Source organism: Onychomys torridus, chromosome 4 (assembly GCF_903995425.1).
Source record: "Onychomys torridus chromosome 4, mOncTor1.1, whole genome shotgun sequence".
Classification (NCBI taxonomy): domain Eukaryota; kingdom Metazoa; phylum Chordata; class Mammalia; order Rodentia; family Cricetidae; genus Onychomys; species Onychomys torridus.
In genome coordinates this window covers 86498045-86758366 of record NC_050446.1, presented here as the reverse complement: position 1 = coordinate 86758366, position 260322 = coordinate 86498045, and the positions used below count along the sequence as shown (strand labels likewise).

The 260322-nt window shown below is 41.5% G+C and overlaps 7 protein-coding genes, 1 long non-coding RNA gene and 1 pseudogene across 13 annotated transcripts; 3 read left to right on the top strand and 6 right to left on the bottom strand.

Moving 5' to 3' along the window:
• Positions 1-28019: 28019 nt before the first annotated feature.
• Katnbl1 (katanin regulatory subunit B1 like 1) lies at positions 28020-68373 on the bottom strand. Of its 2 annotated transcripts, XM_036186015.1 has the most exons (10): positions 68218-68373; positions 38515-38645; positions 37876-37916; positions 36243-36522; positions 34496-34614; positions 33757-33807; positions 33577-33666; positions 32874-32963; positions 31785-31878; positions 28020-28971 (listed from the first exon to the last, which is right to left on the bottom strand). In XM_036186015.1, the coding sequence occupies exons 2-10, from the start codon at positions 38629-38631 to the stop codon at positions 28939-28941; spliced, it is 915 nt and encodes a 304-aa protein (XP_036041908.1). In that variant the 5' UTR covers positions 38632-38645; positions 68218-68373; the 3' UTR covers positions 28020-28938. The 2 variants fall into 2 exon arrangements, with proteins under 2 accessions (XP_036041908.1, XP_036041909.1); XM_036186016.1 differs by lacking the exons at positions 28020-28971; positions 31785-31878 and adding an exon at positions 32225-32632.
• Positions 68374-78075: 9702 nt separating this feature from the next.
• Positions 78076-78747, bottom strand: LOC118581161 (annotated as a pseudogene).
• A 1600-nt stretch (positions 78748-80347) lies between these two features.
• Emc4 (ER membrane protein complex subunit 4) lies at positions 80348-85858 on the top strand. 3 transcript variants are annotated; one of them, XM_036183126.1, is made up of 5 exons: positions 80348-80567; positions 80857-80971; positions 84555-84708; positions 84965-85125; positions 85491-85858. In XM_036183126.1, exons 1-5 carry the CDS (start codon positions 80482-80484, stop codon positions 85524-85526), a joined length of 552 nt encoding a protein of 183 aa, XP_036039019.1. In that variant the 5' UTR covers positions 80348-80481; the 3' UTR covers positions 85527-85858. The 3 variants fall into 3 exon arrangements, with proteins under 3 accessions (XP_036039019.1, XP_036039021.1, XP_036039020.1); XM_036183128.1 differs by lacking the exon at positions 84965-85125; XM_036183127.1 differs by lacking the exon at positions 80857-80971 and having other exon boundaries at positions 80504-80567.
• On the bottom strand, positions 85723-177687 carry Slc12a6 (solute carrier family 12 member 6). Of its 3 annotated transcripts, none has more exons than XM_036183123.1 (25): positions 176191-177687; positions 130449-130493; positions 118659-118753; positions 117661-117792; positions 116117-116263; positions 114933-114987; positions 114339-114469; positions 113100-113341; positions 110189-110403; positions 107983-108141; positions 107749-107847; positions 107431-107488; positions 102745-102919; positions 102383-102501; positions 100267-100365; positions 98814-98933; positions 97680-97784; positions 97164-97332; positions 94656-94851; positions 93974-94143; positions 92740-92871; positions 91742-91849; positions 91479-91663; positions 90779-90912; positions 85723-88515 (listed from the first exon to the last, which is right to left on the bottom strand). In XM_036183123.1, the coding sequence occupies exons 1-25, from the start codon at positions 176459-176461 to the stop codon at positions 88424-88426; spliced, it is 3453 nt and encodes a 1150-aa protein (XP_036039016.1). In that variant the 5' UTR covers positions 176462-177687; the 3' UTR covers positions 85723-88423. The 3 variants fall into 3 exon arrangements, with proteins under 3 accessions (XP_036039016.1, XP_036039018.1, XP_036039017.1); XM_036183125.1 differs by lacking the exon at positions 176191-177687 and adding an exon at positions 157611-157743; XM_036183124.1 differs by lacking the exon at positions 130449-130493.
• Positions 177688-182606: 4919 nt separating this feature from the next.
• On the bottom strand, positions 182607-183452 carry Nop10 (NOP10 ribonucleoprotein). The gene is made up of 2 exons (XM_036185711.1): positions 183310-183452; positions 182607-183058 (listed from the first exon to the last, which is right to left on the bottom strand). The coding sequence occupies exons 1-2, from the start codon at positions 183361-183363 to the stop codon at positions 182918-182920; spliced, it is 195 nt and encodes a 64-aa protein (XP_036041604.1). The 5' UTR covers positions 183364-183452; the 3' UTR covers positions 182607-182917.
• A 2937-nt stretch (positions 183453-186389) lies between these two features.
• Positions 186390-197016, top strand: Nutm1 (NUT midline carcinoma family member 1). The gene is made up of 7 exons (XM_036185603.1): positions 186390-186405; positions 188807-189518; positions 191465-191593; positions 193331-193467; positions 193870-194144; positions 194615-194731; positions 195067-197016. The coding sequence occupies exons 1-7, from the start codon at positions 186390-186392 to the stop codon at positions 197014-197016; spliced, it is 3336 nt and encodes a 1111-aa protein (XP_036041496.1).
• On the bottom strand, positions 189484-189982 carry LOC118582604. Its single transcript, XR_004944780.1, has 3 exons — positions 189959-189982; positions 189720-189787; positions 189484-189620 (listed from the first exon to the last, which is right to left on the bottom strand). It is a non-coding gene; the product is annotated as an uncharacterized LOC118582604 (long non-coding RNA).
• A 1019-nt stretch (positions 197017-198035) lies between the features above and the next one.
• Lpcat4 (lysophosphatidylcholine acyltransferase 4) lies at positions 198036-206046 on the bottom strand. The gene is made up of 14 exons (XM_036185689.1): positions 205338-206046; positions 203791-203933; positions 203307-203527; positions 202865-202977; positions 202696-202756; positions 202375-202433; positions 202152-202186; positions 201609-201663; positions 201416-201498; positions 201059-201184; positions 200708-200840; positions 199291-199389; positions 198796-198952; positions 198036-198436 (listed from the first exon to the last, which is right to left on the bottom strand). Exons 1-14 carry the CDS (start codon positions 205968-205970, stop codon positions 198261-198263), a joined length of 2094 nt encoding a protein of 697 aa, XP_036041582.1. The 5' UTR covers positions 205971-206046; the 3' UTR covers positions 198036-198260.
• A 46133-nt stretch (positions 206047-252179) lies between these two features.
• On the top strand, positions 252180-253136 carry LOC118581859 (olfactory receptor 4F3/4F16/4F29-like). The gene has a single exon (XM_036184276.1). It carries the CDS (start codon positions 252198-252200, stop codon positions 253134-253136), a length of 939 nt encoding a protein of 312 aa, XP_036040169.1. The 5' UTR covers positions 252180-252197.
• Positions 253137-260322: the final 7186 nt, after the last annotated feature.

Genomic DNA, 260322 nt, shown 5'->3' with positions numbered 1-260322 from the left:
AAAGCTTGGCTGCACCAGTGCATCCAAGTCTTGATGGAAACCGTGTGAAGCGACTACTGTAAACTGAGTCATCTGAAAGTTGATCTCGTACAACTGTTGTCTATGTTGATTTCTTAACACATGTTTTGTACTTGGTACACAAGAAAACCCAGCTCTCATCCTTTGTGTGTATGAGGTCAATGTTAATGTCACTGAATTAATTACAGTGTCCTATAGAAAATGACATTAATAAATTATATGAAGTAAAGCAACCACTAGAATTCCTAAGAGATTTCAGCTATGCTAATCCCCAAGCACTCTGCTCTTTATTTGGGGGTGGTTTTTGCCTTCTTGAGTGTTCAAATCTCATTTACTTCAAATAGTTAAGCTAATCTCTTTCACTCAAATAGACTGTCGTCATTTCTCTTAGTATTTTTTAATGCCTGTTGCCCAGTAGGACTCCAGGGTTAACTCTCAAAAGCTATCTCTAAAGTCCTCCCCAGTGAAACCAGTCATCTGTCTTTCACACAGGGAAGTCAGCACAACTCCATGTCGTGCAGAAATAAATTGGAAAGAAAATGTTTCACTTTATTCATTTGACTTGGAGTTCTTATCTGTTCCATCAAATTCTGTGAAAAATAGAAGCAAAACAAATTGAAGAAGTATGAAGTACAGTAAATCATGTACAAACAAGATGAGGAACCCATCATGTTGGGGAATTATACTATATTCTAAGTCTCCTGGCATGTTCTAGACCAAGTGCTTTAGAATGTAAATACAGGTACTGTGAGTAAGAGTGGCTGAGAGGCCAAGTCTTAGGTGGAGGGGGTTATGGCACACTATCTTGTGCTTTAAGCCCTTACTGTTTTGGTGGGCACAGCTTTTCATTGGCTTGGGCTGCAGTGTAGGAATGTTCATGACACCATAGGATTAGCTCAGAAGAGCAACCACAGAAGGTGCCAAGGACAGCACAGTAGTGGAACTTGAGCTTCACACAGGAAGCTCGAGCCGCTGTTCAGTGCCTGGGTTCTGTCTTTCACATGCAGGCCTTATAAAGCACTGGGCCTCTGTTTATATCTGCATAAGTGTAATTGTTGCATTCCATCATCCTTTTTTTTTAACATTCAAGATATTAATTACACTCATGATATTAATTACATTTGTGGTATTCATTGATTACATTTGCAGTATTTATTCAATAAGTATATGATAGTCATTAATAACATTAATTGTATTGATTTATTACATTCATGATATTATGTCCTGATACTACTGTCCATTTGTGGGCCTTTTCTATCACACAAAACAGAAATTTTGTACTTAGGAAATTGTTGCTCTATTTTCCTTTCTTCTCCATCTTGAGATAACATCTAATCTTTCTGTCTCTATGAATTTGTATATTCTATATATTTCATGTGATACAATTCTATAGTAGTTGTCCTTTTTCCATCATGTCTTAATTTGAGTCTAACCTTCATAAAAAGTGTTGTGAAATACACATCCAATTTACTGTCACAACCATTTGAAGTTCACATTTAGTAGTCTTAAGTGTGTACACTTAAGACTCCATCCAGACCCTTTTATTTTAGAAAACTGTAAGTACATCCATTAAAAAAAACAAAAACAAAACCCACAAAATCTTCATCTTCCTGTCTTGCCTACCCATTGACAGCCACTACCATTCTGTTCCTGTGAATTAGATGGTTCATGAAAGTGGACTCAACAGCAGGTGACTTTTCATGAGTAGCTCATGTCACTTAGCACAACATCCTCAAGTTTCATTCATGTTGGAGGACATGTCAGTTTTCTTTCTTTTAACACTGGGTAATGCTCCATTGAATGTGTATGACACGTTTTATCCATCCCTTCCACTGCCATTAGACATTTTGGTTGCTTCCACTTTTGCCACTGTGGGTAATACTGTTATGAAGAAGGGCATACACACATCTGTGAGTTCTTGTCTCCACTTCCTTTGGGTGGAGGTATTGTGATGTTTTCTGGGAGAACAGCACCATTTAACTTTCTCACCAACAGTGTAGTGTTCCAAGTGTTATGTTAGGCATTGTTATTTTATGTTTTCCTCTTATTTCTTTGGGTTGCTGTGTGTGTGTGTGTGTGTGTGTGTGTGTGTGTGTGTGTGTGTGTGTGTTGATTTGAATAGCAGCCATAGAAGTGGGTGTGAGGAGCTAGCTCCCTGTGGCCTTGATCTGTATTTTCTCTATGCCCATTCATAGATTTTTTTCAGGCTATTTGCTTGTTGTATCTCTTTCGAACTTGTTGGCTATTTTGTGTAGCTTCTTTGAAGAAATGTCTCTTCAACCCCTTTTCTTGCCTTTTTTACCTGCATCTTTCTCTTTTAAAATCTTAACTGAGAAAGATATAAAATTTGTACATATCAATAAGTTACCATGAAATGTTTATATATGTATATATTACATGGTTAAATAAATTTAACCATATTTATCTCCTCAAACATTTGTGATTTCTTTGTAGTGAAGAATTTCCAAAGGCTTTTTCTAGGTGTCCCTGAGCCCCTTGTTCCTGTCTAGGCATAAATTAGTGCCCATTCATAAACTTTCCCCTTCCCTCCTTCTCTTCCACTTCCTTTTTCTTTGTATGTGTGTGACAGAGAGAGAGGCAGGGACAAGAGTCTTGCATTGTAGTGTAGCCCAGGCTAGCCTAATTCTCATTATGTAGCTCAGGCTGACACTGAGCTTCAAGCAATCCTGTTTCAGCCTCTTGAGTATCAGGATAATAAATGTGAGCCACCATAGCTGGTTCTCCTCTCTGCTCTTACCAGCCTTCTCTCGTCACCATCTTTCTACTTTCAACTTCTGTGAGCTCAGCTGTTTCAGATTTCACATGAGTAAGATCCTGTGATTCTCATCTGACTTGTTTCACTTAACATAATGATTTCCAGTTCTGTTCATGGAATTGCAAATGGCATCGTGTCATTCTCTTTATAGCTATACAGTATCACATTGTGTGTGTATACCACACGTTATCCATTCATCAGTTGATGAATACTTCAGTGTTTCTAGTTCTTCGTGTCTTTAAGATACTGATTTAATTTCCTTTGGGCAAATACCCAGTAGTGGTATTTCTATATCATATCATAGTTTTATTTTTAATTTTTTTAAGAACCCCATACTGTTTTCCATACTGGCTTTACTATTTTTCACCATCAGTGGATAGTGGTTCCCTTTTTGCTATATTCTTGATTGACAACACTGTAAGTCTGCCTCAGCCTCCTGAGAGGGAACATGGGCATCCATCATCACTCTGAGGCTGTCTTTGATCTTTTTGGAAAAAATTGCACTTATTTATTTGTGTGTGTGTGTGCACACACATCACACCCACAGTATAAGTATGAAGGTCAGAGTACAACTTGCAGGAGTTGGTTCTCTCCTAACATCTGGGGTCCAGCGATTGAACTCAAGTCATCAAGCTTAGCAGCAAGCTTCTTTACCCACTAAGACATTTTGTCAGGCCCTCTCTGGTCTTCTTGATAATACTGACTAGGATGAGGTGATACTTCATAGGTTTTAATTTGCATTTTCCTAATAACTAGTGATGTTCCATATTTTTCATACATATGTTGGCTATTTGTATGTCTTTTGAAAAATGCCCATGTAGAGCTACTGCCCATTTTTTAAAATGCTAGTATTTTATTTTTAAAATATATTTTAAATTTAAATACAATTACATCACTTCCTTTTCTTTCTTGCAGCCTCTCCTATGTTCCCTTCCTTCAACTATTACCTTGTCTCTCTCCTCATTCTCAAATGTAGCTTCAATTATTATTGTTACATGTGTGCCCACATGCATGTGTGTGCCTGAATACATACACAAATATATGAATACAACTTGCTGAGCCTGTGTTTGTTGTTTGTGTATATATGATTTCAAGGCTATTATGGCAGGAAGCATAGAAGTAGTTAGGCAGGTAAACACTTCTTCCAACAAGGCCACACCTCCTAAACCTTCCCAAAGCAGAACCACCAACTAGGGAATAAGCGTTCAAGTATGTGAGCCTTTGGGAACCATTCCTAGTGAAACCACTACAAAGGCCATTAAAATTTTCTCTCCATGACTTCTACTACCCTAAGATTTAGAGGCTCCTTTTCCTTAACCAAAAAACCCCAAACATTGTAGTTCATGACTGTGTTAGTATAAAGACACACAATACAGGCAGACTCATTATTTTATATTTATTCATTTTATTTACTTACTTGATAAGAAGAATGACATTCTGTGGCCTTTTAAATGTGTCATAAGCCTAGGCATGTACTTATTATGCTTAACAATAAGTTGGCTGTGGTTTATTGAGGTCTAATTCAGAATTCCACAAGTAGACTGGCAGTCATACAATGCCTGGCAGGTTGTTAAGCTCCCACAATTAATGAGCAGAAGCAGATAGTTAGAATTCCTCCAGTGCTCAGACAGGGTGCTGTCTAAACACAGCACCAGCAGTGTTAAGTGAATTGCTCATCATTTTTAATAATTGTTTTCCTGCTTTCAAATTATAAAATACTGTTGGTATATTTAACTGCAGTTACCATGAGATTAAACATAGAAAGCTTAATGATATGATTAGATATATTTCTCCATATTACAATTATCATATTTAAAGACAGATACTACTGAAGTTCAAATGTCAACAATTCAGCCCCTTATTAATAAAGCATATACATTTAAAGCATATATATATACACACACATATATATATATATATGTGTGTGTATATATATATTCCTCCATAGGCTTAAATTTTGGTTGTCAGAGAATGAATATCATAGTTCATTCTTTTATAAAGTAAACACAAATGACTCATATATTTCTTTGCTGCACTTTTTTGAAATCTGAAGAGTTAATTTGAATGTTGAAGATGTCATTACTGCTGGTAGGAGACTAATTAGAACCAGGGGTGAAGGAGGTATGGCAAAATACCTTGATAGACTGTTTATGGGGGGGCGGGGAGATTATGTTGTGCCATTGGAAAAGAATATCCATGGCTAAGAAAAAATTTGGAAGCCTCAGAAGAAATAGAATTGAATGTTCAGCCCTAGGAAAAAGTACGTATCAGAAGGGACTGTTTCCTACATTACATTCAAACTTGACCATAACTTACAATGGATGCCAGTTACCTTTTATGCCAGGATATAGTACTGTTTTTTTTTCCTGTGATTAGTATATTATATATTGCCCTGACTGGTCTACCTGAATGATCACACTAATAACAAATGTTGAAATGTGACGTTTAGGGTTGGGGATTTAGCTCAGTGGTAGAGCGCTTGCCTAGCAAGCTCAAGGCCCTGGGTTCGATCTTCAGCTCCATATACAAAAAAAAAAAAAGAGTGACGTTTAGATAATAAATGCAAATGTATCTATGTCAAGAAAGACTTACCAAGAAAATGTCTCTATCTGATATTAACCCAATCTGTTTGGGTAGTTGTTGCCTTCATGTTAATCTAATTGGATCCAGATCTTTGAAAGTTCACATTGGTAGAAGTTGGTTCAACACTAGCTCCTGATGACTTAGCCATCATCCTGGGCCACCGGTCAAGTTCTAGTCTATGAGACAGATGTTTACAGGGAAGTTCTTAGGTAGCAGGGACACACATATTTAAGTGGAACCTGTCATATGGCATATTTTTCATTTAGAAGAGAACTATTTATTCACCATGCCAGAGGGCTGAGGTTCTGAATAACTCACAGAGAAAGCAAAACAGCTTCTTTAATTTAAATATGGTTACTAAACTCAACATATCAAGATAATGATGTTAATGCCGTTAAGCATTTAACAAAATTAGAGTTCAATAAAATTATGATCACATTCCTTTTTCTGCCATTCTGCCCTACCATATTTAAATGCTCCACAATAAATCTTTGTATAGGATTGCAAAAGCTTATAAATAAAATATAAGAATCCTTAATTTAATGGTACAGAAACTTTATTTCATCTGCCATGGAATAAGCACAAATTGCATCAGATAGTGAGGCATCCTGTCAGCTTGCAGAAACAGCAAAGTGACTGAAGAGTCACTCAAAGGTTGTGGTTGATTTGAGTGAGACGTTTGGATGAGGTTGGGAAAAGGACTAGTACATGGAAGCACCAGAGATTCATTTCACCTTTCTACAAGGATGAACTTTCTTTTTTAAAATTACATGTATTTATTGTGCATGAGTGTGTGTGTGTGTGTGTGCGCGTGCGTGCATACTTGCACCACACTTTATATGGTGCAACTTGCAGGAGCTGCTTCTTTATTTCTGTCATGGTTCTGGGATCCAGAGGGGTTTTCAGGTTTGATGACAAGGGCTATTATTCCGTTAAGCTGTCTCATTGGCCCAAAGAGGAATTTTGTAAGTTAAATAGAAGAAATTGTACCCAAAGAATGAATGGCTATCTAACCGGAAGAGAATATTTAGCCACTTGGTAAAGAGGCTATAAAAAATTCAAGTAGCATGCAGCTGGACATTCTGACTTTAATCTTGGGATTTTGAGATTCTTTATTTGGAATATTAACAGCTGTTGTTTCACCTGCTCCAGATTTATTAATAGTGGTTACTGGAAAAGCAACCATCATTTTTTCACATGCCAAGTGAAAAGGATGAAAAGCAAATGTGAGCTATTGTTAATACACAATATTCCAACAGAAAAATGAAAATAGAATGACAATACATTCCATTACAGTAGTCATGCCACAGATTTGCCAACAGACAGTTGTAGTGCAGGCAGTACGATGATTCAGAATTACGAGTTATAATGAAGTCATTCTCAAGCTTCCTGTGAAGCTCCAAGTAAATAGGCATCCCTGAGAATTATCTTTCCTAAAAGGAAGCCTTCCCATGCAGAGAGAGATGGTAGTGGTTTTCAGACTTGTGTGAGCATCATAGCCACCCTGGGAGGTCATTCAGCATCAGCTGCCTCCTCCACACCCACAGGAGACTCAGTCTGGCTGGACCTGTTGCATTCACTTCCCTATTTATAAGATCCTCCCACCAGTGATTCTGATGGGCTTCAAGTTTGAGAGCTGGTGATCTCTCTCGGAAGAATAGTATTTGCATAAGTAATACATAAGTAATCTAGTAAAAATATTCATAGAAAACTACATATACATGTTGAACTTTAGTTTTATTTTTGGACATTTGTTTTCTGTATGTAGGCGTTTTGCCTGCATCACCTTTGTGTTGAGTACCCACAGAGAACAGAAAAGGGTGTTGTATTCCCTGAAAATATAGTTACAGATGGTTGTGAGCCTCCACGTGAGTGCTGGGAATTGAATGTGGATCCTTGGGAAGAGCAGCCATGGCTCTTAACCACTGAGACAGCTCTCCCAACCCCAAGCTTTATTTTTAGACACAAGTTTCCTTTGTGTTATTGGTCAGTAGCAAAGTTTCAATGGCAGAACTGTAGAAGTAAAAATGGTGTTCATTATGAAGGTAATAACAAATTTCTGTCCAGCTGTGACTCAATTTAAAACAATGTACTGGTTTAGAGCACACATGGGCTTTGGGGTCAAATGGGTGTGATATGAAGTTGCAGCTGGGTTGATTACTAACAATGGAATCTTGGCTAAGGGGCTTCACTTTGCTAACTCCCAGTTTCTTCATTTGGAAAGGGAATTAGATTGCTTACTTATGCCACAGGGGTCACTGTGAGCATTAAATGAGATGATGTAAAGGAGGCAGCAGGCAGAAAATAATGGAAGTACTGTTACCATTGTGGTGACTAGTCATGAGGAATGGTTTCAGTGTGACACAAGATTACAAATAGGATTGATTTAATGAGCTTTAATGTGACCATATATTTACCCCAGGGATAGGTGGAACATCCAAGTTCTCCATTATGCACACTACTGTCAAATTTCTCATCTATTGCATCTAGGAAATAATCTGTTCATTTGTTTATGCCATTCAGAAATGAACTCTCTTCTAATCACAGAGTTCATTTTGCGGAAAAAAATAATTGCAAGGTCATCCTCCTCTATTATACAGTGAGGTCAAGCATCGCTGGGCTACATGAGTTCCTGTCTCAATTTTTTAAAAATTCCTTCAGTGGTTAGACATCTGTTTCATAATTGAGAAGACATAGTAGTCATAAGAGAGCCTAAAGTTTTGTAGACCAACTTTTATACACTAGACCAAATTTCACCCTCAAGACCAGATTGCTAGGGATGGAGAGATTGCCCAGTGGTTAAAAGCATATGCCACACCACCATGAGAACCTAAGCTTGGGTCCCAGGATTCATGTAATAAGCTGGGCGTGGTCTTATGAGGGTCTGTCACCCCAGCACTATTGGGATCAGACAAGAGGATGCCTAGCTCCCCTCCACCCAAAAAGCTGTAGAAATAGGCAAAGAATGAGAGATATAACCCACTTTTGGTCTGTGTGTGTGTACACAGGAGACCCCTCCTCCATACACACATATGTGCACACACACATACACAGGCAGAGAGACAGAGACAGAGATTTTCTAAAATACTGAGGAGCTCCAGAGATGGCTCAACAATAAAAACTGCACAGGCCTGACAACCTGAGTCCAACTGTTGGAATCTACTTAAAAACTGGATGTGGTGGCACCCAGCTGTAATCCCCACACGCCTACTGAGAAATGGGAGGTAGAGACAGGAGGACCAGGCAGAAGCTTACAGCTCAGCTAGCACAGCAACAGAACAAGAGAGATCCTGCCTCAAAACAAAACAGAAGGAGAGAGCCAACTCTCCAAAAGCTGTCCTCTGACCTCCATCCATCCACTGTGATGCACCAAGGTGCGCACACACATACTCTAAATATGCAATTTCATGGTGGTGAAGAGCATGTCTTAATATCAGACAGCAAAAGCAACCGCAGTCATCAGTAACCAGCCTCAGTCAGTTCTTTATAGCTAGAACCCGACACTTTAAGTACAAAGATTTTTTCCTAGGAAATCTTTAGAAATGATTTCCAATAGAGAAATTTAATGTTTCTATCCCAGATTTACTCAACTGTCTCAAAGGTCTCAAAGAACAACTTTTTCTTTCACATTTCATGATTTCTAGTAGATAAGTAAGAGTGGGGTGAGCTAAGGTCAGAAAAGTTCTGAAGAGTATAAAGTCTCTGAAAGAGGTGAACAGTGCAGAGGTTAGAGTTATCCAGATCCCTACTCCTGTCCCTCTGGACTCTGGTCACTCAATTGGTGGGGATCCTGATGAGCTACTGCAGGTTCCCTGGATGCTACTGTAATTATCAACACACATGTATCAAATGATGGACTATAAAAGGTATGCTGTGTACCAATAGTAACCAATTATCTAACATTGATTCTGTAATAAAATATGAAGTTTTATAATTAATGACCTGTGTATAATTAGTGAATCCAAGAAAGAGTAAAGGACTTGCAGATTCCTCATCAATGGTGTGCACAGCCTTGTTAAAGGAGCTCTTCTCTTGGTAGAAAAATGGGTGCTAGTTGGTAGCAGCAGCTAAGAAGTATGTATGGCTGATAAGAACAGGCACCTGGTTCTTTTTTTTTTTTTTAAAGATTTATTTTATTTATTATGTATACAGCATGTATGACCAGAAGAGGGCACCAGACCTTATTAAAGATGGTTGTGAGCCACCATGTGGTTGCTGGGAATTGACCTCAGGACCTCTGAAAGAGCAGTCAGTGCTTTTAACCTCTGAGCCATCTATCTCTGCAGTCCCAAGACACCTGGTTCTTATGTAAACATTTTTAGCAAAAACACCCAGTAGCTCTTTGTCCTGCAGTCCAATTATTCAACAACTTTGTATTAATTTTTTTTTTTTTTTTTTTTTTTGGTTTTTTGAGACAGTGTTTCTCTGTGTAGCTTTGTGCCTTTCCTGGGACTCACTTGGTAGCCCAGGCTGGCCTTGAACTCACAGAGATCCACCTGCTTCTGCTTCCCAAGTGCTGGTATTACAGGCGTGCGCCACCACCGCCAGGCCTTAATTTTTAAAGAGTTATGAGGATACTAGTTAAGTGTTCCACCTCTACATTACACCCTAACTCCTTTTTATTTGTCTTATTTCTATTTCAAGATAGGGTTTCACTGTGTAGTTCAGGTTGTCCTTTAACTTGTAATCAAATTGCCTTAGCCTTGTAAGAAGCTGGGATCACAAGTGTGTGCTACCACATCCAGCTTGAGTATTTCTTCAGTTTGCACAGGCCTAAGAGCTGGAGATAATTAAGTGGCTACTTGTCTTAGTTATTTTCTATTACTGTGAAGACACCATAAGCAGGGCAACTTTAGAGAAGTTTATTTAGGGCTTACAGTTTTAGGTGATGAGTCTATGACCATCACGGTGGGGAGCATGGCAGCTATAAGCAGGAGGCAAAGAAAGCTAACTGGGAAAAGCCCACCCCTACTGACATATCCTGATCCTTTCCAAACAGTTCCAACTGGGGTCCAAGTATTCAAATATATGAGCCTATGGAGCTATTCCTATTCAAAACATGACACTACTCACAATTCAAATCTAGCTGCTTATACTGTACCATGGTCAAGGGAGTACACAGAAGTGTTCTACACAAAAATTGTGAAAGAAAAATGAAGATCTGAAGCTCAAAGAGAGAGTATTTGGGGAGGAGGGAGGGTGAAAGATAAATTGAGGAGGGAACAATGTTCTCAACACAGTGAGTTTGAAAGCTAGGAATGAAGTTGCATGTTGGGTCTTGCGGATTGCCTGAAGCATGCTCTGGCACCTGTGGGGATGGGGGTGGGGAGGTGGTGCACATGTGTGTGCAATGTTGAGGAGTCTGGAGAGAAAACACAAACCATGACAGTAAGGGTAAGTACTTTAAACTTCATCCTGAAGCCTGGGATGATACGAGCGTCACCCACATTGGAAGTATCCTTTCAGCTGGTCACAAAGGATGAGTGAGAAGACAGTAATTCTTTCAAATTCTTGCTCAAAGACAGCTTGTGAAATGGGATCATAAGATTTCATCATCACAATAGTTATTTTCTCAACTTACTAAAGCCTTATTAAAGCACCAAGAAACTCCAGTTATGTCACCAGCACCAGTAAGCAGAGGTCATCAACTCCAAACAGATCCAGGGCCGAATGAAGTGAGTCCAACTCTGGCTTCTACCATAGGGAATGGTGTGGTCATTCCTTTCTCTCTATAGGGTCTAACTACAAATTATGAGGCACACAGTGGTTTTGTTAACATCAATAATATAACAATTCCAATGAGACCACAGGGATGAAGGAATTGGGAAGCTTATAGTTACTTGTCTGGATGAATTTTATATTTAATATGTTAATTGATAGTGCCATGCAGAAACCATGTTTTCACCAATCCTTCAGAATGAAGCAATCAACCGTAGCCTGTTGTACCTACCCAAAAGAAACCTCAGAAACCACAGATACACGGCCACATCTTCCATTCACTTGCTTTTAAGGCATTGAAATAGTAATAAATTCTAATCAAATAAATAGGAAGGATTTGTTAAGTTGGTGTCATTGCAGGGTTGCAAAGTTGGTTCAACATACACAAATCAGAAAGTGTAACTGGGCACAGAAAGACTTAAAGACTGAAGCCACACTATCATCTAAATGTATGTAGAAGTAGTTAAATGTCACCACATAATAAAGCCCTGAGTGGGGGAACTAGGGCTAGAAAGAACACACCTCACGTAATAAAGGCTTTAGACCACAAACCTACAGCAAACATAGTTCTAAATAGGGAAGAAATGAGAGCATTCCCCTAAAATATGGAATGAGTCAAGAGTGCCCACTTTTTTTCATATTCAATTTTGTGCCCAAAGTGTTAGAACAATAAGACAAGCTAAAAGGATATAAACAGGAAAGGAAATCAATTTGTCTCTACTTTCAGAGGACATAATCTTGTACTTAAGAGGCTCCAAAGATTCTACTAGAAAACCTAAAACTAAGAAACACTTTCAGTAAAGTAAGAAGGATACAAAATCAACACAAAATCAGCAATTTTGTGGTACTCCGATAACAATTTTCTGAGGGAGAAAATCCCATTCATGACTGCTCCAAAAAATGTAAATGCTGGCCTGGGGACATGGCTCCGTCAGTAAGGCACTTGATGCAGAGCATGATGGACTGAGTTTAGATGCCACAGATCCACGTTAAAGCTGTACATGTGCCACATGCCTATAATACCAGTGCTGAAGGTAGAGCTAGGTGGATAGCCGAGCTCAGTCAGCAAACTCCATGTTTGGTAGGAGAATGTGTCCCAAAAATTAAGGTGAGGAGCAGTAGAGGAAGACATCCAACATACATCTCTATACACTAAACATGACCATAAGAAATGAATGGCAGCAATGTTTAGTGACAAAATGTTTGACAATGCCATGAGGAAACCTATTATTTTAATATTAAAGAGAATGAAAAGACAAGTCCTGAAATATGCAGAGATATCAAGAGGCTTGAATGGACTTACTTTCACAGACTGGGCTTTTTCTTCTGGACTATGCCACAATCAAAGGAAGCAGCCTCCTATGACTCGAGAAACATGTGCCCAACAAAGACTTCCTAGGAAAATTAGTTTTATGCTCTTTTAAAGATATTATTGAGAAGGGGGTTTGTAGGCCTTCAAATTTAAATAATTATAGTTAGGAAGAAAGCCAGGGTTATCTCTTAACTTTACACTCAAATTAAGAGTCTCATTTTCAATGTGTGATTCTTACTATGAAATGCCATATTTACAAATAAAGGAAGGGGTTTCTGTATTACTTTTCTTACAAACTTCTTGCTTGCTTGAGCTGGGTAGCAGTGGTTTGTGCCTTTAATCCCAGCACTTGGGAGGCAGAGGCAGGAGACCTCTGAGTTCGAGGATAGTTTGATTTACAGAGCAAGTTCTAAGACAGCCAGAGCTACACAGAGAAACCCTGTTTTGAAAACAAAACAATAATAACAACAACAAAAAAGAACCAAACAAGTAAAAAACCCTAATTTTTCTGCTTTTTAAATTGAGTAAGTACCTTCTACATTATCACAGAATTTATAAAATTATGTAGTATGTAATGCTTAACTGAAACTTTAAAATTAATATATTAAATATAGGATTTATACCATGTGATATATTATGTAACACACACACACACACACACACACACACACACACACACACCCCTGCCTAATACTTAAATCCTCTGGAAGAGCAGAAAGTTAACATCTGATCTCTCTCTAGCCCGTGGGTGTTTTCTGAGACAATGTCTTGCTATACGGCCCAGTTTGCCTTGAACTTACTATGCAGACAACACTGGCCTTGAATGCACAGCTTTCTTCCTGCCCCAATCCTCAAGTGCTGGGATTACAAACGTGTGCCACAATGCCTGCTAAACCTTTAGATGAAATAGAAAATCTCTTCTATTAAGGAGAAATCGGAGAGAAAACCCCCAATGCCTTATAAAATTTGTCAAAATAAAATTTAAATAGTACTTCTCTAATTTTCCTACTTTGCCTATAGTTGTAAAGGACAGTACTATGGACATAAATCTATTTGGAGCTGTTGTAGCAAAGATAAATGGCTGAAAGCATGAACACAATAGGTACAGATGTTGAAGATATATTTAGACTGCTATCAGAACACTGGGAATGTCACAAAAGCTGATCAAAATTTTCATGTAACATTTTTTTCAAGACAGGGTCTGTGTAGCTTTGGAGCCTGTCCTGGAACTCGATCTGCAGACCAGGCTGGCCTTGAACTCAAGAGATCCTCCTGCCTCTGCCTCCCGGGTGCTGGAATTGAAGGCCAGGGCCACCACCACCTATTCATGTAAGATTTAATGTTTGTGCAAAAACACACATTAGACATATATCCTGAACAGCAAATTCTTTGAAAAAAAATCACAAAATTTACATACTTAAGGGGAATAGAAATGCCTGTTAAATATGTATCCAAAGGCTATCTTCTTTACTCAGCTGTTGTCACTATTTTGAATAAGCACTGCCATGAAACAGTGACGATCACACTGTGACGTCAGACTGGCTGCCTGTTTCCTACTTCCTAACTATGGAGTGGCAGGGAAATGAGTTCCCTCCCTGTGCCTGCATTTCACAAACAGCCACAGTGCCAACAGCATTGGTGCCAAGAGGAGGAAGAGCTGACACTGAATGGTGAGCTTCTGCAGTCTCCAAGAACCTCTTTTTTCTGCTGGGGCCCTCAATTTCATCTAAGGCTTTCTTTTTTAAAAGAAAACGTGAGGCATCTATGTTCTTCAGTTGTGTCTTTGATATGCAGTGGTGTATGTACATGATCAAGAAGCCATATATATATATGGCATGGAGGACCCTAGGATGACTGTTGCTTATAATAAGATTTGGTTTTACTCAATTACTGAGCAACCTTCAATGAAACATTACACTATTAAGGTAAGAATTTATACTATATCAAGAAAAATAAATTAATCTAACATCATTCCTCTCCACATTCTATTCTTTCCCTTGTATTATATATTTAAATTTTTTATTGGTGGACTCTGCTGGAGTATCCACTACAGATAAGCACTGGAGGGCTCCTGTTGCAAATCACCCTCTGGAGCGATGGAAGGATCTTTCTACTGGCACTTGGAGGGGAACCAATCTGGTGTTGGTATGGGCCCGGGGTTCTGCTTATGTCTTTCCTCAGGACAATAAAATTCTTCATTGGGTTTCTGAGTGCTGAGGGCGCCCTGTGGCTGCAGCTGAAGCCCAACATGGCAGAGACCTATTGGGCCTTTGTGAAAAACTCTCCCCTTCTGATGCCAATAGGGATTGAAAGCCCAATCGGGCCAGCTTTGGCAAGCATTAACGTAAGCCTAGGAACAGCAACTGTGCGGTTGGATTCTCCAGAAGGTAATGTATGGTAATTGCTTTTTCAAGTATGTTTGAGAATATGTCACCCAGACACCTAGGAGATTAAGGATAACACTGAAGATCACTGACCTCCATTTATTAACAGTAGCATGCCAGCTAAGCGTTTTCATTTTCACAATCCTATTCATGCTGGAGCAGTACCTACTTCTCAGGAGTGGCTCTGTGCAACATTTTTTGGCCTCCTGAAATTCATTTAGCCCCCTTTGAAGATACCTTAAAATTTGTGAGTCTGAATGTAGCGATTATGAGACCATTAGTTCTGCTCCTTGTGAGCTGCCTGTTTTTCCTTTATGGTCCTTAGTTGTTCTTTTGCAGAGCTGCCAGCTTAAGTCGTGCTGGGATCAAGAATAATGGGCCTTAGTGGTTCGTGTTCCTGGAGTTGTGTCCATGCCAGTGGAAGCCCACACGTTCCAGAAGAGAATTTGACATCGCTGCTGCCGTTGTTGCTGTTATAACTGTTTCTGGGATTGCCATTTCATAATTGGTTACTACAGCTAGCACATTGGAGACCCTGGCAGCAAAAGTAGCTACCACAGTTAATTTTTTATTCTATTGAGCATGACAAATTTAAATCAATAGTTATATACGTTTTGATTGGCTTTGAAAGTTATCAGTTGGGTTGGGGATTTAGCTCAGTGGTAGAGCGCTTGCCTAGCAAGCACAAGGCCCTGGGTTCAATCCTCAGCTCCAAAAACAAACAAACAAACAAAAAAGAAAGTTATTAATTTACAAACTCAAGTTCCATTTGCTCTTGGGATACCATCTTACAAGGACTCCAATTTGCAGTAAGGCTCCTTAAGGAAGAGAATAGCTCAGTTGCCTTTAGCCTACCGGCTATGGGTGGGTTTAAGACTTCTGTTGGTCTTTTCTGTGTCGAACACACAGATTGCAAGCCCAGCGCCAATTAGAGATCTTTGGCAACAGTTAACTCTGTAGCTCTCACATGATTGAGCCTGTATGATAATGAGTATTCAGAGACAGCTAATTCCTGGGGGGCACTCACCAACCTAAGACAGAACGCCTGTGTGGCCTGGACAGGTGTCTCCATGATGGGTAAGGTGACCTGCTGACGTCCCACACAACATAAGTCAGAAGCTCATTTTTTTAGTAAAAGTGGGGAGCTATAGGTCCCTGGCCCCCGTTTTGGGTAACTGTTGCAATGCTTGCTGACCTTGACCTTGATATCCTCCCTATGCTAATTCCCTGCGAGATTCCACCCTCCTGAATGCTCAAGGGAAGCTCCTTGTCTGTGTATCCAGCATACTGGGCGTTAACAGCTTAGATGCAAGATTGTTAAAACATCAGAAGCGGGGTTGGGTATTTAGCTCAGTGGTAGAGCGATGGCCTAGCAAGTGCAAGGCCCGGGGTTCGATCCTCAGCTCAAAAAAACAAAAAACAAACAAACAAAAACACCAGAAGCGAACTTCTGCCCTCCAGGGTTCTACCTCCTTGAAGGAGGAGGAGGAGGAGGAGGAGGAGGAGGAGGAGGAGGAGGAGGAGGAGAAGAAGAAGCAGAAGCAGAAGCAACAGCAGCAGCAGCAGCAGAAGCAGCAGCAGCAGCTTACCCACTCTGAGGAATGGATGGAGGTAGAGTGGGAGGGAGGTGAGGAGGCAGGAGAAGGGAAGGGAGGGGGAACTGGGGTTGGTATGTAAAATGAAAAAAATTTTAATAAGTAAATATATTTTTAAAAAAAGAACCCAAAGAATTAGAAAACTGTTTATTAATGTAAATATAATCACTGTCAACTGTTGGGAAAAAAATAAAGAGAAAACAGTTACAATAAAAGTCTGACTTAAGCATGTTGCTAGAACGTTGGAAGGGCTCTGTACAAGCACAGCTCTGCTGTGCTTCACACAGACTAGTTCTCCAAGTGCTGAACCAATGATCACAAACAGCAAGTGACTTAGCAAAATCTGCTAGAAGACAATGGCTTTGCTGAATACTAACTAGTCCAAATAAAGGGATTTGATGTTCCTCTGAACACAGAATTTCAATGCAAATAATCTACTAATACTATATATGTATGGCAACCTTCAAGATCTTGAGTATACAAAAAGGTCAAATCAGGCCAAGGGGAAGGCGCTTAAGCCTATTACAGATTAAGGGCTTACTTCAGCTTCTGGTCTTCAGGAATGCAAAACTTTCAGTGTGACATAAAATGTTGACTAAATATGTCAAGGCACATTAGGCAAAGGTTTATCAAGATCACTTTTCCACTGTGGTATTTAAGAAGTTGTTCAGTGTTCTGAGGATTTAGTATTATAGATTAGAGCTGGCAATTATTTGGGGATACTGAAATGAAGTTAGATTCATATCTCATAATCTATGTAAATAAAACCCACTTCACCTGAAAAATTTTGAAGTATTTAAATCTCAGGTCTCCAGGTCCTAGACCAGTGTCTTTTCTAGTCATTATCTGTGACTCTGCTTGCACTATGGAACACCTCCTCCTGAGTCCTTAAAAGGAAAACTCAGCAGTGAGATCAGTATGTGAAACCCCTCAATAAACCACCAGTACATAAAACCAAGCAACCAAGGAAGCAACAAACCCAATCCTCAACTGCCTAACTACATAAGCAACTCTAGAGCTAAAAGTTCCTGAATTTCTTATGAGATAGTTCAGGGAATTTATTTCTTCCCAGCTAACCACACCCCTACAAAGGGAGAGCTTTTGGTATATGGCTCGTGTTAGAAATGCAATCTGCAGTCACTGTGCAACTTCCGTACAGTGACAATTTCATTAATAATATTTTTAGTTTAAAAATCACAGGAGAAGATAAGGAAGGTACATTTGAAGACTGGCTTTATGCAATTAATACAACCCCCTGCCCTCCATAAAAGATGACATCAAAAACACAAAGAAGTTGGCTAGAGAGATGGCTCTGGTTAAAATCATGTACTGTGCTTGCAGAAGACCTGAGTTCAGTTCCCAGCACCCATGTTTGGTAGCTCACTAGCCTGTAACTTCAGCTCCAGGCGCTCTAATACCCTCCTCTGGCCTCCACAGGCATATGTACTCATGTGCACATTTTACACACACTCATACACATAATAAAAAATAAACTTTTAAACAATACCTCTATAGTGTTTTTTGCCATTTATAATGTAAATGTTCCCCCCCACACACACACACAAAGAGCCAAAAACAGCAAATAGGAAAAATGTTACTGCCACAATTTAGGAAAGAAAAAGTGGGCGAAAAATAAATCAATACTTAGAATTTACCAAGTAGTCATTTACTTAGTAGGACTCAAGGTGTGTAGTCCAGCAGGCTTATCACTATGTATATTAAACAGGACAATGATTCTATATATAATGTGGAACAAAATTTAAAAGGAAGAACCACAAAGGAGAAGAAACAACTTTAAATTTTTTTAGCAGTTTCTTTCCTGAGATGGCTAAGTCTTTACTTCAGTATAATCAATAATGGCATGGTACCAAAGAGCATCAGCTCAAACAAGACGATCCAGGAATGATGTGATTAAAAACGTGGATGAAATTCTCACCAGGAAACCCTCCCAGGAACTCCCACTCTACAAATATGCAGGGAACAAGTAAGAAGCATAAAAGTTGTACAGAACCACTGGAAACATGTATTCCCCTAGGAAATCACAGTGGATAATATACTATGTAAATATGGATACATCTAGTTCATTTATATATTTTCTGTGGTACTAGCACTCAAACTCAGAGCTTTGCACATGGTTGGCCACGTGATCTGCCACTGAACTACAACTGCAATCTTCTCATATAACATTACAAAAGCAAACAGGATGACCATTATCAAACTCACCATTAAAACAAGTCATCAGAAGAGTTCTGATTATAAAAGGCTCAAGGTACCTACTGATGCAAGGGCAAACAACTTCCCTCTCCTAGTCTGAAGAAAAAGCTGAGCTGGGTGTACTGAGTAGGGTGTGGCGGCCCATGACTCTAATACCAGCAGCTGGGAAATTTGAGCCTGGGCTACATATGAAACCCTGCCTACAAAACCCCAAACAAAGAAAAACAGAAGATAAGAGGTTTACACATGGACTGCCCTGGGATGGGGAAAGGGTTAAGATCTCCTGGGTAAACTGAGAGGGGGGGATAGAGGGGAGGGGAGGGGAAGGGAGGGGAGAGATGGAGAGGGAAAGCAATGAAAGAGATAGCTTGACAGAGTGTACCATTAAGGGGATGAGGAGAAAGCTGCAGCTAGGGAAAACCCCAGGAACTCACAGGATGGTCCCCAGCGAAGACTCATAGCAATGGTGGAGAGAGTGTGCTTGAACTAGCCTTCCCCTGAACACAGATTGGTATCTACCCTAATTGTCATCATAGAACCTACACCCAGTAAATGATGGAAGCAGATACAGAGATCCACAGCCAAGCACTTGGCCAAGATCCTGGAGTTCAGTTGAAGAGAGGGAGGAAGGGTTGTAAAAGCCAAGGAGGGTCAGAATCATGATGGGAAAAAAAACACAGAAATAGTCGACCCAAACTAATGGGAGCTCATGGGCTCTGGTCTGACAGCTGGGGAGCCTGCATGAGACTGAACTAGTCCCTCTCAATGTGGGCGAAAGTTGTGTTGCTTAATGTGTTTGTGGGTACCCTGGCAATGGGACTAGGACTTACCCAGGTACACGAGCTGGCTTTTTAGAGCCCATTCCCTATGGTTCGATGCCTTACTGAGCCTTGATGCAGGAGGGAGGGGCTAGGTCCATCCCCAACATGGTATGACAGCCTGTGTTGACTACCCAAGGGAGGCCTTACCCTCTATGAGGGAATGGGGGTGGCATGGGAGTAAGAGGGGGGGGGGGGAGTGGGAGAAGAGGAGGCTGGGGAACCAGGGGTTGGCATGTAAAAGAAAAAATTTTTAAATAAAAAATTACATTAAAAAAAAGGCAAAGAAGAAAAACCAAACCAAACCCTGGTTGTAATGCAGCGCACTACTTTCACATCTGAGTATAAAACTTTCGGAACTTCCCAGGAGAATAATTTACCCTTTATGCTGTATGTCAAAACACAGCAAGGAATTTGAAGCTTATGGACAGCCTCACCTTCCTCCGACTGGTACCTGACAACCTGGCAGTTCAATGCTTGTGCTGCATACCCACTGGCAATGGCACACAGAGAATGTTAACATACCCTGGCAACAGGCTAGCTTGAATGGGGGTGCAAAACCATCTTAATTCTCCAATAAAAATCTGGGGAAACCTGAAGTATGCCTTTAGAGAACAGAATCAGAATGAATGAAAAGGAGGTTTGTATTCAACTAGAAAAAAAAAATCCAGGGCCTACTTGGATTCTGAGACTCTATTCTTGTGCTGAACTGTGTGATAAACCAAGCATTTCACTGCTATCGTTGGCACTTTTTGTAACAGTTGCATATGGATATTCATAAGCTTAGTTCTAAAGCTCTCAGATGACGGCTAATAAACAGTACTGCAATGGTCTGAGGAAGTTTTCTCTTACCATGCAATCAGCTGTGCCTTTTATTCTCAGAAGGTGGCACAGGAGATTGTTTTAAGAGATAGTAAGTATCAACTAGAAACTTAAGCCACACATGATATGACAAATGGGAGTGCCAGCTGCTGCAGCTCATGGAAACTGTGTATTTTATAAATACCCTTTAATTAAAGTATTTGATTTCAAAGATATACTGCAGTTTGTCAGATCACACTAGACGACAGCTGCATTCATTAGCTTTTAAAGAAAGGCACCTGGCCGGGCGGTGGTGGTGCACGCCTGTAATCCCAGCACCCGGGAGGCAGAGGCAGGTGGATCTCTGTGAGTTCGAGACCAGCCTAGACTACAGAGCTAGTCCAGGACAGGCTCCAAAGCTACAGAGAAACCCTGCCCCGAAAAACAAAAAACAAAAACAAAAACAAACAAACAAAAAGGCACCATGCTGCAAATCAATCAAACATGAAGTCTGTAACTCCCCTATCAACCATATTTTCAAAGAATTGTTGAGTTCTATCTATTGCCTCCCTGTTGCTGAGATTAGAGGCAAGCACCACCACAGACAGCAGCTTTTACACGGGAGTTGGTGATCAGAAATCGGGTCCTCAAGCTTGCACAGCAGGGAGTTTACTTGAGCCGTTATCCCAGCCTCTTATGTATTATTAGAAGCCTAACAAATTAGTTTGTTTCAATTGCTACATATGCATGTAGTTACTTTTACCAAGCAAACTTTATCTTTAAAAAGCTCTTCCTTCATAAATGACAAAACTGAAAATATAAACTATTTTAAAAGTAGTAAGATACTAATAAATTTCTGCCTGTGTTTTGCTATTTATTGGCTTATGTGTTAAGTCAGAAACCCTGAATCTAGAAGCCAAGAGGTACTTACTGTCTGAAACTGTAAGCCTGCCAACCTGAGTTTGATCTCAAGAGCCCATGGGAAAGTAGGGAAAAAAACAACTCCACAGAGTTCTCTGACTGCCACATATATGCCATGACATTCATGCCTACACACATCACATACACAAAGTGACTTTAAAAAAAAATAAGTCTTTACTAAAAATATAATAAAAAAAAAAAAAACCCACAAATCTATTGGATCTCTCTGTTGCTTACTGAAGCAGGGTCTCTGAAACTCAGGCTGGCTTTGACCTTGAGCTTCTCAAAAGCCAGTATTAAATAGATGCATGCCAATATTGTGCTAAAAACTTGAATCTGTACTAGGTTAAGATGACCAGTGACTTTATGAATAATATACAGGATTATATTGCTAATTCTTTAAAACATTGAAATGCATCTTAAAAATAAAAAAGTTATGGGGCAGTGGTGGCACATGCCTTTAATCCCAGCACTTGGGAGGCTGAGTCAGGTGGATCTTTGTGAGTTTGAGGCCAGCCTGAGCTACAGCTACACAAAGAAACCCTGCCTCAAAAAAAAAAAAATTTTTTAGCCAGGCGGTGGTGGCACACATCTGTAGTCCCAGCACTTGGGCGGCAGAGGCAGGTGGATCTCTGTGAGTTCGAGGCCAGCCTGGTCTACAAAGCAAGTTCCAGGACAGCCTCAAAAGCTACAGAGAAACCCTGTCTCGAAAAAACAAACAACAACAACAAAAAGGTAATATAAAAGGTGATTTCAGAGTTGACAAAGGCTCAAAAATTCTACCTATGTAATAGTAGAAAAACCTTAATAAGCTAATGACAACAGTGGTAAGTCAACAGTACATCTGTCTACTAGAAAATCCCACTCCTTTGCTCCCCGTGGGAATACAATAAACTTGTTGGCTGGTTGTAGTAACTATGTATGCACAAGGTAACATTAAGATTTTTGTTGCTGCTATTCTCAACAGGGTCTCAGTGTTTATCATTTGTGGCCTGAACTTGCTATGAATACAAGGCTGGGCTTAAACTTCTCATTCTCCTGCCTCGGTTTCCTGATTGTGGGGATTTCAGGCATGAGCCACTGTGCCTTGTCTACACACACACACACACACACACACACACACACACACACACACACACACAAATATGTTACCTTAGTTCTCATTAACTGATTATCTTAGTTCTGATTATTAACTTTTATCTATTTCTAGACAAAAGCTGTTTTCCCCCAAGACAGAGTAGAATTACTGTTAAACTAAGACTATAGACTATGTTATTGTTCATTGGTAGAGTATTTGCTAGCATCCAAAGGGCCCTGGATTTGATTCCTAATACCACTAAAAGAACAATATTTAGGCAGGAATGAAAACTGTTCTATTAGAAGCACTTTATTAAACTCTTGGTAGAAAATATTTTGAGTACTGATATCAGGAATTGATCTTTTGGGTCTTCAGAGTCAACTCTTAATTCTACACTGACTGAATAGTCATAGATTGTTTCATACTTAAAGAGAATGGGCTACTGCTTAGAAAACTGTTTCCAGGCTCGAGGAAACTATCAGGGCAGAAACTGAAATTCTGGATGGCTTAAACAAACGTTAACTGGGGGTGATCTCACACCTCTGTGATTGTAGCACTCAGGAAACTGATGCAGGTGAATCTAGAGTTTAAGAGGAGTCTGGACTATACAAGACACTATCTTAAAAATAAAAGAAGTGTGCATCCATGTATGTGCCAAGGTCCACGTATGTGGATCAGAGGACAACTTCTGAGAGTTGGTTTCCTTTTTCCACTATTTGGGTTCCAGGGATGGAGCTCGAGTCAACAGGCTTGGCAGACAAGTGCCTTTAACTACTAAACCATCTCACTAGCCCTGTACTGTTTCTCATTATAAGGTAACTTTCTGACATTAAAAAAAGCTGACAAGCAATGGTCAAAACAACAGAATCATACACTAAGACTGCTTTCAAGGTAATTCTTTAGCTGGACATAGTGACACAAGTTTATAGTCCCTGGATCTAGGAGGCTAAAGCAGGATTATCAAAGCCAGTCTGGGCTACATGGTAAGAGGCTGTCTTAAAACAAATAAGCCAAACCAAACCAAACAGCAAAAACCCAAAACAAACCCTATTTTTTCCTCTTCCAAAGAAGTTAACAGTAATTGCTCAGAATATAAACAGTTCTGATAAACAACCACTATGTTCATCAGCATGATGGCAAGGCATACCTATAATGCCAAGGACTTGGGGGATAGAGGCAGAAGAACTAATTTCCTGCTTGCAAACTACACAGTGAATTCCAGGCTTGCAACACACAGTGGAACCTTTCACCCCAAATCCCTGCAAATAAAGAAAAAAAGCTTTCCAGTTACCTTCAATCTTCTTTAGTAATGAAAGCAGGAAACCACATATCAAATGTCAGTAGGTAGAGTATAAATTAACTTGGATTAAAAATATACATTCAGCTGGACAGGGTGGCATGTAGCTTTAATCCCAGCACTTTCGAGACAAAGGCAGGTAAATTTCCAAGTTCGAGGCCAGCCTTATCTACACTGTAAGTTCTGGGACAGCCAGGGCTACACAGAAAAACTCTGTCTCAAAAAATCAAAACCGGGGTTGGGGATTTAGCTCAGTGGTAGAGTGCTTGCCTACCAAGCACAAGGCCTTGGGTTCGATCCTCAGCTCCACATCCAAAAAAAAAAAAATCAAAACCACGCATGCACACACACACACACACACACACACACACACACACACACACACACACACACGAGACAGAGAGAGAGACAGAGAGACAGAGAGAAAAAGACAGAGACAGAAAGACATGAGTGCATGAATGTACCCATACACACAGGAATGCATATATGTACACACAGAAGAAAATCTGTAAAAACAGGACCAAGTGGTTCACCATGAGGTAGATTAATACATGTTTAATTTTGGGGGAGACTATTTTCAGAAATCAGTATGTATCTTTTGTGACTTTAAAAATGAATTTAAAATCACTCTAATGATTCTCAATTATTTCTAGATAAAAGTGGAAAACCCAGGGAACACTCATCAATCCTGAGAATTTACATATTTCATACATTATATGAAAATACCTATTGTATTTTATAAGCAGTCTTCATTTGTACAGCTTTTATGTGGGATACAGAGACCATACAGCAGAGAAAACAAATGTAACAGCCTTTGTGCTATGTGCTATGTGCTATGTGCTTCCAGCTCTGGTGGTTCAGCATATTCTGGGACTAGTGTCTCTTATCTGGAAAAAAAACATCAACTTTGGTATAAATAAAAAATTTACACAATTCTTGAATGAAAACACAGTATTTTAAAGTTTAAGGATCAGAGCTAGGCAGTAGTGGCACAAGCCTTTAGTCCTAGCACTCAGGATGCAGAGGTAGGCAGATCTCCATGAGTTCGAGGCCAGCCTGGTCTGTCTGGTCTACAGAGCAAGTTCCAGGACAGCCAGAGCTATACAGAATGACCCTGTCAAGAGAGAAAAGAAAAGAAACAACAAGTACTTGAACAAGTCTATTTGGGGGCTGAATCCTTATCTGGACCTTGAAAGTTCGCATCTGAAAATAGTCCAGAGAATAAAAAATTCTGCAATATCAAAGCAATATTTGATGACAGATTTTGAAAAAAAATCTGACAGTGGTTGTGGTGTTGCTTTTACTGGAACTACAGGTAAACAGCAGCTATATCATTTTGTCTTGTGTTAATTACTGTCTTCAAGGGAGAACATGATTTAATGTTCTGTGAGTGGTTGTATATACTTTCTACTAAAGTTTGGTTTTTAGAAGATATTGTTAGCTTAATGCCTTGACTCAGAGAAAATTATGAAGACAGTATTTAAATATACTGACTTTTAAACTATGTCAAATATAGTACTGGAAAATGTACCCAGTATACTGGATACACAATGTACAACATTCTTTTCTATTGCTATAGTGTTGTTAGTGACTACAGATATAAATTAGAAATGCAATATTTAGGGATAATTTTTGTTTGTTTGCTTTCTTTTTGAGACAGAAGTCTCACTCTGTAGCCCTTGCTGGCCTGAACTTGCTATGTAGATCAGGCTGGCTTCAAACCCACAGAAATCGCTCCCAGTGATGGGATTATAGGCCTGTGCCACCATGGCAGGCTTGGGAAAGAACTTTTTACTGTATACTACTGTCACAAAATAAAAGGGGGACGAGGAGACTATTGGAGAGCATTTTTACAATTTTATGGCTAGAAAAATTAAAGAACAACACATATTAGCAAACATCTATCAATACATGGTACTACTTACATCTGAGAGAATCCAGAAAATAACTCTGCGCTAGAAGTCATGCCGTAAGTTCACTACAGATGAGTCAGATTTGTGGTTCTTACTTTTTTTCTTTCTATGGACAAAGGCCAACTGATAGGACCATTTCATTAAGTAGGAAGATAACCAGGAGTACCTAATGAAATATTAGCTTTAATAATACTTTTTCAAACTCCTTCACTAACCTAAGTAACCAGAAACTTAAATATGATTTCTATTATTAGCATTCAATAGCCAAGAATCCTTCCAATTAATTATGGCTAATGTTAATCATGTCAATTTCGGAGAACTACTGACTTAATGGCTAGAAATACAGCAATGGAGGCAGACAACCATGTTGAGGCTTCTGACATGGCATGTATCGAGCATGTTTAGAGTCATTAGCATTTAGCTCCTTAATAGATCTTAGAGTTTAGTTCTAGTATTGTAACTCCTCAGATACTCACATCCAAATTTCCATATTTCAGGATTTATACATAAAACTGATGCCAATTATTTTTTAAATTGCTGCCAAAATTATTTTAAAAAGCTATCTGCTAATACTTGCTTCCCAATTTTAAGCCTTATTCTGACCATGACATACTACAAAAATCAATTTATCTGTAGTGGGTGCTAATTATTTGATATTGATCCTCTATCACCTCAATAATCTAGCTGTCCCTAAACCTGAAAAAATGCCAGAGTGCAGAAAACTTAAGGTAAAAAAGCTCAAAAAATATAGAGACCCAAACAGGGTAGTTCCTGTTTGGTATTCTATTTAGCAGCACAGTAACAAAAAAGCAACTGAATACAGTAACTGTCCTACGTGAACTGGACAACACAGCAAGTGGCCCTACTGTGTTCTTTGGCTCTCTGGTGCAGATAACCCTATCCTAATTAAAATATAGTATGAAAGGACTTTAATATAAAAAAACATTGAAAAATACTTATTTCACACACCTGTTGTCCAAGGATCTTAGGTCACAACTCAGTAGCTAGGTGCAAAGGCCAAGGACAGAACTGAAGTTATGTGCTATGGAATACTATTTGCAAAGTAAGGCTTCTCCTTTTTTCCCCCAGGTTTATTTATTTACTATACAGTGTTCTGCCAGCATACATTCCTGCATGCCAGAAGAGGGCACCAGATTTCATTAGAGATGGTTGTGAGCCACCATATGGTTGCTGGAAATTGAACTCAGGACCTCTGGAAGAGCAGCCAGTGTGCCTAACTGTTGAGCCACATCTCCAGCCCATAAGGCTGCTTCTTACATTGTTCTGAGCATACAAAATAGAGCATGCCATTTTACTCCATGTCAGCAAACACATTTAGGCATAAACATTCTGTTAAAACAATAGCACTGTTTCTTACTCAATTTTTATTGATACTTCATTTAATTGAACTTCGATTTTTTTCAAAGACACTGTTTAGTCAATAATCTGAACCATATTATTTGATACTATGCAACTAAAAATTATAAGGTATATTAGATCTTATTTTGAATATGTTCCCCTCAAAACTGGAAATCTATATTATCATACAAATCAATCATTCTATTTCTCTTTGAAAAATAAACTTTGTACACCACATTCTTTGTGATCATACACTGAATTTATTAGATGGATACTGAAGGGAAAGTGCAATCTGAAGCCATGGAATGACTTCGTGCATGTGAAAAGTTAATGAACTTAAAAGGATCAGAGACTCAAACTCATTAGTATCACACTCCACCCATGTTAACCTGTCCAAACGGTTCAATAAGACTATGAAAACTAAAGAACTAAGAAAGAAAGGCTGTATTCCCCATCTTCAGGTTCCAGAGATGATGCAGGTTTATGAAATTCTCACATCCTGAAAAATTACTTCTTACATACCTCACCTCTTAACTACAAAATTGCAGTCATCTGGAATGACTCTAGTCTGAGGACATAATAATAATTACTACAACCAATGTTCACTTTGTGGAGTACATAGCTATCTGGAATGATAGCTATACAAAAACAGAATTCGGTGAAAAGTAACACTTTAAACACTTTCATAGCAAGAAAAGATGATGGGGAGGCTTATTAGTAGTCACTGTTTGTGTTAAAGACGTACATTGGAATATGAAGAGAAAGCTGATTTATCTTTTCTGGAAGTTTGCAAGCCTTATTCAAGAAAGATGATGGATGGACCAGGAGAATTCAGAATTCAACTGCAATTCTAAGACAGGTACAATTCAGAACTGTTAAGGTATTCCAGAATTGAGTACACTAATGCTAAAAGTGATTATTAAAAACAACAAAACAGGGGTTGGGGATTTAGCTCAGTGGTAGAGCACTTGACTAGCAAGCACAAGGCCCTGGGTTCAATCCTCAGCTCCAAAAAACCAAACCAAACCAAAACAAAACAAAAAATGCTCGCATACAGTTTGGTGGGATTTCATACTAACCATCAGAGGAGGTAGTGATACAATGTGTTGGAACTTAAAGTACAATGTCAGCATTAACTGTAAACAATTCTGAAATGTGTATGCAACCTTTCAGAACACATGTAGTGAAAAGGAATTAGATTTCATATAAAATTAGAATTGAAAAGCAAAAAATAGAAATATTTAGTAAATTTACTCAAATGAAGTTTAAATGTTACAGAAATGAAAAATATTAGAAATCCATATACAATAAAAAGTGAATATAAATTAGCCAACTCCAAGAACATTTTCAGTTAAACATTCATACAAATACATATTCACCTTTTTCTTTATATAAGGATAACACATACATACAAACATAACATGAAGATTCTGGCAAAAAAAAAATCAGAGATGCTAAAAATTTCTCAAGTTTAAAAAATGGTGTAGAATATATTTCAACAACAACATTCTACATGAATGTAAACCCCTGATTTAATTCCATGATTTTATCATGCCAGAAGCATGGTTGCTTTTAATTTTTAAAAAGAGATATTGGTATTATAACACATTGGCTTATCAATAATTAAGGCATTTGCACACAGTATCAGCGTGGACAAAAAAATTTAATATTACTTACTATGATGTTTTAAACTTTCGAAGTCTTTTCAACAGAAGAAAATAGCTGCACACATTTAAGTGTTTCTTCATAAAACACAATAAAATTAGTGATTGGTCTTTATAGTTCCTGGTTAGAAGTCCTGTCTTGCTTTTGCATACTATAAGTGATATTCTTACGCAGGACTGAGTTAAAACCCAGCAGTTCTTAAGCAATGCTACCAAACGGCCATGGAGATCTGTGTGTAGCAAAGGCAAACGTCTTCAGAGTGCACTTTCACCTCACTGAAGTTGAAGCTGCTCCTTCCGGATATTTCCACTTCAATGTGAAGTAGATTGTTAGGATTTCATTAGTGGTTTATTATGTGGCTTTTTAAAAGAAAAGATTGGTTTTATTTCTTCCACAGTTCACAGTTCTCAGGAGAGACCTACTTCTGGAAATCATATAATCCAGCACTGTTTGAATAGCCAAATACTCTTTAGAAGATGAAATCTCTCAATGCAACTGTAATAAATAAGCATCTACGTCCTTAAAGGATAAAACAGAAACATCCCATTAGTTAATAAAGCAAATACAAACATACACAACCTCTTTCTTTTCTGCTTTGTTTCTTTTTTTTTTTTTTTTTGGTTTTTTGAGACAGGGTTTCTCTGTGTAGCTTTGCGCCTTTTTCCTGGAACTCGCTTTGTAGACCAGGCTGGCCTCGAACTCACAGAGATCCGCCTGGCACTGCCTCCCAAGTGCTGGGATTAAAGGCATGTGCCACTGCCACCTGGCTCTGCTTTGTTTCTTAATTTGCCCTAGTTCCCTTTGTAACCTTTAAAAAGAAGGAAGAAGTTTTATTCAAAAATTTTATCTGCATTTGTTTATCGCAAGGCCTGGAACATAGTACATGTTCAATAATGTTGAGTAAATACTAAGTGAGTGTTTTGATTCCTAGGCTCAAACAACTCCACTTTGTAGTTAACATTTGCAGGAATTCTCTAAGTGCTGTGTATAAATCAAAGCCTGAAGCATAGTTTGACAATATCATTTCTCTCATTTTTAAAAATGAATTATTTTTATGCGTATGAGTGTTTGCATGCTTGTATGTATGTGCATCACATGTACACATAGTGCCAGAAGAAGCCAGAAGAGGACACGGAATCCCTTGGCACTGAAGTTACAGAAAGCTTTGAGCTGCAAAGTACATGGGCACTAGAAAGAGAACCCATGTCCTCTGTAAAAACACCACATGCTTCTAAACACTGAGCCAGTCACCTCTCCATATCCACTCCCTACCCTACAGTCATCTGCTCGGATTTTTAACCTGAAAAAAAAAAAAAGACATAGTGGAGCAGTCAAGAACTGCTGTGGGAGAGGAAGCCACTGTCTTCAGTGATGCCTAAGTGGATAGCTCATAAACAAAACCAAAAGCAAGGTAAAAAGATAGAAAAGTGGAATGGGGACTTAGGAGAGTAGGGTGACTGGAGGTTGTGGGAGGATATGATCAGTACCAGAATGTACTATACACATGTATGAAACTGTCAAAGGAAACATTAATTTTTTAAATGACATATTGGGGGCTGATACTGTAATGAAGACTTTATTACAGACCTTATATTGAACTTAATTGACAATTTTCAGTATTATCATAGTATCTTAAGGTCATGTTTATAAGAAAGCTTTTCCTTTTTAATAAAAAGAGAATTTAAGATAGCCAGGCTTGGCAGCACATTCCTCTGGTCCCAGCACATTCCTCTGGTCCCAGCACATAGAGGGTTGCAGCAAGAAGATGGTAATCTCAACACCAGTGTGCGCTTCACAGTGAGTTAAGGATAGTCCTAACTATCCTTGTTTAAAAAAAAAAAAAAAAAAGCAAAATTCTAAGGAAGCATGCTTCTCAGCTCTACTAAGGTCTTCATAGTAATGTGTATGTATACTTTAAAAACATGAAATGGGGCTGGAGAGATGGCTCAGAGGTTAAGAGCACCGACTGCTCTTCCAGAGGTCCTAAGTTCAATTCCCAGCACCCACATGGTGGCTCACAACCATCTGTAATGAGATCTGGCACCCTCTTCTATATACATAATAAATAAATAAATCTTTAAAAAATTTTTTTTAAAAACCCACGAAATAAAAACTGGGCACTGGTGGTGTACGCCTTTAGTCCCAGTATTCAGGAGGCAGAGCCAGGTGGATCTCTGTGAGTTTGAGGCCAGTCTGGTCTACAGAGCAAGATCCAGGACAAGTACCAAAAATACACAGAGAAACCTTGTCTTGAAAAGCCAAAAAACAAAACAAAACACAAAAAAACAACCCATGAAACAATAAACAACTTCAGGGAAACAGAGTTCTGTTTATAAGACTTTCATCATTAAAGATTCTGAAAAATATTAAGAGAAGATGAATTTGAACAAAGCATGACTATACACCAGAGATTAAAGAAAATCATATTAAGTCAATGATCAGAGTAAAAGTAGTGAATTAAAAAGGAATTCTTAGCCAGGTGTGGTGGCACATGCCTTTAATCCCAGAATTTGGGAGGCAGAGGCAGGAGGATCTCTGAGTTCATGGCCATTCTGGTCTACAGAGTGAGTTCCAGGACAGTCATCGCTACACAGAGAAACTCTGTCTCAAAAAACAAACAAGCTGGGTGGTGGTGGCACGCGCCTTTAATCCCAGCACTCAGGAGGCAGAGCCAAGTGGATCTCTATGAGTTTGAGGCCAGCCTGGGCTACAGAGTGAGTTCCAGGACAGCCTCCAAAGCTATAGAGAAACCCTGTCTCATAAAACAAAAGGATTCTTGCCAAGCATGGTAATACACACTTTTAGTCATAGCATTTGGGAGGCGGAGGCAGAGGCAGGCAGACTTATGTGAGTTTGAGGCCATCCTGGTCTACATAGCAAGTTTCAGGCCAGTCAAGGCTACATAGTGAAACCCTGTCTCAACAAAAACAAAGACAGAGAGAAAGGTGAGGCAGACAAGGAGAAAAGGGATTAAGGAATCTTCTGAGAACAATCATATATAGGGACACATTTAATGCCTGACATCATTTGTTCCTTTTTATATAGGTATCCAAGGAACATTTCATGAGCCAATGATATAAAGATTTCCTTAATCCATACAATACTTTTATTTCCTGGTAAATAACTACTCATGACAGCAAATACCAAGCAGTAGGTAGAAATATATTTATTATCACTAATTCTTTCTGCAATTATAACTATCAATGTCTTCTTGGAGTTTAAATATTAAAATCTAAACTAACAATGTACCTTTTTCCTGTAAAGAGACAAGCATATCAATACAGATCACTATTAAATTCATGTCTAACTTTTAAATTACAAATATAGATTACCTTAGCTATATTACCAGTATATCCTGGAACCAAAGTAAGGTGGTTTTCCTGTTCCCATAATCCATTTAACTGCTGCTTTAAAATTTTAATATTTCTAAGAGGAAAAAAAAGAAAACTGAGAAAGCAAATACTAAGATATGGACTTGTTTTTAATTTATATCAGTAAAAAAAAAAAAATACACTAAAGTCAAGCAACTTCTTAAAGTAGTACATGCCAGGCACAGAAATATTTAGTTACACAAGGATATTTCGTTACAAAAGTAGATGAGACAACAAGCAGGTATTTCTAGCATGTGAACATCTTGAGTATGACACAGAAAATTCTGAGTCTACAAAGATTATAGAATTAAGAGGCCATTAGGGAAGAGAAAGTGTGTGTTTTCAAGACTGTCTGGCTTTTTGTTTCTTTGTTTCTCCTCCTATTTTTTTTTTTAATTTTAATTTTAATTTTATTTTGCTATGCAGCCTGGGCTAGCCTCAAACCTGTGGTCTTCCAGCCTTGGCCTTCCCAGTATTAGAATTATAGGTGTGTTCCACCATGCCTGGCTTGTTTAGAGTCCAGCTCATCTGTGTAGAATCCTCCTCTTTTCAAGCTAAGGCAATATTCAAATCATGATGATTGTAATGGTTTTTGTTTTTGTTTTCACAGAGCTCAGGCAGGATACTTCCATTTCCTACTGCACCAAGAGCAGCTCCTTCCTTCTGACTTTTTGGTACAGTGCATATGAAGGTTAAAGCACTTCTTGAGGGAAGGGCTGAGATTGGTATTCTGTCTTTACACTCTGCACTGAGGAAGTCGGGGCTGAAGACTGTTGAGTTTGAAGATAAGTCTTGGCTACACAATGAGACTGTCACAAAATAAAACAAACAACAATATAAAACAAAAGGTAGTATTCTGGCAGAAGAGATACAGGGAGTTAAGGGGCTCTGTGTGGTTTTTCATAAATAAAAAGCACCCCAGTTTAAGATTTCTCTGAAAACGAAGAGAATAAAATTACACAATGATCATAGGATAAACTCACTACTTTGTTTAGTTAAGACACTTTTCCATGAAATTTCAGCATGAATTATCTTTAAAGCTATACATACCCATCACTTGTAATTTCTGATTTAGATGAGAGTTCTGACCACCACCTTTTTATTACTGCTTGAAGCCAGTTTAAGCCAACTATTACATATCTGAAATGAAATATTTTGACAGAACTTATTTTCATATAACAAGCCTTTAGAAAAGTTCATATTCCCTTGCCTAAAAAGCCCATACACACACACACACACACACACACACACACACACACACACACACACACCCCTCTCCCTTAAGAAAAAGGTATTTCACTACTTTCATGATCTTCTTTACAAAACCATAGTTTACACAGCTGTTCTTAGATACTTTTTGTCACTACCCTTTATTGTTTACATTTCTTTCCTAATCATACTATAAACTCCTTGGAAATAGAAATAAGGCTGGAGAGAGGGCTCAATGGAAAAAGGCACCTGACACCAAACCTGACAGTCCAGTTAATCTCTGGAATTCACATGGTGGAAGAGAGAACCAACTTCTACAAGTTGTTCTGACTCCCTCTGTCACAATAAATAAGATGTAGCTCAGATTTATTAAATTAAAAAACAAAGTATCTAAATAAATAAATAAATGAATGAATGAATGAATGAATGAATAAATAACCAAGTATCATATGCATCCCATGGAGCCCAGTCTCCTACCATGTACTCACAAACACAGAATTGAGAATGTTCAAAGAGAAAAAGGGAGATTTAGATTAGTTCTTACTCTTCAAATTTGCTTTGAAGTAGAGATTTTACTAGAGGCAGTAAGTCTACACAGCAGCCAAGTGAGATATATTGCTTTTCTTCCTGCAAACTAAAGGAAATTCTAAGTTACAAAATATGAACTAATTATAATGTTTTTCTTTAAATCTTACTTTTTTTCTGAAAAAATACTGTTTTTTACCTATTGGTTAGAACAGGAAGGCAATCTACCACAACTCCAAGGTCTTCTATCCTGCGAGTACAAGACAGACACCAATGCTTTAGAGAGCCGAGGTCCTTACTTACATCCATACTACAATTTCCATCCTCCTTTGGAGGCATTCAATACTTACTAACAAACAACTTCAGTATATATCTTGAGTCAAGTACTGAGATATAAAGGGGAAAAAAGAGACAGGGTTTGCTTTCCAATGCCTGAGTGGCTGTAGGGATGACAGTTATTCCGAGAGACAAACAAGTAAAACACACAGAGCAGGATGCTAATGGTAAATGCTACAGAGGAAGAGAAAACAGAAAGAGAGATGAAAGGGATGAATGACATCTTTTTAAAGTCAAACTCAATGAGTCATCAATTAGGTATCCGTAAGGAATATTTGAGAGACTTAAATAAAATGAGGTCATGCTTAAAATTCCCAAAGGGTTCCTTTTTTTCAAATGCTAAGTTTCCCAAATTTAGTTTTACAGATAAGAAAAGAATGATAATCAGAAAAAGTAACAGCTTTGTTCTATCTGATAAGACAGTTTTCTGTATCCTCATTATACTTAAATTGGTGATGAATGTAATTTAAACAATACTGACTCTCTGGATGCTAAATACAATAGTTTAAATTTTTAACCAATAAGAGCCTTTTAAAAGAGTCACTTTTCATTTCTCATTAAAAACTATTCATGTTAAATAAAGATCAAAAAGTTAAACTCACCTCACTAAATAAGCTACAAGTTCACTTATACTTCTCTTTCTCCAGAAAGTCAAAGCTACATTCAATCTCAAATTCCTGCTGAACAAAACTTGGGCCATTGTCTCGTGGTCCTGAGAAACCTGAAAGGCAATCATCCAGTGTGTTAAAACCACACTGAAACATGACACAAACTTTTTTCTTTTTCTTTTTTAATGAAAACAGTCTGGTAGACACAGATTTAAATTATACAAAGGCAATGCCTTATACTGGTCCTCAGAAAGGAATATTACAGTTTGTAGTTGAATACAGGGAATGAGCCAGGCGGTGGTGGTGCCACACCTGTAATCCCAGCACTCGGGAGGCAGAGGCAGGTGGATCTCTGTGAGTTCGAGGCCAGCCTGGTCTACAGAGTGAGATCCAGGACAGCCTCCAAAGCTACAGAGTAACCCTGTCTCGGAAAAAAATTTAAAAAAAAAAAAAAATACAGGGAATGAATGATGTGAACTAATTTAGGACTGTTCCTCTCCTCCCCCTTGCTACCAATTTTCAAAACTCCCAGTAATTTATAAAGTAAGTTATTTCTAGCTGACCCAATTTTATGCATGTAAATACAGGGAAAGGGAAGCATATAGGCTAGTAATCATCGATTGAGCAACACGAGGGAAGGGTGAGAACCTGAGTTCTGTCCTATTAGAAATGTTACAAATGCACCATCTAAATGTATTTTAAAATAAGGTAATACATGGTATGAAAACTTTAGCTCAGGATTATTTAAAACAAAAAGTGAATACTCTACTGGCAAAAGTGTCTGACATCATTCTCCAGAAACAGTTACAGCTACTAAATTGGAATGTGTCTTCCAAATCATGCTTTAGACAATGACAAATAGGTACGTCAAAAAGTTAAAAATAACATTTTTAAAAACTTTTTTTTGCCTACACATGAACATATGAATCTATGAACATTTTCAATGCTAAAATACATAGTGACTTCATTTAACAAAAAGCAGTAGCATATTTTTAGTCTTTACATATCACCATTTATTTAGAATAACTCTGATTTTTCTATTTAAACTGTTTCTGTGAATGTCATGATGTGTGTAAATATATGCATTTGTATAATTGCTTTCCTTAAGAGTTACGTTTACAGTTAGAGGATGTAGTAGCAGGTTTGCCGACACAGGTCTCCACTAGACAGTTCTAAGAACCTAGCAAATGGCCGGGTGGTGGTGGCACACGCCTGTAATCCCAGCACTCAGGAGGCAGAGGCAGGTGGATCTCTGTGAGTTCAAGGCCAGCCTGGTCTACAAAGCGAGTTCCAGGAAAGGCACAAAGCTACACAGAGAAACCCTGTCTTGAAAAAAAAAAAAAAAAAAAAAAAGAAAGAAAAAAGAAAAAAAAAATCAAACAAACAAAACCAAAAACAAACCCCAGCAAATGTACTGAATAGCAGGTTTCAGTGATCTGCCTTTTAAGGCAAACTGTCTTTCCCCCTTTCTTTAAGTTTCTCCTTGCCAACTTGTCATTTTGGGTATTTATGGTAGCCTGTCAGGCATTTCATTCTATTTTAGAAGTTAATTTAGAAACAGGGGAGTGGGGGTTAATCTGTACAACTGTCTTAGGGAATTATCATCATCCAAATATGTATTTAATGGCTGACTATCTGCTAAGAGAATAACACAAGGGGGAAAAAAAAAACAAGAAACCACAACCAAACAAAAGCAACCCAGGAGTACAATATGAATAAAGTTAAGCTAAAAATGACTTACCTCAGAAAAGAAACCACTATATTTTGACGATGGGCTTTCTGTCTGTGAAGACCCAGAATCCACGGCATTAACTACAAATGTTCGACTATCATGGCGCAAGTTTTCAGGCAGATGGCCTGCACAAGCCAGTTCATTTTCTTTATTTGCCATGTCACAGCCCCCGCCTTTAGGGGACTGCTTAGTTCTGTAACAAGGATTTGGAAAGGAACGACGAACAAACTTTTTGTGATAGAGCACCTTGCGCAGTTTATCTGGGCTTTTCACAGCTTGTCCAACTGTTCTGTAAAAAGAATTTATTTTCTTAAGTGAAAAAACGAAAAGGCACGAAGAGAAGTTTTTAAATGAAGGTTTAATTGGCTACATTTTGCAACTGTAATCCACTAAAATTAGAAGATAATAATTTAAAAAGTCAACTCTTATTTTGAAGAGGAAAATAAAAGTTACAAATTATCTGGAAGGCAATAAACAGAATGTGGTAAGTTGTATGACATGAAAATAAAAGAGGATAATAGCTGCTGTTTTTACAATAAAATATTAAAGGCCATTATGGGAACAGGAAAATAGGAACACTTTGAGATACCTAAGGTTTTTCTAAATAACTGAAACTTATTTTCTAATAAGTGAAAAAGTATTCACATTTGAATATTTTAAATTTATTTATTTTTAGCTGAAACATACTGAATTTTGTGTATGAAAAGAACACAACAGAGAAAATCTCAGAGTACAACAGTTTCCAGATCCTTTGAGACTGTCATTATTTTGTCTTTTTTGCTTCCTTACCACTGTAAGAGAAGCAGTTTCTCTCACCATGACAGACTGCCTCAACACAGACCCAAAGGCAACAAGTTCAGACAGAAGTTCTGAAGCCAGGAGCCAAAAGAAATAGCTTTCCTCAAACAGGGTCTTTCCTATGTGGCTCAGGCCAAGTGTGCGTTCCTAATGCTGTTGCCCCAGCCTCCCAAGTGCTAGGGATCTAAGCACACAGTTCCACAATGGCCCCCAAATGTTTCTTCCCTATAAAAAGTCACAGTACTGGGAAGCTAGCTAACAAACACACTATCATAGAATATTTTATCAAAAGAAATATGGTTTTCAGAACAAACAGAAAAATTATGAAAATAGCTATTTCAAAATTTTATCAATTTTTTAGTCTCAATTTAACAGAAGACTACTGTATTTTCATTTCTGTCTCTATTTGGTCTCTTGTTATTTAATTTTATGCTATTTCTGAACAACTCATACTGTACACTTGTAAAAGTGTACAAGGTGAACAAGGACTTCTCTGTAAGGGCCTCAGGGAGTCCCGGGTCCTCAGATCACACCTTGGATACACGTAGTTTAGAAAGCTGCCATCTCAGGAACTCTGGGAGTGCAGGCCATTTTTACTACTTTCTGGCTAAATAATCCTGAGCAAATCACTTTTCCCTCTGACTATTAGTATTCTCTTCACTGTTTAGGAATAATGGCATCTACACAAGGAACAGATAATACTGTTGTAGTAGTACAGAGCCTGACACAGAAAACTGTTTGACAACAAGTTAACTACAATTATAATAAAAAGAATACTTATTTGTTTTGTCTTCATCTCTAACCACTTCCAATATTTTCCAAAAAACTTTAAAGAAGCTCTTACCTACTTATGTAAGCAGCCAACTGTTTTGGAGATTTCTTAACCTGAAAAGTCGAAGTAAATAGTGGTATCATGTTCAGTAGAATCTTTAGTAGAATTATGAAAACTTTATGACTGATGTCAACAATGCATCTTAAAATTCAACAGGGTATTTTTTCAGGCCAATGTTTTCTCTGTCCTAATACCATGGCTTCAACCACTAGGTACACTATACTGAACTTAAAGGGTGCTTAATAAATCAGTTCAAGTTTAATGTGGTGTAAAGCAAATTATTTCAGTGCTAATTAACCTTTCAATGAACAGAAGGCATCTCTCAGTTCCCTGTCAACTAAAACATTTATACTACAGCTTACGTTGGGCGGTGGTGGCGCCACGCCTGTAATCCCAGCACTCGGGAGGCAGAGGCAGGTGGATCTCTGTGAGTTCGAGGCCAGCCTGGTCTACAGAGTGAGATCCAAGACAGCCTCCAAAGCTACGGAGAAACCCTGTCTCGAAAACAAAACAAAACAAACAAAAAAAACAAAAATAGCTTACTTGCCCAAAATGTCTTATAACTTTAGGAATATAATAATAGTCATGCTTCATTAATTCTACTTAATCTAAGAGATTAAACAGATCTGTTATTTAAAGTTTCTTACTTACCTCCTTCATGTTCTTACTAGTGAAATTAGAGATCCTCTTTCTAGGAAGATCAATGGGATGATCCTCAATACTATTAGAGAAGTTTCGTTTTTTAACATGGTGGGTGTCAGATGCCATAATCTCTTAAGTGCCTAAGAAAAATAAAAGTAATAAAGAGAAAAAATTTTAAAAATCGAAGAACCTGATCTTTTATAGCGTGTACATACATACATCAACAGCTCTGTGCTGTGCAAATGAGGCTCAACAGTAAAAAAGGACATACTTCGTGTGTGTGTGTGTGTGTGTGTGTGTGTGTGTGTGTGTGTGTGTGTACATCAAATCTACAATATGCAGAGATTGTGGTTTTCCTAAGAAGCAGTCCAGGCTGACCTGAAACTCAATGTTCCAACTTTGCCATTGCCTCCTAAATTCTATGAATACATGTATGAGCCTTGTTTTAAATATTTCTAAAACCTGAAACACAGAAGCACAACATACAGTATCCCAGGAAATTTAAGGGTCTCCACCTTCTCATGGCTTAGTCTGGAGGTTGTTTTGCTGTAGAGTGAGAAACAAGGCAAGACAAAACTACAGAAGCTAGACTATGAAAGGGTCTCTGAATATAAGCCTCATTGGGGGTGGGGAGAGGAGGCAAAGAATGCCTTCAGTTAGAGACAATGGACTAAACATTTCCAACTACTTCTGTCCTTCTGAAACTTCATTAAAATGAGAAGTAGAGAGTTTTTAAAGGCATAATATTACCATTATGGAGAAAAAGAAGAGGTAAGGGCAACAATTTAGAAACTGCAAAGCCAAAGTGGTAACTGACTTAGAACTGACTTTTCAGTCTCTCTCTCTCTCTCTCTCTCTCTCTCTCTCTCTCTCTCTCTCTCACACACACACACACACACACACACACACACACACACACACACACGAGTCTTAATCTAAGAGTGGTGGCTTATGCCTGGAATCATACATTTGAGAGTAGACACAGAGGATCTCCATAGGTATAATAACAAACAGAGGTGTATAAAGTGAAACCCAGTTTCAAAAAACAAAGCAATTAAAATATTGTTAGAAATTTTAAAATAGGATGTATTAAGACCGAAACAAACATGCAAGCAAACAATAAGAAAAAACATCAAATAGATGGGAATGTAGAGATGGCTCAGCAGTTTAGAGCACTAGCTGCTCTTCCAGATGACCTGGATTCAATTTCCAGCACCCACATGATAGCTCACATGGTCTGCAATTCCAGTTACAGGGGATCTGACATTCTCTTCCTGCCTCAGTGGGCACTGAATGCATATGGTACATAGACATACATGCAGGCAAAACACCCATACACATTTTAAAAAATTAAAAAACAAACCAAAAATCTCAACAGAAGCTGAGAGAATTTTCAGGGTATCTTCCAGAACACACAGGCAAATGATAAAAAGAATAAGAAGATAGGCTTAGGGGGAACCAACATCCAAACAAAAAAGTACAACGAAGAATAAAGAGAGACCAATTAGAAATCAATGAGGAAATTTAAGAAAACTATACAAAACTGAAGGTCACAAATTTCTAGATGAAAACAGCTTCACCTGAGTCACCATAATGAATGAAAACAGACCTAGAAGGTACATCTCCAAATCTCAGAGAATTAAAAACAATCAAACAAGCCGGGCGATGGTGGCTCACGCCTTTAATCCCAGCACTCGGGGAGGCAGAGCCAAGTGGATCTCTGTGAGTTCGAGGCCAGCCTGGGCTACCAAGTGAGTTCCAGGAAAAAGGCGCAAAGCTACACAGAGAAACCGTGTCTCAAAAAACAAAACAAAACAAAAACAAACAAACAAACAAAAAACAACTAGAGAAGGAACATGACTCAATGATTTAAGAGAGTGGATTAAGAAAAAGTGGCCCAGCATGGTGGCATACACTTTTAATCCCAAGACCTGGAAAGCAGAGGCAGGGGATTTCTGTGAGTTAAGAGGCCAGCTTGGTCTACACAGCAAGTTCCAGGCCAGTCAGCACTATAGAAAGATCCTATTACAAAACAAAACAAAAAAGTCCCAAATTCAGGCAACTTACAGTTTCCTATTTAGTCAAATATGAGGGTAGCAATCACTCAAAGTTAAAACAAATTCCTTTCCAGTAGCAAGAATGACAAGATAAATGTATTCTAACATGGATCTAACATCTTTTTGTTTGTTTGTTTTTTGTTTTTCGAGACAGGGTTTCTCTGTGTAGCTTTGTACCTTTTCCTGGAACTCACTTGGTAGTCCAGGCTAGCCTCGAACTCACAGAGATCAGCCTGGCTCTGCCTCCAAGTGTTGGGATTAAAGGCGTGCGCCACCACTGCCCGACTGGATCTAACATTCTAACAGTGTAGATTAGAAGAAACGTATCCACAGGTTTAAGATAAAAGCTGGGCCAGGTGTGGTGGCGCACCATAGCACTTTAGTCACAGCACTCGGGAAACAGAGGCAGGTGGATCTCTTAAGTTTGAGACCAGCCTCGTCTACAGAGTGAGTTTAGGACAGCCACGCTACACAGAGAAACACTGCTTGAAAACCATAAATAAATACTGGATACCCATTAAAGGAAAGTGGGGAGGAGAGAGGGGGCACTGTCAAAGAGCCAGAAGGAATGGCTTACTTTAAAGTGCTACAGCAAACAACCCTCCCTGCCAACCTAGACTTCTATAATCAGAAACACTAGTCATCATGAATGAAGGGGGAACACTGATATTCTCATAGGAAAGAAAATTAAGATCATTCATTCCAGCCTATGAGAATGGCAGAGGGGCTGGAGGAGCAGCTCAGTGGTTAAGAGCAAGCACACACTGATCTTGCAGAGGACCTGAGTTTGGTTCCCCGCATCAATGTCAGGTGGCTCAGAGCCACCTCCTATTCCAGGGGATTTGATGTTGACACCCTCAGGTATCTTTACTCATGTGCACAGACACATACATTCACATAATTTTAAAAGATTTTTAAAAAACTAAGTGGACATTTGTTCTTGAGTTTTAAAAATTATTTTTGGTGGCTGAACATTTTATAACACTATATGAACACGGTTCGAAATATACACAAAGGGAGAGTATTTACTATAACTCTAAGTGGTAGAAGGTAAAGGGAAATTAAGAGGTAAGGTTTCTACATAACGTCATTCAAACTGATAAACTGCCAACACTAGTAAATGGCTGCGTGTGTGATTCCAACATCAATAAAAATCTGTATTAAGAATTATACTAAAAAACTGTAGATAAAATAGAGTAACAATACTCAAGTAACTAATAGAAAAGCAAGGTAAAGAAAAGAAAAACCAAAAATGACTGGCCTAAGCCTAATACACAGCAATTTATCTTATACTTATTTAAAATTTATCATCATCATCATTAGCGTGTGTGTGTGTGTGTGTGTGTGTGTGTGTGTGTACGTGTAAGTCACAGTGTGCCTGTGGAAGCCTGAGGACAACTGTTTCTCTCCTTCTACCATGACATGAGTTCTAAGATTAAACTCAGGTTCTGAGGCTTGTGCAGTCAGTACTTGACCTATCAAGCAGTCTGGATGGCTCTTATGTTATTTAAATGGTGTATACACACTAGTTAAAACACGGAAATTGGCAGAGTAGATTAAGAAACATGACCTACCTATATGCTGTCTATTTTATATTGTCTAGTTTTTGTTTTTTTAGAAAGGGTCCCACTACGTAGCCCTGGCTGGTCTCAAACTCAGAGATCCACCTGCCTCGGCCTCCCAAGTACTGGGATTAAAGGTATATACCACCTTGACCAGTTATATATATATATAGGTGCTGAGTATCACACATGTTAGTCAAACACTTTCCCAAATGAGCTACATCCCAACCACTCATGTAGCATTTTTAAAATGAAAGACACTAATCATTAGAAAAACAAAATCAAAACCACATGAAATACTATTTCACACCCACTAGATAGCTATGCAACGAAGACAAAGGTAAGTGCTGAGAAAGGTGTGAAGAACCTAGGACCTTCAGGTATCACTATGTAAAGTGACATGGCACTGTCTCCCTCCTTTTGTCAGTACTGGGGATGAACATCTAGGGTGACGTGTATGCAAGGTAAGTGCTCTCCCCGTGAGCTAGAACTCCAGCCCCTGGATGTTTCTTAATGTTAAACACAAATTTATCCTAAGAATCAGCAATTCCACACTTTCATATTTACTGAAGGGGAAGGAAAACGTGTTTACAAAAAATCTGTATGCAAATAATGAGCATAGCCAGAAGACAAACGTTTAGAATGTTTATCAACTGGTTAGCAAATAAAATGTGGCATATTTATACAGAACACTACTCATCAGCAAAAAAACGAGTTAAGTACTCATAAATCTGTGTATGCAGGAGCAGTACAGTAAGTAAAAGAGGCCATGAAAGGCACATCATATGACAGAATTCCATTTATATGAAATGTTCATAAATGTAAACTGTATGTACAGAAAACAGACTGTTGGCTGCTTCAGCTGGAGTAGAAATGGAAGTAACTGCACAAGGGCACAAAGCTTTTCCCAGTGACAGAAATGCTCTAAAGATCTATTGGGACTGGAGAATGTTCCATTCTGTACTTAACATTTGTGAATCGTACATTTAAAACCAGTGAGTGTCATGGTGTATACTTTGCATCACAATAAAGCTTTATAAAGGGAACTACCAAAATTGTAAGGCAAAGACTTGTAAAGGCTTTGTAAGCTACACATTCTGTTTTACCCATGCCTCATGCATTTAACAGCACCTTTCCTAGACCATAATATAGAATTGTCCTTCTCCCCCAAAGGTACTTAACAATGCTACTGAAACTAATTTCGAGTTCTCTATGTGCTTTTGAAGTTCTATTGAATAAGACACAAAAAGAGAAGAATCTGAAATAGTACAAAGGGTATTTTTGTTTAACAAGCAAAGAACAAAATAAGTAAGGGCCCTAAAAGAACAAAAGCTAAGAGTAAAAGATCGAGAAGGGAACAATATTCTAACATTACTTACAACTTCTAAACATCAGAAGGAGCACACATTTTCTAACAATCAGTAGCTTGTTTGAGAAAAACAACAGCATAATAATAGAGCTCATGGGATGATTTCTCTTTACATAGTAGCTATCTCCTACCAGAAAGATAAAAAGGGATCTATTCATATACTCTACTACAGTTGCTGCCTAATCAAGCGATTAAACAGCTCAAAGTGTTCAGATACTCTCTGTCTCCTCACAACAAGGAAAACTCATTATACAGGAATGAAACATGTCTAGACTGTTCAAGACCAAGTTAGCTTTCTCTTTACATTAATGTACTATACTCTATTGACTATCCTTACTTTATTTAACTTTGTAATTCCACTTGGCAATTTCTCTACAAAAACAAAACATGGCTGCTGAGAAAGACATTCTTCTTACTACAAGAGTTCCTTCTATATGTGGTTATCTTCTAAGAGTCATGAGGATGAAAATGTGGTCCGTAGCCACCATCTCTTTCCTTCTACCTTCCCTCCTTCCTTTCTCCCTCCTGGATGAATTTTAGTTGGAACTTAAAAAAAAATAATCAACACCTTATAATAATAAAATACATAAATAAGAAATAAATTCAGCAGTGCAATGCTTTAACCACTTGGTCACTTGGTCATATAACCCCAGTACTCAGGAAGCAGAAGGGTCCATCCTTTGCTACACAGAGAGACCCTCTCTCTCAAAAAGAAAACCAGACAAAACCAAATCACTTCCAAAGAATGTCCTGAAAAGTGGATGTTTTAAAACTGGCATTTTAAAGCACAGGGTATTGGAGGGTATACATCAGTGGTAGTGTGCTTGCCAAGCATGCGCAGGCCCTGGGTTTGACTCTCTAGACCCACAACACTTAATAATTAAACAAAAAACCCAAGCCTATTAAAACGGGATAGAAAACAATGTACAGTGTACTGTATAATCCTGGTGTGATGGTTAATCTTAGCTGTCAGGTTGACTATATCTATAATCAATTAAAACCCAAGCAGCTGGACATGTTTGTTGAGGGATTTTCTTGATTGCATCAATGAGTGGAGATCCACCCTAAATCTGGGCCGTACTTCAGGTGGCAGCCTATATAAAATGACATAGAGGAAGGAAGGAGGCTTTTGCTTTTGCCTGGTTGCCCTCATTTTAACTGGCAAGTTCCTCCATCCTGTTCCTGAGACATCCCTTTGCTGGTATTCCAAGAGAGACTGAAAACTGGCAGCCTCTAGGACTCCAGCACCAGACTGGGACTGCTGAGAAATCCAGTATCGGGGACTGAACAGCACCCGGATCCCCTGCCTTTCCTTCTGGAGACATCATAGTTGGATTACTCAGCCCGTAAGCCAATCTAATAAATCCTTTATTGTATTCATTCTATTAGTGCTGTTCCTTCAGAGAACCCTGACTAGATACCTGTTTTTTTAAGGTTCTATTAATCCCCCACAAAGGACACAAGGACAGAAAAAGGCAAATAAGACCCCATCAAATTAAAAAGCTTCTGCACAAAAGAAGCATTTATCAGAGAGAAAAACCTAAGAATGGGAGAAAATATTTACAAATTATATAATCTGACAGGAAGCTAATAATCAGAATACAGGAACTCAAAAACTGAAAGAGCAAAAGAAAAGAAAAATCAAGCAGCTCGATTAAAAATGGATAATAAACTTGATTACAGTTTGGATCTGGAATGTCCCTAAAGTCTCCTGATTTGGAGGAGGTAAGTGTGGAGTCTGGGGGAAGTAGGTCACTGGCAGCATACTTCTTATCTTTTAGCCCCTAGTCCCTCCCCTGCCCTCTTTCTTCTGGGCCACAGTGAAATAAGCAGCTTTGCTCTACAAAGCTCTACAGACTGTCATTTCCTGTCTTGCCACAGGCCCATAGCAATGGGGTCAAATGAACAACTCTGAAACTGTGAGCAAAAATAAATCTTTGCTCTTTTCAAGTAGTTTTCTCAGGTATTGTCACATCAGTGGTAAGCTAACATAAACTCAAACAGACATTTCCCAAAGATAGACAAATAGTCAATGGGAGCATAAAAAGTGCTACTAACATCGCTAATCACCAGGGAAATGCAAACCAAATCACACTGAATTACTATCCTATTCTATTAGGAATGCCTCTTATCAGAAGTACAGAAAGCAAGTGCTGGCAAGGACACACAGAAAAGGGAACCTCTTGGGCTGGTGAGACGGCTAAGTTGACCTCTGACCTATACATGCACACCATGGCACACATGCACTGTATCCACATCCCTTCTCAAATCATACAAACACACAATAATTAAAAAGTTTACAAACCAAAAGATCCCTACACTCCAATGATGTGTATTAGTATAGCCATTATAGAAAACAGTACAGAAATTCTTAAAAAAAAAAAAAACTATCAGATGATTCTGCAATTCCACTACTGAATATTTATCCAAAATGAAATAACCCAGTTTGCTGTAGGTAACTGTACTTCTGTGTTTACTATAATACTATTCACAATAGGCAGGAAAAAGAAATAGTCTGTTTACTAGTGAATGAATGGATAAAGAAAATATAGTAAATGTAAACAATAGAATACCACAGAGGATAAAATTCTACAATTTGTGATCCTGTCTGGAGATTATGGTAAGTGAAATAAACCAAGGACAAAAACACAAGTAACTCATAATTTCCTATGTGGAATCTAATACCACTGATCATGCAGAAGTTGAGAACAGAAGGAAGACCCAGGTTGGTCAACAGGCTGCTCTAAATTACAGGTAGATATGAGTAAGCAGCAGTTCTGGGATGTTAGAGCACAGCAGAGTGACTGCAGGTAACAATTATGTACTGTGTATCTCAAAATTCCAGCAGGAGGAATTTAGAATATTTTCACAAGGGAATGGGTAAGTGTTGGAGGAGATAAATACATGTGAGCCCGATTTCAACAACATAAAATGTATACATGCATCAAAATACCACATGTACCCTATGGATTTTTATGTTACAAAACTGTTTATAAGTACACTTAATTGCCGGGCAGTGGTGGCGCACGCCTTTAATCCCAGCACTTGGGAGCCAGAGGCAGGCGGATCTCTGTGAGTTTGAGGCCAGCCTGGTCTCTAAAGAGAGTTCCAGGTGCAAAGCTACACACAGAAATCCTGTCTTTAAAAAAAAAAAAAAAAAAGTACACTTAATTAAAAACCTAAAAAAGAAACTACCAAACTTTAGTTGGGGATGGGACTTAGCTCAGTGGTAGATTGCTTGCCTAGCATGCTTGAGTTCCTAGTTCAATCCCAAGCACTATAAATCAACAAAACAAAACTTCAATTAAAGTTAGTGCTGAAGGGATTGTGGTCATTTTCTCAATCACATCCAGGTTTTTCTGTTTTCTAAAAATATAAATTATTTTTATTTAAAGAGATCAGTCTTTTTAACTTTTCCAAAATTAGGCCAACCTAATCTAATTTTCTTCCTTCTGCCCACTTGCTTCAGCCTTTTCCTTTGATTCTTCCCTTTGAACTGACTCCTCCCTGTCTGCTTTCAAGCATGCTCCAGTTTCCCCTATCAACTCTTATACTCTTTCTGTTTCCTTTCCTGCCAAATTTCTACAATGAGTGCTTTTTAGCTTCCAACTGGTCTTTAACCCTTTACAATTTTACCTAATTCTGTCCACTCATGTGAAAAAGTCTACCAATGTGACTGCTTGTCACTTAAAACTATGTGGGAGCCAGGCATGGTTACAGTCTGTACTGCAACACTCTGGAAGCTAAAGCAAGAGGCTGTAAATTCAAAGCCAGTCTGGACTACAGAATAAGACTTCGGCTCAAAAGGCAAGAAAATTAAAAAGAAACGAAAGAAAGAAAAGGAAAAAGAAAAACAAATAACCTTTCCATACCCCACTCAGGAAAACAAAAACACCTTCCAGGAACCTTTTAGCACTTGATGCTCACGAAGAGCACCAGGCCAATGGTAAACGCTGGTAAAGCTTCCTCATCACTAGACAGCTGTTACTTCATGGTCCTTCTCCGTTCTGACACAACTATCCTGACTTTCCTTGCTCTTTTCCCTTCTCTGGTTACTTTTCCTTTAACAACTCTTTTCTCTTTACATGAACATTGAGGGGATGTTTTCACAGCTCAGTTCCTCCTCTAGATCTGGGCTCTCTTCTAACTTGTTCTGTACTTAGCTTCCATAGCTGCCACAACTAGTTTCTAATCGACATGATTAAAACAAATCTCACTGGGCATGGTGGCGCACGCCTGTAATCCCAGCACTAGGGAGGCAGAGGCAGGTGGATCTCTGTGAGTTCAAGGCCAGCCTGGGCTACAAAGCGAGTTCCAGGACAGGCTCCAAAGCTACAGGGAAACCCTGTCTCAAAAAACCTAAATAAATAAATAAATAAATAAAACAAAAACAAATCTCTTCAATTGTCAGTCCAATAATGGCACTTCCTAACTACCACATTTGAATTAAAAACACCCCAAATTCTCTCAGACTTATTATTATCAGGGGCTAATTTTATTCCTCTTTCCTTCCTTCCAACAGGTCACTAAGTAGACTTGAACCTTCCATCAAAAAAGCCTCATAGCTTCAAACCTAAATTACTGTAAGAATTATTAGGGGTTTTTCGGTTACAGGTCTTCTACTGATCCCTATAAATCATCCTGCATAATAACAACTGCCTATAGTGTTCATGGAACAACACCAATACAGAATTTCCCAAGTTATGTTTAAATTACATAAATCTTGAGGATGCCTTACTCTGTTCAAGTTAGTCTGGCGATAGTGCATGTTAAATTATTTATTGGAAGTCTATACCTAAAAAGGCTCTGAGACTTCAATTATGTTATCTAATTCTGTGAGAGCCCTTTTTGGCTATCATAGTTTTTGGAAGTGATTTATATATGTATACTAAACTACATAAGCATTGACCACCCTTGTTATCAGGTACCTTAATGTTGTGGGGTACTTTGTTGTGAAGGGTGAGAAGCCAGGAACAGTGGTTCATACCTATAATCCTATGATTTAAGAGGCAGAAGCAGGAAGATCAGGAGTTCACTGCCATTTTCAACTATAGAGCAAGTTTAAGATTAGCCTGGAGTACATGAGATTATTCCCCTTCAAAAAAGAGAAATAAAAATGAGTAGTCACAGCTACTTTTTAATGGGGGAAGAGTAGAGTTGGGAATGTCAAATAATAGCAATTGTATAAATAATCTTATAATAAATCTGCAGTATTTCAGGCTCTTATCTTCTCCCTATGCACACACATACATAAAACGTATACATCTGTACTTTTATTATAGATGAGAAATGAATTAGACCTGAAATCAACAACAAAAATGCAAACAGTGAGGGCTGGATTCTAGGCATCCTCTTTCTACTGTCTATAATCTTAACCAATACACTATACTGCCTCCGAGTTAACAGGAACGAATACATACATAGATGATGCATATACTTTGGAATAAACAGATCTTCTAGCTAATGATTTCTGGTGGACTTTCTAGTCTAAATTCATTTTCTCAAATGTAAAATAGAAGTATTGTGAAGATTAGAATGAGATCATAAACATTATTGCTATTAACACTCAGCATTTACATAAAACATAAATATGTATTAGTGCTTTGGAAAGCAAACTGAACAACAATGGAAAGCATATGAAATATAACCACATCTTGTGCCAAGTTTAGATTGACTAAATAATTTACCATCCAAACCAAGACACTATTGAAAGTGAGAAGAGGTATTATGAAAAATTATGCTAGGACACCAGGCATAAACTAAGTCTGTCCCACACAATCAGGAGGTAGGGCCATTTGTCCTCAGTTCTAATGTTTGCTGTCCTACATCTATTTTTTTCAATAATTTCTTTCTATAAAAATTATCAACTACTCATTATAAAAAATGAATAAGGAGTTGGGGATTTAGCTCAGTGGTGCCCTGGGTTCGGTCCTCAGCTCTGGCAAAAAAAAAAAAAAAAAAAAAAAAAAAAAAAAAAAAAGAATAAACTATAGACACATTATAACATGAATAAACTTCAACTATATTATGCTAAGTGAAGGAGGCTAAAATTAAAAGGCTATTTTCATGACATTCTAAATAGCAAAGGTATAAATGTGGAAGGAAGCATCAATAATCCCCAGAGAGTGTAGGCAGGGAAAAGTTTACTCCAAAAAAAATAAGGAAATTTTTGAGGTAGAGAGATGTTATATACTTTAATATAGTAATGATAGTACCATTATATGCAAGTGACAACTCATAAAAATAGTATCTCAATAACCCACCTTTAAGGAAATTGGAGAATAAGATAGGTGTGTAGTTTAGTGGTAGAAAATGTGTAAGAATTTGGATTCAATCCCCAGCACAAGGGGAAAGTAGGGGAGAGAATCTATGTCTTTTCACTAGCATTCTTAGACACCACGCACTTGCTTGACAGAAATGAGGAACTATGGGCTCATAACCATTCTCTTCCCTTTAGGAAACAAGTCTATCCTGGAGTCCTGAAAGTTTCAGAACCATTCCTTAAAATACCTAGATTATACATTTGTACTGAATGGAAATTACCAAAGCCAGACCAACTGGTTCTAATACTCAACTGTGTGGGTTGGATCTGACTCTGCAGACCAAGCTGAAGATACCCTCAGTGCCCTTTTTACGCAATGGTTTGTGGGAGTTTTAAAAGCTGAATCAGCAGAGGCCTCTGGGCTCCTTCCATGCTCTCTCAACTCTCTGGGAACCTTACTGCTTACTGTATAGCAGTATGTGCCACAGCTTACTGAGTAAAAACTAAACTCTCTGCAAATTTAAAGACCAGTGGTGGTGCACACCTTTAATCCCAGCCCTCGGGAGGCTAGCCAGGCGGATCTCTGTGAGTTTCAGGCCAGCCTGGTTGGTCTATAGAGCGAAATCCAGGACCAAAACAACACAGAGAAACCCTGTTTCGAACCCCCCCCCCCCCAAAAAAAAAGATCAGGTACAAAAGAACCAGGTTGAATTTCCCACCTTCCCCCTTGAACTATCCATGTAACTCTGGAAATAGCTGTTTTAGTTTCTTCATTAATAAAAGTAAAGATGTTTATTTATGTAATTTGCCTTGACTTGTTCCAAAAGAGTGAAAAAAACCTACAAATAACAAAATAGGACCTTTACTAGAGGATAAAATTGGAATAAAGAGAAACAAGAATAAATAATCATCAAGCTGCAGAAGCTTAATCTTTTTTTTTTTATCTTTTGAGACAGGGTTTCTCTGCGCAGCTTCGCGCCTTTTTCCTGGAACTCACTTGGTAGCCCAGGCTGGCCTGGAACTCACAGAGATCCACCTGCCTCTGCCTCCCAAGTGCTGGGATTAAAGGCGTGCACCACCACCGCCTGGCTCAGAAGCTTAATCTTAAGAGAAAATTTTTTCCTTTGAGACAGACCTCACTACATAGCTACTGACCTGGAACTTGGTATATAGTTAAGGCTTGGCATATGCGTCCTGAGAACAAAATTCAGGTCACTGGGCTTGGTAGCAAGTGCCTTTACCCACTGACAGAGCTCTTCAGTCCAAAATTTACTTTACAATTATTATTATTATTGTTCTTGGTGGTGGTGTTGGTAATGAATGGTGTTGGTGGTAGTGGTGTTTGTGTACCTGCTAGGAACAGGACTTCTAAAAGGCAAATATGTCTAGAGGACTGTGGGTACAAGGCCACTTTTGCTGACTATAAGAGAAATCTCTGGCACAAAGAGAGAACAAAGCTCTTTTTAAAGAGTTGAAAGTGTTTATGCACCAGAGTGATCTGGGGAAAGTAACTTAGGCCAATGGAAACTGTAGCATGGTTCATGCAGAATTCCAAAGCAACCTTCCTGCAAAGGCCACTGGACACAGAATTTGTATGTGATGGTGTACCCTTCCCAGATTTAAACTAATGAAAAGTAAATAAACAAAATTAGAAAACATAGCATATTCCACATTGAATTCACTACCTACTATATGTCATAATATGGATAAGTAATATATGCCTTATTTCTGAGAAGAATGACAAGAAAGCCAATAGAAATTAATTATAGTAACAAAAAGTCACGGTCAATATTGGTTATTAGAAGCAGTGTATCTCACAGAGCACTGAAGTATTTGGAATATATCCCTGGTCACCTTAGACCTGAGTCCTGATGACAAATGGGAAATTTTTTAAATGAAATCAAAGGGGGCTGGAGAGATGATGGTTCAGTGGTTAAGAGCATGTACTGTTCTTCCAGAGGATCCAAGTTCAATTCCCAACACCCACAACAGGTGGCTCACCATCACCTGTACTCCAACCCCAGCGGCACCCGATACCCCTGCCCTCTGTACTCTGGTACACATATGTACACAAACACTACATATAATTCAAAATATTAAAAATTAAATTTAAAAATGAGATAAAAGAGAGATCTCTAAGACAACTACAGTAAAAGTCTTATGCATTTAAAAATAAGAATCTAGGACTTATTTTCAAGTCTTCTAAAAAAAAAAAAATCTGGGGGTTGGGGATTTAGCTCAGTGGCAGAGCACTTGCCTAGCAAGCTCAAGGCCCTGGGTTCGGTCCTCAGCTCTGCCAAAAACCAAAAACAACAACAACAACAAAACAACAACAAAACAAAACAAAACAAAAATCTGATCAATTTGAGCATAAATAGAAAGCCAAAAGAGAGAAAGTAATAGTGATCATTACTAGAAATAGATTAAGCTGGCAACATCCATCCCAGTGATCAACTACAGCATTACAGAAGAGAAAGTTGGAGATATGCTTCCTGGGATACAACAGGAAATGTTATTTTTTGGTTTTTTTATTTTGTTTTTTTTTCAGAGACAGGTTTTCTCTGTAGCTTTGCAGCCTGTCCTAGAACTCGCTTTGTAGACCAGGCTGGCCTCGAACTCACAGAGATCCACCTGCCTCTGCCTCCCGAGTGCTGGGATTACAGGCGTGCGTCACCACCTCCCGGCCCTAATAGATATTTTTGCAATGCAATCTAATGACCACTTTCTACCAGTGATCAGTTTAAAGAAATAATAATAGTACAGGAGGAATTTTTTATCGCCACCAGGTATTATTCATTACTTTTCTCAGGGTTCTGACAAACAGCAAACTTAAGGAAGGTTTACTAGGGCTCACAGTTCAAAAGTGTAGTTCACCATGTTGTAGAAATCATGGCAGCAACAGCTTAAGAAGCTGGGCACACTGCATCTAAAGGTAGAAAGCAGGAAAGGAGGAAGTCTATTGCTCAGCTCTCCTTCTGATTCAGTACCAGACCCCAGATCAAATAATGGTGCCACCCACATTAAGGGTGAATCTTTCTATCTCAGTTAACATAATCTAGATAATGCCTCAACAGGCATGCCCAGAGACTTGTCTCCTAAGAGATTCTAGATCTTTTCAAGTTGGTAATTAATAACCATTATAAAGAACAACTACAAAAATCTGAAAATGGAAGTATCTGGAGACAGGACTTACTTTCTTGAATAGATACTTTGCAAGGAAAAAAGTTTTACTGCTTTAATTTTCTAACTTTACCTAATTTAATAATGAAATGTTTAAGTCATTCGCTCTCAAATAGACTATGCAACATGTTTGACCTGGTTAAGGTTTCTGTTGCAGTGATAAACACCATGACAAAAAGGAAAGGGCTTACTTCCTCTTCCACTTTACAGTCCATCATTAAGGGAAGCCAAGGCAGGAACTTGAACAGTAACCACAGAATATTGCTTACTGGCTCCCTCCCAAGCTCACACTCAGCAACCTTCCTTATACAGTTCAGGCCTAACTGCCTAAGAAAGCACTGCCTACAGGCCAAACTAAAGGAGACAATTCCTCAACTGAGGCTCCTTCTTCCCAGATGACTAGGTCTGTGTTAACTAAATTAGCCAAATAACATTCCAATAATTTTCATAGAAACAATACATATTTATTCATAATGGGAACTAAACCTAAGGCCTCGCATACACCAGGCAATTAAGTGTTCCATCACTGAGCTTTGGTCTCAGCTTTTTTCAGTTTTTGTTTTTGTTTTTAACTTTCCTTTTGAGACAGTCCTCAAATCTGCACTCCTCTGCCATAGCCTCCAAAGGAGCCTTTGTGCCTTCCTGTTTTGTTTTATAAACAGCAACTCCTATTTTAAACAATTACATTTACTAAATTCATAACAAAATAAACTTGGCAAATATGCAGGGATTGACAGCCGTCCCTACAAAGACTTCTAAAGCAGGCTCCTGTTAGTAAAAGTGGAAACTGACTACTATCTGTATCCTTAATAAGATAAAATGTGTGCGCTAAGGCCCTGCACATCCTAGGCAAGTGCTCTACCACTGAGCTATATCCCTTTAAAACATGATTCTGTATTATTCTTTCAATCTTTAAAAATTGACATATTATGAATATAAAATTTTAGTTTTATCCAAGATTAAGTGAGGGAGCAGGCTCAAAGTGCTTGCTGCCAAAGCTGACTACTTGAGTAGGAAGCTCGAGTGAACTACAGGTGCATCATGGCATGCACACATGGGCACACACACACTAAATGCCAAAACAATTAGTGACGTTATGATTTTCTTGTTATTAAGCTACAAAGAAAAGGCAATATGATGAAAAGGGAAATAAAGATACAGGGCAATTCAGACAAGTGTAATCTCAGCAAAGGGAGGGCTGGGGTAGCAGGAACTTGTCTCAAAAAACAAAACAAGGAAACAAAAAGCCCCAAAGTCATAGTTACAAGTTTGAATTCTATTATAGTTTTTTTTTTTGTTGTTGTTGTTGTTTTGTTTTGTTTTGTTTTTTGCTTTTGTATTTTGAGACAGGGTTTCTCTGTGTAGTCCTGGATGTCTGGGAACTGGATTTGTAGATCAGGCTGCATGCTGGCCTGGAACTCACAAAGAGCCACCTGCCTCTGCATGCCCGCCCTGCCCCCCACAGTGCTGGGATTAAAGACATTCACTACCACACCCAACACTACAGTCATTTATTAGGTGTGTGATCCTCCTTGCTATTTTCACAGGAGGGACTAAAGAAACCATCCATTTGGTCATGGTGTTTCTCATAACAAAAAATAAATCATGTGAAAGAATACAAAGTAATTATAAAGAGCTGGGTGAAGTGACATGCCTTTGATTCCAGCACTTGGGAGGCAGAGGCAAGTGCATCTCTGTGAGTTCAAGGCCAGCCTGGTCTACATAGTGAATTCTAGGACAGCCAGAGCTACATAGTGAGACCCTGTCTCGTGAAAACAAAACCAATTATAAAAAGAAAACTCTGAAGCCATTCTAGGAAGAACTTTTGGCGTTATATATAGTGTCCCCCTACCTCCTCACAGCAACTAGTAGTTTCTTACCTCATTGCTGGTCATAGCTTTAAACTTCCCAACCTTTCTGATTATGAAATTCTATCATCCCAAGGTTTATAGCATGAAGAACAGACAAACAAGCAAGTATAATGCAGTATGTTAAGTGTGATGGCTATTCTTGGTTGTCAACTTGACTATATTTGGAATGAACTACAATCCAGAAATAGAGGGTACACTTGTGATCTGAATCTTGAGGCAGGAAGACAACTAGCCTTTAATCTGGATCTTGAGGCAGAAAGGCACACCTTTCATCTGGCTACATCTTCTGCTGGAAGTCTAGATAAAGACAATAGAAGAAGGAAGAGATTGTGCATTCTTCTTTCACCTGCTTGCCCTCACCTTGTCAACACGTCCATTCCTTCACTGGCGCTGGAGCCTGCTTCTTCCTGATTCTGGCATACAGCATATACAGAAGACAAGCTGAGGTCCCCAGCCTCGTGGGACTGAGCAACTACTAGATTCTTGGACTTTCCATTCATAGCTAGCCATTTTTGGACTACAGACTGTAAGTCATTCCAATAAATTCCCATATATATGAAGAGGGAGAGGGAGAAAGCGAGCGAGGGAGAGAGAGATTGATTCATTATATAAGTTGTATGACCCTAGAGAACCCTACTACAGATTCTGGTACCAGAAGTGGGGTATTGTTGTAACAGACCTGACCATGTTTTGGGGCTAAAAGAGTCATTGAGTGTTAAGAGCACTGAAGGATATTCTGTGGAAGCTTGGAAATTAAGAATGTGGAGAGTAGTAGAGGATGGAGGCCTGGCCTGTGAAGTTTCAGAGGGAAGTTTAAAGACACTATCAGGGCCATTTGTTATTCTGAATTAAGATTCTGTTCCAGTTAGCTGAGGCTGAAGAATCAGCTGTTGTTTACAAGATACCAGAACTACTAAAGCTAAACTTTGCTTTGCTGGAATACTTGATGCTGGTTAGCTTGAGCTAAGAAATTAGTGGTGACTAAGAAGAGACCAGCATCACCGAGGTGAAATCTTCTGGAAAGTATTTCCTGTGAGCACAAAGAAGTTGTCTTTCAGAGGTAGCCAAAGTTGTACCTCGTGCTGGCAGCCAGATTTGGTAATGTGTAAGAGTCACCAGATGGTTCTGGTTTTGAGGGGATGAAGAGCAGCTGAGGCTTGGCACTGTGAGAGCCCATTGGTGAAGGTGAAGCCTCAGTGGCAGTTGAAGGCCAGGACTGACGGGGCATGCAAAGAAGTTGAGGCTTGGCACCATAAAGAAAGCCTATGAAAAACCACTGGTGCAAGTGCAGCCCAGTTGCAGCAAAAGATCCCAGTGTTTTGGAGATGCCAGGACCATGGGATGACCACCAAGAACAGCAGCAGCAGTGGAGTAGAGCCTGCCAGCAGCAGCCTAGAAGACAGGCTAAGTGTGCTGCAGAGGGTGGAGACAGAGAAGTGACCCAAGCCCTTTGGAGGAGTCCAGAAGGTCATGAGTAAATCCCAGAATGTTGGACATTGAGTTATTTATACTGTTGGAGTTTGGTTTTTCTTGGTTCAGATTGTGACGGTGCCCTGACTCTTACCTCTTGAAGAAAGTATTTAATTTAATTTTGATCAGCCAGAGATGAAAGACTTGAACTTGGTGAACGCCTTTAATCCCAGCACTTGGGAGGCAGAGGCAGGTGTATCTCAGTGAGTTTGAGCCCAGCCTGGTCTACAAGGCAAGTTCCAGCCAGGAATGTTACACAGAGAAACCCTGTCTCGAAAAACAAACAAAAAGAGTGAAATTTTAATGTGTTTGAATTTGTAAAGACTGTGGGACTTCTAAAGTTATTAGTGAGATCTTGGGGGTGAATAAGAAATGAAGGGTTGTGGCTTAATAGTGACGTGTTTGTGTATCGAGCTGACAAGGGGTCAGTTGTACTGGCTGGTTCTGTGTGTCAACTTGACACAAGCTAGAGTCACCAAAGAGGAAGGAGCCGCAATTCAGGAAATGCTTCCACAAGATCCAGCTGTTAGTTATTTTGGCGCTCTTACCCCACAAGAACACGTCCCAAACATGACAAATCCACAGAAGAGCTGTTTATTAATATAGGATAGGAAGAGACAGACGTGACAGGCCATGTGGGACAAGAAGAAGAGAGGAGAAGAAAAGAGGAGAAGAGACCTGTGCAAAATGGCACTGGCTTTTTAAAGAGAGGGCAGCGCATGCGTACAGGACCACATGTGGCTACTCCATGCATGCGCGTAGATTACATGGCCTCGCGCGCGTGCTTTACGCAGCCATGCAAAGCCACGGAGTCCCAGTCACGTGAGACGCCCCGACCCGGAAATGGCTATTTTGAACCGGAAACAGCCAGGTGGTCCATCAGGCAAGCACAACCGTGTGGGCATGCTGTGACCTCCCAAACTACCTTAAATAAGGCTTGTCTCAGATAAAAATTAAGCAGAGTACTAAAACATCACAGCCACCTTTTTAACATGTCTCCATCCAGACAGGACAGATCTACCTCAGATAAGTGTCAACTCCAAAAATAAAATAATAATGAGTCTTTTCTCTAAGCTTTTTATGTCACCAGTATCTTGTCAGACAGAAGGTTCTCAGCCACACCATGAAGGACGGACAGCTGCAGGACAAGGCATAACAGAACTTCATCCCGGGACCAGCCGCACCATGAAGGATGGACACAGCTGCAGGACTTTATCCCAGGACTTCAGGAGCCAGCTTCCCCATTTCCCTCCAAGAACCAATCGACGCCCACCATTCAGCCTAAAGCAGTCTTTGAGAGAAACGGCACCCCATACCCACTCATCCACATTTTTTTTTCTTTTATAGAAAAACAAGTCAGGAATGATGGGAGGTCACAACATGCCCACACGGTTGGGCTTGTCCGATGGACCACCTGACTGTTTCCGGTTCAAAATAGCCATTTCCGGGTCGGGGCGTCTCACGTGACTGGGACTCCGTGGCTTTGCATGGCTGTGTAAAGCACGCGCGCGCGCGGCCATGTAATCTACGCGCATGCATGGAGTAGCCACATGTGGTCCTGTACGCATGCACTGCCCTCTCTTTAAAAAGCCAGTGCCATTTTGCACAGGTCTCTTCTCCTCTTCTCTTCTTCTCTCTTCTTCTTGTCCCACATGGCCTGTCACGTCTGTCTCTTCCTATCCTATATTAATAAACAGCTCTTCTGTGGATTTGTCATGTTTGGGACGTGTTCGGGACGTGTTCCTTGTGGGGTAAGAGCGCCAAAATAACTAACACCAGCTGTAAGGCGTTTTCTCAATTAGTGATCAATGGGGGAAGGCCTTGCCCAGGGTGGGTGGAGCCATCCCTGGGCTGGTTGTCCTGGGTTCTATAAGAAAGTGGCTAGACAAGCCAGTAAGCAGCTCCCCTCCATGGCCTCTGCATCAGCTCCTGTCTCCAGGGCCCTGCCTTGTTTGAGTTCCTGTCCTGACTTCCTTCAGTGATGAACAGCAACGCTCAAGTGTAAGCCTAATAAACCTTTTCCTCCTGAACTTGCTTTTTGGTCATGGTGTTTCCTCATAGCAGTAGAAACCCCAACTAAGATATTAAGCTTGGTGATATTACTAAAGATCTATCCAAAAGCTTGACAAGAAAATTGCCTTTTTTGTTTTGTGTTTTGTTTGTGTGTTCTTGGGTTATTTGTTTTTGTGGGGTTTTTTGGGTTTTGTTGGGGCGGGGGGGGGTGTTCCCCTTTGAGATAGTGTATCTGGTTGTTCTGAACTTGCTATGTAGACTAGGCTGGCCTGGAATTCACAGAAATCTGCTTCTGCCCCCTGGGTGCTGAGATGAAAGGTATGAGCCACCACACCCACTGAGACATTAAATTATGCAATAGAAAATTATGCTCAGTGGTTAAGAGTACCAGCTGCATTCTTAGAAGACCTGGGTTCAATTCCTGGCTCCCACATGGCAGCTCACAACCATCTCTAACTCTAGTCCCAGGGGATTCAAAGCCCTCTTCTGTGGCCATCTCTGTGGTCACGAGGCACGCAGGTGGGTGCACAGACAAAATACCCATACACATCAAATAAATATCATTAATTTACTTTTAAAAAAGAAATAGAAAATAGGTTTAAAGTAAAAGTTATTTACAAGCTCATCTTTTAAAAATGTTCTGAATTAAAGCACAATCATACCATTTCCCCCTTCCTTTTCTTTTCCTCCAACCCGTTCCATGTCAGTCCCTCTAAATCCCTGCTTCTTTTTGTGATTGTTTTACACATATGCACGCAGACACCTAGGTTTATAAACACCACCTGCTTAGTCTGATTAGTGCTATATATGTGTATGTATATGATTTCAAGGCTAACAACTTTGTACCAGACAATCAATTAGGAGGCTCATCCCAGGGGAAGACTATACTCTCTAACTCTCAGTATTCCCTAGTTACTTACAGATCATCTTACAGTTAACATAGCATCTATCCAACAGGATTTGCACTGTGATTCTCAGTGAGTATTTTTAATCACTGTGTAAAGTTTACTTTCATAATTATTAAAGTATCAAAACAGAGCAGACACATACATCCCAGTTCAGAGCAGCAAAACTTATCCTAAGAACAAAAAACTCCCTGTGGTTTATTTAATACTAAGTCAGATTCAAAAGAACTGCACTATTCCCTAAATTTGAGATTTAGTCTTGGGATTCAGAAATCTATAAATTCTCTAAATTGAGAATATTTAGTCACAAGTCGGTAGGAGATGGGCTACTCATAAAATGAAAAAGACAGTGATCTGACAGGGAAGAACACTGATAAAATTCAAAGACATTTAGAACTGTCAAGTTATGAGGGTCAATTATGACAAATACTAAACTGTCCCATGTAAAGTCAGTTTTTCTTTCAGATAAATGATAAGTTGGTCTATCATCTTTTGGGGTTTTTTGTTTGTTTGTTTGTTTCTGGGACAGGGTCTCAGGTAGTCCAGAATGGAGGTCACCAAATTGCTATGTAGCCGAAGAGGACCTTGTCCTGTCTCCTCCTCCCAAGAGCAGGGGTTTCAGGTATTACCAAGCCTGGGCTTTGACTTGTCTTGAAGTTAGATATGGTCATGTGGCTCTGATCAATAAAACATTTTTAAAAGACCCCCCCATACACACACACACACACACACACACTTTTTCTAAAGACAGTCTCATACCATACCTCACACGAGCCTGTAACTCACTATGTAGACCTAGGCTAGCCTTGAACTCACTCAACCCTACTTCAGCCTACCAAGTGCTGGGATTACAGAAGTCAATTTACCATACCCTACTTTAAATAAATGACCAGTTCCACCTTTATCATGACAGCCTACCATAGGTCAGAATATCAGAACTCTGCAGATACATTCCTGAGCAAGGCCAACATAGAACAAATGCCTCCAGGCATCTCGAATCAAGGCGAAACAAAGCGCTGTTGTTTAACCTGAGACTTGGAGACTGTTTGCTACTGCAAAATAATTTAGTCCTTCCATACTGATAAGCCATACAAGAAATGTGAGTACAGAATGATTTAGTCCGTCCCATTAAATGAGATGTAAATTGATGCTCCCAAAGAGACATAATTTCTTTCTATTACTTAAGTTTCCAAACAGGTCTGTTGACAAGATTAAAAAATTATTTATATGTAGTATCAGTAAACCAATAACTCACTCAATGAATGTCACTCCATAAAGGTTGAGAAATGGTCTGCCAACCTCTCTTCATCTCAAAACATACCTTTTTTTTTTTTTTTGAGACAGGGTTTCTCTGTGTAGCTTTGTGCCTTTCCTGGAACTCACTTGGTAGCCCAGGCTGACCTTGAACTCACAGAGATCTGCCTGGCTCTGCCTCCCCGAGTGCTGGGATTAAAGGCCTGCACCACCACCGCCCGGCTCAAAACATACTTTCTAGGTGAGAATCACTCCATTTTCCATGTCAGCCATCAGGTAATTATTAGGCCTAGTGTAGGAAATCACATAAAAGATATATACATATTTTTTCCTTTTCCCTTTTTAAAGAGACAGGGTGTCAGACAGGCTGTTCTGAAACTCTCACTACATAGACCAGGTTGGCCTCAAACTCAGAGAGATCCATCTACCTCGGCCTCCTGAGTGCTGGAGTTAAAGGAGAACTATTCTTGAACTACTTCTTACTTGAGAACCAGGATGTCAGAAACAAAAAGGCCAGGGATGTTTTCAGCTACTATCCCGTGAACCCTCCATGGATAAAATGCCAAATTTTGGTCAATACATAAGATTTATTTTTACTACAATAGTATATTCTGTTGATGATGATAGTAAGTAGTGTAGGGAATAGGCAGGGTACAGGTTTTTCTAGTAATGAACAAAATTATATTTCGGGATTAAGAAACACAGACAGGGAAGTACTTTCATAGTTCAGAAAGGCAGACACAGAAGTGTGGATGCTTCACTACCACTGCATAACTTTTCTACATTGTAGGGCTACATTCTGGTTGGTCTGTACTCTGAATTCTTTCCAGGTACTTGGAACATTCTTGCAAGCTTGTTTTCCTCAACAATCACCCATTCTTTCATTTCTTCATTCACTTAAGAGCAAGTATCAAATGCACGTGCTGAATTAATGACCACTGGAGGTCTAGGGAAATACATGTGCTGAGTTAATGACCACTGTAGCCCTAGGGAAAGCCCTAATCCTATGGGGGGGGTGGCACTTTTACAGATAACCTCAGAAAAAATCCTTCTAATCAATTCACACTAAGATGTGAAAAACTTTCTTTCCCTCCTCTCCAAAAGTGCCCCCTTAAAAATTCAGAGATTTTACAGATTCACCACTTCTCAAAACTGGAAAGATCTTGGAGATAATTTCAGTTTACAGATGAGATTAATGACCTAATCCCAGGAACACTGAATTGCTAACAGGGGAGCCTGGTTAGAGCTGTGACTTCAAGTAAGAATGTCTACTAATGAAGCTGCAAACAGAGTCTCAAGAGTAGTGACAGAAGAATCATATGCAGGTCATGGGTATCTGGGAAACTAGCTCAAGGCAAAAGAATTTCAGGTAATGAATAACACATAAAGAAAGGAGGAGTCAAAGGGGAAGGGAGTCACACAAGACCTTTCAGAACAGCCTTTACTCCATCTGTACACTCAAAATGACTCAAAAGCAAGTTCAATAGATTTAACAAAAACACTTCCAGAGAATACACTTAGAACAAGAAACAGTAAGCACAGCATTTGAACCTGCTAAAGAAAAGTCAAATTAGATCCTATCCAATCACCACAGCATGCTCCTAGCTTAAGGTATGCCTTTAAAGTGCTTTCCTGAAGATGTGGGTGAGAGACCCTATCTCAAAAAACAAGGTGGACAGCTTCTTAGGAACTTCCAAGGCTGACCTCTGCCCCTACATACACACCTGGGATGCTGAAGCATAAAGATTACCACAGTTACAAGCCAGTCTATATCACAAAAAAATGAAGCCTTGGTATATAAAGGATGACTCCTTTCCCTGATTGTATCTTGTAATTGAATAAATAGTGAAGTTAATTCTGAAGCATCAGGAATAAATTCTGCAGTCTCAATATGTAATACCACTCTTTCAGCATACTGAGAGTCAGTAACTATATTGAGAGGTTCTGAAAAATCCATTAATACCAACAGAATAGCATACAATTCCGATTTTTGAACTGAATTATAAGGACTTTGAACCACTTTACTTAAATTTTCTGATTTGTAACCTGCCTTTCCTTGTTTGTTGGCATCTGTATTAAATGTCCAAACTCCAGATATGGGTTTTTCACGTACAATTCGAGGCAAGATCCAATCAGCTCTCTTTATAAGATCAATTCTATTGCTTTTAGGATATTTGCTGTTAATTTCTCCCAAAAAATTACTGCAAGCTCTTTGCCAAGGTTCACTTTCTGTCCATAATTTTTCAATGTCCTCTTTAGTTAAAGGTACAACAATTTCTGCTGGGTCTATTCCTGCTTGTGGTGAGTATTGTGTTCCCTGAAATATTGTGTGTTCCCCGAAATAAACATATCTGGGGTCAGAGAACAGACAGCCACTAGAACAGAGCCAGAAATGGTGGCTAGAAAATGGGAAGAGTAAGCCATAACAGAAGTTGGGTGGTGGTGGTACACACCTTTAATCCCAGCACTTGGGAGGCAGAGCTAGCCAGATCTCTGAGTTCAAGGCCACTTTAGAAACAGCTAAGCATGGTGACCCACACCATTAATCCCAGGGAGTGGGGGCAGAAAGAAAAAGGTATATAAGGCGTGAGGAGCAGGAACTAAAGAGGAAAAAAGCATGTAGTGAGTAAAGCATGTAGTTAGGCATAACTGGAGAAGTATTCAGGCTTTGGAGCAGCACAGTTCAGCTGAGAGCCACTGAGATGAGGACTCAGAAGCTTGCAGCCTGAGGAAACAGGATCACCTGAGGAACTAGCAAGGTGAGATAGCTGTGGCTTGTTCTGTGTCTCTGATCTTCCAGCATTCACCCCAATAACTGGCCTCAGGTTTGATTTCATTAACAAGTACTTTTAAGATTCCTACTACACCTGCTAATTGACGAAGTCTCAATTTTCCTTTCAAAATTAAGTCAGAGATTTTTTCCACATAAGTTTTTAATTTTTTATTTGGTTTATTTGGTAAAAATATCCATTCCAATATAATATCTTCTCTCTGCATTAATATTCCTGTAGGAGAATGCTTAGAAGGTAAAATAACTAAAATGTAATCCAGCTTTGGATCAATATGATCTACATGTCCTTCATGTACTTTTTTTTCTACCAAGGCCAATTCTTTCTCAGCTTCAGGTGATAATTCTCTTGGACTATTTAAGTCCTTGTCACCTTCTAAGGTTTTGAACAAATTATTCAGTTCATCATTTTTTACCCCAACAATAGTTCGTAGATGAGAAATGTCCCCAAATAATCTTTGAAAGTCATTAAGAGTCTGTAGGCGATCTCTCCTAATTTGTACCTTTTGAGGTCTAATTTTTTGTAGCTCTATTTTATATTCTAAATAATTAATAGAATCTCCTCTTTGTATCTTTTCGGAGCAATTTGTAATCCCCAGCAAGGCAATATTTTCTTTACTTCTTCAAACATTCTTTCTAAAGTATCTGCATTTGAGTCAGCTAGTAACATATCATCCATATAATGATAAATTATAGATTTAGGAAATTTTTTACGTATCACTTGCAAGGGCTGTTGTACAAAATATTGGCACAGGGTTGGACTATTCAACATTCCCCGTGGGAGGACTCTCCATTGAAATCTTCTAACCGGTTGAGAATTATTGTAAGTAGGCACCGTGAAAGCAAATCTTTCTCTGTCTTTTTCTTGTAGGGGTATTGAAAAGAAACAGTCTTTTAAATCGATAACTATGAGAGGCCATCCTTTAGGTAACAGAGTAGGCAAAGGAATTCCAGATTGTAGAGAGCCCATTGGCTGAATTACTTTGTTAATTGCTCTAAGGTCTGTTACCATTCTCCATTTACCAGATTTCTTTTTAATAACAAATACAGGAGAATTCCATGGGCTAGTAGATTCTTCAATATGCTGAGCATTTAACTGTTCTTCTACCAGCTCTTCTAAAGCCTGGAGTTTCTCTGTTGTTAAAGGCCATTGATGAACCCATACAGGCTTGTCTGTTAACCATTTTAAAGGTAGAGCTGTTGGTGCCTTTGGAAGATCATCAGTTTTTCTGCCCTGTTCTTGTATAATATGGATGGCTGGTGACCACTCATTAGAATAATACCTTCTAATATTTCTCTCAGAAACATGTGCTAGTTTATTATTTATTTCTGAGGTTGGAGGGATGTTAATCTGAGTAACATTGTTGTAACAGGTCTCAACCCCACAGGTTCATGACTATGTTAGCCACATATGGTTTTAATCTGCCTCTCTGTCCTTCTGGGCCTATGTATTCGAGCCATCTTGCACTCTGTTTAACTTGAGATAATGTTCCAATTCCTAACAGTTGAACATTTACCTCCTGAAGAGGCTAAGATGGATGCCAAAATTCTGGTGCAATTATGGTAACATCAGCACCTGTGTCTACCAGACCAGACAACAAAACACCATTTATTTTTATTGTTAATTTTGGTCTTTGTTCATTTATAGAAGTTTGCCAAAAAATTTTCTTTATGGTTTCTCCTGAATTTTCTGTTCTCTCTGTCTCAGTTGTTCCATTACTCTGAGTAGCCTGGTTTATTCCGATAGGCATTTGGTTATTTAACTGCTCTGAGTAGGGCTCTTCTCTACGACTGCAGGAAAGGTCTGAACTGGATTCACTGTAGGGGCCTGCCTGAGGCCCCTCTGGGAGTTTCCCAAAGACTGAGGCAAAGTATTACCTTGTCTGTCCCTTGTTGATCTACATTCATTGGTCCAATGTTTTCCCTTACCACACCTTCTACATACTCCTGAAGGAAGGGGCATTCTGTTGCCATTGTTCCTTGAAGAAACATTGTTTCTAGAAGTGCCCTGTTTACAGTCCCTTTTCAAATGTCCTTGCTTTCCACATCCAAAACATCTAACATTCCTCAAACCTCTTGAAATTGCTTCTCCTAACCACATATTATCATGATCATGAGCCTCAACATTAACTGTGTCTCTAATCCAATCTTCCAAGGGTGCAGATCTCGCCTTTAACAGCCTGCTTATTCTCTTGCATGCTTCATTTGCGTTCTCAAAAGCCAAAGTGTTGTGGATATCGCTCTGTGTAAATAAAGTTCTGATTGGCCAGTGGTCAGGCAGGAAATATAGGCGGGACAAGAGAGAGGAGAATTCTGGGATGTAGAAGGCTGGAGAGAGACACGGCCAGCCGCCGCCATGAAAAGCAACGTGTAAAGACACTGGTAAGCCACAAGCCATGTGGCAAAGTATAGACTAACAGAAATGGGTTAATTTAAGATAGAAGAAGTAGATGACAAGAAGCCTGCCACAGCCATACAGTTTTGAAATAATGTAAGTTTCTGTGTGCTTTCTTGGTTGGGTCTGAGCAACTATGGGACTGGTGGGTAAGAGAGATTTGTCCTGACTGGGCCAGGCAGGAAAACTCTAACTACACCTTGGTAAAAAAAACAGAAACAAGAAAGAAAGCAAGTAGGGTTTTTTGTTTTTTTTTTTTTAATGGTTTTATAGACTGGGAAATCCAAGATTCAAAGGCCACATCTAGTAAGGGCTTTCTTCCTATAATAGCATGGTGGAAGATTGGGGGGGGGGGGGTTGAGTGAGAAAGTGGAAAAAAATAAATAAAAGAGGAGAGAATATAGTTGGAACTGGGACTATAGACTTGTGACACCTCACTTACCCTGTGGGGGCTCTTTTTTAAATGTGGGCTCCAGGATCAAACTCAGATTTATCAGGCTTGCATCCTACACTGACATTTGGGGTAACTGTTTCTTATGCGGATCTGTGTGATTGTAACATGTTTATAATTACTCCAGCCTGTGGTCAGTAGATTGACAGTATCACCCCCTCCTCAAGAGTTTCACATCCCCAAATGTCCTCTAGAAGGGAAAATGCACCCTGTTGAGACCCAAAGACATAAACGTTTACAAACTCCCAAATCCTTGTGTGCCCAAGAGCTCTGTGTGTGTCTACGTATGTGTGTATCAGACCTCTCTGACGTGTCTCATTTATAACATTCCCTAGTTTTGCTTCATTAACCAACATGAACTTTCAAAAGACCAGGCCTACTGTTCCCAATAGAAGTAATTTTTTTTTTTTCTGGATTCCTAGTCTTTGAACAATTTCCTCAATAACATACCCTACCTCTCCTTCTATTAAATGTCTTATAAAAAAGCCTTTCAATTGTTGGCTCTACAGCACTTTTACTCAAATCAGGCTATCATTCAGATATGTACTGCACCAATGAAGGAAGAGTATTACATATGGTTTTTGTTACTAATTTCACACCAAATTAACTTTGTATTTGTTGCCTGGCACATTTCTTGCATATAGCTGACTAGATTCAGTACTGTGCTGGGCAGCGAGGCAATCAAAACCTTGGTAAGCGATGAGTGAGGTTTAAAGGTTTTGGTATTAATAAGCATGAACTGCTGACTACTCATGAAGTGGTTTGCTTTGGGGCTGCATTTCTTTTCACAAAGTTATTAAGTACATTCATTTCAAATACAAAATAGTGTACCATAGTTTTAAAGGAACATATGTTTTCTGCTGTTCTCCAGTCTCTAAAAAGAGACCCTACAAATTTTATGAATTCTATTCATCTTAGAAACACCTAATTTGGGGGAAGGGACCCCGGGCACAAAACTCAAGTGTGGTCAATATGAGCAGAGAATGTCACTGGTGTGTGGGGCTGATTCCTGCTTACACAAAGGTATAGTCACATAAATATCTCCGAAGCTGAAGTAAATAAAAAGAAAACACTTTGTACAGTAGTAAGAGCAAGACGGATGAGGCAGCGGTGTGGCCTCCGTGGGTTCCGAGTGTAGCAATGTAACCTTGCACATGTTACTTGACTTCCCTGAGCCTGTTTCCTTGTCAAAACGACGATAACAACACTACCTATTCCAAAGCAACGCTCTTAAAACAACTCAGCACATAGAAAACAACATAAATACCAACCATCGTCGTGGTTTATTACAAGGCCAGCTACTGGCCAAGTAAGAGCCTCCGTGCACGAACTTCTGACTGAAGAAGCTGACTGAACAGAAGAAAAACTCTGAATGATGTCACTCAAGCTGCAGGTATTAAAGGACTAGTGTCTCAGAATACTTCAAAGTACGAAACAGGCTACAATTACAGAACTAGTTTCTCTTCCAACTACCTTTTCTCCAAATCTGCGAAGAAACTGATACAGATATGTTTTCAAGGAACCGTATAAGCCACTAGAAAACAGCTCAACGCTTTGTTATCTCCATACGTGAGCCCAGTTAAGCGCCTAGGTACAATTACAGAGTAACTTTTCAGAAAGTACAACGAGGTTTTAAACGTTGCAGTCAACAATTCCTAGGCAGCTATGTCAAATTCCCTGTCCTGAGAAACAAAAGCCCATCTGTCTGGGAACCAAAAAAAAAAAATCCCTCCGAAAATAAGGAAATGCCTCGGCCGGGCCTAGGCAGCTCTCGCGAAAACCTGCCTTCCTCGCACAGCAATGCTCTCACGCCCTCCCTTCCCCGTGGGGTGGAGATGTCCACGCCGCCCCAAGAGAAAGAAGTGACAGCAGGTTTGGTCCACGCCTCTCCCGCCAGGACCCCTGAGGCCTGCAGCCCCAACCTCCCCGCCGGGGCCCGCCCGGGGGCTCCGCGGGAGACCGGCGGCCCCACCCGCCTGCGCCCCGCCCCGCCCCCGCCGCCCTCCCCGGGAAAGGCCGCCGCCGCGGGGCCTGCAGGTGGGCCCGGCCAGCCGCTCGAGAAGCCTGCGCACGAGCAGCAGCAGCAGCAGCAGCAGCAGCAGCGGAGGGCCCACCCCGGGCCGGCCGTCACTTACCGGCGCCTCATGGTACCGCAGCGCCTCGGCCCAGCCCCTGTGCTGACGAACCGCGCCGGACGGCTCCGAGCGTCCCCGGGATCCCCAGCCGGGCCCCACTCACAGCCATTCAAACGCCGCCGCGCGCGGCCCGCCGGGATAGCTACCCCGTGGGCGTCCCGCGGGCCCCGCCCAGCGCAGGCTCCGCCCCCTCGGAGGCCTGCGGGAGGCGGGGTGGGGGGGGGGGAACGGGGCGCGTGGCAGCGGCGCCCCCTCGTGGCCACAGGTGCTCGCGGACGCTTTGCTATGGCGGAGCAAATAAGGCTGCTAGAACAGAGGCGTCTAGGAGGGAGAGCCAGACCCCGCCGGCTAGGGATAATCGAGTAAAAAAGGAACCACAGCCCGGGGCAGAGGATCGGCTGGTGAAACACGACTCAAGGGAAGATGAACATTCATTCGCATTGAAACGACCGGGATATAGTGGTTAAAAGCGTAGACTCTGAAACTGTGCGACCTTGGACAAATCACATAAACTCGTGTGTGTGTGTGTGTGTGTGTGTGTGTGTGTGTGTGTGTAAGTGTGTGTGTGAGAGACTTTGATTTCCTCATCTGTAAAATGGGAGTGATAATCGTGTATCTGCCTCTTCATGTTGCTGTGGATAGCAAATGGGTTTATGCATACAACATTATTCGGAGAGCACCTGGCTCCTGGTAGGTAAGCTCTACATAATTCCTGACTGTTGTTTTGTTTCCTGTTATGTGCCAGACTTTGAGAATCTCCTCTTTTAACAATCTTTATAAACGTTATTATTTAAAAAATACCTTGCAACACCCAGACTCCAAAACTCACTGACTTCTGCAAAAAACTTAAGGTAAGAAATGAGCATGATGAAGATCCTTCCTCTCCTCAGAAACCAGGTTCAGTTTCCAACTAGGTGGGAACACTTGACTTTGAGATTAGGATTGGTTTTGTCCCTGACATCGTTTTAATTGCCGAGGACAGTTCTCTTGATCAGAGTCTAGTCAGGGCAAGCCACTGGTCAGGGTTAACAAAACGGACACAGTAAGTCTGTCTTCTGTGGTCGTCTTCCCCTGTGCAGAAACCAAGCAAGTAGGGCATTTAATGGAAGCCTTCCTCACAACCAGATTACATCCCGTGGCTTTTTTTAGACACTCCTTTAAGAACTCTTAGGGATTAAAGCAAGGGTTGCTTAAATTAGGTTCAACAACATATTTAAAGACTTCCTATGTGCCTAGCAGACGTGTCTCCAGGTGCTGGAGACAACAGGAAGTGTCTCTCAATGACTTGGAAAGTCAGAGAGTCATAGTCCCAATACACCACACTGCATGAAGTCAGAAAAGGTATATGCTAAACACTGTGGACATTCAGGGCACTAATTGGAGCTGAGGGGCCATTAGGGGATTATAATGCAATGTCTTTCCTTCTACAGTAACAGGGCCCTTACTTAATCCAAAAAAGTAAGTAACAATGAAAATTTGAAGCAACCAGTTATGGCAATGGGAAAATATTTTTAGAATACTTTGTGTGAGCCATGTCTTTGAGAGTTTCCCAGATGATGCCAAGCACAAGCAGGCACATGCCTCCATGTGTGGCCACACCTGTTAGCTCCAGCTGGCTGAGTGAGCGAAAGAACTGGGGCAAGACAGCCGACTTCCCAAGCATGGCTTCTACTAGGTAGGTGGTGTTATTTTAAAATAAAAACTTAACACACATGAAGTCACTTTCTCTCAAGGTATTTCTTCATCATCATAAACATGAATTTCTTGATGGCCCACTCTGCAATAAAGATCCTTGCTGGACCCTCAGCAGAGAGAATAAAGAGAGTAAGACATGTCGCTTACCTCAAGAGAGGCTGGGGGGTGTGGTAGCAAATAGCAGAGACCCAAGACTGCTTCAGTAACAGGAAATCTCATCAAAAATAAGGAGTCCGGGTGCCTAAAGACCAGAAAAGAACTTCAATGTTCTCATTTGTGGAACTTGATAAAATACAGAGTCTCAAATAGGTTCTTTTTCCAAAATCTAAAATTTACACCAATGATGAGCTGCCCAGGCTTTCCAAGTCTCGTATTTTAGCATAAAGATTAAAGAAAACTGTGTAGGCATTGAAACATTTGAAATATATACAAGTTGTACCACTTTGATATTGGAAGCACCAATACTTTTCCTAATAATAGAGTTGAAATTTTTTCTTGATACTCAATAAAGCCTGTTTTGTTGTTGTTGTTGTTGTTTTAATTGAAGAAGTATGGCATGGGCCTGGGGAAATTGCTCAGTTGGTGTATAGTACTTGCCTTGCAAGCACAGGGTCTGAGTGCAATCCTCAGAATCCATATTTTAAAAGCTAGGTGTAATGGCACATGATTATAATCCCAGTGATGAGGAGGTGGAGACAGGTGGATGGAAGCCTGGGGCTCCCTGGCCAGCTGGTAGACTGCTCAAAAGGTGGGGGGGTGGGGGGGGGTGGGGGGGGGGGGGGGGGGGGGGGGAATGGAAGGAGGCAGGCAGATCTAGTTCCAGGCTTGCCTGGTCTACAGAGTTCCAGGACAGCCAGGGCTACACAGAGAAACCCTGTCTCAAAAAAAAAAAAAAAAAAAAAAAGGCGGGGGGGGGGCAGAAAGATGGCTCAGCGGATAAAGGCACTTGCTGACCTGGGTCTGAGATCCAGAACTAATGGAACCCACATAAAGGTGGTGGAGAGAACCAACTCCTGCAAGTTGTCCTTTGACCTCCCCCAACCCAGTTTTGGCATATGTATCCACATATGAACCACATACATACACACACACACACACACACAGAGAGAGAGAGAGAGAGACATTTGTGCACCATACTAAAAAGAAAGAAAGAAAGAAAGAAAGAAAGAAAGAAAGAAAGAAAGAAAGAAAGAAAGAAAAAGAAAAAGAAAAAACACAAACAAAACAAAACAAAAAACCAAACATTGCCAGGAGCAGAAACAGGAGGATCAGCAGTTTGAGGCTAGCCTGGGCTACACATTTTTCTCTCCCTCTTGGTCACTACACAGAAAACCATCTCCAAACACAAACCAACAAAAACACATACTCTGAGAAATTCATTGTCAACACACCGTCCTCCCCCTGTCCCCTGCAAAATGACTAAGTGTAGTGTCACCCAACTTTAATCCCAGGATTTAGGAGGCAGAGGCAGGCAGACATCTGTAAATCTGAGGCTATCATGGTCTACATAATGAGTTCTAGAGCAGCCAAGGCTCTACTGTGGTGATACTTTATTTGTAAAATGTGATTTTATTTGTATATTAATTAAGTTGCCTTGGGGTCAGAGCAAGCCATAGCAGAAGCTGGGCAGTGGTGGTGCACGCCTTTAATCCCAGCACTTGGGAGGCAGAGCTAGGCAGGATCTCTGTGTGTTCAAGGACACAGACAGCATGGTGACACACGCCTTTAATCTCAATACCAACCTGGAGGTCTGTACAGACAGGCAGTGATGAGGAGGTCATGTGGCTGGGTTTACAACCAATGAGAAGGCAGAACAGAAAGTCTATATAAAAGACAGGAAACAGGAAGTAGCTCTCTTGCGGAGAGGAAAGACAGAGCAGCAGTGAAGGGTAAGGTTTTCAGCTCTCAGCTATTGCTCTGACCTCTTGGCTTTTAACTCTGCAATTGGCTCTGTGTTTCTTATTTAACAAGACGGTTACATCTACACTCCCGCAGCAAGAACCTATTTTAAAACAAAGAAACAGGGCTGGAGAGATGCACTGACTTCTCTTCCAGAGGACCTGAGTTCAATTCCCAGCAACCACATGGTGGCTCACAACCACCTGTATTGATATCTGGTGCCCTCTTCTGGCCTTTCAGGGGCACATACAGACAGAACACTGTATACATAATAAATAAATAGATAGATAGATAGATAGATAGATAGATAAATAGATAGATAGATAGATAAATAGATAGATGGATGGGTAGATAGATAGATAAATAAACAAATAAATAAATAAAACAAAGAAACAAACAAAATCTAGACTATGATGCCTTAGAAATGGCATCTGAGGTTTTCCTCTGATCTCTGTATGCACACACATGCATGCACAGCCACACACACTTGTACCTGCAATCCCATGAACATAAGAATAGCCTTTCTGTATTTTCCATATCCCAACATGAATACCTATGCACAAAAGGTGGCCAATTCCAGACCTTTCCAGTGGTCAGTCTGCAAGGGGTTCTACCCTTCGTCTTTTCCTTGTGAGCTAACAGGCAGCTGAGTTAGTTTTCCTGCCTCATTCCCTGCAATGGCGTAGGACCACTGAGTGGCATTGTGTAGAGAAGCCTATATCCATAGACACCCATAGAGTAAAGAACTCCATGCAAAGGCCAATATATGCCTCTTAGTGGAATTAGAAGTGGGGTGGTGAAGGAGGGTTTGAGCTGGGCCTGACAAGCTGGACAGGATTCTGACAGGTCTGCTGTTCGAGACAGAGAACAGGAAGTGTGCAGTAAGTGTAAGGATCACTGTCTACCCTATTGGAGTAGGGTGAACACAGCTTTGGAGAGTGGCAGGCATGAAGACTGAAACCTACAGAGGAACCCAGAATGTTGTAAGCACCTGGGTTTATCAAGAGACGGTGGTTGGAGACACTTGAGGATTCCACAGAAACTGCTAAGCAGGGCAGTGATAATTACTTCATTCTTCTGGGGTCTGACCCATCACCAGGGTGCAGAATGGCCCAGGAAGGGCAAGGAGGCCTGGTGGCAAGAACCATAGTTATGAAGATGTGGATCGATCGGAGATTTAGGGAACTGGAGCATTGATTGCCTTCAATGTTGTGTTCATCCACTTGCAGTGACGCTAAGAGACAGGGTTTGAAGAGACCTGCCCGCAGCAACAGATCATCTATTTCATAAGCAATATCCACTGCTCTGTTTCAAGCACCTCTGGAAAGTTCCAGCCAGTTGGCAAAGTCAATCCCCATCTTCCTGTGCAGGCCGTGGAAGGAAGTAGCCGCAGTGTCAGATAAGGCAGCTCCTGGTTTACTGGACTCAATTGTCTCAAACACCACACTGCCGACACCCTGCTTTGCGCTAGTAATAACAGTCTTGTTTGTTTCCAGTGGACACAAGAGGGAAGTATTAAAGGGTTCAGAGATTCCATTGTCAGGACAACTTGTTTCTGATGCATCTGCAAACTCTCTTACAGCCGGGAAACGGTACATTTTAGAGAAGACGTTTCAACCTATCGAATTCTAAGTATGTGATTCTCTTACAGAACTGTACTGACAGGTACCCAAGGATGTTCACAGCAACATTTGTGTGTGTGTGTGTGTGTGTGTGTGTGTGTGTGTGTGTGTGTGTGTAATAGTGAAAGATGGGAACGGTCTCAATGTCCATCAGTTGGAGATTAAGTCCAAATGCACCAGTGTCACATAGGCTTTGCATTCTTGGAAAACAATCAGCTAGATCTGCATGACAGACATAGAAGACAGATTAAATAAAAAGAGTAATTTAATTGAGTTTAGTGTAAATCAAATATTCCACCCATGAATGTGTGTGCGTGCATGTGTGTGGCGTGTGTTTATGTTTTTCGAGACAGGGTTTTTCTGTGTAGCTTTGGTGCCTGTCCTAGAACTCGCTGGCATTGAACTCACAGAGATCCACCTGCCTTTGCCTCCCGAGTGCTGGGATTAAAGGCGTGTGTCACCACTGCCCTGCTTAATGTGTGTGTGTGTGTGTGTGTGTGTGTGTGTGTGTGTGTGTGTGTGTTTATATTCATTTATTTAGTTGTGTATGTAGGTCAGTTTTCTTTTTCCATCATGTGGGTCCCAGAGATCAAGCTCAGGTTGTTAGGCTTGGTGGCAAGTGACTTTATCCACTGAGTCATCTCTCCTGCTCCCTGGATATAGGTTTTACAGAATGACTAACTTTTGAAGCATTAAAAATTACTGAATTCTGCTCCCCCTTGTATTAGTTGCTTGGGCTGACCTAGTAAAGCATGAGTGGGTTAGATGTCAGAAACTTACATTCTCACTGTTCTGGAAGCTGGGAAGTCCAAGATCAATGTGTGAGCTAGTTCAGTCCAAAGATTTATCGGTCTCTTCATGGTCTGCAGATGGCTGCTTTCTCACTGAATTCTCACATGGTAGGAGGGGGGAAGAGAGCTATTTTTGGTCTCTTCTCTCTTCTTACAGGGTTACCAATGCTTTCATGAGGGCTCCACCTTTATGACTTCATCCAAACCTAAATGCTTCTCAAAGCCCTATCTCAAAAAAATAATCACACTAGGGATTAAAATTTCAACATAAGAGATCTGTGAGAGACCCAGACATTAATTAGTCCATCACAGTCCTCCAAAAGTCTAAGGTTGTAAATAATGCTTTATATTTGAACTGACTGCTGTTTTAAAAATTTGCACAAAGGAAAATTTTTTTCTAAAGGACCTGGATTGGTCATTCAGATTTTGAGACAGTTTAGCCCACTTTGGAGAGGCTTAAATTACTCACTAGAATGAATGGATGGATCCCGAGTAACCAAACTTGGAGAGACCTGTTAGGCCATCATGTTGTATCATTATGACTCATGCTACGGCTGTCATTCTTATCCTTTAATGGGTTCTGTGGGAATGGAAACCCTCCCAGCTTCCTAAGCAGTGCTGGAGGAAAGCATGCCATAATGGGGACTTGTTAAAACGTGGATTGCACAACACTCTTGAAATGAAGAAAAGGTAATTGCCAAGAAGAATGGTATGACTATATCAACATCACTTCAGAACACCACACTACCAGTTCCTTTCACCCTGGCAGGAGCATCTTAGGACATTGCAGTCAGCAAACAGAAAAGGAAAATCCTGAAAATTAGAATCCATATGGTTATTAGATGGCCACCCAACAATAATTAGTAAGGCATGGCCCCCCTCCCCCCAACATGATTTGAAAACACAGACAAAACGGAGGGTGAAAGTTTCCTTGTAAGACCCTGTTACTAACACAGAAAAACAAAAAGCATGTCATGAAAAGTGGTCTTTGAGAGTTGATGATAGCAGAGCAAAAGGATTTGCAAAGGCAACCCATTTTATTGACACAGCAAAGAGGTTCAGGGCTATTAGAGCATGCTGGGCTAACTGGTTGCACAAGAAAGGAAGTCAAATAGAAGTAATATAGAGACACTGTCAGATGCTGTGACAGAAAGCTCAGGACACGTTTATAAAGATTTCTCTCTCTCTAGGGCTATCCATTCTTGCAAATCTGTCTGAATAAAAAGTTTCCTCATTCAGATTTTAATCCAAATGAGACTAGTTGGAGAATGGCATGCAACAGATTTTCTGACATCTAGGAGGAGGCAAAGAATGAAATACAGAAACAAAAAAAAGAGGCTTGAGGGGTTGAGCTAGGGAGTAGAGCAGCCACCTGGTGTGTTTGATCCCCAACCCTGCAAGATAAATCAAACTGATGTAAATGTGCAGGTGCCGCTTATTATAATAGTCAAAAATAACTCACGACCTACCGAACTGAGGTCTATCTGTTTTCTATAATTAAAATAACGTTTGCTCAAAAATATGAAGTAAAGGAAATTGAATGCTTATCTTACGGTTTCAGTATTCTAAATTTTCTGATGAGTTTTCCAGTTCACTTCTGGTCCAGTCAGAGGTACACAAAGAGCCTCTGGAAGACTGATTATTTTTTCTTGAATTCATTTGTAAAAACTAAAACATTTTTATTTTACGGTGAAAAAATGTTTTTGTTCAGTGATTTTTTTCTTTTTTTAAGCCCTTCTGTACAAGACTATCAAAAGACCCACAAGAAGCACTGATGCCCAGGGCTCACCCAGAGTGAGTGAATCAGAATCTTGGGAAGGCCCAGGCACTGGTAACTTTTTAAGGCCTCAAAGGGACTTTATCGTTTTCTTCAGTGTGTCATACTTTATGAATTCATGTTTCTTTTCCTCAGCATCACTGATGAGTTGGTTTTGAAACAGGTCATGGATTAGGAGAGCAGCTGGCACGGTGACTGCCCTTTAGAACGGCTCTGCCTACAGCGAGCAGGCTCCCCTGTATTCCAATTTGTGTTGCTGTGTATACCCATACAGCGACACAGAAAATGCTTCCAGCTGCTAAAACAACATTGTTGTATTTGTCTTCCTTGTCACTGCTTTTCGAATGCTTTGAACTTGAAAAGTGCGGAGTGTATTTTAGCCAGGGGAAACACTGTGAGGCCCAAGATGGACCTGAGGTGACTGCAGCTGCCGCTTTGGTGCAAGCTCACCTTAGCCACCCTTGGATAGAGCCCCGAAAAACAAAATTAGTATTTTTCAGTGCTCCCCAGATGATTCTCGTGTGCCTCCAGAGCAGACAGCCATTAGACTTCCAGGTTTAGAATTGCTATAGTTAATGCCAAAAGAACTTTCAGCACAATTCAGAGACCCAGGAAATTGTGGGAAACCAACAAAATGATCTGGGATCTTATTTCTTTGAGTGTCTATCAGTTGAGCCCTCTCCCCACTATGAGTGTATACCGATGGAAAGTATAGTAGGCAAAATGGTTTTGTTTTTGATTATTTATTTTATTGGTGTTTTGCTTGCATGTATGTCTGTGTGAGGGTGTCAGATCCCCTGGAACTGGAATTACAGTTGTGAGCTGCCGTGTGGGTGTTGGTAATCAAACCCAGGTCCTCTGGAAGAGCAATCAGTACTCTTAACCAATGAACCATCTCTCCAGCCCAGTTTTTGTTTTTGAAAGTGTCTGTATAGTCCAGGCTTGCCCAGAACTCCTCTGGCCTCTTCCAGAGTCCTGGGATTAAAGCCAGGTTCCACAGCCAGCACAAAATATTATTTGTTGACAGCAAGTATATATAACCCATTCTAGAACTAGAAGACACTCATCTAAGTTTATTTTATAGATGAAGAAATTAAAATGAAGAGGGTCCCTAACTGAACAACAGGTAGTTCATGCCCATTCTAGTTTAGAATCCAGGTTTCCTGGGCTTATGGACAAACATTCTAGAGCAAGGGAGATGTCTCAGAGGTTAAAGAACCCCCCCCCCCCCCACTGCTCTTATAGAGGACCTGGGTTTGATTCCCAGCGCTCATGTCTGGGAGCTAACAACCACTTGTAAGTCCAGCTCCAGGAGATTGGACACATTCTGGCCTTCTCAGACTCCTGTACTTATTTGCACATATACCCACAGAGACATACATGAACATGCGTAATTTTTAAATTCCTAACCAAACCAAACCAAACCCTCACACATTTTCTTTCAAACCACATTCAAAACCTCATTTCCCACGCACACACACAATTTTTAATGATATTCTGATAATCTTTTAAAAAGAATAAGCAGATCTAGCCAGGTGGTGGTGTTGCACATCTTTAATCCCAGCACTTGGGAGGCAGAGCCAGGCGGATCTCTGTGAGTTCCAGGCCAGCCTGCTCTACAGAGCAAGATTCAGGACAGGCAACAAAACTACACAGAGAAACCCTGTCTCGAAACAAAACAAAACAAAAAACAACCCCCCCCAATCCAAACAAACAAACAAAAACAATGACAAGGAAAAGAACAAGTGAAGCTTATGGAGATGCCCTTCATTTTTTTCTTGAAGCATTCTAACATGCATAGAGTAGTCATCCCTACAATATTCTGTGGAATAGATTCTGTTGGTTGCTAAAATGAGTTGAGAGAGAGGAAGAAAGAAAGAAAGAAAAGAAGGAAGGAAGGAAGGAGAGAGAGAGAGAGAAAGAGAGAAAGAAAGAAGACCCTACATCTTGGCGCATGTCTTTAATCTTGGGGGAGAGAGGCAGGCTAATCTCTGTGAATCTGAGACCAGCCAGGAATACATAGTGAGACCCTGTCTCAAAAAAATTTTTGATAAGGAAAGAAAACTAAGAGTAATTCTTTAGTAGCCATTTTTATTTTGACAGTTAAATTTTTACTGGGGGAATGGATCTGTAGATTGGGTGTAGGGCCCTTACGGTAGTTTATTCATTGGCACTGTCTCCAGAATCATGTGGCTTCCTCACCTCTGGAAGCTCTGGTGGGCTGGAGAAGGGCTTGGAAGGCATCATCTGCTGGAAAGACCAGGCACACTGTGGCTGGGGCCGGTGGCTGTGCTGTCTGGCCTAGAGTTATTTCATCATTGAGGAACTGATCATTTTTGAACAGCCGCTGCTCATCTGGTGGCTGCTTGAAGATGCCCTGGATGATGTGTTTCAGCTCGAACACCCGTGCTCAATTCCTTGGCATTCATGAAGACCTTGGTCTTGTGGTGCTGGGTGGTGAGAAACACATCCATTTCTGTGGCGGCTTTGTGGTTCAATGAGCCAGTGCTCTTACCCTTTGCTTTGTAACCATTTTTCAATGGTTTATTGCACTATATTAACAGTACTGAAAATACCATAGATGTGAGCATAATATAATACACATTTATTTCCCAAATCTGATCTTGGAACCCTTCTTCATCTCATTCCAATGGCTTTATCTTTTCTGAGACATGTTTTAGCAAATTACACAATGAAGATTCCTGTGGTGGCCAGGCGTTGGTGGCACACACCTTTAATCCCAGCACTTGGGAGGCAGAGGCAGGCAGAGCTTTGTGAATTCGAGGCCAGCCTGGTCTCCAAAGAGAGTTCCAGGAAAGGCACAAAGCTACACAGAGAAACCCTGTCTCAAAAAAAAAACCAAAAACCAAAAAAAAAAAAAAAAGATTCCTGCGGTAAAGGAATAAATTTCCTGGCTTACTTACTCCTTGTGGAGAGAGTAACTGTGATTTATAGTTTAAACTTCCTGATAGCAAGAAAGGGAATGTATTAAATAGGACTATCTGATTTCATTGACCAACTTAATATTTTTTAAAAATGCTCATTCAAAATTAGCACGAGTACCCTGAAAATTAGGCAACATTACCTGAGAACTATTACTTAACACAATATTAATACTGATGATGGACAGCCTATTTTATATTTTGTTTTACATTAGTATAATTATAGCCTATTTCTACCCTGGCATATTTACTCACTATTTAGTTTAGTCACTGTTCAATGCTGTTGTACTTATTATCAATAGTTTGCTTTTCATGGCTTCAGTTATCTGCAAGATATTACCCTTGTTTCAACTATGTTCCACAAATGTTAAACGGAAAAGTTCTAGATACATGTTTTAAGTTGCACTGTTTTGAATAGCATGATAAAATCTCATGCCCTACTGTCCTACCCTGGATGTGATTCATCACTTTCTCTTCTACAGACACAGAACTGCCAAACTGGACAATAGAGAGGAGGTGGGAATCTTCAATGTGTGGCGATCACCGAACTCTTAGGTAGCCAAGGAGGCTTTTTCAGCCTTATCCTCAACCACACTGTCACTACACTCCCTCGAAACTCCAACCATAACAAATAACTTGGGAATAATATAAGTAAAAGTAAATAAAATAAATAACAAACTACCGTTTTTGAACTTAGAAGTGGGCACTTAGAATAGTTCTTCTAAAATGTACATACTCTTTGATCTAGCAGCTCCACTCCTAGCGATAACTTAGGGATTAGAAGTACCAAATGATTTTCACACTAACACTGAATAATAAAAGGGCGAGAAGGCGGAAACAATTTGCAATAATAGGCCAAATTACAATGCAGAGAAGCAATTGAATATAAACTTCATTTTCCAGGAATAATAATGAATACTTAATGATAAAAAAAAAATTAAGCGTAGGTTACAGGTCCTATTTAATCTCAAAATAGATCTTCAAAGTAGGCGATCATTCCTTTTTTTTTTTTTTTTTTTTGCATGAGGCAGGTGGAACTATGAATTTAACACAGTCGAAGCGACACAATTAGTAAGTAATGAAAAGACTTAAAAGGAGACCAGTTAAATCCTGAGCCCACGTAGCTTTCCGCCCCTAGTGTCTACGCCGATGGCTTAGTTTACGAATTAAGAGGAAAAACAAACAAAAAAACCCTAAATATATAGCTCCTGCAACACGTGGACACGTAGTAGCCAGAGGCTGAGTAACTCGCTCAGGATCACCAGTCCCGAGCAACCCTGGGATTAAAACAGGATTTCAATTTCGTACTCTCCTTGTCTTCAATTCCTGTCATTTCGGACTTCACTCCGGCTCGGTGATGCGCACTCAGGAGACCCGAGCGCGAGTTTCCGGGGGGCGCGTGACGTACATATTATGCACCGGAAGTGCGCTGTGGCGAAAGGGAGCAAGTCGGAGTACCTGCGATCACCACCTCGGGTTTCTTCGAGAGGAACGCAGCGGCGGGCAGGTTAAGGGAGCTTTAGCCAGCCGCTGCTGTCATGACGTCCCAGGGCGGCTTGGTGGCCAACCGAGGCCGGCGGTTCAAGTGGGCCATTGAGCTGAGCGGGCCGGGAGGAGGCAGCAGGTGAGTCGTTTGCGTGAAGCGTGGTGTCCGAGCCTAGCGAACCTGGGCCACAAGTTTCCGACACGGGTGGGTGGCACACACACTTCTCCTGAGGAGGTTTTGTGCTGTGGAAGTTGTTTTTCCCTAGGGATCTTTTAATCTTTCCAATAGGCTGGAACCTGACGAACGCACGAGAGGGTCTAATTTAGGTAGCTACACCCGAGGCTCTTTATTCTTGTGATTTGTAGAACTGGAAACGCGGGCTTGAAAAGTAGCAGTCTTAGTTTCTTGATTTGGTTTGGTTCTTTAGAGGCCGAAGTGACCGGGGCAGTGGACAGGGAGACTCACTCTATCCAGTCGGTTACTTGGACAAGCAAGTGCCTGATACCAGTGTGCAAGAGACAGACCGGATCCTGGTGGAGAAGGTATTAGATGTTACTGTAGCATTTGGGCCAGCCCTGTCTTACCTTACTATCCCGAGTAGTGGTAAAGATAGCCATTGCCTGAGTGTTTGGGAGCTAAACTGCTTTAGATTCGTATTACAGTATCTTACATATAAGAGCCAAAAGTGGTTAATTGAAAAAATAGTTTATGAAATGGGTTGAAAAATGGCATCAGTGGCAATACCTTCCCCTTGAAGCCATATTTTCCTGCTCTAGTTCTCTGACATACATTCAGTCTGTTAGGATATTGTATTACTTGAGAAAAACATAATTTAGCTTTATGTGCATTGGTGTGAAGGTGTCAGATCCCCTGGAACTGGAGTTACAGACAGTTGTGAGCTGCCGTGTGGGTGCTGGGAATTGAAGCCTGGTCCTCTTAGTCGCTGAGCCCTCTCTCCAGCCCTTCGTTACTTTTACCTTTAAAAACAAAATCCCAATCCTGCTATCATTTCTTACTGCCTTCACCTGTTACATCATCCCAGCCCTAGCCACCATCCTGCACCTAGATTTTTGCAGTAGACTAAATCATTTATCATCTGTCCCTCCATTCTTCTACTGATAATAAAACATGGTTTCTCAACCTCAGCACTGTTATCTTACTGGGAACTAAGTACTTTTTTGTTGTGGGGAATTAATTGTACTGGGTACTGTAAGATAATCAGTACTCCTGATCTTTACACATTAGGCACCATTATTTATTTCCACAATTGTGTGAACTAAAGATGTTTCCAGCATTACCAAATGTTTTCCAGAAGGCAAATTGTCCTTGCTTAGGAATCTCTAATCTAAAAGGGTACAATTTGATGAGCTTTAACAGTGCATACTCCCAATGAGACCACCATTTTGAAAGAGAAGCTATATTCGCATCTCACTCTTCTCAAATTCCCAATATCCCTTTCTAATAGAGTTCTAACTGGTCTTGCTCCTTCTACATTGTTTCCCCTGTAGTTTCCAAGCACAGCCATCAAAATGTTCCCTTTAAAACATGCCAGATAGGGCTGGAGAGGTGGCTCAGAGGTTAAGAGCTCACAAGGCACCCTCTTCGGGTTAGTAGGCATACATGCAGCAGAACAATGTATACATACATGCATAATAAGTTAAAAAAAATGTCAGATCATCCCTACTCAAAATCAGCCTGTAATTCCATGTTCATTCAGCACAAAAGCTAAGCCAGAACCTTTTAGTACTATACACAACTCTGCATGCACCAGTGTCACTCCTGGTAGCGTCTTTAGCCTTGCCGCCTACCGTTCTTGCATTTATGCACTCTAGTCATAAAGGCTACCGGACAAGTTCCTGTTCTCTGCTGTTTGTATTTGTTCTCTATTTTTAGAATGCTTTTCCTCTGGATTCCTTTATAAATTGCTTGCTCTTCTCCTTTAGGGTCTCTCTACTGTTACATAGTTAAGTCTTTCCCTGTGGCACTCTGTATCCTTTCTTTGTATTTTTTCTGTGACATTTATGTATGTTATAAATATATCTCATGGTAATTATTTTGTTATTTAGCATCTGTCTTATCATTCTTGTAAAGCTGTATTAGCAGGAATTTTACAGTAGAAGTGTGTCCCAAGTGTTTAGAGTGGTGCTTGATATTTTCTTTCCTTTTTATATTTTTCTCACAGCCTTAGTATTGCTGGACACATGATTTTTATTTCAAGGAATGCATACATTCAGTTTTTACAATATGAAAATGACAGAGCCATTAATTTTTTGATAAGTATTATCTCATTATTACATTATAGTAAGTTATTAAATGACATTTTTAAAAGGCACATCATAATATACTTTTATAATAATTCTGTGTTCTATGTATGTTCTATAGGAAATTATTTACAAATAAGGCTTTTTAAAAAAAAATTTATTATGTACACAGAAGAGGGTGCCAGATCTCATTACAGATGGTTGTGGGTGCTAGGAATTGAACTCAGGACCTCTGGAAGAATAGTTGGTGTTCTTAACTTCTGAGCCATCTCTCCAGGCCCTAAATAAGGCTTTTTTAAATGTGAATAAACAAAATTGTTATTGTTATATTTATATAGATAGACTTACTCTGCTAATACTATTAGGATTAAATTTATTTTTTTTTAGATTTATTTTATGCTTATTGGTGTTTTGCCTGTATATGTATGCCTGGTATAGAGAAGTCAGAAGAATTAGATCCTTTACTGCAGTTATGGATGGTTGTGAGCCACCATGTGGGTGCTAGGAACCAAACATCGGTTCTACTGCAGAAACAAGTACTTTTTTTAAAATGTTTTTTAAGACTGGGTTTCTCTGTGTAGTTTTGGTGTCCTGGATCTCGATCTGTAGATAAGGCTGGCCTTGAACTCAGATCCACCTGTCTCTGCCTCCCTATTGCTGGGACTATAGGTGTGTGCCACTGCTGGCCGAGCAACAAGTACTTTTAAACACTGAACCATCTCTCCAGTGGCTTTGTCAGGATTTTTGCATTTAGATTAGTTCATAAGTAAGATTTATTTATTCTCTCTCTCTCTCTCTCTCTCTCTCTCTCTCACTCTCTCACTCTCTCTCTCTCTCTCACACACACACACACAAACACACTTCTCATAATGGTCTTTTAAGGTTTGGGTATTTATGTGATTTGAGTTTAGAATTTTTAGTTTTGTTTCCTTCCAGAAGAGTTTAAGACTTAGTTTTATTTTAAGCTTTAAATGGTTAGAATTTGTCAAGGGAAGCCATCTCGGCTTAATTATAGGGTCAGCTTTATTAACTGCCATGGAACTATATTTGTTCCTTTTTTAATGCCATTTGTGTAAGTCATGTTTCTAGGAGTTTATCCATTTCCTAAAATTTCAAATAGTGAAAGTAGTTTATAATGTGGCCAGTATAATATGTGCAGGATCTATAGCACTGTCCCCTTTTCCTTCTGGACATGAAAGAGTTGTCTTCTCTCCTTTCTAAGTCATCAGATTTACCAGAATTGAATATATAATCTTTGCAAAAAGACAAGTTTAGCTTTGATGATTTTATTTACTAATGAATTTTTCTTGTTTTCTTAAAATTCTTTAGTTTGTTCTTTGTCTAACTTTCATGAACTAGATGCTGAGTCTTCGCACACATTCTTAATTATGAATTTCTAGTTGGGTGTGGTGGTGCATATCTACAGTCCTATCAGTTGGGAGGATACAAGAAAAATCTCAAGTTGGAGGTCAACCCAGACATAGCAAGATGCGGTCTCTAGGAATGAAAAGATTATATATAAACTTCTCAAAACTTGTTGGCCAGTGGTGGTATACACCTTTAATCCCAGCACTTGAGAGGCAGGCAGATTTCTGAATTCAAGGCTAGCCTGGTCTACAGAGGGAGTTCCAAGACAGCCAGGGCTACACAGAGAAACCATTCTGAAAAACAAAATAAAAAGATCCTCTGGAAAGTTTGTATAAGGGAAAAGCATAGAGAAGTAGAGGGATTTGTAGCACCCTGAATTGGTGGTAAGCTCAGTCAAGCAGAGAATTGAAACTTGTGTTCATCTGACTTAAGCATCAGTTATACATGTGAGACTGGAGGGTAGTGATCCGAGGTTTCAACTGTGTGTTTGTTTTAGCGCTGCTGGGACATCGCCCTGGGTCCCCTCAAACAGATTCCTATGAACCTCTTCATCATGTACATGGCAGGCAATACCATCTCCATCTTCCCTACTATGATGGTGTGTATGATGGCCTGGCGACCCATTCAAGCACTTATGGCCATTTCAGCCAGTAAGTATTCATAAAAATAGCACCTTCCCTGGGTGCTAAAGATTGAAGGCAAACTCTTTTGTATATTTTTGGCTAGAGGGTGTGCAGGGTGGTGGTGGTAATAGTGGTGGCATGAAAAGAAAATGGTGTGTAGTTTTCTATTTATGTGGAGTGATACTATTTACAATCTTCTTTTAGGTTTGTATGTATAAATTCGTGCTTGCTTTCATTCCTATTGGGAGAAAAAATGTTTTGACAATGTCTGTTATCCCAACAGCTTTCAAGATGCTAGAGAGTTCAAGTCAGAAGTTTCTTCAAGGTTTGGTCTATCTCATTGGGAACCTGATGGGTTTGGCATTGGCTGTTTACAAGTGCCAATCCATGGGACTGTTGCCTACACATGCATCAGATTGGCTAGCCTTTATTGAGCCCCCTGAGGTAAGGTTAATGTTAAATTTCAGGCAAATGGGATGTATGGTGAATAGCTCGTTCATTTGATGGGTAGGGAGTTAGAGTTGGGATTGAGAGTTCATTTTTTTTTTTTTAAAGCTTTATTTTTTACATGCCTCTGTCTGTGTTGTGGAGGTTAGAGAACAACTTGCAGGAGTTGTTTTTTTCCTATTTTATGGGTTTTTGGAATTGAATTCAGTTAGTGCCTTTACCCTCTGAGGCCTCTAGCTGGCCCAAGAGTTCATATCTTAAGTAATAAAAAAGCATTAAAAGTTACAATGTCATGTATGGCAGAGCTTGTGATTAGGTAACTGAGTAAGTTATATTCACCTCTATGCTGTTTCTTTCTTTAGAGAATGGAGTTCAGTGGTGGAGGACTACTTTTGTGACCCTGAGAAAGCAGCACCTGGTGTCTGTGTATACAGGCCTTGTTTGCACTCTAAGCTCACAGCTCCTAAGTATGCTCACTTCAAATATCACGCATGTTGAGAAGAACCAGAAGGTCTGCAGTGTTTTTTGTGATGAGAGACAGATTCTACAAGGGCAATGTGCAGCATGTTACAGCAGAAAAGAAACTAGCACAACTTCTGACTGAAAATAATGTAGAAAACTTTATTCATGTTCCCAGCACAGAGCAAAACAAAACCAGACTCTATGTAAACAAAAGAATAGCAGCTGCTGAGTAGCAGCATCTTTCAATAAATTAAACAGTTGAGAACAATGCTTTAAAAGTTTCTCAAGTTCCCCTTAAATCTGTTAATATTTCACTTCTATATCACATAAGCAGAGACAAAAGTTCTATATCAGATTTTTTTTTTTTTGCAAGATGTGAGAAACTAATGCTGGATTCAAATTATACATGATGAAAAGAAAAATAAACCAGAAAAAAGAGCATGTAAATATACTTACAGTGTAACTTATTTTAATATCCACAATAAGTTTTTTTTTTTTTTTAACATTTAGGGGGAATAAGGATTGGTGGGATCCTTGGGGCCATAAGAATGGGAGGCAACAGAAGATGAAGAGCAGTGACTTTTCCTCTGCCATGAGGAAGCTGGCACCTGTCAAACAGGCCTGCAGTTCAAACTCCAGCTTTTAAGACAGCTATGAAAGGCTGAGGGCCAGTTGGGGGAGAGTGAATGTTACAGCCTGCCCTGCTAAACTCATAGGTAAGACACAAAAAGCTGGGTCTTTTAAGAAGGCAGGAGAAGATCTTTCTCTTCCCTCTAGAAATATTTGGCCCCTTCCCCTAAGGTGCATTTTCTCTCAAGTTTTCAGTATTGCTTTATTTGCAGTGATTAAAAGAGATAAAGACACTTTGCAGACAGACAACATAAGCAACACACAGACATGAAATGCTCTAGACAGAGGAGTATAAATCTGGCCTAATAACCATTTTTCCATGTAACAGTGATTTTTATGTTTTAGGGACTGAAGTAATAGCTATATTAATAGCTACTAATTCTCTTACCCTTTAAAAGATTCTTATATAGCTCTAACCACAAACAGCCTTTCTTAAAGTTAACTTTATTCTTTGCCCATATTTGTTTGATATGGGAAAAAGTGGTATTATAGTCAGGGGTAGAAGTGTTAGGCAGTTCCTGGGCAGGCTTGCTTTTACAGATTGGGTGTTTAACACTTTGGAGTCTAGGGGACTAAACTCAACTATGCAATGGAGTGTTGGAAAGGGAACTGTAAACAGTTTCTTCTACCTGATGCAGGGAGGAGCAGGAAAAGATTCTGGGTCCTCTCTGCTACCTTGAGTGGGCCTGGGGGATGAAGAACAAATCCTATGACTCAGCTTCTTAAACCATGTTTGAGGGTTTTCTTCTGTCTCTGGGGTTGAATTCCAGGTGTTCCATGTCCTACAGGGTATGTAGCACAGCATAATTTACCATAAATAAATGGGAATTTAAAAGCAGCCATGTATGTAAGCAAGAAGACAGTTTCTTAACTATCGTGTAAAGAACATGAAGGTTTCACATACTTGGAATTACTGCTCAGCCACAAAGACTTCCTATGCTGGTAAGCTAGGTTTTCATGACCAATAAATTAGAACAAGAAGCTGACCTTACACAGGTATTTCCTTGGCACATTTAGAGCTTTTTGAAAATGACACTTGACAGCAGATCATTGGCTCAGGGGAGCACTTGGCTCAGAGCCAGGATTCTGGAGTCAGAAGAATAACATTGAAGGGGAAAGCTCAGCTCTGGGCATGGAGGCGAGTGCCTCAGTCTTCACTATGGCTTTGGCAAAGAGGCCACAGATTGATTTCTTGTGAAAGAAAAGCTGCTAATGTCAGGCCAATGCAAACCTGTCTGCCACTTTAGACAGATGATTTTGGCACCGTTGTTGTGAAGGGTATGGCTCTCACATGCCCAGTTCCACTACTTAACCCCTCTAAAGCCGGGGCCCTCGGAGGTGGCAGCACACTGTCCTAGTGTCTTTTTTACAGCTTTGTTGTTGCTGTTTAAATCAGTGCCTGCTAAGGATAGAAGAGGAGACCCTCCTGGTGAAGCTGCATAACAACCTGCAGTTCTCAGATAATACCTTGTGTGCTTTGTGCTGCAGAGCTAACCATAGGCTCTGTTTCTGCACATTTCAATAGTCCTCTCTGGAATCCCGTTAGCCCAGCCATTTGAGAACCTGAAAAACATTTTACCTTTCAAAAAACATTTTCCATGGTAACACTGTCTACATTACAACCACAGAATAGGTTTTTAAAGAAAGACCGTTGAAATACAGTGGCATAGTACAGACAATAAAACTTAGTATCTGGGGGATCAGACTTTTGAATAAGTAGAGGCTGCAGCTATGTTTCAGGTTTTGTACATGAGTATACTATCTCCACAGTGGTAACATTTGGCCACTCATTTTTTACTAAGGTGAGGCTGACTGGCTGTTACCTCTCTGGTGTCATCACTGAACTGTGTTTCTGAGACTCATCTTGAATGTTGGATATTAACTTGTTTTTCATTTTTAGTTAAATTTCTAGCACACATTTTACTAACTCACTACCTTCAGCAGTGACAAGGGTTCCCTTTGGCTTAGCTTGTTAATTTTGACTTGCCTTCTCCTGCCATAGAAATAGCTTTTAGGACTTGACCATTCTGATGTTAAGGGAATATTTACTTCTGCTGGGATAGCAGATCATGTTGCAGCCAAGAGCATAGTTGGGGCTCATCTCCACAAGAATCGAGTGGGTGTGGTAGGAAAGAGCTGTCATATCTGTGGACGATGAGTCTTTTAGGGAAGGTAAGACCAAGCAGAATCTTCCACAAGCTGATTATGAGTAAATGGTGATTACTTCACTGCCACCACCCCGGACAAGGAGGACTCGCTCTAATCCCTCGGTGAGTACTTCTAGGAATTCCATGTCTTCATAAGTTGTCAAGGAAACAGGCAGATGAATAATACACTTTATAACCTGGCATCAGTAATCTAAGTTTGATCACAGGACTGCAAACTCAGCACACTTTTCTTAATAATTATATACTCAGAATAGGAAAACCCTGACCTTTAGATTCAATATCCATCTATACATCCACCCACCCACCCATTCATTTCAGCAGTGCTATGCATTAAAACTAGGGCCTTGTGCATGCTAGGCAAACACCCTATGTGCAACTGTTTCACCTGCTCTGATTTTAATTTTTTGAAATTCTGAAACAAGGTCTCACTAAATTGCCCAGGCTGGTCTTGATTCTTTCTGGCACCCAGACAGACCTTCACTTTTCCTAAGTAGATAAGATTCCAGGCTTGCACCACCAAATCTGGAATTGGATTCAGTTTTAAAGTTATGAATTAATCCTTGAATCTAGACTCTTTGCATATTTAATATAAGATATTCTCATTTGTTCCCTCCCTCCTTACCTCTAAGTCCTTGGGAACTGAACCAAAAGTCTCATGTATGTTAGGCAAATATTCTACCATGGAGTGATAGCCCCAGCCCTTATTTGTTATTTTCTAAATGTGATTTAAAACTGGGTAAACAGTGAGATGGCTCAGCTATTGAAAGAATTTGTATAAGCCTGACAATCTGAGTTCAATTCTTTGGAATGAGTCAGGAGAACACACACATAAATACAAACAAATACGTGAGAGAGACTCTCACTGTGTAACACTAGCTGGCCTGAAATGCAGTACATAGACTTAAACTGGCCTTGAACTCATCATGATCTGCCTGCCTCTGCCTCCTGAATGCTAGGATAAAGGGTGCATCACATTGCCTGGCATAAATAAAAAGTTTTAAGTGACTGGAGAGATGTCTCAGTGGTTAAGAGCACTTGATGCTCTTGCAGAGGACCCAGGTATGAGTTCCTAGCATGCATGTAGTGGCTCATGACCATCAGGTCCAGGAAATCCAACACTCTTTTCAGACTTCCATGAGCACCAACCAAACCTGCACAAGCACACACGCAGGCGACAGTATGGAGGCCATAGAGGTTTTCTAGTGAGATTGGAGCTTGCTTTACATAGCAGGACTGCATTCAGGGATACCTGGACCATGTGCACTAGGTGTTGGGGATGGTCTACACTTGGCTGTTCGTGGGGGGGGGGTGGTCTTTTGCCTTACCCCTTGGCATTCCTTTAAAAAGCCCTTCAGCAGAGACAGAAGGGACTAGTGGATTAGGATCCAGGCCCTCCCGAGCTATCCTATGTTTTCTTATAGTTTTGGTTGTGAGCCTAGCCTTTAACGGCTGAGCCATCTCTCCAGTCCTATTTTTTCTAACTGTCTCTCTGTCTATACTTCTACCTACAAATTTCTCGCTTCTTCCTCAAGAGTACCCTGGGGGAGAAAAAAAGGAAGCAGATCTCCCTCACAACAGACACATGAAAAAGAGGGCTTCAACTGTGTGTGTGTGTGGGGGGGGGTAGTTAAAGACACTTGCTGTGCAAGCCTGATGACCTGTGTTTGATTGACTCTCAAAGGTTGCTCTCTGACCTTTACATGCTGTGGTGTATGTGTATTTATGTGCCCGTGTACATGTGTATGTGTACACAATTAAAAATGAAAACTAGCACTGACAATGTTACTCTTTTGACAAAAACGCCAAAAAATAAAAGGGCTAAAAACATACCTCAAAAGATCTCTAGAGAGAGCCCACAGAATTTCTAAGTGAAGCTGCATGAGTCAGATTTTCATGCCATTTTTTTTTTTTTTTCATTAATAAGCCATCCCCCTTTTCCTCAATGGTGCTTCTAAGAATGGGTCACAGTCTGTGTCACTGCAGGGCTAGAGGGTTCCCATAAACAACCCTGGTGAAGAAGAATCCTTATGCCTTTTTCTCACTTCTGTTATGAAGTCCCATCTCAAGTGCTTCTCCCCTAACTCCATCAAAAGATGGCTTTGCAGAGGATCCTGAAAGGAGAATGGATGTGGGTTCTGTTCTAGGTTTATCACTGAAAATTAGGATTCATGGTATACATGGGATTCAGAGAGAACATAGTAACTCCCTTCCCCAGCTTCCTGAGAGGAAATCACTTAGTCTTACAACTTTGGAAGCATCCCTTCCAATGGCATTAAGCTCTTCCTCAGGGAAAGTGGAGAATAGACTGACCTTAACCATTGACTGTCTAATAACAGGCTAAGAAGATTTTTTTTTTTTCCTATTGGCAGCTTCACTCTTGGAAAGGATACAGTTTTCATCACCTTCAGGGTTTCGGGGTGGTCCTGGCATATTCAACAAAACCAGTTTTGCTTCGTGGGACTTGTTAACTATGACTTCATTGAGCTTCACTGCTGTATGCATCCGTCTCACATTGGACTGGTCCCTGAGTGGGGAAGGAATAAGATAGTTAAGGCAAAGAGAAAACCAGTTATAAGTACTCTTTATTTTGACACCTTGAGCCTTTTCACTTGACTATGGACAATGTGATAATTTCTTTGCTGTATTAACATCTCTAGTTTTCTTATTCTTTAAAAAATTCTTTTAAAGATTTCAGTGTGTGTGTGTGTGTGTGTGTGTGTGTGTGTGTGTGTGTGTGTGTGTAGGAAGGCAGCTTTTTGGGAGTGGTTTTCCTTCCACCAACTTTTGGGACCTAAGACTTGGCAACAAGCTATTATTTCACTGGCCTGGTTTTCTCATTGTTTGTTTATTTTATAATAATAGACAAATAATACAGAAACAGTGTGGAGGATGGTTAGTTTGTATACAATGTTTAATTGGGAATTAATCTTCACAGGCAAACAATAAATAGCTTAAATCAGCTATTTAGCCTAAATCAGCTTGATGAAAACAAACATCCCACCCTATGTGACTGTGTTCAGGTACAGTCACATCTGTACCACTGTCTAGGATACTGTATTATAGGATAGACTTGTGAGTGGAAACACTTACGGACGCATATTAAGTAGGTCCTGGAATCCTTCCATTGACTTGACCTTTTGCCCCCGGGATGCCAAGTATTTATCCTTGGTCCAAGTCATGTGTACCTTCTCCTGGTACGTTTCTGTCTCTTCATCCTCATCAGAACCGATGCTAGTTAAGCGTAGCATTGAATTTCGATCTTTCACCAGCTGTGCCTGGGGAAGGTCAAACAGTTACTCTCCCTGTTCTTTTTCTCATGCTTTAACTGACTGGAAAGGACAGCAAGGTCTCACCTCTCTGTCTCGTTCTGTCTTGGAGAGCCGCATGTGCCGCAGCATCTGGGACCTCTGCTCCATCATCAGGGTGCGCTCATATGTATAGGCAGAGATGTCACTGTCATGCTGTCATGGACAGCACACAAAGTAGGCATACAGAACAAAGACATGTTAACCACAGTGTTATTTTTACACACTGACCAATTCAGAAAAACTGTCACCATATCAACCTTTCACTCCTATTCTGTTCAGTCTTTAGATATAAGGACACATGGTTTGGGGGATGTAGATTAAATATAGAGTCACTAAGTATTTTCTATAATTTAATCATATTTGTTTCCTTGAAACAAAACACCGTAGTTTGTATTTTCCATATAAAACTAGTGTGATTTATTTTTATTTTATGTGGATTGGCACTTTGCCTGCATGTATGTCTGTGTGATTTTGGAGTTATAGACAGTTGTTAGCTGCCATGTGGGTGCTGGAAATTGAACCCGAGTCCTCTGGAAGAGCAGTTGGTGCTCTTAACCACTGAGCCATCTCTCCAGCCCACTAGTGTGATTTTTAACATGAATTAAATAAACATATTATATGCATATGCATATATATGTATACATATATATGAGCTATATAATAAATAACAAAGCAAATAAAAAGCAACGCCAGGGGCAGGAAGATGATTCAGTGGATAAAGGCATTTGCTGCCAAGTCTGATGCCCCAAATTTGGAGTCTCTCCAGAGACTCACATGATAGAAGGAAAGAACTGACTCCTGTAAGTTGTCCTCTGACTTATACACACACACATGCACACATGCAATGTAATAAAAATTTAGATATTTTTCAATCTCAAACATTTACGCATCCTACTTACTTAGGTCAATAAATTAAGGTTTTGTTAGGCTTGGGGGGTTAAAGCACACATTTATAACTGAGTAATATCCCAGACTAGATTCTAAGAAGAGAGCTGGGGTTGAGGGAATGGTGTTCTCTTCTATTTCAAACTCCACTTCCTCACCATCTCCACCACTTCCACTTCTGCCTCAATGCGCAGATGGTACAGGAAGGTGGCCAGGTCCTTCTTCATCTGGATACTGTTGTCTTCGAGCTGGGCCACTGTGAAGATCCTTATGCTGCATTTTCGCCATACCTGATGGAATACCATGTGTACATGGGAAATTAGGTGCAAGAAGGGGAACAGTGATTTCCTAAAAAGGAGCATTTGTGCCTAGCATGACCTTGGTATAGTGTCAAGTATTTTGTTCCTTGCCTCTTGCTTGATTCATTTTTGTAGTAGTGTAAAAGACTGACTAAGCAAGCCTGTATTTAAGACCTCCTCCCTCCTTCAATAAACAGCATTCATTCGACATTCAAAAAAAAAAAAAAGATTGACTAAGCAACACATTAGATACAATCTAAGTTAACACATTAGCTCAGGATGGCCTTGAACTCTGATCTTCCTACCTTGGCCTCCTGAGTGGTGGGACTTACCAGCATGTTTCACCACTCCTGGCTCTAATCTCTTAATTCTGCTACAAGAAAAAAACTTGCTCATGTAGTATTGTGAAATTGGTCTTTGTCCCTGACTCCTGGCATGTAACCTATAAAATCCTTGGAAAGACAGAGGGACTGGGGATCGAGCTGACCACCAACGGTGAATGGTTTAAGTCAGAGCATGGGTAGAACAAACAGTGCTTGTAGTCACCATCCTCAGGATGTAGGAAGACAGTGTGTAAGACTGACTCTCAATCTGGGGGACAGAATGCCACCTCCAGACGATGAAGTCAGAACTGATTTAGAGGACACCAAGTTGCTGCCTATGGGGGAAGGTAAAACACATCTACATAACCTCATCAGCATACACTGGGTGCTTATTCAGACAGCATAACAATGATACCATACAAACTTATCAGAGAATGAGCATATATTGGTATGATATGCACAACATACACATACTTACCCCTGAGACTGATACATTCCCATTTTTTTTCCCTCTGAACACTCATACGGAATTTTAGTAAACTTGCTGGATTTCACTTAAGGTGGACTGGTATAACATACAAAAAACAAAAAAAAAAAAAACCAAAACATCCTAAACCCACTCCACTTCTCATAAGGCTGAAGCTTGGAAGTGGGATTATGGGACAGCCAAGGATAAGCCCCAGCTCTTCAGATTTTAAGTCCCACTATACAGTTAAAATAATAATAGTACATCTAGTGAGCCAGGACAGCATGAGAGTGGTCCAGTATACCTTGTGCTGTTTCAGGAGGAAGGGTAAGAGCATGAGCATGCCCCCATCATGCACAATCCACCATACATCAATGTTGCCCTCAGAAAATTGCTCCACATTGCTGGGAAAGAAGGAGACGTTTTTAGCCACCAGCAGGGCTAGATGGGCGGCAGTTGTCACTCGAACTGTGCCTATATGGAGAGGAGAGAGAATTGGGATCCACAAACAACAACTGCTGGATTTCCCTTGCTTCCCACCATTCCAGGAAAGAAAGGTAACGCTCAATGGCATTTCTTTGAGCAGTATGTCCTACTGACATAATACATCACACTTTACTAAGGGACAGAGGTCACTGGGGGAAGTCCCGAGAGCTAGTAAATGAACGGAGAAACATGGTAGGAAACTAGGGATACTAAATATTTCAAGTATGAATTTGGGAGAGTCTCATGAAAGACAATCCTTCTAGTTCCTGTGAGGACATCAAAATGAAAATGACAATGGATGAGACCTGACCTAGACCACTAATTTGTGAACATAAATGTAAAGCTGGAGAGGGCAGGTAACACAGGTAATTATGAGTTTTTAGGTGGCCTTCTAACAGCATGCTTCAACACAGCAGTGTAGTTTAGGAGAGTCAGGATGGCAGATTTAATTTGCTCCCCTCTAGGTGGGCCCTCAGGTCAGGAAAAGAAACATTTTGTACCAATGAAAGTCTTCCAAGCTCGAGCATCTTCACTCTGACGCCAGCCATTGGGCCAGCCCATCACCACGGTGTTGTGCTTCATGCCCCCGAGGCCACAGGACTGGATGAGGTGGGAAATGCCCTCTTTCAGCTTGGCAGCCACCACCAGCTGGCAGAATCCTTTTACCTTTTCTGCATCCATTAGGTGCTTAATGGTCTGAAAAAGATACAAAACTTCAACTGCTTTAGTCTGGACCTTTGAACTCATCATTCCTTATGTTATTGTATTCCCATCTTTAAGACTGTCTCCACAGAGAGGTCCACAAAGTGAGCCGTGCTTCCCTGGGTGTCCTCTTGGTTGTTCTAACTGTAGACGTGCTCACGGCCTGTATTCATCTCGCTAGTTGGCTGTCCACACCTAACTCCTCTTCCCTTTCCTCTGTTCCGCTCGCTTCCTTTCCAGTTAAAGCACTGAACACAGGGCTGTCCAAACAGTGAATACTGGGTGGCTTCTTGATTGACAGGCAAGTTCACCAGGGTCAACACCATACTCTTGTTAACCCTAGGCATGCCCTGACTTATCTTTCATGAAACCTAATCTGATGAGCCCTGAAGTTTCACTTCAGGATTTTCTCAGGCAAAGTTTCCCTTTTTCCCTTTTCTTGTTCTTATATTCATTCTGACATTGGAATGGTGACTGAGGACACCTGCATTTAATTTATCAGTACTGCATCTAGTCAAGCTAACTCAGAGGTGGTATCACATGACTATTTACTCTTACCCTCCTCCTTTGTTGGAAGGGGAATGGGAATAATGATGTACAAAATGGATATGATTTGTGTCTCAAAGGCACAAATTAAGTCAGTGGTGACCCAGGGTAAGGATCTTCATTTGTAACCATATGCTTTTAAAAAAATATATTTTTTTTGTCATCTGGGTTAATGTTTCCCAGAATTTCTAGTTTGAAAAAAAAGTATTAATTTTAAAAATTAATTATGGCCAGACAGTCATGGCATACGCCTTTAATCCCAGCACTTGGGAGGCAGAGACAGGCGAATCTCTGAGAGTTTGAGGCCAACCTGGTCTACAGAGTGAGTTCCAGGACAGCCAGGGCTACACAAAGAAGCCCTATCTCAAAAAACAAGAGAAGGAAAAATTAATTTTGTTTGTGTGTGTGCGCACATGTGTGTGGTAATGCAGGTACCAGTGGACACAGAAGAGGGAGTTAGACTCCCTGTAACTAGAGTTATAGATGATTATCAGCTGCCCAACATGGGTGCTGGGAACTAAACTCAAGTTCTCTGCAAGAGCAATATGCACACCCAACTACGATTTCTACTCTTTAAGAGTTTCAGAGTATTTCAACAAAATCCAGTAAACACTTTGAAACACAGGCAACGTTTCTCCAAACAGTAGGATTAGTCCTGTCATTGACAGGAGCAGAGCACATGCTTCTTTATGAACACAGAAGAACCTGTTCAGCAAAGCTAATCAGGAGTAGCAAACGAAGTTTTCTTGACACCATACAAAAGATGGTAAAGAGAAACATCCCCTCCACCACCGCTGTCATCAGATTTAGGAACCTTCTCCACAACTGAACATAAACGTTCACATGATTTCTCTCACTTTCAGATCAGCATTTGGAATCTAACTGGAAATAATGTTTATTGATAATCTCATGGGTAATGCTTTAATGGGAAGAGTAGACATCTACTTTGGCTCCTTCTGTTTGGGGGATCATAACTGTTCAAATGCCAACACCAAACTGGAGGCCTGGGTCACACAGGGAAAGGTATAACTCAGAAATCTGAGGGCTTCTTGCTTATCTGAACTTAGCTTACAGCTCTGTGACATAAAGTTGATAAATCTTTAAAAAATATCATTGGGCTGGGCGGTGGTGGCGCACGCCTGTAATCCCAGCACTCGAGAGGCAGAGGCAGGAGGATCTCTGTGAGTTCGAGGCCAGCCTGGTCTACAGAGCTAGTCCCCAACAGGCTCCAAAGCTACAGAGAAACCCTGTCTTGAAACAAAACAAAACAAAACAAAACAAAATAAAAAAATATATATATCAATGAACCTTATGTTCAACAAACACTTGTGCAAATACATTCTTTTAAACTGATTTTTTTATGTCTATTCTACCATTCAAATGCTTTAACGTCCCCCACAATTTCCTCAGCAATCCCTTACATACAGAACAGCTTTCTTTTTTAAATGAGACAGGGTCCTGGCTGTCCTGGCACTCACTGCAAAGACCAGGCTGGCCTTGAACTTACAGAAATCCACCTGCTTCTGCATCCCCAAGTGCTGGAATTTAAAAAGGCATGCACCACCATAGCAGGCTCAGAAACATTTTAAATAAATAGGAATAAAAGGATTTTCCAGCCTTTATTATATGCTAACACAAAAGATCTACCACTTGGGAGCGAACCACCATCCTTTCCTGAGGGTGAACAGTGTTTGTCTTCTCGTAGGCCACCAGAGCACACAATGCTTGGGAAATGTGGGTCGGCGGACTGTGCTTCTTACCTGCTCTGCAGCCAGAGCTTCTCCATAGTTCTCTAGGAAGTTCCCCACGATGACAGAGCCCACAATAGTGAGTCCCTTTCCTGCCTTGAGCTGGGAGGCAAAGGTGAGGAGGCGAGGATGCTTGACGTGTAAGTCTTCATCCAGCTTCAGCAGGACTAGCAACTGAGGCCTGTGCAGAGGAGAGGGAGCAGACACTTAGGCATGGGAAACAGATAGCAACTTCATCCTTTACTCCAGGAGGTCTTTACAAAACATTTAACTTCATAGATGGATGGAATCAGAGGAATGGCAAATGAAGGTTCTGAGTTATTTCAAATGTTCTCAGAAATTGACCAGTCTTCAAAGAATAACAACAAACAATAAATACATAACAATAGGTAAGGCAACAGCTTTGGGATCGTTCAAAACTCGATACCAGTTCCTTGAGCCACATGATTTCTTAACTGGTGATCAAGAAAGCACAGCTGTGTGTGTTAGCTATGTGCAAACACCACTAAGCTCTGCAGATTGCTTTACCTCCAGTTTTTAGTGTGAGGAGGTCCTTCCTCTAGACGGAGCAAAGCGAAGCGAGCTGCACTGAGGGACAGCCCGCGGATACCATCGCCCCATTCTTTCTCGGCCCTGGGAGAAAAGAGGAGCAGTCAATTTATACCACAGTGAGAGGAAGTTAAAACAACACCACCAACAACAACCTCGGGTTTTCTGAATCTAATAGTAAATGTGTACAAGGTAGAAGATTGAAACCATTAAAATGGTTGTGGTGATCTACCGTCCTTACTAGTATGAGCAGCTCACTGTGAGACTGACCGCCTAACCACAGATGGTCCACAACACAGGCTGGCAGGGGTGCTCACTTAACCCCTGTCTCTCTATTCAAAAGCAACTGTGTGGAATATCAATGCAGATTAAGAAATTACTTGTAGCCGGGCGGTTGTGGCGCACACCTGTAATCCAGCACTCAGGAGGCAGAGGCAGGTGGATCTCTGAGAGTTTGAGGACAGCCTGGTCTATAGAGCTAGTCCAGGACAGGCTCCAAAGCTACAGAAAAACCCTGTCTCAAAAAACAAAAAAACAAACAAACAAAAAAAGAAATTACTTGTGATCATGATTTTGAAAATAATGGAAAGTTCAAAGTAATCTTTGGAATCAGAATAAAATTTATTCCGATTTTTGGGAGGTGGAGGTTTTGGTTGTTTTGACATTATTTAGGATTAATTGCATTTCAGACTATCCCTTGCTTGAAAAGTTTAGTTAAGTTGTTTACTTTGTGTTGTAATTTTAAAAGTTTATTTATGTGTATGCACCTTTGTGTAGATATGCTCATGCATGTTCAAGCGTCTCTGGAGGCTAAACAGATTTTGGATCTTCTGAGGCTGGAGTTGCAGGTGGTTATGAGCTGCCTGATGGGTTCTTGGAATCAAACTCTCCTAACAACTGGGCCCTCATCTCTCCAGCCCTGCATCATTTTTTTTTTTTTTTTTCTTTTTGGTGAGACGGAATCTTGATATGTAGCCTAGGTTGGCTTTGAGTTTTCAATCTTCCTGCCTCAGCTTCCCGAGTACTGTGACTACAGGCATGTGCCACACACGCATGGCCACGCCAGACATTCCTGATCTTCTCAGCAGTGATCCAGGTAAAATTCAGACTCACCCTTGGTACTCAATGTACTTGTAGATCATGCCAGCTATTACCATGGCTACAATGGCATAATACCAGGAAGAAATGAACATCAGAGCTAGACAGATACTCATTCCCATGAAAGAGAGGGCCCTAGAAAATGAAAAACAAAAACATAAATCAACAAGTGTCTTTCTAAGCAGCAAGGAAAGCCACCAGTTCTGGGAGATGCTTCCTGGACTATGGTGGAGCTTGGAAATTTTCCAGTCAATTATAGACAAAACTTAAGTTAAATACAATGAAAATAACTATTAGAAAAACCATCATATGCCTTGAAAGCTGTGGCAATGGCTCCTTCTTTTTCTCTTCTCCTTTCTGGTGCTATGGCTCAAACCTACTACTGCCTTACACATGTAGGCAGGCCACCTACCACTGAGCCTTTACTCTCAGCACATATAGAGTGAACCCTGTGCTTTCTGTAACAAAGGGTACTTCCTGCTGCTGGGCAATCATAAACATAAAGAGGGGTGCTAATGTTATCAGCCACAAAGACAATTAATACTTACTTGGAAAAGCAGGGATTGAACACAATCAAGAATCTGAAATGGGATGTTAAATTTTTCTCACGTAAGTATTCCTAATATTTTTATGGCATTTAATTCCCCATAAGTGCAGAGTCCACTGTTGAGAAGCTGCCATTAGCTTTTTATAGCACATAAGAGAAATTGGTAGGAAATAAATTATGTAGACAATGTATTACTGGAGCCTTTTTGTGTGCAGAATCACCTTTCTAGCTCCGTGATGAATGTTAAAGTATTGTTAATTTGGGGATTAAGCTATAACACCAAAAATGTTCACCACAACTCTTAACTAATGTTGCAGCTCAAAGGAGGATGGAAGGTGTTAAAACCAGTTGAGGATACACATTATCAGGACCCACAAGACTTCACCGCTGTGCCGCAGCTTTTCATTGAGAGCTTGACTATGTACCTGCATTGCACTTTAGATGTATTACTCCCTGTAAAGTGAGATTCCATGAGGTTATACGCTTTCCTGCAGACTACAGGGCTAGAAAGTATCAAAGTGAATGAAGGACTTGGGTTACCTAACTTCACAGCTCATACTCTTAATTACTGAATGAAATTCTGATAACTGTGAGAACAAAAACTGATGAGAATATAAAGGTAGAGACAAGGAGGGATGAAATCCAGTGCTCAGCTAAGAGAAAACAGAAAAGTAGATAGGCAAAGGGAAGGTTTGAACCTCAAAGATGAAGCAGCCTGTAAATAAGCACTTTATGGTTCTGTGGATGTTATTAGTTATTATAAAGTGATACATACAGTTATGAAAGAATAGGAAAGAAGAAATTCAAGCGACAACTGAACATTGACATAGTATGGAATGGCTGGCACATAAAAAAAAATTGTATTGAGAACCCAGAATACCCTAGATTTCTAGAAAGATGAGGAACAAGATGGAAACTTACCAGTGATAGTATCGGAATCGGGGCCTCCAGTTAGGGGTTCGGAGTAATGTTTGCAAGGCACATGCCAAGTTCACAAAGAGGTAACACATGAGAAAAAACCTTGAGGAATAGAAACAGTAGGAAGAATTATTATAAAATGATTCTGTGAGGCTACTTTAAATAACTGGAGGCTTATTTATAGACCACCAACATTTATCAAACAGGAAGTAAAGAAACTTAAAAATCTTTCCTTGTAAACCTGTTCATTTTTCTGTTTTCTCTCTTTTGGCTGATGGCTAAAAATCATTCTTTAAAAAAATTTTTTTTAAATGTGTATAAGTGTTCTTCTCTATCTATGTCTGTGTACCATGTGTGTGCTTCTAGCATGTGGAGGCCGGAAGAGGGTGCTGGATCCCCTGGGACTGGAATACAGAAAATGGTGAGCAGTCATGTAGGTGCTAGGAATTGTAACCAGGTCCTTTGGAAGAGCAGTCGGTGCTCTTAACCACTGAAGCATTTCTCCAGCCTGGCACAACCATTCTTTACCAAGATGTTCAGGGACTGATTCATATTTCTGCTTCCATTAATTCTCCCCCAAATTTACCTATCAAGTACTATGATTCTGCCTGTTTCAAACTCTTCAAACCTCTTTGTCTTCTTTTTTAGACTTTCACCCAAGTTCAGGATTTCACTTCTTTTTTTTTTTTTTCTTTCCATTTCCAGCTCAATACTGTCCTCTTCTAGTCCTCCCCAAAACACACACCACCTTTTATTTTTTTGAGACAGAGTCTCTTTTATGCAACCTTAGCTGTCCTGGAACTCACTGTCTAGATATATAGACTAGACTGGCCTCAAACTCACAAAGATCTTTCTGTCTCTGCCTCCTGAGCTGGAATTCAGAGGTGTCCACCACCATCCTAAGTAAAGATTCATTTATTTTTATGTGTATGGTGTTTTGCAGCACTCTGTGTGCTTAGTGACTGCAGAGGCCAGAAGGGGGCACTGAATCCCTGTAACTGCAGGCTAAGAAACACCCTCCTTGTCACTTCTCCAGGAACTCTCTCCATTCAGGCGCCGCCATGTTTGGTGGCCCCAGACATTCCCTTTACCATTCTCCATTCATTGCAATGTGTGTGGGAATTCTTGGTTTCCTTATCTACCATCAGTTCCTTGAGACTACGTGCCTTATACATCTTTATATTCCCAGCTTATTACAGTGTCAGCTGGGCAGCAAGTCGTTAGAATGTCACAGGTAAATGAACAGATGCCAACAGTGAAATCAATTGCTAGTGATTCATAGAATAAAGGCAGGGGCTGGAGGATGTACTTCATAGAGAGATGCATTTCATAGAGACCATGCCTGGTGCATACAAGACCCTGGGTTCAAATGCCAGTACTTTAAAAAAATAGAAGGAACAGGAGGAAAAGGAGACAGACACAAGTAACTTTAGAAGTTATATAGGTGAACCCCCTCCCATAAAATCAGTCATTTATAAAAGTCACCCTTACATAAAACTTCTCAGAAGTATTCTCTTTCTTTCTCTTTTCGAGACAGGGTTTCACTGTGTAGCTCTGGCTGTCCAGGAACTCACTCTGTAGACCAGGCTGGCCTTGAACTCACGGAGATTTGCCTGCCCCTGCCTCCCAAGTGCTGGGATTAAAGGTGTAAGCCACCACCGCCCACCTAGTATTCTTTTAAGGGTTTAAGTGTGTGTGTGTGTGTGTGTGTGTGTGTGTGTGTGTGTGTTCATGAGCTCCCACAGAGGTGAGAGGGGTGTCAGGTTCCCTGGAGCTACATTTATAAGGGGTTGTGAACCCCCTGGCATGGGTGCTTAGTTCCTCTGGAAGACCCAGTACATGCTGTTAACCACTTAGCCATTTCTCCAGCCCCATCTCAGGAATAATTTTTAAAGGAAGTGAAGTCTGTGCTTGGTCAAGTCTGTTATTATCACTACTTTTATATGACTAATGGAAATCATGTTATATATCATTAAGAAACCACAGTTTGAGGCCAGCCTGGTCTCCAAAGCGAGTTCCAGGGAAGGTGCAAAGCTACACAGAGAAACCCTATCTTAAAAAACAAAACAAAAAAACAAAAAACAAGAAGCCACAGTTGAAGAGAGTAAATGGCTCTTACATGGAAAGAATTGGGGCCACGAGATCCAAGGAGGCAATGAGAATGCCTAGCTCCGCTATGGCAGCAGTTAGAAGTAAGGCCCAGGTAGGTTCCCCATTGGCTTTGCTGTGACCAAAAACCTGTACACATGAGGAAAAACATCAGACCCAGGGCAGTGACACAATGTGCCAGTTACAGATAGCAGAAAATAAGAACAACTTCACAGCAATCATATATAAACACATACAAAGGATTTTGAGGGCCTTGTACTAAAACTCTACATGTTTCAACATTATGATCTCCCAATTCTTAGGCGGAAAAAGACAATATTTTTCATAAAACCTAGAAAAAAAGAAGAGAGCACACAACAAAGCGTCACTCACCCTAAGGAATGGTATGATGTTATCCTTGGCAATAGCCTGTAGCAGCCTGGGTGCACCTGTGAGGCTCTGAAGTCCAGCCCCACAGGTTGAAAAGAAGGAGCCAATAACAATCACCCATGGGGATGGCCAAGATAAGGTGCCTACAACCAAATTACCTTTTACAGCATCCCCAAATCTAGGAAAGAAATAAACAGTGAAGAAATTTAATCTGAAAATAACTTTAGATTGAAAACTTAAGATGACAATCACTAGTGAATTTTCCTGGCTTATAATTTTTACAGATGCAAACTGAGGTCAGCATGAATACTAAAAAATGTAAAGGGACACAGTTTTCATAAAAGGGCACTAGCAGCAGGTATTATGACACATACCTGTAACCTCAGCTCTCAGGAGGCCGGGGCAAGAGGATTACGAGTTTGGGGCCAGTTAAGGCTACATTTTGACTTCAAGACCTGCTCAGGATGCACAGTAAGACCCTGTCTCAAAAAGAAGTTACTGGGCCGAGGGTACAGCTGTTACAACATATCATTTGCTTAGCATATTTCTGAGGCCCTGGATTCAACCCTTAACAGCACCTTGGAGGGGAAAAATTAATAATCTGTATTAAGAAAAAAAAAAGTACAGTACAGTTATAAAACAAGCCGAGCTTCACTTACTGATTTCTCTAACTGGCAGTGAATCTGCTTTAGGGTAGAAATTGGAAAAGTACAGAAAAACATATATATAAAAAAAAAAAAGCAGGGAGGAAGTCCACAATAGTTTAAAAATATTCATTAATTTTTATTTTGTCTGCATGCATGTCTGTGTACCATGTATGTACCTGATGCCTGGAGAGGCTAGAAGAGGATGTCAAAACTCCTAGAGCTGAAGTTACAGACAGTTGTGAGCAGCCATGTAGGTGCCAGGAACTGAACATGGATCCTTTGTAAAAGCAGCCAGTGCTCTTAACTACTGAGCCATGTCTCCAGCCTCAAGAGGCCCATAAGCTTAACTTGTTAGTTAGCATTACACATACTTTGTATGTTTCCATTTATTTATAACATTTTTACATTACCCGCTATTCTACTATTGATATTATTATATGAAATACTATAATTAGTATCTTTATGAACATATATACATTGACACACAAGATATTTTCCTTGAGACAGAGTCCTAAGAGCAAGTAACTGCAAAAATTAATATATTAAAACATTTTAAGATCACTGATGTGTTTTATTTATATAAAACTAATACAGAGTCTGAGGAGATGTCTCAGGGTGGGAGCACTTGCTGTGCAATGATGAACACCTGAGTTCCAATTCTCAGAACCCATCTAAAATGCTGGGCGCAGATGCGCATGCATCTGTAACTCCAGAGCTCTGTAGGGCAGGGGCAGGATGACTGCACTCTAGCTTCAGATTAAGTGAGGGATCCTGTCCAAGGAAATAAGGTTGAGAATGATAGGCGCGCGCATACACACACACACACACACACACACACACACACACACACACACACACACACCTCCAGAAAGAAAATAAATAGGTAAAACAGCATAGTATTAAAACTCATAACAGTGAGTGCTTGAGGGAAATAAAGTCTAGTGTTTGGGAATAGGAGTAAGAAATTTACATATGCTGTTAATATTCCGAGACACATACATACATTTTGTGTTTGAATTCTCAGAATTGCAAAGTTTTAGTGTCCTTCATTTACTTTCATAGTTTTATGGCTTACAACTGCATTAATACATAATTTAGACATTCTACTTCTAATGGATATTTGGATTCTTTTTGATTTGAGTCATTTAAAAATATTGTCACTATGATTCTCTTTTTTTAAAAGATTTATTTATTTATTTATTTATTTATTTATTTATTTATTTATTATGTATACAGAAGAGGGCGCCAGATCTCATTACAGATGGTTGTGAGCCACCATGTGGTTGCTGGGAATTGAACTCAGGACCTCTGGAAGAGCAGTCAGTGCTCTTAACATGCTAGCCATCTCTCCAGCCTTTTTTTTTTGGTTTGGTTTTTCAAGACAGGGTTTCTCTGTGTAGCTTTGCACCTTTCCTGGATCTCGCTCGGTAGACCAGGCTGGCCTTGAACTCACAAAGATCTGCCTGCCTCTGCCTCCTGAGTGCTGGGATTAAAGGCATGCGCCACCACCGCCTGGCCGTCACTATGATTCTTAATGCATATACACAAACGTTTCTGCTGAATATACCCAGAAGTGAAACTGTCAAGGCATACTGACATGTGCAACATTAGGAGACAGTGGCCAGCGTTTTCAAACTAGAACTGAATAATTTTATATATGTATAAATTCACCACTGTTCCCTTCCAATAAAACAGTTTGGTGATACACTATGCCTTGTACCCACACACGCATGTACACTTCGGTACCTATTTTCTTCAACAGTATTTATACTACCTTGTGCTAGGATTCCTGCTTACAGGAATTCTAGAGTGCAATCAAGGGAACGTAATATGAAAATAAGTAGCTGCAATCCAGTGTGGTAAGTGCAGCCCCGCAGTATGTTCAAATATAGTCAACAGACAAAAGGAGGAGTGATTCCACTTTTGGGGTTAAAAAAGGAAAACTACAGTAGAGTTTAGTCTTAAGGAGGATGCAGTGAGTCTTCCCAGGAGGAATAACCAACTGAAGCAAAGGAAACAACACAGACAAAGGTACAGAGAAAGAGCATTGTGGTGGCAGTATGGAAGAAGGGAGATTATTATGTAATTAAAAAGAGAAAACAAACTGAAGCCCAGTACAGAGTGATGGGATCACTGAACAGTGCAAAGTAAATAGAATTCACAGGCCTTAGAAAAGACTAGGAGGGGGGTTAAAAACAAAGGAAAATACCTAAGGTAAGACAGTACCTAGATTCCTGTGACAGGAAGTGCGGGTGAGGATATTAACCAAGATATGGAAAATGTAAGTGTGGTGGTTTGAATGTATTTGGCTCATAGGGAGTGGCACTATTAGGAAGTATGGCCTTGTTGGAGGAAGTATGGTCTTGTTGGAGGAGGCTAGATGACACACATCTTTAATCCAGACCTTGAGGCTGGAGGGCACACCTTTAATCTGGGCCACACCTTCCGTTGGAAGTATGCCACTCAAGCTTCACTCAGTGTGACATTCAGTGGACTTCCTGTTGTCTCTGAGTCAAGATGTAGGACTCTCAGCTCCAGCACCACGTCTGCCTGCATGCCGCCATGCTCCCCACCATGATGCATTGAACCACTGAACTGTAAGCAAGCCCCCTCAATTTAAATGTTTTCTTTATAAGAGTTGCTGTGATCATGGTGTCTCCTCACAGCAATAGCAAATCCTAACTAAGTAAGAATTAGCAAGTTTCAGAGACAGATCTGTCCACAAACATCTCACAAAACATATCTGAGAGAAAAGAAATGGTAAATGCTAAGTAGTCTTCATGAAGGAAATCACTGTTCCACTTGCATTTAGAATGCCAAGTGTGAGTGGACAGATGCCTCTCTCTTGTCGAGTGGATGCTGGGGTTGCTACGCACTTCTGCTTGTCCTGTTCTACTTTCGTACAGTATTCTAAGCAGTTCTTCGTGTTTAGAAAAGTACTTAGTATTAGACAACTTCATAGCTTTTCTGGGGGAAAAGCTATATGTAGACAAATTTCTAAATGATCGTATTAAATAAAAAACACGGAGCCAAATATAGGAGTGAAAGCCTTAGATCAGGGAAACAGGGAAAGCCACCAGTCAACCTTACCTCACCAACTCTGCAGCTTCCAGTGAGAGTTACTTCCTGTCTTACCCACTCCTTTATTGCCTTGCTGTTCTGCCCTCACATTGGTTTTCTTAGCTCAGCTACCTCATTTCCTTGTCACTGTCTGTCTGTACAGACCCCTCTAGGTCTCTATGGTTGGTACTAAGATTAAAGGCATGTGTCACCACACTTGGCTCTGTTCCCTAGTATGGCCTTGAACACACACACACACACACACACACACACACACACGGAGACCCTGCCTGATAAGAGATTGGATTAAGGGCATGTGCTACTGCTGCCTGACTTTTTTTGTTTACTTATAATGGCTGGCCTTTCCCCCCTGATCTCCAGGCAAGCTTTATTAAAGCACAAATAAAATATCACCACAGCTATATTAGTTATGTCTTATATAATAGTTTGGTCCTTAATTATTTACTGCCTGAGGCAGGAGGACTGCTTAATCCCATAAATTTGAGGTAATCTTAAGGAACATTACAAAAGAAAAAAAAAATCACTAAATACTTTACCTTGTCATAGGCTAAATTATGCACATATATTTTAATCTCTTTTTTTAAACTTTTTTTTGTATTGCTGGGATCAAACCTAGAGTATTGTATGTGCCACATAAGCTCAGTGATATATATTCCTGTCTGTCCGTTTGATACACACACACACACACACACACACACACACACACACACACACACACACACCACACACTATTCTTTGACTGTATCTCTCATATTTAGATATATAGATATGACTTTCATATATATATGAGACAAATGTATATCTCTGTGTGTATATGTATATACACATACATTTTAGTTCCATACATCCACTTTCTATTTTATTAGTTATGACTGACACCTGGTTTGAGACTATGCTGGTGTTGACACTATGCTGAGTGACCAGAGGTCATGGCAGACAGGCACATGGTTGTTATACTTACTTGTCTCTGAGAACAACTCCTTCAATACATGCACCAAAAAGGACAACATTGCTTAAGTCTGTTATGATGAGAGTCAAGGAAACTGTTGTTATCCTTTACCTTTATACAGCAACTACACTCAGGATGATTCTTTTACCATACAGTGAGTTGCTGAATTCACTAATCCTATAAAATCCTTGTTTAATGGTGCTTATGGAGCAGGGCAACTCTCTGACAAGTGAGGCAGTAGTAAGAGATGGCATTATTATTATTATTAGATAAAAATACTGATCATCTTAGCTCTACTGCATGATCCCATGACCATGACTCAGAGGATACACACGAAGGATGTGGTCAGGATGGCAAGCACGGTTCCGATAGGAATGGACTTCTGAGCATCTTTCAGATCTCCGGATCTGTTTGACCCAGCCATGATACCTAGGTAAGGGGAAACACCAAGTTAACTTCTTGGCTTTCTGGGCACTTTGATGTTCATTCACACTGACACTGAAGACTAGGGGCAAACTTGGACCTCCTGAGGAAATGTGCTCACTGTGGCAGATGGCTTCTTACCTGTAACAGAAGGAAAGAAGATCCCCACCAGAAGAGTGAAGGAGGTGGTGATGTCAGCAAGGACATAGTCATGGTTTAAGCTGCCCAAGACATCGGATGACTTGGCTGATGGCTTTTCAATGATCTCCCCCTTTGGTAAATAATTACTCCAAAGGTTTTCTGCAAAGGGGTTGGGGATGGTGTGGGTAGGGGGAAAGAGGATATAAGGACATAAGCAATATAGAAGTAATGTAAGTACATGATTACTTACCCAAACAACATTCAGTCAGAGACCCCTTTAGTTATTGTTATAATTACTGTACTGCAGACTGACTTAAGACCCTTTAAATGCCAAGCAAGTATCGTGTCTACCTCCACCTCAGCCCCTTATGATAGTTTTTAAAGCCATTGTTTCTTCGACATGAACACATGTAAGTATTCCAGAATAAAAGCAATGCTATTTCTCATTGGTTCTAATATAATTTTATAAAATGCTTTTACATAATAAATGTTAACTTTCCTAATATAAATTAGTAACAGTTAAGCAGACTAAAATTAAATGCCCCCAAAGCCTATTTTTAAAATTAATTATCAAATATAAAATCTACTTTTAAAAAATTAATATCAAAGCAGTTTTTAACCTCTTAGCATGAACTTGCTTAATGGGCGAGGAAATCTGTGCACAAAATATTTAAGGTGGATGTCATTTAAGCAAAGAATTTCAGAAATTTAGTTGAGCAAGGAAACCATGTATGACTGGCGACATGAAAACAGTTATTTTAGCTGTCACCGCAAGAAGGTCACTGGCAACTTTTCAAGAGTCAGGCACGAAGGCAGACCCTCAGTAGTCTCAGCCTGTCATGAGCCTGGAGCATGAGGACTACGTAAGCCCAGAAGTTTGGTGTTAGCTCGACATTGCAAAACAAAAATATTCACAAAATGCGTTATCCTCCCTAAGCTAAAAAGTCTTTTGTCCGCCTTTGTCCTTAAAAGATGCACTCTGCAAGGAAGTTCTAAAAACAGATAATTTCACGAGAGAAAAGCAGAAACATGTTGGGTGTGGTGGTGCATGCCTATAAACAAACCTCCCAGTACTCAGGAGGCTGAGGCACAAGGATTCTGTGTTTTAAAGTTATCCACGAATACATGGAGACTCATGCCATGTCCAACAGAAGAGTCTTAGTGCCCTGCATGGAGCTCAACGGTGGAGCACGTGGTCCTTGTCAGACATAATCCTTGGGTTCAAGCCTAACCACTGCAATCATAATCATCACTATTTAGGTCTAGGTCATTGGCCCTAGTGGGGAAGCTACTGCCTGTGTTTGCTAAATGGACATGCTGTGCTTGTCAAAATGCCTTCGATACGTTAGTGCTGCCATCAGCTTTGGTCAGGGAATTTCTTTTTACAGTAGGCAGTGGTAACTGTGGAGCTTCATTAACGACTGGTCAGTGATAAGAATAACTGACCTTTGAATTTTTTTTTTTTGTTTGTTATTTGTTTTTCGAGACAGGGTTTCTCTGTGTAGCTTTGCGCCTTTCCTGGAACTCACTTGGTAGCCCAGGCTGGCCTCGAACTCACAGAGATCCGCCTGGCTCTGCCTCCTGAGTGCTGGGATTAAAGGCGTGTGCCACCATTGCCTGACCACCTTTGAATGTTTAGTCATAAAAATATCTATATCCCTCTCTTCAAGGCTCAGGGAATATCGTGGGAAAGCAGGCTGGAAGAACGGAAAATCTGTGAAAGAGAGGGAGTGATGAAGAGTGCTGACTTCTGAAGTGGCCCTTGCTTGCTTCAACTCAGCGGCTCTGATTCCCTGCACAAGATCTTCACAAGGTTGGCTCTATCAATATCCTGTCATTTGAGGACGAGGGCACTGGCAAGACCCACCCATGCCTGAGGCGCTATACCCAGCTAATTGTTGATGTGGGAGCTCCAGTGAGACGTTTTGCTTCAGCCCTGAAGCCACTGTAAGGGGCCCATGCTACAATAAACATGTCACCCACGAACCTACGAGCAATCCTAAACAAATGAGAGAATAGGGGGTATGTGTCGATATGATCAAATATACGTGTACAAAATACAATAATAAACTTGTTATACGTAATTCATATTTTGTAATTTTAAAAAGGGACAAAAAAGCATCTAACATGGGAAAGCCTATTTTCCCCACTGTCCTAAGGAAGAAATAACACACAACAAAATGAGTCTAATTAAACTCTAACTTACCAGTAATGATACCACTAGCCAGCCCAGGAATGCCTTGGATTGAGGTGACATTGTTGTGAACAAAGTACTCATCACAGGTGGCATTAAAAAACTGACTTGAGTTACAGAAGAATCCCCATAGCTTTGATGGCACTGTCATGTTGTTAACATCCTTTGTCTTAGAGCAAATGTCAAGGTGTCTTGATGAAAGCGTGCGGTTGCCCAGCATGCAGACCCTAAAGCAAAGCAAACAGGGAAGAGAAAGATCTAAATTTTAAAGAGGAAAAGCAGATTAGTAAAGGGAAAAAAAGACCTCATATCTCAGATTCTACTGCCATGGGTAGGAAAGGACGGGTGACACTGACCAGCACTGTGAATCACATGATGAGCCTTTTCTGCCAATATAGTCCTCACAGGTCTCATAATATTTTTTTAAAGATTTATTTTATTTATTACATATACAGTATTCTGTCTGTTTGTATGCTTGCAGGCTAGAAGAGGGCATCAGGTCTCTTCATAGATGGTTGTGAGCCACCATGTGGTGCTGGAAATTGAACTCAGGACCTCTGGAAGAACAGTCAATGCTCTTAACCTCTGAGCCATCTCTCCAGCCCCGGTCTCACAATATTTTAACATTTATCTTATGTGGTGGAGGTACTGAGATACACAGAGATTCAATAATCTGACCAAAGTCAAGGTCATACAAATGGCAGGTGGTATTCAAACACAAGGACTGTACAAAGAAACTACGCTCAATTATCTTCCAAACATATTTGGTGATGTATCCACTTTCAGGACAAAAAGGATCCTGGAGGGGCTCAGTAGTGTTCACAGAAATGCTGGCTGTGGAAGCATGAGGTCCTAAGTTCAGATCTCCAATACACAGGCAAAAAGCCAGGTGTGGTCCTGCATTCCTGCAATCTCAGCACTGGGTATGGGGGCAGGTGAGGAGGCCAGACCGAAAGGCTGGGATTCGCTGGCCTGCCAATCTAGATAAACAATGCAAACAATGGTGAGCTTCAAGTTTACCTAGGGAGCCTCAGGGAATAAGACAGAGAGCCACAGAGGACGACACTGGATACTTCTAGTAGTTTCCACACAGGCGAACACCCGCCACAACCAGCAGCAACAACAAAACCCCGGAGCATTTCTGCTCTTACTTTTAAAATACGGAAATTAAATTAAATTGTAAAATAAAATTAAAACAAAAACAAACAAACAAACAAAGTCCCAATGCTCACATTTTCGTTTGTTTTCTTTCTAGGCAGAGGGAGGGGGGAAGATGGAGGGAAAGAAAGAAGGTCGGAAATGAAAGGAGACGGGGCCTTACATCCTAAGAGCCTTTGGAACCACCTGTTTTGCTGAGCCTTCTGTTGTAGGACAGCTTGACTAGATTTAACAAGCACATCCCTCTATGGCCCAAGAGAAAATCGTTTTGTCCTTAAGCCTAGACCCAGTGGTAGGGAGGAAATTTAAGGATAATACAAATATTAGCTGCAGATTTATTTTTTCTTCTACCCTGAGACATAAACAAGGAGTGAGTAATGGAGCCATAGTAAAATATTTCTGAGGTCCAACAAAACAAGGTTCAGAATCTGCAGAGTGTGTTCATACATACATAATGAACCGCATTCGATTACTTGGCTTCAACAACTCTTAACAATCCCTAGTTTTGTTTCACGGCTCTTCTCAGTTTTTTTTTTAACATATTATGCAGGAATTTTTAAAGACAAAATAACATGCACTGTGATATTTTTTCCAACCAAATAGAAGTGGAGAAGCCCCAAAGGGGAACCTGAAGCAAAATGGAATTTCCTGAGTTGAGATATAGCTAAAATGTTGCATCTAAAACTTTTATAACTCTGAAAAGGAACTTTAATTATTTTATGGCCCCTAAAGTAAGCAAAATGAAAGTTTATGATAGAATCTATTACTGGCATCACATAGAAGCAATACCAAAGAGCAGTTAAGAAATCAAAGTTCATGTCCTTGCCCTATCATTAGCTGACTTTGGAGAAAGTCATTCATCTTCACTGAGTTTTTTTTCAATCATGAAAAACATTTGATTTTTCTATAACCTGTTTAAATCAGCATAGTACCAAGAAATTTGACCCCCAGCTGAACCAGAGGACTTCAAAAGCAACTCTGTAACAAGATTATAAATAACTGAGTACCAACCAGCCTTGGTGTCACAAATCAAAGGGAAAACAGGGGAGTCTGTGAGTGAAGGCTCTGCACAAATCCATCAGTCCACTACTGCACTGTTTACGGCATGTGATGTCCTCCTCCACATACACATGCCATGCCATGCCATGCATTTCCCTTTATTTTATACTAATAACTCTTCTTAGCACTTATGGTAATTCTTTTCAAAAAATACTTATTTAATGTGTGGGAGTTTCTGTCTATATGGATGTCTGTGCATTAGTTGTGTGCCTGAAGCCTGTAGAAGCCTCAAGAGGGCACCAGATCCCCTGGAACTAGAGTTACAGACAGTTGTGAGCCACTATGTGGGTGCTGGGAATTGAACTGAGGTCCTCTGGAAAATCATCCAGTGCTCTTAGCTACAGAGTCCTCTCTCCAGGCTGCTACTCTAGAATTCTTTTGAATTGGTTTTTATTTTTAAAAGCAACTAAACATTTAAATGCCTTATAAATGTTGCTGGTAGTGACTATGGACTACAAAGTCCTTCACAGATGGTTCACATATACAGAAGAGAGCACCTAATAGGGATGCCTTAACTATGGCTACAGCTGCTTGGTCTACACTTCAGAAGTGAGGAAGGGTCAACAGGACAGTTCATCAGGAGGTTTCCTGCTGGGAAACTGGGCCAACAGGAAATCACTCCATGGAATTCTGATGGAAATGTTCACATCACCAGATCCTGTCACTTACTACCCAACGGTGACCAGGTGAAGAGATAGGCACGTACGGGAAGTGTGGTGGAGCAAAGGAAGACTTGATGGCACCAGCGTAGATAGCCAAAATGGACACAATTACACAGGCCAGGAAAAGTGAGGCAAACTTATTCACATAGCGTACGCCGATGAACACCACCAAGACCATGAGGACCAAGAAGGCGGTGCCATAGACACGCATGTTATTTAGCATGGCTGCTGATTCCTTGAGTGCATCATCACTGCGAAAGATGGCAGCTCGGGGGACAATATACACCTGTTACAAAGAAAAAGGAGCAAAGAAGAAATGATGTCATTTGAAAACAATCAAGTAGAGGGGCTGTAACAGCTTGTGTTACTTTTACTTTTATGAAGGAAAGGAAAACTGGAACAAAAAATGATTAAAACATTGTTTATCCTTTCTTCTTTCATTCGTTTTTAGAAAGAGTCTCATTTTGTAGCCCTAGTTGGCCTGGAACTCAAAGAGACCTATCTGCCTTTGTCTCCCAAGTACTAGGATTAAAGTTATGTACCACACTGGGCTGCAAATTTTTATTTGGCTCTAGAATGTCTATAGAAATGTTATATCATGGATTATTTTTGTTTTCTAATTGCTAATTTGAACATCTACATTTCCAAATGGGAAAAAGAAAAAATGATTTTATTGAAAGGCTATAGAAAATATTTATAGAATGAGTAGAGAAATAAAAACTCTAACATTGGGATAAAGTTTAAGAGGTTGGGGATACAGCTCAGCCAGTGAAGGGCTTTGCTGCACAAGAATCCATGCTTGAGTTTGATTCCCTTGACTAAGTAAAAAGCTAGGCATGGTGGGGTGTACTTGTGACATTAGCACTGGGAAGGTGAAGACATGAGGACCCCCAGGTGAAGAGCCCCTGGTCCTAGTGAAAGACTCCATCTCCTGAAGACCTGGTTTATTTCTGGCCTCTACACACATACATGCAACACACTAGAACACCTATGTGTACGATATAAACAAATGAGCTTTGTTTACTTTTCCACATTGGCGTTAAGTCTTTTCTACCTCAATATGAACTCCCTGGCTAAGGTGACAGTTGGGGACAATCAGATAGAGGGAAAAGGACAGGCAGGCAAAGGACACCTCAACCTTTCTGCCTCAGAGTCATGGTAAGAACACAGTCACAGCAACCATCATCTGATTGGCTGCACACCTGATTTCAGAAACTTTAATATCTAAGAAAACAAACCCACAGAACTTCTAGATTATAGATCACAATTAATTCATTACTTACCAGGAAAATTTCAATGGCACCAAGAATATACATGGCGGCTGCAAATGTGGTGCCAAGATAAAAGCAGAGGCCAACAGCCCCACCAAACTCTGGGCCCAGGGCCCGGGAAATCATGAAGTATGAGCCCCCAGCTACAAGACAAAAATAGATACGAACAATAAAATGAGGGTATCACTAAGAGGACTGTAAACAAGTCATAAACAGAATTCAAAAATATGCACAAAAGATGTTTGGGAAACTCTGTAACAAAGTAGATTTGCTAATGGGAATATGATGTACCCAATTATTAGGAAAAATTAGAATATTTCCTACAGGAATAGAATATTCTAATAAAATATATTTTATAAGTGAAGAATGTGGCTGAAATTAAAGCACCGTTGTCTAAAAATAATGAGATTTCAAAGATAACATCCTTAAGCCAAACAGCATTTTGTTTCTTTGTCTCTCTCACTTTAGAGGCGACACTGATACAGTACACTGTGAACAACAGAATAAACACATGAAGTTTCTTTGGAGCTTATACCTCCAGCTTTACAGCATAGAAACAGCGAGGAATTGCTAATAATCCCTGCGATTCAAGCTTGGACTACTGACCTGGCACCACTCCATTAGTGGCAATGGCACTCATGGAGATGGCAGTCAACATTGTCTGTAGAGAGAGAAACAAGAATTTTGTTACTGGGCAGAGCTGACAATCCTGTACTACCTTCCTGTGTGTGGACTTCAGCGCATTTACAAACATTTAACTCTACCCACTCTTATGAAGAGTTGCTGTGTAACATATTCAAAAGGAATAGTTAGGGGGAAACACTGGAAAGTTGGCTAGACTCTAACTACACACTAGCTACAAAGCCAAGATGCAGTAAGAAAGAGAACCTCTAGAACAAATTTAAAATGTCATCTGGTAACAAAGTACATAAAGGTCTTCAATGAGGGCACAGCTGGAGGCACAGTGAGTAGCTAGTAGGCTGCTGTGGTACAAGTGAGAGATAAAAATCTACAGTGTTGACAGTGGGGATATGAAGGAGAGGCTGCATATGAAGTATCTCAGAGAGAACAGATTGGCCATGGTGAACGGCAACCAAGGAGTCAAATACAGCCTTGAAGTTTCAAGCTTGAGAAACCAGAGTGAGGAAGCCATTGCCATTAAGTTATTAATGACATAGGCTAGGTCTGCTTAACCTGTAGGGTAGTGTGCAGCTGAGCATGATACATGCGGAGGACTTAATGGTTACCAAAACAAAGGGGCCAGTAGATTGATGGACAGGGGTGGGATATACAAAAATGAGCAGTTTAAATTAAAGGAGAATTGGAATGGGCTGAGTGGGAGAGAAGAGCAGGAAAAACCTGAGTAATTTATGGGGAAGGCATAAGAAAGGAGAATTCAAAGTGAACCAAACCAAATCCAGATTCACCTCACCCTTCCCAGGCACTATCAATTTTTTTTTCAGTACATTTTAGAATAGTGCATACATTTTCTAATGTTTTTCTGTTACAACATCAGTGTTTTCAAGCCCGAATTATCTAGATTTTGAATTATTTGAAGACCTGCATTTTGTTATTTCCAAAAATCTAGGACACCATTTACTACGTAGGAAGAAATGGATAATGGGTGCTGAATGAAAATCCTTTAGATTTTAAGATCAGCATTCTCTCTCCTGTTGGGAGCGGGTCTTCAGGTATCTTCTGTTCTTGCTCCCCAGGAGGTCAAGTGCTTATGTACTCTCAGCAGGGAAATGCCCCATACCAGCTCTAGAGACCAGTGCAGGAGGACTTACACAGCAGCAGCAGATAAGGACAATTGCAAAGGCCTGAAGGACTCCGGCTGTGCCCACCACCCAGGTGAGACGCAGAAAGAGGATCACTCCAAAAATATTTTGTAGACATGGGAGGTAGACACCCATGAAAGTACCCATTTGGGGGCTCTGGAAATAAAAATGTAAGACACAAGGAAAAATTATATCGTTAGCCATAAAAGATGTTTAGATTTGCCACATTAATCTCAAAGCACAGGTAGGAAGTTTAAATAATATCTTCATAGGTCTCTTAGTAAAGTCCACCACTATATTTCCATTATCTGTAATACATGTGTAGTTTAGATAAGTTTCTACATTTTTATTATTCCTAAGCCATGGACCAATCAACAATCTAAAAATGTCTATTCTTCAAGGTTGTTAAAATTTTATTCTCATTTAAAAACACAATGACAGGTCTGGAGATCTGGCTCAGAGGTTAACAACACTGGCTGTTCTTCCAGAGGTCCTGAGTTCAATTCCCAGCAACTACATGGTGGCTCACACCCATCTGTAATGAGATCTGGTGCCCTCTTCTGGCGTGCAGGCATACATGTAGACAGAACATTGTATACATAATAAATAAATAAATCTTTAAAAAAATAAAATAAAAATAAAAATAAAAACACAACAACAATTTGTGGAAAATCTTTTTTTTTTCTTTTTTTAAAGATGTATTTATTTATTCTATACTCAGTGTTCTGCCTGTATGACAGATGAGGGTACCAGATCTTATTACAGGTGGTTGTGAGCCACCATGTGGTTGCTGGGAATTGAACCTGGGTCCTCCAGAAGAGCAGCCAGTGCTCTTAACCTCTGAGCCGTCTCTCCAGCCCCCTGAAGGAAACTCTTAAGAATTAGGTGCAAATCCTTCATATAGCTGGTAAATGAAGGAGATGGGGAAAGTACAAACTTGAGGACCATTTGGCCCTCTGCGAAGAGCTGAACTAACTGTGTACTGGCCTAATCTTATGGTAGGAAGAGCAGTATAGTAAAAAGTCTCACAACCACTGGGTATCATTATCCTGGCGGATGCTTACGATTCTAGTACCTGGGTCGCTGAGGCAGGAGGACCCTGAGTCCGAGGATACACCATCTCAAAAACAAACCCAAAAAAGCCCTTTGTACCCAGGCAGATGGCACCAGAGGCTGGGTGGAGATACTCCTCCCCAATGACATGCTACCCTCCTCCTGCTAACATGGCTAACTTCCTCCCTTGGATGGTTTCATATTACATGTCAGGCAGCTTTCTCCATCCATCTGCCAGCAGGCGCTCACTGGTCTCACTCCTTTTAACCCTGCACAAGTTTTTGGTCAAGCTTTACTTGACACTGAAGATGCTTTAACAGACCTTCACAAGCTTAGGGATGGCTTCCCATGTGAAGCTAGGGTACGGGTAATTCTGTCTGGGCCACGAGGCCAATGCTCAGAATGGTAATGTGTACATCAAGCATTTAATACATAGTTTCTTAACACAGACTGATGCCCTGGGCATGCCTTCATCATGGTCCTGTGTTCTGAGGCCTCACCTTGGTAGGCTTCTTCTTCCCTTCAGTGATGTTCTCCGCCTCTTCATGCTCCTTTGCTCCCTGTGTCAGGTTGGTATAGTTGGCCATGCGGTTGAGTAGAGAAGACACCTTTGGTCTGGTGTCCATTTCTTCCTATAAAATCACAAATAGTTTATGAAGGATACTGAAATTCAGCAACAAAATAAACTTTCTACCAGGAAACAGCAAAATAAATGAGAAAGTATTTCACAGGTAAATATTTTAAGGAAATTCTTCGGTGAGACACTTATTTCTGACATTTGAAAGATTATACAGACCTGAGAGTACAGCTCAGTGAGAGTGGTTGTCTACATGCCTGAGGTCCTGGGTCTAATCCCCAGTAGTGAGATGGTAAAAAAGACTACACTTAATTAGGGCAGTAAGTTAAGGTAGGATACAAAGTACTGGGCTTCATTAAGGTTTTTTCACACACATGTGCAATTATACTTTTGTTCTAATCTGTTCCCCTCCTCCTCTGCCTTCCCACAATCCTCCCGACCCTCCTACAGGTCAGGTCCCTCCTGCCCTCATTAGCCTCTTCTGCTTTCATGTTATAGCATTCTATTACCTGTCTCCACTTCTCTGCTCCTTTAACATCTCTTCCTCCATTCTCACAGTCAACCTTCTGCTCTTACACACACACACACACACACACACACACACACACACTTAAATACACATATAGGAGAGAAAATATGTACTACTTAATATTTGTCTTAATTTGCTTAACATAAAGATTTTTATTTCTAAACGTTTTTCTGCAAATATGATGATTTCATATGTCCTATGGTTGATGGGAATTTCATTGTGTGGGCTGGAGGGGGGCTCAGTGGATAAGAGAACTTGCTACTTTCCCAGAGGCCCAAGTTCCGTTCCTAGCACCCACAGTGGGAGGCTCACAACCACCTGTAACTCCATCACCAGGGAAATATGATCCCTCTTCTACCCTCCCACAGACATATACATAATTAAAATATTACCTCAAAGAGTGCCAGATTTTTATCAAAATACTCATCTCCTTCTTCATAGTTGGAATTGTTGAGATAAGCATTTCGAGCTCTTTTATGTCCATCATCTGAAAAAGAAAGGCAAACATTGGTGTTTTATTGGCTCTGAGACACCAGCACAATAACTATGCTGTCTCTGTGGTAACAGAGACTATTTCAGATTTGGCTTCAGCCTGAGACGTAGACCTCAATTAGCACTGCTCGGAGAACATGGTGTTTCTCTAGCAGGAGCAAAAGCAAATTGGGGAACCAAGGAAATCAACACGAACAATTCCTTTTCTTAATACAGAGATCTCTGGAGACAACAGAAGGCCTACCTTGAAGCTTATCCACAAATAAATAAACAAAACACACACAGTATTTCTTTCCTGGTGTGTTATACTACTCTAGATGTGGACTACTTTACAAACGATTGCTGCTGATAATAGAAGAAAAAGCTATTTCCAGGGCCTTCTGACATTAAAAATGCATTGTATGTGTGCGTGTGCATGGTGTGTGTGTGTGTGTGGTGTGTGTGTGGTGTGTGTGGTGTGTGTGTGTGTGTGTGTGTGTGTGTGTGTGTGTGCGCGCGCGCGCGTGGAGGTTAGAGGACAACTTTATAGATTTGTTTCTCTCCTTCTACCTTTACAAGGGTTCGTGGGATGAAACTCGGGTTGTCAGGCTTGCATGCCAAGAGCCTGCTGAGCTATCTCACTGACCTCATTTCTGATGCTACCAATTACATCAGGTGATTTAATCTATGATGATGATTACCTCTTAAAATTCTCTGAGAATTACAATGTATTTTGAATATATTCAAGACCCCAATCTCCTTACTACAGCCTCAACCCGCTCATTGCTTCCGACTCAACCTTGAGACTGCTTCTTTTTTTTTTTTTTTTTGACCTTCTTTCCCTGTCATCACTTTGTGTTGCTCAGCTGGTTTTGGGATTGAGGTCTCCTCTGGTATGTGATCACACTATCAAAGCCATCATTAAATCTCCCTTTCTCAGCAATCACCAAATGCTAATAATTACATATCCACCACCTTCATTCCCACTGTGCAGGAACAGGCTGGCTGGAGCTTATGTAAGTCTCTTGCAGACTGTCATGATCACTGTGAGTTCATATATGCTTCTGTCTGGAAAACAGTTTCCTTTAAATTATCTACCACCTTTGGCTCTTACAGTATTTCTGCCCCCTCCTCCACAAAGATCCCTGAGCCTTGAGATAATACATCACGTCCAAATTGAAGTTAAGCACTCTACAGTCTTTTGTTTTCTGTACACTGAGCAGCTGGAGGTCAGTAGTTTTTGAAAGAGTCTCGCTATGAGGCCCAGACTAGTTTCAAGTTCTTGAATATCTTTCCTCAGCCCCAAAGTACTAAATTATAGGTGTATACCTTTATGGCTAGCATCATATATGTGTGTATATATATTTTTGAAGATTTATTTATTATGTATACAGAAGAGGGTGCCAGATCTCATTACAGATGGTTGTGAGCCACTATGTGGTTGCTGGGAATTGAACTCAGGACCTCTGGAAGAGCAGTCAGTGCTCTTAACATCCTAGCCATCTCTCCAGCCTTTTTTTTTTTTTAACCTCTGAGCCTTCTCTCCAGCCCCCAATATATTTTTGTATGAGCCCTTCCATATTATTTTTATGTTGAAAGAGGTACTTGACTAGAATCTGATGAACTAGCTGTAAATAAGGAAGAAGCAGAGCTCCTAAGACAGCAAAGTTTGTGTTAAATGAATTCTTCCTACTCTTTAGCTTTTTAAATTGTGCATAAGTTACATGACTGCACAGTCTGGCAGGAGAGAAGAGAAAAAATGTGTAAATACTATTTAAAACTAAGGTTTCCATTACTAAAAAAATTTACTAGTGTAAAAATGAAAGAACATTAAAGTCATATCCAGTACGTTAAATATGGAAGATGAGCCTGGCAAAAGATAGCAAGCTACTGAGATGAGCTGGTCATCTAGAAGGACGTGAGACTAACTTGAAGGAGTTTCTGATGGTCATGACAGGAAAAGTGATTGACACATGAGATGTTCAAAATAATAATTTTTAAAAGTCAATTAGGCAAAGTTGTAAGGAAACAATATACAACTCTGAAAAATAACAGAACGATCAACTATGCTGTCTGTTTTGTGCTAACTATATTTGAGGATAATATATAGCTAAAGACTACTTTTTTATAGACACAGTGTAGCTAATTTATGATACATGGAAGAGTACATAGGAACCCTTGCCAATTTGCAAACCTTAGGGAAAATAACAGATCTAGGCAATCCACATCATCAATGGCTATGAAAAACATCTTGATAAAGGGCTGAGGCATAACCTTCTAGTGGGTAAATGAAGATGATCAATGAGCCTGTTGACCGACCAACAAATCATTCAAGGCAAGACACTGTTCATCCTATGTATTCTTAGCAAAAGAAAGGAAATTCAATCTAATTAAGCCTCTCAGGATCACAGACAATACAAAGGAGGAAAATTGTAAGCATACACAAAGACACAATCACTAAAGTCAGAATGTAGAATAATCTAATTTCTTCAGCAAATCACAGGCTAAACGAGTGAACTTTTACTGATTAAAGCTTAAGATGTGACTGAAATCTAACATGATCTTTGTTAGACTCCTCAAACATATGTGAAAAGACATTTTTTTTTTCCTTCAGGTTTTCGAGACAGGGTTTCTCTATGAAGCTTTTGAGCCTGTCCTAGAACTCGTTCTGTAGACTAGCTCAGCCTAAATTTCACAGAGATCCCCCCCTCTGCCTCCCAAATGTTGGGATTAAAGACATGTATCACCATGGCATAGCTGTGAAGAGACATTTCTAGAACAGAAAAATGTCAGCTGGGAGAGACAGCTCAGCTGTTCTTCCAGAGGCCCTGAGTTAAATTCCCAGCACCCACAGAGCAGCTCACAACCACCTGTAACTACAGTGCCAGGGGATCCAATACCCTTTTCTGGCCCAGAGCTACCAGTGCACAGGCACATATATAGACAAGGCACTCATATACATAAAATATTTTTTAAATTTAAAAACAGGGAAATTTAAATATATGCTAATTTAGAAATTCATTATTCTCACCTGAGAAAGCACCCGGGACTAGGACACTGGCTCCACCAGGATCTGAGAGCACTGTGCAACTAGCCTCCAGCCCCAGTGGTTTCAGAGGACGGTGAGGGGCCTGTCTAGTGCACTCAGGGTCCCCTGAGAAACTGGGGCTTTGGCTTCAGTGGTCTTCAAGATTACTGTGAGTTTGGGGTTCCAGTGGTCACTGCAGGACCCCAGAGTCTAGACTGTGCTCCCCCAGAGGTTACTTAAAGCCTACTGCTTTAGCCACAGGCCACAGTTAGCACCCAGACTACAGTGGGTCTGACATTTGTTATTCTGGCCCCCAGTGGATCCACAGGATCCAGGCAATGACTGGGGTTCTAATCCCATCTGGCTGCCTGGGTTCTTGGTGCCACTCCACTCTTGGTCTTGTTGGCACACAGCTATGGTGGGATTACCTTAGTGACTACACTTGACAACACTAAATTTCTGCAGTCCACATAGCTAAGTTTCATGCAGTTAATCCTCTAGGAAGAATCACAGAAAACAAAACAGAATATACTCCAATGGGGAAGTCAAAACCGAAAGTCAAACATACTCTAGGAGATGCATAAAGTACAACAAAGAAACACAAAGATTATGACATAGCCACCTTCCACGACCCATCCCAACCAACCACTCCCTTATGAAGGAATCCAAAACCAGAGAGACAGATGAATGTCTAAGAATTCACAATGCTATGGAATAATCCTTTTGTACACTGTAAAAATCTGTCACTTGAATTGGTTTAATAAAAAGATGACTGGCAGGTAGCCAGGCAGGAAGTATAGGTAGGACAACCAAACTAAGGATGCTGGGATAAAGAAGAGTGGAATCAGGGAGATGGCAGCATATGTAGAGGAAACAGGATGTGTAGAGAATGAGATAGCAAGCCATGAGCCAAGTGGCAGATGGTAGATAAGAAACATGGGTGAATTTAAAGTGTAAGAGTTAGCTAGTAACAAGCCTAAGCTATCAGCTGAGCATTTTATTAATATTAAGCTTTTGAGTGGTTATTTGGGAGTGGCTGCTGGCACAGGAAAACTCTGCCTACATTCAGAGTCTTACTTTTTAAAAGAATTAGGGATCATATAGAAGATTCAAACAAACAGACGGACAAATTAAGGAGATCTATCCCAGATTTCAACAAGACAGTCTCAAAAGTGAACGAAACAGTAAATCAGAGGTGAAAGTCCAAATATAGAGGAAAAATTTAGCAAGGTGACTGAAACATTAAAAAACAAAACAAAATAAAACAAAACGCAGTAAATGAGATGGTCAATCAAATAAAATCCACAATAATGACATCCATGGACAGACAAGAACAAGCAGAAGAGCAGGTTTCAGAGATGGAAGACAAAGACAATAAAATCATGCATATATCTTCTTGAGGTGGTAGGTACATGAAAATGTAAGTGATAGTGAAAATATAAAACTCTAAGTGTACCTTGGAGTCACAAAAACTACTCTAACAGCACGGAAGTTTATTGAGATGTATAGGGTTTGGGACCAGACAAGTATTTTAATGGGTATATTAATATAGCTACATGATGATTTTGTGTGTTTATTATAGTAACTTTTTTTTTTTTTTTTTTTTTTTGAGACAGAGTTTCACTATGTAGCTCTGGCTGTCCTGAAACTCACAATGTAGACCAAGCTGGCCCCAAACTCACAGATCCACCTGCTTCTGCCTCCTGAGTGCTGGTATTAAAGGTGTGTACTACACTTATGGCCCAATAAAGTAATCTTTAAAATTATATTAATTTACTTTTGTTGGTGTACATTTGGTCACATGTGCCACCTGCCATGTATGTGAAGCTCAAAGGACAACTTGTGTTGGTTCTCTCCTTCTAACCATGTAAAGCCCTGGGATTGAACTCTGGTCATCGGGCTTGGCAGCAAGCACCTGTATCCACTGAGCCCTTGCTACCCAATGCTAGTTTTTTAATGGTAAAAATGAACAAACAAACAAACAAACAAAAACCCAGAAAATGTGGAATGTGAAAGTTTCTTTAAAATATTCTAGGAAACTATCAAATGATAAATTAAAGATATTCTTTTTTTTTTTTTTTTTTTTTAAATCTAATATTAGGAACATCCTGTCCAATTCTGCTGCTGCTGCTGCTGCTGCCGCTGTATGTTTGGACACCTCATTCTTGAGTTCCAGGTGAATCACCGTATTTAACAGTCAAATCTGGTTCTGGCTGTTTCTGCGCCAGCTTCTACTGTCTGACTACTTAACTGATTTGGAAAATAAAACAATTTCCATGGAGACTTTGCATCATAGGAAGACAATGATGCTTATAAGATCTAGTTATCCTGATCTATCCTGACTTGGGACAATCATGAAAACTAGAGGCTTTCCCTAGAAGGAACATAGCTTTTGCCAGATTTGCTTCTAGAGAAAACATGAAACTAGAAGTAATTCTACCGAAAGGCATGGATGACTTCTCAGCTAGACTATGGTGGTTGACAACCAGTCACAGTATGGCCTTTTCTGTAGTCTGGGTTACAAAGGAATGCCGAAGACAAGGGAATTTCTAGATTTTCTGAATAAAAATCTTTCTTGGCATGAACTCAGAACCAAACACATATCCCAAGACTCTTGAAGAGTACACAGAATCCTGGGGCTGGAGAGATATCTTGGCAGTTAGCAGCACTTAATGAGGATGAATTGGGCTCCCAGTACCCTCAGTGAAAAGCTCACTGTTGTCTGTCACTCCATTTCCAGGGGACTGGATGGCCTCTCCTGACCTCCATGGGCACTAGGCGGTACACATAAACACATACATTCACATACATTTAAAAAAATCTTTAAAAATAAGAACCAAAAGATTACTTTGTAAGATATCCACTGGGGCTGCAAGACTGGCCATGGCAGTGGCCTCATTTCAATACCCCATCACTGTTGGCACGTTTCTTTTATCTCATTTTACTGCCTAAACAACATGGATACTATGAGAAAGCTGATGTGTTTCAAGGCACAATTAAAAAGAAAACTGTCAGGACCACTGTTTCTTCTCAAAATATTGTTTCTGCTTTTCATGACAGATCTACATCCTTATAGAACTTGCTTTGTTGTTCCTTCTGTGTGTGCTACGGACTGAACCTAGGGCTTTGAGCACACTATCACTAAGCTATGCTTTTTTCTCTGTAAACAGAAAACGTGTTTGGCTAATAGCTTGATGTTGAAAGACCTTTATTGTTTGCTTCTATTATTTCTACAATGTTGCTCTTGTCAGTTACCACTTACACTGTATTTTGGAACCAAGGAATTGTCCTTTAGCAGCCTGACCTTGTCAAGTGGTCTTTGCTGGCTCGATCTAGACAGAGATGAAACAGTAAGAATATTTAAATTTCTCTGGCACACATCTATGTTTGAACCACATCAACAAGAACAGGAAAAACTGCCAGGTGGTGGTGGTGCACACATTTAATCCCAGCACTCGGAAGGCAGAGGCAAGCAGATTTCCAAGTTCGAGGCCAGCCTGTTCTACAGAGCAAGTTCCAGGACAGCCAGAAATACACAGAGAAACCCTATCTCAAAAAACAAAACAAAACAAACAAACAAAAAGAAGGATAATTTGTCGCAATGCTGTAAAAAAAATTTTTTTAAGTGAATGAGACATTGGGAAAATGTGAGGTTTTTAAGAAGTATGTTGGAAATGGAAGCATGTTAAATATTCTGAGAAATATGGTGGATGTATGTCATAACTAGTGAGAAAGAAAAAGCTGAAGATACGTTTTTTTTCCTATCTTTTTCTGAAAGAGTTCATAGGTTGGTATGTTTGCTTATTTTCAGTGATGAGAACTGAACCTGGGTACTCATACATGCTTGGTAAGCAAGCCACACTGAGCTATATATACTGCAGCCCTGTAAGTTATGCTTTTGATCTATATTGTTTGATTCATCAGTCAGACAGAAGCACACTACAACTGACTGCTCTATTTCTTCAGCTACAGTTTCCTTTCTCTTCAAAAAATCTTGTTGTATGTCCTGGAGTTTCTGAGAGACTGGATTTTGATGATGACATTGATGTGATGCTGTATGACACTTTGTTTAGTGTAATTTGTATGAACTGGTTGACAATTGAATCTAGATGCTTAATCACACCACATTTTCAGGGAGAGAAAAAAACTGCTGCATAATGGTACTGGGATACTTTACTGTATCTCGTTAGCTTTCTTTTTGAGATATTAACAACCATTGATGATTAATGCCTGGATCCATTAACTTATGAGAGGTAAAATGTGGTGATATTTTCAATCTCTTAGTTTTCATTAGTTCAAGAACTTCACACCAGAGACATTTTAATCTACTTAGCTCTCAAGTGGTTCAGTTAAACATGAAACAGATTATCTATTAGTCTATTCTTCCCCCTCACTGAACAATTAATGAGTAGGCTCACAAGAACATTCCAGCTGTGAACAATTAGTTTTTAATATGTTAATATTGGTTATGTTTCCTATCAAATGCTTCATCTACCTATACTAAAATGATTATATAGTTCTTTTATACTAATACTGTAAGTACTTAAGTTTTATATTTATTTATTTATTTTTGAGGCAGGGGTTAGGCTAGCCTCAAGCTCATGTTCCTCACATCTCACCTTCCTAAGTTCTGGGATGATAGGTGTGAACCACCAGTGACAAGGGTATAAATTCATTTTTGATATAAAGCTTGTCATGTACTTTTAGCAACTTGATAATGGTATTTGTTTAATTTGAGGCACTGGGGATTGAACCCAGGGCCTTATGTGTGGTAGGTAAATACTACTCTAACATGGGTTCAAACCCCAGCCCATGGAGATAATTTTTAACAATGTTATGTGCCAGAAGACCTGCACAAGATCAATCTGGCCAACACTCCAGCATGGGAGAGGGAGGAGCTCACAAGCCTCACCTCTTGCTGAGGGCGACTGATGATGATGCTCCTGGGAGAGGAAGGACCCTGTTAGGGTGTGGCCCTGGCTCAGCATCCGTGAGTATATGGGCAGCACACACTGTACGATAAAATATTATTGCTGTAATAATAAAATTGTAAAAATAGAAAAGACAGGAACTTTGGAGCAAGTGGGGGATGGGGATGGATCTGGGAGGAGTCTGGGAGAGTAGTGGGGTGAATATAATCAAAACCCTTTGCATTCATGCATGAAATTCTCAAAAAAGTAATAAAAATACTATATTTAAATTAAAATAAAAATACTACATGATTCAGATTACAAATACTTTGTTTGGGCTGAACAATGCTTTTCTCATATTGCCACTGTTAAGTTTTGGTATCAAGGTTAAGAAAGACTCAAACTGATTTCACAGTGTTTATTGGGTTTTCTATGCTATGAAATTGTACAAGACTGGAATGTTTTTCTCCTTGCATGTTTAATAAAATTTGTAAACCTGCCATGACTCACTGATGTTTGCCTCTTCGCTTTCTAAAATATTTGAACTTGAAAATTACACACACACACACACACACATACACACACACACGGAAAAGTTCATAGATTGTTAAGTACAAACTTTGATTCATTATCACAAGAGCAGCTTCACCTCCCATATATTACCTCAGCTTGACCCTGAGTTTTGCAAGAGAGCTTATGACTCAGTGGGAACAGTAAATACATTAAAATAACTTCAGCCTATTGGCAGGAGCAGTACTTAGCAGGTCTGGAAGATGCTGTTTCCAATCTCATTTGGCAGGGAAAGTCTGAAAGATGTTATTATAAACCGAATTCAGCAAGCAAGTCAATTGAGCCAGTGTTCACCACAGGAGCTTATTAGAAACACTGGGGTTGGGATGGAGGCGTTGAGAGTTTGGTTTTTGAGGTGCTGGGGTTGAGCCCAGGGGATGGTGTTTGCCAAGTTAGCATTGAATCACTGAATTACATCCCCAGTCCTGAAAGGCGGGCAACTGTACAAAAAAAAAAAAATTATAAAATACAGCCTTTCTCTGCTTCACTGCAGCTGATGTGTGAATGGTGTAAATGCTTACTGTCCATTTCACTTGTGAAGGCCTCTGTACCTCCACTGCATCATGTTCCTGTTCAGATAATAAACTAGTTTCAGAGTTCTGAGCTTATCTTGGCAATTTCACAATTCAGGGGAGAATTAAGACAAGGTTTCATGTAGCTCAGGCTAGCCTTGTAATCTTGATCTTCTTGCCTGTTTCTCACGTTAGGATTACATAAATATACTAACATGATATAGATAGATACATGCATACAGACAGATAAATACATAGTTGAGAGAATGAGAGAGTGAGAGAGAGAGAGCAGTTTCTTCAATACTATGGAACTTTTCTGTAAGCAAACAAGCCATATCAAGTTCTTTCCCTACTGTGGACTTTCTGATAACACATTTTCCATAGCTGCTGTTGTATATTCTAATAGCTAAATGCTTAGCAGTGTACAAAACTAGATGCGCTTACCACCATACAACATAACTCTTGGGATACAATGAAGTTCTAATGCTCAACATAATTAAAGAAGTATCTCAGTATAATTAAAGAAGTATAATACAAACTAGAAATGACATTCTACTTATTAGTGAATGTAAAAAATATAGACTAATAAAATCAGTTTGGGCCAGAGAGCTGGCTCATCAGGTAAAGATCCTTGTGGCCAAGGCTGACAACCTGAGTTCAATGCCCACAGCACACCTAGTGGTAGAAGACAGCAGGTGCCTGAAAGTTGTTTTCCGACTTCCACAAACATGCTGTGGCATGCACATCAATTCCCTATAAAGTAAGTTAAGTAAATAAATATAACTTTAAAAATAACATAAGTTTTTGTAACAGAGAGGCAAGCATTCCTCCATGCCTAGGTCAATGGGAAAGTTGATGGTGATTTATCTAGTTGAAAATGTACAAACCATGAGAGAAAACTACAAATGTGCTGACAATCTTGACTGCAGAGATGCAACTATAAGACGATTGTTGCAAAATAATTTGTTTTAAAAAATTGTATGTATGTGGGTGTTTTGCTTGCACATATGTCCATGTGACCCATGCACACAGTGCTTACACCGTGCTAAAGAGGGCACTGAATTCCCTGGAACTGGAGTTACAAACAGTTTTGAGCTGCCATGTGGGTGCTTGGAATTGAACCCAGGTGCTCTGGAAGAGCAGTCGGTGATCTTAACCAGCTGAGCCATCTCTCCAGCCCTTCAACATAATTTCTTTAATAGCATTCTAGAAATAACCTCAAATGTTCATGAAGAGGGGGAACTGGCTGAGGAAAACTGCAGTGAACAGCACAATCTCACTGTATTCAAAGCAGAGAAATAAGTAGGGCTTTACACACTGATACGTACTACCCAGACAAAACGTTAATTGACAAAATACCATTTGAATAATATAATGCCATTGAATAAAAAGGGAAAAGTAATCACATGTAATATGAACATTTATAAATAAATTGAGTACTTGGGGAAGTAGAGCTGAGGTGTGGGGAGAATAGATCCTTGAAGGATTAGCTATCTTTTTTTTTCTTTTCTGAGACTGGGTTTCTCTGTAGCTTTGGAGCCTGTCCTGGACTAGCTCTGTAGACCAGGCTGGCCTCGAACTCACAGAGATCCATCTGCCTGGGCCTCCTGAGTGCTGGGATTACAGGCGTGTGCTACCACTGCCCAGCCAGGATTAGCTATCTTTAACTGATTTTCTGTACTGCTTGAAATCCCCATTGCAGGGTTTCTAGAAAGGAGTCCAAGTATATGTTTTGAAAATCTCCAAGTTCTGAGGGCTTATCCAATTCTTATCAAATTACAATTTTCCTACAGTAACCAATATTTAGAGGAAATAATTCACTTCTATAACGTTTCATAGGTAAGAAACTGGAATATCCATTTTATAGGTTATTAAAGTCTGTGTTGTCTATGAAGGCTTTCAGTAATTACATTTTTGTTGTAGCTTACTTATTTGTGTGTGTGTGTGTGTGTGTGTGTGTGTGTGTGTGTGTGTGTTGATGGTGTGTGAGTACACACATGCCACAGTGTGCTGTGAAGGTCAGAGGGCAACCTGAAAGAGTAAGGTCTTTCCTTCTTCTATGTGGGTCCCAGGACTCAGAACCAGGTTGTTAGGCAAGGGCTTTACCTGGTGAGCACCTCACAACTGAATGGCTTCCAGCAATACAAATGTGGTTCAACACCAGCACAAACAATAGAGAAGTCTGTCTATAAAGTTCACGATATTACATAATATTATAATCTTATTTACTACTGTATGTGTTGTGCAGAGGTTAGAGGATACTCTGGTGCACTCTTTCCCTTCGCCTGTACATAAGTCCTGGGGACCAAACTCAGGTCACCAGGCTGGCACAGCAAGCACCTTTACTTGATGACCCATGTGGACATGATGTGTGGGGGGAAACCTACCACAGCACATGTGTGCAGAATACTATCTGCTTTTCGATTCAATTCTAGAAAAAGAAGCTCTAGGATTATTTTAACTTCAGACTATGTAAAATTACTTTTTAAAATATAATTAATTTAGTTTTAGTAATTAATTACAAAGGCAGCTTCCTATTGCTTACCAAGTTAGAAATCAACAGAGAAAGATTTGAGGGGTGAAAAGTAAAGTAAAATAACCCAGAACAGCAGCAGAGTGGGGAGTAAGTAATGTCTGTTAGTAAACCAGGCGAGGGTGACTGGAGAGCCACCTCCCAGAGCAATACTATACCTAACAGCTGGCTGTGCTCCCCTGTGATGGAGTTCTGACTCGGGTCTGAAAAACAAACAATTGAAAAGGATAGAAAAAATGAATAACCAAAACAAACAATTATTTAAAACTCAAGCAACAAAAGTCAAACAAAGTAATAAGCAAAAACTTAAAAAAAATTAACAAAAGGGGGGAAAACCCAGAAAACTCAACTAGAACGAACTATTGTAAAATAATTATCACAGTCTTCAATACATTAAACATGAATTACTACATGAAACAATTCCACATCTATACCCTAAAACACCTGAAAATGGGGACTCAGATACATATATAATAAAGTTTCCAGTGGCATTAATCACAAGAGTCAAAGGCAAAAACAGTCCAAGTTGTCCTCCAGTATATGAATGAGTAATTGAAATGTGGTACCCATATAGGATGTGGTATTATTTGGCTATAAAGAATGAAATTCTGACCCATACTCTGTAAAACACAGATGGAACTTGAAAACACTATGCGAATGTGGGGGAAAGGCAGACACAAAGGATATATATTATATGATTACATTTATATAACCTATTGATCAGAAGCAAATTTATAGAGACAAAAATCCCACTGGCCAGTGGGAATATCTGAATGAAGTATGGATATTATTGCTAAATGATCAAAAGTGCTGTTTAGGGGTGATGTGAAATTCAAAAATTTAGGAGTAAGGGCAGGGAAGCACTGTAGATAAGAACTACCAGGAAATACACACTTAAAAATTGACTGAAAGGGTAAACTTTGTGTTGCAAATATATTACCATAATAAAAAAGTAACTAAAAATCATCACTCAGATCTGATCAGGCAATGGTACTTCATAAAGAAGAAGTCAGGACCTGTGACAGTCACATTTTCTGCTGCAACTCAAAAGCAAGACATGACCAGAGCATTTATTACTACCAGAATAGTCCAATGTGAATTAAAGATAAAGTGACTAAGCTAGCTTTGATAAAAACCTGTTTCATCAATAATCTGAAAGTGGCAACAACAAGCCAAATTCCTAATGCAAGAGAGATTGACAGTCACTGCTTAACCATCAACCATTGCTTATTTTAAGGGCTTGAAAAGCATTAAGGGCTAAATATGGAAACAGCCCTAAGCTCCACTTTTCTCATAGACTAAGTCTCCTGAGATGCTGAGAATTGCATCTGGCTTTCTTCTTGCAAGCATCTGAAGAATAAAAATAAATTTGGACCATGTTCTGTGAATAATGAGAAAAATTACTTCTTTGATTTTACTAATTTCTAATTGAAGTTTTTTATTTTCTCCAATCATTGTGTTAGCAATAAGCTATATAAAAATAGCAATGTTTTGGGGTCAATGATAAGTATCACATTTTAAAAATATCATGTTATTAATAGTTTTACACAAAATTCAAATAATAGTCTCCAAGCTTCATAAATATGCCATATATAATTAAATAAAACACTTTTTTGTTTGTTGTCTGAGACAGGGTTTCTTGGTGAAACAGTCCTGGCTAATCTGGAACTCACTCTGTAGACCAGGCTGGCCTTGAACTCACAGAGATCGGCCTGCCTCTGCCTCCCGAGTGCTGGGATTAAAGGTGTGCGCCACCGCCGCCCGGCATTAAATATAACACTTTAAAGTAAAGATCCCAGAGGTAGGGGACATAGCTAGTGGTACTGGATTGGACCTCCAGGACTTCAGTAGTAATTAAAAACACCTCCAAGACAGAAAGAGTAAATAAGAATTCTTAACAAATTCTGGTTTCTCATCTACACTACAGTATCCCTATCCACTGTCATCAAGGAAGACATAAAGTAGACACCTTATTTCCACAATTGAAGTTTTAAATGCTAAAAGGTCATTTATATTTAGTTACATTTTCAGAGATTTTCTTCCTTAATTTGATTTTGAAAAAGAGGAACTTCAAACTTGTCTATTCAATGACATCAGGGTCAACACGTTAGCAAGTCAATCTCTAGCTTTTTAAAAATGGATCTTCTCATCTAAATAAAAGACCCACACAAATTCAAGACAGACAGAATTTCAGCACTGAGAAGGGGAGGTGGGCGCAAAGTCCCACCCCTAACCAGAAAGCTACCTGCAACTAAAACAGGCCAGGAGAGGAAAAAAAATCATTTTTCTCCAGTGGAGTGATACTGTAGATCAGCCAAGCTTCTGGGCGGGCCTCATGCTCAGCAACAGCTGACCAACACCAATCAGACTCCATGTTTTGCTCTGTATGTGTAAACACGAATGCACACTTTTTTGGTTTTACACTTTTTATCTTTTGGGATTTTGTATTCTTTTTTGTTTTTTGAGAGAGAAAGGGATAGAGAGGGTGGGAGAAAGTACATGAATAGGTAGGGAGGATCTGGGAGAGAGAAAAGAATATAATAAAAACATATTATATGAAAAAGGAAAAATATTTAAAAACGAAATCTAAAGAAGGTAAGGATTGAATCTGCCATGCACTCTGATAGCAAAGAGGAAAATGTCCAGGGGCAGTGTTCATCTGTAGAGATTTTTTCTGGGGAGACTTACTACTTTACCGTTGCTCAGGCAATAATTATTTTCTAATCTTCTGTCAAGAATTTCTTTACCACCTCAGTCATAGCTGAGAACAGAAATATCAGTTGGCTCCAGACCACAGCAATAAAGTAAGTCATATAATTTTTACTTTTTGGTTCCCTAGTGCATATGAAACCTGTGTTTATAATACACTATAGTATCTATGAAGTGTGCAGTCACATTACATTCTTCCTTAAACAATATACATTCATACCTTAATTATAAAATACTCTATTGCTAAAGGATTCTAATGATCGATCATCTGAGCCTTTTATGAGCTATAACCTCTTCACAGGTGGAAGGTCTTGCCTCAGGGTTGATGGCTGCCTTTATCAGGGTGCTTAAGGCGGGGTGGGAGGCGATGGCTACTTTTTTTTTAATTTCAGATTTTTTATTGTTTTATATAAGGAAAGTAATGGATGTTGAAAAGGAATAAAAGGCACCTGGGTCAGGTGGCATGTGCTTGTAATCCCAACACTTAGCAAATGAAGGCAGAAAAATGATGAGTTCAAGGCAAGGCAAAAAGGAATATAATATGAAAAATAATCAATGTTCTATAAAATAGACCCTGTAAGCATTCTCTAATTGAGTGTTCTATCTCTACACATGTTTGCTTTTATTGTTGTTTTGTGAAGCAGTGTAGTTAGAGTTTTCCTGCCTGGCCCAGTCAGGACAAATCTCTCTTACCCGCCAGTCCCACAGTCGCTCAGACCCAACCAAGAAAGCACATGGAAACTTACATTGTTTACAAACTGTATGGCTGTGGCAGGCTTCTTGTTATCTACTTTTTCTATCTTAAATTAACCCATTTCTGTTAGTCTATACTTTGCCACATGGCTTGTGGCTTACCAGTGTCTTTACATGTCGCTTCTCATGGCGGCGGCTGGTGGTGTCTCTCCCCCGTCTCCTACTTCCCAGAATTCTCTTCTCTCTTATCCCGCCTATACTTCCTGCCTAGCCACTGGCCAAACAGCATTTTATTTGTACAGAGCGATATCCACAGCACTTTTGTGCAGGTATACCCATGATGGCCATAACTTCTAGCAAATGAGTGATTACAGAATCAGCTTTTTCAGAACTCAAAGCAGTTGCCCATTGAAATCCTGAATAAGTATCAATAGTATGGTGTACATATTTCAATTTTCCAAATTCTGCAAAGTGAAACACATCCATCTGCCAGATTTCATTCCTCTGAGTACCCTTTGGGTTACATCCTGCTGGTAATGGTGTCTGATTGTAGAAGGAACAAGTAGGACATTTCTTTACAATTTCCTTGGCTTGTTGCCAGGTTATGGAAAAATCCTTTTTTAAACCTTTACTATTGACATGATGTTTCTTATGAAATTCTGAGGCCTCCAGCACATTTCCTATCAATAATTTATCAATCTCATCATTACCTTGTGCTAGAGGGCCTGGCAGACCAGTATGGGATCGGATGTGAGTTATATATAAAGGATGACTCCTTTCCCTGATTGTATCTTGTAATTGAATAAATAGTGAAGTTAATTCTGAAGCATCAGGGATAAATTCTGCAGTCTCAATATGTAATACCACTCTTTCAGCATACTGAGAGTCAGTAACTATATTGAGAGGTTCTGAAAAATCCATTAATACCAAGAGAATAGCATACAATTCTGATTTTTGAACTGAATTATAAGGACTTTGAACCACTTTACTTAAATTTTCTGATTTGTAACCTGCCTTTCCTTGCGACTGTGGGACTGGCGGGTAAGAGAGATTTGTCCTGACTGGGCCAGGCAGGAAAACTCTAACTACAAAGCAGGTCTCACTAGGTAGTCCTCCACAATGAAACTCCCAATCCTTTCTGAAGCTGAGGAAGGATGTCCTGACTTCTACTTTACAATGACCCAAGACCCACACAGTATTTGTTCTTCCAGTTTTTGGATGGGTGTTTTTCTTTCTGCCACTTAAGAGTAGCTAGGAATGGGGGAAATGTAAAATAAAATACATTATTTGAAACCAAATACAAGAGAAATGTCCTGAGATTTCATTTCTTTTCTTTAGTAACTCTAGCCTTGGAAAACAGCAAATCCTATGAGGAGCCTTTCTTTACTGTGGCAAACTATTTTCTGTCTGTAAATGATGATACATTTCTAGAGAGGAAAGGACAACTCACCGTTATCTCCCTAGGGTTAGAAACACTGCAAGAAGTACAATTGAAGCTGCCTGAGTCTGTAATGGTTTAAAGCATGGTAGCTTAACCTCGCTTTTCTGGTCTTGCTTCTAATGACAAATGTTGCCCTTATTTTCCAAACGTTGTATATACCTTTACTTCTCCCCAGGAAGTCAGCTGTGCTCGCAGGAAGAATGGACTAGCACAGAAAACTAACCTGGAGTTTCTGAAATGAGATCGAAAGCCCATTTGTCAATGATAAGTGTGTTGATCGTGGGAAGGTCATATAATCTGTCTATGCATTCAAGTTTCCTTCTCATTTGGCCAAACCATTACTTTTGCAGAACACTAGAAACAAATCAAAGCAGAAGTGAGGTGTCTAAGCAGGGAGTGAAAGTGTCTCCACATTAAGCAGAGTTGCTGCCCATCACAGTGGCTTCATGTTGCCCTTTTGAAAGTGGATTTCTAAACTCAAGACAATGAAATCTGTGATGATTGATCCTTCACACAAAAAAGTCTCTGGAGTATGTGATGCTTTTTGACAGCATTTCTGGTGTTTTGTTTTGGGGAAACAAGGTCTTACTTGGTAGCCAACAGAGGTCTCAAACTCAGAATACTTCATTTTCAGCCTCCAAAGTGCTGCTACTACAGGCATGCTACCACAGCTGGTGATTATTTGATAATCAGAAATCATACCCCAGTATGAATCCTACCTGTTAAAATAATGCCTGATCTGGTAGGAAATGCCCACTGGTACAACAGTGGCATGAGCATCATAGGAGTAACCAACTACTTCCTGACTAGTTCTAAGGCTGCTCCCCAAGATGAAACCTATACCTGGCACCATTATTGGACCAAGAACCTGTGTCTAGACAGGCCATAGGTTATAGAAGCTACTATTATTATTCTGTTAAATGGACCCAGTAATAAACCACTCCTAATGACTTAGATTGTACCTACAGATAAATGATTTTCTCAACCTTCAACTGAGAAGCTTCTATCTGCAGTAGATGATGACTAACAGGGCAAAGTGTATACAATAAGATACATAATTAAAATAATAAAAGTAAAATCTTAAAAAAAAATAAGGCCTGTATAAAAAGAAAGTAGGCATAACAATCTAGAAAATGACTGCTTGGAACAGAGGAATGGCTGCAGAAAGGCCTTATGAGATGAGATGGGAACAAGCCTGGTGCATTTGGGAACTTGTAATGTGCTAAAGTGTAGTAAACAGCATAGTGTTAAAAGAGGTCAGAAAATTTGGAGGCAGTCACACCCAAGTTCATAAAGACCATGAAAACTCACTTTTATTCTAAATATGATGTGGAGTAACTGGAAGGTTTTAAGTAGCCACATAACAAGTCTGGTTAACTGATTAAAAAAGGCCAAATGATAGTTAGATTGTAAAGGGAGTAAGAACAGAAACGGGGGGGCTGGAGGGATGTCTCAGCTCTTAAGAGTGCTTGCTGCTCTTACGAAGGTTAAGATCTTAGCACCCATAATGGTAGGCTCACAAACGCCTATCACTTTCATTCTGGTTGTTGGAACCAACCCTGTCTTCTGGAAAGAGAGAGAGCGAGAGAGTGAGAGAGCGAGAGCGAAACAAAGAACGAACAAATGAACACCACAGATAGAGGAAGAACTTATACAAAGTACTTAACAAAGGTGTGAGCTGTCCTGTTCAATGAACAAGTAAACCAGGTCATCCACAGCATAAACAGGGCGTGGCAGCACGGTATGAGAAACTAGTGCAGGTAGTGAAGAAAGAGCATGGACCACATGAGACCTTCTAGGACATAATCAGGACTTCTGGGTTACTTTGAGGATGACAGGAAGCCACTGGAAGGCTTTATGTCTCCACAGGATCACTATAGCTGTTATCAAGAACAGACTGCACCATAAATAAGGAGGCACAGGAGGTAGAGTTAGGAGGCTATGATGATCCAAGAAAAGAAGATGGCACCTTGAACCAGGTCAGAAAGTACTGAGGATAATGAGTAATGGTCAGAGTTGAGTGTGAGGACCACAGAAGACTAAGAAAGGGGAAGTGACCTAGCTCAAGAGGCCAGCCTTCAGTCACTTCCCAGGGAAGCTAGGTAGAGGAGTCAATGCAATGACAGGTCAGTGGCATGGATCTCTTGGTTAGGTGTGAGCTAATAAATACAGCCGCTAGTAAAAACATTAAGAATTCACTTAGTGAGAAGCAATTCAAATGTCCATTGTTGAATGAATAAACTAAATGTAGTATATATGTACAATTAAATATTTGGCCTTGAAAAGGAAGGTAAATTGGACACAAACTTGATGGGGGATAGTGGATCACACTGTGAGTTTGCATTTGTGTTAGTTAAATAAAATTAACCTTGGGCAGGAGGCTGAAAGAGCAAACTAGTTGACAGAGAGTAACCATAGAGCCTCAGAGAGCATCCATGAGAGATAGACACAATAAGTGGTAGGGTGGGATTTGGAGTGACACAGCCTTTTTTGGTTTGGCAAAGTGGATGCACGGGTCTTCTGTGGATTCCAGCAAGGAGAAAGGTTTAGGTAGTTGCTACTCAGCCTCTCTGAGCTTGCAGGTTTTCACCCTAGCCTTTGAATCCTGAGTCTTATTCATAATTAGAATGATGAGAGATTTAGTTAAATCTCCTTTAACAGGAGCAGAATTCTCACCAGATTGTGGCCTGAGCGGCCAGACTGCTGCTAGAGAAACACGCCGGTAACCTCAAAGTTGCAATCGCTGGCTGAGATAGCAGTAAATTAAGGCGCAGGCACTGTGCCCAAATTAACACAAACTACAGGATGGATGAAGTTATTTCACTTATGAAATAACTGAGTCCCATGGACACAAAAGACACGTGTCCTATGAAGATCTGAGACAGTCACTCAGAAACAGGAATGATGGTTCCTCAGGTCTGTAGGAAGGAAAGTGACTCACACAATTCATTTTGAAGGTCTTTTGTAGAGCAATGCAAATACACTTCATACAATTGAACTGTACATTTAAAAACTGAGCTGAGCCGGGCAGTGGTGGCACACGCCTTTAATCCCAGCACTCGGGAGGCAGAGCCAGGCAGATTTTTGTGAGTTCAAGCCCAGCCTGGGCTACCAAGTGAGTTCCAAGAAAGGTGCAAAGCTACACAGAGAAACCTTGTCTCGAAAAACTAAAAAACAAAACAAAACAAAAACAACAACAACAACAAAAAAAAAACTGAGCTGAGCATGGTAGACTATATGCCTATAATCCTAGAATCTGAGGAAGGAGAATCTCAAGACTGAAGAAGCTTGGGCTACTCATGATGAGTCTGTATCAGAAGACAAAAATAAATAAATGTAAAATTGGAGTAAGATTTATATTAAACTTTTTCACAATTCAAAAAACAATAGATGGCTGGGCGGTGGTGGTACACGCCTGTAATCCCAGCACTTGGGAGGCAGAGGCAGGTGGATCTCTGTGAGTTCAAGGCCAGCCTGGTCTACAGAACGAGATCCAGGAAAGGCGCAAAGCTACACAGAGAAACCCTGTCTCAAAAAAAAAAAAAAAAAAAAAAAAAAAGACTGTGATGATTTTTGCTTGGGGGTGTTTTTTGGTGATAGTTTGGTAACAGTGGGGATTGGTGGGGCAGGATTGAGACAGACACTCCCTATGAAACCCAGACTTGCTTCACATTTTCCTGCATCAGCCTCCTGAGTGACAGATCAGCTTATAGTAAAGTGATAAATCCACAGGAGTCTGTTTAAGAAGTATTAAGGAAATTTATTAAGGTACCTTGAGGAAATACACTCATGAATACAGAACAGAGTGGACAGCTGAAGTCATCCTCTGATCTGATGAGGAGCAAATCCACCTCTCAGGCAGGAGCAGGGAGGAGCCTGTGACTCTTCTCCCTTTCCTTTTTAAAAATTTTTTATTTTATTTTATTTATTTGTTTTTAATTAAGAGATTTTCTATTTATTTTATATACCAACCACAGATTTCTCTGTCCTCCCTCCTCCAACCCCCCTAGCCTTCCTCCCCCAACCCACCCTCCATTCCCACCTCCTCCAAGGCAAGGTCTCCCAGGGGGGATCAGCAGAGCCTGGCACATTCAGTTGAGGCAAGTCCAGGCCCCTCCTCCCTGCACCAAGGCTACTACTCCCTTTCCTTTTAAGAAGTACAATGGAAGGAAGCACTGCCTCCTTCCAGCCCTATAGCTCAAGGTCATGGGCGGAGCAAATACTACTATATTTCCCCTTTTTGTCTAAATAAGAAGGTTCTGACTGAATATAAACTATATACAATAATAATAATTATCAAGTATTGTCCAGGAAAAACAAAGGGTAATAACATAAATAAAAATGGAACTATAACCAACAAGAACAACATCAAACAAGAAAGACATGCTAAATGTCCAGAAATGTCCAGAACATAGGTAAATGGCAAATCACCCAAGATTACTCCAATAGCTGACCATCTTGAAGATTCTAAACTCTAGTACTAATATGTTCTAGCTAAGATACGAGAAAATTGTAACCATAACTACATTATAGTTTTGGTAAACAGACTGTGGTTTTCATTTACAGCATTCAAAAGTCTAAAATAAGGGCTCAGTTTTGTTACTTTTAATATTTTCTGTGTTCATTAGTTTTTCAGCAGCTTGGTCTCCAAGTCACAAGACAGTATGAGCTCACTACACGCTTCAGAGAAGATGACGTATCATGTAGCTTAAATATAAAACCACCTAAAGCAGCTACAAACATTACTAATGAAATGCCAGTATTTCTGGAAAAAAGCTGAAGGAACAAATTTGAAAGCTGTCCAATGTAATACCTTTATTAACTTGGAGAATTCTGACATATGGCTTTAAGGACAGCAGTCAGGTAAAATGGAAACTGTTAAAAGATAAGACTTCCATCCACTGCTATCAGGACTGATATTTAAATCAAAAAGCTAATGAAAGCAGAGACTGTAAAAAAAATATTTATAGGGCTGGTGAGATGACCCTGTGGGTTAAGATACTGGCTGCCAAGCTTAAAGACCTAAGTTCCATTCCTGGAACCCACATAAAAGTGGTTGTCCTCTGACCTCCCCCATTACAGCATGTGCTTGTAAATGAACAGTTTAACCATTAATTTATAAGTACAAACATGTTTTTTCATATATCAATCATTTGATAGAAGCTATACAACTTTGCTGATAGAATTTATTCTCATTTTTTCTTACCCAAATCATAAATATTAGGCAGGCATATGCCTATCATTTCTAATTTTCATTAGTGGCACCAATGAAACAATATTTGTATCCTTTGAAAACTGTCACATTACCCCACTCTTTCAGAAATCTCTCATTTACTATTAATTTAAATAAATTTTGCTGACTTGCCTAAGTAATTCATGTTAGTTTTCAGAGAGATGCTCTACTATCTCTTTAGGTACCATATCAATTTGTGCAATGTTTAATCAGCCTATCCACTTGTGGTATAAATTTATTTGTTATGGCAGTTTTCAAATCAAATACAACAAAATTTTGTACAAAAATAACAGCAACAGTTATCCATAGCAATTATTACACACTCTGTGTGTGTGTGTGTGTGTGTGTGTGTGTGTGTGTGTGTGTGTGGATGACAGACATCCAAACCCCTTATCTGTTTTACTTCATTTACAGCATTTCCATCCCATGCTGTGGCTGCTGTTACTATCATCCCATTTTATAGGAGAAACAAAAGGAGTTCCCAGAATGGCGGTGAATGGAGAGCCCTCTGTCACAGTTGGCACATACAAGGCAGAATGGAAATGAGAGCACAGGACTGGGAGGTAAAAACGCAGGTGAGATTCTAACTCCACCGTGTACTGTTCAGGTAATCTCGGAAAATGACTAAATATTTCTTAGCCTTAACTTTCTATTTATGCAATGAGACTAAAAATTTCTATTTATGCAATAAAATAATGCACAGAAAATTATGAGGATTAGATAGAGATGGAAGATACTCATTAAACAATTAGTATTAGAGAATTGAGCATGTTGGTCATCATATTACATGGCTTCAATTTCAGCAACTTGGCAGAGCAGGATAAGAGGATTGTCTTTTTTTTTTCCCTCGAGACAGGATTTCTATGTGTAGCTTCGCGCCTTTCCTGGAACTCACTTGGTAGCCCAGGCTGGCCTCGAACTCACAGAGATCTGCCTGGCTCTGCCTCCCAAGTACTGGGATTAAAGGCGTGCACCACCACCCCGGCGAGGATTGTCTTGACAGTGATAGAGAGGAAAAAAAAAATATTTATGAATAGAGAAGAAAAAAGCTGGGCATAGTGGCATGTGCTTTTAATCCCAACACTTGGAGGCAGAGGTAGGTCTCTGAGAGTTGGAGGCCACCCTGGTCTATATAGCAAGTTCTAGGCCACCATGGACTACCTATTATGACCCTGTCTCTCACACACATCGCATACAAAAGGCAATTCCTAGTATAAAAAGCTCATAAACTAGTTGAAGAATCAAATTCAACACAAGAAACTGGAAATAGTGGTAGTATTTTATATTTAGTAACACCCTACACTTGAAAAATGTTTTCATATATTTTCTTTGGTTCTCATGATAATCCTGTCATATAAGCAGGAAATGTATGAAGTTAAAGCTAAGCTGGGCTCCATGGTCTGGCTAACACATACAGAATGTAAACTTCCAAAACTAGTGTGACGACAAACAACAAGAAAGAAACCAAAGAAACAATACTATTCACAACAGCCTTTAAAAAATATCTTGGAATAAATCTAACCAAGGAAGTAAAAGATCTACAGATACATGATGAAAACAGTGAAGACACTGACAAAGGAAACTGAAGAAGACACCATACTCATGGATCGGCAGGACTGAGATTATGAAAACGGCCATCCTTTCAAAAGCAATCTACAGATTCAATGCAATCCCCATCAAAAATTCCAATATAATTCTTTACAGAAATTGAAAAAAGCATTCTTAAATTTCACATAGATATAAAAAAAAAAAAAAAGATGCAGAATAGCCAAAACAACAAACTGCTGGAGGTATCACCATCCCAGATTTCAAGTTTATTACAGAGCTATAGAAAAACAGCATGGTAGTGGTATAACAGCCATTTTGATCAGTGGAATAGAATTGAGGACCCACATATAAACCCACATCCCTACAGCTTCCTAATTTTTTACAAAGTTGTCAACAGTACACACTGGAGAGAGAAAAGCATCTTCAACAAACAGTGTTGCCCAAACTGGTTTGCTACATGTAGAATGAAACTCCTTATCACTCACCCTGTAGAAAACTCAATTCCAAATGGATCAAAGACCTCAACATAAGACCTGATACCCTGAATATGATAGACAAAAAAGCAGGGAATATGTTTGGACTGGTTGATGCAGGAAAGGACTTTCTGAACAAGATCTTAATATTGAAGCCATTCAGACTAACAATTAATAAATGGGACTTCATGAAGCTAAAATGTTTCTGTACAGCAAACAACACCATCATTTGAGTGAAGAGGAAATCTATAGGATAGGAAAAAGTCTTTAACAGCTATACACAGAACAGAGGGTTACTACCTAGAATATATTTCAAAAACTCAAAAATTAAAACAATACAGTTAGAAATGGGGCGTGGTACTAAACAGAAAGTTCACAAAAGATAAAATATAAGTGGCTAAAAAAGTTTTAAATTAAAAAAAATGATGATGACAAATGCTGGTGTGGATGTGAGGGAAAGGGAACTTATTCACCATTGAGGAGAGTGAAAACTAGTGAAGGAACTATGAAAACCAACGTGGAGGTTCCTCAAAAAACTGGAAATATATCTACCACACGATCCAGGTATACCACTCTTTGGCACATATCCAAAGGACTCTCTATCCTATGGCAGAGACACTTGCTCACTCGCATTCATTACTGCTCTATTCACGATCGTCAGGAAATGGAAACAGTCTAGACCAACTAATGGAGAATGAAAATATGGTATACTTATATAGAAGAATATTTACAGCTATTAACAAAAATAAAATTATGAAATTCACAGGTAATTGGCTGGATCCGGAAGCAATCTTTTGAATGAAGTACTCCAGGCACAGAAAGACAAATGTCATGTTTTCTGTCAGTGGATATTAACTTTGACTCTTCAGATATGTGTATTTCATTTGGAAATATCCAGAAAAGTCAGGAAATTGCACACACACACACACACACACACACACACACACACACACAGAGAGAGAGAGAGGGGGGGGAGGGAGGAGAGGAGAGGAGAGAGAATGCATTGGTATAAAGGCTATAAGAGAATTATGGAACAAAAGGGGATTAACTGGGGGAGGGCAATGAAGAAAGAGACTGGGAGGGAATATACCACACCAAAGGTTTTTCAAAAGAGCCATACTGAAACCTACCACTGTAGAAGTTTCCTAAAATAGATCCAGACACTTACACAAAAAGAGTTAACAATATTCCTACTACATACCAGAGGCTAACAAGTGAAAAGCCCTGTCTCCGGAATGGGTTGCTTCTTTTGGAGTTGCTGGTCAATGAGATCCCATAGACCCTCAAATGTAACAGGCGACTGCCCATGTTCTTGGTTATCCTCCAGAGTTTGGTGATAAGATACCATTGCCAAAGGCATCACCTATATGAGCCACAAAACAGAGAGAGATCAAGCTCGTACTGACTTGGAAGCTTCATCACTACTAGCTAGTTTTCACAGTCCTGGGAGGCACCATACATGCTACCAGAAGAGAAAAACAATCATCATTCATATCCAGTGTGGAGGCCCACAAAGGTTTCCTAGTGAGATCTGAGCTTGCTTTACCTAGAAGAGCTGCATTAGAGGATTGCTTGACCTTGGGCATGGTTACCAGGTGATTGAAAGGGTCTGCACTTGGCTGTGCTGGGGCGAGGTCTTTTGCTCCACCCCTGGGCATTCCTATAAATAGCCCTTTAGAAGAGACAGAAGGGGCAGATGGATAAGAATCCAGGCCCTCCTGAGGCTACCCTGTGTTTCTATCTGTTTCTCTCCCCTCTATCCTTTTACCTAATCTCTTATCCCTCACTCCTCAAGAGTACCCTGGGGTAAAATGTGGGAGCCAGTCTCCCACAACCCAGATACGAATCCTGCCAGTTACAATTATGACTGGCCTGGGAAGAAATGCCCACGGCATGAATGTCATGAGAGTAATTAACCACTTTCTGACTAGATCTAAGGCTGCTCCACAAAATGAAGCCCACACCTGACACCATTATTGGACCAAGATCCTGTGGTTAGACAGACCATAGATCATAGAAGCTACTACTATTATTCTGCTAAGTGGACACAGTATTAAACTAACGTAAGATTAAACCCATAGAACAATGCATTTCTCAATCCTCATCTCAGAAGCTTCTATTTGCAGTAGATGGTGACTAATAGAGAGATCCACAATTGGCCAAGGTGCAGAGAATAAAAAATGTATAATGTTCAGCCCTAAAAGGAACATACATACTGCACCTTCTTCTCCAAAATCTCAGGGATAATTTTGGAGTTGGGAAGAATATAAGAACCAAAGGGTGTAGATGACTACAAGAAAACAGTGTCTTCTGGCCACCGCAGGACAGCAGGACTTATGAACTCACAATGTTATGACAGAACGCACATGATCTGTACAAGCCCAAACCAGCATGGAGAGAGGAGCTGGGGGCAATCATTAGCTGCTGGGAGAGGAAGGGTCAGTTTTCTCTAATAATGTAGCTCCTGATTAGCTGATCATACTCTAGTTGAAGGCCACATTCCAAGAATACTGGGGCAGCACAAACTGGCTTTGATAGGGAAGAAAAAAGATGGTTGGGAAGGGAAGAGAAATTGCTTTTGGGAAGAGATAGAAGAGGATGGGTAAATCAAAACGTATTTTTCAAACAGCAAGATTACAAAATAATAATAATAGTAATAATAATAATTTGCCCCTGGATTATGACTTTCCTATTACATTATGCTGTTTATAAATTTTAGTATAAGAACAAATTAAGGAAGGTAACTTCATTACTAAGAGATGAAATAACTAAGGGTAAAGGATGTTACATGAAGCTTTGATGAAGGAATATTACAAATCATAAAAGAAGCTACCTAATGTGTAGGAGAAAGTACACGGTGCCCACAGAATACCATGTGATGCCTACTCTAACATGTTCAGACACACTTTGTATTCAGGTAAGAGGGTCTCATGCCCCATCCAAAGAGCATGGCAGAACATGGGAAGAGGAAACTCCCCTAGTCACAGAATCCAACCCAGAGCCGATGAAGAGATAGAGAGTTAGGAAGACACAGAACAACGGCAGAGGAGTGCTTCTGTGTAGGCACCAAGCTATTTACCTGTGCTAATACTTCCAATTACTAACAAAAAGGTCCACAAGAATTTATTAACTTAAATACAAAGAAACATTTCAAATATTTAACATTATTTATTAAATTCATTTTTATATTGGATCTCCTGATAATTTTTAACTGTGATTTTTAGGCTTCAGGATGTGATTCTATCTTCGTGCCCCCATCTTGACATTATTAGATCAATAAACTTAGAGTTGAAACATTTTATCAAATATAATTTTAATGTGTTGGAATATCTTTAAATATCTCTTTAGAACTTGCTAGTCTTTTCTTAGAGCCTATGGTTGGCAACAGTATCTAACTAGATTAATAATACTTGTGCTATATCTATTTTTATTTTATACTGTATTCATGGCACACAAGCTGATATTTCACTTTGTGACAAATCTTTGTTAAAAGAAGTCACAAAAGCTGTGACTCAATCTAAGTAAAAACAATAAATAAAATGTGAAGATGATTCATAAAGCTGGAATGATTATAAATGTAGTCCCTAAATGATTCAATCTAGGGAAATTTTCTTACTATCATCATATCATATCTGTGAGGAAGAATTATTACCATGTTCCTAACAGCATCTCTGTTGGGTGGTGGTGGCACATGCCGGAAACAAGCAAACAACAACAAACCCAGCATCTCTAAGGCGTTCTCCAGGTCAGCAATAAGATGTATTATTCTGAGATTAGGTTTTACTGTGTTGTCCAGGCTGGGATTGAACTCTTGAACACAACTGACAGTCCCACCTCAGCCTGCCTAGTGGCCTAGATTACCCGGCACACAGACACTACTAACTCAGCACCAGCTGGTAACAGAGGTGTCTTAGTTAGGGTTTCTGTTCCTGTGATAAACACCACAACCAAAAGCAAAGTGGGGAGAGAAGGGTTTGTTTCATTTACAGTGTGTAGTCCATCATCCTGGGAAGTCAGGGCAGGGACTCAAGGCAGAAACCTGGAGGTAGGAAGGTTTCTGATGCAACCACGGAGGGGGAGGGGCACCGATTACTGGCTTGCTTCTCCTGGCTTTGCTCCACTTGCTTTCTTACACACTCCAGGACCACCTGCCTAGAGTTGGCACCACCCACAAAGGCTGGGCCCTCACATATCAATCACTAATTAAGAAAATAAGCTACAGGCTTGCCTACAGGCCAATTTCTTTTTTTTTTTTTCTGGAGCTGATGACCGAACCCAGGGCCTTGCACTTGCTAGGGAAGCGCTCTACCACTGAGCTAAAACCCCAACCCCTATTTTATTTTATTTATTTATTTATTTATTTTGTGGGGCGGGGGTTTCGAGACAGGGTTTCTCTGTGTAGTTTTGCGCCTTTCCTGGAACTCACTTGGCAGCCCAGGCTGGCCTCAAACTCACAGAGATCCACCTGACTCTGCCTCCCGAGTGCTGGGATTAAAGGCGTGCCCCACCCCCGCCCAAAGGCCAATTTTAAGAGGCCTTTTTCTTATTAAGAGTCCCCCTTCCCAGATATGTTTAGGTTTGTGTCAAGGTGACAAAAACAACCAGGACAAGTGGCAAACCTGTAATTTCATCTACCTGGGAAGATGAGGTAGGAAGATTATGAGTCTGAGGCCAGTATGGACTGCATAATCAGACTCTTTTGGAATGGTTTTGTTGTGGGAAGATTTTCATCTACATGGTTTTTAAAAGGTGACTTTAGAAGAATAAGCATGCACATAGTATCTACAAAGCTACATGTTTATTAAGGAGGGGGAAAGGCAGCAGGTGGTGGCATCTGCCTTTAATCCCAACACTTGAAGAGGCAGAGGCAGGAGGATCTCTGTGACTTCAAGGCCAGTCTGGTCTACAGAGTGAGTTTGAAGAAAGCCAGTGCCATACAGAGAAAGCCTGTCTCAAAAGCCAAAAAAAGGGGGGTGGGGGAAGAAGGTAAGGTATTCTATTGGTTTTTGCACTTGTGTGGCCAAATACTTGACAAGCACTATAAGGGAGGAAGGTCCATTTTGGTAGTTTCAGCTTTAGCCCATCCTGGTAGGAAAGCTATGATAGAGTTCATGGAAGCAGAAATGTGTGGCTGGGGCACTTTGTAATTTATTGGACCAGGAAACAGAGAATTTTTGCCAGAAGTGGGGATGGGCTATAACCCTTAAAGGATCCTCACCCCCACTGACCACCTGTACTATCCATGCATCCCAATCAGGGGGACCACGATCTTTCAAAACAGCACCACCAGCCTGATCAGGACCAAGTATTCAAATATACAGGCCTGGGTGTGTCATTTCACATTCAAATCATAACTTTGTCTCATGGCCATCTCAGAAGACAAAATGCACTAAGTCCTAGTTCCAAAGTCCCCATAATACTTACAGTTCCAATACTGTTCAAAAGTCTTAAGTCTCTTCAGAGAGTCTGAGGATCTTCATGCCCAACATTCACGTCATATGGTAACATCATTTGGGCACCAACCAAGAGCCTTGAGTAGCATTGCCTTGTTAGCGCTTCCTTTGCAACGCATGTGGGCTTTCTTGTGCTAGCTCCACTCGATTCATGCAGTTTTTCCTGGCATATGTTCCATGGCCCTGATATATCCAACACCCTATAGTTTTCACGGCAGCTTACTTCATATGTTGACCATTCAGGGTCTTCCTGTAGGGACTCTAGTCATATCACATATTGCCTGGCCTCGTCAACATTTTTCAGTAACTCCAGTGAAAGTGTCTACGACCTATGTCTACAAAACCAGAACCACATTGATGACACAAGGTCTGGCTGCCTGCTGTGGTTGTAGCTGGATCCCCTTCAGCACAGAGATCCTGCGTATCTGAACCTGGGAAAACACGTCCTGCAGTGGTTCTGGTAGAAAAGGAACCCCAGGTGCAATTCAGCCTCTCTTCAGACACTCCCCACCCCTCTCAAATCAAAGTTTTTTTTAAAATAGGTTTGCATTTTGACTCCAAAGCCCAAAGCCTTTGACAGACAGGGTCTTGTCCCTAAGACCCATTTCCTATAATTGTACTAATCTCCTGAACAATTATAGCTTATTTGTTTGCACCTACCTTCTCTATGGCTGTTAATGTGTTCACCTTTTTCCTTCCAGAACTACAATTTTTCACATCTTCTTGTTCCACTTTTTATTTTGAATTCCCACTGTAGTTATCCATAAGCAGCGAGTGGCAATCATGCCCCAGCCTCAATGCTATTCAGTCTTGAAATTCCCTCCACCAAATTAATTAGCCTACGACTTCTAAATTCAGGCTCACTCAAATTTTCAGGACACACATGACAAAACATAGCCAGATTCTTTGCTAGGATACAGCATCAATGGCCTCTTGTTGTGGGGTGTTTATACATTGTGTGAAGATGTATTGCTGTGATTGGTATAATAAAAAATTGAACAGCCAATAGCTTAGGAAGGATGTATAGGCAGGACTTCCCAGGCAGAGAGAGAACTCTAGGAAAAAGAAAGGCACAGACACCAGCCAGCCAGCCAGCCAGCCAGGAAACAGAAGGTGCAAGATAGAAGAGAGGTAATGCCACATGACAGAATGTAGATTAATATAAATGGGTTAATTTAAGTTATAAGAGCAGTTGAGACAATCTTAAGCTAAAGGCCAAACTTTCACAATCAATAATAAGTTTCTGTGTCGTTTATTTGTGAGCTGGTGGTCCTGACGTGAAGGTACTGCTACAACCTCTATCCCAATTTCCCATAAAATCAGTCCTTGTTCCCTTCTGAAACCTCATGAATATCAGCTTTATTGGCCACATTTCTCTCCCCGTTTTGCTCTTCTGACCCCTGATCACAATCATCCCCAGTAAAGTCTGCTTACAATATTCACAGGCTTTTCTATTCCACAGTCCACACTGTACGGTTCCAAGAAAATGACAAACTACATGGTCAGGTTTATCAAGGCAACAACTCCACTTTCCAGCACCAATTTTCTGTAGTGACTTTTGTATCACTGAGACCAAACACTGAACACAAAGGTTGATTTTGTCTATTCATAGTTTCAGTTTTAGTTCATCATGACAGGGAAGGGCTGGTCAATTCATGGTGGTGACATGGACCAGAAAAGAGGGCTCAAGCTAGAAGCAGGACTGGGCTATCATCTTCAAAGGCTCATTCCCAGTGACCCAACTCTATCAACCATAATTCCCACCCCACAGGTCCCATAACCTCCTAAAATAATGCCACCAACTAGGAGCCACATGTCCAAATACCTGATCCTGTAGGGGGCATTTCACATTTAAACTCTAACAGGAGTTACAGGCATTAAAGACAATGCTGTGAACATTTTTGATATTTCAAGAGTATCGATTCCACGCCCCAGACAAAAGACAATTAAGACGAAAGTGCCCGGCTTTCTTGAGACAGCCAGCACTTGTCATCCTCCAGCTCTTAGGAAGTGGCAAAGAAAAAAGCCAACTATCTAGGGAAACCAGGCAACCAGCAAGAGGAAAACTATTTAGAATATAGTCGATTGGACCAGCTAAATAGAGATGCTGCAGCAGTCTCTTGAACCTAAAAATAATCACGAGAACACAGTGATGCACGCCTTTAGTTGTACCCGTTGATTGCTGGGCCAGGGAGAACTGATGCCTGGTAATGTAAGTAAGCTCTGACAACACTCCCTTGGAGCAGAGAGATCATAAGCCCTAGAGAGGAACTGCATATTTTTCTCTAGCTAAACTGACATAGCATCAAACTGCCTGAGAATGAGTAATGGATGAATGTTCAGCTCTAAACAAGACTTGCATACCATTCTCTGCAAGGCTCGTGGAAGCTTGCGGAAGAGCTAACGAGCTGGCAAACATTGACAAGGGCTATAATGCGGCATCTTTTGGGACAGACACTACAACTTCAACCTCAAAGCAGCTGTGGATTCCTACACTGAGTCTGCACAACAACAGGTTATCAGTCAAGTATGGATGGAGGAAGGGCTCAGGGGACCACAACCCTCAATGAGGAACTATTTGTTACTGATAGATTCAGAGAGGAAGGGGGAGAAAGAGAGAGTCAGTTACTCCCTTCAGTTGTGTATTTGCTGGTGATCCCACCAGGCTCTAAGGAAGTTTCCAAGACAATGTTCACACAGATGGCTGTTAATTTTAGTGGACACAAAACCAAACCAAAAGTCAAGAATCTGGGAAAGGGCCTGGGAGGGATGAGAGGGTGTCAGGGGTGGGGTGGGGGAAAATAGAGGGTAGCCAGGGAGAGCAATCACAATACATTATATACAAGTATGGTCTGGCTATGTTGCCCAGGTTGGCTTCTAACTCCTGGGTTCAAATGAGCCTTCTAAGTTGTTGGGACTGCTGGGTGTCATTAATATAGCCTTCTAATTAAACATTTACGAATTCTCTGTGAAGCCCCCACATTTATAGATTGTCTTATGTTCAACTACTCCCTTGAATGTTAATAAGTTCTAGAGAAAAATCCAAGAAACCAAGATTAAAGAGAGTTAGCATCAAAGGGTATTGACAAGAAAGGATAAATACCCAAATAATTATGCTGTATAAAAGAAGACAATACATACCCTATTATTCTATTCATATAAAATTCTCATAAATGCAAACTAGTAGATAGCGACAGAAAAAACAAAAACAGAAAAAAGTCCTAGCGGTTGCTCTTGGACCACGCAATTAGGTAAACTGAGTTGTAAAGGGCACAGGGAAACTTTTGTGAGTAATGAATGTTCATTATCTTGATTAAAGTGACTGTTTCACAAGTATATGCGTGTATAAAAACTCATTATACTATACATACATGCAGTTAATTTTATATCAACTATAGCTCAATGAAACATTAAAAGAAATAATGATTAGGAAAAATAGTTTCAACCTTTTGTAAAAGGGGAGGGTTAATATTTCTAAATACAAAGAATATCTTACAAAAGAAAAACAAGAGGGAAGAGATACAGACAGGAAATTCACTGGAGTTTTTGGAGTTTTAAATTTCCTACAATAAACAATACTTTTCCAAAAATATTAAAAGACTATTCTTCATACTTTCAGAATTCACAATCTACCTGAAGAAATAACAATATAATTACAAAATTAAATATGGCAGTGCATTTCTACAACCCCAGCATTTGGGAAGCTGAAGTAGGAGGACCCCAAGTTCAAAACCAGCCCTGAGTACAAAATCAATCAAATAAAATAGATTTAATCCCAAGCAACTGCAAGTTGAGGCACAGTGTTAGGTATGTCTGAATGCTAACAGATAAATGGAATAATCAAAGCTAGGGATGACCAGGTATGGCATCCAGAAGAAATGGACACCAATCAGGTCTGAAGGTAATAAAGTTCAATGTGGTTGTGTGTAATTTTTTTTTTTATTTTTTATTTTTGGATTTTTTTTTTTTTTTGGAGAGATGCTGAGAATGTGTAATTTTTTATGGTATGCAGAAAATGAAAACAGAAGTCCAGATAAAAAGCAAAATAGAATCAAGGGATAGCGCACACGCCTTTAATCCCAGCACTCAGGCAGAGACAGGTGGATCTCTGTGAGTTCAAGGCCAGCCTAATCTACAAAGCCAGTTCCAGGACAGCCAGGGCTACACAGAGAAACTCTGTCTTGGAATTCTCTTCCCTCACACTTCCCCCAAAAGCAAACCAGAGTAAAAGCAAGGAGGTGGGAGAAAGATGGTGAGGACACTGTAGACTCTCACTCTAGAGCTGGCATTTCTAACACTAACATTAGAATCTGCTTCCACAAAAGGTTCTGCAGCAGCGGGAGGAACACAGGAGGGAAATGAAGGGACTTACTGGATTAAGACTGTCCATGTTTTTATGTATTTATGTGCCATATTCAATTCCCACCACATCTGTGTTATACCTATATAAGAATTTTCCTTTAAGCAGGATTATTTTTCTATTTTATTGAAATAAAAATACCTAGTATAATTTCAGTAGTACATGTAGGTGTTTCTTGCTTTTTTCTTCCTCTTTTTAAACAGGTCTCACACTCTGTAGCTCAGGCTGGCTTTGAACTTGTAATGATCCTGTAGACCAGCCAATCACACCTAAAAGTCAGTTACTTTACATTGTCCTATCCTCCCACTAACCCTTAGTCTCTACGTCTCCATCTCACCGGTGTGAGTGGAAGAGATACTCTGGAACAGTCAGATTAAGCCAAGTTCCCTGCTTGCTCAATTTTTGGCATCATTTAAAAGAATACATTATATTTGGAAATAATCCATTCAAATAAAAGAGCAATGTAACCTATGCAAATGTTGAAGAAGGAATAAACTTTCATTTAATTTTGAGGAATTCATGATTACAAAAGAAATAAAGCCTTAGAATTAGTAACTAAGAGAATACAGCAGCCTTGTAGAAAAGAATTTAAATACAGTTTGATTATTATTACATATATATAAATCTACATACACATACATAAACACACACAAACATGTGGGAATGGAGGGAGGTGGCCTAGGAAAGTTTAGAGAGAGGAAAGGGAAGGGGGAAATGATCTAATTGTATTTTAGTTAATGTACATTAAATAAAAAATTCACAATGTATGTTTGCTGGAGAGTAGCAGACAGTGCAGTGTAGCAGAGGAAGGAAGGTTTTGCCGCTGTACAGACCCAAGCCTGAGTTCTGCACCTGTCACTTATAGCCCGGATTTCTTGGCACCTCACTTTCCTACTCTGACATGGTGCGATGGCTGCCTGCATTGGTTATTGTGGGAATTAAGTAAGTCAGTATTGTTAAGTGTCTGGTTTAACACTGGCCCAGCCACCCACCTAGCTTAGCAACGGCAGCTGCTATTAAAATTTCTTCCTCTTTCAACCGTCAAATCCAAGAAATACTAATTTTTTTAGAGTTTACCAGCAGATAATCTCCTTTCTCTGTATGTCCAAATTTGTACTGAAATTTGAAAAATCTTTCAAATTTGAAATTTCATGTGAATTTACACATATGTCAAAAGTTTTAAAAAGTGGTACAATACACTAAAATTGTACATAATATATTCTTTATTCCCACATAAATATCAAGTATAGAACATAAAAGTAATAAGCAACATTTAAAATCAAATGAATATATTGGGGGGTTAATTTTGGAGACAGGGTTTCACTATGTAGGTTCTTACCTCAGCCTCCCAAGTACTGGGTTTATAGGCATGCACCACCACACCCACTTGTATGTGTATTTTTATAGAGGTTTTATCTTTATAGAGTTTAATCTGTTTCAATCTGGTATGTCTCTTGTGGGGCCAAAGTAGCAAACAGTACATGAAGGTTGGGATACTAAGCAAGACAATCTGGAAGTGAGCAATCCTAACAAACCAGTGGTTAGGTAGTGTAGAAATAGAGAAGGGAAATGTTCAAGACTGAGAATGTAACATATCAAAACCACACAGTGTTTCAGAAATGTAGAGAGCTGTCAGGAAACACTCCTTTTCTTGTGTTCTGTGTATGTGTGGTGTGTGCATGTTGAGGCCTGAGATCACAAGGCTGCTGAGCCAAACCCAGAGCTCACCAAAGCGGCTAGTCCTTCTGGCCAGCAAGCGTTCCATGTTTGGAGCTGCTTTTTGGTAATACTAGAGAGAGGTCCATTTCTGAAACTTTCCTTAGGTTCTATTTGCATCCTACTGAACTCCAATCTGCTATCTGTGTCTAGTGAGGTACACTTAGCAGCCCACATTTGCCTAATCCACAGCTGCCATAAGCTGATTTGAGGAGCAAGGAGATTTAGAGCAATTATTTAATGAAAATATTTATATGATTCTAATATTTAAATCAGGAAATGAATGTAGCATACATATCTGATTAAGAATTCACTAAAGAATGTCTGTAATAGTCCTATAAAATATTTTTTTATTTATTTGAGACACAGCCTCATTGTATAGCATAGTCTGGTCTCAAACTCATCCTCCTCCTGCCTGAGCCTGGATTACAGGCTTATGTCACTATACCTACAGAAAAAAATACGTGTTTAATAATCCCGGGAAACTCTGTGGGCCATGCATATCGGGACTTAGCAAAACGATGCAATGGGGAGTACATGTAACTGGAAACCACCTCCAGTACCGATCAGGCGCCAGTGGCAAGTACCGTCGAGGGAGGCCATGAAAAGGATATAGCACTCTGAACCAGCCTCCTCCATCTACCTTCCTCTCTAGCCTCTTCTTTACCACATGCCTTGTAACTGCCCTCAAATTTTGTTTCTCACAAGTGCTTAACTCTCTCTTAAACCTTCAAACTGTTCCTATTGCTTGTGATCTTCTCTAGACCTCCCCTTAAGAATCTGTTGGGGGGTTGGGGGTTTAGCTCAGGGGTAGAGCGCTTGCCTAGCAAGCCCAAGGCCCTGGGTTCAATCCTCAGCTCAAAAAAAAAAAAAAGAATCTGTTGGGTCCCCTTCTCAGATCCCTATCTAGGATGCCCTCCAGGCATCCTTATTCTTCCAAGGTCAGCTATCCAAACCTGTTTCTTTTTTCTCAGTGAACCACTAATCACACTGTAAGAAACAGGTATTCTTATTTGCGGTACAATGTTACACAAGTATCTGCCGGTTATCTACCACCAGCAGTCCTCACAGCCACCCTGTAAAGTAGGTATTGTTACTCCCGTGGTTTTACCAATGAGCAGAGAGACTAAACAACTGACGAAAGTCACTCAGGTACTAATTATTACAAATTGTCACTATTACTAATTAGTAGTAATTAGTAGGTCTGGGATTTACAGCCAGATCCCTGACTCTAAAGCCCTTTTACTGCCTTTGGTGGGGAATTTAAAATTTACATCTTTTGAACATTCAAAGAAAAGTGCACGGCCACCTGGCCTGCAGTTGAGTGAACTGAAAAGGCAGAGGGCATTTCCAGTCAGCAAACCACTTGCTAAGCTGCTTAGGACCCCGAGATCCAAAGGCTCTGCCAGTCTCTGTCCTTGGGTTGCTTATCTTGGTCTGGCAGGGGACAGACAGCAGCACACCTCCATGGGCCTGCCGCCGAGAAGAGAGTTCAGGGGAAGAAAGGAAGAAATGACAGAACGCAGTTTCTGAGTTCCTTCTGAAACTCAAGCAGGGCCTACTACACTGACCTTCCAGTACCCCGGGCAGCAATAACTACTACACTTATTTCATTTATTAATAGTTTTATGAAAATGTCCTTATGTAACCTAACAGCACATACAATATATCCACACTAAAGATAATAAAATATATTTAAAATTACTTCACTTAAAAATTAATTTAGAAATAGCTCTATTTTCATATTTCTATTTTATCTCAAATCTTTTTTAGTTCAAATAAATATATTAATTATATATTTTTTAAAATGATCATCTAAGTTTGGTTTATATGACACTACATATTTTTCTTGCTCCACAGATGCAGAGGGGAAAAATGAAGGGCTGGTGGGAAGGGGACTGAGAGGGGTGGCCAGGGTTTGAAGTACTAAACAAGACAACTAATTAACTAGTATCTTTATTAGTACATAGTCATTGGACAACGTAGTAGGTTTCACTGAGTTCCTTCCTTTTTTTTTTTTTTAACTTGGGAAGCAAATGTGAAAGGTTGGGAGAGAAATCAACTTTCAATAACAACAATAAAATGCCCCTTCTTTTCTTCTACCGTAACCCTATAGTAAAGACAAAGTAGATAATACATTCCCAGTAGTTGTACACTTGTCAAATATTACTTTATTCAAGTGGATACTTTCTGAGATGCTATAGAAAACATCAAACTAAAGAGTTGTATTATATTCAAGTTACCTTATTTCTGTTGCTTCTTCCTTTTCAAAGCAATTTTATGGAAGACAATATAGTAAGTCTAATAATGTCACATTATTAATAAAGCTGGGTTCTATCAAAATTTTAATGGTTTTCTAGGTGGCTGTGGATACTGAATGACTTTATTACTGTTTTAAATCCTCCTCCCAAAAAGCAAAATTCTCCAAATAGTAAGACCAGTTAAGGTGAAATAATCAACTAAAGGTAGAGAAAAGAAACTCAGGACAAAGAAGTGAGGGATGCGATTCACTTGCATTGTGTCAGATTACTGAAGACAGCAGGCAAACGCTAAGGGGACTGAAAAGAACAGCTAACAAGAAAGGGCAATTTCAACTACACCCAAGCCTGAGACACCAGCTCTTCCGAGCTGGAGCCATAGAGAACTAGGTTCAAGTTCCAGGTAGCTTAAACTTGCTTTCGCAGCTCTGTGCTATACATACAGCAAAACGAAAACAACCCCTTCCCTACTGTCTCCTGATAAAATTCTCTCACTAGAAGGATGAAAATAAATGGAATGCTTATCTCCAGTTAAAGTTCCCTAATGTCTGAGATATTACCCACAGCTACTTGTTAAAAGGAAGAACTACCAAGGAATTGTGAGTTTTCATTAAGCTTTACTCACCTACAGAGACGTTGCTGGAGATTTACAAGTTTGGGGGTTTTTGTTTTGTTTTGTTTTTAAAAAGAAGATTCAAAGTGTAACTATATTTAATACCACAGCATTAACTAAGACTTTAATTGCATATTTAAAAATCCCAAACCACAATTCCCCGGTAAAGTATAACTGTCACCATTCAGAGGCCACAACAGAGATAAGCACATTCATCAAATAATTTTATTAAACCCTATGGTATGCTAATCATCACAGTGAACACCTACTGTACTTTTTCTTTCATTAAAGAGTTATTAGAACATTCGTTACTGATTTACTGTGTACCTGGTAAATTGAGGAAAAATTCTGAATAACCCCAAGTTCATAAGTAAAAAGTCCACAGAACAAAACTACTGAACCATGCTCCCTTTGTATATATTACATAAACTACTAAGATTAAAAGGCCTCTTATCCGTCTGGTTCCAAGTCTTCTCTACGTAGAATCTAAGACATCTGAGCGAAAACTGAATTCTAAATTCTGCATAAATGAGTGACTGTGTCTTTTTGTTTGAAAAACTCTTTTCATACACTGCCACCGACTCAATTTCACCTGTTGGTAATGGACACAGAAAACTCTTTGTGGGGTTAAAAACAAACCACTTGGTGGAAAAAAAAAAAAAAAGGACAAGTTATCAGATATACGGGGAGTAAGACAACTGAAAAACACTTTCTCTCCATCCGCACCCGTGAGCAACAGTTCGAAGACTGACGGCCAAGTTAACCACTTCCCTCACAGAAACTAGTCTGTGGGTCCCCAAAAATGCTATAAGCGCGGACTCACCTGGCTCTTGGGGATCCTGAATCCGGGCTTTTACTTCTGCTGAGCTGGACTCGGGGGAGCCAGAGCCTGCTGCCCCTTCCTCTGGGTCCTCCACCTTGGTCACGGTGAAGTGCGGCATTGTTCTAACCGACCCTTGCAGTCTCTGCCCTTTCAGTGTTTAAATTTCCTTCCCGTGTTTCCTCCCTCCACACTCAGATCACAGCCTAAGGAGACAGTGGCTGGGAATCGGGAAGTACTAAGCCCACGTGACCACAGCCCCAAGGGAGTGGGGCGCTCGAAGACACGCCTTCCGCCCTGTTTATCATTCTCTTAAAAGGCTTAAGCACTCCACCCCTTGCTTATTGTTTTTAACCTGTAGAACCCCAACTGTCTGGGCTGTTTCTCCCAGCGACAGAAAGTTGAGGCCAGGGCACAGTTCATCAAGTGCTGTCCACCCTGTGTCTCCTACTTGTTCCTTTACTTAATTTATTGCCACCTCTCTGAACTTCATCATCTCAACCTCTGCCCTCTTACTTCACATGCGGAAGATTAGGGAATAGTTTCTTTCACAAACTATCCTCTTTAATGAAGACCGGCACTATGTCAACTCAGAAAACAAAAGGTAGGCTGTTGGGTTTCCGTTGCTGCTTAAGTTCAAAAAGCATATGGGAAAAACCTAAGTCAGTGAAAGGCTTTCTCCTCCTTCAGGTAAAAAAAAAAAAAAAAAAAAATCTATTTAGCCAATATTTAATGACACGTATTTTATAAACAATGCTGTTTTAGATACCCAGGTGCATGCAGTGACATTCAAGAAGAGAAACTAATTTTGTACCACAACCTCTAAAGAGGACCAACCCCAATAGTCAGACCTACTTTGTACTCCGCATTGCACTAGAAACTCTACATCACAGTCCTATTAATTCTCTGCAGAAACAGTTAGATATAAAAGATGCCTAAAGTCCTGGTCCTTGTAAAAGGTGAAGACAAACTTTAAATTGCCCAAAGCCCTGTGGTAGGCAACACAGACTATATTTAAAAGAAAATTCACACGTAGTTAACCAGATTTTACTCCATGTGTTCCTAATTGTACTGTTTTGCATGCTTGGCTGCACCTATAACCTTTTAAAATACTGATCTCAGATATTTAACTGCTTTGGAATAGAGACTGGACCATAAGACTTTTAAAAGTCCCTCACAATGTTCTAATGTGCAACCAAGATTTAAATAGAAGATTGCGCCAGGCGGCGGTGGCTCACACCTGTAATCCCAGCACTCGGGAGGCAGAGGCAGGTGGATCTCTGTGAGTTCGAGGCCAGCCTGGGCTACCAAGTGAGTTCCAGGAAAGGCGCAAAGTTACATAGGGAAACTCTATCTCAGAAAAAAAAACCAATAAATAAATAAATGAATGAATGAATAAACAAACAAACAAATAAATAAATAGAAGATTGCTATAGAGGTTAAGTTTATAACCTATGAAGTCTATGTATGTCTCTTTAGTTTCCTCTGTCCCCACTCCCCACCCTGTGTGTGTGTGTGTGTGTGTGTGTGTGTGTCTTTTGAGACAGGGCCTCACTATGTATCTCAGGCTACCCATGAACTCACAGAGATCCAATACTGTTTCTCCAATACTGGGAATCAAGGTATGCACCTCACCTGACTTACTTATAACTATTTCTATCTTTGAAATAATTGTCAGGTGTTTTGTCTATATTTATAACTCAACTACTCTGTTGATTCATTTGAAGGAACTTAAAAGCACCATTAAACTGTCAAAGATTTCACTATTCAGAGTTCAATGTTCACTAATACTTTTAGCACTAGTACACTTTCCAGTTGGACCCTACTTTGCACATTCATCTTTTTTTTTTTGGTTTGTCAAGACAGGGTTTCTCTGTGTAGCTTTGCACCTTTCCTGGAACTCGCTTTGTAGACCAGGCTGGCCTCGAACTCACAGAGATCCACCTGCCTCTGCCTCCCAAGTGCTGGGATTAAAGGCGTGTGCCACCAATGCCCAGCGTTGCACATTCATCTTATGAAGAGCTGAACTGTGGCTAGTTTTTTTTAATAGTCGATGAACAGAAACAATGTTTACAAATATGTGTATAGCTTCTGTGTATAAGGCTAGATAGATCCTAGGGCTGGAGAGATGGCTTAGCAGTTAGGAGCATTCTGCTTTTGTAGAGGACGCCTTTGAATCCCAGCATCTATATAAGGTAGCTCACAACTGCCTGTAACTCCAGCTCTAGGGAATTTGATGCCTCCGGTCTCAAATACATACACCTGTGCGCATGTGTATGCAAACAGGGGACACACACTCAAAAATAAATCTTTAAAAAAAATAAAAAGACTAGATCTAAATGTTATACTCTCACTCTCCTCTTCTCAAAAAAACAAAAACAAAAACAACAAACAACAACAACAAAAAAAACCACCAAAACTAAACAAGTAGGAATGTGACAAATTCCTGTTAATCTATGATAGGAGTAATTTATTTACCAACTCAATGCTTTGTGCCACAGTGGTCAGCAATTTTACAGTTCTCTCCTAGGGATGAACTGTAGAAAAAATTGCAGGCCATAGAAAACTGAAGGCAAAGTAATGCTTAATGCACGAATGGTGTGAACAGAGAGTAATTACATAAAGATGTGGGATGTCGTAGATACCTAAAATGCAATATATCATCATAGGAAACACTGTTATTGTCCCACTGAGACTGCTAAAAATTAATAAGGCCAAATGTGGCAAGAATGTGGAATGAAATGACTTCATACATTGTTGTTGAGGCTGTTTTTAGGATAGCTATGGAAAAGAGCCTAGTACTCGACCCATCACTCAGGAACTCCACTCTCAAGCATTTACTCCTAATAACCAACAACGTGTGCTCCCACAAAATGTTCATATCCCAAACATCCCCAAAGTGGTGATACCTCAGACACACATACAAGAGAAAATCTAGAGTCAAAGTACACTTACTATTCAAGAACTTAAAAATGTACAACTGAGGTTGGGGATTTAGCTCAGTGGTAGAGCGCTTGCCTAGCAAGCGCAAGGCCCTGGGTTCGATCCTCAGCTCCACATTAAAAAAAAAAAAAAAAAAAAAAAAAAAACCCTGATAAATACAACATGAATGAATCTCAAAACCAGGCTAAAATGCTTTAACTCAAACTGTACATAGGTGAATGCAGTGTTAAAAGATTTTTAAAACAGACAAACTAGTCTATGATACAAAAAAATCAGATGAAATCAGCCTAGGTGTTTAGCAACAGATGAATGGATAAAGAAAATATGGGTTTTGCCAGGTGGTGGTGGCACACAACTGTAATCCCAGCACTCAGGAGGCAGAGGCAGGTGGATCTCTGTGAGTTCGAGGCCAGCCTGGTCTACAGAGCTAGTCCAGGACAGGCTCCAAAGCTACAGAGAAACCCTGTCTCGAAAAACCAAAAAAAAAAAAGAAAAGAAAGAAAGAAAGAAAGAAAAAGAAAATATGGGTTTCAGGAAAATGGGTGCAACCAGAAATCATCACATTAAGCAAAACAAACTGTACTGGGAATGACAAACATACTTTAGCTGGTGTGTGGGATCTAGACTTAAGGAGGAAGAGGTGAGGTACCAGGAGGAGGAGAAGAAAGGGGGGCAATGAGAGGAGAACGGGATCACAGTGCATAATATATGTGAGTGATAATGTTCGAATGCAACCTACTGCTGCTGCGTGGGATGGATTCATGCTAACAGCTTTTCTGATTAGTACAACGGCTGCCTCTAGAAGGGTGGAGTGGAGATTACCCGGGCTCCCACGTGGAAAACTTCCTGGAATGATAATAGTGATCTTGTGAAAGATTAGGTATGTACATTTGTCAAATTCAGCCAATTTACTTATTCTGTATAATTCTTACTTAGACTTCACTGTATAAGAAGTTTTTATCCTATTGACTGATAGATACTTGGGCTGTTTCCTATTTGGGCTATTGTGAATAAAGCTGCTATATTCATGTTTGTTTGTACTAAAAATATTATTTACAAAAAAAAAAGAAAGAAAAAAAAAACACCAACCAAACAAACATGAATATAGCAGCTTTATTCACAACAGCCCAAATAGGAAACAGCCCAAGTATCTATCAGTCAATAGGATAAACACATTATTTGATTCAGACAGTGGACTGTTACTAAACAATGAACAGGAATAAACTAGTAAATTCAACACCATAGCATTAGGTGTAATGCAGTATAGATAACACAAATGATACACATCTTAATGTGGTGAGAAGCAAAACATTTTGATTCCTACAACTTTAAAATGCCTAAAATACAGGTTAGTGAAGAAGAAGGGTGTGGTGTGCATTGCACACGTCTTTCTGGTTTTCTGTGCATTTGAAAATTTTCACAATGAAATGTTCAGAACTGCAACAGAAGATCAACTTCAGCTTCAGGCAGTGCGGGGTCCTGTCCACTCCACACACAGGCTGGAGAGCTGCTGCATAAACACTTGCTTTGTGCTTTGGTATAGAGTGTTGACAGAGCTGTTGTGCAGGCTTGGAATATTTACATTATCACATTTTAAAAATGTGTGGCATTTCAAAATAATAAAATACTGAGGCCAGGCCAGGAGCTTTATGAAAAGCAGCATTTTTTTTTTTTTTTTTTTTTTTTTTGGTTTTTGGAGACAGGGTTTCTCTGTGTAGCTTTGTGCCTTTCCTGGATCTCGCTCAGTAGACCAGGCTGGCCTCGAGCTCACAGAGATCCGCCTGCCTCTGCCTCCCGAGTGCTGAGATTAAAGGCATGCACCACCACGGCCCAGTGAAAAGCAGCATTTTTAATGCATCATTCCCATGGTGTTTTCTATATTAGGCCCAAAATGTACAAATTCCCTTTACCAATTAGTTATAGTAAAATGTTTTATTTGTAACTATATCTTTAAATTGTCCGGACAGTCATTCTTCAGAAGAATGAGATTATTTGGGGTAATTATTTTGAAATTATAACTTTCCATGCCACCCCATACAATTATGTATTTTTAGACTGAACTCACAATTCATGATAACCAATGTTTTGTCTGATTCAAACATTTATTAAACAAAATAAAGACAAGTTAGGCTTAGTGAAAAGACAGGAACAGGGTAAGTCAGTAGAAAACTATTTTCACAAGGACTGAGTCGTAACACATTTTAAATATTCTATCCAGCGGCAAAAATACTCAAATTTTGGGCAAATCATGTGTATTTTTATCTTGGTTCTTGGAAACTGACAGTTGTATTATATATGAATGCTGGGGAATATTATTTTAAGCTGTGTTACTTTGCTTGTTTAAAACACCTGATGTTCTAGTAAAGAGCTGAACGGCCAATGGTAAAGCAGGAGAAAGGATAGGCGGGGCTGGCAGGCAGAGAGAATGTACAGAAGGAGAGAACTGGGAGGAGAAAGCTAGGAGCCAGGGAAGGAGGAGGACTCCAGGGGCCAGCCACCCAGCTACACAGCAAGCCACAAAGTAAGAGTAAGATTTACAGAAGTAAGAGAACAGGAAAAGCCCAGACAGAGGCAAAAGGTAGATGGGATAATTTAAGAAAAGCTGGCTAGAAAACAAGCCAAGCTCAGGTCGGACATTCATAAATAAGAATATGTCTCTGTATATATTTATTTGGGAGCTGCGAGGTGGGTCCCCAAAAAGAGCAAAAACAAAGCAACATATGAATAACCTAAAGCCGTATGATCTTTATTTTTAATTTTTATTTATTTATTTTTGTTTTTTTGAGACAGGGTCTCACTATGTAGTTCCGGCTGTTCTGGACTATGTAGACCAGGATGGCCTCAAATTCACAGAGATCTGCCTGCCTCTACATCCTAAATCCTGGGATTAAAGGCATGTGCCACCATGCCAGGCCTAGAGTCATATGATCTTATTCCTGAAATAGGTATTTTGTTTTGATCCTTGTTTTGAGCCCAAGCTGGCCAGGAAATTTGTGATCCTCAGCCTCCTGGGTACAGAAATAAGAGTAACCATGCCCATCTTGAAATAGTTTTAAGTTTCTTCTAGTAAGCACTCATTTGAACATTGGGTCCATGATGTAAGAAAACTATTAGTGAGCAGTAAGCAAAACCCTTGGATTTAACAGCCCTATGTATTTACTGTGACAAATGCCATTCTGTGCACTCTTGAGAACAACCTGCAGATATGTTAGATATTTCATAATATATATAAATTTAAATAGAACTCACTTTTAAAATATGAAATTAAATTTGATCAAATATTCAAGTGTATATTAAAAAACTGGACACGGGCTGGAGAGATGGCTCAGCTGTGAAGAGTACTGGCTGCTCTGCTTCCAAGCACCAACATGGAAGCTCACTACCATTTGTAATTCCAGTCTGAGGGAATCCATTGCATTTTTCAGGCCTCCATGGGCATCAGGCACTCACACAGGACACAGACATCCATATAGGCAAAACACTCATACACATAAAATAAAAATAATAAAAACATTTTAAAAACTGAACACAGAACAGAACAGACTAGATTTCATGAGCCCACATTGGCAAGTCTTTATCTATATACATCTGTTCACAGAATTCCCTCATTAACTTATACACATACAACCACACACTACACAGGACAAGGATTTATGAAAGTACCATGTTTACTGGGAATGCTGAGCTAAGAACAAAGAATTCTGGCCTTGAAACAGATCAAACCACCCAAACCTCTCCTAAATTCCTGCAGTTCTAAGACACCATTCCAAGTACTATCCCTACTTAAGACTAAATGCTTGAGGGGAACCTTTAAATTATGCCCAGGTGATGGCTGCACACCTACAGTATTACTTCATCCCAAAGGGCATTTTAATAAAATGGCCAACAAAGCAGAAAATCCTTGTAGACAGTTCCACCATATGATTGTTTGAAAATATCTATGGTAGGCTTTTTGTTTTTTGAGACAGGTCTTACTGTGTAGTTCCAGGTAGTCTAAAACTCACTAAATAGACCAGGCTGGCCTGGACTCACAGAGATCCATCTGCCGCTGCCTCCTGAATGCTGGAATTAAAAACCTGCACAACCTCACCTGGCCTTATTGTAGATATTCTTACTGAACCATTGCAACCATTATTTAGTAACCAAATAAATTAAAATTTCATTTTTGATTAAGGTAAACTTATTAAACACCCTGAGCATAAAATGGCTGGTTTTTCCTCAGCTGTAAACTGTGCTCTATTTTACAATCTGTACAACCATAATATACAATATTCATCCTCCTGTAGAGATGAGGTGAGGAGAAAATATGTAATATACTTCAGTTTTAGAAGGCACTGTTTCAGAAATGTAAGTAACATATTTTGATGATGGTCTCCCCTCTTGCCACCTTTTGCTCCTCTCACTCCCACTGAACTTTCTTCCCAGTGAGTGCCCCTTCTCGTTTCATGTATTTTTAAAATGCCCCACTGAGGTGAATTAGTGTTGCTTGCATGAGCAGGGCATGGGTTACTCAGTAGGAGCACAGGCAACCTACCTGTGGCTACACCACTGAAGAAAAGTGGCACCACTTCTTCAGCAGCTATTAGCTACCAGTAACTCCTCAGTTAGGCATGTGGCCTAACGAGTCCCTCCTTCTATCATTTATTTAAAATAGCAGAATTGAAGAATTTATAAAGAAGTGTAAAACTTCCACCAAATTGTAACTTCTTACCTCATAGAAAAAATGTTACATATGTTATAGAACATAGATCTTTGTGTGTGTGTGTGTGTGTGTGTGTGTGTGTGTGTGTGTGTGTGCCAGAAAAGGAAATCAAGTGTCTTCTTCTATGTCTGTCTTATTCTCTTGAAACAAGGTCTCTCACTAAACTTGAAGTTCATTGTTTCTGGAAAAGCAGGCTAGCCAGTGAGGCCCAGATCTACCTGCTGTCATCTCCCAATGCTGGGGCTAGAGACACATGTAGTCATGATTGGCCTTTATGTGGGTGCTAGAATTTGAACCCAGATCCTCATGCTTATACAGCAAGCACTCTCATCCACTAAGTAATCTTCCCAGCCCTAGAGCGTGATTCTTCAGCAAAAACACAGTTGCATGAAATCAAGCCTATTCCCTACTTCTATCCAGAAACAATGGTAGAGAAATACCACTCAACTTTCCCATTGAGTATGGCATTATTTGGAGGGTCAGGCACACATATGCCTGTTTTAGAATAATGTTTTGAAAATTATTTCTGGTGAAGGCTATCTTTTTTCTATTCACCGAGACAGGGTCTCCTATAGCCCAGGCCGGCCTTAAGTTCACTATGTAGTCCTTAAAGCCCTGATCTTCCTGCCTCTACCTTCCCAGGAACGTGTCACCATGCTAGGTGGAATTTGTTACATTTCCAATTCATTACAAGAAATAACAGTGAATTAATAAAACAATGGAGATACACCAAATACAACTGCCAAGTTTTTAAATCATGAAATTCAACAGCTATAAGATTGCTCTATCAAGCTACTGTGAAAACTTCTAAAATTTCAATTTCTTACTTTACTTCCTCAGACAGGCAATAAACAAACAGCTCATGACCCAGCAATGTCTGCATACTACACTCTGAATGGCTACAGAAGATAATGAACAGTTCACTACTTAAATTTAGAGTTACTGCTTTTGCTGGAGCCTGTTAAGTATACTCTCATTCTCCAGTAAAAGACGACGAATCTACACTTTCCCTATTTATCATATTCAGCAAACCCTTTTATCTATTTGCTACTGAGAGACTGAATAATAGCTTAAAATATCAAAATGATGGGCTGGAAAAATGGCTCAGAGGTTAAGAGCACTTTGCAACTTTGCAAGAGTTAGTCTTGCAGAGGAATTCAATTCAGTTCCAGCATCCACATGGTGGCTCACAACTATCTGTGACTCCAGTCCTAGGGGATCTGTTGCCCTCTTCTGACCTCTGAAGGCTCCAGGTACACACATAGTCCACATACATACATGTAGGTGAAACACTCGTACACAAAATTAAATAAGTAAATCTAAAAATTTTTTAATGTAAATGATAAAAAATTCTAGGTTTTGCCAGGCGTTGGTGGCACATGCCTTTAATCCCAGCACTCAGGAGGCAGAGGCAGGTGGATCTCTGTGAGTTCGAGGCCAGCCTGGGCTACAGAGTGAGTTCCAGGAAAGGCACAAAGCTACACAGAGAAACCCTGTCTTGAAAAACAAACAAACAAAAAAATTCTAGGTTTTATCTCACTTAGCATATATGTACAGAAAGGGTGAGTGAATTATTTTTGTGAAGACTAGTTATCGTGTGGCAAGTACTTACTATTTAAACTAGGAAAACAGATTTTTATGAAATGTTAGTAGTGGTTAATATTTAATAAATTTTAGCACCAGAAGTCTGAAAGATAATAGATGGAAGACATTACTTCATGGTGGATTCTGTTATTGTAGAGAACAGAAGGCAAGAAGACTCCTCTGGTCTCAAAGACTCATGTATTTATTCTGTATTACCAGAATGCCCACCACATACCAGAAATGGGAATGAAACAGTACAAGACACTGTCCCCTTCCCGCAGGAGCCTGAAGTCTTGTTAGCTAAATAATTCTATAACTGTTAGTGCAATATACAAGAAAAGAAAGAAGCAGGAGAGTATACTACTCCACCACTTTGCTGCTGCTTCAGGAGCCCAAAGCTGTGAGTGTTCACTGGACATAAAGGCTAGCCAATTTCAGAGCAATTTCAGGCATTTTTGGCAGCAGTGTCCAAACATTCCACGAAGCATGACTGAATGGCTCTGGGAATTTCGGGCTCGGCTCTTAAAGTTGTCTCTTTAATCCCTGTTGTAACTTTCTGTACTGGGCTGTTGTCCCTTTGATCTAATGTCATTATAGCCCACGTGTAAGTGGATCCAAGACTCACCAACCAAAGAGGTAGCACTGGAAGCTAAGCATACAGAAAAGTCAGTTTTTCACTGCAGTTTTGATACCTTATATATGACACTTCGTTTTTCTAATATTAAATAGCTGGTAGGTTAAAAATGTGTTTCTGCCGGGCGGTGGTGGCGCATGCCTTTAATCCCAGCACTCAGGAGGCAGAGGCAGGAGGATCTCTGTAAGTTTGAGGCCAGCCTGGGCTACAGAGCTAGTCCAGGACAGGCTCCAAAGCTACAGAAAAACCAGAACGAAAACATGACACTAAACAACAAATTGTCAAAACTGTAAACATAGTCTTTAAACATAAGAACAATGAACACACAATCCCAATAAAATGTCCTTATTAACTATGTTGTTCAGTGGTGTCAGCTGTTGACCCCAGGGCCTTTCACATGCTATGTTAGTAGTCTATCACTGAGAGGCTTCCCCAGTTCAGGACCATCCTTGTTAATTTACTCCTACTTCCAACCCAAAAAGTCCATTTACAAAGAGATTTACTGAGCCAAACATAGTGTTATTGAATGCCTGTAATCCAGGAACTCTGGGGGTTGAAGGAGTAGGCTCTCACACTCAAGGACAACCTGGGCTAAACAGCAAGACTGCCTCAAAAAACAAATAAAAACAAAGTTAAAATAATAACAAAAAGATAAGAAGAAATTCCCTAAGGCTGGGAATGAAATATGAACATGCACTAACTTTACTGATGAACCAATGTAAAGTGTCCATTAACTCAGCAGTACTACATGGTGCTGAACATGAGCACATCATTTGTGTATTAACAATGAAATACTCATTTCTAGGCCAAATTACCTTCAAGAAACTCGAACTCTAGCAATCCAAAGAACATGTAATTGTATTGCCTTCTACTTGTAGTTTTCTCTTGAATGTCAGGCAAAATAATGTCCTAGAGAATAAAAACTGTACTTCTTTAATACCTCCATTATATCACTATATAACTACCATTTAATAAAGATTCTGGCAGGGCCAGCCTATGTAAAAAACAAAAACACTATACTACTGCCGGAATCACACAGAACTCCTAGGCTCAGATCACTGCTTCTTAATGATCTGCACGACCTTGCTCAGGCTACTTATCTGGTGCCTCAGGTTATCTCCTAGACAAGAAAAACTTAATCTTAGCACAGGGAAAACCAAAAATAAAAAAACCTTGGTGAAAAAATGTCAAAACTTCTTTTCTACAGGAAAGAATTAACCTTATCTAATACAGAAGAACATTAATCCTAGCTCCTATTTGCGTTTAGTGTATTCAGTGGAATACAGCATACTGCTAAACCAGAAAAAAAAAACAATCAATCATCAGTCTTTTACACGCATCTTAGGATGTAACTGGCTGCTTGTGAAAATAAGTACTACTTACATGTTTAAATAAAATAATAAATACAAATAATCTCAAAGCAAAATAAATTTTATCTGGATTCAGTTTCTTGTAACTCTTTAAGGTAAAAGCATACATGTGTATGCACAAGTTTTTACTTAGTGGTGTTTTTCTTTAACTAGCAATATGAAAAATGAATAGCTTTTCATCAAAGTGAAAGCAAACCTAACTAGTAAGATAGAAGAAATTCCAATGGCATTTAGCCAAAGTCTTAAATCTACCAAATGATTATAAGAGCAACAGATAAATGCTAACAGTTGGCTTTAGCTGTGGACTTCTCAAGGTCATGAGAAACATAACAACGATTATCAAATGCAGCAACAAAAACAAACCAAAAGCTGCCACTGATTCTTTAGAAGAAACTAGGGGCTGGACTGGAGATCTTAAATAGAAAGGACTAAAATTAGGAATAAAAAGTAAACCTAAGGAAGGGCTCAGTGAGGTGGTAAGAAAGGCTAAAGGCATTGTCTCCAAGTCTGACTACCTGGGTTTAATCCCCAGGACCTACATGGTACAAGGAAAGAATCACCTCCCCAAGGTTGTCCTCAACCTCCACACATGCCCCAAGGTGCACACTTATATACCCCACCCACAAAAATAAAATAAATACTAAAAGAAAAACTAAATTAATGTAAACAAAATAAATATCTGCCACTGCCCAATAATTTAATACAGCTTTTTTCTCCTAGTTTTGTGTTTAACTTCAAAAACCACAAATTTTTTGAAGGATTTATTTTTGACTGTTTGTATTTATATGTGGATGGGAGTGTGTGTGCATGTGAATACCAGTGCCCCTGGAGGCCCAAGCCATCAGATCCTCTGAAGTCAGAGCTATAGGCTCTTCTGAGATGCCTGACATGAGGGCTGAGGTTCAAACTCGAGTCTTCTGCAAGAGCAGTGTGTGCTGTTAACTGCTGAGCCATCACTCCAACTCTAAAACCTGCAAAATTGAATTTAATCTTCTCAGTTACTCTATGAAAAATTCAACATTTTAGATTTTGCATAGTTCTCAGATTTAATTTATATTGCATATTGTGTGTGTGTGTGTGTGTGTGTGTGTGTGTGTGTGTGTGTGTGCGCGCGCGCGCGCAGGCAGCTTTGTATGCATATGATGGTGGAAATCAGAGGATAACTTTCTAGGAATTGATTTTCTCCTTCCATCATGTAGATCCTGGGACTGAACTCAGGTTATCAGGTTTGGTGGCAGGCATCTTTACCCATTGAACCACCTTGCCAGCCATGAGATTAATTTATTTTGACTTGATTATGAAATCTTGTTAAATAAGTTTCATTACTGACTTAACAGCTTAAAAATTGGTATCACAGCTGGACATTGGTGATGCACTCCTTTAGTCCCAGCACTCAGGAGGCAGAGACAAATGGATCTCCGTGAGTTCGAGGTCTACAGAACGAGTTCCAGGACAGCCAGGACGGTTACACAGAGAAACTCTGTCTTGAAAAACAAAACAAAACAAACAAAAAATCAGAACAACAGCTGAGAGGGTAAAGGCCTGCTGGCAAACGGGAAACTGAATGTGATTCCCAGCACCCATGTAACAAGCTGAGGGTGATAGAGCATGCTTGCCATCCCAGAACTGGGGAAGCAGAGGCAAGCTGATCCTGAGGCACACTGGCTAGCCAGCCTAGCCTAACCTGTGAGCCCTAAATCCCAGTGAAAGATTTCAAAAGCAAGATCGATGGCTCCCAAAACTGACTTCTGGTCTCTACTTATACAAGTGCTTATGCACACACACACACCACTTCAAAAATAAAATACACACTTGGGTAGTAGAGGTAGGATGTTAATGGATTTGAGACCAACTGAAGCTACAGAGTTGCCCAGACCAACCTTTGCTATGTACTAACTATCTCAACAACAAAATTTAAATGCATGGCTGCAGATATGCTCAGTGACAGAGCATGCATGGTATGTATGCCACTTAGCTAGCAAGATACCAGGTCCTGGATTCAGTCCCTAACTACACACAGGTTCACATATGTGGGCATACACACACACACACACACACTCATGGGGCAGCAGGAATAAAATGTTCTGAAAACAAATGCTAATATATGACAAATGTATACTTTAGAAATAAGCAAAATATTTATTAGCCAACCACTGAACTACCGTTCAGGCAAAGTGTTACATGTATGTGCCTGCATATGTTATATATTATGTGGTTTTATGTTTATGCCTTCAAATGTAATTAAAGATTACAATATACTAAAGCGCTAATTAGAGAGTATTAATAGAAATACCTTGTTTTCCTATTCATCTATAAAATTTATTAAAACAGTATTTTGTTTAACATTTAATAAAAATGGATTTTGGAATTCCAGCAATGAGCACTTCAAATTTTCTTATCACTGTAAAGAGGTATGTACTGCCAGAAACCTAAACTGCATATAATTTGATTTCTTCTCAGTTAACAAACGTGTAGACTGTGCCTAAAGGCATCGGACCAAAAGAGCCAAGGGTAGTAAGGACTGATTGCCAGCTTGCTCTTCCCAGTGAAGCCATAAGCTAACCGCCATAATGGCTCAGGACGTAAAGGTAGTGAGTGGTACCTTGTTAGAATCTGTGCCAAGTCCTTGGTAGTCCAGAAATGTTTACTGGTCACCAGGAGCAAAAGAGAAAACAGCCATGATCCAAAAGCATAAGGGTAATATTGTCCTAACAGGTCATTGTAGGCTGCCTTAAATAACAGCATCGGAATGTCCTGATAGGTCATTACAGGTTGCCTTAAATAGTACTCCCCTTATACTAATAGCTTTAAAAAAGAAAGCATGATTTTTGTAAGGCTCCAGACCTCCAGGAGGACCCTCCACCCCTTGTGCTTTTCCAGTAGTAAAGGTTGACATCAGGATATATTGTATGAAAACACAATCTATTTTCAGTAAAAGGAAAAAGTTGTGAGAGTCTGAAGCCAATAAACAGGCCAGTGAGAGGAAAAGCATGTGGGCTTTCAGTGGGGACACGGAAGAGAACACTATAGATGGAAGATGAGAAGTCGACACAATCACTGTACCAATCGATGGCACTTACTTAATCCACAGCTACCATCTTCTAGGACTGCCTCTAGTATAGAAAACACTCCCTAAACCAACTCTTTCAATATCAAACCTTAGCCAGGTGGTGGGGGCACACACCTTTAATCCCAGCATTTGGGAAGCAGAGGCAGGCAGATCTCTGTGAGTTCAAGGCTAGCCTGGGCTACAGAGTGAGGCCAAAGTTACACAGAGAAACCCTGTCTCCAAAAAAAAAAATTTTTTTTCAAACCTTTTTTGGGGGGTAGTGGGAGAAAGCGGTCCTGGGTCAGGCCGAAGGCCCATGAGTGCTAAGCAAACTCTCTACCACTAAGCTGTATTCCTTATCTTGCTTTTTCTGACAAGGGCCAATGTTGCCCAGGCTGATCTTGAACTTGTGATCTTCCTGCCTCTGCCTCCTGAGTGCACAACACAACCTTTTATAGTTTTCATTTACACGATAAAAGCTGAGAAAATAGAAAATGGCTCTTCAGGTACTTTTTACAATATTAAATTATAAATATTTTCCAAGCTTTTCTTTCCTGTGTGTGTGTGTGTGTGTGTGTGTGTGTGTGTGTGTGTGTGTGTCTGTGTCTGTGTCAGGGGTGGACAGTGGGAATTAAGGGAGCCAGAGAGAGAAAGCTAGAGCATTTCATCTTACCTGTAAACACTCCAACATGTCATCTTTACCTGAGGGCTTCACATGACCACAACATAAGCATATCTAAGAAAATTAGTAATTCCTTAATGTTTTTTAAGACCATGTATTTCAAATTCCCAGTTATTGTGACTGTCATTTGTTTTTGAGGCAGTGTCTCACTACGTTGTCCAGGCTGGTGGCCTATTTGTAGACACAACTGATCCCTCTGTCTCACTGTCCGGAGTACTGGGATTATAGACGCACAGTATCATTCTCAGTCCCCATTATCTCTTATATTTTTGGTTGTGAGCCTAGCCTTTAACGGCTGAGCCATCTCTCCAGCCCAGTCCCCATTATCTCAAAAGTGTCTTTTTATAGTTGTTCTGGTCACTGTAGGAGTCAATCCAAACCTACACACTGCATCGATTGACATGGCTCTTTTAAATCTATAAAAGCTTCCCTCTTTATCACTCTTCTACCCTTTGCCATCTATGTTGTGAAGGATCTAGTTATTAAATAAAATTTCTCATATTCTGGATTTGGCTGATGGCTTTTGTGGTTCAGAATAGTATGAACATATTATCAAGTTTTTCTTTTCTTTTTTTTTGGGGGGGTGGATAGGTGGTTCAAGACAGGGTTTCTCTGTGTAGCTTTGGTGCCTGTCCTGGATCTCGTTCTGTAGACCAGGCTGGCCTCAAACTCACAGAGATCCTCCTGGCTCTGCCTCCCAAATGCTGGGATTAAAGGCGTGCACCACCACCATCCAGCCATATTATCAAGTTTTAAAATAACCTGTACCAAATTTAACTGCATCTTCAGTGGCTTCATCAATTATCCACTTCTGTAAGCTGTCCTGAGAATTCTACTAGCTTCAGGGATGGACAAAGGTACCTAAGAAGGCATGCCATAAGCAAGGAGGAGGCAGAGTACTATAATGTTTAATGTTAATATTGGGTATGAAAAGCAGGAGGAAAACAGTTGTAACCTAAAATCAAAATAATTTGGAAGGCCAGGGAGATGGATCAGTTACAAAGTGCTTGCCAAGCACGCAAGAGAACTGGAGCTGATTCTCCAGTACTCACATGAAAAGTTGGGTGCAACCTTGTGTGTCTACAGTATCGACACTGTGGAAACAGAAAAAAGATGCTTGGCATTTTAAAACCACAGTCCTGTGAAAAGCAAAACACACTACTTCCCAAGTTTCCTACTCTGCTTCAGCCCTCACATTAGGGACTAGATGAGACATGTTCATGCCATTCCACAGAACTGGAGAACGAATGGGTGGTGATTCCAATCACTTGCAATGTAGTGATTCCAAGTACAGATAAATATTCTGGACTGCCCTTTAACTGACATTTAAGAAAAAGCTAGATGTATCTTAACCACTTGGTGCACTTTGGTTCACCTTTCAAATGCCAGCTCAGATATGAAAGTGTTTTCCATGTATGTGGTATTAATCATTCTTCCTCTCTGAGCTGTGGTCAACACTGCCTTCATAACTGAACCAGCTGAAAGGGTTTGTTTTTAATATTAACATAAATAAACTAGAATCTACAGAAATAGGACTAGGACAGAAACGTTGAAAACAATTCTTTAGCTCAGTGGTTCTCAACCTTCCTAATGCTTCAATCCTTTAATACAGTTCCTTATGATGTGGTTATTTTCACTGATATAACTCTCATAATGTAAATATCTGTGTTTTCTGACAGTCTTAGCCAACCCCTGTAAAAGGACTGACAATCCCCCAGAGGTCATGACCCACAGGTTGAGAACCACGGCTCTAGATACCACACATCAGATGAAGCTTCTTTGCTTCAATGGTGGCAACTCCTTTACTCCTTTTATCCCCTTATCTTTTTAACTTCTAGTGAATTTGTCCCTTTGGATATGTCTGGAAGTTCAGCTCACCATTGAGTACAAAATAGATCTGACATCACACCAAGTGCAAAAACTGTCCTCAAGAACTTCACAGCCTGATTGGATTGGGGAAGATAATACGTAAAGAACAAAGTAAAGTGATACATACATACACTGTAGTCATTGTCTAGAGTAGGGAGATAGGGACAGAAGACCTGATTTCACTGACTAGAATACAGGACTGAAGCAGAAGAGCTATCAGAACTCCATGAAAGGCCTTATCTAGACTATAGTTTTGAACTGACATTTTAATAATTTAAATGTAGTGTGATGGATTAAAGACTAAAACTATAATTTGAAAGTAATTCGATACAGGCTGGGGATGTAGCTCAATTGAGAGAGTACACGAGAGGCCATGAGTTTCTTCCACAGCATCACATAAAACTGGGTGTGGTTGACAAGGCCTTTAATCTCAGCACTTGAGAGGTGGAGGCAGGAGGATCAGGAGTTCAGACTCATCCTTGACCACATAGAGTGTTTAAGGCCAGGCTGAGCTACATGAGATCCTGTCACAAAAATAAATAAATTTATAAGCAAACAAATAAAAATTTAGCATAGGAGGAAATTACGATCTTTTATTCCATATTTTAACTTTAACATAGTGTGTATAATCCAGTGTAAGGTTTAGCAAGCAGTGGAAAGCAGTTAGACCAGGAATTGACATATAATACTGCCATAAAAAAATGACTAAGGATTAGTGAATTCTAGAACTATAAACTTTACCAAGTATGTCTTGTCTCAAGACATTAAAACAAACAAAACAGAGGAACTAAAACTGGCTTCCGGAACACTGAAGGTCAGGAGGAACAGTATTTCCTGAGGCCGGAAATGGCAAGTCACTCTTGCTTTCACCAGTCAGTAGCCAAGGCCATGTTTTCAAACTTGAGTAGAACAGAATTTTTAGGAATCTTTAGGATGCTAAAAGGAATTTTTTCCCACTAGAAAGATTACGCTCATCAGAGTGTGGCATAAAACTAAGAGGCCGTCCGTCCTCAGACTTTTTGCGCCACCTTTTCCCTCCAAATCAAATGAAAACTTCTAACATAAGCCAGTCTGTGAAGTCCAAGGTCAACTCGGGGGGCAGTCCACGTGAGCAGAAGCGGCTCCTGGGTGTCCCGACTACAAAACCCAGTAAAATACACAAAATAGTTTGTCTAAAGCTCAGCAGTAAAGTGATGTGGGAATCAGGCAGTAGCTTGCCCCTTTGCAAGTTCCATTCAACAGAATAACATCTCCTTCAGTGAGCTTAGCTACTTTAAACACTATAAAAACATGAATTTAAAAAAAAAATCGTTTTATGGCACAGAGCAGTCTCTGGAAGAAGCCACTGAGACATAAGCAGTAACTACTCCTTGCAACCTGCCTTAAAAACCGACTGTAAGAATCAAAGCCTCAAAGCTGTCTAGAAAGCACATACCCAGGCCCATTAAATTTTACAGTTTAGGATTCTGTGTTGTAAGCTATTTAATTCTTTGTTATTTGTCTTTAACCAAAAATAGTCACTTTAGTTATAAGACAACAAAAATAAGGAAATCAAAATATGCCTTTCCTTGCCTTCTTGACAATTTACCTTCCCAAACGCCGAATGACTACTGCAGTGACCTACTCTGGTCACTAGCATCACAGAAAAGGGGGCCGTAATTCCCGGTGATTATTATAAAATGGAGGCGGTAGTTATCCTGCATGAACAACCCAGGGGTTGAAAGACCCGGTCCTCTGGGTTCCTACTCACCTTCGGTAACATCCTGGGGGTTAGAAGTCCGGTCACTGGAAGGATCGAGGGCAACAGTTGCCAGAGAAGTAGTGGCCCCAGACAGTTCACTCATAGGTTCACTACGGCTTGTTTCTGGCACACTTTCTCGGGAGCTAAATCTTACTCGCGAACTAGATCGAGAGCTGAGGTCCGGGCTGGTGTCTGACAAACCTGGAATGTCATCAATCTTTGTTGGTGTCACCATGAACCGAACTGAAGACATCTTGGTGGTGACTTCTGGAGGATGCATTTTCCCCCCCTTTTTAACAAAGAAAAAGGAAACGCTCACAAAAACTCTTCCTCCTACACTACTTTTGATTGCAAAAATAGAAAACTTAAAAAAAAAAAAAACAACCCTCAATTACCTTGATTTACATCCCACAAAGGCCCAATTAAGAATCCTTCTACTTAGAATTCTAGCCAACTGTTTTATAAAGTGCACCAGCAGTTAACTGAGAAATAATTTTTGAAAAACAAAATGAGCACAAATCGATGCTAATCTTGTGTAAATTGGTTGCTTCAGAATCCTAGGCTATCTCCCCTGGTCCAGGGCTGAGGGCTCCATGCCATGATCTCACAAGCAGCTGGTGATACCTCCCTCTGCTCAACCTCCAGGTCCTGATGAGGTAGTTAGTCCTTTCTCTGCTGAGTGTCCCACGGTTCTAGCTGAGGAAAGAGCATGCAGGCCCACCCTTATCAGACGAATATAGCGTGGATCAGATTGCGAAAAGGTGTGCACTGGCCACCTGTTGTGTATCAGGTGAATACCCCACAGGTCTGGCTGGGAGGAGGTGTGTGCTGAGCCACCCGATGTTTTTGAGGTCGACAATCCACTTGGGTCTGGTGGGAGAGATGCACATGCATAACGGGAAAAATACCCCCACACTACAGGATGGAGAGAAAAAGAGGGCAGCAACGAGAGGATGCCGGGGCAGAGTGGATTCCTGCCTCCCAGAGATCTGGTCCTGGCAGAGGAGCTGCGGGCTAGCGGATCAGGGCAGCTCCGACAGCAGCTCCGGGTCGTGGCAGGTCGTCGCGAGTCCCTGGACGCCCACGACCACTCGCCGTGTTTGCGCCGCGTGTGACAGGACGCGTTTTCCCCCGGGCCCGGCGCGGGTGGCGTCTCGCCGGCTTTCCTTGGGTCTCAGCCGAGAAGACGGCGGCGCAGGCTGGTCCCGGCTAGGCAGGAGGAGGTCGCAGGTGCGGGATCCCGCGCCAGCTGATGCGGGTGCGCGCGCAGCTGTTGTTTACTAGCCGCTAACTGTTTCGCAGCCGCGGCGCGCACGAGGCCCCCTCCCCGGCAGACGCCCGAGGCCGTTACGTGACCTCGCCGCCCCCTGCCCCGGGCGCGGCGGGCTCTGCCCGCGCCGCCGCAGCCCTCCCCTTCCCGCCCCGCTCGTTCCTCATTCGAGGTTAACCGTCCGGAGAAGTCTGGGGAGCAGCTGGAGGGCGGCGCCGTCCTGAGGGCACCAGCAGCCCCGCCCGGAGTCTGCAGAGCAGAGACAGCGCGCAGCGCGCCTGCGCCGGCCGGCGGCTCTCACGTGGAGCACGACGGGAATTGCAGTCCACCCCGGGCCTGAACGTGTGTGGCGGGATGCCTTTTCTCTCTCGTGTCCTGTGCTGCATGGATTCTGGATGCAGCTCAGAGGCAGTCAACGCTCATTTAGCCCGGGACCGCAAGGGTCATCTTTACTTAGACTATCCCTGGAAACCGTAACTTTCTGACACCCAAACCTACCATTACCACCTACCTCTATTTACCTTAGATGGGACCCTCACTGTAAAATTGCACGTCTTTTCCGAAAAACCTGTATCTTCATCTTCAGTTTAGGCTACTTTCCTGTTTCTTGTTCCTGTCCCTTTGAAAATCACAAGCCAGGCTTAAACTTCCATTAAAGAGAACTCTATAGACATGGAGAAGACATTGAGGTATCTGCTCTACTCCATGTCCAGTGTTTGACCTACTTTACTGTCTGTCACTAGATACGTTTAATGCATCGAGGTGTTTAATAAATTTCAGTTCAACAATCTTCCTGTAATGTTAATCAAAATGCTGAAAAGCTAGCTGGAGCCTTGCCGGGGTCCTTGGTTCCTCTTAGGTGCAAACGGTTAGATCAGCATATTTAATAATGGATCAGGGTTTAGAGAGACCACTCAGTAGTTAAGAGCATTTACTGCTCTTGCAGAAGACCCTGTAACTCAGGGGATGCAACCTCTGAAGACAAGGCATGGAAGTGGTGTACTTACACACACATAAAAGATATTTTAAAAAGTTAAAGTCATGGTCAAAACCGTCTTAATTCTTGGGTCTGGAAATTCCCCTTGATCAAATGACAATTCCCAGTCTAGTTAAAAGCCGGGGGAAAAATGAAATTCCCATTAAAATATAAAACTGTATTAGCTCTGTGATAGAGAATTTGACATAATCCAAAGCCCTAGATTCTATCCTCATCAATGGGGTTGGAGGCAGGGTTAAAAAACTTCAATGTTTTTTTAAAAAGTACACTTATTTGGGTTGGGGGGGGCATGCACATATATACATGAGTCCTTCTACATATGGGTTCCAGGGATTGAACCCAGATCTGCAGGCCTGGGTTTGAGACACCTTTGTTGGCCAGAGGCCTTTTTGATCTTTGGAGACAAAGTGAGACCAGGGTTCAGGTAGCACAGGCTGTCCTCTGTAGCAGAGGTTGATTTCCAATTTCTGACCTACCTTCTCCCAAGTGCTGGAATTATCACCAAACCTGATCTCTTCTATGTGGCTTTGTGAATATTAGAAAAGCACTCTACCTAGTGTTATGTACAACCTCAGGCCCCTGATGGTTTCCTGACACAAGGATTAGCTACATAGCCCAAACTTGTGTGGAACTCACGGGGATCCTCTTACCTCATTCTCTCTATGCTAGGATTACAGGCCCGAGCCACCATGCCCAACTTGGATCCTTTATATAGCCTATGGCTCTTGATTCAAACTTACAACTGTATGGAAGGGAAGAAGGGAGGAAGGGAGGGATTGAGGGAGGGAGGAAGGGCGAGAAAAAAACCTTCCAGGGTTGGGCATAGGACTGGTAGAGTGCTCACCTAGCATACAATTCCTGGGTTCAGTCCTTACCATAAACCAGGAGTGGTAATACATATCTGTTATCCCAGAACTCGAAATGTTGTAGTAGGGGCTGGAGACAGGGGTACTCTTCCAGAGGACCTGAATTCTATCCCCAGCAGCCACATAAAGGCTACCATTGTCTAACTCTAGTCCCAGGGGACCTGACACCCTCTTCTGGCCGGGGTAGGTACTAGCACACATATGCATAAGCAGGCAGGCAGACACAGACACAGACACACTTTAACCTAAATAGCAAATTTGGATAACTTTTTGGTCTAGAGATGACCCAGCAGTTTGGAGCACTTGATGATCTTGCTGAGGACCCAGGATTGGGTTCCAGCACCTACATGGTGGTGGCTCATCATCCATTAACTCCAGTTCTAGGGGATACAGCTCACTCTTCTGTCCTCTGAAGGTACCAGGCATGCATGTGGTGCTCATACCACAAGGAGGCAAACACCACACTGGGAAGATCAAAAGTTGTAAGTCTTCCTCAACTACAGAGCAATTTTTTAAATGTATTTTTTAAAAGACTTATTTATTTATTATGTATACAGAAGAGGGCGCCAGATCTCATTACACATAGTTGTGAGCCACCATGTGGATGCTGGGAATTGAACTCAGGACTTCTGGAAGGGCAGTCGGTGCTCTTAACCTCTGCGCCACCTCTCCAGCCCTACAGAGTAATTTTGAGACATCACTCAAAAGACTGTCACAAGCCAATGTAATAAACAAATGCCAAGCAAGAGAGAAAATTCCAGTTCATTTTTCCAGTTTGCAGGTTTTTTTTTTTAAACATATCTTTATCCTTAGTAGGATATTATTCATTCTTTAAAATCTCTCACATTTACAACACTAGAAACTGTGTTCATGAATGGACTAAGAAATAAAATACTTGAGAGGAAAAAGAAAAAAACAACAAATATATATGATTTTAGCAGACCTATAACTTACTTGAAAGTTCTCTGTCTTCTGTTAAAAGATATGTCAAATGGTTTTTTCTTTTAAAACCAACAGTCAAGAGTAATCCTGAACTTTCCAACCTATATGATTATACAGCAAGAATGCAAAACACAGTCTCCACAAAGAAAGTTTAAAATTAGTGTCACTACGGCTGGAGAGATTGCTCAGCAGAGGACCCAGTTTCCATTCTCAGCACCCATGTGGTCACTGGCAACCATCCCTAACTCCAATTTTAGGGGATCCAATGCCCGCTCTGTCTCTGTGGACACAGGAAACAAATGTGGCACACATACATTCATGCAAGCAAAACACACATACACATAAAATACAAATAAATACTTCTTTTAAAAAATTCAGTGGCAGTAAGCATAAATACATTCAGATCCAATGTCACAATCAGGATTGAGAAACTGACAGCTGGTTAACTTGTCAAGGAAAGGAAGAGAGTAACTAGCATTTCTTGAATGCCTGAATACAATTATTTTACTTCATCATCATTCTAATGTGAAATAATTTAATTAAAAATCACAGGCTGGGCAGTGGTGGTGCACGCCTTTAATCCCAGCACTTGGGAGGCAGAGGCACGAGGATCTCTGTGAGTCCGAGGTCAGCCTGGTCTAGAGGACAGCCAGGACTGCTTCACAGAGAAACCCTGTCTCGAAAATGAAACAACAACAAAATCACTTAGGTTAGCCAAGCATGGTAGCACATCTTTGATGTCAGCACTAGGGAGGCAGAGACAGGCGGACGGAGGCTGCCTGGTCTATAGGGCAAGTTCCAGGACAGCCAAGCCACACAGAGAAACACTGTCTTGAAAAAACCAAAAATCAAAACAAACAGAATCGCTTAGGTTGCTGGGCGGCGGTGGTGGTGGTGGTGGTGGTGGTGGCACACACCTTTAATCCCAGCACTTGGGAGACAGAAGCAGGCGGATCTCTCTGAGTTCTAGGCTATGAGCTAGGCAGTGGTGATACACACTTTTGCTCCCAGCACTTGGGAAGCAGAGGCAGGCCTCTGCCAACCTCATCTATAGAGTTAGTTCCAGGACAGCCAGAGCTACAAAGAGAAACTGTCTCAAAAAAAATAAATAAATAAAAATCACTTAAGCTGTTCCCATGGCGGTGGCTAAAGTCCTTAAATTTCTATTTCATAGATACACACACACACACACCACTAGATTGGAAAACAACAATAATCCTTTCTTGAATCTCTCATCTCTCTTCAAAATTAAGATCTGTGGGGCATTACATAGCTGCTAGCTGCCAGAGACTACAGATGTAGGGGTACTATATTCTCTAAGTAGAGAGAAAAAAGTATAGGTATATTTCCAGGTCAGTAAGTTTGGTCAATGACATTCCCACTTATGACAGCTGAACCAACACTGTGTAATCATTAAGAAGCTTCACCTTCACACCTTTAAAAATGAGAAAAAACAGCCAGGCGGTGGCGGTGGTGCACACCTTTAATCCCAGTACTCGGGAGGCAGAGTCAGGAGTCTCAGCCAGCCTGGTCTACAATGAGTTCCAGGAAAGGTGCAAAGCTACACAGAGAAACCCTGTCTCGAAAAACCAAAACAAACAAAACAAAAACAATAAAAAGAAGTAAAAATAAAACAAAGTTAAAAAAAAAAACAAAACAGAAAACTTCCAGGATTAAGATCTTGTCTTTGGGGCTGGAGAGATGACTTAGCGGTTAAGAACACCGACTGCTCTTCCAGAGCTCCTGAGTTCAATTCTCAGCACCCAGATGGTAGCTCACAACCATCTGTAATGAGATCTGGCACCCTCTTCTGTATACATAAATAAATCAATCTTAAAAAAAAGAAAGAGGGGAAACAGTACCAGTTTCCTAACTTCCAATCCAGTCTTTTATGCCTTTATTATTCTTTAAGGAATTCAGAATATTATTTTAAAGGGGTCACAATTTACTTCAGGGACAAGAGTATATTTTCAGTGAATGCTGACCTTTGTGGGAGTTTCTCAGCCTTTCTTCCCCAATACCCTATCATTCATGGGGCAGCGCTACTGCTACAGTGAGGACTTAAGATTTTTCTCTTTATTTATTTATTCGTTTGGTTATTTATTAATTATGTATGCACGCAGTGTTCTGCCTGTATGTCTGTCTACAGGCCAGAAGAGGGCACCAGGAGCTGGAGAGATGGCTCAAAGGTTAAGAGCATTGGCTGCTCTTCCAGAGGTCCTGAGTTCAATTCCCAGCAACCAACCACAAGGTGGCTTCCAACCATCTATAATCTTATCTGGTACCCTCTTCTGGCATGCAAGCATACATGCAGGCAGAATACTATATATAAAATAAATCTGAAAAAAAAAAAAAAAGATTTTTCTCAAGTGGCCTTGTACTACCAACGGCACTACCCTACCCCCATCTTTTCCTCAAACCACCACACTCAAAATGAACTTTCAAGTCATTATCTCTTTAATAACCTGGCAGTAATTTAAAGCATAAAAAAAAAAAAAAGTTAAGATTGTTCCTTTTACGGGTGATGCCCATCACGACGACGCAATCACATAGTGAGATGGGATTCCAAACAGCATGGGAAGGCTTCACTGCTCACGGATTGACGCGTTTGGTTACTGATGATCGGCCTGGGGTCGGGCAGCACAAGAAATTAACGAACCCTCAGAGAACTGGGCGCGGTTGCTGGGTCATAAGCACCTTGAAGCGTTTCTTGATGGTGATTCGGTGTCTTGAGTATTTGTCGTCAGGAGAGAACCGAGCAGGATGGGCAGAGCAAGTCTGTTGTCCCGTAGGGTCAAATTTCTGCTCAGGGAAAAAAGGAAATGACCTTAATATATGAGTGGTGTGATAGCAAGAGGACAACAAGAAAATGGAAAACCTGAAGCCAGGGGACGCGATGGTCAGAACAAGAAGCCGCGCACTAACCCAATCCACCACGTTTCCACCCCGACATGACTCCAAGCACCAGGCTGCGCAGGACGGTGGCCGGTTCCAACAGCTCCTCCCACCTAAATTTCTCCTTCTTCCGATTTACAGCTGTTTCCTCCTCTTACCTTCAACGTATAGACGCGATCTCCCTGTTCGTTGAGGTAATACTGGAGAAACATGACTGCACTTCAGCAAGAAGTTGCCGACCTCTCTCCAGCCAGCCGCGTTTAGCAGGAGTGCACCTCCTCAATCGTGCTAGCCCACATCCTTCCTGTCTGGCCGGAAGTTTCTATAAGGCATGCCGGGAAATGTAGTCCATTTCTCCAGTGATATCCAGATGACCAGAAGGGGGCATAGTAGAGCAGGATTTGGCCTTGGGCTCCAACTTGCTACAACCTTGCAGATAGTTGTTAAAATGGATGGAATTACCCACTGTGTGCCAGGCACTGCCAGACGTTAGGAGGTAGGGATGGGTTTGGGTTAAATGTTGATGCATCCAGTATCATCTTTAATCTCAAATTGCACACTCATTTCAGAGGCACTAGTTTTGTAGTTCCTGGAGAAATAAGGGCTCCGGGATTCTCAACCTCCTATAATCCTAGGGAAGAAGTAAGATATTTTTCTGACCCCCACTTTTACATCCAGTTTCCTGCCCCATTTCAAAGTATTGGCGGTAAAGAGTGCATGATGGGTATTCGATATTATGCAAAGCGAAAAGAACGTAAAGCGTTTCTTATGAAACTGGTGAATTTTGTTTTAGAGGTCGAACCAAGATTCAAACTCAAGACTTGACCACAAATTCAGCTCTTTCTTATATGGTGAGTAGCGAATAATAGCAAAATAAGGTACCCTTCTTAGAGTAGTCTCATTTTTTAAAAGAATGAAAAGTCTTATAAGAGTCAAGTTTAAAAAAAAAAATTAAAATCAGAATACTGCAAAATGATCATTGCAGCACTATTTATAGTGGCAAAATATTGTAACATTAAATTTATAGGCAGAAAAACCTTAAAGGGGTTTTTTTTTGTTGTTGTTTTGTTTTGTTTGTTTGTTTTTTTAAGTAACGGATGTAGTTGGTTCGCTTGCGGTTGCATAAGATACATTCAAAAAGCCCGGGAGTTTAACACGTGCTTGTAACCCCAGAAGTCTGGAGGCTGAGGCGGAAGGAAATCCAGCAACCACCGGGTTCAAGGCCGGCCTGGGCAGTATCCGAGCTGTGAGAGTTTCGAGCTGTGAGACCCTGCTTTAAACCGAGAAACAAAAAAACTAAACGGTGTGTGTGTGTGTCTGTGTCTGTGTCTGTGTGTCTGTCTGTCTGTACGGGTATGCGCGCACAAGATTTTGCCAGGGGCGGGAATGTGCTAGAAACAGCTAAAATTGGCATCGGGCATGGAGGACTTGGTTACGGGGAAATGAATGGGAAGAGTACTTGGCTGCTGTGTATTTTATTTTGCATAGCCTGGATTTTTTGTTTTGTGTGGTTTTGTTGTTATTAACAGTTTAGCACATACACACACACACACACACACACACACACACACACTGGATTTTAGTCGTTTGCACCTTCCCATACCCCTTTCTTATCCTCCTTTCTGTCTCCCTCCAAACTTTTCTTAGTCTGACTTTTCAGCCATGCTAATATATGAATTTAATATAATGAATTTAATAACTTTAAAAAGTAATTTAATGAAAAAATTTTATGGTAATTTTAAGGCAGGGATTGTGGCTCAGGATTCTTATTTATGCACTCAAGAGGCTAAGGCAAGAAGGTCTTGGGGTTGAGCCTAGGCTACATAGCCAGACTCTGTCTCAAAAAATGAAAAAGGGACTTGAGAGATGGCTCAGTGGTTAAGAATGCTTGATGCTCAGCACCCACATGATAACTCACAACTGGCTGCAACTCTCCAGTTCCAGAGGCTCTGACTCCCTCTTCTGGCTTCTGGGGGCACCAGGCATGCATCCAGCAGTCACTCATCCAGACAAATAATGATACACATAAAATAAAACTCTATAAACCCTTTAAAAACTATTAGAGATTGTATCTTTTCAAAAAAGGTAGAGGTCTTTAATCCAAGTACTTAGGAGGTAGAGGCAGGGAGAGCTCTGTTGAGTTCTTAGCCAGCTAGGGCTACATAGCTATCCTGTTTCGGAAAAATAAATAAATAAATAAATAAATAGATAGATAGAAAAAATTATAAATATATAGATAGATATAGATCGATAGAGAGAGAGAGAGAGGGGTTTTTCAGCAAATGGAAAAGGCCATGGCTTCCATAAATTGCAGAGCTGTTGGGACTCAACTGTTTGGGAATTCTTTTTTTTATTTTAAAGATTTACTTATTTATTTATTATGTATACAGAAGAGGGTGCCAGATCCCATTACAGATGGTTGTGAGCCACCATGTGGTTGCTGGGAATTGAACTCAGGACCTCTGAAAGAACAGTCGGTGCTCTTAACCTCTGAGCCATCTCTCCAGCCCCAGGAATTCTTTCTTCAGATCGTTAGTCCCACCTGTAGTCCAAGCTTTTCTCAAACTCTAACCTCCCGAGTGCTAGAATTACGAGTGTTGTGGCAGCTTTTCCAGAAGTCGGTGTTCACCCCACAGCAGTCGAACACCCTGGGTCATCTGAGACACTTCGGTTTCAAACATTTAGTCTTCTTGATCCTCAACTATACAAACTGAGTGCTCCGAATTTGGCTCAGAAAATAGAGTCATCACTGTAACAAGCCAAAGGTCTACCGAGAATCTGTTATGAATAGTAAGCCAGTTACAGAACTGGAGGAACCAAAGGGAACAGGATTAGATATATTGTTGAAGAATAAGGAACGAAAAGCAAAAACTACAGTAGAATGTTGGGAATCTAAGAAAACAATGTGCAAAGTGTCCTTAAAAAAAAAAAAAAAAAAAAAAAAAAAAAGACACCCAACAATCGTACTATCAAGTTAATGTAGGGGGATTTTCTAGTTTCTGCTCACTTACCAGAACCCATTGTGTAAGACCTCCCCATTCTCACCACACAATACCTTCTCCCCTCCCCCACTACAGAATGCCTGGATCCAAGATTCTAATTCTGTTTTGACCCAGTCTTTACCCTACCTTCCTCGGATATCATCTGTTAGAGCTAGGTTACTGCCTGGTTCATGGCCCCAACTGTTTGATTCAGGAGGCTTCAGACAGCAGCTGTTGGTGTACCTAAACGTTAGATGATGGCGTCAGACAGAAGTAAGACAGGGTGGTGGAGACTGTAGGTTATCTGCCGCCTCTTCACATACCTGGGGTGTCAGGTTTGTCACTTTACCTAGGAACAAATTATTTAGGTTACCCTAAAGAGGTGAGAGACAGTTGATCCCACATAGGCATTAGGGAGCCTGGGGAAGTAGATTTTTTCCTTTAGGAATTGGGGAGGGCCTCCTTGGAAATGAACCAAAGTACCTCAGACGTAACACACTGCATGTAGGGAATGGATAGCAATTGCCAATTTGATTCCCAGGAAGAGGAACCACTCTAACATGCTTGGGGTGGAAGCGGAGGTTTATGTACAGTATGAGCAGCGTAGTCAGGGATCAGGGAAGACTCAAGGTCTGTCTTCTTGCAGCTAGTGCCTGCTCTAGGACTTTGCCATGAGAAGGCAGGGCTGAGCCTCATTTGATCGTTTGAGAGAAAGTAGGCTGAAGGATGGAGATGTGGGATTGGGCCCCAGGGGCTGGGGGAGGGGGGCAGCCCGGGGACAGCCTTATTTGGAAAGCTAACACTCTTCAGTAGAGTTAGTCACTTAAGAGCTAGAGATTTTATAAAACTGCTTGTGCCCCGGACCTGACGGCTCCTACTAGCCAGAGGTGGTTTCTTTTCAGTTCAGGCAGCATGCTTGCTTGCTTGCTTTTTCCCCCTTTCATAGTAATTTTTTATGCAAATATATGGAAGTTGGGAAGTCTAAGATCAAGGTTCCATCTAATTAGCGTTCTGGGGAGGTTTCCTGCCCCAGAGACAATTTCTGTGCACATGTGTGCGTTCATGCATTTCTCTCTCTCTATGTGTAAAATTTTTGCTTATTAAAACTGAATCCAAGGCCTTGCAAATGCTGGACAAGCATTCTATGAGCCAAATCTGGAGCCTTCACCTCACTTTTTAATTTGAGCTGAGGACTCACGAAGTTGCTCAGGCTGCCCTTGAACTTGTGACCTTCCTGCCTCTTCCTCCAGAGTGGCTGTATTTACAAACCTGTACATATTTTTAAGTATTTTTTTCCTTTTTTTTTTTTTTTTTTTGGTTAGGGACAGTCTTTCTTGTCTTTCAGGATGGAGGTGATAGGTCATCCTAGCCACAGTGAGATGCTCAGTTTTCTTACTTATTGTGGAGCTAAGACCTTAGCAACATTTCACTGTGTGCAGAACTTGGTGGTTATAACCTAGCCCTCTGTTGTGTGGTTCAGATGAGTGTGAACATTAGTTTGTTCCTATTTCTTGTCTCCTTTGTGGTCAGGAATCTGAGTAGTGCTGTTGTGTCAGTCGGTGAGATAATCTTTTTTCAAAGAGGGAGAAGAATAGCATGAAACTAGGCCGGTTGGGTTCTGTTTTTATCATTAAAAGTCACGTGGATATCCCTGTGGATGTCATGTGGATGAAGGCCATGCTTAGGGCAGTACATATTTGTGTGTTCATCCCTGCTCTGCCTGACCAGTCTCCACATAGCTTGTCCCCAGCAGGAACTGTGTTCTGGATTTCCGTCTTCCTTAGCTCCAGCTCAATGCTTTATTTTTCATGAGCCCTAAACTTCTAACATTAAGAAGCAGGACCGCAGATACTCCGTACTACCAAATTTCAACTTGCCCAGTAGGTCCTGAAGGCACTGGAAATCCCCCTCCCTCCATGTTCTCCCCTCACCATTTCCTGGTCTTTATCTCATCCTTTCCAGCTATTCCTGGCTGTTGCATAAGGACGTTTCTGGGAAGCAAGAATCGAGGCTATCATACCCTGTTGCAGGGACTGTGCTTTCTGGATGTTGACAGGAGCCACAGAGCAGCTGGGAGCAGGTGGTTTCTGTCTTGTGGGAGTAGATAGGGCTAGTACATGTCCACGTATGTTGGTGGCACTATTTTTGGAGAAATGAGCTTCATGAGTCCTGGAGTCATTGTGCCTTCATAAACTGCGTCTTCTGTTGTTTGAGATGTGGAGATTGTTAGGAGCAAGAGGAACAGAAAAAGGAGGAGAGGGTAGGGTGGACCAGTGTTGATGAAACAGCCTCCTTCTCAAGGACCCCATGAATGCTTTTCAGGAGTCTGGAACTTTCCCTGCACTCAACCTGCTTGCAGACATTTTCCTGCAGAACAGGAGTCAGTCCTGTTTCACTTCTTGATGTGACTTTGAAGCTGCCAGGGGAGGTCTGCAGGAGCGTTTTGAGAAAAACTCTTAGAGGCAGTGACCGCTTGAGCTTGCGCTTGGAAGATGCAGGTCTATGTGTCTCTATCCCAGTAACTCAGGGGTAAAGGACTCCTTGGGAGACATTTACAAATACACCCACCCATGTCGCCCTCCTTCGTCGCTCTGACCCCACAGGGACTAAAAGGCAGCCATGCGGCCTAACTTCTGGTATGCTTCCTACTCCCTTCCCTGCTCTGTCTCAACAGCCTCTCCAGTGCCAGGACCTGCTATGGCCAGGAAACCTGGTGCTGGCCTGCCCCCTTTCACTGCGCTACCCTTTGTCCCATCTACTCCTGTTCCGCCAGACCAACCTCTCTGGGAGCCGTCACCACAGCCTCCCATACCTCCTGCATTCTCCGCAGGCAATCCTCTGCTCCTTTCTGCTTTTCCCAGCCCACTGTTGGTGACAGGAGAAGGAGGCTCTGGCCCCAGCGTGGCTGGAACTGGCCAGGTCATTGTCAAAGTCAAGACAGAAGTGGAGCCAGCTGAGCCCTCTCAAACTCAGAACTGTATAGTTACCCAGACAGCCCTAAACTGGATTACCGCAGGTGCTCCCTGTGGGGGCCAGGAGGGGCCTCCTCCTCGGTATGTGACAGCCTCTAACGTGAAGACCATTCTGCCTGCTGTGGCTGTTGGAGTGAGCCAGGAGGGCCTTGCCGGGCTTCCTCTGCAGGCTCTACCGCCACCACCCGCTGCCCAACTGGCTCCCATTGTGCCCCTGGAAAAGTCTTGGCCAGGAACACAAGCCACAGCCATGGAAGGAGGTCCGGTGGCTGCCCGGAAGCCCTCTCAAGGTGACCTTGCCTATGCTTCCAAGGGTGTTTATGAGAACTATCGTCGCTGGCAACGCTACAAAGTGTTGGCCCGGACTCACCTATCCCAGAGTCCTGATGCAGAAGCTCTTTCCTGCTTTCTTATGTAAGTGGGGGTGGGTATCCAAGATTGATGTTCCTAGGGCTTTTAGAGGAGACTGTGGGATAGACATAGGGGTTTCCGTTACTCCAGAATTCTTGAAGGCAGCTATGAGAGTGAGAAGACACAGTTAAGAGAATTAAAAACAGTTGCTACATTCTTTCTGGCTTGTAAGAAACGTTCAGGTACCTTTCAAAGACTACCTACAACTCTGTGGAGTCAGGCAAGCATTTTACGGTAGTCTTCATTTACAGATGAGAAGACAGAGAGACTTCCTGTCATAAAGCAGAATGCAGAGATTGTCATGTAGGTCCCTGACACCCAATGTCAGGGCTCCCCCTGCCCTCTGACACTGATGAGCTGAGCAACTGACTCATTCCTGTGAAATGGGGAAGATGGCACCAGGCCAGGCCAAAAGTCCTTAGGGTGTGTGAACCCTCTCTTACTCAGGAGTCAAGATGATGGAGGGAGGGATGGAGTACTGCTGGCTCCACACACACTGGTTCTGTGATCCCGAGCAGGACATTCAACACCTTTGCCCTCAGGTTCCTCATCAGAAAAGGGGCAATTGTCCCTCTCTCCAAGGGCTGATGAGATTAAAGGTGCTTGGCAAAGTGCCTGGCATAAAAAAACAAACAAACAAACAAACAAAACAAACAAACAAACAAACAAAAAACCATTGAAATGGTAACGCTTTTATTATTACTATAAAAGGGCAATCTTAATGAGGAAGGGAGCCCACAAAAGACAAAAATATCCCTCCTTTTGAGTGTATGTATATTTAGCCCAGAAGCCTGGAGTTACAGGCTGTCTTTTTTGTTTATACATCAGCCATTAGTCATCTGGGAGATTTTCTCTACTTCCCAAGCAGACTGGGTATCATCTCTCAGCTGTGGACCATTGAGTAAACACTCTATTTTGCCAGACATTGGAAACAAAACAAAACAAAATGCAAACTCCCTTCCAATGGAAGAACTCCTTCCTCCAGACTTTGGAGCAAGTGATCCAAAGACCACTCCCAAAGTCCTCAATACACACCACTTCGAGTTCTTGGTTTCTTGAGCTAGCTCTGAGTTCTCTATTGGGACCTGGTAGACAATATCTAAATCTAGAACCAGCATGGGCTCTTGAGGTTTGTTTAGGACCTGTCCCCTTTGGTTTCTGGCCAGCTCCTGCTCCCCATGTTTCATTGTGGTGGGTAGGATCTTGTGTTAGATATGCTCCAGCCCCTAAAGAGCTGCCACCTGGGAAGTTGATTAGGTGCCCAGTCCTAGCCCGGCCCCCATACAGGCCACCGTTACAGCAAGCTTTTCCGGTGGTTCTGATACTCAGTAGTGTTTAAGGATTTGAAGAGAAGCCAGAAAGCTAAAATGAAGTCCTGACCTCAGTCTGCGCTCTTGATTTCCTCGGGAGTGTCCCAGAAGTAATGCTCCAATATTCTGTCTAAAGATCTACGAGGACATTCTGGAGACAAAGGAAAAAAAAAACAAAAAACAAAAACCTCAATCATCAAACCCAAACCCCAAAACTATGACACATGCTTTAATTAAAGGCTCATGTTAGGCTAGTGAAATAAGTCTTTGACAATTCAAGAGGCTCTGGACAGGGTTAAATCCACTCTCCAGTTAATAGTGTTCATTTACAAACCCCCAGTGCTTCCCTCTTTGTTAGGGCTAGCACCGTGAGAGTTAAAGGTGGACGTTGATTTCAGAAGGTCGGGAGGAGAATCATTTGATTTTGTGTGATTTGCACATCTCGGTGGGAAAGGACAGCAAGAATGGCAGGCAGCTGGAGGGGAGGTTGTGGAATCTGGACAGCTCATTCAAAGGGAACATGGCAGGACCTAAGGGGCATGCTAGAGTTGGCGAAGGAAGGGGGTATGTACTGAGGCAGGCGGCAGAACAGGTGCAGGGCATACTCTTACAATGTGTCTGACCTAATGGGGGTTTTAGCCCAGTGCTTCGTTCCCTGGCCCGACTGAAGCCTACTATGACCCTGGAGGAGGGACTTCCGAGGGCCCTGCAAGAGTGGGAGCGCACCAGCAACTTTGACCGGATGATCTTTTATGAGATGGCAGAGAAGTGAGTTTGATGAACCCTCATTCACCCTGCCCGGCGGGGGAGTGGTGGAGTGGTAGTGGCAGCAGAGACAGGCAGGTGTGTGTCTGTGTGTGTATCAGGGCTGGGTTGTCAGGGGGGTCAGCAAGGTGGCCTAGCAGGTAAAGGGGCCCACCACCAAGCCTGACAACCTGAGTTGGATCCTCAGGACCCACATGGAGGAAGGAGAAAGGTGATTCTCCAGAGTGAGGTTCACACATGCATGCTACACACACACACACACACACACACACAACCACACACACACACCCACACCCCCCACACACACACCACACACAACCACACACACACACCCACACAACCACACACACACACCCACACTACACACACACCCACACCACACACACACCACACCACACACACACACACACCACACACACCACACACACACCACACACACCACACACACACACACACACACACACACACACACACACACACGGAATAAATTTTAAAAATGAACAAATAAAAGAGTGTCACAGGAGGAGGGCTGTAGATTAGACGAGGGTCTCCTGGATCCTTGCTGTTTCTTCCACCTGGGCTCTGGGGTTATTCTATCCTGTCTGCTCTTGAAAGCTCCCCTGCCTCTGGGTCTTGGATCAATATGGGGTTTTCATACTGAAGGTGTTAGGAAAGGATTAGGTCCAGTGCCCCCCAAATTCCCATGCTGAAGGAACCTCATCAGATGGCACGTAGCTATTAATGCAGAACTTCAGAATCACTTTTCCTTTGGTTTTTTGTTTGTTTTTAGAAAATAGCACAGAAGCCAGGCTGGTGGTGCATGCCTTTAATCCCAGCACTTGGGAGGCAGAGCCAGGCGGATCTCTGTGAGTTCGAGGCCAGCCTGGTTTACAGAGTAAGATCCAGGACAGGCTCCAAAGCTACACAGAGAAACCCTGTCTCAAAAAACAAACAAACAAACAAAACAAAACAAAACAAACAAACAAACAAACAACCACCACCACCACCACCACCCCCCACACACACAGAAAACTCTGTCTCCCTCATCCCAAGGAGGGACTCATTCTGTAAGAGGTTGGCCAGAATCAGGTCTCCTGACTCTTTATCCCCCATTTCTACAAAATAGTCTTGGCTGAAAAATAACTTCGGCTGGCTGTGATGTGTGAGTCAGCACACATGACCCCAGTCAGAGGTGAGAGGATTGTGTGAGGCCAGGAGTTCAAGGCCAGCCTGGGCAATCATAGTGAGACAGACTTCTGTCTTAACAGTGGGGGAAGCAATCGTTTCTTCCAAGTGTACCTTTTACCTTTTTTCTGAATGGGAACCTTTGGCTTTCTAGGTTTACCCCTCAGGGCCTGTTCCAGTCTTTGCACTCTGGTGGGCTCTGCTTCTGGAATTCAGCTGTAGAAAGGGGCCGATGAGGCCATAAAGAGCAACCCTTTAGAGTGTACCTCTAGACAGTTGCACAGGCTGGACTGAATTCACTGAGCTTATATTAAGTAGTGCTGAATCCAGGGTACTGGATGAGATAGATATGACACAGAGGATACCACTTTGCCCTAGAGAATTATCCAAGCTCGATACCGCCAGTTTCCTTAGTCAGCTACCTGTGAGCCGCTGACCCAACTTCAACCGTGTTTAGTCAAAATGAGGGTGATTGTGGATGCTGCCTGGTGTCTGGGTTGTGGATGAGCTAGGTCTCCTTCTCAGCACAGCCCATGCCCTCTTTACCCTCTGTAGGTTCATGGAGTTTGAGGCAGAGGAGGAGATGCAGATCCAGAGCGCACAGCTGATGAATGGCTCCCCGGGTCTGCCCCCTGTGACCCCTTTGAAACTTGATCCAGGGTCCCTGGTCCCTGAGGCTTGCCAGCAGCCAGGTAAGGCCACCCACAAACCAGATGACAGTGCTCTTGCTATTGTCCTGGAAGTGACATTTTATGAGCCAAACACAATGCCCAGTAGGAAGCTGGGGTCTTAGTTCTCTTTGTCCTGAATTAGCTATTGATCTTGGCCAAGCTACTACTCTCTCATTTAGATTGTGCATGAGCCCTATACTTCATCGGACTAAGAAATGGGGGTCGGATCAGGCAGTTTCTTGGAATGTCAAGGGTGTATGGAAAGATTTCTAACAACAGTGTGTTCTCTCTCATACCTTCCAGCTTTTACATTTTCTTGATTCTGTTCTGGAAACATGTTTTGTACCTAGATTTCTTCCCTTACAAGCATTGCTGGGAAGTAGATCCCATAGCTTCTTTCACACTCTCCAACTCTTCCCTCAGTGTACATTCCCAAGAAGGCGGCCTCTAAGACACGGGCACCCCGCCGGCGGCAGCGCAAACCCCAACGGCCTCCGGTTCCTGAGGCACCCAAGGAGATCCCACAAGAAGCTGTGCAAGAATATATAGACATCATGGAAGGGCTTCTGGGGAGCCACTTGGACACCGGGAAGGCAGAGGAGGAAGAGGAGCAGCTGGAGGATGCAGGGATGTATCCAGATACAAGTCTGCTGAGCTACATTGAAGAACTGTGCTCCCAGGAGGTCTTTGTCTCCAAGGTGAACTAAGTCTACATGGCTAATTCCTCCCCCTACACTCTCCTCTTCCTCCTCCTCCTTCTGAGACAGTTTCTCTGTGTATAGCCCTGGCTGTCCTGGAACTCTGGAACTGGCTCTGTAGAAGACCAGGCTGGACCCGAAGTCACAAAAGTCCTTCCTCCTGCCTTTAATGCTGGCATTAAAAGTGTGTGCTACCACACATGCCCAGCTACATGGCTAATTTCTAATAGATATTTGGGGGTTGGACGCTATGGAGCACCAGCCATCTGGGATTCTGCATATGGCAGGAGGCTCCATTCTACAATTTGGAAATGGGTATACATGTATGCACACATAGGTAGCTGGTGGTAGTCATGGTCTATAACAAACTCCAAGTGGGGGCACGGGCCTCATTGCTTTGTCTCTGGAGCACCTGGGCTTCCAGGTCACTTCCTAACAAGATTCACACCACTCTTCTTTCTGTTCCCCAGGTGGAGGCGGTCATTCACCCTCAATTTCTGGCAAATCTGCTGTCCCAGGAGGAGCAGGGGGATCCTTTGGCTTTAATTGAGGAACTAGAGCAAGAAGAAGGACTTCCTCTTGCCCAGGTAAACTTGGGAGGCACAGAACACTAGGGAAAGGAGGCTGCCTGATTATGTATAACCCTTAGATATCCTGATTCTGTTACAGAGGATTTAGGGTTGGGCTCTGGGTCTAGAACAAGGTAGGCTGGGGATTGTGTGATGAAGTGTATGGAAGAGGAAAGGCTCATAGCAGAGGAAAAAGCCCCAAAGGAGAAAAAGCTGCAGTTCCTATCTTTGATACCATCACTTAAGCATTTGCTTTCCTTCTCCACATCGTCTGCCTACCATCTCCTTTCACCCACTCAGCCAGCTCTGCTCCTAACCATGTACAGAACTGGCATTTGTCCACTCCCTTACAGCTGGTCCAGAAACGACTCTTGGCCTTGGAGGAGGAAGATGCACAGGCACCTCCAAGTTGCAGCGGAGCTCAGTCAGACTCAAGTCTTTCAGTTTCTGATGAAGATGAAGATGGGGGTCGGAGGCCGAGGCCCTCACCTGGGCTTCAGGGGGCTACGGGCACTGTTCATATTGGAAAATCTGCTTCTCCAGGCAAGCAGGCAAGAGAAATGTATGGCGGGCAGGAACAAGCCCTAGGTGGTTCAAGGGGGATTCACAAGGATGGAAACACTCTGCCATCCTCTAGTAGCTGGGACCTGCAGTTAGAACTCACAGCTTCACAGGGAATGCAAGTGCCCTTGGGCGTGGAGAGAAAAGGGTCTGGGAAGGTTACCAAACAGCTGTCTGTACATCATGATGGCCACCTGGGAGGTACTGGGCCCTTTGGGCACTACCCAGTGGCAGATTTGGAATCTTTACCTTTTTGCTGGCAAGAAGGTCTCCAGCCCATGAGAGTCTCCAATTTGGATGTTGGACTTACAGAGCCAGTTCCTCTGCAAGGACTTGGGTTAGAAAAGCAGGCCTTGGGGCTGCAGACAGGACAACAGATTCAGGGAGCCGGGGTGCTAACTCAAGGGGGAGAACCTTCAGCAGTATCTCAGGAAGGCTCTTCAAGAGCCATGTGGGGAGATGACAGAGGTCCTGCCATGGTTCAGAGTTATGATCAGAACCATTCCCCTGGAGCCCCTGGCAACCTGGACAGGGTTTCTCTCAGCCCTGAATTGTGGCTGAGCAGTGACATGGATGCTGTACGCTTAGAGTTACCCTTACAAATCGAGAGGGTCATAGACAGCACCCAAGATGAGGCATGTATAAGGGAGAACCAGGCACTGAATTCCAGAAACAGTGTTTCTCCAAGTCCTAGGAAGACCACAGTGCTGGAGGAAGTAGGGAACATTGTGGTTCCTCCCTGTGGTGGCACAGGTTCGCCAGCTGTCCTAGAAAAGAGAAACTCCTGTAGCTTGCCAGGATCTCTGATGGCCAGTGGCCCAGCTTTGAGGTCTAAAGAAAATCGAGAGCTGAGCCCAGAGACAGTACAGGATCCCAGTGACCTGTGGGCTAAAGGTCACTCCCCTCTGTTGGAAACACTTGACACCTCCACATTGGGGTCTTCCACATGCCAAGGCAATCTCCTTATTCTTGGGACCCAGGATACCTCCTCTTTCCCCCAGGCTAGCCGAGAGGCAGAGGGCAGAGGTAATCTTTTTCCTCTGTTGGAAAACATAGACCATGTTGACATACTAGATGTTAGAAATGACAGTGCCCCCCAACCAGGAGTCAGCAAGGATTCCTGCTCATCAAATTTTAATTCTTATAACCTTCAAAGAGAGGGCAGGGAAGATACTGTTATCTCCAAACCTACTGACCCTGTTCCTTTACAAGGCAATCAAGAATCTTATATCCTCGAGACCACCAAATCAACATCTTGCCAGGGTCTGGGAAGTACTTCCCCTAGAAGGAGAACTAGGGATGCTTTAGTTTTGAGAGAAGTATCTATTAGAGAAACACACAACTCAGCAGATAGGGCCAAAGGAAGTGAGAAAGAGGAGGAAGAAGATGATGAACTCTCTAACTTTGCCAACCTTTTGGCTTCAAAACTTAGCCTTTCTTCAGGAGGGCTTTCCCTCAGTACTTGTCATGTCTCTGGAGGTCAGGGAAACCAGAAAACATCCCACCCCTCCGCTGAAGTAGATGACCTTGGCCAACCTTCATCCCCTCCCCACACATCTGGGAAGCAAGCCCTAGTTGGGATTCCAGCTACTGCTGTGGAGAGACCCCAGCCAGGAGCTCAGCCTGGTAGTTCTGGGCAGAAACCCCTTGCTCTGGGAATAGTGCAGCTCCCACAGCCTCGTAAAAGGCGGCGTGACACTTTTGTCACGAGCAAAAGGAAGAAACGACGTCGTAGCCAGTAGGAAGTTAAGGGCCATCTCACTCCACCTAGCAGCACCCAAAGGTGGGGCCCCCGGAGTATATTTTACAGCTGCTGCTCCCTAGTGGAGAAGCAGTGCCCAGCCCAATGTTGTTTTTGTTCTTGTGTAAGAAGCTGGAGAGCCTGGGGCAGAAGACCAGACTGGCTAGGTTGCAGGGCCCCCCTTCAGTGGAAAGTAAAGGGAAGGGGAACCAACTTCGGGAAGTTATATGGAAAAATAAAGATTTGTTTTTGGTTGGAAATTGCTCTGTGTGCTCTTCTGTGTGAACATCTTGGCTGCTACATAGAACAAAGTCTTACACTAAAGGCGGAGTCTGTGGATTCCCTGCAGTGTCTCTAAGATAATCACCTTCTTGACTAGGTATCTTCCCAAGCCAGAGCCTGGCACTGGTAGGTCTTGTCTAGATAACCTGTTATTGTTGGCTTCCTTTAAATACATACGTGGGGAAAGATGCTTTATGTGTCTGTCAGATCTCAGATCTGATTTCCTAATTTAATTCATTTTACATATTTGTGTCAAGATGCAGCACCTTGGGTGTGGGGTGTGGAGACCCTTTTCCCTTTAAGGGGCCAAACACGAAGAATTTATACATCCTTAGCTCATGCTACTGGAGAAGCACCATGTGGTTGGTGGGACCTGGAGAAGACTACTTTACTGACTCTCCAAGTATGGGAGATAGAGTAAACTCTCAGTGGGGCTGTTAAATATGGAATGGAAGTAAGCTATATTTTCATCTCCTTAATGAGGACAGAGCATGAGGGAATGGGATGAAAAAGATGTTCACAAAGTCTGTTAAAATGTGCACATTTAGTAGGTGCTAAGAGGGGGGAAGATAAAAACTTACTCTAAGATTTCCATGAAGGAAGTACCCCAGTCCATTTGTGAGGGAGAATTCGGGTATGGCCAAGATCAATTTTTAGAGTTTAGAAATCCCAATGGAAATCTGGCAACCAACCATTCATCTCTTTCCTTCACAACTAATGATTCCACCCGTGGGACCGAGCTTCATTTTTTTTTAATAGATATATATTTATATTTATATATAAAATAGTCTTTTACAAAAAAACCCCACCAAACAAAAAATCAAAATAAACTTAAAAAACAATGATAACCAAAAAATCAAACAGGAGCAGAGATGGGGCTGAGGCATGGGGTAGGCCTCTGGCGCTGTCCTGAGAGGGGGGGGATTGGATTCGAGCTGAGGAAGGAGTGGGAGGCTGAGGTGCTCAGTCATCCTTCTGCTTGGGGGCTTGCACAGTCCCGTTGGCCAGGGCAGTGGGGCTGCTTGGGGGTGAGGCATTTGGTATCTGAGAGGTTCTTCGAGGCTTGTGTGGGGGGCGTAGGTAGGTACTGAAAAGCTTTCCATACAGAGGGTCGTGGAGGGAGAAGTTCTGGAACTGACCTGGACAGGAAGAGTGGGAAATGGAAAAATAAAATCACCTAAGCGTGTAGTGGATAGCCATCCCGGCTTCCTTCACCCTGCCTTGTGGGCGTGACCATTACCGAAGTCTCAATGGGGGTTGGAACTTCCAGGCCAATGCTGGGATGGCTATCCACTACATAAGCGTGTGAAGAGGACGCCTCTCCCTTCTCTCTGCTTAGCGCTGGTACCCCCAGCCCCTCTAATCTGTTTGCCTTCTCACATAGAGCTTTGCATTCCTTTTCCTCACTCGCCTCCTGCCCACCCGCCCGGCCGCCTCTCAGCGGTTCCGATGGTACCCCAGTGCCTGTGCAGGGTAGAGAAGGAAGGCAGTGACTCACGGAGGGAGAGGCCTTGGCTGCATCCAGGCTGGCAGAGCTCGGCATGCAAAGTTGTGGCAGCAGGGCGGGGCGAACCCAGCAGCAGGTGCAGGATGGTGCTGAAGCCATCTTTGTACAGCAGGCGACCAGGTCCTTCTGCCTGCTCTTCAGCAAAGAGCTTGGAGCAGAAAGAGATGCCTGTTAAGTTCTCTCCTCCAGACATTGCCTCACACTGCCTGCAGAGCCTGCCTGATGAGCTCCTCTTCTTCCAAGAGTTCTGCATTTAAGCCCTCGTGGACCTCTAGTGCCCTTTCCTTCTGGTTAACTGTAAAATGTCTAGCTTCTGCCTTCTACCCAGCTAGGCCTCAGTAGGAGATACTGCAGATAGGCAGTTTTAGGTAGTGGGCAATGACTATGCATTATCCAAGAGCTGAGGACAGCGTAATATACCACCCCCATGGGATGAACTCTGGGGTAAACGCTATCAGCAGTTGTCCCACAGTCCCTCAAAGATACCTCAAAGGCCAGGCGAATCAGCTCCTCCAAGCTCCTGCCCCCATCCAGGGCTGCTAGTGCAAGGGCCACATTTCGGAAATCCACCAAACCCTTGGCATCCTGGAGGGCGACAAAGCAGAGCAACATGGAGACCACAGAGGTAGGCTCCTCCTACCCTCTGGCCTTTGGTTTCTCTTCACCAGGCTTAGAAATGAGGGTTGTGGCCACACTCCTCAGGACTCTGGAAGTGTAAGCTTCCTCGGGATCCCTTACCGAAATAAGCTATACCAAAGCCGCCTGGTGACAAAGTCATCTAGTAACAAAGCCCTCCCACAGAGATCTAGGAATGGCAGGGAATACCCCAGGAATTCTGAAGTTACCACCTATTCTGATAGACCACAGGAGAGCAATCCCGGTTTCCAAGCCAGACAAACTGGTTTTCCTCTGACTCAGCCTATGTGGGAGAACTGGTCCAACAAATTGAAAGGGGGCCCCTGGCCTAATTTTTTTTTTTTTTTAAACAAAAAATCCAAACAGGATAGATGCTATGCCAGGTCTATGGGGGACATGTTAGCTGAAATGGGGATAGTCTTCTCCAATCTAAAAAATCCACACATGCTTACACTTAAAATTTTTAATTATTTTTACTTTTATAATTGAGACAATATCTAACTATATATCATGTAGACTGGCCTTATGTATGATCCTTCTGCCTCTGTCTCCTGAGTGTTGAGGATGTTGAGACTCATAGTCTGTGTCTATGCCCTTCCAGAGGCTAGGGGTATAGCTAAAGTATAAGGCCACCTGCCTAGCAGAAAAACCCGAGTCTATTCTGAGCACTTAAAAAGAAAATACAAACACTATAACTGTAATCTGACAGGATACTTGATTATATTTCGGGAAATACAGTCTACCAAAATTCTTGAATTAGTTCAGGAATCCTCCAGGAAGGGTACAGGATATTGGAAAAGAACCTGCCTCTGTATTGTAGCAATTGTGGGTCTCAAATTCTCAACTGTCTAACCTAATTAGTTTCTTCACCTTCTGCCTACCTCTTCACAAGCCACCCATGTCCTGCATGCTCCCAATTCCCCATCTTTGCCAATCTCTAAAGAGGCTCCAGGTTCTAGACTTCCCTGATGGAGTCTCTGTCTTTTGTTCGTCCTTCTAGGACTACACTGTTCCCTCAACGTACTGGATACTCTGGAAAAAAAAAAGTATGTCCTGGTACATCTTGTAGCCAGCCATTTACAGGGTTATTAGACTATGCAGAACAGACTTGCAAAATAGAATTACAATCTGACAGGATACTTGGTTGTATTTCTGGAAACACAGATTGCCAGAACCAACATGCTCACTAGAACTTCATCTCTAAATCCTGAGCTTGTTGGCTTGGAGGGCAAGTCCTCCATTTTGCCCTGGGTTCTAGCTCCATTACCTCCTGGAAGTAGCTGAAGGCACCAGCCACTGTCTGAGGATCTGAGAGCTGTAGCTGCTGGGCAAATGCCTCTTGGCTGATCATTCGACTCCGGCCTGGCTCTGCCCCTGTGTCCACACAGCCAGGGGACAGCCTACGATGGAAGGGACGGCAGCGAGCTGACTCGGTTTCTTTCTGGGTCCGCCATGCACCACCTTGCCCCCAGCACTAGGCTCCCAGCATGGGCTCAGCGGCTGTCCTCCCACCCTCTGTACTAAGGATCCAATCCAACACAGCACTTCTTCATTCTCCCTTTGGAACTTTCTCTATCTGGGGCACACTGCTCATACCCTCATCTTCAAGGGAACTTACCCAGCCTTCTGTAGCACCTTTCCCAGTTCCCAGAGCCGTGGCTCCAATGCTACCTTCAGCTGGCCCACCACAATCACAGGTAAGCTCCCTACAAACTCACATTCGGTGGCTGGGATGCCCAGGGCCCTGCAGGACAAAGAGGGATGGAGATCAAGGGGGAAGGCAGCGCAAGAATTGCTGAGGTTTCTTACACCCTGTCTGATGAGAATGGTCGCCTCAGCTGTCGTATGGACAGCCCTTCCCTACTACCCCTCATCTTGGCCTCAAAACCTCCTGCCCCTTCTGTGGTTCTTCCGCTCTGCGTAACTGCTCCAGGAAATACTTTGTGGAATACCAGGAAATACTTGTAATACTCACTGTGCCATGACTCTCTGCACATTGTTGGCATAAAGGGTGGGGTCCTTACTCTCCTCAGGGCTGGGCTGATAGACTGGCAGGAACTGAAACACAGACACAGCTCTCATCAGGACCTGGAAACAAGGCACGGACGGGCACTACTATTCTATTCCCTGCTCCTCACTCAGGGGGCAGGGGGCAGGGTTGGTTATACCTCTACGTCCACGATGCTGCAGGGCTGAGAGGCTGTGAGCCAGAGAACTTTGAGTCTAAGGGAAGAGAGATGGGTGTGACCACTCTTCAACTGTGATGGGCAAGGCAGTGGGATATTCATTCTCTCAGTGACATGAGAAATGGGACCCTAACTAGGAGACTGTGAGAAGGGCCAGAAGGGTGATGGGGAGAGAGAGAGAAGCTGCAGGAACACAAGGGGGAGTCTGGGTACCAAGGAGAAGGGAAGAGGCATGTCTAGTGATGTAGGTTCTCCAGAAAAGACCACTGAGTGAGGGACCCCCCCCAAACCCCACAAACAAGAAACAAACGCAGGACAGTAAATAAGGAACTGTCATCACAGCAGGAGTGGGGGGGGGGGTTGGCTGGAAGCACTGCCAAGTTATAAAGGGGGGTCAGAGGGCAATCTCCTCTAGAGCTCTCTCAGTCCTACAAGGTGGGGCCATCCATCTCTTCTAGAGATTGGACCAGGGATGCTTTGATGGACAGGACCCCACACCGTTACCCCCACAACACTAGAACTCACACGCCAGGGCCCCTCCAGGCCCAGCTGGTGGTGTCCTGTGGGAAAAGCAGAGGGAGGGGCAGGTTACTTTTCTTTCTGGAAACCTCCTTTAGCAGAGGATCCCCCCCCCCCTCACGCTTTGCCCCCAGATGCATACTGTAACATGCCACCAACAGTTTTCACTGGTTTCTCTTTAGGAAGGATTCATGCTCCCTGCTCCCACCCTTCTTCCACTGAGACTCACCAGACTGTTGGGGTACCGGATGAGGACAGGCTGCACAGGCACCCCAGCGATGAAGGCTCCTGAGTCCCATTTCCACCCCACCCCACAAGGCAGAAGTTAATACATGGATGTAGGTAGCTACATGGTGTAAGAGTCTGGGACAAACGACGTGTGTCTTTGCTTTACTGACATTTTTCTCTCTGACTCACCTTGTCAGCATTAGGTAAGAGGCTTCCTGACGCCTTCACCCCTTACCTTCCCCTCTACCCCTTAGATCCTCCTCCCCCAAAGCTGGAGCTCCTTTTCCTGCACCACCTTATCGCCCACCATCATTTTACTCACCTGGTTTGAACTTCAGCAAAGCCTTCTTGTTAGAACAGGTGCCTTCAGGAAAAAATAGTACCTGCGTGGAAAAACAAGACGAAAACCCCAAAGCGCAGAGTGAGGTGGGAAGCAAAGAGCAATCCCTCAGCACATAAGACAAAGAGAGGGTCCCGATACCCTTACCCACCTGAGGCCACTTGCCTCCTGAGGTAGCCCGCCTCCGCACCTCCTCAACCACTCTGCGGCGAGAGGCTGGGTCGTGACGGGACACCAGGATGGCTTGATTGAATCGAAGAAGGGCTGGGTTGGGAAGGTTACAAGGAGGAGTCAACTTGGTTCTGACCCCGAGGCACTGACATCTGGCAGCCTCTATTTCCTCAACAGTATACGGTATTTCAACAATCCATTTATTGCTACAATCTATTTATTGTAGGCTGTCTTTCTAGTACCTTGTCTCTGGCCCCAGCCTTGAAGTCTGAGATCAGTTGATAAACGGTGTTGATCTGCATTTCATCTGCCAATAGTCAATACCCCTCCTAACTTCCCTCTCTAATGTTCCCATTTCTGACTTTTAGGGTCCAGAGTTGTCATCCTCCCCTTCCTCCCCTACACCTCTTGAATTCTCTCACCTCCAATGACAGGCACAGAAAGATTCTCAGCTCGAGACACAACCTTGGGCAGGTCACAGGGTAGCAGAACAATCGGGTCAAAGAAAGTTGAGTGGGGAGCAGCAACCAAGACAGGGGCTTCCAGGCGAGAGGCCCTCTGTCCCCGAACACGGATCCGGAGGAAGCCAAGCAGGAAAAAGAGCAGGCGGCTCAGACCAAGAACGCCGTTGTGGCATACAGTCCTGTCAGGGTAAGGCTGGGCGTCAGTGGAGGGCGTTCTGGTCCTTAGTCAACTCTGTCCTCCATCCAGGCACCTGGGACAGTAGGAAGCACCCTCCCCCCTTAAAACACGTTGGCCATAGAGTGGAAGTATTTGGGACATGACACTCAGAGAAGTGAGGTTCTGAGGACAAGATCTGGGGTTGGTTGACAGCCCAAGTAACAGATTCAGGGTCCCCCTGGGGTAACGTGAGAGGTAGGGTCTTAGGAGTTGGGTCTCACTTACTTCCTCCACCCAGTAATGGGTTCCTGAAGCTGCTCTTCAGTGAGACCTGCTACTTGGAGCCATGCAAAGGGCCAGAGGAGGAAGAGGACGATAAAGGCTAGAAGCACTCGGATTGGGGCCAGCAGCACCCCCAGGAGGCAGCACTGCAGAAGGGCAGGAGAAAACATCCCTTAGGGCCGGGAAAGGCTCATTCCACAGCAGCCATCTCCTACAAGGACTGACCCAGGGGCAAAGAGTTATCACCTTGCAGGTAACAGTAGAGGCTGGCGGGGCGGTGGTGGGGCACGCCTCTAATCCTAGCACTCGGGAGGCAGAGCCAGGTGGATCTCTGTGAGTTCAAGGCCAGCCTGGGCTACCAAATAAGTCCCAGGAAAGGCGCAAAGCTACACAGAGAAACTCTGTCTCGAAAACAAACAAAAACAGAGCAGAGGCACAGGGATCCAAGTGGGATGAAGACACGAGTGAGGTCAGGAGGAAAAGATGAATACCACTAGGTGCCATACAGTCTTGCTCTCAGTTGACTCCCACCCCACCTACAAAAGTTAATGTCATAAAATGCATCTAGTGCTTGGAATGGCTGTTAAGAGGATTTAATGAGAGAATGCAGTGAAGGTGTCCAGCACTGTGTTTGATGTAGGTTAGAGACAGGTCCTCGTTCCCAACATCCCATTCCATAAATAGCTCCTATGCCAAACAAACCCGGTGCGGGGGCTCTTTCCACACTTTGGGCCCAAGGAGAAGATGGTTGGAAACATAGAGATCCACTTTTCAAGCCTCAGGTCAATCAATCCCTAGTACTGCAGAACAGCAATCCTTAGTACCACTCAGCCCTATTCCGCAAGGTGAGGGTTGCCAAGAGCCAGGGTGACTCCAGAGGCTTCTCCTTAGGACGGAGCAGGTAAATAAACCTAGCCCCCCGGGGGCCGGCCTCAGGGGAGGTGATCACAACAGAAACCTTGGACACTTCCTTCCCACATCACCTCCTGCCTACCCTAGGGTGGTGCGTCCCTCTACTTCCTGTAGCCAACCCCCCTCCCAGCCTCCCTGCCCCCACCAGTAGGTGCTGCAGTGAGGGTGTGTGTGTGGGGTGGTGGTAGCGGAACGAGGAGGTGCTGGAAGGGCACAAGGACGCAGTCTCCGGGTCCAAACCGTTTAAGTCGAAGCCCGGAGAATCGCAGAGCACGCCCCTGCCCCCACCCCGAGCTTTCCGTAGCCTCCAGCTCCATCCTAGCCCGTCAACCTCCGAGGGATGTAATCCGCATTCCCCAGTGTCCTCCATCTCTCCTACCCGTGGGTCCCCTTCAATCCTTCCTCTTCACCCACTCGTTTCTTCCACACTTCTGAGCCTGTCTATCGCCTAAGCGCGACTCCTCCCCAGGGCTCCTCGCCCACCTCCGGCCGCCCCCACGTGCGCACCCCCGGACTCCCTCTCCCAAAGCTTCTCAGCTGCCTCTCCCATCCCCGTACCCATCTCAGCCTCGGCTCCTCAACACCGGGTCTACCCCATCCCAGCCAGTGCCCCCGCACGCCCCCTGCCCACACCTCACCTTAACCCTCTGGAGGCCGGAGAGGTGTAACTCATGCACGAACGGGTTTGGGGGCGCTGAGGGCCCGGAGGTGGGATCGAGGGGGGCCCAGGCCCCGGGACTTCCTTGGCTCATGATGGGAGAAGGTGGAGCGAGGGCCGCGGCCCCCCCCGCCCCCGGCCCGGGCCCCGCTCCGGGTCCCGGTCCCGGTCCGGCTCTGCAGAGCAGCTCGGCTCGTGCGGCGGCGGCAGCGGCAGCGGCGGCGCTCTGGTCCCAGCCCCGCCTGGTGCCGGCCGAGGGGCGGGGAGCCGCGGCGCCGCCCGGGCCGCTCGCGTTGTCAGGGCGCCGGCCGCGGGGCGGGGCTTGCGGCGCCCGGGCGTCCCCGCTCTCCCGCGTTCTCGGCGGCCCCTCGTGCCATTCGGAGCGCGGCGCCCCGAAGGACCTGGCTGTCTCTTTCCGGGGGGTCACGGGCTGGAAGCCGGGCGACGACGTAGGCGCGCAGCCGAGCGCCCCGGTCACCTTCCGGACGCCGCGGGGCCACCCTGAGAGCGCGGGCGGCGTGGAGCGCTTGTCGGGGCAGGGTGCCGAAGCCCGCGGCTGAGGAAGGAGGCTGGGCCCCCTCTCGCCGCTGCTCCTCCGTCCCAATTTCTCCATCTCCCAGGCGGACCACCTCTTTTCCTTGCCGGCCGGCGCGCCGCCATAGTGGAGCTCGCGCCCTCTTGCGGCCGTACCGCGCGTCGCAGCTCTCGGCGTCCCCGCGCGCCGAGGGCTGCGCTGCGTGGGCCACCGTCACCCGCGCGCCTGCATCGCTCCAGGCTTAGCGGATGTACGTCCCCCGCCTCGCCCCGCAAAGCCTCGCTGGAGACAGATCACTCTCTGTCTCGGCTTCTATATTGGTCTCCCTCTGGAATATGGAAGGCACCCTAAATGCCTCGTCCCCTGCCACCCCCTAAAGCCTCCCCAAACAAACTGCACAGCAGCCTAACTGATGGATTACCAGAGAACTGAATGGACTCGGAAACCCATAGCCGAAAACACTATCAACTATATAGTGCACGGAAAGAAGGAATTAAGGGCGTTGCTTGTGGAAGCAAGCCAGGTTCAATTCACCCTGTCTTCCGTCTGCCTACAGGAAGGTAAAAGCTGAACGGTTGTTGAAGCAAGACAATGAAGGGGGAAACTTCAGAATTAAGGATGTGTGCCCCCAATGCCTCCTTGAGTTGTGAGTTCACTCCGGGATATGTTCTGAGGCCAGGCTGAGGGTGATGAGGGCTCACAAGTTCTGATGTTAACAACGAAAATAAAACATGGGATTCCCAGCACAAACCCACAGGTAATCCCCGAACCTCGACAAAAACAGAATAGGAGATACTAGTTTCCTACATTCTCACCAAAAAAGAGAAGAGTACAACCTTACTAACTTCCCTTGCCTTGGTTTCAGAGTGCCGGAGTTCGTGCGCGGGTGTGCGTGTGTATGTGTGTGGTCAAAGGACAGCTTGCAGCAGTTTTCTCTATTTCCACTTTTTGGGTCTCAGGAATCAAACTCAGGTTATGGGACTTGGCGGCAGCGGCAAGCAGCTTTACCGGATGAGTCATCTTACAGACCTCCTTTGGGACTTTTAAGAAATGAGGCTCAGGGGATAGGGGAGAGAAGAGAAAGGACATCGAAAGGGGTAACAGATACGAACCAGGAGTCACTCCTGTTTAGAATCTGCCTGAGTCCCTATAACTTTATTACACACCACTGACTGTGTCCACAAGGAAAGGAACGGCCGTCAGTGTCCGGGAAATAAAATCCTAGTTAGGATTTGCTTCTGCCCATATCTGAAAGTTAGTGTGTGTCTCCTTTCCTTCTCCTAAATATGCTGAAGTCCTAGTCCCCAGGTGGTGGTTACTTGGAGGTTAGACCTTTGGGAAATGTGTCTCCTTGTTGTGGTAAAAAACTGGACAGAAGCTGTTTAAGAAAGGAAGGATTACTGTGACTCACATTGAGGGTTACCGTCCATCGCTTCAGGGAAAGCAAGGAGCCAGAGTGTGGGGCGGCTGGTCACATTGCACCTGCAGGTTCAATGAGGCAGAGACACAAATGCTAATGCTCAGCTCATTTTTAATCCCTTCTAAGCCCAGCCTATAGAATGCTACCTACATTCTGGGTGTGTCTTAGCGAACCTTTCTTCAGTTAAACCTTTCTGGAAACACCCTCAGAGACACACTCAGAGCAGTGTCTCTGTGATGATTTAAAAATCCCCTCAAATTGACCCCGATGCCTAACCATCACCTGACAAGACCCTTGTGATCACAACAGTACCCTTGTAAGGAGAGGAAGCGTGAGAGAGTGATAAGACCAAGTAGATTCCATAACAGGCTGTCAGTCTTCTCTCAGAGATCAGGCCTCAATTTCAGTTTCCTGAGACTTAAGCACGCAGTTTCTGGGAGGGCTTATGACTTAGTCCTAACAGTAGCTCCATTTTTGCACGTACTCTGACTGCTCAAGGTTCAGGCAGTTGTTTACTGTCTGGGACCCCTCACCAACTTAGAGCTCCGTGCATGGGTCAATGTGAACGTGCGAGGCCAGCCAGCCTCCATGGCAGCTCAAGGACAGAGCCTGGGATTTGTCCAGGCCTGCCCAAAAATGATAACTGTAACCACCCCCCATCCAGTAAATTCAAAGGTTACATACCCTCACCTAATCATATGATGACAATGTTTGTACCACCCTGTTTGCAGTTTTTCCCTTTAAAAATCCCTCACCCTGAGAGCTTAGGGCCATCCTCCACCACCCGCTGTGACTGGTGTTAGACACAGACCAAGACCGGGCTTGCTTGTTATCAATAAACTCCTTTGTGTTTTGCATCAGATAAAGGCTCTGTGGTGGTCTTGCTCGGGGTCTCTAGATGTGACCACAACAAGAGATTGTGCCTGCTGAGAGCTCCTGGGCAGAAAAGGTTATATGAGACACAGCCAGATCCCCTAGTCTACAAGCCAAGAAGCTGACCCAGCCTGCACATCAAGTCTGTGGGCACCTTTATCTTGGAATTCCCAGGCTCTGAAACTGTAAGAGTTGCTTGCTGTTTAAGACACCTAGTCTATTACACTCTGTTGCAGTAGTCTATGAAGACTAAGACTTTTGTTTTGTTTTGTTTTGAGAGAGAGAAAGAGAATATGTCTGTGTGTAGTCCACACTGGTCTTGAACTTGAGATCTTATTGTGTCAGTTCCCAAGTCCTGGGATTTTAACTGTGTGTCATTATCACATCTGGTCTCAAACGGTTTTTTAAAGTTAATCTTCAAGAAGATTCTATTGCTTTCTTTTATGGAGTACATAAAAGAAGGCAGGTTTTTTTTATAGCACATGTGTTCCAAAATAGTTTCACTCTTTATAATCTCATATTTCAGTTTAAGATGCTTCATAAATGCATAAACATCATTTGATTTTTATGCCCTTATTTATTGTTATTGTTTTATTTATTTATTTTTTTGAGGCAGGGTTTCTCTGTGTAGTGTTGGTACCTGTCCTGGATCTCACTCTGTAGACCAGGCTGGCCTCGAACTCACAGAGATCTGCCTGCCTTTGCCTCCCTAGTGCTGGGATTAAAGGTGTATGCTATTACTGGTTCAAACCCTTTTTCTGTTTTTAAAAAATATTAATTTATTTTTATTTTAAGTACAATGGTGTTTTGCCTGCATGTGGGTATCAGGTCCCCTAGAACTGGAATTACAGACAGTTGTGAGCTGTCATATGGGTGCTGGGAATTGAACCCAGGTCCTCTGGAAGAACAGTCAGTGATCTTAACCACTGAGCCATCTCTCCAGCTCCTCAAACCCTTAAAGTATGATTTTTAGTTAGCTTATAAAGTAGTAGATTTCTATATGACTCCTTTCATACATCCTTAGTTTTACTCCTTCCCTTCCCTCCATATTTTCCCCTACCTCTTGTCCGCGTTTTTATTTCATCTTACTGAACGTTCAGTGAGAAGGGAAGAAAGACCAACAAGAGAATGGGTGTTTCGTGACAGCTCAGGCCTTTATTTTGGTGGGTCCCCTTGCTGAAGAGTGGGAGTCTGTAAGAATCAAAGCCTGCTGTCAACTTACAAGCTGTCCCACTGTTGGCCATTGCTGGAAGTAACCAGTTAGTCAGTGAAAGAGTATTAGATAGTTGATACTTATCTTTCCTGACTGGTTATTACTTGAGGTCCATGCATCAAGGCAATAAAGGATCTAGACAAACAAGTTAGTTTACTGCTAGAAACCAAATTGTTGTAGTTACTGGAATTGACACAGCTCAGCCAAATTGGAAGAGTTTACAAAATGGTGTGGCCCTTGCTAATGCTTTCCGTACCTTGTAGTTCTACCCCTCTACTTTCAAACAGTGGTTTACTGTTCTCCCTTCAGCCTCTTTTTTCATGGCTTATTTCTTTTTTCCTCCTCCTCCTCCTCCTCCTCCTCCTCCTCCTCCTCCTCCTCCTTTTTTTTTTGGTTTTTTGAGACAGGGTTTCCCTGTGTAGCTTTGCGCCTCTCCTGGAACTCACTCTGTAGACCAGGCTGGCCTCGAACTCACAGAGATCCACCTGCCTCTGCCTCCCGAGTGCTGGGATTACAGGTGTGTGCCACCACCGCCCAGCTTATTTCTTGCTTTATAGAGTCTATAGATGTTTTTAATGTTAATATGGTGACCTCTTCATTACATTTCATGAAATACCTTATTAATCAATGACTGGGGATTTATTAGTTTTTACTTCAAGTAGCTATTACAACATTAAAAATCTGAATGAAGAAAGTACTTTTTTATGCAGAGATAAAAGCTGAAATACATGTCAGTGTCTATCTATCTTCCTACCTACGAATTTTTTTTATCTTTAGTATTATGTATGATATTTCAAAATAAAAGAATCCATTAAAACAGAAACAGAAACAGAAAGTCTGGGGTTTTAGCTCAGTGTTAGAACACTTGGCTGGCATGTTGGGAGGAGGAAGGGAAAGATGAGGAAGCAAACAGCATTATTTAACATGGTGTCTTAGCAAGGGTTTCTATTTCTGTGATAAAACACCAAGACCAAAAGAAACTTGGGGAGGAAAGGATGTATTTCAACTTACTGTTTCACATCACATTCCATCACTGAGCAAAGTCAGGGCAGGAACTCAAGCTGGGCATGAACTCGGAGGCAGGAACTGAAGCAGAAGCCGCGGAGGACTACTGCTTACAGGCTTACTTCTCATGGCGTGCTTAGCCTGTTTTCTTATAGCACACAGGGCTACCAGCCCAGGGTGGCACTGCCCACAGTGATCTGGACTGTCCCACAATAACCATCCATCAAGAAAATGCACCACAGATTTGCTGGAGGCAGCATTTTCTCGATTGAAGTTTCCTCTTCCCAAATGACTCAAGCTTGTGTCAAGTTGACATGAAACCATAGTACACATGGACTAATGTAATGAGATTTTTAAAAAAGATTTATTTATTATGTATACAGTGTTCTGCCTGCACGTATGTCTGCAGGCCAGAAGAGGGCGCCAGATTTCATTGCAGATGGTTAGGAGCCACCATGTGGTTGCTGGGAATTGAACTCAGGACCTCTGGCAGAACAGCCAGAGCTCTTAACCGCTGAGCCATCTCTCCAGCCCCCATGAGATTTTGAATAGAGGAGAGAGCTTGGGCTCAAATGCTAACACAAGTAGGAAGAATGGACATTTGTAACCAAGAAGTTGTGTAGAGGACAGTGGATAGGGCGTTATGGAGAGGAAACATCAGGCTAAGAGGAGTTCTAGCTGAAAAACTCATTGTGCTAGATAGTTTTATGTCGACTTGACGCAAGCTAAAGTCATCTGAGAGGAGGTGACTTCAGTTAGGAAAATGCATTCAGAAGATCAGGCTACAAGCAAGCCTGTAGGGCAGTGGTTCTCAACCTTCCTAATGCTGCAGCCCTTAAATATAGTTCATGTTGTGGTGATCCACAACCATAAAATTATTTTCATTGCTACTTCATAACTGTGATTTTGCTACTGTTATGCATACAATGAAAGGGTCATTTGATATCCAAAGGGGTTGCAACCTACAGCTTGAAAACCACTACTATAGAGTATTTTCTTAACTAGTCATTTGTGGTGGAGGGCACAGGGCATTGTGGTACCATCCTTGGGCTGGTGGTCCTGGGGTCTATAAGTAAGCAGGCTGAACAAGCCATGAGGCACAAGCCAGTAAGCAGCACCCCTCCATGGCTTCTGTGTAGTTCCTCCTCCAGGTTCCTACCCTGTTTCAGTTCCTGTCCTGACTTCCTTCCATGATGAACTGTGATATGGAAGTGTAAGCCAAATAAACCCCTTCCTCCCCAAGTTGTTTTTGTGTCATTGCAGCAATAGTTTTTTGGTTTTTTTGGAGCTGAGGACTGAACCCAGGGCCTTGTACTTGCTAGGCAAGCGCTCTACCACTGAGCTAAATCCCCAACCCCTCATTGCAGCAATAGTAACCCTAATTAAGGCACTTATCTAAAGGATTCTCAATGATGGCAGGCCACAGTGGTGGAAAATAAAGTTGATCAGATATCAAGGTTGGGAGAGTACTGCCTTTCCATAAGTAGTGAAGACCCACAGTCTGTTTGTAACTAATTGCAAGGCTGAAGACAGACCAGTGGCAGGGGCTCTATACTGCCCATAAAAAACAAAGAGGTAAACTGAAGACAATAAATGAAATTGGCTCCTCTTTCCTGGCCCAGAGCTAACCAAATCAAAAGGTAAGCTGACAGTAAAAACAGTTCCTATTTGTTCTTTCCTAGTTGAACCAATCTGGTATTTCTAGCCACACAGAGCAACTCTGAGCTAACCACAGTGGGAAAACAAGTAATATTGAGGTTAAATATTTCCTCCTTGCTTGGCTTGGAAAGATGAGACACTCTTTTGTGCCCAAGGTCTATGTCACCCTAGAATGAGGGCTATTTTGTGCTTCTTCAATGAAAATGTTTAATGTGTGATCTGAGGGTTAATATTAGCAATTAAGATTGAAATAAAAGAATCTGTGTTTGCCGGTAGTCAATTGTCAAAGGACATCAGGATTACTTGGCCAGTTGCTGCAATGAAACTGACATAGCTTGTGAATTTATCTTAGTTACTTTTCTGTTGCTGTGATTAGACACAGTGACTAAAGCCCAAAAGAGTTTATTTGGGTGTAAGCATAGTTTCTCATTGGCTGCCAGCCTGCAAATAACAGCACAAAGACTTATGATTACTAATTATGAAAGCTCAGCCTAAGCTTAGGCTTGCTTGTTCCTAACTAGCTCTTCTTCTTCTTCTCCTTCTTCTCCTTCTTCTCCTTCTTCTTCTTCTTCTTCTTCTTCTTCTTCTTCTTCTTCTTCTTCTTCTTTTTGAGCTGAGGACTGAACCCAGGGCCTTGCTCTTGCTAGGCAAGCTCTCTACCACTGAGCTAAATCCCCAACCCGCTCCTAACTAGCTCTTATAACTTAAATTTACTCATTTCTATTAATCTACATTTTTTTTTTTTGAGCTGAGAACCGAACCCAGGGCCTTGCTCTTGCTAGGCAAGTGCTCTACCACTTAGCTAAATCCCCAACCCTTAATCTACATTTTACCATGTGACTTTTTACCTTTCTTTCATTCTGTATGTCTGACTCCCTCCGTGTCTCATTGGTGTCTTCCTTATGCCTTGATTATTGCCTTCTCTTCCTTTCTCTCCCCAGAAATCCCACCTATACCTTCTGCTTAGCTATTGGCTGTTCAGCTTTTTATTACACCAATCACAGCAACACATTTTCACACAGTGTACAAATATCCCACAACATTTCCCCCTTTTTGTCTAAATAAAAAAGGAGAGATTTTAACTAATACAGTAAAACTGTATACAGTAAGAACAATAATTAAGTAAGAATTACATTCACAATGTCCAGTCCATTTGTATTTCTCAAATTTGAAGACATTATTATCTAGCTTATCTTGATGAGCCCAAAGTTTTATATCTAAACCATTTTTTTTTTTGATTAAAGCCTTAGAGAGATCAGGGAAATACCGAAAGCCACCAGACCTCACCTCACCAACTCCACAGCTTCCAAGGAGCACGATTTCCTATCTACCCAGGCTTATATACCTTGCTTTTCTGCCCTCTCACTGGCTCTTAGCCCAGCTACCTCACTTTCTCTTTTTACACAGCTCTACCTAAACCATTTTTTTATCATAACTTGTATTATCATCCAAAAATATCTTCAGATGTAAAAAGATCTTAGATAAACAACTTAAGCTTTTTATGTTTTTCAACCTTATAATCTTTATATCTCATGTATTTTTTTTAATTTGGTAACAAGGAAAACTGTATACTATCTAGTCTTCAATCCCCATCAGAGACCTGAGAAGGATATAATATTACCTGAGTAAACAGAAAGTGCAGAGCAAGCAACTTCCAAAACTATAGGAACAACAGAGACGTCTGGCTGCCTGAACAGTCACCCAAAGTTCCTCTACAACATTGGGACATCCATTTTTGCCCTACAGGTCTAGAATATTGGACAGACTTTTCTGTGAAGTAGGAATTTTTGAAGGACTGCCCTACTTTTCTTGGCAAAGTTCATCAGTTACCTTTTTTGTGTCCTGCTTGTCCAATTTAGACAGCATACTGTCAGCAGTTGAGGCAAGGACATTTTCTTGCCAAGTGGCTAACTTTACCACAATGAAAGCAAACTCCATATGTAAGTTTTTCAATGCCTATCATCCTTTTTTGAAGTAAATTGGTGCTGCCACAAACAGACATGTCTCATTGTCATGAAAAGCCTTACACTATTAAAACATCTTAAATGTCTCTGAAGTGTTTGAAGACCACCCATCTAAAATATATGTTTAACCTTGAAAGCATACCTAATGTGACAGCAAGTTTGATTATTATTAATGACTAACTACTAACCTACATTTTTTAAAGATTTATTTATTTATTATGTATACAGAAGAGAGTGCCAGATATCATTGCAGATGGTTGTGAGCCACCATGTGGGTACTGGGAATTGAACTCAGGACCTCTGGAAGAGCATTCAGTGCTCTTAACCTCTGAGCCATCTCTCCAGCCCCGCTACATTTCTTAATTATCCTAAACAATTTGTAATAATAGCCTTTAAAGACGAACTTTACATTACATTTTAAAATAAGCTGCATCAGTACACTATCTTAAACAAGTGTAGAAACATATATACAGTATAAACAAAAATGACCTTAAAATTGTATCAATATACAAAATCCCTACCAATGTAAAATATTTCAGACTAGTGGTTGTTCAAAAGTAGACTCAACAATCCATCCTTTTATCCCATATTTTTATATTATATCCCCTTTTTCCCTTAAGAAAGAGATCCCTGAATTTAATCTTCTTTACTCAGCTTTTTCCCTGACCATGACCAACAACTTGTAACCAACCACCCTAAATGATGACAAACATCCATAACCCACCAAATGATCAATACCACCCACCCCACCTCTTGGGAATATGGGCATCATGTTCTCTGTAGACTGCTTTCTGTTGTCAGGAGGTGATGGCATCTTTAGGGGATGCAAATGGATTTTTCTTTGGGCTGCAAGCTCTCACAAAAAAAAAGATACACAGACTTATATTAATTATGAAAGCTTAACCTTAGCTTAGGCTTGTTTTAAACTAGTTTTTATAATATAACTTAAATTAACCAATATCTTTTAATCTTTTTTTTTTTTTTTTTTTGGTTTTTCAAGACAGGGTTTCTCTGTGTAGCTTTGCACCTTTTCTGGAACTCACTTGGTAGACCAGGCTGGCTTTGAATTCACAGAGATCCGCCTGCCTCTGCCTCCCGAGTGCTGGGATTACAGGCATGTGCCACCACCACCGTGCTTAATCTACATTTTTTATGTGGCTTGGTTATCTTTACTCTGTACTTCCCATCCCTCTTCCTCTCTGTCTCCTGGCATTTCCTTTCTTCTTCCCAGTGTCCTCTCTGCCCAGGAATTTTGCCTATCTATTGGCCATCTAGCTTTTTATTAAACCAACCAGAGTAACACATTTTCATAGTGTACAACAAGAGAACCCTGAGAAAACTGGAATAATGATGAAATCCTGGGAGAGGACTTATTTTTTTGTTGTTTAGTCTCTGTGTTATGGAAAAGTGTAGTGCTTATCTGACATCTTGGCTGGATAGTCTGTGAGGCTGGACCATCTCAGCTAGCAGCTTTGAAGTTGTTCTGGATGTAGAATTTTGAGGAAACTGCCACAGAGGCATTCTGAGAGTCTGGATCACATTAGCTACTTGTCTTTATTGGTATCTGGTCCTTTTTTGCTGAAAACACCTAAACTTTTAAAGATAACATATATATCTGCATTAACACAAGTATGGAATGTGCAGTGTACACATGTCAGTTAAAGATGATTTTTTTGTTTTATGCTTGAGCAAGTAAAAGACATCTGTTAACTTTATAAGTCCATTTGAACTGTATAACCAAGCTGTCATGAGGATTCTGTAGCCAACAAGATTTATCATGTCACATCCAGTCTTAGAGCTGTTCCCATGTTGAAGGATCAGTTGTCTTGTAGTCTTTCTTGGCCTTTTCCTTGTGTGCAGCCAAGATCCTCGGGAGGTCTCCCCCAGTCAAATCTGATCTCAATTAACTTTGAAGGAATCCATAGCTTTTCATTTCCTGTGGAAACAAAAGCACAACGTCTCCTCCAGTGCAACATATTTCTTGACTTTCATTCTGAAGCAAAGACATCTCTAAAGTATATAGGCTGGTTTAATTCATCAATCCCTCCCATAATCCAATGTCTCTCAGTAGCTGTCATTTTTTTTTTTTTTGTTCATTAGCTTTCAAAAAATTCAAAGTCAACAAAGCATTATACAGGATCCAGATGCCCTGTGTATTTTCCATCTCTACATGGCTTTTTTCTTTTATATCACTGTACCCTCTCTTTAAAGACTTTATTTTTTTAAAAGTATTTATTTTTTCTATGACTGTCTATAACCATTTTCTTTTCTTTCTTAGTATCTAAGCACATTATTTTATTTTTTTATTAAGAAAAATTTTCCATTGATTTTACACACCAAAGATCCCCCTCTCCCTCCCAACAAGCCTTTCCCTTCCAACCAACCCTCCATTCCCTCCCACAAGAAGGCAAGACCTCCCATGGGGAGGCACATCCAGTAGAGGCAAGTCCAAACCCCTTTCCTTGCCTCAAGGCTGTGTGAGGTGTCCCATCATAGGTAGTGGGCTCCAAAAAGCCCACTCATGCTCCAGGGTGGGTTCTGATCCTAAAGCCAGCCTCCCCACCAAGCAGATCAAGCTACATGATTGTCTTACCATGCAGAGGCCTAGCCCAGTTCCATGCAGGCTCCACATCTGTTGATCCAACTTTCATGAGTTCCCACTAGTTTGGTTTGGTCATCTCTGCAGGTTTCTCCCATTATGATCCTGATGCACTTGCTCATAGAATCCCTCCTTTCTCTCTCCAATTGGACTCTTGGAGCTCAGCCTGGTGTTTGGCTGTGGATATCTGCATATGCTTCCATCAGTCATTGGACAAAAGCTCTGTGATGACAGGATATTCACAAATCTGATCACTGGGGTAAGCCAGTTCAGTTCAGGCACCCTCTCCACTATTTCTTATAGTCCAAGCTGAGGTCATCCTTGGGGATCCTTGGAAACTTCTTTAGCACCCGGTTTCTCTCTATCCCCATGATGTCTCCCTCAATCATGGTGTATCTCTTTTATTGCTTTCCCAATCCATCCCTGTTCCAGCTTGACCATCCCATTCCCTTATGTTCTCATTCCCTATCCCCGACACTCCATTGTCCATCCCTCATCCCCAGTTTACTCATTGAGATCTCATCTATTTCCCTTTCCCAGTGGGATCCATGCATCCCTCTTTGGGTCTTCTTTGTTAGCTAGCTTTTCTGGAGTTGTGGGTTGTAGTCTGGTTATCCTTTGCTTTATATCTAGTATCCACTTATGAATGAGTACATACCATGTTTGTCCTTCTGAGTCTGGATTACCTCACTCAGGATGCTATTTTCTACTTCCATCCATTTGCCTGCAAAGTTCATGATGTCATTGTTTTTCTCTGCTGAGTAGTACTCCATTGTGTATACATACCACATTTTCTTAATCCATTCTTCAGTTGAGGGGCATCTAAGTTGTTTACAGGTTCTGGCTATTATGAATAATGCTGCTATGAACACAGTTGATCATATGTTCTTGTGGTATGATTGAGCACTCCTTGGATATATGCTCAAGAGTGGTATAGCTGGGTCTTGAGGAAGACTAAGCACATTTTAAAGCATACTATATCTGCTCTGAACTGTAAGCCAGCCCTAATTAAATGGTTTCCATTGTAAGAGTTGCTGTGGTTATGGTGTCTCTTCACAGTAATAAAACCCTAACTAAGACAGAGTCCATGAGCATCATGGGGCAAAGCAGGTAGGTAGGCATGGCACTGGAGCAGTAGCTGAGAGCTCACATTCTGAGACACATTTAGGAGGCAGAGAGAGCACACTGGGAATGGCTTGGGTTTTTTGAAACCTCAAAACCCACCCTCAGCAACAAACCTCCTCCAACAAAGCCACACCTTTTAATCTTCTCAAATACTTCCAACTGGGAAACTAAGTATTTAAATATACAGCCTAATAGAGCCATTCTAATTTCACCTGCCACATTATTGTTACTCAAATTCTGACACTGTGGGAAGACACAAACATGTCTGTCTGTGCTGCTGACACAGTACATTCATGAAACCTGCTAACTTGTCCTCAAGTTCCCATCTGTGTCTATTTCTAAATTCTTTCATCTAATTAGACCAAGAGCTTTCAAATAAAGCTCTGTGCCTCCAGTGACAGAGAGAATCTGTCACTATTTTTAGACAGAGATTCTATTTGATGCAAAAAGTCCCTCACCACATTAGTTTTCTACCACTGTATAATAAATTGTCATATAATTGGTGGCTCAAAATTGTTAAGTTTCAAAGAAGCTCATGACAGGACTCACTCAGTTCCTGTGGCTCCTCCAGCATGTCTAGCCCCCCCCCCACCTCTCTCCCCCAGGGGCTGGGTTTCTGCTTCTCTTTCCTCAAACTGATCCCTATATAACTCAGCCATTTTGGCTACTCTGGCTTCTTGCCCTAGAGAGTGATGGCTCCTCTCTCCACTTATGGTCTGCCAGCCATGTTCAGCCTGGACTCTTCTTCCCTCTGCCCGCTTTCTCCCTTATATCTACAATAAAAATCTTTTTCACATGTTAGGAGTAGTCTTGTCCTCCTCTTTTTATTTCATTTTTTTCAAAAATACTTTAAAAATACATTTTTAAAATTTTATGTATATGAGTGTTTTGCCTGCATTCATGAAATGTGTACTACTTGTGTGCACTGCCTGAAGAGGCCAGAAGAGGGCATCAGATCTCCTGGAACTGGAGTTAACAGATGATTGTGAGCCACCATGTAGTTGATGGGAACCGAACCTGGTGTTTTCAACTGTTAGACAATTTCTCTAACCTCATCAAAGTGATACCTTTTTATTGTTACAGTTTCTGCTGAACAGAAGTCTAGACATCCTTAGCTAGGTCCTCTGTTCAGGTTGAATCACGGTGTTAGCCAAACCATGTTCTCATCTAGTAGCTTGACTAGGTGCCAATCTACTTTCTAACCCCTCAGTTACTGGCAGATTTTATCTCCTTTAGGCTATAGAATTCATGGCAGTCTGTTTGTTTGTTTATTTGTTTGCTTTGTTTTTGTTTTTTGTTTTTTGAGACAGTGTTTCTCCATGTAGCAGCCCTGGCTCTCCTGGAACTCAATTTGTAGACCAGGCTGGCCTTGAACTCACAAAGATCAGCCTGCCTCTGCCTCCTGAGAGCTGGGATTAAAGGCATGTACCACTAGGCCCAACTGGTAGTTTGTTGGTCCTGGCTGCTTCATCTCTAATTCCATTTTAAGGATTATGTCAGTCTAAATCAGTACAATACTTCTTTCTATTAAATGCAAGGTCAACTAATCTAGGGACTCTATTAACATTTGTGAAACTCATGACTGGCAAACTGTTGATCCTACTGGATGAGAATAAGACCACTACCACAATTTTTAAAAATTTATTTATTTAAAATTTTTTTTCATTTTACATACTAACCTCAGTTCCCCCTCTGTGGTGATATTTTATTTGTGCACCCCAATAAAGTTTACCTGGGGATCAGAGGAAAAAGCCAACCACTATATTAAACATAGAGCCAGGCAGTGGTAGCACACACTTTTAATCTTAGCATTTGGGAGGCAAAGACTCATCTGGATCTCTGTGAGTTCAAGGCCACACTGGGAACAGAGCCAGGCAGTGGTGGCACATGCCTTTAATCCCAGCACTAGTTAACCATAGAGGTCTGGAGGTCTGTACAGACAGACAGGAAGTGATAGAGCTGGGTGGAGAAAGGAAGTAAGATGGCAGGGCACAGAAAGATATATAGGTAGTAGCTCTCTCTGGAGGCTGAGGAGTTGGTGAGGTGAGGTTGGCTGTGGCTTGTCCTATTCATCTGATCTCTCAGTTTTCACCCCAATATCTGGCTGTGGGTTTTTTTTTTTTATTATGACCAATTAGCAATTTGTCTTATACTCCTCCCTCCTCTCCAGCCCCATTCCTCCATCCCCCCCCCCCCAATCCATTCCTCAGAGAGGGTAAGGCCTCCCTTGGGAGTCAATATAGTCTGGCAAACTTAGTTGAGGCAGGACCAAGCCCCTCCTCCCTGTGTCAAGGCTGAGCAAGGTATCCCACCCTAGGGAGTGTGCTCCAAAAAGTCAGTTCATGCAGCCAGGATAAGTCCTGGTCCCACTGCCAGAGCTCCCCAAACAGATCTAGCCACCTAACTGTCACCCACATTCAGAGGGCCTAGTTCAGTCCCATGCATGTTCCCCAGCTGACAGGTCAGAGTCCATGAGCTCCCATAGGCTTGGGTCCGCTGTCTCTGTGGTTTTCCCCATCATGACCTTGATCTCCCTTGCTCCTGTGATCCCTCCTCCCTCCCTTCAGCTGAAGTCTAGGAGCTCAGCCCAGGGCTTGGTTGTGGATCACTGCATCTGCCTCCATCAGTTATGGATGTAGGTTCTATGATGACAATTAGGGTAGTCACCAATCTGATTATAGAAAAAGGTAAGGTCAGGCGCCCTTTCCATTATTGCTAGGAGTCTTAGCTGGTGTCATCCTTGTGGGTTCCTGGGGATTTCCCTAGCACCAGGTTTCTCCCTAACCCCCAATGGGTCTCTCTACCAAGATATCTCTTTTATTGCTCTCCCTCTCCGTCCCTCCCTCCACTTGGCCATCTCAGTCCCCCTGTTCCCATCTCCCATCCCTTCCCTTATACCCCACCCCCCAAATTTACCCAGGAGATCTTAACTATTTTCCCTTCCTGGGGCCTTCTATGTGTGTTCCTCTTAGGGTCATACTTTTTACTTACCTTCTCTGGAGTTGTGGATTGTAGCCTGGTTATCATTTGCTTTGTGTTTAATATTCACTTATGAGTGAGTGCATACCATGTTTGTCTTTCTGGGTCTGGGTTACCTCACTAAGGATGGGTGATTCTTTCCAGTTCCATCCATTTACCTGCAAATTTCAAGATGTCATTATTTTTGACACCTTGTACAGGCTTCAAAAGGCAACCCCACAAGGCCACCATATTTCCCATCAGGTCCAATCAGGGGTAAGCACATTTCCTGCCTACATCTCCCACCTCCACCTACATCCAATCAGGGGTGAGTAAACATCTTGACGTATTTCCTGCCCACATGTGATCAAGCACATCTGGGGCAGGTGAAGATGGATCAAAAAAACTTGTTTAGGGAAGTGAAAACATAAATAGCCCCCGGCCTTTAACTATGGTTCTCACACAAGCACATCCTGTGCAGTTGGAACAACCACATTTGTTTACAGAAGTAAAAACATGTAGCTTGTTTTCTTACATGAACAAAGGCCCTAAACATTCTAGAAAGTTATACATCTTTAGGCAAATGGGGCTTACAGGTTAGAGACATTTTTGTTCTATAGATTTCTTTTTTTTTTAAACTTTCTTTTTATTTATTCTTTGTGTCTTTCACATCATGCATCTTGATCCCATTCACCTCCCTGTCCTTTCATATCTGCCCTCTGCCCTTGCAACCTATCCCCCCAATAAAGTAACATGAAATTTGAGAGAAAAAAAAAAAAGAAAAGAAAAATCTCGTCACGAATCTTGCCCTGGAAGCTGCAGTGTGACACTGTGAGTCATGCAGTATACCATTTGATCCATATATCTTTACTTGCAAGTGTTCATTGCAAAGTCATTGATCTGGTTCAAGGCCTCTGGTTTCTGCTACACCATCGATCCTGGGCTCTCCCTGGGGCTCCTCTTGGATATCTACCATGCTTACATTCTTGGCTCACCCTCGCCCCTGTCAACAGGGTCATCTCCATTGTACTGCCTAGATACAGGGCCCACTTCCGCCAGTGCTGCAGCTGGTAAAGGGGAGGGTCAGTTCCCTGGCCAGCTGCAGGTGATGGGCGAGGGAGGAGAGCATCTTTCCCTCACCCTGGCCACCACTCTGCAGTTAAGGAGAGCAGTAGTAGCTATCCAACTCTCATGCCCACAGGGTCAGCTCAGTTGTGCTGCCCAGGTGAGGCACAGGACCTGAGTACTTCCGCCAGTGAGGGGCGGAGCCAACTCCGTAACACCCTACCTGCTTGGACTGGGGTGGTATCCAGCCCCATGGAATCAACACAGACCTTGGCTGCAACAGGGTCATGAACCCAGACATGGGCCCTGGCAGCAAGCAGCCCAGGCCCAGGCATTCCCATAGCCCTGGATGGCAACAAAAAAGCCACACCCACTCCCCCCCCCCCCTTCAGATATGCCTCTGTCCACTGGACCACTCTGTCTCTTTCTCTGTTCCATACCACACCATACATTTGCTCACCATAATAGTGCCTGAGTGCCTGACCAAGGTGCCAGGCAGGCCCAAGTTTTCTCCTCAGAGCCTGGGGTTGACCTCCCCAGGCATGCGTGTGGGTCGTCTGGCCCCACCCACGTTCATCATGGCTCTGGGCAGAACCATGCTTTGTCCTCAGAGCCCAGAGTGGACTGCCTGTAGATTTTTTTAAACATAGTAATTTAAACTTAAAACATAACTTTAGTCCTCACAGAATGTGGCTCAGTAATAAAGTGCTCACCTAGTACCGTGGAGAGATCTGGGTTTAGTCATCAACACTGCCAACACCTACCTCACAACATCCTGCCATCCCAGGAAAGCAATAACATCAGTTAAAATGCATTCATTTTCGCCAAGTAATGCAACACAACCAGGGTAAGTATATCCCAGCATGCTTGCCATATTGTGTTAGGATTAGGTAGCTAGCCAGATATTAGCAGGCTTCAAGGTCACTGGAAATGTCCTCCTCCCTCATAACTGAGAGCTTACAAAACCAGGAAGGGCCGGGCGGTGGTGGCACACGCCTATAATCCCAGCACTCGGAAGGCAGAGGCAGGTAGGATCTCCGTGAGTTTGAGGCCAGCCTTGGCTACAGAGCTAGTCCAGGACAGGCTCCAAAGCTACAGAAAAACCCTGTCTCGAACCCCCCCCCCCCAAACAAACAAACAACAACAACAACAAAAAAAACAGGAACGGATGGAGCATTGCCAACGCCCATTTGCATCTTTTGAGGGTGCCACACACGCACTGTGTCACAAACTCTGTTCTACATCATCTTTATTCTTTCTACGGATATTACAAGGACCGCAGAGCTGAGAGTGGACCAGAGGGAGATTCCAGGAACGTTAGCACTCAGTCCTGTCTGTACTCATCAGGAAGAACTTTCTTTTTCTCTTTTAAGGGAGAGTTTATATAAAGATACTGCATACTAGGAGACAGGAATCTCAGTGCTACCAAAGGGTGTGCTCATCACATTCTGAGTCAGTGTAATTTGGAGTCCAAGACGACTGCTGTTCTCACAGTGTGGAAAACGATATTTATTTCTCCTGAGTCAAAGAAAAAACTGCTCTCTTGTTCTTTTTAAAAGGACATCTCAAGCTCCTGATTATGTGAGCTATACAAAATGCCTAAAGCACAACAAAGGGAACAATTAAGTTGGTCATGGTGACTCATGACGAACTTCCCCAAAGAGAGTCATTTAAATTTGATCTTGCCCAGTGAATACAAGTTTGTAAACAAGCTGGAGTTGGGGGTGGGTAAAACCCATGGATAAAGACAGGAGAAAGCAAGCAATGGTATGAACTAACACGTGTGGCCAGGTTGTTGGGAGACTAATATTCAAAAGGGTTAGTTAACTACCCTATCCCCATCTCTGCCTCTAGAGTGCTGGGATTAAAGGTGTATACTTTATTTATTTAGTTTTTTTTTTTTTTTTTTTTTTTTTTCTTCCTGAGACGGGTTTCTCTGTGTAACAGCCCTGGCTGTTCTGGAACTCACTCTGTAGAACAGCCTGGCATTGAACTCACAGAGATCTGCCTGCCTCTGACTCCTGAGTGCTGGGAAAGTCACGCAACATCACTGCCTGGCTTACTGTTTTTCTTTTTTTTTTTTGGACAGGGTTTCACTATGTAACTCTAGCTGTATTGGAACTGGCTATACATATAGACCAGGCTTGCCTCGAATTCATAGAGATCTGCCTACCTCTGCCTCTGGAGTATTGATATCAATGGTGTGTGTTACCAAGCCTGGCTAGTTTATTATTTTTAAATGACTGATGCAGATGTTCTTTGACTTATAATTAGATTATATCTCAAAAAATCCATTGTAAATAGAAAATATCTTAAGTTGAAAACAGAGAGTATTGCTACTCCCTCACCCCTGTGATCAAGTTGTTGGCTGGGAGAGTTTCTCACGACCACTGCCAGCATCATGTGAGATGTCATACCACACATCGCCAGCTCAGGAAATGAGTAAAATTCAAAAGTAAGGGCCTAGAGAGATCCTCAGCCAGTGAAGTGCTTGCCACCCATGCATAAGGCCCTGAGTCTGGATCCATAGCATCCATATAAAAGTCGGGTATGAAATTGGACTCAGTGGGTTAAAAATAAACAATAACTAAAAACATTATAAAGGGAAAATATGAAGTTAGGAGGGAGCTGTGATGGGGAGGTCCTTGGGGAGCTGAGGAGGGGAAGCTGGGGAGGATATGATCAAGATTTATGTATGACATTTTCAAAGGATAAAAACCAAAGCAAAACAAACAAAGCTAGCTGTGTTGGTGTGCCACTGTAACCCCAGCTCTGTGGCAGAGCAGAGACAGGCAGATTCTGGGAGCTCACTGGCCAGCCAGTTTAGCTGAAGTAGTCATCTCCAGGTCTAGTGAGAGACCATGTCTCAGAAATGAAGAGCAACTGAAGAAGACACCTGATGCTGCCCTCTGGCCTTCACATGCTCACACGAACATGCACACGCATGTGTACATACATACACAAATTTCAAAAGTCAGCATCTAAGTTTTACTGGGGGCCTGTTGCTGTTGCACTACTGTAGAATAAAAAAAGGAAACATTGAAGTTGAATCATGGCAAACCAGGTACTGCTGATAGAGGAGGGGAGCATCCTGGGGCTGTTATAACAACCTACCATGAACTAACCGAGCTGCTTAAAACAGCAGAAATGTGCTATTGACCGGTGATCCCACTGCTGACCACATAGCCGTCTCCATTCCATGTTGACCACCACTAACCATTCCCATGCTGCCGTTATCACCACTGCCACCGTGGCTGCCTGTATCCCTGGACTCTTCGGCTATTGAGTCGGCTTGGATCTTCAAAGAGTTAACTCATTCCTCAGTTCTGTGGTCTCGGTCACTGGGACCAACATCTGACAGAAGAGAGGTTTATTTTCGCTTGCTGTTTTAGGGCGTATAGTATGGTCCATGACAGCCTGGAGGTGGAAGTTGGCCAGTACACAGAGGTGTACTGTAGCCACGGCTTCTTCTCATGCCTTGGCAGCTCAAAAGAGAGAGCTTAGACCCGGCAGTGGTGATGCACGCCTTTAATCCCAGCAGCACTCAGGAGGCAGTGGCAGGCAGATCTCTGTGAGTTCGAGGGCAGTCCGGGCTACAGAGTGAGTTCCAGGAAAGGCGCCAAACAAACAAGAGAGGGGTATGGGGGGAGGAGAGGAAGCTCAGGCTGGAGCTAGAGGTGGATATAACCTTTAAGGCTCACTACCACCTGTTTCTGCTAGCCAGGCAGCAAGTCACAAAGGTCCCACTGGTCCTAAATGGTGCCATCTAGCTGGAGGCTAAGTTCAATCACAGAAGCCTGTGTGCAGGGCATTTCACACTGAATCCATAGCGCTCACGCATTTACGGAGATTCTGAAGGGCGGTGATTACTGGCAGGCACCGCATGAGCTCTACACCTAAGAGTGACGTGTAGAAATTCATTACAACTCCATGCAGAAGCTCCCATTGCATTTTACAAGAGTTCTGACCTCTGACCCGGGCAGGGTAAACCTCAGGGAAAGTCTTTTTTTGAGTGGGAGGTGGGAGGGGGAGGGACCAGGGAAAGAGGAAGGAGGAAGGCAAATATAAGCAAAATATGATGATCCGCATGTGTGAAAATATCATAACACCCCCCCCCCATTTTTTTTTAACCTTTGCTAACAAAAGTTAATGACAAAATATAATCTCAAGCTCCAAGATGGAGGAAAACTATTATGGAAATGTCTATGTGTGTGGTAGGTGGATTGAAATCGGAAGTAGGTCTCCCGTATACTTTTGGGATCATATGTATTTTCTGCTTATTTCAGAGGTAAGTTAAAACAAAAAAGAACTCTCCTGAGAAACTGTTTTGTTAATTTTTAAATTTAGTTAAAAATATTAGCCAGGTGGTGGCGGCGCACGCCTTTAATCCCAGCACTCGGGAGGCAGAGCCAGGTGGATCTCTGTGAGTTTGAGGCCAGCCTGGGCTATCAAGTGAGTTCCAGGAAAGCTACACAAAGAAACCCTGTCTCAAAAAAACAACAGCAACAGCAACAACAAAAAACGATACAAAACAACAACAACAACAACAAAAATTAAGTGAATAATATGTAACAGACACCGTTCTAGGAATAAACACTGAAGATAGATAGCCCTGGTTGGAATTTGAACTGTGGCCTCCTCATCCGCTATCACTTTTAGTATATTTATATTGAGCTGTTTTTGAAATCTCGATAATGGAAGCTGCTCACTTACTAACAATCTTGACTCTTTTTAGGGAATGAATTGGTTGGATTTCTCCGTGTGGTATTAATTATATAACACACCTTTTTCTGCTTTCACTCTAGGTCCCTAAGAGTGTCCTTGGAAGAGTTTGAGTTTAGAGAAAACATCTGTTAATTTCATCCTCATCACCTTTAAAAATATTTAATATGGCCTTGGGATGAGGGTTGAAGTTTAAAGAGAGAGAGTTTAACTTCTGCGCAAGGATCCACGAGATCCGGAGAAGGCGGGGATCCATCCCCGTGGCTCCAAGTGTGTTGTGTGCTGGTTATCAGTTTTATCAATATCTTCTGTTGTTTAAAAACTCCGATTTAAAAAAAAAGAAAGCAGTAGCTGTTGTAAATTCTTATCATCCTTTGTTCCTCCACAAGTAACCTCAAACCAGAGGCCTGGGATAATGGTCCCTGACCACTGTCCGAGTGACTATTGAGTATTCCATTTGCAGTGAACTTTGTGAAATGTGAGAACAGTAAAGAACACAGTCTTTCCTATTTAAGAACACCACTGTTGTCTGGGCTGTTTTCTTTTGGCATTCTTTAGGCGTGCACATCACTAATAATGACGTGAATTTGTGTGGCCACGGTGAAGGATGGTAGTAGAGAATAAACATCTTTGAATTTGGCACTATAACCCTGTTCACGGGGGCGTTAGTCAGTAGCTCCTTGGCTTGAAGCAGGCACCTACCCATCCTCCCTCACACCACTGACTAATTTCAGCTGTCTTGAAGTCATTCCCTCTGACTACGTAGTCCGGGGGATTTGAGTTTTCTGATGGTTAAAGAGCTCTGCTTCATGTCCTCTTCTTTTCATTTCAGAAACTGCTATCTGTGTTTTGGTGAAAGAGCCAAGAACAAGCACCAGAGCACAGGGAAGAACTAGACTGGGGACCGTGTGCGTGGAGACGGGGATTAGCAGTGCTGTGCAGGACACGGAAAGAGGCCACGTAGAGACCTGTTCGGGCATTAACTGTGTTCATAGGGCCCAGCACAGGACCTGGCATCAACTAACTGCTTCACAGTTACTCGCTGAATGCTAAGTCATTTTTATTGATTCTCATGCCATATTTTACAAAAAGTATTTGCACACCATCAGAACAAACAGAATAAAAGTAAGATGCAAAAATCAGAACCAGGGAAAATATAAATAAGGATGAGTAAATAAGTTAAGAGGTGAATTAAACGTTTGTTTGGCTCAAACTGTTTCGGGGGCACTCAGGCAGGGGGATTGGGATCTGTCCCTGGTGCATGGGCAAGCTTTTGGGAATCTGGTACCTGTGGTGTGACGCCTTGCACAGCCTTGGTGCATGGGAAGGGGCTTGGACCTGCTTAGGCTCAGTGTGCTGGGCTCTGCTGACAACCCATGGGAGACCTTGATTTGGGGGATGTGGGGATGTGGGGTGGCTAGGGAAAGAAGACTGGAGGGTAGGAGGAGGGAGAAGGGGGGTCTATGGGTGGTATGTAGAGTGAGTAGAAAATTTCTTAATAAGGAAAAAATGAAAAAAAAAGAGGTGAATTTAAAAATGAGTTATTCTATAAACCAACTTTGCTGAAGCATAGTCTACTTTGCAGTTTTTTTTTTTTTTATTATTGAAAAGTTTTTATTGTAGTGGTTGGAGAGATGGCTCTGTGTGGTTAAGAGTGTTTACAGCTATTGCAGAGAACCCGAGTTCAACTGCTAGCATCCATGTTGGGCGGCTCAGAACTATGGTAACTCCAGTTCCAGGAGAATCTGATGCCTCCGACTTCTGCAGTACCAGCACTCATGTGTACATACAAGGACAGATAGACACACATCCACAATTAAAACCAATACATCTTAACTTTTCTATTACATCCATTCATTGATTCTGCGAGTGTGCCAACAGTAGGCATATAGAGGCAAGACAGGACAACTTGTGGGTGTTTGTTCTCTTCTACCACGTGGGTCTCGGCAATGACACTCAGGTCATCCGGCTTGGCTGCAACTCACTTTAACCACTGAGCCATCTTGTTAGCCCATAGTCTGTCCCTCTCAGATTTGCCTTTTTCCAAAAAGTTCACAGTAAATTTCAACGTATCAAAGAACTCTGTGCCCTTCTCAGGTTCCTCTAAGGGCTACATATTTCATAATTGCCGTGTCATAATAAAATCAGGAAAACAGCCTTGTTGGAATATGTGTATGGTTCTTTCTTGTTTTATCATGTGTGTGGACTTGGGAGCCAGGCAATTGAACTTGGGTCCTCTGCAATGTCACCGAGTCATCTCTCCAGCCCTGTAATAATAAAAACTTCTTAATAAAAAATGGCAGAGTAGACTCTGCATCAGTAAAGCTGGTTTTCAGGACAACTGGGGGTTTTTAAATCCATGTCTTATTTGCTTGTCCTTATTTATAGTTTACTGGTCCCACCCCAGTTGGGATGCAGAACTGTCTGTCTCTCCAAAGACCTCTTTGTGCTTCCTCTTTAAAGTTACAGCTGTCTTCCCCGCCCACCACCGTTCATCTTGGCAGGCACTAGCTGGATTAGCCTGTTTTCCATCTCTGGAATTTGCCATATTAAGAATGTTGTATGAACAGATCATACAGATAGATAGGACTATGTTTATGCTTCTTGGCTTGTTTTTCACTTAGTGTAATACTCTCCAGAGATATGTTCTTCAGTACTGGATTTCTTCTTTTTTTTTTTTATTACCATTTAGTATTCCACAAAATCGAATTTAGCACAGTTTATTTAACTATGCACAGAATAAGGAGCTTGTTGGTGGTTGCCAGGTTTTGGTGGTTATAAATAAAGCCATGGTGCTTGTATACAGGCTTTTATACAGAGGTGATTTTCACTTCTCTGGTATTTGTACCCAGGGATATAATTGCTGGGTGTGTGTGTGTGTGTGTGTGTGTGTGTGTGTGTGTGTGTGTGTGTAGTTATTTTGTGTATACGAAGTACTATCAGATCAGGCTGGCCTTGAACTTGTGATCCTCCTGCCTCAGGCTCCCAAATAATTGGGATTGGTGTGTTTAGTTTTATAAGAAATTGTCTGGCTGTGGTCATTCTTTTATGTTCCTTCCCTCAACAATCCAGCCGTTCTCTGTCTTTGACAGTTTTTGGTATTGCATTTCTTTTCTTTCTTTCTTTTTTCTTTTTGGCCTTCTGAGACAGGGTTTCTCTGTGTACCCCTGGCTGTCCTGGAACTCACTCTGTAGACCAGGCTGGCCTCAAACTCACAGAGACCTGCCTGCCTCTGCCTCCTGAGTGCTGGGATTAAAGGCTTGGACAACCACTGCCGGGCTGCATTTATTTCTTTATTTCCTCTCCCTCCCTCCCTCCGTCCCTCCCTCCCTCTGTCCCTCCCTCCCTCCGTCCCTTCCTCCCTCCCTCTTTGCTTCCTCTCTCTCTCTCTCTCTCTCTCTCTCTCTCTCTCTCTCCCTCTTTCTTTCTTTTTGTCTTTCTTTCTTTTATGGGCATGTGTCTCTGTGCATGTAGAGGTCAGAGGTGGACCTCAAGATTCTTCCCCTATGTCCCTCCATCTCATCTTTTGAGACAGGGTCCCTTTACTGAACCTACATTGCAGCATTTCTTGGCTAGACTTGTTTGTTTGTGAACTCTGTGGCTCTGCCTGCATCTGTTCTGCAGTACTGGGGTTAAAGGCATGGGCCACCAAACCCATTTTTTGTGGGTGTTGGGGATCTGAACTGAGGTTCCTCATGTTTGTGAAGCAGACACTACTCACAGAACTATTCCCCCAGCCTGTTTGTTTTGATTTTAACTGCTATAATAGGTGTGTGTGTGTGTGTGTGTGTGTGTGTGTGTGTGTGTGTGTGTGTGTGTGTGTGTGTGTGTGTTTTGTTATCACCTTGCGATCTTATTTGCATTTCTTTAGTGGCTAGTGATATTGATATCCTTCATTGGTTTTAAATATTTCCTCCCAAAATTTCTTCCTTTTGAATAATATATTTCTTATGCTTATTACTTAACATCCTTCTGTCCGAGGCTGCCACCGAGGCAGTGTGAGGGCATGTGGTCAGGAAGAAACCCTCCCACTCCCAGGTCTATGTCCTTTCTTGTAGGCAACATGGAGGTCCTTGTGCTCATAGGGCTATGGAAATCAGGAATGTTAAACACGCAGGGCTGTCTCTTTAAAGGGCGAGATGTACAACCTGTTTTCTGCCCAGAAGACTAGGAATAGAGGTGATTAATAGTTTGGTGATCTTAGTCCTAAAGTATGACCCAGACCACATCAGATCCCCCCCCAGACCCTTAAGATGTTATATATAATCAACCTATAGAACCCATTTTTTTTTAAAGATTTATTTATTATGTATACAGTATTCTGCCTGCATATATCCCTACAGGCCAGAAGAGGGCCCAGATCTCATTATAAGTGGTTGTGAGCCACCACGTGGTTACTGGGAATTGAACTCAGGACCTCTGGAAGAGCGGTTGGTGCTCTTAACCACTGAGCCATCTCTCCAGCCCTGGAACCCATCTTTATGGAAGATGTCACATGTACTTTACAAAGAGTTTTGGTGGAGTCATACCTTAAGCTTTATCGTGCACATGGGACTGAGTTATTTAATCACCAGAAAATTTTTTCCTAATTGTGCTGTACTTAAATATGCCTAAACTAAAATGCTGTTGTCATACTCCCTAATTTTGAACCAACACTGGCCACTGAGTCACGGTGAACCAGACTTCTTTCTTTCCTCACTTGGATGACACTCGGCTGGTCACGGTGGTTACAGAGCCCACCCCACACCTTCTGAAGCCCCCTCTCCCATTCCAAAGCTCTGTCTTTTCTGAAGCCCTCCATCCCCAGGTCTCTGTCCTTTTTGATTTCTCATCTTTAGACACAAAGGGTCCTATTGTTTAGGATGACTTGGGTCTCATCGAGATAAACGATAACATCAGGAGTTGGGGCTCCTGTCACAGAGCCTGGGCCAGATTTCAAGCTCTCTTGAGGCAGCAAACATGGACACTTCAGCTTCCTGGAATCATAAAGATAAAACATCCAAAGGTATCCTGCCTGGGGTCCGTGGTGGAGAAGTAAGGTAGACCAATGATTCAAATAATTTTCATATTTTTCTTTTTTCGTAATATTTCTCACTTGTGAGTTTTGACTTTGTTGTTGGTTGAATGTTCTTTTTTTTTTGTTTTTGTTCTGAGTCGTTTGTTTTTGAGACAGGGTCTTAGTTTAGGCTGCCTTCATACTTACTGTGTAACTCAGGCTGCCTTTAAACTCCTAATCTTTCCTCTGCATCCCAAATTCTAGGATTGTAGGCATGTGCTATCATCTGCAGTTAGTGGGTAACATTTTCAAATCTGTACACAATGGTGCCTTGTGATCAGTTCCACCCCCATTCTCCCACGTCTTCTTTTGCCTCCTCCTTTCCTTTCCCTCCTCTCCTCTCCTCTTTTCCTTTTATGTTAAATACATTTAAATCTAAATTCACATAGTGATGCAAGACTTGCAGCTTTATGAGCTCTGACCCTTCGGACAGCTGATATTGTTTTCTTTCTCTTATACCAAAAGCCACACAGAGGAATCTCAAAAGCAACCACCACAAAGACCAGACATAGACCCCAACTCTGATGGACCATCACCAGGGCCTCCCACAGACCTGTGCTGTGGATATCGCTCTGTGTAAATAAAGTTCTGATTGGCCAGTGGCCAGGCAGGAAGTATAGGCAGGACAAGAGAGAAGAGAATTCTGGGAAGTAGAGGCTGGGGAGAGACACCGCCTACCGCCGCCATGAGAAGCAACATGTAAAGACACTGGTAAGCCACAAGCCATGTGGCAAAGTATAGATAAGCAGAAATGGGTTAATTTAAGATAGAAAAAGTAGATAACAAGAAGCCTGCCACAGCCATACAGTTTGTAAACAATGTAAGTTTCTGTGTGCTTTCTTGGTTGGGTCTGAGCGACTGTGGGACTGGCGGGTAAGAGAGATTTGTCCTGACTGGGCCAGGCAGGAAAACTCTAGCTACAGACCTGCTTCTCTCACTGTGGTCCACATGGCAACTGAACCAGCTCCTTTCCTTGGGAGCCCTAGCAGTCATCCAGCTCTTGTACATCTCATTCTAGCAGGGCATGACGCCCTCACATGGATGTCCATGCTAAGGGTGCAGGCCAGAAAGGGAATTTCAGAATAGAAGTTGAGGGCCCAAACATGTGATGCTGATGATGCCTTTCAAGGCCATGCTGCAGGTCACATCCACTGCTGGGGACTCTATTATCTTCTTGAAGCCAGCTCAGGAAGACAAGTATCTCTAGAATCTTCCACACAGTTGTCCTTGACATGAGCCTGTTGGGACTTACTTCAAATGACATCTGTGTCCCAGCCCTTCTGGACTCTCATAGTTGAGGTTTGAGGTGTAGATAAAGTACCATCCAGATGTGGGTTAAATAGTTATCAGAAAGGTTGGGAATAGAAGAGGACAGACTTTCCATCATATGGAAAGCCCAGAATCCCCTGGTGTAGTTTTATCTTGAGTCTTACAGCCCCAAATCTTCTGGAGAAAATGGCGCTCCCCCTTGGCCATGATTTTACAGCCCTTTTTCACCTTCTTCCCCTAACTGAGAAACTTCAGCCCAGAGCTGAGCCCTCTAGGCTCCCCCCTCCCCACGCCTCTATGCCTGCTGAGTCATAATTCACTTTGGCTGAGTCTTACAGACCCTTTCTCAGCTCCCCCGTTGAGAACATCGAGAAGAGCCGGATGCCACCCTTCCAGGAAAACTCTCACATTCTTTCTGCCTGCCCACACTTACCTCTTCTGCTCTCTCCCAGGGCACGGCCATCTGCCAGTGTTACTCCTAGGTTCTCATTCTCTGCCAACTCTTGGGTCTCTGTGTCCTAGGTCAGCACCCAGGTATGTTTCTGTTTGGTCCCTGAGCCCATGCCCTACCATTTTCTGTGTCAAAATGAAGGAAGGCTTGATCATCCAAATGGGAGAACTGCACAGATTCATCTTGAGATTTCACTGTGAGGCTGTAAGAAGAGGTAGGACCCAGTGGCCATTCCTAGCGGTGCAGAAAAGCTGGTCTGTCTAGGAGTAGCAGAACATGGGACAGTCCCACAGCAGCCTACAGTATCATGTCCAAGTTTTTCTTAGGAAAAAAGGGACCCTGTTGGTTGGTCATTCACAAAAGTTCCACTAGGTGGCAGTCACACTCTGTCATAAACAATCCTACAGGTGTGCTAAGGAATTAAGTCAATAGGAAGGCAAACTGAAACCAGATCTCCACGGGGAAGCAACTACTTTCTATGATGTTGCATAATTCTGGGGTCAGCAGTCATGCTGTTTAGCTCATTCTGTACGTGTTGGTCTCCTCCATTATAGTAGGAAGAATCTGCAATACTGAAACAAGGATATTGGGAGGAGCAGTTCTGTAAGAACATGGAAGCTACTGTACAGTAATTGCTGGGCAGATGCTAAGAATGCAGAATTATTATCCCAAATTTTCAGACAAAGAGTCTATACTGAAGGTGTTTAGGGGAGTAACTGAAATTCATCTGCTGGGATGCTCTGTCTGAATTGCTGCAGGAAATTATCCAATTGAGCATTATTTTTTCTAAAAAGAGAGAATAAAAGGATGAAAGGAGGTCTCACCCCTTCACCCTGTCTAGGGAGATGTGGGGATGCACATAAGTATTAGAAGGACTGCTACATGAGTGCAGGTTTCCTGTGTGTAGCTGTTGGGCCCTGAGCCAGGGGCAAACTGCAGATGACACATCACAAGCAGAGTTAGAGCAGGATTGAGTCTCTAACACTTAGAACAGAAGGGGATGATGCGGTTGATGAAATTGAGATCCTCTGTGCTTAGAAATTCTCTCTCAATTGCTTAGTTATGTTCTCATTATGACAGCAGCAGCAGCAGCAGCAGCAGCAGCAGCAGCAGCAATATCACCCAGCAACATCAAAGCATCATCATCATCAACATCAAACATTATGCTAATTATCTGGAACTGTCACTTGCCAGCCTGTATTTGGAACAGTATTGCTAGGTGGGACTGCTGCAACAGTCTTGGCACCAAAACAGCCACTTGGTTACACATACTAGCAACGTGACCTGGGTCAAATTACTGAACTTAAGTGGTTTTGGTGTCCCTTCTCTACATGGGGATAGTTATAGCATATATTTCATAGGGTTGTCTGATATTCATGAGTTAGTCTATGGTTAACAGCAAGTACTAAGTGAGAACAGTAATTAAAATGAAGAAACAAGGCACACAGAATGTGGGTTCTAACTTGCTCAAAGTTATGGAAGTAATGATAAGTTTAGGGCTCTAAACTCACAGATCTATGCCTCATCCAGTCATCATTAAAGAGGCTTACTCTGGCAGCTGATGGTAGCAGATGCAGAAACCCTCAGCCAAATATTAGGTGGAGCTCCTGGAACCCCATGGAAGAAGGGGAGCAAGGATTGTAGGAGCCAGAGGGGTTGAGGACACCAGGAGATCACAGCCCACAGAATCAACTAAGCAGGGCTCATAGGGGCTCACAGAGACTGAAGCAGCAGCCATGGAGCCTGCCTGGGTCTGTGCTAGGTCCTCTGCATGCATGTTATGGTTGTGTAGCTTTATATTCTTTTGGGACTCTGAACAGTGGGAATGGCAGACCTGCTCTTGAGCCCCTTTTCCTCCTACTGGGTTGTCTTGTCCAGCCTTGATGTGAATGTTCATACCCAGTCTTATTGCATCTGGTTGTGTTGTGTTTACTGATATCCCTGGGGTGTCTGTTCTTTTCTGAAGGGAAATGGAGGAGCGGTGGACCTGGGGGAGAGGGGTGGTTGGGGGAGGGGCTGGGAGGAGAGGAGGGAGAGAAGGCTGCTGTCAGGATGTATTGTATGAGAGAAGAATAAATAAAAAGAAAAGGGGAAAAAATGAAGATTTGGAGTTAGGGCTAGGCAGTGGTGGTGCATGCCTTTAATCCTAGTGCTCGGGAGGCAGAGGCAGGTAGATCTCTGTGAGTTCAAGGCCAGCCTGGTCTACAGAGTGAGATCCAGGACAGGCACCAAAACTATACAAAGAAACCCTATCTCAAAAAACAACAAAACAAAACAAAACAAAACAAAAGATTTGGAGTTAGGATCCAGGAGTTTCAGTAAGCATGAGGTGTTTGTCTTGGGTCTGGGTTCCTTCACTCAGTATAATATTTTCTTATATGGTCTATGTACCTATAAATTTTATGATCTGATTTTTTTTACATGTGACTAGAATTATCTTATGTATATGACCCATGTTTTCATTATCTACTCATCAGTTCAATATTTAGGTTATTTTCATTTCTTAGGTCTAGTAACAATGAAAAAGGTTGAGCAAATTACTTGTGGAGTAGGATGTCAAGTCTTAAAATCTTAACAAGATTTCTGAAATCTTATTCAGAAAATTGAAATATTTCTGTGTAGCTTATTTTACTATAATTCAGTAAATCATAAAACAAATCTCAAGTAATTATAAAAACTCATGAGGATTAAATAACACGGTACTGAATAATGAAATCAAGAAATAAGGACTCAAACAAGAAATAAAGCTATTCCTGGAATTAACTGAAAGTGAGAATACAGCACAACAGAACCCCTGAGGACACGTTAAAGCAGTCCTAGGAGGGAAGTTTACAGCTCTAAGTGCTTCCATCGCAAAAAAAAAAAAAAAAAGTCAGAAAGAGCACAAGTAAGTGACTCAGTGGTGCAACTCAAGAATCTGGAAAAAAAGAACAAACCAAACTCAAACTCAGTGGATAGCAAGAAATAGTAAAAATCAGAAGGGAAATGAATGCAGTGGAAACAAAACAGGACTCAGAATCAATGGATCTAAGGTCTCGTTCTTTGAGAAGATAAATGAGACCAACAGGTCCTTGACTGAATTAACCAGAAGAAAGAAGGGAGGTCCCAAACCAGCAGGATCAGAGATGAACCAGGAAACATCACAGCAGACACCAAAGAAGTCCGGAATATTATAAGGGAGTACCGTAAGACTTATACTCCATCAAGTTAGAAAACCTGAAAGAAATGGATGAATTTCTCCATTAATCAAAACCACCAAAGTTAAACCAAGGAGATAACAGCAACTTAAACATCCTTATAACAGATAGGGGGATGGAAATCGTAACAAAACCTTCTAACTCAAAAGAAAAAAGAAAAAGGCCAAATGGACTCAAAGCACAATTCCTTTCTTTTTTCTTTTTCTTTGTATTTACTCTTTTTGTTTTTTACATCACGCATCTCGATCCTGTTCTTTTCCTGTCTCTGCATATCTGTCCTCTGCCCTTGCAGCCTGCCGCCACCCCCCCCCCCCCCCCGATAAAATTTAAGAGTAAAAAGAAATAAGAAGAAGAAGAAAAAAAAGGGGGGGGGGGAGAAATCTCATCATGGAAGCTGTAGTGTGACACAGTGAGTCACACAGTAAACCCCTTTGTCCAAATATCTTTACTTGCAAGTGTTCATTGCCGAGAGTCATTGGTCTGGTTCAAGGCCTCCGGTTTCTGTTACACTATTGATGCTGGGCCCTCACTGGAACTCCTCTTGGGCATCCTGTTGTTGCCCTGTGTTGGGGAAACCCTACAGCTTTGGATCTGCAGGTCTGGTCCCTTCAAGTGCTCCAGCAGATCACAGATGGGTGGATATTGGGGTGGGACAACCCATAACCCTAGTTCTGGGCCTGGGTAGGTACAAAGTTGGTCAGCCTGCCTGTTCCCCTTTGTCCTCACCACCAGGGTGAGCTCTCCTGCATTGCCTTGGCAAATCCTTCCTTTACAGCAGTGCACAAGAGGAGGGGGCAGGTGTCCAGCTTTCATGTCCTTAGGATCAGATCTCCCACACCTACAACTTCAGGACCAGCACAGGGGCCACTCTCTCAAGTGCTACAGCAGATGAGGGGCAGGGACAGCTCTCCTGCTCTTATGACCTTAGGGCTGGCTCTCCCATCTGCCTCAGGCATTGATGGGTGGGTGGATGGGGGAACACATCTCTCCCCTGCCCATGCCACCACATGAAAGATGTGGACAGTTCTCTTGTGCTCACAAATCCGGAGCTGGCTCAACCACACCTTTGCCAACAGGATTGGCTCTATTGTGCTGTCCAGGTGAGGGGTAGGGACTACTCTCCTGAGTGTTGCAGCTGGTGGCAGGCAGGGTCAGCTCTCTCTCCCTTCTGACCTCAGGGTCTGCTCTCCCATATTGGTGAAATTATTATGGCCACTCCACGTAGTTAAAAGGGAGGTTTATTTTGTGGGGTAACTTACAAATGAAGGAATAGGTAGGTTGCAGGGTCTGGGAAAGGTATGGCACAGTCCGGCGGTGTTGTTTGGAGATTTCTGCTCGGTCTACCTCCAGTGTCCAGGGTCCCAGAACCAAGAGAGACCTCTCCTCTTGATCCTGGGTCTTCCGCTTCCTCCCTCAGCCCCGCCTTGTGGGCGTGACCCTTACCGAAGCCTCAGTGGAACTTCCAGGCCAAGGCTGGGATGGCTACCTACCACATCCTTTCCTACACCTGTCATGTAGGGTACTACCTATGTTTTCAGTTCACAGTTCCACTCTCATGTTTAGGCCCGCGATCCATTTGGAATTATTTTTTGTGCAAGCGATAGATAGAGATCTAATTTCATTCTGAGTGTGGACATCTAGTTTTCCCAGCGTCATTTGTTGACGATGCTTTCTTTTATCCAGTTTATGTGTTTGGCACCTTTGTCAAATATTAAGATGAAGTTAGGTGTACTCATGTTTGGGTCTTTTATTTTGTTCCTTTGCTGTACATGTCTGTTTTTGTGACAGTACCGTATTTTTTTTTTTTTTAGCTGAGGATCGAACCCAGGGCCTTGCGCTTACTAGGTAAGTGCTCTACCACTGAGCTAAATCCCCAACCTTCAAGGTGTCTTTTTTTTTTTTTTTTTGGTTTTTCAAGACAGGGTTTCTCTGTGTGGCTTTGTGCCTTTCCTGGAACTCACTTGGTAGACCAGGCTGGCCTTGAACTCACAGAGATCCGCCTGCCTCTGCCTCCCGAGGCGTGTGCCACCACCGCCCAGCCCGTATTATTTTTATCATGATGGCGCTGAAATATATCTTGAGACTTGGCATGGTAACGCTTCAGCTTTATTCTTTTTACTCGGGATTGTTCTGGCTGTCCGGAGTCTGTGGTTCCATATGAATTTCAGGATAGGTTTTCTGTTTTTGTGAAGAATGAGATGGGGATTGCATTGAATCTGTTAATAGCTTTTGGGTGTTGTTTTTTATCTATGTACCGAATTCTTTGAGGAGGTGTTTCTGCCCTCTTCTCCCTTCCTCTGTTCTTTCTCTTCTGTATACGTTCCTTGTATAACAGAGCTTAGTGTATTAGAGTTGTCATTAGTGTTGGAGAATCCATAATTCTGTCACTTTTTAATTTAATGTCTTACTGAATAGCCTACAAATATTTTATGAACAATATTTTGTCAAGAACACTAACTAGACACTGGAAAGTCCCAGTTGATAAAGTGATTATAAATATTTATTTGGAGCTGACCAGTGCTGTGGATATCACTCTGTATAAATAAAGTGCTGATTGGCTAGTAGCCAGGCAGGAAGGATAGGGTAGGCGGGACAAGGAAGAGGAAAAGGCTGGGAACAGGAAGGCTGGGAGGAGACACTGCCAGCCACTGCCATGAGAAGCAACAGGTAAAGACACCAGTAAGCCACAAGCCGTGTGGCAAAGTATAGACTAACAGAAATGGGCTAAATATAAGAGTAAGAGCTAGACAATGGTAGGCCTGAGCTAATGGCCAAGCAGTTTAAATAATATAAGTGTCTGTATGATTATTTTATATGTGGGTTGTGGGACCACGGGGGCTTGGTGGAACCTGGAGAGAAGCTCTCCAACTACAGACCATGGTAGCACAAGCCTTTAATCCCAACACTTGGGGAAGGGGAGCAGAGGCAAGTGGATCTCTGTGAGTTCAAGAGCTTTACAAAGAAAGTTCCAGGACAGCCAGAGCTGTTACACAAAGAAATCTTATCTCCAAAAATCAATCAATAAATCATAAATAAATAAATATTTATTTATGTGATAGAATGACATTTCTTTTACACAGAGGCAAGACCACCAGTGGAAACTGTTACATAGATTAATAGCTGCATCTGAGACAGGACCAAGAACAGGTTTACTTTTCGGTGGCTCTTTTTCTTGGACTCCCTTTGTATTTGCTTATTCTTTTTTTCGACCTATCTAAATATAGGTATCTGGAAAATAAATATGAAGTAGGTATTTTTGTGTCTGTCTTGTGTGTGTATAGGAGTAAACATGATTTTATTCAAAAGTAGTTAGAAGCTGGGTGTGATGGTTTGTGACCTAGCACTTAAAAAGTCAAAGCATGAAGATTACAAAATTTGAGGCCAGTCTAAGCTACTTAGTAAATCCTGACTAAAAAAAGAAAGAAAGAAAGAAATTGAAAAGTATTTTAATGAATCTTAGGACTTCATTTTGCCATAAGCCCTAAGGTAGAAAACAACCCAGTATTCATGAGGGATGATCACTTCCCCTTGGTGACCCATTAGCTACCTTCTCTTCTGCTGTGGGGAAATCATCTAAGAGGCATCCTGCATGGATTGAAGTCACACTGGCCTTTATTTTTTCATTTGTCACTGTTTTCTTTTTGCTACCATCTGTATTGCTAAATAGCTATATGTTTTCTACGTCTGGAGAGCCACAGGGGTAAACCTTCTGGAGCTGCTGTCATCTCAGGCCTGCTGGAAATCAGGTGGGTGAGAAAAGATGGGCTGCATTTCAGTGACCAGGATTTCCTTCCCTTCCAAAAATACATTTGCTTATTTATGTGTAGAAGCATGTGGGTGTGTGCATAACACAGCACACCTGTAGACATCAGAAGACAACTTGCAGGAGTTGGTTCTGCTTCTTCCATGTGGATCCTGGGCATCAAACTCAAGTCACTGTGCTTGGTGACAAGTGTCTTACTTAACTTGCTGAGCCATTTTGCTGGCCATGATCAAGATTTTCTGGTAGCTCACAGCACAATTTGAAATCACTGAGTAGAGAAGAAGGGGTATTGAGACCATTGAGGACAGTGGTTGAAGACACTCTATGAGAACAAAGGCTGGTATTTAAGATGAGGAACCATGCTGTGAGAGGTAGGTTGTGAGTCAAGAAAGAGCTCCCTGGAGTGTAGGTAGTTCTGGGATAGTTGGATTTAGCTGTGGATTAAGATTAGTTTGGCAGTAAACATCTACGAATTGATTTGTTTTTGACAGTAAAAAACAGCTTTGTAGATCAAGCAGACACAAGGACATAAATCAGGCAGTGTGACATAAAATAAAGAAGCAGAAATGACCCAGTTATTAAAAAAGAAATGAGAACAAATCTGAAGTGATTACTAAAATATTATATTCCTTCTAATTTGCTCAGTTGGACTCCTGTCCTTTTGAAATACTGAAAGAACCTTAATTTCCAGTTTAGATGGTTTTATTAATTATTCATTCAGCGAAGACCACTTCAGCTTCTATTGTGTTCCCACATTTGTGCTGGATGCTTAGCATTCCTGTTCTTCCCTCATGGACCTTGTGCCTGCTTATGGGAGACATAGCAGAAGGTTGTAGTGTGCAGCTGCCTATGGAGAGCCAGATGGGAGGGCCACTGAAGGAGGGGTGCTCTTCAGAGAGGTGCTGAATTGGAAATGAAAAAGTGGGGCGCTGAATTAAGGGCCTGCCATTTTCTATCTATCAGGTTTGGGTCAAAGATTCCCTGAGAATGAAAACTCATGGTGTATCTGTGTGAATAGCTTTTCCTTGTAGGGACTTCTGCTTAGTATGTGGGTAGAGCCCATCCAAACTGTAAAAATATAAATGAGTTTTTAAAAATTTATTTGTTTATTTTACATCCGGGCCACAATATCACCTTTCTCCTCTCCTCCCAGTCCCTCCCCCCTTCTCTTCTGTGCCCCCTCCACTCCTCCATTTCTATTCAGAAAAGGGCAGGCATCCTATGAGTATCAACAAAGCATGGCATATCAGTTGCAGTAAAATTAAGCACCTCCCCCTGTATTAAGGTTGGGCAAGGCAATCCAGTATGAGGACTAGGTCCTCAAAAGCCAGCAAAAGAGTCAGAGACAGCCCCTGTTCCCATTGTTAGGAATCCCACAAGACCAAGATACACAACTGTAACATACATGCAGAGGGCCCACCCAGGTCAGTCCCATGCAGGCTCCCTGGTTGTCAGTTCAGTCTGTGAACTTCTGTAAGCCCAAGTTACTTGGTTCCGTGGGTTTTCTTATGATGACCTTGACCCCTCTGGCTCCTACAGCCCTTCTTTCCTCTCTTCAGTAGGATTCTCGAGCGTGGCCTAATGTTCCACTGTGGGTCTCTGCATCTGTTTCCACCAGTTGCCGGATGAAGCCTCTCTGATGACTGTTGGACTAGGCACCAATCTATGACGATAGCAGAACATCATTAGGCATCATTACACTGACATTTTCTTTACTCCAGTTGTGTTTGGTTCTATCCTAGGACTCTGGGCCAACCAGCCTCTGGGTCCTGGCGCTGCAGGCAGTGTCAGGGGTGGGCTCACTCTCGGGGTATGGCTCTCAGACTGGACCAGTCATTTGTTGGCCACTCCCACATGCCCTGTTTCACCTTTACCCCAGTACATCCCGTAGGCCAGACAGACTGTCGGTGGAAGGTCATGTGGCTGGGTTGGTGTCCTAATCCCTCCGCTGGTGGTCTTGCCTGGACACAGGAGGAGGCTAGTTCAAGCTAAATATCCTCTTTTTCAAGGAGTCTTAGCTGGGGTTATCCTTGTAGCTTCCTGGGAGTTTCCCTTGCACCAGGTTTCTACCTGACCTTGAAATGACCCCCTTTCCAGTTGGCTCTTTCAGTACTCCCCTCCCCATACCTCATTTTCCCGTCTCCACGCAGGAAATCTCTTCTGTTTCCCCCTTCCCAGGGAGATCCGAGTGTCCTCCGTGGGTCCTCCTTGTTACCTAGCTTCTCTGGGCCTGTGGATTGTAGCATGGTTATCCTTTACAGCTAATATCCACTTAGGAGCACATACCGTGTGTGTTTGTCTTTTTGGGTCATGGTTACATCACTCAGGATGATTTTTTTCTTGTTCCAGCTACACAAATGAGTTTTAAAGTTTTTTTTTCTCCTGTCTTTTTGTCTGTGAATGTGAACATCCACTCTCAGAACCTGAGAGCTTTTTCTTCCTCCCTTTGCATTTCTTTCTGTCAGTACGCTCTGCCTCGCCTTTGCTCTCTTTCTTTGCTTTCCACCTCCACCTTTCCTGTTGTAAAGACAGAACTTCATGTAGCCCAGACCCTTGAACTTTCTATGAAGCCGAGGATGACCTTGGATTTCTGAACTTCCTGCCTTTGCCTCCAACTGCTAGGATTACGGGTACATGCCATCATATCCAGTTTAGTGAATGAATACCAGGGTTCAAACCCAGGGCCTTGTGCATGCTAGGCAAGCACTTTGCCAACTGAGTTACACCCTCTGTTCTGCATTTTCTACCTATTTTTTTTAAATGTCTCCTTTATCATCATCACCCAAAGTGATCTAATTTGGAACAACCACTCAATATTGCAAAGAAATGAATTTGAATTAATCAAATGCTTATCTACTTCCCTGAACTGATAATTATGCCCTGCCATACATCCTTTGATCTGGGGATAAAGGCACAGATGACCAATGCAGGGAAGTCATTTTCTAGTGCTTAGAAATAGAGAAAATACTCTACACACAGCTCTATATACCACAGGTGAAAGACATCAAAACAGAACTATGGGAAAGGGAACATAATTTTTTTTCTAGATAGGAGAATTGAGCAGGCATCATGAGGCATTGTCTGGGGCTCTGAAAAATGGGGACTATTCCAGAAGAGATGAGACAAATGTTTTATGAGGAGGGGGGAGTTTTAACCAAAGAGGAAAAGGAAGTCCTGGGCTGGTGAGGGCACTGACTTGGCTGAGGGCAACGGTGAACAACTTTGATGGTGCTGATGCCTGGAGGCCTTGAGGCTGCTTGATTTTTCTTTAGCTGGTGGGGAGTGCTTTGAGCAGTAAGGAGCGCTAACTAGAGTTTTCAGAGCACTAATGTGCTGGGGAGGGGGCTGGGGAGCTGAAACCGCTGGGATTACATTGGGCTTTTCAGAACCCGTTTCCCACCTTTTGGTGGTTGATCCTTGCCATGTGTCCTTTGCAACTTCCAGTCTTCTGGGCCATTCCATAGTTTTGATTTTTGGACCTCTTCTTTCTCCCAAAGTGTTGCTCAATCCCGACCAGACCCCAAATAAATCACAGACAATTTTGTCTTTCTTTTCTCTCTAATATCCAAACTGAAGGTTCACCTGGTGACCTTTTACTTGGTGTTTGGATTTATTTGGTTTGATTTATTCATTTATTTGATATTGACATGATCAAAGGGAGCAAAGGCAGTAAGCAACAGAAAGATTTTAAGCATCTCGTTGAAAATCTAAAGTTATACAATTTATTGACAGTGCAGCTTCTAGAGACCTCCACAACAGTTAAAATCCACCCGTTACTATTCTAGTGTATTGTTTTCTGCAAGAAAAGTTATATGTAACACTCTAAATAGCTTGTTACATAGACTTCTTTTGCCTCTCTTGAGTCTGGTGAATATATAAAGCAGGCTGGCTCTTCTTATGTTTATTGTGGCTTCATTTGCTTCTGATTTGCCAGAACTTTGTAACAAATGGTCTGCGCCTCACATTGTCCCCTCTTTCGACTCCAACAAAATGCTCACCGATTCTTTCCAGCTAGTTGTCAAAAACTCATTTTTGAGAGATTGTTTCTGCATTCTTGTCTTTCATTTTGCTGGTAGTTGTACAGCATCAATAAATGTGTGTGTGTGTGTGTGTGTGTGTGTGTGTGTGTGTGTGTGTGTGTGTGTGTGTGTGTGCATGTGTGTGTGTGTGTGCATGTGTGTGTGTGTGCATGTGTGTGTGTGTGTGCGTGTGTGTGTGTGTGTGTGTGTGTGTGTGTGTGTGTGTGTGAGTGAAAGCGCATGGGTGGGATTGAACAATGGCCTTGGGCATAGTAACCAAGTGCTCTACCACTGAGCTATGCTTTTAGGCATCAGTAGACGAGCTTTCCAAAAATCACCTTTACCTTGATTTTAGAGATTCCAAAATCAAGCTCTCATCCCCCTATGTTTAAACATTTATTGACACCTTTGGCTTAGTCGTTATGCTCCAGCCACTGGAATTACGTAGGTAGAGCGTTCCTACAAGGTCCTTGTTCTTCCAGCAGCTGCATTCTTACTAATGATCCCATGAACACAAATTCAGTTCTTATTCTTTTTTACTTTCCTGTGAATGATACCCTCCACTCTCATGAAATAGTCTCACATCTTGAGCTCTGGGGATCTGAACTCTCCTGTTCTTTGATGCCGATTATCTGTCTTTACCATTCTTTCTGTTTCCCTTTTCAGACTCTCAGTCTTGAGCATTTCTGTCTTTTCTCTGAATATATAATTAACTGTGGCTCATATTTAAACACATGAGATCCATGTTCTTCCTTTATCTTAACTTCATCCTAAAGTGCTGCATTACTTGAGGTAAAGAACCCTCTGCCATCCAACCTAAAAACTCCAAATAAGCTGAGCATGGAGGCATACACCTTTATTCTTAGCACTCAGATGGGTAGATCTCTGAGTTCAAGGCCAGGTTGGTCTACACAGTAAGTTCCAGGCTAGCCAAGTCTACACAGTAAGATTCTGTCTCAAAAAACAAAACAAAACAAAACCACCACCCACCCAACCATCCAAACAAACCTCCGAATAACTTCTTCTCCACTTTTCTTTCTTTCTTTCTTTTTTTTTTTTTTTTAAAGATTTATTTATTTATTAGGTATACAGTGTCCAGCCTGCATGTGTCCCTGCAGGCCAGAAGAGGGCACCAGACTTCATTACAAGTGGTTGTGAGCCACCATATGGTTGCTGGGAATTGAACTCAGGACCTCTGGAACTCTGTAAGAGCAGTCGGTGCTCTTAACCACTGAGCCATCTCCTCAGGCCAAGAACTTTGTTCCTTTTAGCTCAGCTTTTGAGGGTCTCTGAAGTCATTTACATTTTAATGCCTTATGTTCCTCCTACACAACCTTACTGTGAAGCCCAGAAAGTGCTTTTGCTTCTGAGCTACCTACTGACTCTTTCTTCTATATCTTTTTACATGTTTCCTTTCTCTCGAATGTCCATACCTATTTTTATTCTTTTTACTGTTATTTAAAAATTTGTGATATATATTCTATAACCAAAGAATATGTTAAAAACCCCTTTGCATATTAAGGACAATCAATGGGGGGCTGGAGAGATGGCTCAGCAGTTAAGAGCACATGCTGTTCTTCCAGAGGATTCAGGCTTAATTCCAAGCACCCATATGGCAGCTCACAATTGCTTGTAATACCAGTTCCAGAGTATCTAATGCCCTCTTCTGGTCTCTGTGGGTACTGCATGCATGTGGTGTACATAATTACATGCAGGCAAAACACTCATACACTTGAGATAAAAATAAAAACATAACCGGGCGGTGGTGGTGCATGCCTTTAATTCCAGCACTCAGGAGGCAGAGGCAGGTGTATCTTTGTGAGTTTGAGGCCAGCCTGGTCTACAGAGAGAGATCCAGAAAAGGCCAAAGCTACACAGAGAAACCCTGTCTCAAAAAACCAAAAAACCAAACCAAAACAAAAAAACCCCCAAAAACAAATAAGAAGAAAAGACAATAAGATGCATAGCATTCATTAACTAGGCTAAAAGGTATTGCCTTCAGAACCTTAGAGAACTTCCATGCTCTTATAATTTTATCCTCTGTTCTAGGGTTAAGACTATTGTGTTAGTAATCTCTTACGTTTTTTTTGGAAAAGCAAAACAAATCGAGTAAGGATACATGCATTGGTCTTTGCATGTCCATTTCTTCACTTAGTTGTGTAATTATTATTATTATTTTCTTTCTGGAACTGAGGACCAAACCCAGGGCCTTATGCTTGTTAGGCAAGCAATCTATCACTGAGCTAAAGCCCCAGCTCAGTGATATGTGGGTGAAAACACTCATCTCTTTTTTCTCCCTGCTGCCGCAATTTTCCTTCAAAACAGGAGGTGCTGCTTAGCTGAGGAAGTAAGCAGGCAGCTTCTAGATGGTTGCCCCTTTGGTTCTGCTTTAGCGGCAGTGAGCCCCAAGTCCACATCCTTCCTGGGACGGTGCTTAAGGTGTGGATGGCTGGGTGAAAGCGTGGTAACAGTGGAATAAATGCTCAACAGTTTCCAGCTCAGGTGGAATCATTTGATGCAGAAAAACTCACTAAAAAATCTCCCTCTACTGGAGGCTTTTTTTGGCCTGGATTACAGTCAGACATATGCTTCTTTTCCTACCCTCCCTTGAAAAATACTTGCTTTCGACTAGGTAGCTTGTGTCCCAAACTCATTAGAAACGTGTATTTGGGGAATCAAAACTGCTCTTTCTTATTTCCATCTTCTTGTCAGTATGATGTTTGTTAAATTTTCATTTATATTCACAGATATATTACATTTTCTTTGTTTTTCCCTGTCAAAACTTAACATGGTAGTCATACAGTCTCATAAAATCAGACAAGGGGAAATATCTTCTTTTTTCCTATAGAACTTATACAAACTTAGTTATCTTATGAGTTAGTAACTTGACTCTTTGCTGGACCGTGTCAACAGGACAGCAGTCACTTATGTGGGATACTTCTTGCACTTAGTTTACAAGCCAAGCAGTGACTAAATTTGAAATGACTGATTTTCCAAATGCAGTTATGAGATTATTTAGCCTCTTATTTTATCAATAGTCATATCTGTAGGAAACAGCATACATGACTGGGTGTTACTGACACATCCTGTAATTGCAGAACTCCAAAGGCAGAGGCAGGAGTACAGTGAGTTTGAGGCCAGCCTGGGGTACATAGTGAGACCTTGTCTCAAAACAAGGGACAGCGGTGACAAAGAAAAAAAAAGAGAAAACAGGACATTGAAATGAAGTAACGGGACAAATTAATATCAAAGGGACTAATGATGAGGTGACAGTTTAATAAAGTAAGGCTAGGATTATAGGAATTATGAGGGATTGATAGGTCAAGCACATCAAGGTTGTTGACTCGGTAAAGAAAGATCTGAGTTGCTGGGCCGTGGTGGTGCATGTCCTTAATCCCAGCACTCGGGAGGCGGAGGCAGGTCGATCTCTGTTTGAGGCCAGCCTGGTCTACAGAGTGAGTTCCAGGACAGCCAGGGCTGCACAGAGAAACCCTGTCGTGTGAGTGTAGGAGAGGGATAGTCTTGTGAGAACCTTGAGCAAGTGAGCACCGCCGGCTGATATCTGTAGGGAGCAGGTCAGGACACTAGCTACCCTTGTCTTTGTCTTTGGCTCCTAGCCTCCCTTTTCTCCCAGCATCTCCGTTTGCCAAAAAACTAACCAGCAGTGGTGGAGCAGGAGGTACCAGCTCCTGGGTCCTCAAAGGGCAGGCTCAGGGCTTCGAGACAGAGTGAGAGGCATCCTGTATCGACAGCCCAGCAGAGTAAGCTGTGCTAAGCTGTGCTCAGCTACACAAACCAACCCTAGTGGTGCCTTATGGCAAATCTAGCTGTGTTTCCTTTAGCTAGTGCTATTAGAGTTTAGTTGAAAATTTGAGTTTATGGGCCGACATCTTCCCTCCATTTGTAAGATTTCTAGTCCTCATCTACTCAATATTATCAGAACTTTGACTAGATTCATGTCATGCTTTTCTCATGTCTCTGTGTCTTTACTTTCTCTTTTATGCTTCCCAGCTCTGCTTGCTATGTTGTTCCTCCAGATGTAACTTCCACGTGACAAATTCTATCCTTGACTAAACTTTCTGGGATATTGCTTTGAGTTTTGACTTTATTTTAAATTTCTAGAAGCTTTGTCTATTTTTTTTAAGCATGTGCTTCTTCAGCCTTGGCATTTTCTTTCTGCTATTTATATTTTTGTTTTCTGTTCATTAAACACATTGATATGCATGTGATCATTCCAGATCTTCAAGATTAAAAAAAATGTTTAAATAAGTGATGCATTTAGGAGCTGTGTTTACCCTTCGGAAAGTTTGAGAATTATGGGAGCCCTTGGGTTAAGATTAAGATTGAAGTCTTAAGGTCAGACCTCAGGACCAGCAATATATGACGAATGCAAAATGAGCTCAGTGACATGTTTGAAGGTTCTTTGTCTCATCAGAGATTTTTTTCCTTTTCCTTTGTGTTTATATTTCGGTTTCCAGTTCTGTGTTTATAATGGGATTTCTTTGTTTGTGAAGGTGTGTGTCTCTGTGCCTATATGTGTTTCTTGAGCTTTGTCTTTGGCTCTTTTTTTCTGTTTGTTGGTTTATTTTGTCCTAATCTGGTTTGTTTGTTTTTATTTAACATAATATATAATGATAGTAATAACAACAACAACAATAATTATTATTAAGATGCCTGTTTGTATCCTAATAAGAGAGAGAATATTTGAGTGGATGGGGAAGTGGGGAGGAGTTGGGGGATGGTAACCATATCAGTATATATTATACTAAAACTATTTTCAATTAAAAAAGACTCATAACAGAATAAATCCCAACCATAACCTACTGAAAGATAAGCATCTTTGGGTCTGTTCTAATTCAGATGTCTATTTGTTCTCCTTCTGAAAAATTTTTATTAAATGTGTTCCTTGACAATCTAAAAAAGATTGAAAACATAGACCTGTTTGCAAGCTCACTGGAGTGTGAGGTGGGTGGTTTCCCCTAGTTTATCTGTCAAGAATTGAGGTCTTTGATATTCCCAGATTTATTGGGAGAGATTCTTGCACTGGACCTCAATCTTAATTGGACTCAAGTCTTATGTTCTTTATTTTATTCTTTTATCCTGGTATTCTAACAGATTTTGAAAAGGGTAAGCTCAGATTTACTTGATATGGTTTAAGGTCATAAGTAGAATCCAGGATCTATGCTCAGTTTTATTTATTTATTTTTACCATATGCAATGATTTACTAAGAAAATTATCACTAGATATTAAAATATTTTATATAGAGAAGTTATTCAAAACAGGACAAACAACACTGGTAACATGCTTCAGAGGGTGAGCACCTGCACAAATATTTACAAACACATGGATCAATAAATGTTTAAAAATTTAAAAGCAGGACAAACAAAAATTGTATTACTATTATTTATTGAAGTCTTAGAAATACTTTGTTCTTTTTAATACTAAAACTATTTCTTTGACAATTTCATCCAAGTACATAATACGTTTTGGTCATGTTTACCCACAATACACTTCTCATCATTCCCCATGTCTACTGAACCGTTCTTTTTCAACAGTTCTCCTGCTGCTGTCATGTTTTGTTCTGATTAGTTTAATTAGTTTAATTAGGGTTGTTTACCTCAGAATGGGTAAAGGGTATTTTACAGGATCTACACTCTAACTGTTGGAGTTTCCACCTTCAATGAGTTTTGACCAGATTCAGTTTTAAAAATTTTATTTCTGTTTACTAATTTATTTAAGAAGTGACTGTTGCTGGGTGGCAGTGGTGCACGCCTGTAATCCCAGCACTCGGGAGGCAGAGGCAGGCGGATCTCTGTGAGTTTGAGGCCAGCCTGGGCTACAGAGTGAGTTCCAGGAAAGGCAAAAAACAAAAAACAAAAAACAAAAAACTAACAACAACAACAAACAAAAAAACCCCCAAAAACCAAAAAACTGAAGAAGTAACTCTTGACTGTTGTCCAGCAGTTTTCAATGGGGTCTTGCTTTTGATAAATATTTGTTTATTTGAGTATTATTATTCTACGAGACTGTGCTGAAACCTTAAGACTTGTTTTAAGAATCGTAAATATAAGGGTAAATATTCTTATTCTCAGGCCCTAGGGACCAGTTTGGTTCTTTAGATTCTTGGATCCATCTATTAGGAATAAGCAGTAGTTTACATCCATGTAGTTTATTCAAGGGTGTGCTGACTCTATTTTTCTATTTTGTAGCATCTATTAATTATGCATTATTTCCTTCTGTGATCATTAGTTCTGGGACTGTACTCCAAAGCTACAATAAATTTTTCATCAAAAGAATACCATGACTATAATGAAACTGAGTAATAGTTATATAGTTAGCCAGTTTTGTTTTACTACACTTAATTTTTTTATTGAAAATTGATTCTTCTCTCATAAAATACCTCCTGACCACAGTTTCCTCTCCCTTCACTCTTCCCAGCTCCTGCCCCCAACCTCTTGTCTCCCCCAGATCCACACCCTCTCTGTTTCTTCTTCAGAAAATAGCAGGCCTCTAAGAGATGACAGCCAAACAGGAAAAAGGAAGATACAACAAGGCAAGGCAAAGCCCTCATATCGAGGCTGGTTAAGACAACCCAATAGGAGGAAAAGAGTCCCAAGAGCAGGCAAAAGAGTCAGAGACACTCCTGCTCCCTGTTAGGAGTCCCACAAAAACACCAAGCCAACAGCCATAACATATATGCAGAGGGTCTGTCGTAGACCTGTGCAGGACCCACACTTGCTACTTGAGTCTCTGTGAGCCCGTGTGAGCCCTGCTTTGTTGCTTCACTGTGCTGTGTTCTCCTTTTTACCACACTTTAAAACTGATTATTCAAGAGGTATATAATAAAACTGAGCATGATGGCTTAAGCTAGTAACCATAGTACTCAGGGGCTGAAGTAAGAGGATTCCCATGAGTTCGAGGCAAGTCTGGACTCTATAGTGAGTTATATGCCAGTATGACTACAGTGAGACTGTTTTAAAACCAAAACTAAAACCACAAACAACAAAACATGAATAGAATCAGGATTCTAAGCAAAGTCCAATGTTATGTGATGGAATTAAAAAACAAACAAACAAACATATTTTTCTTGTAAAAAGTTGATGTTGGAAGCCAGGCGGTGGTGGCGCACGCCTTCAATCCCAGCACTCGAGAGGCAGAGGCAGGTGGATCTTTGTGAGTTCGAGGCCAGCCTGGTCTACCGAGTGAGACCTAGGAAAGGAACAAAGCTACACAGAGAAACCCTGTCTCGAAACCACCCCCCCCCCAAAAAAGTTGATGTTGGCTAGATATGAAAAATAGCTTCAAATATTTGAAAGATTGGTATAAGAAAGATGGATTTGATGGTTCTGCTTGATTTCAAATTGCAAAAGTAGACCTATGAGTAAAAGTTAATGAAAATAGACTTCTCATTAGATGGAAGAATGTTATAATACACGTGTCCAACCATAGGTGTTAAATAAGGAGCTAGCTTGTTCTTCATCAGTAGAGTTGATCATAGATGGCTACCTACCAGGAATTCTACAGAGAACATGTCTGCTAATGGATGTATTCAGTTTGCTTCTTGCCAATATGAACACCTAACTTACAAACTTGAGTCTTCCTATACTCTGCCAGTAAGATATGAACCAGCTTCCATCTGTCTTTGTAGACTCTCGATCTTGCTTTTGAGTTCAGGCTTATTTTTGTTCTGCTCAAGTTTACATTGGTACTCTCTCCTTTTCTGCCCATCTGATAGACTTCAAGGTACAACATTACAGACTGAAGTTAAAGACTGCTGAGCAAACTGCCGTGATAATGTGAGGTCAACTTCCTGTAATAGATCCCTCAGCATTTATGTCCTAGAGGTTGTGCTACTCTGATGGCAGCCTGAATGATATATCCAGTAATTCTACTTTCTTATTCTGCTGTGCTTTCAGGAAAATCTGCAACCAGAAGTAACTGAGGTCATGCAGGGAGAAAATCATTCAGTGGTGTCTGAAATTGTGCTGATGGGATTTGCCAGTTCTTTGGAGATACGCCTGGTCCTCTTTCTGGTTTTCTCTATGTTCTATGTGGCAGGCATTTTAGGAAATTTCTTAGTTGTACTCACTGTGATCGCTGACCCCCATTTACACTCTCCCATGTACTTCCTGCTCGCCAACCTCTCCTTTATTGACATGTGTGTTCCCTCCATTACAGTTCCCAAGATGATTTCTGATCTTTTAAAGGAGAGAAAAGTAATTTCCCTTCAAGGCTGCATCACTCAGATGTTCTTCATTCATGTTAGTGGAGGAACGGAGATGGTGCTCCTCATAGTCATGGCCTATGACGGGTACAGTGCTGTCTGTAAGTCCCTCCACTACCTCACCAGCATGAACCCCAGGACATGTATTTTACTCTTAGCAGTAACTTGGACCATTGGAATCATGCACTCACTGATCCAAATTGTATTTGTTGCAAACCTTCAGTTCTGTGGCCACAGTGAAGTGGACAGCTTTTACTGTGATCTTCCTCGGTTTATTAAGCTTGCCTGCACAGTCACGTACAGGCTGGATCTCATGGTCACTGCCAACAGTGGCTTCATCTCTCTAGGGACTTTTATCACTCTGATGATCTCCTATGCCCTTATGCTGGTCACTGTTTGGCAGCATTCTTCTGGAGGTTCGCCCAAGGCTCTCTCTACATTGTCAGCTCATATCACAGAGGTGGTGTTGGTTTTTGGCCCATGTATCTTTGTGTATTCATGGCCTTTTCTCACAGTGCCTGTAGATAAATTCCTTGCCATTTTTGATGTGATAATTACCCCATTTCTGAACCCTGTAATCTATACTTTTAGGAACAAAGAGATGAAGGCAGCAATGAGGAGGATATTCAGCCAAATGCCAAGTTCCCAGAATCTATTTTAAAACTGTGGTATCTATCAGCAAAGACAAGTGTCTCTAATGTTTCCTAAATTACAGATAGGAGTCTAAGGACACACAGCCCTACACATACTTTACTTACTAGTCAAATTAGCAAAACACAAGCTTTTCTTGATGTATTTTCTATTCATAACCAAGGAAGATATATTCTTTTAATGTAATGTGTTGGAATAGAATGTATTCTGTATTTTTCTACCCTCTTCTTGATAAAGAGGGCTTTGGACTGACCTGTTACATACCATCCTGCACTCTGAGGAAGCATTTCTCCTCTTAGATTTTCTTCTTTTTCTTTTTGATTTTACAATGCACAATATGAAGAAATTGTTCTGCAAATATGAGAAAATTTGCAATTGCTACACATAAAAATTTTTTTTTTAAACAGAAATAGAATCACAACACTTTCTCTCTCCTTTTCTTCCCTCTACCCCCTCCCAGGTACTCTTCCTCCAACTTTTCTCAGCTCCTCTATCAGATAGCCTCTTTTTCTTCAATTATTATTGCTACATATATACATATATATGTGTATATTCATAACCGTATGTACAATTGACTTGATCCATTTTTTCTGATTTTTTTTCCTGAGACAGGGTCTCTCTGTGCAGCTTTGCACCTTTCCTGGAACTTACTTGGTAGACCAGGCTGGCCTCGAACTCACAGAGATCCACCTGGCTCTGCCTCCCGAGTGCTGGGATTGAAGGCGTGCACCACCACCGCTCCGCCTGATTTTTTTTTTTTTTAAATTGATCTCTGGGTGGGACATTGTGGAATCAGCTGTGATAAATGAGGAAACATACGCATAGCAGACATTAAAGCAGCAGCACCTGCCTCATCCTTCAGTGCACATTGCCCTTGTAAAATTACCACTGTATATTTTTGAGATGGTCTCTTATGTAGCCCTCGCTGTTCTGGAGCTCACTCTGTAGACCAGGCTGTCTTCAAACTCACAGAGATCCACCTGCCTCTGCCTCCTGAATGATGGGCTTAAAGGTGTACATCATCACGCCCAGTCCTTGAAATAGCTTTTTACGTTAACCACAATAGCATCCTGAAATTGGATCACTGAATCACAGCTTTTTGTGTATACCAGCCAGTGCCTATGGCAAGAACAGATGAGGCCTTACAATCACTTTGCCCCATTTGAAGACTGTGTTCCAGCAGTGCCAGGTGATTAGACCAACAGAGACCTGGGAAGGAACACAGATGGCATTGAGCTTATTACTCCCCTGTGCTTGTCCCTAATGCCATGGCTGTAATTTCCCTATAATTTCTAGAAGACAGAATCTCACAGCAGACTTCCTGGTCCTCTGGTTCTGGCAATCTTCCCACCCTCTTCTGTGATATTCCCTGAGCCACAAGTGCACTAGTTGTGTTGTAGATGTATCCACTGGGACTGGGCACTCAAAAATGAGCTGTTCTCCACATCATGCCCACTTATGGCTTCTTAAAAATGGTCTCCATCTACTTCTTTGATGATGGGTAGAGCTACACTGAACTGTGGGTATAAGGACAGGTTTTAGAGTGCAGTTAGGAATTATGCCAGTCTAGTGAAGTGCCAGTAGTAGGTTCTTCTCTAAGACCCATGACCTCACTGGCCTTGCTCAGTTGGCTAGGCTTACAGTACATGATTTCCCTCCTGTTAAGCAGGCTTTAAGTACAATGAGATAGCTGTTGGTTACTGTCAAAATAAGAGAGCCACTGTTGCACGTTTAGGGATAACTTGACATGCTGGTCATTGCTGTGATCAACAGGCATTACAGCTGGTTAGGACTACTGTTTGCTTCCCTCCTTTGGCAGCTTGCCCAGCACCGTCAGGTACTAGGAAAGCTAGAGCACAGGAGGGAAGCTGTCATGTTAGATCCAGCTCTAATCTTCTGAGTCCTGTGTCAAAAATGTATGGTGTCTGCAGTAACAGAGACTTACCTCAGCCTTCGAGGGGCAACCCAGGGCAATAGCAATAGCATAGCCAAGGGTATTTAAAAGACCAATGGTCCATGTCCTTCCTCCTCCTCCTCCTCCTCCTTTTTTTTTGTTTTTTTGAGACAGGGTTTCTCTGTGTAACAGTCCTGGCTGTCCTGAAACTCACTTTGTAGACAAGGTTAACCTCAAACTCTCAAAGATCCGCCTGCCTCTGTTTCCCTGAGTGTTGGGATTAAAGGTGTGTACCACATGTTCTTTCTTACTATTGGAGTGAACATAATAAATAATTTTGTAAATTTCTGGACATGAAAAATAGAATATAATATGTATTCATGTATTTTTATAAACTAAATTTCTATTTATATAATTTTATAAGCTAATCACTTTGATAATTTCTATCATATTAAACTCATCACTTCGGTAATTTCTTCTAGCATATCAAAATGCATCATTGAAGAGCCATGTGTGATGGTTTATGCCTGTAATGTCAGCACTTGGGATGGGGAGGCAGTAAGAAACTGTTGTGTGTCTAGGTCAGTGGTTCTCAACCTCTCTAATGCTGCTATCCTTTGATATGGTAACTTGGGTTGTGATGACCCCCAACCATAGAATTACTTTCGTTGCTACTTCATAATTGTAATTTTGATATTGTTATGAATTGTAATGTAAATATTTTGGAGATAGAGGTTTGTGACCCACAGGTTGAGAACTACTGGTCTAGTTCTAGGTCAAAGGGAGTTTCAGACATTTTAACCCTTCCTTCATGCAGGACACTAGACTTTATGCATGAAGAGGTTAAATAGTTTGAATTAGTGAAAGAAAAAGCTAAGATTAGAAGTCATGTGTTCTGGGTCTCATATATGCATGTCACTGAATGAAAACAGATTCTACTTGAGGTAGAATTGCTGGTGTCACTGTTAAAATTTTTGACACTTCTTTTAGATACTTTTCCTTATTCACTTACTTAAAAAATTGATTGCAAGAACTGGGACTGGATTTAATAGTCAGGTGTGCAAAATTAGGCAGCTCATTTGATGACTTCAAGTCTTTTATTATTTTTATTTTAAAATAAATTTATACCATTTGTTTTATATATGTGAGTGTTTGTAAGTGTGCATAGGCCATGGTGAATGTTGGTGGCGAGAAGAAAACTTTTGGGGTCATGTCTCTCCTTCTACTGTGTGGGACTCAGGGACTGAATTCAGACATGACCTCAGGTCTTCAGTTTGGTGTCAAGTGCCCAAACCTGCTGAACCATCTCTCTGGCTTTTGAGTCATTTAGAAATATTTCTGCAAAACATATCACTTTTCTTGGACTATTTTTCACAGTCTGTGAGCAATTAGGAATAATAATCCTTCAAGTTCTAGTACTCTTCTACAAAAGTACAAATGATTGGAAATAGTTGGGGAGGTAGCTGAGTTATAGAGACCTTGCCTATTGTGCACAAGGTCTGGTTTGATCTTCAGCACTGCAAAAGCAAGGAAAAATCAAACACATCAATAGAAATCAAAGCAGAGCATTCCTAGTTCCAAAGCCTTGGAAGAAATGTTCTTACTTGCAACCATGTGTGACACCAGAAAGACTTTCTGATGAATTTTTAACTTATAGAACTAATCACCTAAAGCTGTAGAAGCTAGGTTTGAAGAAAGCCTCAAATCTGAGGATGGAAGGTTTGATTAAGCACACACAGCAGGTGATGAGTTGGAAAACATGACAGGAAAACAGGGAGGGTAGACACACATGACACTATAAATAAAGCCAGTAACATTTCCAGAAAGAAAATTTTTTTTACTGGTTTGTTTTCAATGGGATGCAGAGGCAGAGGGTGGAGAAAGGAATCCTAATGATGTCATTGTAATTGGTGCTGAGGAACAGTAGGGAAGAAACAGAGGGTATTGGTAAGGAAAACAGTTCATGTATTTAAAAAAGTGTATCATTATGAATGGGATAGTAACCAAGAAAAGAAAGAATAGTAAGGGTTCAATGTTATTAGGATTATAATGTAATTAACACTACATACACCAGCAGTAATTCAAAACTCTTCTTTTATTAATGACCTAACTATAAAACTCAGCAACCCAAGACGCATCAGCAAAGTGCTCCAGAGTGTAGTGGGGTGGCTGTGTACAGCAGACAAAAATAAATGACTCTATTTTAGTGTGTTTCCATTCTGTAGCAAAATTCCAGTGTTGAATTTAGGAAGCATGACTCTCTACTTCCAACTTGCCACTCCTTAAATTCTTAGATGCCTTTGTTTGTATAACTCAATTAAGGCTGAGGTTATATAGACAAATGGTCACAGAGATTAGGCATGCAAATAGGCATGGAAAATTTGGCTACTCTCTGTGAGTAAAATGATTTGGGTAATCCTTATATTGTTTATTTTTATTTTTTATTTTGTATGTGGGTGCACATACCTCTGTGTGTGTGTGTGTGTGTGTGTGTGTGTGTGTGTGTGTGTGTGTGTGTATGCATGTGCATATGTATGTCTGCTATCAAGATGATTACCTTTTTCCATTGTTTTCCATTTTATTTTTTTTGGGAAAAAATGAACTATGAAATGCCTTCTGAAGGACTCTATTTTTAGGGTGGTCAATTCTTTTGATGGAACACTGGCTCTAAGGATCCTGAAAATAATGAGGAGCAGTGAATTCATCCTTAGATAATTGCGATTTTTTCTTTATCCTGTCTGTAGTTTTCATTTTTTCTCAATGTCCAGGGACTGAAAGCTGTTACAGTTCCTGGGTAAAAAGAGGTCTGCCTGCTTCTCCCTCCCAAGATGTAGGATTGAAGATATGCACTACCATGTCTGGCCTGACCTTGTACTTTACATATTCTAGGCTGGCTTCAAACTCACAGCAATCCTCATGCCTCTGTCTCCCTGTTTCTGAGTTTACATATATGTGCCACTACACCTTGTGGAATTTCTTTTTAATATAATTTTCTGGTTACAAATTATGTAATTATGCTAAAGAGCCTTAGAAAATATGCAGAAAATCTCAGTATTTTATCAAAACTAGTAACAAAAAGGCATGCATATACTGCAGCATAAGAATTAATAAAATTATAAATATGTCTATTTCATAAGTACATTTCATGGCTCTAGCAAGACCTCAAACTAAGGCTTTTTAAAAATTTTCTTTTATGGTGTTACGAATCAAATCCAGGACCTCCTACATGCTGGGAAAATGCTGTGCTACTGAGATATGTCTCTCATTACAAGACAAAAATTAAATTTATTTGTAGTTTAGTTTTATAAAAAAATTTATTCAATATTCCATCATATTTAAGCATGGAGCTATCTTCATGCTTAACCTATTGCAAAGTTTAAAATACATTAATCAAGGTATGAATTAAAATAAATACACATCTATTTCATAACCTGAACGTACTCAGCCGGTCTCTCCCACTCTGGTCTCTGAAATAGCCCTGACTGTAGAAGTCTGCTTCACCGCTGGTGGTGACTGCCCCCTAGCGGACATTTGGTAGTATTTAATATAACTGCTTGAAATTAGCATGGGCGCAGGCAGGTATTGTGATGCTTTTAAACACGTCAGTACACAGGTGGACCCCACCACAAAGACTTCTCCAGACCAGTGCTGATTGTGTTAAAGGATTTACTAGCCCTTGGAAAATAGGAATCAACTCCCGTTTTATGAGTAGTTTCTCTTACAACTCTGAAAACAGATTTTACCCACCCGAAAATAATGATTTAAAGGAGTTTATCATTGCCAAAAATAAGTGTAGCGAATTTCATGTTCACCACAGATACCGTTAGGCGATGCTTTGAAGTGAACTTGTGTTCTATGATTAATGTCTTCTGTATGAACCTCTTCTCAAGGAATCTGTAGTCCAGCTTTTAAATCTATGACTTGCTCAACCTATACCAACGGCATCGTTTTCTTCAAGCACGACTGAAACCTTAATGCATGACTGAAGTAAATTTTGGTAAAGCAGATAAGTTTTGGCTTCTGATATTTCTTTTATGGAGCTCATTTTCAATATTAACTGAGAAGATGCTAGAAGCTTCAAGTGATATTCTTGTCTTAACCTTTTCTTTCAGGTGACAGTTCTGTGTGGTGTCAGCCTCAAGTTATTGCACTTTACTCAGTGAGAACACATACTTCTCCTAGGAGTTGATCCCCTTGTTCATCATAATGTATGGTGTTGCTAGGAATGGTGGTACACGCCTATAATTCCAGTGCCTGGGAGCTGAGGCAGGAGGGTCAGGAGTTCAGGGTCATTCTCAACTACACAGTGAGCTCAAGGCTACATGAGACCCTCTCTCACAAAACCAGTGTTTGATATTTGTGTCACATTTAGTTACAAAATATCTGATTTTCTGCAGACTATCGGGCTCCTCACCCGTGCATATCTGGAAGTCAGTCTCCTACTTCCAGGTCGACATTACATTGTTTTTACTTTGTACATATGACAAATGTGGAACTTTTCTTTCTTGTATCTAGCTTGTTGACCTAATATGATGTCTTCCAGCTATATCTGTTTTGCTGTAAATGACGGGATTACATTCTTTTTTTTTTAAAAAATGGCTGAATAATTCATTACTAACACACATATTTTATATATTAATATACACATATATGTAGTATTTTCAGTATCCACTCACCTGTTGGTGGGCAACTAGATTGCTCTCATAGCTCAGCTGATGTGAATAGTGCCATAAAGTCATGGATGTGCAAACATCTTTGTTGTAGGCTGACTAAAGATCCTTCAGGAACATAACCAGGAGTGGTATAGTGAATAATATGGTAGTCCTGCTATATTTTTGTGTTAAAATTTTTTGCTATTATAGCATGAATGTGCACACTCATGTGCGTGTATGTTTGTGTAGTGTGTGCCACAGCCCATGTACCAGTCAGAGGACAACTTTTGACCTGTGAGCTTCCAGATGATGTGCCTGTCTCTGCCTACCATATCTCCACAGGCACAAGTGATGAGAAGTTATCATAACTTTACCATATGAAAAAAGTGTCAATTAATAGGCTCCTTTCTAATTCTTAGTAACCATGTTAGATAATTAGCTATACAAGTTTTAAACAAAAAAAATTTTCACACACACTTGACTGACATCAAATTTCTATTCACTTTTCTTAGAAAGAGCTGTAATGACTTATATGATTTACACAGAATAAACATTAGACCATCACATTTCCCTCAGAAAGGGATAATCTATCCACAGTACATGATTCATGGTAACATCAGTATATATTGTTAATATGTACAATTAATGTG

Coding starts and splice junctions, on each gene's coding strand:
- Nutm1 (XM_036185603.1), top strand. Junction 189,519..191,464: donor GCTCTTTCCTGCTTTCTTAT/GTAAGTGGGGGT, acceptor TGGGGGTTTTAG/CCCAGTGCTTCGTTCCCTGG. Junction 191,594..193,330: donor TTTTATGAGATGGCAGAGAA/GTGAGTTTGATG, acceptor TACCCTCTGTAG/GTTCATGGAGTTTGAGGCAG.
- Emc4 (XM_036183128.1), top strand. CDS start 80,482: ATGACGTCCCAGGGCGGCTTGGTGGCCAACCGAGGCCGGCGGTTCAAG. Junction 80,568..80,856: donor GGGCCGGGAGGAGGCAGCAG/GTGAGTCGTTTG, acceptor TTGGTTCTTTAG/AGGCCGAAGTGACCGGGGCA. Junction 80,972..84,554: donor ACCGGATCCTGGTGGAGAAG/GTATTAGATGTT, acceptor TGTTTGTTTTAG/CGCTGCTGGGACATCGCCCT.
- LOC118581859 (XM_036184276.1), top strand. CDS start 252,198: ATGCAGGGAGAAAATCATTCAGTGGTGTCTGAAATTGTGCTGATGGGA.
- Nop10 (XM_036185711.1), bottom strand. CDS start 183,363: ATGTTTCTCCAGTATTACCTCAACGAACAGGGAGATCGCGTCTATACG. Junction 183,059..183,309: donor ATCGCGTCTATACGTTGAAG/GTAAGAGGAGGA, acceptor TTCCCTGAGCAG/AAATTTGACCCTACGGGACA.
- Katnbl1 (XM_036186015.1), bottom strand. CDS start 38,631: ATGGCATCTGACACCCACCATGTTAAAAAACGAAACTTCTCTAATAGT. Junction 33,808..34,495: donor CTTGTAGCTTATTTAGTGAG/GTGAGTTTAACT, acceptor TTGTACTCGCAG/GATAGAAGACCTTGGAGTTG. Junction 32,964..33,576: donor CTTCAAAGCAAATTTGAAGA/GTAAGAACTAAT, acceptor ATTTCATTTCAG/ATATGTAATAGTTGGCTTAA.
- Slc12a6 (XM_036183123.1), bottom strand. CDS start 176,461: ATGCATCCTCCAGAAGTCACCACCAAGATGTCTTCAGTTCGGTTCATG. Junction 100,366..102,382: donor GTGGCCCCAATTCTTTCCAT/GTAAGAGCCATT, acceptor CTATTCCTCAAG/GTTTTTTCTCATGTGTTACC. Junction 92,872..93,973: donor TCCTCCTGAAACAGCACAAG/GTATACTGGACC, acceptor GTATTCCATCAG/GTATGGCGAAAATGCAGCAT.
- Lpcat4 (XM_036185689.1), bottom strand. CDS start 205,970: ATGGAGAAATTGGGACGGAGGAGCAGCGGCGAGAGGGGGCCCAGCCTC. Junction 201,664..202,151: donor GCCTGGAGGGGCCCTGGCGT/GTGAGTTCTAGT, acceptor CTCTTCCCTTAG/ACTCAAAGTTCTCTGGCTCA. Junction 200,841..201,058: donor AAGGTGCTACAGAAGGCTGG/GTAAGTTCCCTT, acceptor CTTCCATCGTAG/GCTGTCCCCTGGCTGTGTGG.